Genomic DNA, 288,358 nt, shown 5'->3' with positions numbered 1-288,358 from the left:
AACAGATACCCTTGAATAATCCTTATCATTAATGAACTAAATATTTTAAATGGTTTTTTTTGTTTAAGAATATGGGCATTTTAGTTTGTACTTTGTAATGTGTATTCCTACAGTTAAATTTATTCAAAATTTTTTTTTGGTTTCCTAAAATGCATTTGCCTGTGGGCGCCAACACCCTCCTTCAAATTTTTTTTTTAGTATTGTAACTCTAGTTGAATTTTTTGTATTGACTTGAAAATTGATAACTTGATGCCCAATGAATAATCATTCTTTAATGAACTAAATATTTTGAATAGTTTTTTCTGTTACCATTCTGGGCATTTTAGTTTGTACTTTGTAATGTGTATTCCTACAGTTAAATTTATTCAAAATTTTTTTTTGGTTTTCTAAAATGCATTTGCCTGCGGGCGCCAACACCCTCTTTCAATTCTTTTTTTAGGATTAAACCTCTAGCCAAATTTTTTAACATTCACAATCAGATACCCTTGAATAATCCTTATTATAAATGAACTAAATATTTTAAATGGTTTTTTTTGTTTAAGAATATGGGCATTTTAGTTTGTACTTTGTAATGTGTATTCCTACAGTTAAATTTATTCAAAATTTTTTTTTGGTTTCCTAAAATGCATTCGCCTGCGGGTGTTAACACCCTCCTTCAATTTTTTTTTTTAGTATTGTAACTCTAGTTGAATATTTTGTATTGACTTGAAAATTGATAACTTGGTGCCTGGTGAATAATCATTCTTCAATAAACTAAATATTTTGAATAGTTTTTTCTGTTTAAGATTCTGGGCATTTTAATTTGTACTTTGTAATGTGTATTCCTACAGTTAAATTTATTCAAAATTTTTTTTTGGTTTCCTAAAATGCATTTGCCTGTGGGCGCCAACACCCTCCTTCAAATTTTTTTTTTAGTATTGTAACTCTAGTTGAATTTTTTGTATTGACTTGAAAATTGATAAGTTGATGCCCAATGAATAATCATTCTTTAATGAACTAAATATTTTGAATAGTTTTTTCTGTTTAAGATTCTGGGCATTTTAGTTTGTACTTTGTAATGTGTATTCCTACAGTTAAATTTATTCAAAATTTTTTTTTGGTTTTCTAAAATGCATTTGCCTGCAGGCGCCAACACCCTCTTTCAATTTTTTTTTTTAGGATTAAACCTCTAGCCAAATTTTTTAACATTGACAATCAGATACCCTTGAATAATCCTTATTATAAATGAACTAAATATTTTAAATGGTTTTTTTTGTTTAAGAATATGGGCATTTTAGTTTGAACTTTGAAATGTATTTTTCTACTGTAAAATGTATTCAAAATTTTTTTTTGGTTTCCTAAAATGCATTTGGCTGAGGGCGCCATCACCCTCCTTCAATTTTTTATTTTTAGTAATGTAACTCTTGTTAAATATTTTGTATTGACTTAAAAATTGATAACTTGGTGCCTAATAAATAATCATTCTTTAATAAACTAAATATTTAAAATTTTTTTTTTTGTTTAAGAATCAGGGCATTTTAGTTTGTACTTTGTAATGTGTAATCCTACAGTTAAATTTATTCAAAATTTTTTTTTGGTTTCCTAAAATGCATTTGCCTGCGGGTGTTAACACCCTCCTTCAATTTTTTTTTTTAGTATTGTAACTCTAGTTGAATATTTTGTATTGACTTGAAAATTGATAACTTGGTGCCTGATGAATAATCATTCTTTAATAAACTAAATATTTTGAATAGTTTTTTCTGTTTAAGATTCTGGGCATTTTAATTTGTACTTTGTAATGTGTATTCCTACAGTTAAATTTATTCAAAATTTTTTTTTGGTTTGCTAAAATGCATTTGCCTGTGGGCGCCAACACCCTCCTTCAAATTTTTTTTTTAGTATTGTAACTCTAGTTGAATTTTTTGTATTGACTTTAAAATTGATAACTTGATGCCCAATGAATAATCATTCTTTAATGAACTAAATATTTTGAATAGTTTTTTCTGTTACCATTCTGGGCATTTTAGTTTGTACTTTGTAATGTGTATTCCTACAGTTAAATTTATTCAAAATTTTTTTTTTGGTTTTCTAAAATGCATTTGCCTGCGGGCGCCAACACCCTCTTTCAATTTTTTTTTTAGGATTAAACCTCTAGCCAAATTTTTTAACATTGACAATCAGATACCCTTGAATAATCCTTATTATAAATGAACTAAATATTTTAAATGGTTTTTTTTGTTTAAGAATATGGGCATTTTAGTTTGTACTTTGTAATGTGTATTCCTACAGTTAAATTTATTCAAAATTTTTTTTTTGTTTCCTAAAATGCATTTGCCTGCGGGTGTTAACACCCTCCTTCAATTTTTTTTTTTAGTATTGTAACTCTAGTTGAATATTTTGTATTGACTTGAAAATTGATAACTTGGTGCCTGATGAATAATCATTCTTTAATAAACTAAATATTTTGAATAGTTTTTTCTGTTTAAGATTCTGGGCATTTTAATTTGTACTTTGTAATGTGTATTCCTACAGTTAAATTTATTCAAAATTTTTTTTTGGTTTCCTAAAATGCATTTGCCTGTGGGCGCCAACACCCTCCTTCAAATTTTTTTTTTAGTATTGTAACTCTAGTTGAATTTTTTGTATTGACTTGAAAATTGATAACTTGGTGCACTATGAATAATCATTCTTTAATGAACTAAATATTTTGAATAGTTTTTTCTGTTTAAGATTCTGGGCATTTTAGTTTGTACTTTGTAATGTGTATTCCTACAGTTAAATTTATTCAAAATTTTTTTTTGGTTTTCTAAAATGCATTTGCCTGCAGGCGCCAACACCCTCTTTCAATTTTTTTTTTTAGGATTAAACCTCTAGCCAAATTTTTTAACATTGACAATCAGATACCCTTGAATAATCCTTATTATAAATGAACTAAATATTTTAAATGGTTTTTTTTGTTTAAGAATATGGGCATTTTAGTTTGAACTTTGAAATGTATTTTTCTAATGTAAAATGTATTCAAAATTTTTTTTTGGTTTCCTAAAATGCATTTGGCTGAGGGCGCCATCACCCTCCTTCAATTTTTTATTTTTAGTAATGTAACTCTTGTTAAATATTTTGTATTGACTTAAAAATTGATAACTTGGTGCCTAATAAATAATCATTCTTTAATAAACTAAATATTTAAAATTTTTTTTTTTGTTTAAGAATCAGGGCATTTTAGTTTGTACTTTGTAATGTGTAATCCTACAGTTAAATTTATTCAAAATTTTTTTTTGGTTTCCTAAAATGCATTTGCCTGCGGGTGTTAACACCCTCCTTTAATTTTTTTTTTTAGTATTGTAACTCTAGTTGAATATTTTGTATTGACTTGAAAATTGATAACTTGGTGCCTGATGAATAATCATTCTTTAATAAACTAAATATTTTGAATAGTTTTTTCTGTTTAAGATTCTGGGCATTTTAATTTGTACTTTGTAATGTGTATTCCTACAGTTAAATTTATTCAAAATTTTTTTTTGGTTTGCTAAAATGCATTAGCCTGTGGGCGCCAACACCTTCTTTCAATTTTTTTTTTAGGATTAAACCTCTAGCCAAATTTTTTAACATTGACAATCAGATACCCTTGAATAATCCTTATCATTAATGAACTAAATATTTTAAATGGTTTTTTTTGTTTAAGAATATGGGCATTTTAGTTTGAACTTTGAAATGTATTTTTCTACTGTAAAATGTATACAAAATTTTTTTTTGGTTTCCTAAAATGCATTTGCCTGCGGTCGCCAACACCCTCCTTCAATTTTTTTTTTTAGTTGTGTAACTCTTGTTAAATATTTTGTATTGACTTAAAAATTGATAACTTGGTGCCTAATAAATAACCATTCTTTAATAAACTAAATATTTAAAATTTTTTTTTTTGTTTAAGAATCAGGGCATTTTAGTTTGTACTTTGTAATGTGTAATCCTACAGTTAAATTTATTCAACATTTTTTTTGGTTTCCTAAAATGCATTTGCCTGCGGGCGCCAACACCCTCTTTCAATTTTTTTTTAGGATTAAACCTCTAGCCAAATTTTTTAACATTGACAATCAGATACCCTTGAATAATCCTTATCATTAATGAACTTAATATTTTAAATGGTTTTTTTTGTTTAAGAATATGGACATTTTAGTTTGAACTTTGAAATGTATTTTTCTACTGTAAAATGTATTCAAAATTTTTTTTTGGTTTCCTAAAATGCATTTGCCTGAGGGCGCCAACACCCTCCTTCAATTTTTTTTTTTAGTAATGTAACTCTTGTTAAATATTTTGTATTGACTTAAAAATTGATAACTTGATGCCCAATGAATAATCATTCTTTAATGAACTAAATATTTTGAATAGTTTTTTCTGTTTACGATTCTGGGCATTTTAGTTTGTACTTTGTAATGTGTATTCCTACAGTTAATTTTATTCAAAATTTTTTTTTGGTTTCCTAAAATGCATTTGCCTGCGGGTGTTAACACCCTCCTTCAATTTTTTTTTTTAGTATTGTAACTCTAGTTGAATATTTTGTATTGACTTGAAAATTGATAACTTGGTGCACTATGAATAATCATTCTTTAATGAACTAAATATTTTGAATAGTTTTTTCTGTTACCATTCTGGGCATTTTAGTTTGTACTTTGTAATGTGTATTCCTACAGTTAAATTTATTCAAAATTTTTTTTTGGTTTCCTAAAATGCATTTGCCTGTGGGCGCCAACACCCTCCTTCAAATTTTTTTTTTAGTATTGTAACTCTAGTTGAATTTTTTGTATTGACTTTAAAATTGATAACTTGATGCCCAATGAATAATCATTCTTTAATGAACTAAATATTTTGAATAGTTTTTTCTGTTACCATTCTGGGCATTTTAGTTTGTACTTTGTAATGTGTATTCCTACAGTTAAATTTATTCAACATTTTTTTTTTGGTTTTCTAAAATGCATTTGCCTGCGGGCGCCAACACCCTCTTTCAATTTTTTTTTTAGGATTAAACCTCTAGCCAAATTTTTTAACATTGACAATCAGATACCCTTGAATAATCCTTATTATAAATGAACTAAATATTTTAAATGGTTTTTTTTGTTTAAGAATATGGGCATTTTAGTTTGTACTTTGTAATGTGTATTCCTACAGTTAAATTTATTCAAAATTTTTTTTTTGTTTCCTAAAATGCATTTGCCTGCGGGTGTTAACACCCTCCTTCAATTTTTTTTTTTAGTATTGTAACTCTAGTTGAATATTTTGTATTGACTTGAAAATTGATAACTTGGTGCCTGATGAATAATCATTCTTTAATAAACTAAATATTTTGAATAGTTTTTTCTGTTTAAGATTCTGGGCATTTTAATTTGTACTTTGTAATGTGTATTCCTACAGTTAAATTTATTCAAAATTTTTTTTTGGTTTCCTAAAATGCATTTGCCTGTGGGCGCCAACACCCTCCTTCAAATTTTTTTTTTAGTATTGTAACTCTAGTTGAATTTTTTGTATTGACTTGAAAATTGATAACTTGATGCCCAATGAATAATCATTCTTTAATGAACTAAATATTTTGAATAGTTTTTTCTGTTTAAGATTCTGGGCATTTTAGTTTGTACTTTGTAATGTGTATTCCTACAGTTAAATTTATTCAAAATTTTTTTTTGGTTTTCTAAAATGCATTTGCCTGCAGGCGCCAACACCCTCTTTCAATTTTTTTTTTTAGGATTAAACCTCTAGCCAAATTTTTTAACATTGACAATCAGATACCCTTGAATAATCCTTATTATAAATGAACTAAATATTTTAAATGGTTTTTTTTGTTTAAGAATATGGGCATTTTAGTTTGAACTTTGAAATGTATTTTTCTACTGTAAAATGTATTCAAAATTTTTTTTTGGTTTCCTAAAATGCATTTGCCTGCGGGCGCCAACACCCTCTTTCAATTTTTTTTTTTAGTTATGTAACTCTTGTTAAATATTTTGTATTGACTTAAAAATTGATAACTTGGTGCCTAATAAATAATCATTCTTTAATGAACTAAATATTTTGAATAGTTTTTTCTGTTTACGATTCTGGGCATTTTAGTTTGTACTTTGTAATGTGTATTCCTACAGTTAAATTTATTCAAAATTTTTTTTTGGTTTTCTAAAATGCATTTGCCTGCGGGTGTTAACACCCTCCTTCAAATTTTTTTTTTAGTATTGTAACTCTAGTTGAATTTTTTGTATTGACTTGAAAATTGATAACTTGATGCCCAATGAATAATCATTCTTTAATGAACTAAATATTTTGAATAGTTTTTTCTGTTTAAGATTCTGGGCATTTTAGTTTGTACTTTGTAATGTGTATTCCTACAGTTAAATTTATTCAAATGTTTTTTTTGGTTTCCTAAAATGCATTTGCCTGCGGGCGCCAACACCCTCTTTCAATTTTTTTTTTAGGATTAAACCTCTAGCCAAATTTTTTAACATTGACAATCAGATACCCTTGAATAATCCTTATCATTAATGAACTAAATATTTTAAATGGTTTTTTTTGTTTAAGAATATGGGCATTTTAGTTTGAACTTTGAAATGTATTTTTCTACTGTAAAATGTATTCAAAATTTTTTTTTGGTTTCCTAAATTGCATTTGCCTGCGGGCGCCAACACCCTCCTTCAATTTTTTTTTTTAGTTATGTAACTCTTGTTAAATAGTTTGTATTGACTTAAAAATTGATAACTTGGTGCCTAATAAATAATCATTCTTTAATAAACTAAATATTTAAAATTTTTTTTTTTGTTTAAGAATCAGGGCATTTTAGTTTGTACTTTGTAATGTGTAATCCTACAGTTAAATTTATTCAAAATTTTTTTTGGTTTCCTAAAATGCATTTGCCTGCGGGTGTTGACACCCTCCTTCAATTTTTTTTTTTAGTATTGTAACTCTAGTTGAATTTTTTAACATTGACAATCAGATACCCTTGAATAATCCTTATCATTAATGAACTAAATATTTTAAATGGTTTTTTTTTGTTTAAGAATATGGGCATTTTAGTTTGAACTTTGAAATGTGTAATCATACAGTTAAATTTATTCAAATTTTTTTTTTGGTTTCCTAAAATGAATTTGCCTATATATTTCATAATATAACCTCTAGCCAAATTTTTAAACAATGACAATCTGGTACCTCTTGAATAATCCTTTTTTAATGAAATAAATATTTTGAATAGTTTTTTCTGTTACCATTCTGGGCATTTTAGTTTGTACTTTGTAATGTGTATTCCTACAGTTAAATTTATTCAAAATTTTTTTTTGGTTTCCTAAAATGCATTTGCCTGTGGGCGCCAACACCCTCCTTCAAATTTTTTTTTTAGTATTGTAACTCTAGTTGAATTTTTTGTATTGACTTTAAAATTGATAACTTGATGCCCAATGAATAATCATTCTTTAATGAACTAAATATTTTGAATAGTTTTTTCTGTTACCATTCTGGGCATTTTAGTTTGTACTTTGTAATGTGTATTCCTACAGTTAAATTTATTCAACATTTTTTTTTTGGTTTTCTAAAATGCATTTGCCTGCGGGCGCCAACACCCTCTTTCAATTTTTTTTTTAGGATTAAACCTCTAGCCAAATTTTTTAACATTGACAATCAGATACCCTTGAATAATCCTTATTATAAATGAACTAAATATTTTAAATGGTTTTTTTTGTTTAAGAATATGGGCATTTTAGTTTGTACTTTGTAATGTGTATTCCTACAGTTAAATTTATTCAAAATTTTTTTTTTGTTTCCTAAAATGCATTTGCCTGCGGGTGTTAACACCCTCCTTCAATTTTTTTTTTTAGTATTGTAACTCTAGTTGAATATTTTGTATTGACTTGAAAATTGATAACTTGGTGCCTGATGAATAATCATTCTTTAATAAACTAAATATTTTGAATAGTTTTTTCTGTTTAAGATTCTGGGCATTTTAATTTGTACTTTGTAATGTGTATTCCTACAGTTAAATTTATTCAAAATTTTTTTTTGGTTTCCTAAAATGCATTTGCCTGTGGGCGCCAACACCCTCCTTCAAATTTTTTTTTTAGTATTGTAACTCTAGTTGAATTTTTTGTATTGACTTGAAAATTGATAACTTGATGCCCAATGAATAATCATTCTTTAATGAACTAAATATTTTGAATAGTTTTTTCTGTTTAAGATTCTGGGCATTTTAGTTTGTACTTTGTAATGTGTATTCCTACAGTTAAATTTATTCAAAATTTTTTTTTGGTTTTCTAAAATGCATTTGCCTGCAGGCGCCAACACCCTCTTTCAATTTTTTTTTTTAGGATTAAACCTCTAGCCAAATTTTTTAACATTGACAATCAGATACCCTTGAATAATCCTTATTATAAATGAACTAAATATTTTAAATGGTTTTTTTTGTTTAAGAATATGGGCATTTTAGTTTGAACTTTGAAATGTATTTTTCTACTGTAAAATGTATTCAAAATTTTTTTTTGGTTTCCTAAAATGCATTTGCCTGCGGGCGCCAACACCCTCTTTCAATTTTTTTTTTTAGTTATGTAACTCTTGTTAAATATTTTGTATTGACTTAAAAATTGATAACTTGGTGCCTAATAAATAATCATTCTTTAATGAACTAAATATTTTGAATAGTTTTTTCTGTTTACGATTCCGGGCATTTTAGTTTGTACTTTGTAATGTGTATTCCTACAGTTAAATTTATTCAAAATTTTTTTTTGGTTTTCTAAAATGCATTTGCCTGCGGGTGTTAACACCCTCCTTCAAATTTTTTTTTTAGTATTGTAACTCTAGTTGAATTTTTTGTATTGACTTGAAAATTGATAACTTGATGCCCAATGAATAATCATTCTTTAATGAACTAAATATTTTGAATAGTTTTTTCTGTTTAAGATTCTGGGCATTTTAGTTTGTACTTTGTAATGTGTATTCCTACAGTTAAATTTATTCAAATGTTTTTTTTGGTTTCCTAAAATGCATTTGCCTGCGGGCGCCAACACCCTCTTTCAATTTTTTTTTTAGGATTAAACCTCTAGCCAAATTTTTTAACATTGACAATCAGATACCCTTGAATAATCCTTATCATTAATGAACTAAATATTTTAAATGGTTTTTTTTGTTTAAGAATATGGGCATTTTAGTTTGAACTTTGAAATGTATTTTTCTACTGTAAAATGTATTCAAAATTTTTTTTTGGTTTCCTAAATTGCATTTGCCTGCGGGCGCCAACACCCTCCTTCAATTTTTTTTTTTAGTTATGTAACTCTTGTTAAATAGTTTGTATTGACTTAAAAATTGATAACTTGGTGCCTAATAAATAATCATTCTTTAATAAACTAAATATTTAAAATTTTTTTTTTTGTTTAAGAATCAGGGCATTTTAGTTTGTACTTTGTAATGTGTAATCCTACAGTTAAATTTATTCAAAATTTTTTTTGGTTTCCTAAAATGCATTTGCCTGCGGGTGTTGACACCCTCCTTCAATTTTTTTTTTTAGTATTGTAACTCTAGTTGAATTTTTTAACATTGACAATCAGATACCCTTGAATAATCCTTATCATTAATGAACTAAATATTTTAAATGGTTTTTTTTGTTTAAGAATATGGGCATTTTAGTTTGAACTTTGAAATGTGTAATCATACAGTTAAATTTATTCAAATTTTTTTTTTGGTTTCCTAAAATGAATTTGCCTATATATTTCATAATATAACCTCTAGCCAAATTTTTAAACAATGACAATCTGGTACCTCTTGAATAATCCTTTTTTAATGAAATAAATATTTTAAATAGTTTTTTCTGTTTTTGATTCTGGGCATTTTAGTATGTACTTTGTAATGTGTGTTCCTACAGTTAAATTTTTTCAGAATTTTTTTACAATTGGGTACCCTTGAATAATCCTTATCTTTAATGAACTAAATATTTTAAATTGTTTTTTTTGTTTAAGATTCAGGGCATTTTAGTTTGTATTTTGTAATGTTTAATCATACAGTTAAATTTATTCAAATTTTTTTTTTGGTTTCCTAAAATACATTTGCCTGTGGGCGCCAACACCCTCCTTCAATTTTTTTTTTTATGATTTAACCTCTAGCCAAGTTTTTTAAACATTGACAATCGGGTACCCTTGAATAATCCTTATCTTTAATGAACTAAATATTTTAAATAGTTTTTTTTGTTTAATATTCTGGGCATTTTAGTTTGTACTTTGTAATGTGTATTCCTACAATTAAATGTATTCAAAATTTTTTTTTGATGTCCTGAAAGTTAGTTGGCTTTATAAATATTGAATATTAAATATTGGCTTTTAAGTTTTTTTGAATTATTCAATTATATTTGAATATGGAAATAGATATTTTTCATAGAATACCTATATAAATTAATTTTTATATTGGTATCGCCATTTTTATAATTAGTAGGGAATGTTGGTACAGTTGGTTGGGTTTTTTAGTTTTTTATTACATGATAAATTCAAAAATGTGTTCTAAATTTAAATTATTCAAAAATTAATTTGGCGGGAAATTTTCTTTTGTATAAATTCTCATTAAGTACCTATTTGAGCAAAAGTATTCAAATATTTTTTAATCACTTGAATACGCTTATTTTACATACTTTTCAAAACAGGTATCTGTATTTGAATACTCTTAAAAAGTATTTTTTCTAGTTAGTATTATATGAATATTGTTAAACTAACATTCTAATAGATTATAGATTTAAATAATAATTTAACAACTATGTTCCAGAATATAGAATATAATATATAGTGTATTATATATGGATACATTTACGACTTATGTTACACTTATAAGTTATAATATATTTACAAGACTTATATTTATTTATTTGATTTTTTGTTTATTATAGTCAACAAATAATACCTTTTGGATAAATTAGGTATTCACAGAGTTAATTTGAAATTATGTTAATAAATCATAACCATTGTTATTACTTATTTGTTAACTGTTTTCGAAATTTACTTTAACAATAGTAATATTTAAAATAAAATTGTCAAAATTGTACTTCATTGTTAATGTAGTCGTGCAACGTCTGTGTTAAAATATTTCCTTATTTATATGAAAAAAACATTATATAGCCACATAGGTAGTATTATTTTAACATTGTTAATAATTAATCAAAAGTTCATATTATATAACGTAGAATATAAATTTAAAATCATAGTACGTGCAGTGCTACTATATCTATGTTGTGCTAAAATAAATTAAATTATTTATCTAAGTTATCACTGTAGCTTATGAAAAAAACAGTCTGTTGTGGCATTGTTCATGTACAAAATGTATCTGAACCACTCAGAACACCCTGAAAATAAGTTCTAATGATGTGCCTGATAGTTATTAATATAGTATAGTGCAGTGGTCGGCAACCTTTTGACGAAGGTAAAAAAAAAGAAATAACTGTTTAAAACTTTAAAATAATAGAGCATAAAAATTACAGTTTTTAATAATATAATAATTATAATATAAAAGTATGGAAATTACAACTGCTTTAGGATTAATTTGATTTTTGTTGTTGGATATTGTTTATTATTTTTTAAATTTCCACATTAAAATTTCTTGTGCTGGCTCGAAGTACATGGTGGAGATGGTCATTAATTAAACGTGAACGGTATGGATTTTTATTTTTTTTTTATATGAGAAAAGTCCTGTTCACACACGTAAGTGGATCCAAACATTCTGAAGTATTTTGCAGCTATATTTTTAATTTTTGAAAATGATTCCGGAAGTTCAACGAAAAAAAGTAAAGCAGATGCTTTGAATGAGTCTTTTAAGATATCTTGTGACTGCAAATCTATTATTTCCATTTGAAGCTCAACATCTTCATAATCAATATTAAATGGATTGGCGAGTAGTTGAAAAACGCAACGTTTTACTTTACTGAACAGAATAGAAAATTAATATTATAATCCAAATACACTCGTCGTATCTACTCTAGGTATCTTATCGGTAACTGTCAAGGTATATCTACCATTATAAAATATGACTGATAGAAACGTTCAATTATATATTTTATGCAATATTCGATTAAATGTTGTTGTAGAATTTAAAGCGGGCCGCCGGTTGCCGACCATTGGTATAGTGTGTACTGAAAGAATTCAGATTTGTTTGTTTAATTAATATAGTATTAAAACAATTTTGTTAATTTAACACAAGAAATCGATAATATTTTTAATATTTCTTAAAAAAATTAACTTAAATTATAAACTTGCTGTATATTTTATTATGATTGCTTCTAACAGTAATTCAAGAAAGATAATGTTTTAGAAAAAATTTCAAAAAAGGGGGTCCCTCGTGTTAATACCCCTCACTTTGTTTTTTGGATAGCGCTGGGAGTTTTTGTGCACAAACGTCGGGACCTGGTGCACATTTCTGCACAAACGATGCACAAACGTTTGGCACGTTCAAAAATCCAAATATTCAATGTGGGGGGGCTACCGTTTCAATGGCCTTCCCCCATTTTGTTTTAGGGATAGAGCTTTCAGTTTTTGTGCACAAACGATTGGACTTGATGCACATTTCTGCACAAACGATGCACAAACGTCTGGCGTGGTCAGAAGTTCAAATTTCGAAAGTGGGGGGGGGGGGGCCATTGAAATGGACCTTCTTAATGTGGATGTGTGTTACCTCACTCATATCCAAACTTTTTCAATAAATAAGCAAAACTATATCTTTACATTTTAGCAATTGTTATCGGAGCACGTGGCCGAAGATAAATTTTCGATGAGCTGGCAACGGTATCAAAACATTTGATTTAGTCTATAGAGTTTAGTAGAGACTCACAAAAAAAAAAAAATGAAAAGAAATGAAATGAAAAGAAATGAAAAGAAAAGAATAATATAAAATATAATAATAATATAAAACCGAAAATTGTGTTTAATGCCGTACCTACGTGTTTTTTGAACTCGATATTATTATTATATTGTGGTGCACCTTCGGTGTACATTCGGTACAAATGGTACAATACGAGTTACATAATGGTCCAGTGAATTTTCGAGTGGTTTCAGACACCGTGTAAAAGGTATTTTTATTACTATAAAAGCCACTTGGATTATAATACATTTACTGAATTACCTACATTTTGTGTGCCCAATGACCCGTAACGATTTAGACATTTTGATAAAAAAAAATATGAGAAAAAGTGTAGGTACATTTTATTTATTATACATAACTCGACCTCTTTATATATATATATATACGAGACCGACTGATGATCGCTGTACACAATTGTAATAATATTCAATATCGGAAATAAAATAAGAACATCGTTCAGTGGTTTATTATGTATAAGTATAACAATGTTGGAATGGAATACGTTCGAAGTATAATAATTGAGAATCCATAGTCGTTATTCCATCATTAAAAAGTCTATAAATATACTACAGAGGCCTCACATCTTGATAATTTCCTCTCTTAAGAGAAGGAATGCAAAAGTAACTCCCCTTGAATTCACTGATATCACTCATAAAATTGTTTTTTTTAGTCCGATAAATCAAAACTAATTGTATATTATATTATATTATATTTTGTGAGAAGTATCGTTCGATAATTAGTTTATCTTAATTTATCTAACGTCATTATGTGTATGCTTTAAATTTTAGATAATATTGATGAAGGAAATGTTATTGTTACAAATGGAAGTACGTCATTATATTTTAGTATTGGATTTCTACTTGTTTACTTTTTTTTTTCGCACTATCGATATTTTATTAACTATTATTTACTTACCATCTAGGTTTGGTTAAGTTTCCATGTTTACATTAGCCTGCAATATAATATTATCTTCATAAATTGTAATGAGATCAACACTTAAAATAATCGATAATTTTCATAATTTTTGCCCCTGTATTTTATTATATATGTATAGTATGTAAAAAGTAGATTTCACGGGATACATACTGTAAAACAATTATTTATGAACACATTGAGGAAACTTGAGTTAAATTGTACCTACATGCTGTACGACAATATCTTCTATTTATTAGGTAGTAAATAGTAAATACCTACCCAAATTTCCTGTACACCAATCACATAAAGCTGACACTATTCGTGTTAATGCTCATCTATGTGTGCTGGACGCTGGTGCCTTAGAACCTTTTCTAAATTATGAACAGGTGAACAGACTGACATGGTTAACCATTGTAATATTTTTACACAATACATACCTATTATCCGGGAGTATAACACTTTACACCGTATTAGTAGTATAATATACGAGCAAGTGATTTCCCAAAATCCGTACATCATGAACACGCAATTTATTATTGTATTAGTTTTATCAATATTATTGATACTTGTACTCGTCACTCGATCAAACTTCTGCTTCCAAGGCCCAGAAAATATGATACTCAGAGATTGTGTGCTAATCACGAGCAGTTATTTATCGTCTGGAAACGATACACAAACCGACACCGGAAGCACACGCAGTTATACGCGAGAATGGACATATTATGTTATAGGGTGTACCGTGCACGTGCCTCAACGTCAAGTATAACAATCATCGAAATAAATAATAATAATAATATGTAATACTTGGCTGCGCCAAAACTTTGAGAAACATTCACGATTTTAATTCTATCGTTCTTAGCGGAACGTCGACGAAAGACGTTTAGAAGATTAATTCTGTGGAAGTTATGCGTTGGAAGCGGTCCAAGGCCATTTCGATTGTTCCAATTGTTCCCTTTAAACTATTATACGTATATACATTTATTCATTATTAAAATATATAAAAAGCCGTTTTTGAATACCATACCGAACGAAAATATATTGTGTAATATAATAATAAATATTATATAATATTATTATTATTATTATTATTTACATGCACAATGAAGATAACAATACGATCCTGAATTTAATAAATAAACAAAACAGACAGTTAATTAATTGATTACGATGTGACGGAGCGTTCTTAATTTATGTACGTATATACAGTAATAACTAATAAGTGCTTTTCATGGAGAAGTTCGCATAATATTTTTCAAACAAACTTACTTGAATACACTTCAAATTAATCACGGGGAATTCAAACTTTTGAACCCGGCAACCCATCATATATATATTATTATACAGTATGATATACTAACAAAACTATAACAAAGTATACATAATAGTATACTCTTTATAAATGTATAGTATAAATTTGAATTGTTAATGGAAAATGTCAAAATCTAAAAATGAGCATAATTAAAACTATAATAACAATAAATTAACATAAAGTCTTGTATCGTGTTAGTAGTTATTTCGTATCATAATTAATACATTTTAGTGTTGTAATGTTGCAAATACTTGTGAAGATTGTATTATTTTTAATTCGTTTTTTGCTTAGAAAAAATAAGGTATAATAGTAATTAATAATTATTAATATGTGAGGAAACAGTGCGCATGACTTAATTCATTAGGTAATTAAATATTAATATAGTATATTATACGACACACTATTTTAGGGTATAATATTAAATTGGATGAATAATACTGTTAACTATTATTCCTTCAAATGAATACAAAATTATACTATACTTTGGTTTTTTATTTTTTTTTATTGAACTTAAGCCCGGCGACTATGGCCATTAGCTGTTGTAGGGGTTATGAACTGTGGTAGGGTAAGGTTGGTACGGTTGGTTGATTTTACGATTGTTTTAACGGTTGTTACGGTAGGTAGCAAACACGTGTATGTGTGGCAAGGTTTTTTTAACTACTATGAACCCGGGTGGTCACCCATCCGGGAGCTAGTAGCTGTGGCCGTTACTTACTCCCAGTCGCATTCCGCGACTGGTAGCAGCCAACGCGCCACGCCAAGCCACATACTTTGGTTTTATAATCATATACAATGATATAATATATTTAACAATAATTTGAAATTGTATCAAAAGAAAAACATCACGTTTGGCATTATCGAATCGCTTTAATATAATTTCTTATTCGAAATCATTGTGCGGCGAATACCTTGAAGATTATAAAATACAGGTGAGATCATTAATTGCACTATATTATACAAAATTAATTAATGTTGTCGAATGGACCAGTACCACGTACCCGTTTAGTGTGAACAATGACCCCATAGAAATTTGATTCCCGCCTGCAAATAATTGCAAAGAATGACTCTGCTCACTGTTGAGTTAAAATATTTGTTCATAATGGTTCCTAATGGTTGTGGGTTTTATAGAAAACAGAATGTATTATATTATTCTGATGCTAAGTATCGCAATACTTAGCTGCGATGAACTGAAAATGAATAACTGAGAAAGAGACACGTCACACGTTCAAACGAATCAAAAAATCGTTGCGAACTGCTATATTTAGAGCTTCAATAGAGTAGGCGTACAATATAATATGGTGCAATAGCAAATAGTGCATGCTGTTTTAAAAGTTGGATATGAAATAGTACCTAGATAGCCAGATAGGTAATAGGTATACCCATAAACATACTTACATAAATGGTAGATACGGAGGTATCAAGTATACAGGGGGATTTTTTAAACATGCTAATTCCCCTTTTCCCCCTTAATATTATATTTGTACAAATTCTAATTTTTAGAATTTTTAAGTATACCCAAAGAGTAAAGACTATATTTTAAAATTTCTTATATTTTTTGTACTATTTGAGGAGTGTCCTGTGGTGAAACAAACATCTATTTTTAAAATAAGTACCAACCTTTTTTACTGCAAATTATTTAGTGGGTATTTTCTTAAATATTTTTATGTATCCAAATCAAAATTCTAATAAGTAGATTCTGAGTTATTAAAAGTTTGTACTGAGAATAATAATTCTTAAATATGGTTTTACAAAAAATATAAACTATATTAATATTAGATGTAGTATTCATTATACTTGAATCAATTTTACAAATTATTTGTTTTGACAGATCAATAAGTAATTACTAAAATTGTCAAATCACCCATGCCCCCAAATCTACTTGACCCATTATCATATACAAAGTTATATAACTCAAAAACAACTCGTTCAAATTTTGATTTAGACACATCAAAATTGTCAAAAAAAATATCTGCTGAATAATTAAAAGTGAAAAATCGGGGTTCCTATTTGAAAAACAGAAGTTTGTATTGTCACAGAATCATCATCCTTAAGTGGTATAAAAGATCCTATACGAAAATATGGTCCCCGTGAGTATTAAAAATTACAAAAATCTAAATTTTAATATAATAATATGTATAATTTAAGCATAAAAACAGGGTGAGTATGATTAAGTCACTCTGTATATTACTTTTTATTTTGATTTCGTAGCCTTAAAATTAAAATAAACGTTGGTTTGACAGCAATATGTTCAAAATATTTAATACTTCTTTCTACAAGGTACCTATACAATGTTTAGGTTTATTTGATTATCTGACTATGTAATATGATACGTTTAAAAATTAATTGGTTTGTACATTGATTTATACTAATGTAATCGATAACTTATCCATACGATTAATGAATAAACAACGCTTTATTTATTATATGCTTGTTAGTTGTTATAGTCTTACAAAATTAATTATTGTAATTATCTTTTATACTTACTAATTCAATATTTAAACTTGTTTGTTAGTTATCCAAATAGTAATCTTGTGTGGGAAGTGTTTTGAGATTTTATTTTAGCACTACGCACGTGAGTCTGTTAGAAAAAAAATAACTACCTATGCGTTGTGCCGGAGGGACGATAATAATTTTAAAGTATTTGGTAAGATAATTATTATTATTATTTGTGCACGCAATTCTATCGGTGTTGTGTCCGAAACAGAAACAGTGTTGGAGGGTTCCCCAAATATAGCTATGACTTTTAAGTTGGCAAACGATTTACTCTATAATATGGTACAAACATTCATTATTTGTTTATTGCGGTGCCGATCGAGATGACCTACTGGCATGTGTATATCATTAAGGACATTTTTCGGGGACACATTAATTCATATTTTTGGAAAATTTATAAAACTGGTATGTGAACATTGTATTGGCACAACTGTATTGTGGGATTCTATAGCATGAAATTCACCATCTATTTCATACCAATTTAACTAATGTTTAAAACATTAAACGAGTATTATTGGTTTACTATCACCATCGCAGACGCATGCGTGCTGTACCAATCTCGTTCCAAACAAAGAGCTAAAGAGCTCAATACTATTTCCATTTCTAAATCCAACTTGGGTAATTCAACGACTTGGGTCGTTTGAAGTTCTCCGCACTTGATGAAAATGCCAATTGCCAAACATACAGTGCTTTTACCTTAGAAATCTCCACTAACACGTATATTACCTGTTAACATTATTGTTTTACTCTTATTATACACACTTAGATATTCCTTTTTTTAAAAATTCTAGACTGTTTTAAGTATCTTTTTCTGTGTTATTCATGTGACGGTTCACTGCACCAGCTGCGCTGCGATGTAACACCACCGGGCGCTGGGCGGTGGCAAAAAAAAACCGGAAACCTCAAAAGAACCATTAAATAATATTAAATCGATAAATCACGTGCTACATACAAATAATTATGATTATTGTAGATGTAGACACGAGATGGAAGATTCATTTTTCGTACATTTGTACTAGATAGCGAACTCCCCGCATAAATTGAAGCATCAAGGTCGGGGAGCAATTGCATGGTATTATATATGGCGTAAATGTAAATAAGATTAATTATGATTTATCTTGTATTGTATTTTATTACTTCTAACCCTTTTGTTTTTAAAAAAATAAAAAATATTTTATATAAATCATCTTACATTTAATATTTTATTTTGCCATTAAAAACGATGTTATTCCTAATACATTTTGTATATTGAATGAAATGTTCTACCCCCAGGGAAAATGGCGTATAGCTTATAGCTCCACTTGATAACAATGTAAATTATATAGGAGTACCTTATGTCCTTATCTAGTTACTATATAGTATAGATATCTGTGTATAATAAATTATAGGTGTATACTGATTTTTTTAATGACAACGAGTAAAATGTGCAGCGAACTACCTATAACGTAATATATTTTTATAATAATTGCGTACCCAAATATTGGTAATTTGCATAAATGATATGGACAAATTTAAATCCGTTTCAAAAATTAATTTTTCCGCTGAGGACGAACCATAAAGAAGAGTGTGTGTGTTCTGGTGACCACTAATTTAGAACTGGGTAGATTTTACTTTGATTTGTGACATAATACATGCTCGTCTTATTTATGAAGATGAACATATTATTATAATATATAATGTTAACCTCAATTAAAAAAAAATTATCCAGGGCGAAATTAGGTACAGTGAAACTAGGTCATAATATTTTCTAATTTCCTAAGTAAAAACGCGTTATTAATTATAATTACACCTCACTTATAAGAAGTCAGTTTATTCTAGTTTTTAAATTAATGGAGCTAAATGTGATCTGCTGAGGGTAAAATTTGCTATGGTATATATATGCTATACACATATGCATTTTTAAAACGGAGACAACACATACGGGTGATACGTCCTCTTAATATTAAATAATAAATAGTATTAATATAAGGAGACCACTGACCAATATAACAAAGATGTGCGTTGAAAAATTGAAATATAAGTAACAGATTACGACTATTACTTACAATTCACGTCTTAACTCACGACTTCATCTTACCCAAGTCTGCTCTATATGACGTGTGTTTATATTTTACGCTGTTAAATGTCAATATAATTTATCGATCACTATAATATATTCAGTTAAACTCGTAAACAGACACGCATATAGTCGTTAAAAGGTATTTACTGCATCCATTGAAGTAAGGACAACACTGCACACTACACAATGATATAAAAAAAAAGTTGACTGAAAATATTTCAAAGGTTTACGTAATTGTTATATTAAATTACAACCTTGTGTTTATTTTGCGTGACATACATTTTAATGTTTGCTGTTTGCAATTTAAATATTATTATTTCACCAACCCATGTATTATCAAGTGTGAAGTTTCATTCGTTCGAGCTTTTTGTATTAACTTTGACGAGTTGTTAATTTAAACACGGTGTACCATGCACGTGATATCAAATTACGTCATGATTGTGATTTGTGACCACAGGCACGGTTCCGACTTCTTTAATAGTATATCGTTAGTGAATAGGGAATGGAAAATGTTGTACATAATAAAATAGAATATCTAATGAAATCGCACTCCGTCTATACGCCTATATTTACTTAACTTATATAGGTAGTGTGAGGTACACCCATGAGGCAAACTTCAAGATTATCTAACATTTATAAAATTATACGAGTAATATTATATTGTGTTTGACAATGGTGTGATTACCAAATCATTCATAAGGTTGTTTTTGTAATTCATATAATTATTCACATTGACTTACACATTTTATTTTATCAGATTTTATGGTACCTAACTAGTGTCATATTATAGATAAACATTGTATAAGAATTACAATTAATATTTATACATATTCAAAACAAAAATTGTAAACAATGTGATCAATTTGAAGGTAAACCCTAGTTAGAATATTTTTCTTAACATTTGAATTGATATATTATATAGACATACAATTTTAAATGAGTAACATTTTTTTTTTAATGCCTTCTGCCCCTCTGGTTTTTTGTAGTGGAAATTATTCTCAACAATAAAAAACTTACAAGATATATGGTAACAAACTAATAACTAATAAAATCATGCAGTATAAAATCTATCGAGTGCCCGTGATAACAAAATAATCATAGCAAATTGTAAAATTATGGACACACACGAAAAAAAATCATCCCACATTATTGTAAAATCATTGCCTCCATCGCTCCGCTCAGAATCTTCTATTCTTCTATTATTAGAAAAGTATGTTAATATAAATATTAAATAGTTAGTTAATAAAAATATGATCAATGCAATATCAGGCCTTATCTCAAAATGTTTACTGTTTTAAATTTTTTATAAATAAATACTATTTCTGGTAAAATTAAGTTTTTAAAAAGTACATCTTCAAACATGAGAAATGTTCGAATAAAATTTGTGATACTTTTATGTGGCTGAAGACAACTAACAAATCACTGCAATCTATAAGCTACTTGCTATTATAAATATTAAAAATGCGCTTTTGTACAATTTACCATTTTTTATATGTACGGCGACTACGGTCCTTTGTATACTGACAGTACTTGTCACTAACACCATAGCCCATAAGAAATGTTAAGTTTAGGAACAAAAAAATAGGTTTTGATATTCGACGATAAACGCGTATTTTCAGATGTGGAGATTGATTGCATAGAATAGTTATTAAAAATAGCTTTATAGGTATTAAGATATTAGCTGTCCCGTCCGACGTTGTCCAGGCCAAAGATTTGTATTTTTAATAAATATATTTGTACAAAATGTATATACAATATTTCTTTTAATTATAATATTAATATAATATGTAAATAATTGAAACAATTACCAAAGACGTTAAAAGTGTTAATTTTAAGATTTATTATTATTTTTTTTTAATTTGAATATTTTCTATTTGTTTGTGTCCATATAGCAATCATTAATAAACAAAAACTTCTATCGTAAATCTCAAAATTCTTGTTTAAACACCTCCCGGAGGTGTTTCTCTTCTATATTATGCACGTTATATATATATAAACCTTCCTCTTGAATCACTCTATCAATTAAAAAAAACCGCATCAAAATCCGTTGCGTAGATTTAAAGATCTAAGCATACAGGCAGAAAAAGCCTGATTGCAATATGCCTCCTTGCCCCCTCCCCCCAAATACGTCACTTAGCTAGAGCGCGATATATGCATTAGTTATTATAGGATTGAAAATATTTCTTTTTATATATTTGCTATAGTTGTAATTTATTGTCTATTAAAATTAAAAAAAAAAGTTGATTCAGTGTTCAGCAGGTACTAGGTATAGTAATAGTAAGGTAACTACTGCGGTGGTGTAATGTACTTAAAGTAAAAACGTAGGAACGTCCCCAGGGCAAAGGCATCAAAATAAAATATAGAAGGTACATAGGTCCACCACAAAAAAATAATTATAACTGCATTTGATAGAGTTTGAACAAGTTTGAAAAGCCAAAATTCCATGTACACGGTACACACGTGGTATCTGCGCGTTGTATAATATAGGTATATATTATATGCACTGTCACGTGCACCTCGGGAAATGACCTATTTCCGACAAAAACTGAAAAACGTGAGCAACACACGTGCGTCACATCACATTTCCGAATTCAATTTCTATCGAAATTATTCATTCATATCGTCTTTTAAAGGCGTATTTTCCGTATGCGGCAATCATATTGTGGACACTGGACGGGAAAAGGGAAAAATGGAGGTATACCTACGCTATGGAACAAGGAGCGCTGACTATCGATTCGAAGAAAACTCCAAACATTCAAACAAAATTTAGGTATAGCTGATGTTCTTGAATCTTGGTTACCTATATAAACATTTGGTTCAAATAAAACTATTTTAATAATATCCTAGTGTGTTCTTCATATTATATAGGTTCATACATATTATCATTGTTGATGATATAAACAATGATTTTATAATATAAGATTTAAGAACAGCTTACATTACATTACATTACATTAACATCTTAAACACCAATGAGTAAATAATATATTATAAAATATATCTATGTACTGTAATATATTATATTATATTTTCATATAATATTATACATCTTCAGTCTTCACATTAAACGAAACTGGAATTTGATTGAATTGAGTATTGCATAGTATAGTCATGATAAATTATTAAAACTTAGAAAGAAAGGACTCTTACATACTATTTTGTTTTTGTAGACAAAACTCGTAACACTTTTAAACTTTGACTTTTTGTGTGCCATTAATCACTCTATCCCCTCCTATAATATTTTGTAATCTTTAAACTTTAAAGAATCTTAATCTTTTAAATATCTGGATGTCTTTGTTGTCGATGTTAATGTTATATTTTGTTGAAAATAATAAGGTATTGTCTATATAATAATTTATAATAATATAATCAATAGTATTATTAATTACAAGTACTCAATATTATAAGGTTTATAAATAAGAATAAAAAACATTTGTAAAAAAAGACAAAAAATTTTCCTCCCCGGCGGGGAATCGAACCCCGGTCTCCCGCGTGACAGGCGGGGATACTTACCACTATACTACCGAGGATTATACCATTTTGAGAAAAATATGTTGTATCTAACTAAATGGATCCGACTACAATACTGTAGTTAGTTTCGACTTTTCAAGTGCATAGGTATCTCGTTGTTGAATAGATCACTTTGACTAATGGGTGTGTTAAATTTTAAATTCGATAGTAAATAATTATTCATTACGTACCTAGGTGGTAACCTAGGTACTGGTATACCTACCAACAAACAATTCTGAGCAAGGAGCCATGATCAGCAAATATAATATTTATATTAAATACCTACATAACTACCTGTTATAAGTATTTTCTTAATTTGGTAGTTGAGCCTTATTCATTTTTGCACATAATTTATTTGTCAAAGCCGACGTAAGTAGGTATACCTACTCTAGAATGTATTTTTAACCAGTGAATTGATATAATATTTTAAAGTGTTTGTTTTGCTATATTATTATTATTATAAAATGTATGTAAGTAATTTATGTTATTTTATATTTACTTCTGATATAATTTAAAAATACCGTTATATTATAATAAAATTATTATGTTATAATAATTAAAATTAACTAGGTATATGACAATAGTAAATAATACAAATATTGTTTAAATATTTTATGAAGTAGGTTGGTAGGTACTTATAGCATACTACTTACTGAAAAAAAAAATTTATTGCAGAACCTAAATGGATCTAGATACGTATTTTATAATATGTATAATAGTATAGTAGAATAATGTGTGTCTAATGTATATCTACTACCTACCACCTATACGGAATGGATCTGGGATTTCTCAACTTTTCGTAATTACACAATAATATGGATAACAATATTACTATCGACTGTTTTGAATATAGGTACATTAATTGCTCAAATGTTGATATTTTTTAATACTGGCTAGTACGAATAATTTACATTGAATAGAACCGTTACTTACTTATAAAATTATTTATTTGTTTATCTTTATGTTAATAAAATACTCTATTTAAATGTATTTTTAGTTTTAGGTTTCTAAAAAAAAGTTTAGAACACCTTAAGTACAGTGGCGTAGCCAAGGGGGCTAAGTGGGCTATAGCACCATCATCTCCATTGACAATGTTTATTTGAGTCATTATAGCCGTTATTAATTAATATAACTATATTATAATTTATAATAAAAAATATTTACTAGTTAACACATATTATCAGTAATCCCCAGTAATCAGAACTTTAATCACAGAATAACCAGAACTCAGAAGTGTGACTTCGGCAAAATACAACGCACCTATCTGTGATTTTTATATTCTTTATAAATATTCTTTCTGATAACTATAATATGATAAAAAATTTGCAAATTTCTAAAATTTATTATAAATAGCTAAAAAGAAAGCAATGTATGGAAAATGCTTATATAAAGATTCGGTGAAAATTTCAAGTGTCTTTGGTTATTAGTTTTTGAGTTACACCGAATTAATAAAATCGATGTTTCCAACAATTGGTTTTGCGTAAAAATTCACATCATTCCTTCATTTTTTTTCCTGACGCTTTTAAAAACTACTCGTGAAGTCGTGAGTTCTAAATTTCAACTCCCCTAGTATAACAAATATATTCACTTTTCTATCAGAAAATATGCTGTTGTCGAAAATCGGAGCATTTTAACTAACATAAACACTCACACCATTGTAAATTGAATACATTAACTACACTCAGAATGTCAAATTAGTATTATTTTTTTATATATATAAATGGTTGCCATTGGTTAATTGGGCAGATTAGGTGGAATCATGCATCAAATTGTCACGTTTATGGCTTCGAATAAATAAATAATATCTTAAAACAAAACAAATATGTTTGTTGTCTATAGACTCATAAACTACACGACCGATTTTGACGAACATTTCAAGAGATTGTTCATAGAGATATCGGGAAAGTTGAATGAGTATAGTTTGGACCACATAACTCCATATTTTGTATTATTCAATCATTTGTTCCCGGTTGAAGACGAATATAAGCTATAATACATTACAAAATATTAAGTATAAGTAAATAACATGTTTACGACTATATTTATTACTAAATAAAAAAAAGTACAACGGGGACTATTGACAATAGGCTATTTAATATCTTCTTTCCTTATTCTTTTTTTTTTTAAATAGATATGCGCATAACACTTTTATGGTAAAATGTTATTTTTATAATAATCTCATAATGACAAAAATATTATATTACAGAAAAATAATTTTTAATTTAATATGATTTTAAATTTCCTTTTATGTGTATTGTGTAACCATTTTATTATATTTGTTATTTATGAAAAATATTAACTTTTCGTGAATTTAACTAAAATTAAACATAATATAAATTAATATCAGAGAAAATCAATTAGATAAGTTAAAAGTGAGTAACATTTTGAAACAAAAAAAAACTAATATTAACTTAACTTTAAGGAGTCTCCAAACTGTTTTATTCATAAGTCATATAACATTATTAAAAGCTCATAGTAGGTCAAAATGATGTAAACAATTATTATTTTTAATTGTAAAATTTATACTAAATCATGAAACATGTTATCACATGACACATTCGACACGTGATGCATGATGAGGATTGACGATAACAAATTGGAATATTATACAAAATATTTTAGATTATTTATCGTACCTACTTTAATTGGCTTTTAATCGAATTAAAATTTGTTCGAGGGCCACAGATAGATTTTCACATCCAGCAAATACTGAAATACTGTATATTAAAGGTGCAATAAATATACTCTTTGGACTATTCAGTCCATATAACTGATTAGGTATCTATCCATTTCACGAAAATGTATCCATATTGTGAAATACGCAAAGGGGAGAACTTTGATTTCATTATATTGTATTCTATGTTTAAAAACTTCAAACGAAAATATTAATTGTCTCTTCGTTAGCACCTATATTCTAGCCTATATGGAGAATAATTTACAACTAATTAGGTACCCACCTACGTGTAATATACATTCATACATATTATAATATGGGAAGTAGTAGCTAAAAATAAAATTGACCACCTAAATAGTATTTTAAAAAGTTTGATTCGTGGAATCAATCGTAGGTTGACTGGGAATTCTCATAAAGAAAAATAATCAGCACAAATGTTGGCAGACGAATTGGTGGCCTGGGCTTTTGGCATCAATTTATATAGTAATGAAAAACCATCTATACAGATATTTTATAATATAGACGAGTTAGGGACACAAATATAATAGACATTCATCAATCCTATGGGGTGATAAAATGTGTAAAATCTTTCCAAAAGTATTGGAATCTGAAAAACTTTCATCGCCGGTCTTCAAATAACTATTATGTACAATATTATGCCATCAGTAAAGAAAACGAAAATTTTTGTAAGAAACACATGATATATAGGTAACTAATCTTACCGAAACACTTAAATTATATAGCATATTAAGTAGTTTACATGTTTTTTAGTTCAAATGTTCAATCTAATATAATATAATATGATTATAATATATTCAAACATTAGCAAGTAGCAACATGCGAACCAATTAAAGTGTAAATGAATACGAAGATAAATGTATAACTAGTTTTAGCTAAGCATTAAACTGGTTCTATATACGATTTAAATGGACTAAAAGACTAGACGCACATCTAGACGTATAATAGTATGCATTCTCAAATCTCAATGTCACAGTAATAATTATGCGTCGAATTAGAAAAATATTACATGAACATAAGTTTAAAATTTAAATGATTTCAGAAAAACATAATTATCAGAGCTCTTGATGTATCTTCAGTTAGTATCAGTTCATTCTCCCGCCAATAGCCGTTATAGGAATTATAAAATTGTTGCGGTATCGGAATTTTCGTTTGAAGACGCATCTGTAATAAGGAAGATAGGTATTTAAATCATAGTTCACAACTTAATTTGTAAATAATGTAAAATCATTATGAATTATAATTTATAATTTTATTTATATTTATCAAATCATAAATTATATTCAGACTGAATTACTTCTTATTCATTGGTCACCTCGATGAAGGATAATGTTGTTCATTTGAAAGTAATAATATAAATCATCATAACTACTTTTTATTTTCAAAAGTATTCTAACAATTTTTTATTATAAATATATTTGGAATACTTTTTTCTTTTTTCTATTTTTAAATTCTGTAAGTACTTTAAATTATTTAGTCCATGGACCATGAATACGATTTAATGTATTTAACATGCATTTTATGCACTGTATTTGTATTTTATTAATACTCATTTGGAAAATGTAATGGATATATCAGAAATATCGAAAAATGGACTCTTCGAAGTACCACGTATAATTCAATCTTCAATTCTAGCGTAATTTTAAATAATATACATCAATACATCAAAGTAAAAATAATAAATATCTCACATAAAAATCAATTAATCTAAAAATATGATGATATTAGAACACTTTATTATATTTTTATTGAAAATAAAAGTATTTCCAATAATATTGAATATAATGTTTAACATAATTTGCCCATTTTACATAATAAATCATAATAAACACTAATACACTATAAATTATAATCAATGTAAAATAATCTTAGACGTATACGGCTCGTAATGTATATAATATACACATAGTGGCTAAGCCAGCGAGGGACCCGAGGGGCTCAGGCTCTTCTCCCCTCATCCGTGTTTATTACATAATTTCTACTTTATTCATACTTAATATGGCGTATTATGGACACCATGCAACCATATCACCTATATCTTTATAGTATTTATGAAATATGTGAGTTAAAGTGTTTTATTAAATTTAATTATAAGCTATACTTTGTATTACGTTTAAATTATAAGAAAAATAAATACCCTTTTATTTTCTTTATTAATCATTTCTGAATTATATTTCTGCAAGGTACCCCTAAGGCCCTACACTTGAATTTCGGGAGGTGAAAATTATGAAATAATGTTTTCAATAATTACAGTTACTTAAATTATGGTTAAAAGAACATAATATTATGACTGACATATAGACGCAGTTTTAAACTACCTATATTGATTATATTATTCTACACTTTGTATTTTGTGTACATAATATTTTATATGTTTAAGTAATTCTCGGAATGTTAAAAATTGAAAACCTTAAAAGTTTTACAACCAATATAGGTATATGGTTATTAGTACTGAATTAATTATTGTTGTCTTAGCCATGAATATAGGCACTTCTGTGTTATTATACTTATCAGTTATCTGTCAGATCAATTATCAATTTTTAAAGACTTATACTGTCAGGTAAAATTAAAAAATACACTTATATACAGCCATACAGACGATTGCATGGCACTTGAAAGCCAGTTATGTTTAATTATTCACCTGTCTAAAATGTAATGAGCTATCTAAGATCAAACGTTAAATTGACATAGGTTTATTAAGCCTGAACCGTATATTTATTATTTTTATATTCAAAAGGTTCGAAATATTTAAATTTGATTAACTAAAATCAAATCAACTATTTTATAATATTATTTGTGAATAGTGGTATATTATATAGATTAGCATGATGTACAAATTGCCTGGTTACGTAGTAACTACCTAACTAACTAACATTTACATGTTCAATAATTATGAATTAGAATCAGTGAATTAAAATGAAATCGAGACAATTATCGATAAATATTTATTTATATGAGATCATTAAATGGATTTTTAAATGCCAATATTTACCTAATAATAAAATGATAATATACTTAATATGGCGCTCTCTTCCATTATTATTAGCAACCAAAATAATATTACTCGTATGTAAAAATAATATAAATATTATTGGTGCATAAGTCACACACACACACACACACACACACACACACACACACACACACACACACACAATGCATAGGTACAATTAATTAGCATAGCATATACGAAAGTTGCAAGGGCATTTGAGTAAGAAAAAAATATTTTATTATGTTTACGTGTAATAGCAATACTATGTTCCAGGTTCCGGCGTGGATTGGTTAGGTCGTAGGTAACCTGTATACTGAGATAGCAATAATGTTATTGTGTTAGCGCAGGTGTATGATACGCGTTTGACGAAATATACCTAGTCAATTAGAATATAGGCTTTAATAAATAATAAAAGCTAGGTAAATAAAGTGCGTGTTCCAAGCCCCATCAATTATATTTTATTAAAAATGCTTTACTACAACATCCTAGTTAATATATTATCATAATATAATGTTTCATCGATATAGGTACAGATAGTCGCTATTTTTTTATTCATTACACTCTGTAAAAATCAAATTTTAAAACCAATGGTTAAATATGTAATATGTCCAACATATTACATACCTCACATTGTGACTATACGACAAGCAATCGATCCTGTAGGTACAAACCAATCATGATATTCAGATAATACGAGATTATAACTTATAATCAACCACCTTCAAATAGGACACAGTATACACACTCGTTTCACGCCTTGACACCTCATGGCCAAAGGAGATCCAACTCAATGCGCAGCTTGTGGAACACTCATGTAGTCATGTCAGTCAAACACATGCCTTCTCGAATGCCAACAATATACCAAATGCATTATTGAAAAACAAACATCAACTTCCAGAAACTCTACAAGACTGCGAGGACCACTTTCAACAAAATCAGTCAATAGATATACACTTCACTAACTACTTTAATAAAATCTTAAATAATATAAATAATTGAATTGAATTGACTAATAATCTTGTCGTTATGTCAATAATAAATAAATAAAATCAAAAATCAATTTTAAATAAAATATAAACTGAATAATAAATCCAATAACGATACATATTACAGAAGAGTCCAAGGTATAATGGACAATACAATTTATTTTCTATCATACATATAATTACATTATAATCTCACATAGGTATACAGACATACAATAGGTACAGTTTTAATACCTACTTATTTATTTGAGACATAATATTATGCAAACTTATTACAAATTTCTACTTTTGACTAAAATTAAATCCGCTATTTGAAAAAGTGCTTATTACTAAAACGTAGGCGCTATTAAAGCACACATATAGTAAGGGATCAATCGTATTAATCGGAAAAATGTAGATATATTGAGTATTGTAGTAGGTATAGATATCTATTACAAATTAGTATTACAATACTGTACATTATGTTACGTTTAATAAAACCTATGCAATATTATTGTAATATTATGTTTAATCATATTATAATAGGAGTCTCTCAAACACGGACGAGGGCGCGCTGGGGTCAGTTGAAAACAGATTTTACTAATGCCAAATTCCTAAGCGCTCCGCACAAATCGTCGTGGTCGTCGTCGTATGTGTGTGTGTGTGTGTGTGTTGTTTATCGATCGACTTAACAGTGGCAACGACGACGACGACGACGTGTGCGCACTTTAAAGACGCGATACCAATTGGCTGCGGGATTTGTGTATAATACTAAAATATTATTATATAATACATTAATATATTCATTGAGTCCATACCCCACAATGATGGTAAAATGATTCGTGGTTGTTATAATATTAAAACATATCGTATTCGTCGTTCTTACTACATTTTACAGGAGTTCAAAATCGAAATTAAATATTGTACCTACCTAAGTGTATTGTTATTTCTTATAATTTATAATAGGTACAATATAGAGGTTACATATTTTTTTGAGTTTAAGTTTCTATTTGCTCAGTGTTATGAATCAATTCTTCCTTGGTTTTTATTTTATTATTGCAAGTTATTCTTTTATTAGTGTTTTAATGTTTTCGTCTATCTCAATATTATTATGCTATTCTACCTACTCGTTACTGTTTAAAGTTTTACAGTACCCGGTATACCCTTATGAATTGTTTAGTACCTAATTATTTAATATTATAATAAATATGTAAACCCATTGCGTGTGTGCGCCTTAAAGTTTTCTATAGTATACCTTTCTTCATTTATGTATTATATTAAATTTATATAATAAAACACATTATAATTAATAGGTAATAAGCAAATATTATCCATTCGTTAAATTAGTATAAGCATTTATGATTTATTGTGATAAATTGATGTGTATTGTCCAACCATTTAATACTTAGATGCTTATGTGAGTTATGAGTGTTAAGTAATGACGATAGACATACCTTAAAGACTTAAGGTAAAAGTAGAGAAAGATTCTTTTGAAAATCGAAAAAATAATAATAACGTTAATATAGTAGGTACCTATATCAAAATTGTATAATATAATATATAATATCAGTCTTTGTGTCTCTGTGCCAAATAAGTATATTTAAATGAATTGTCCAGTTAAAAAAATTATTTAAATTAATTTTAAATTTACCAAGTAAGAGTAGGTAAATGTATGATATTTGATGGAAAAATAATAATGTATTTAAAAAATAATGTTTCATTACTGAAATGTTGAATACAATTAATTATTTTAAGTTATTACGATAGACAAACTACCTACATTTTTTATAAATAATCGATATTAAATTTGAATTTTCTTATGGATTACCGTTGAAAAAAAAATAATTTAAATCTATTAATTTCTTACAGATTGGCACATTTAATTATATCAGACTTTTGGGACATATACAGCAGTACACTACCTATAATTACCTATGTGGCTATATATTATGAACGATAAACATAATATATAATAAATAACATAACATAAAAATTGTCGTTGTTTGTGAATTATTGTACAACATTTCTACTCGCCCAAATCAGATATTTATTGAGTATAACGACCGTATAGAATCGCATAACCCATTTTTATGTTATTATTGTTAGTAAAAATAAAACGTTAGCCATAAATCTATATTTTATTATTATTATTATCATCTTCATCGCTTTTTTTTCTATTATAGGTAGCTATTTGTTAAAATGCTATTCCGAAAAAATAAATGTATTTTTTCTCGGTTAATGTACTAAGATGAAAATGAAGCTGCTGAAATCTATTTCACGATTGGTACATAAATTGCTTTAACACGAAAATCATTTTTACCAGAAATGCGTTCCTGTTACACAAGTACGACAGACGCCGTTTATAATTTTTTTTAAATTATTATAATATGATGATAATTAAATTCAATTATCATCATATTATAATACGAGTATGACACTAAAATTTAATTTAAAAAATAACATTTTTTTTCTGTTCATCTTTCTAAATACATTTGGTAATTATTGGTATATACATTATTATACAGGGTGATTCACCAATCATGTTCATCCCCACTTTTCCTTTAATAATGAATTTAATCAAATTCAGAGGTTTGGAATTTTTAATTCATAGACCATATTTTCAAATTCTTGAGATTTTTTTGTACTACTTAAGGAATGTCCTGTGCCTATATACATTTCTGTTTTTCAAATGAGATTCCCCCTTTTTTTAATGTAAATTATTTAGTGGAAAATTGTTTGGATAATTTTGATGTGCCTAATTCAAAATTCGAATGAGTAGTTTCTAAGTTATTAAGTCCTTAAACGTTGTAAAGGATAATAATCCTTAAAAATAGTTTTACCTACTTAAATATAACTGCATTATTGAAGAAAAAAAGGGTGGACATGCTTGGTGAATCACCCGGGATATAGAATTACTAAGCAAAATGGAAATATACTTTAAAATAGGATCCAACAACCATCTGATGGATTTATTCGTTATTATTGTTACTTATTTTTTTTTTATTATACAAACCATTTATTACTAATATAATATAACTTTTAAATCGTAAGCAATGCATTTATAAATGTGGTAGGTACTCAATGCATTTTATTATAATTATTAAAAACTAAAAACATTATCCTGCAAATTAAATGATCATTAGGTGCACTATTACACTAATGAAACTAGATATGATTTTCTAATTAATGATCGATGTTATGGGGTGTACTATTACGAATTATAAAATATTTATTTATTAAACTCGAATATAACACGGTGATAGGTAGTGATTAATATGTCAAATATTAAAATTAATTATTAAAAAAAATAATATAGTGCAAGAAGACACCTCTTGTATATTATTATGTACGATTAAAAAATGTTCAAAACCTTAAGTACTTATTGTATCAAGTTTCTTTTATGCAATGTACTCATAAAAAAGGGAGGTACCAGTGAAGTCATTCTGCAGTATATTATATAACATGATTCGAGTGTACTTATCATCATTGATTAGGTCATTGTAAGGGATGTGTTGAATTTGAATTCAATAGTAAACTATTATGTATGAAAAACGATACGATTCTGAGTGGAGATTTTGGTGTCTATTTTATAATTTATCTATTGGTTATTATTAGTTCTATTATTATAATTTGTAGTATAGGTACTATAAAATACATGTAACTATAAATAATTTTTGCCAAAATATGAACTTTACATATTTTAAAATATTCAAATTTTAACAATTTAATTGTGTAGGTATAGAAAATAATAATATGCGCAAAAGCAAAAATGTATTGAAAAGTCCCTACAATTAATAATTTTGAATCACAACATAATAACTAAAATCATTAGAGAAAAAATCGTTTTCATCAAAAATTGGTTTTGGGAAAATAAGTATTCTAATTTTTCCGAAATTTCTTTTTGTTATTTCAATTTACTTAGTTAAGAAAAGTAAATAGGTACTTCGAATTTTTCTAACTTTACAGCCCAAATTTACAAAGTTTACTAAAATGTAACACTAATTTAAAAAGAATAGTTAATTTAAATTATTTTAATGTATGCATGCATTATAATATTAATATAATGGCATCCAAGTTCTGAAACCTATAAATAAAAAATATCAAATAATATCTAAATCTGATAAAGTGAAATTTAAACCGTTAAAAATTATAATTCATAAAGTGTAAACTTTTTTAATACTATTTTACGAAAAATTAAATTAAAACTTGTTTGATAATTACTGGATAATATATTATTATGTTGTACTATGCAATTACCTTCTAACAAAATATAATGCATATATTATATTATTCACTTTTATAGTTTCTATAAACGTAGTGACAGTGTTTATTAGCTATGATTTTCCGATTATGTGTGGATCTGTTTAAGTACTTATTTTCTTTTAATAAAATATTTTTTCAAACAATAAAATCACTCAAAAGGCCTATAATACATTCAACCCTATTTGCATTGAGATTTAAATATATATTAAATTTTTATTTTTTTATAATATTGTTAAAATTCTAAACCTTAATTATCCAATAAATATTAGGTAAACAATATTATTAATTATCTATTATTCTATATACTGAGGTAATCAAAGCGAGATGAATCTCCAATATATAGTAATTATCAACTTGTTATTGTAGCATATTTAATATTTATTTTAATCTATTAATACACCATTAAAACTGTGTTCAGTTTTCGTTAAATTAAACAGCTGTGTTATAAGCTTATAACTACCTAAATGTTTTTAATTAATAAATAAAACATTTTCCAATTGTTCTTTCGATTAGTTTTTCACAAGAATTCACAAGAATTTGACAGTAAGTAGGGTTAGAACGAATATGTCACTTTAAGACTCTTCTTATTATTATTTATTATATTCATACTTTTATTCAAACTTTGGTTTAAAATAAACTTTATAATTCATATTTGTTAGAATGCCTCGTTGTCTATGTACAATAAATAAACATGCAATGTTTTTTTAGGTACTCATTAAATGTAGGTATAATATTATTATACATATTCAACACTATACTTTTTTTCAATTTTTTAATTGGAAACAACTTACATTCTTTATTTCAAACACAATAAGTAGATAGAATAATTCAGTAATGTACATAATAATGAAAAATAACGTAGAGAAGAAAAATTAACGACAAAGGAAAACATATTGTACTGAATTTCGATTCATATTTTTATAAAAATTAATGTAAAAAGCGGACAGATAGCTCACAATAATTGTAATTGGAATAGTTATATTATATTGTATTTAACTCATTTGTAGTTTTACTTATTTCAGCGCAGGATAATGTCCTATAAATTAGAAATCTTTTGTATTTTGTTTTTAGTCAATGTTAAGCAACTTCAGCATCACTGAATGTGTGACCTGTCGCCTGTTAGCTGTGGGAAATTGTTGTTGAATTGTGTGACCTACGGTTTTTTAATATTATAGAACTTTTCTACATTACCAGAACACCCGATGATATTAATATAGGTTTTGCAAAGTTCTAAAAATTACAGTGGAAAAAATAAAAATTGCCGTAAATCTAAACTATTATTAGATATATTAGGTTAGTTATTATAACTTATAGCACTTCAAAATTTGCCTATTTTTCAGTGTTACTTTTAACTTAGCTCGAACATCTTAAATTGAAAACAATCTTCCATTTGCTATGGCCGGGTTGGTCAAAGGTTCAAAAACAACGTTTGTATATTTTATATATTTTTTTAATGTCCCTAATAGCATTGAGTATTTTATATATTATACTCAATGCTAATAGGTATAACAGAAAAATTAATATGAATATTTTATTATCTATTATTAATTACAAGTACCTACCAACTGTTTAAGTCACGACTCGGTAGGTCAATATCGATTTGTGGTCACAGTGTCACACATATAATAAACGTCCAATAATGTTAAGGCCAACGTTAAGGGCATAATTTTAGTACTATATTTCTATACCCTATACATGCTTGTATAATCTTCATTAAAGCTAATATAATATAATATGCTATATATTATGTACTTATAATATGTATAGTGTCTGCCACAAATAGTTTTTATTTTAATAATAATACAATTTTAACTTTAATTAAATTAATCTGTTTTAATGTTAATGAATAATAATGATCACCTCCATAGTGTTTGGTACTACATAGTGGTTATACAGATTATTCTTACCTTTACCTATATTCATTCTTACCTGTATCTCATTGCAGATTTACAGTATATAACTAATAACTTTTACTATAGTAATATAACTTATTATTACATTAACAAAAATATATTAAATATTAAAAAGCATGAAAAATATTCTTTTAATTTTTTTTTTGTTTTTCTGAAAACATTACCATTAAGTATAAAAGTATAATTTAAATTATTTTAATACAATTAATCTTTTTACCAAATACACAATAAAAATGCTTGTTGAATTAAAATTAGTAGCTAATACCTCTAATATATACGTATATTTTGCTGTGCTATTGAAAGTTGTGTTAGGTGTCATGTCGTGCCACTTTTAATTTAAATCGCTTTACACAATGGGGTATGCCCTAATGAGTAATTGTTTTACTTTATTATGGTAAGACATGCGATACGAAATTTAATTTTTAAATCAGGTTATAAATAATCCATAAAAAATGTCATTCATTTTTATTGTTATACCTACTCGGTAGTCGGTCCCTATAATTACTTGGCTGAAATAAATCTACTAATTATGTTCCTAACACTTCCGATTGTTGCTAATATGTAGTTGAGGAGTTAAACATAATCATCTCGTGAGTACGAACGCACTTAGCCCTTAGGCATGCGTAGGAATTTGGTATGGGGTGTCATGAAGAAAATGGGCCACTTTCTCTTAAATGGGCCTTAACAAACCTAACCCAAAAAAAAAAAAAGTTCATAAAAACAAATTCATATTGGTAAGTATCTACAATTTTACTTACATGTGTGTCTCAAAAACATTTTTAAATGTATCAGCAAATAGATTATCATTAAAAAAAAAAAAAAATAGGCAGGTAGGTACCTATATTTTGTTACCTTTATTTTGATAATAAATTATAATACGCGTACATTAGCACTATTTGTTTTGTACTTTAAACATTAAACAAAGCCCCAGAATGAATAAAAGTCGTACAAATATCCTCGGCACAACTTTGTTTTCCTTGTGCCATCACTGCATGGGGACCGAAATGTTTTTACACATGCCTTAGCTCCCATGCAGCGTCGTTTATTAAAATCAATAATTTGTACAACTTTGATATGCCCTGATGGACCGGGATCTAATTCTTCAGCGGCGCTGGTATGTATACATAGAGACTAGGTTGACAAGAAAAATAAAATTTTAATTTATGAAGGTCCTATCCGCATAAATTGTTTATCTATCTAATAATAATGTTCACAAAAAAATTCAATAAAAAATTTCATTTTTTTCTGGTCGCGCAATTTGTTTTGAAATATCTGAATAAGCGGTCTTGGACAAGCTCACTGCCAGAGGAGTGAGCGCCCCCCCCCCCCCCTAGTTCCCAGGAAGATCAAGACACGGGCCGAAGAAAAACACGGACGCCGCGAGCACTAGCGTCATCGATGTAAGACAAGCCAAACTAAACATATGAAATAGACACCAATGAAAATTATGACGTTACAACTCCAGATGTCTTGGAGGTTCAGGGGTCGGTGGTAGTAGGTGGATTTGGGTTAACAAACAAATCTAATGTTGCGGGTAATGTAAAACTGACCATCGACATCGGTGCTAGCAGTGCTAAAATCTGCTGGAAGTGGATCCCAAGACAGCGCGGAATTGGAAAAATCTGAGTTATCAATGTCGGGAATATGAAGGAAGAACAGTTACTTGGAATGCTCCAAAACTACATAAGTTGGATGATTTAATTTTATTGTGAGAACCGTAATGTACACAAAGTACTGAAGGAGACCCTATTGAATACTGGAAAGGTGTTTAACAATACGAGAAAGTAAAAAAGCCGAACACAAGACACCCTCGTCTCGTAAAACATATAAGAACTCAAATGACCAGACGAAAACCGTTAACCCAAACCAAAAAAACTGGCAAAACATAACAGAGCTCCAGAACCTGATAAAGATGCAGACACAGCAGCAAGAACAACAGCGACAGATCCAAATCCAACTAAATGAGATGCGTCAAAAACAGCAAAAACTCAAATAGCAGCTAGTTGACAAAAGTTTAGCTAGGTACCCAGACCATACCCAACTACGCGAAACAGACAAGACAACACGTATCAACGGACATGCTGCAAGAGTCCCACTCTCAGATGCAATCGCTGAATGGCGAATCCTTTATTGAATATTCGAAACGAGTCATGGTAGATTATATTTCATTGGAAATTACCGTGTGTAAGTAAATATTTTATTATAATATGCGGATTGAGTTGTCCGTCAAAGTAATCCACGTCTCTTTGTCCGCCACCCACATGTCTGTCTGCCTCGTCTGCCAAAACGCGTATAGTAATAATATTTTGTGTACTCGCCTGCCCTCCCTCCCCCTAATTACACAAACACACACCGAGTTGAAGGCGACTGTATAGTTGTATTATAATACATGCACGGTGAGCGTTTTTAATTGACATTGATTGAAACGTACACGTTTGTTTACGAGACAACGATATTTAAATAATATGATAATATACATATTGTATAGGCCGAGGCGCATAAAGTATACGTTCGCATAATATGCAGAGTGTGTACCTACATTAATCGCATTATTGTAAACGCACACGAAATAATATGTGAGAGCGATAATCGATACGTGCACGTGGCTTTACGAACTGCCCACGACGTATACAGACAGTAATTTCAATATTGTTATTTTCTCGTACGCGTTTGTTTCGTTTGTATGCGGTTTATGATGGCGTGTGTTCGATATCTGCAGCTCTGCGTATAAACGTATATATTATTATTGGAACGAACGGTGTAGGAGCGCCGCCGAGGAGTCGGCGTATTATAATATAATAGTACAGTACGCACTTCTATAATATTATACATATTATAACATATTATACCTACATAATATTATTATTATTATATTACGATGTGCGCAGAAAATTCGACCAAAATGAGTGCGACCGCCGCCGAGGCGAGTTATAAACACATAAATATTAAATAACAACAAAAAAAAAACATAGAAAGCTTGGCCAGGTTCCTTTACCACCACCCCCACAAACACACACACAACCACCACTGCCGACTCTTTTTTTCAACAATAAATCGGTTCGTAAACTAAAAGTCTTCCGAATAATATAATTATTATATAATATAATTATACAACTGCAGGTGGTGCTTGATTTAAACTCCATTTTTATTTGGGTCCATAAAACGCGCGTCGATTAAATGTTATAGGTATAACTGGAGTAGTATTTTTTTCGAAGAATTTTTGAAAGACTATATTAGAGCACCATATTATAATATGCTTAGGTAACCTATAAAAATATAAAGGTGGGGGTTTTTACTACTTATGTTCACGTGCACGTGCACAAAAATACTATTCTGTGATTGGTTGGTGTACATCGTAAGCTTTTGGTATACAAGAGTGTTTATACGTTCTTACCACACGATTAACCATGATACCGCGTTGTTGGATCCAATTCAACAATTTCATGTACACGACTGTAGGTACCTATTATATTGATAAGATAAGAACACATGAAGTAGCTAATATGTTACCAATCCTAACCGATCTAACCCATCTTAACCGATGGGAAACGTTTGGGAGACCGTTCATAGCGAACAGACCCGGTCAATAAATGCATGTGGACGTGAACATATATGTAGTGGAAACCCTCCTTAATATAATATATTATTATTATTAACAGCCACCTTGCATTTTCTTTTATTTATAAAAAAAGGAAAAATTGTCAAATATTTAAAAGTACTTATACACGAATAATATTACAACACTTTTGGTTACGTGGAAAATCTATGGATATGTACCCAAAACCTATAAATGAAAACTACCTACCTAATCGTTACTTTTGGTGCATCAAAGTTTTTGGATAAATTAGGATAAAAAAAATATAGACTGCACCATTAACAACCAAATTGAATAGCAATAATGGTACAATGTATACGATTTTATATAAATTATAACAAGTAATGAGTAATGACGATGAATAATAATAGGTCGATTACTTTTATACCTATACGTTAAGTACCAATATGTGACTGTGAATTGCGACTGCGGTTTTAATCTAAAAAAAGTTGCAAACATACCTACCTACTATACTGTTTTCAACTCTACAATTTATACTGTAAGACATAACATAATGTTATAATATATGTAAATATTATAATGTAGAGTCATCGAGGTATCTATATAAACGTACACGGCAAACAGCCGACGACTAATGAATAATAATATTACTACATTAAAGAGTACCCACACCCCTCAACTTACAACAGTCTCGTCAGTATTAGATTGATAACGATTATCATATAATATACGCGTGGCGCGGATGTATTTTTTTCAAAGGAACGAACCGGCTAGGGTTAGAATGGCAATTCCTGCATTAAATTAACAAAGTGTAGTTATATACTATTATAATATATACCGTTCACCTATGAAGTTTTGAAATGCCCTGTTCTCGGTAAACAGCCACTTACGTTAATCGACCAGAGTACATTCCAGTAAAGTTTAAAGGCGCACAAAACTTAAATAATCCGCGATTATTTCTAACACTTATCTCACGTGACTAATCGTCCTTGGTACTTAGTATTACAGTATACACATAATAATTGTGAAAATGTTAGATTTTTTCAATGACTATTGAATCCATAATATGACCATATTGTTTTAGGATAGCTCACTATTAAATAGCTCGAACAGCTTGATTTTTCAAAAATGTATCTATTGCTACAAACATTCCAAGAGCCTGCATCTCATGTGTTATTCAGAGACTCACGTATGAAATTTAAATCAACCACAAAACTTGAAATTTGTATTTAGTGTTTAAAACCGAGGGACCACTATCCCCTTGCTTCATTTTAGCATCATTAATTGCTATTTTAAACAATAGAGACAATAGTGCACCTACTGTACCTCCCTGCATTAGCCTGCTTTTACTTTGAAAGCTTCATACATGTACCAACTACCACTACTTGATATGTCGTGGTTTCCGTAGATATTTTGGTGAGTGTCACTTCTTAGGTACACCGAATTCGTCCATTTTATTGAACAGACTTTCTATATGTCTGCTTTTTTACGCTTTCCTAAGACCTCCAAGTACTAATTACTATCTCTAACAAAATGCATATCTATTGAATCCTACTCTAAAGTGCGTGTAGAAACTAAAATACGTAACTATATAATAATATTCCTAGATATATACTATGGGCCTTAAACACAGTATAACTTAAAAATAATATTTACCCTAGTAAGTAAACTTGGTTTTAAGTTATTTTGTTTTTTTTTATTTGCTACTAACATCTGATAACAGCGATCATAATAAAATATGACGATCAATTATTACAACTCCACTTATGGGGTCATTTTCAAAAACCCGTATTACTAAGTATAAGAATTTAGGAGAAAACATGGTTTCCTTCACCAAGTATGTAGAATTAATAACATAGTTTTACAACTCTTTCATGAGACAATAAAAATGTACTTTGTTGTTTTTCATGACATTACCCAGACTATGGAAATACCTCTGTACCTGTGTCGTCGTATATACGATAAATAAACATTGTAGTTTTAGTCAATCTGTTTTGAAACTACGATAGAAGTAAATTATGACGTGAGAAATTATAAGTATATGTATTGTTTATACCCAACTTAACTTGTTACAATTCATTAATAATATAATATAACCACTAAGGATATGACGTAGCATCGGAGCAGCGCAGCCCTTGTAACCTCTCAACCGCAAATAATACTACATAATAATATTTTTAATACTGGTAAGAAAAGTAATATAATATCTATACAAAATATATTTTTATTAAAACTTTATTCTCTTATGAAAACATACAGTCGAGCTGGCTTATTCCAAATACTCCAAACGATTGGCGCTGTAAATTAGATTTTAAAAGTTAGACGGATATCAGATATCATATCATATAATTACTGAAATAGCCATCTATACTTGATGGTGTAATATACTGCTGTATGTTATAATGTTATATCATTTATAAATGTCACTCGCTAAACGGGAAATGTCATTTGTCGTGTATATTCGTTGAGAACGTATTTACTGTGTAACGCCATATGACGTGTTTATGCATGTATTGATAATTAATACTAAAAACGTGCGATGTTTATGACAGTGGAAAATTCAAAACGTCAACATTTATAATAGTATATATTGTAAAATATCATTGAGCAAAATAAACCAACTAAACTTAAACATTATTGTAGCGTAACGGAAATTATTTTATTAATAATTTAAAGAAAAAAAACAAAAGTTTTTCACAGGAATTGCACATTCCTCGCACACTTCAAAGGACGACAGAAAATCGTCTTAACAAGAGCAAAATTAGGATATTCTTTTTTGGCCCACGCATTCCTCATAAGTAAAGATCCAGAACCCATACGCAATAAATACTTAGTTGACTTATCCATTCAACATAGGTATATCATTCAAGAATTCCCAGAATTTCAAAACATACGAAATGCCTAATCGTTACCAGACAACCTAGAAGAAGCCCTCGATGAAGACTGTAGCAGCACATATATCCTAGGTTTTCTAACCAAAATTAATATTGTAAACAGCGTTTGACTATATTAACCTATACATACATGTAAAAACTTTTATATTTTAGATTTAAATTTTACATAATGTGCACAAGCGCTCAAAAAATAAAAAAAATATAAAAATCAAAGAATATGAAAGTTTTAGTTTTATAAATATTTCTCAAACCTCTCAATAACTATAGTAATAATATTTTATTATAACACAACTACACAAGTATATGCTATACATTTTATACCAGTTAGGAAAAAAAAGAAATAAATACATATTTACACTATTGGGTATATAAAATGTGTAATAGTTCAATAGATTGTGTGAATCACTCATGAAGAACTCTTAATAAATAAATAGTGGTGTTTTATATTACAAAAAACTGGCTACATCGTAAAAACAATATTAAACTCACTGCTTTGTTCAGAATCTAAAATTAAAAGCGATAAAAGGTAAAACCTAGTTTTTCAATATCATTAAACTCCTTATACAAATAACAATTCTGCTTGGAAAATAGAAAATAAAATAAATTATTTTTGTAAATGTATAATAATATATATATATACATACAATTTTAATTTAAAAAGAAAGTTCAGCTTCATTGTTTTGCAAACTTTTGACAAATCTCTTTTTATACAATGAACAATTTAAACCTTTCATTTAAGATTAAAATTAGATGTATAATTGTAGATTTTTAAATTATAAAAGGAAAAAATATTTTTGTTTCTGCAGTATGACCTATTTAATTTTTTATATAGAATATACGTTATTGTAAAGTACTAAAATATTTAGTTAGGTAGTCAAATATTATTTTTAAATTATAAAATACTTAATTTTGCAGGTAAATTAGATAGCATAAACTCAATATTGATAATGTATAATATATAGTGAGTTGATAAGACAAAAAGGAATATCCAAAGTCAGGAAAATCAATGACCGCTCAGTATATTAATTGTTTCCAAGTTCTGTACAAATAATATAATACCTTGTGCGTTATAATAGCAACGTCTCATTCTATAATCTCTTTGAGCTATCATAAATATTAAATAATACATGGGTAGTAGGCGCCTGGTACATTAGTAAATTATGTATTACAATACACTGGAATTGTTTAGTGAGATTAATCATTGTATTGGGAAGACTAATTAATAAACAAATTATTATACCAAAATATTGCACAATATGTTACATAATATGGTCATAAAATAAAAAGATTTTTATTATTCTAGATGTAAAACAAAATTTTAATTGACAATTGAACGGTGGTCGGTTCTACATTATGGAAACAAAATTATTCAAACGTTTATAATCGCGTTACACGCATTGTATAAAATAATAATACAACATTCATATTAAAATGTAAATAGATTACAGAATCCAATTTTATTTACTCGATAAATTATATTACATTTTATTGGCATATTGCAATTTATCATACTATATACTACGTTAATTGAATTAAGTACAAACGACCATAAATGTGAACAAATAAAAAATAATATATAGCTTTTTTGTAAACGTCAAAATATAATACTCCAACAAAAAATATACCGCTAACTCGCAAACAAATTAGTTTTCATTTTTCATTCCAATATAATAATGTCATCATAATATTATCTATATTGAATCAATGATAATAATATATTATCAACATGTATTTTACATACAAATATATTTATCAAAACGTTTTAAAAACGTTAGTTCCTGTTTACGAACATAATAAAGTTTATTTTTGTCAAGCTCATAAATACATTAATCGCAGAAATCACTTATTATGATTAAACGAATAAATTTTAAACACAATGTTATATAAAAAACCTAAAAAAAAAATACACAAACTTACACTTATAATATAACTTAATGTATAGATCATCATTCAATCTAATTAAATTAAACCACATGTTTGCCTATATTATTTATTACATATTTTATATAGTTTATATTTTATGATATAAAATGTCAAATAATGTTTTTCTGTAATATAAATCTTATTAATATTATTAATTGTTTTTACAATTACTATAAAATACCCAAAGTTAAATAACGATATTATTTTCAGAAATCACCGGATAACATGGTTATTTATAAGAGTTAAATATTAATGGTATTTTTTTAGTTTATAATCAACAGAATTTTGTTTAAAACACTACTTAAACGTATTTAATTCTTACATTGGTACCTATTTTAGACAGACTTTTTTTTAGGTACCTTTAGATATATGTGTTTTGCTTGTGATGATATAATATACCTATATGAGATAACCTATATTTTATAATCACAATTTACCTTTTTTTTTATAGCTACTGGTTATTATTATAGATGTTCAACTTTCAAGGAATTAGGGATTTAGGGTATTGTAGTCGGGTTTTAAACAAAACTAAATTATTTTCAAGTACATTTTAAACCAAGGAGGTTGGCTCATTATAGTTTATTTTCTCGCAAAACAATTATTACAATTTTAATTTAAGAATATGTTGATCATTATTTATGTATTATATTATTAAATCCATACAAAATCAAAAATCTTTAGTTTCAACTTTATCTTTTTTTTTGTAATTTAGTCAAAATAATACATTATATGTTTATAATATATTATCATTGATATTATTGCATACAAACATGTCTTGTATATGTGTACCTATAATATCGTCATATTGATACCTAAGTAGTAAGTACCTCCTACTAACCATAGTAATATAAATAATTTTAAACTGCTACAAACTTCTAGTAAATCTATTGATAACACTATGGTTATCTTTAAGATTTTATATTCCTGCAACACATAAGTATAATTTTCGTCTATTTATGTTTTATATTATCTAATCATGAAATAGAATAATCTAAAATTCTTGACCGAGTATAGGGATTGTTTTACACTTTTACGTATAATGATTTTCATACACACTTGTACCAATTTAAAGTCTGGGATACATACAGATGTAATGTACATTATGCATGTGTGTATAGAAAATTGAACGAGAGGCTAGAATATTTAGCGCGAAATTAATAATATTAAAAAGCAAAATAATAATAATTTATGCCACCTGCGTTACACCTGCCGAACGAGATTACCACCAACAGGTGATTTTAACGTAGTTACCCGGATCCGGAATGTAAACCAGGTTCTATATTTTTGTGATTAAATTCGTTCTCCAGTTCATTTTTGTATAGACGAAGGTGAAAAAAATATTGTCATTACGCTAAACAATTTTTTGAATAATCGAAATGCTGCAAATATTAAATTAATACATCGTTTGAGTCATCTCCCTATTTTGATACGAAGATTATAATAATAGCCAATAGGTACCTATATTATATAATTCACTCACATGCGTATTTTGATGTCTAATAAACTATATAATAATTATTAAACTATATATGTTATAATATCGATTTATACACGATCCATGAGGTATATGGATATGGCATGGATATATGGTACCTACGATTTATGAAGAGATTTCTGTAATAATTTAACGCCACGTTATGGGTCTTTAAATTTTTTTTTAAACATTTATTATTGTACATTCGTTACAAAATCTGTATTAGTTGTCTGTACAATAAGTGTGAGTAAAGTTTGATAGGGAGACATGAAAGCGGTGACTGATTGAAGATGGAACTTCAGTGGAAAGTTGAATTCTCATTTAACTAATAAATAATAATACTCAAGTGCCGAAATTTATTTGCGTCCGAACCCATTCATCGTAGTATAAATACATTTATTGGGTATATATAAAAGATAATATAATATTTTACTGTTGCTCGTGCTAATCGCAACTGTAAAATCCCAATCTTTATCGATAATTGTATGATACATTTATCACTTTTAATTGTGTCATTTGCATCAAAACAAGTAGTGAGTAGGTACCAGTGGTACCACTAAGTAATTAGGTATGGAATTTAATATGAAAATGTCAAGTAAAAAAAACTTGTTTAGTTTTTCATTGATTTAAATATCACGTGTGTAGAAATTATGCCACCAAAATCATTTGAATGTTAACAAGCTATATGTAGAACTTGATTTGCCAATTATTATGTACAAATAAAACACAAAAAAATTCATACCATTATCAATTCATTCAGATTTTGAAATTGAAGCTCATAAATCATTCCTACATGTATAATCCATATGACCATATTATACAGCACAATAGAGGCAAGTACATTTCATAATAAATTGCGTGGAAACATTAGAGCATGAGACATTTATTATTTAAGAAATGATAAACTTTTTTCGCAAACGATAAGTCAATAACTAACGGCGGCAACATTGATTACTGAACTGGCTGTAATTTGAGATGTAAATGTTATGTTTTTATTTTGGGCACGAATTGGCTACGCACAAAGCACCATTGTATTTTAGATGCCTTAGAACCTTACAGAGGGTTACCTGGGATATGGTAATTCGATGACTTGAATATTTTGATAGGATTTAATAGACGAGAGTGTAAACGTTTATAAAAGACTTTTTGCAACGTTTTGGACAGGCGGGATAGATAGGTCTTGATAGATGAAGTGGTTAGGAGTATAGAACGAGAGTTTAGTGATCGTGTGGAGATATTTTGATTGAAAGATTTGGATGCGATTAGTATTTGAAGAGTTGGCTAAATGTCAAGTTTTAATTCAAACCTTCGACTAAAAATTTTTTTGGAGGGTAGGGGCGTGTTGCTCTTTATAATAAACTACAATTTGTGATAATAATACTAACTGAAAAAAGGTGGCTTCAGCACCACCTACCAACCCCTCCCCTCGCCACCAACTATCGAGTAATTTTCATTAAAATTACGCCACTGTCCACTGACTGCAGATTACAGATTATTTTCTATCGATAAACTTTTAGAAACAGCTAGTCCTATACTTACAATAATTCAATAAAACATTGGCGTCATAAATTGCCTATATTTAACCCGACACTCGTTTATTAAAATAATATAGTCGAGACGTTTATAATATTAACGTTTTCCGTGGTTGTTGACGCGCACAGAGTCCGGGATGACTCGAACGTTTCGTGTGCCTACATAGCAAATAATAATATGTGTACAATAAAATATACATAATAAAGTTAGTTTTATGGACGTATGTATAGCAGAGAAGTGCACTTGAAGAGTTTGACTGAAAAGTAGACACGCATAACTCGTTTTCAAACGTTTACTTTGGATTTTTTTGTATAATTTCAAGTTTTTTTTTTTGCACGCCCGCGTGTTTAAGTACCATTCACGACTTACATTACACACTGCGAAATAATGAATTCGACATTTTTAACTGACAAACATTAGTGTACAACGTTCAATTAGAATAACTCCTCGAGAAACGTTTTTTTTCCCCTACGCGTTCCGAATAAATAATATTATTATGTTATTATAACTACATAATAATGTATATATATATACGACAGCTGGAAACTATTCGTTTTTCAGAAACAATATATCCTTTATAGTGTCATAAATCTTTTTTGTTGCGATCCTTAAACTATTACCTACCGTTATTAGTTATATTATACATTTATTTATACATTATAATATTATAATGATATACATCATTATAAAATATTCAAGTAATTCGCTTTTAAAAGGAAAATAATATATAAGTATTATGTATATTGCATTTTTTTGTGCACTATTCGCAAAGTATAAAATTAAAAAAATGTACACTACATACCAGTCGTTTACCTTAATAAAACACAAAATGTTTTAATATTTATATTAAAAAATAATAATTCAGCTATGCCGTTTTAGTTCAGTACTATACCTTATAGGCTTTAAGAACATAATACAGAGTGTATCAAAAGTCTGATTTCAAAAATGTATATTTATTTTAAAAATGAAAATATAAGGGTGAAATAAAGTAAAATATATTCTTAAAATAGGTAAGTTTTATTAATCAGTCAAGCATTAATACATGGGTTGATAACTTGCGATTAACCGTTGCCGAACTATATCAGTTCGTAATCGGATGAAGACTTTTGAAACACCTTGTATATTAATATTGCATTATTAAAAAGTTTCTTTTCATATATATTTATTTTATTCTCTAACGTTGAGAATATTAACAATCACATTTAAAAGCATCTCAACGCAATAATATATGTTTTCTCCCTTAGACTCACGAACAACAGGAATAAATAAAATTGCATTCGCATAAATCGTTTTTATGATTTTTGAGATATCTGTTGTAGTAAAATAATTAAATAACTAATTTCAAACATTCTAAAGGATATCATAGGCATCGGTTTTATATTTTATTATTACTTTACTTTATATTCCACTTAAAAAAAAAAAATTTTAATTTAAAATGTAAGTAGTTTAGGACAATATTTAGGTAAATCAGAGACAACAAATAGTGCGCTGACATCTTTCATGTCCACTCGCATAAATTATAAATTTATGCTTAGGTACCTAAAAGAAATCGTACCACTGATTGGCTAATTATTTTAAAATCTCATAAATTATCAATACAATTTTTTTTTTCAAATGTAATAGGTATCGATAAGCAAAAATATAATTTGCAATTGCATAGTGTTAATTTGTATTGAATGGCTTTCATTACGACCATCCGGACCATCGTGTAGTCGGATCAGCGTCGATAAAATTATTATACGGCATCAGACCATAGTGTGTATTCATAATCATATAATATATTATAGATTACGCATATGTTCGATTCATAAATATACGTCTGTTCAAATTTATTTTATCAACAGATGAGAACGGATACTACGAACGATTTATCGCCGTTTCGCGTGCACGTGGAAATCCTATATGACTCCGCCGCGGGACTGTTCCTGCAGCTATAAAATTTGGAAAAAAAAATAACGTCCACGACATCGTTACACCGTGTAATGGTCGTATGTGATCAGACTTTTTTTTCAGGATTTATAACTTTCGATTTTGTTTTATGACGATAGATTTTGCGATAAACAGCGAGCGGTACCGCGTTACAACAAGGAATTGTGTTTCCCCCCCCTCCCCCTTTTTTTGTTTACTTCCAACCGCTCGTATATATGGTTACCTATACATAATAATATCATACACATTTTGTATGTCTTATAATAGTATTGTGTATTATAGATAACCGAATGCTTCGGGAGGGATTAACGCGCTGCGACGTATAGTATTAACACTTTGTCGAGTAATTTAGCTATAAATCTCGATCGAGAGATTCGACGTACCCGCCGTGCGTCGTTGTCGCCACCGCCGCCGCCGCGCCAGAGCTCGGTCGGGGACCGTTCCGATAGAGGCGCCTTCGACGGCAATAAATAACCAGACCCGAACACGGTTGACCTTTGCTCCGCCGACACGGTCGTTTCTTTTTCTTCTCTCTATTTTTTTTTTTCATTTTTACGGTCTACTAATACCACCACTACTACCGCTATAGTACTGCGAATAATAGTAATAACAATGTAATATACGACTGATATGTGCAGTGATACTACTGTTACACTGGTTACAGTCGTTCCTAAAATACTTTCATGTCTCGGAGTAAATGTGTGTGTGTACCACAATCATCACAGGTAACACCACCGCAATCTCTGTATATTATATAGGTAGAGGTACCTATAATATTATTATCTGTGCGGAGGACGAGAACGATCCGAAAGATTGGTGAGGGTGAGGGGGGGGGGGGCGGCGTCGAACTGAGATAATGAAAAGAAATGAAAAAAACAATAACATTATATTATTATAGGTATATGACACGATTGTTCGATCGTTATCGGACGAGAATATTATAAGCATCCTCGCGATATAATAATAATATTATTCACTACCTATACAATATATAGTACGACCGAGACGAAGGCGGTCGTGTATATCTGCCGTAAGGATCTATCGCGCGCCTGTTAAATTTCCCATGTCCCCAACGTAGGTATATAACATAACCGCGAACACTGGGCTGCTGCAGTCGGCAGATAAGAGCAGTGCTCGAATGGTGATAAGGCGCGACGGCTGCGACAAAAGAAATACCGCGTTATACCGGTACGTATATAATATTATAAATCAATTCGCACTTTGTATTCATAAAACATTATACGAACTCACGTCGGCCACGTGTATAATATCATTACCTATATATATATATAATTATTCGCGACGTGTTAAAACATTATATAAATTCGAGAAGAATTCGAAATTTATGAAATTCGTGTTTCGCGTGCGTTTTTGGCACGTCTGCGCATATTGTATAATAATAATATTTTAGAGGCGCGTAGTTCGTGTCCCGTCGAGGAGCCGCACGGTGTATTTTGCAGATGGTTTTTAGAGTAATACCTACCTATCTGGCTATCTACCATTATCCCAAAAACGCGTTTTACGAAATCCGGTAAAAAAAAAATAATATTGAATAATTAGGTTTAAATTTCTTACAGGAGATTTCTAAAACATAATAAAATTATAACTAGTGGAGGAACTTTTATATATAATTACTATTGTGATGTGTAAAAAAAAATTGAACAAAGATGTGATGATATTATACTCACATCATGCAGTTTATAATAAAGATGGGTAATAATATTAATTCATACATCTAACACGCACGGATATTATTGGTGATCGAAATGCAATAGTGTAAAAAGTGTAATAACCTCAACTATTATAATATAAGAACATGAGTATTTTAACACCTCTTCGGGTTATCCCGGTCACCCCAAACAGAAAAAAGTATGCAGAGTGATTCGCCGAACAAATCATGCTTACCTCCTTTTACTTCTTTATGTGATTATTCGAAATCTGATTTTTAGAGTCTTAAAATATTCTTAAGAACTGTATTTTTAAATTCTTAAGAATTTTTGTACTAGTTATAAGGAGTGTCCCGAGGCGATAAAATTTATGTTTTGGAAATGACAACCTTCCTTTTCTACTGTAAATTATTTATTATTAAATTTTTCTAAAAATGTTGACGTATAAGAATCAAAATTTACACGAGTAGTTTTTGAGTTATTTACTTAGTGTTCCAAGGATAATAGGTTTGGAAAATTATAGGGGCCATGAGTGTTACGGTTATGGTGATTTGAAAATGTTAGTAATTTTATAAATCTATTGACATTATTAAATTGTAAAAATGGTCTAAGTATAATATTATGTTCTAGATATAATTTTACATCTCCTTAATATTTTTATAAAACCATATTAAATTTAAGGACTATTATAAACTTAGTATCAACATTATAATAACTGAAAAACCACCCGTTCGGATTTTGATTAAGCACGTTAAGTACGAAAACATTTTCAAAAAAAAAAATTATTTACTAAATATGTTACAGTAACAAAAGATGATTCTCATCTGAAAAACAAAATTATATATCACTACAGGACACTCCTTAAGTAGTACCAAATATCTCAAGAAATTGAAAATCTGGTCTTTAAGTATATTTGAAAATTTTAAATATCAAAATGTCAATAAATTCAATTAAATATGGGGGTAAGGATGCTCGATGAATTACCCTATATGGTATTTGTTTTATTTTTATTTAAGCCGCAACAATAACAATTTATACTAGAGAAACAAAGATCCGACAACCTGAAATTCGTGTAGAGTGACAATAACAGTCAAACACATCTTAACAGTTTGTCTATCATACGATGAAGAAATAAGACTAAAGTACCTACATTCACTCAAAGTCTCGACACTTTATAAAAGTATGAAACCATGGACCAGATATCTCGAACGACCTCGTGCTCTTCCTCAAAGATAACGGAATAAATAAACAAGCTCAATAATTACAATTAAGTAATCTACTCCATTGTACCTAAATTATATTATTATATGCGGTATTTAAAAAACAATTCAATTTAATGTATTTTAGAGGTTTCATAAAAATATGCGTTTAAACTAATGGCCTTAGCATCTGAAATTGTAAATGATCAATGAAAAAAAAAGTATCATATACCTACTAATAAATCTTCTGATAAATAAAAATTGCACGGACACAACTTTTTTAAGTATTTTAATTTATAGATAAACATATTTTTATCTTACATATGTAATTGATCGGAGTTTAGACAATTATTTTCGATGTTCATTCGTGGTGAATATCTGTATATTATTTTTCTCATTTTAACATTTTGATAAAAATCATGTGGTTCAGACCGCAGGACCATGTCCTACCTTTACCTAACTATACCTAAATATATTATAGTTACTACAGCGGTGTGGTTTGGCGCTAATAGCCGACTAGCCGAGTCGGTATATTATGCGAACTTGTCTGACAGTTTAAAATTACGATATTTTATGCCTTAGTTTATTACATTTCGCACGTTTTAACATGTACAACTTCTTGTCGCAATATTTTATACCGTTGGCCAAATACCGACCATCTACGTAAAATATAATATGTAATTGTGTTTGAACGACATTTAAAATTTTTTTTTTGTTTTTGTTATTGTCGTATTATCTGCATGAGAGATTTTTCGAGTAGAAGCGGCAAAGCTAAGGATTCCGCTAGAAAAAGAAGAATCCGATAGAGATAAATAATTATATGCATTATTATTTTAGTTTTAGTTTTTTTGTAGGAACTAAGTTGGAATGTACGTGGCTTTGTTATGTTATTATAGTCACTACGTACTATTATAATTTATAGTGTCCCCGGGTATCTTACGATTTGTATAATTCATTATTCCATATTATAAGCACAGAGAAACAATGTTCATGATTCTATGTAGGCATAAGTACCTACCTATAATCCATATAATATATATTTTTCCATATAGGTAATTAATATATAATATTATTTAGTACCTACATATAGTATTTACTATACATTTATACTATATATTAATAAATAATACTTTAGTAACTTAAATAATATACCTACCAATGTAAGTATAAACGTATTTACGTATGCGTAGGTATAATATTAAAATTAAAATTATACATTGGCTATTGGTTAATACTTTACATTTAATTTAAGTATTCTGCATATTATTTAAAATTTAAAATTTATATTTTAATCATTATAAATTGATTTAATTATGTTATTTATATACCTACAAATGATACAATTACGCAGCTAATAGTAAACATTATAATTAATAATTGAGTAGATGGAACCTTATTTTATAACAATAAACAAAAAATGTAAGAATAAAATATTTTAGTAGTAATTATTTCCTAATTATTTCTTAATGATCTAATCATTTAAAAGGATTAGTAGATCCTTAAGCTATTTCTATAGATCAGTTATTATAAATAACGCAATAAACTACGTCATTATAAATTTAAGGATTAAAAAAATAAAATAATAATAATATTTATGAAAATAAAAAATAAAAGTATATTATTCCCTCATCATGTTATTCGTGTTGATTGTAAATTTTTTTTATTATATACATTATACTCCTATGTCAGTGTATCACAATTGCTTATTTTACTATTTAAATACTGAGCACAGATTTTTAATTAACTGTGGGAAAAAAATCTGATTTAAAGATCAGTCATTTGATTATATTATTATAGTTGGTTGCCGTGATACTTATACTGCTATACTAACAATTAATTTACGAGTATTGTCCATTATACACGCATTTATTCGATTATTATTATTACGTGTTCAAATTCTTTTTTTTTTTTAATGTTATAGGTATTAAATATTAGTCTATTATTTCAAACTTTGACATGGGCTTATAAGTTATTACGGCAGTTTGAACATCAATTTGTTTCTCATTATTTTATTTTACGATTTGAATTTGTATATAGATACATATACCAGTTACCTTTATAGGTACACGAGTATTATAAATGTCCTCACTTGACCTATACAATAGCGGACTCGTATAGACGAATATACATTACAGTCACAACTCATTTCACTATGGGAAACTTGCATTTTTAAAATTATCTTTATTTATATGTATATAATTATAAGGGCCACCCGGTTGCAAGATTGTCGTTTGGATAGGTAGTAAAAACTATATGTATATATTTAGTTGATCAAACCGAGGAAATGTTTATATAAAAAAAAGCCAATGGAAATATATACATAATATCGGTAAAATATTATCGACTAAAAAAAATAATAATCATAATCATAAAATAACAGTCACAGCAGGCACCATGACAAATTGGCACGCACCAGTAGTCTTTCAGGGGTCCAGCACGTCTTCATCACGATATCCGTGGTTATTCAAATATTTAAATATTTCCATTAATATTCGTAATACACGGGCATCACATGGCACCGAGACATTTCTTCGGTAAAATGAAATTAGTTTACGAGTACCTACGGAAGGATAAAATAAAAACATATAATAATAATATAATACTAAAAGAGGAAGATAAGGAGTGAGTAGGATAAAGTATAAATATATGACAAGATGTCCTATAAAATACATTTAATATCTTACCGTCACATCACAAATTGATAATCGTTAGTATTTGTATACACGTACCTATACTGTAAATTTATATAAAATATTATATAGTATGTATACACGGCGGTAAACATGATTTATGATCGTAGATCAAACAAGACGGGGAAAACACGGTTCCCCGACACTTTTCTATTCATTGTAAAAGTATACGGCCAAAAGGCACGAACAAGCGAAAATGTTAACATAAACTTTCGCTGTTAGTTAACTAATGTATTTGCCACCCGTACAATAACCATAAACACCAAATAATAAATCGTGTACACCGCAAATGTAGGTACGGCGTGCTTCACGTGTATGCAGTGTGTAAAAAAATCGTGCTTTACAATAAACTGACGTAGGTACGGACCTACCTATTAGTTTTCACTATCTGCAAATTAAAACATTTTTATTCTTTTGAAAACGTTCAGAGGCATATATTTGGGCCGATTGTTTATTAAAAAATTGTCATAAAATAATCTTTTTTTATCTTGGAACGTTCACAGGCAACGGTCAACGCTTTACGCAAATGGGTAGCTTGATTGAGACTGTGATCATTCAGTTACCTGCAAAAAATCAATATATACCTACCTACTGCATACAATTAAAATGTAAAATTGTGTATATATTTTTAATTAGGTTGCGATCTAGGGATTTAAGTAAATTTAAATATTTAATAATATACGAGGTTCTAACCTTAGAAAATTATTATTCTGTTATAGTACAGTATGAGTACTCGATTGAGACTTTTACGAAAATAACAACTCGACAGTGTTGACAGATATCAAAAAAGTTTTTATCAACAAATTGGATTTCGTAAAACTGACAGACAATATTCAAGTATAAATAAATTAAGCGAAACATGTATTCAATCGTTAATGGTATAAAATAGGATAAATGATCTATTTTCAAACGACAAACAGTTATTTCATAACAATCTTCTACACACTACATTAAAATTAATATTCTTAGAGATTACAAAGAACTTATTTTTAAACTTAAATCTATTCGAAACAAATAAATCAAAATTAAGTATAGTAAGTATAAAACACATATTATTCTAAATAATAGTTTATGTTATTCCCTTACACCTACTTTTAATAGAAATAGCTGGGTGCTAAATAATAATTATGCTATTAAATTCAGGTTTAGAACTAAGTAGATTATAATATCAACTCATAGGGTCACAAAAAAAAATCACTGTAAAAATATAATATATTTCATTGCAAAAATGCATGTCAAAAAATAATCAAGCCAATATACACTTTTAATTTAATGTATTATTATAAGTAGGTAGGTACCAGCTACTAACGATAAGTTATAATTTTATAACTTTTTAAGTTATAATAACTTTAATGACAGTGACGTTTTTTTTATATTGGTAGGTTAGATTTACATAGGTTGTTACATTTATTATAATTTATTATAATAATGTAGAGCGTGTACAATACGTTTGCATATTAATCTTATAAATATAAAAACTGGCTGAATTACCCGTCGTTGCTGGGTTTATGTTTTGTTGTTATCTGGTAAGATTAAATATTGTCTAAATTTTAGAACCTAAAATCTTAATAAGATTGTTTAAAAAAATATGTTATATTATATTACAATTTTTGTTCATCGTGCCAATGTAATTTTTATAATCTATTGTGGGATCATATGCAAGACCAGTTAATTTAATAATTTTCCATTTGCACAATTGATTTTTCAGACCGAAAATGGTTTTCTTGGCTTTTTTTTAGCTTCCTTGACTTAGTTGGTTCGAGGTCTATCTGTACAACGCTTCTCACTTTTATTAATTAAATTGTCTGTGACACTAACATTATTAGAAATAGACAAATCGCCCTCTGGTAGCGTTGACAACAACAACAACAACAACATCAACATCAACATCATCATCAACAACATCATCATCATCAACAACAACAACAACAACAACAACAACAACAACAACAACAACAACAACAACAACAACAACAACAACAACAACAACAACAACAACAACAACAACAACAACAACAACAACAACAACAACAACAACAACAACAACAACAACAACAACAACAACAACAACAACAACAACAACAACAACAACAACAACAACAACAACAACAACAACAACAACAACAACAACAACAACAACAACAACAACAACAACACGGTGGTGTTGATTGGAAAAGGTGAATTATTCAACCTGATTAAATGGAAAATGTGATGGAAAATGTAGATGGTGATTGGATAAGGTGATTAAATGGGAAAAATGAGTGGAAATGGAACAGTGATTAAATGTGAAATGTGATTGGAAAATTAAAAGTTTATGGAGAAGGTGGTGTAAATGGAAAATGTGATTGGAAAAATTGATATAAATGGTGATAGTGATGGAAAAGGAGATGAAAATGGTGATGGTAATAGGAATAATATAATATAAATAAAAAAATATAGAATAGAGATGAAGGCGCCACTTTACTGTTGTAAATTAATTTCCCCATTAAGGGTTGAATTTCCAAAATATTTAATGATATACGATGTTCTATCCGATGAATAAAAAAAAACAAATTTAACCCTTTTTAAATCAGCGTATCTATTTTCCAGAGGTCTAATCTACACACAAACATAAATTTATCTTATCTATGCTAATGTGACGAGCCACCGCCACATGATTTCCCCCCGGCGTCGGTTGTATTGTAAGACGGTTGGTCACAGTGATCCCCGGCGGACGACGACTGCCGCGGATCGGCGGCCGCCGGTCTCGCTCTCTTCCACCACACACACGATCGTAAACGCATGCTCTCAGCTGCCGCATCTTACATTTGGTTTGACCCCGTTACGAGCTCATCGTGACCAATCGCCGTTTTTTTATTGTCGCGTCTTTCTGTGAAATCACAACCTGTCCTCTCACCGAGAATAAAAACACTTCTTATTTCAAATCAAAAGTTTGTTGTCTTTTCTTAGAGTTAAGATCGTCGTGGTTACGAAAGAAGCGACGACGTTGGAGGTTGTCTACTGGTCATTCGAGAACCACCACATTGGTGACCTCACAAGTCGTAACACGCACTAATAGCCACCCGTCTTAGCCGTTCCGAACGCGCGCCAGGTACAATCGAGCTCGCGTTGCTGTATCGCCGTGACCGCGGACACTAGTCCTGATCCTCCGCCGCGCGTGTCACCTTAGATCGCTCGCCATGGCCAACGATCAGCAGCAGTCAGACGACAACTCGCAAATTGCCAACCCGCCCGTCAATACCACGACCGCTTCACCCGCGATTGACGCGGTCGCCAATTTTCGACTCCCTTCGTTGGAACTAGACGCGTGGCAAACCGCAAACGGATCCGTCTACTTCGACATAGCCTACAACAGGTCGAGGTTGTTCGTTCCAAAAAAACATCGGTGCGCGGTGTTCATCACGCCACACCGGTACGGCGTTGGGTCAGGACGTGCGTGCAGTGCCAGAAAGCCAAGGTGCACAGGCATACAACAACGCCACTCGCATCATTCGCGTCACCGGATTGACGTTTCGGACACATCCACCTCGACCTCATCGGGCCACTACCACCGTCGAACAATGCAAAATATCTGCTTACCTGCGTCGACTGCTTCACGCGATGGCCTGAAGCATAGCCCGTCGACAACATGAGTGCCCACACGGTCGCCGCTACGCTCGTGACGAAATGGGTCACCCGTTTCGGAGCCCCAGACACCATCACCACGGATCAGGGACGAAAGTTTGAGTCTGAGCTTATGCGAGCTCTCAGCACTGCTTTTGGGATCCAGCACGTCCGCACCTCGCCCTACCATCCTCAGGCGAACGGATTAGTCAAGCGTTTTCACCGGACACTCAAGGCAGCGCTCGCTGCACACGAGTCACCACATTGGTCGCAGAATCTTCCGATCATCCTCCTTGCGCTGCGCAATACAGTCAAACCGGACATCGGCTCCACCCCGGCCGAGCTCGTATATGGGACGTCGTTGTGGTTGCCTGGCGAGCTGTTTTACGCGACACCACCAGAGGTAAAGGCACCCGACTTCGTCGCGACTCTCAAGGCGTCCATGGCTAAGCTTCGACCGTCTCCCGGAGTCAATCACGACCCAACTCGACGCGTTTTTGTGCCAACGCAGCTGAACGCGGTCAGCCACGTTTTCGTCCGCATCGACGCGCATCAGGCGCCACTTCAACCCCGATACGAAGGGCATTACGCCGTACTACAACGTCGTGAGAAGGATTTCAAGCTGCAGCTGGATCACCGGACCGCATGGATTTCTATGGATCGACTCAAGCCGACATTCGTCCTGCGCGACGACCCGATAACCTGTCCTCTCATCGAGAATAAAAACACTTCTTATTTCATATCAAACGTTTGTTGTCTTTTCTTAGAGTTCAGATCATCGTGGTTACGAAAGTAGCGACGACGTTGGAGGTTCTCTACTGGTAATTCGAGAACCACCACACTAATATATAAAAAGATAGTGTTTGTTTGTATGTTCGGGATAAACTCCGAAACTACTTAACCGATTTCGAAAATTCTTCAACCAATAGCTAAGCCACATTCTTTGTGAGTGTCATAGGCTAATTTAAAAAGGGAATTGATCACCCCCGGTAGGTGCTCAAACAGGAATTTTGAGATTTACGATAGAAATTTTTGTTTATAAATGGTTGCTATGGCTTTTTAAGTTATAATAATAATAATAAAAACCCATTTGCTTTATTTTTTAAATATAAATTATAGTATAATATCTAACTATAAAAATGTGAAATGAAAATCTATGTACAGGCTAAATTCTGGAACTACTTATCAGATCTTCTTGATTTTTTTTTTAAACAAAAGAGTATTTCAAGGTTGATACGAAAGAAAATTTTAGGAAAATCCACTGGTGTATAATATATTGGTTGCTATTGGTTAATCAGACAAATTTGTTGATTTGTATTATTATCTTTTGTCAATATACATATAAGATCTGATAAGTAGTTCCAGAGTTTAGTCTGTATAGTTATAGTCTGTGTATTTATATAGTTAGTGGGTATATTAGACCTCTGGGAAGAAGATAGGTTAATATTTACAAAGGGTTAAATTTGTTTTTTTTTTATTCATCTGATTTTAGTACGGTTAGGTTGCGTTAGGACTTTGTATTAATTGATTATATTAATCCACCGTAGGTGGAATTAAGTAAAAACAACAAACTTGGTATAACTTTGATACTATAGAGTTTAATCATACACTTACGTACAGACAGCACTGGGTCCGCGATCTACCGCAGGTAGATCGCCCACTTGATAATGTACAGCTGCAAATCAGAATTTTTATTCCGGGCAACGGAAAAGTTAAGATGAATTTTAAACACCATACACCGAATATTAAATAACGAATTAAACAAAGTTTGAGTCATATAGAGTTGATACATTTAACGGACAACGAGATAAATTGTACAATGTCTTTAGTTTGTATCTATTATAATATATACTTTATGTACCTAAGATAGTAATATAGTATATTGTGGTATGTATGCATTCTAATAAAGTTTATTATCTAGTTTAAAGAAAACATTACTTGAAACATTAAATTAAAATAATTTCTTTTCTTTGAATAGTTTATTTAATAACTTAATTAAACTTAACTTTAAAAAAAACGCAATTACAAAATAGAAATATAATGATAAAAGGTATAATTAAAACTAGGTAATTATTTTTAAATAAAAACCTTAGACAGTGTAATAAGTGGAGAATGAAATCTTAAATTTGTAAAGCAAGAGAAAGAATTTAAGATATAATCACAATAATATTTTGTTCTTTGATAATAACACAAAGAAGAATAAAGGATTTGAAACAAGTACCTTATACCTGGAACAATAGTAAAAGACCAAGATTGGATTAAAGATATTGTTGTAGGGGAATATAACTGGAGAAATATAGTTCAAATAAAAAAAATTGAAAATTAAGTAAAAAAAAAGGAAGATAGTATACCTACTTAGTCTAGTAACTGAATCAAATAAATAATAATACTTCATAAACAAGCACAACTAAGACTAGATTTGGTGGAAAAATAATGTTACACATTTTGATAAATAATAAAATAAAATCTGTGGATAAATATTAATTACTATATAGATATTAATTTGAGTTGCTTTACGTTGCGCGGTAGTTGCAATCAATCGTGAAACGCAATCTGAAAGTAAGCACCGGCCGATGCCACTAGTCCCGAGTTCTTAGTGGCAAATCTTTGCCACACATACATACACGTTTCCAAAATCCAACTTCAGTAACAAACCTACTAAAAACCTACGAAAACAGCTAATGGCCATAGTTGCCGGGCTTCAGTTCAATAAAAAAAAAGATAGTAAATCAATATTGTTGAATTGTTATTTAACATTACCTATGTGTAATGTTGAATTGTTATTTAACATTACCTATGTGTAATTATTATTATTATTGGTAGTTGTCCAATGGTTACATTTATGCACCATAACGTGAAGAGAGTTTATGTACGTTTAATTATCTATTTTAGATAATATAAATAAATACCGTACTGACCAACTTTGAATTGAAAAAAATGATTTAATTATCACACTCTTTAAAGCTTAATCTCCTTTACCTAATCGTTTGAATCGTTTTATTGTTGTTTACATTCGACGTATAGTATAGCAGTACCTACTGTAAAACGATGGCTTCAGAAGAATATAAACCAATTATAGTTTTAGAGAAATTATAATTAGCGAAGTTAAAAGCATGTTTTTAACTTCGTTCAATATATTATGTTCTTTTTTACAATACATTAATTTAAATTAATTGAAAAAATAGAAATAAATGTTTCGTTTTATATCACCAATTTATATTTAAATATTTAAATTGCTTACTCGTAGCTAACCTTTTCACTAAAATGCTGTCACAAGTTTATTTTCAGCTATGTCAATCTATAATCTATTCATATTCTAAATTATCTGTATAAATATTGTTGTGATTTCCAAACGTTAACAATTAAAATCTCCTAGCTGTTGTAATAAATAACGCACTTAACTGTATTATTAAAACCGATGTAGTAAACCACTAAACTTAACAATGAGAATAAAAATGATATGCTCCTGTGTCTATTACAGGGGTACAGAGTACAGGATTTATTTATAATGTCATATAAAATGATATTGGATCAGTTTATTTTACTATAGGTAGTAGGTGCACTGCGTGGTTGTATTATTCATTTAACTTGATTTGAACATAATCTATACCTATACATGTTTGATGGTTTTCATACAAAAATGACTGTATAATATTCTATAATCCAGTGAATAAAAAAGCTAGACACTCGAGTATTTTCCTTTTATATTAACTTTGAAAAGAGTATTTTTAAATAGTTAACAAAGAATCATACGAGCAGATACTTCATGTGTACGACTTGATAATATCACGATGTAGGTACCTACTTCATTGAATATGGTATTAAATTGTTAGAAAAGTGGTATATAAGGACGTAAGGATTTTAGTGATATACTGCGTCATTCGTCGTATTAATTGGTATTTGCCATCGGTCATGAATTCTCGAATTTGTTATATTAATAATTGCTACTACAAATACTACAGGTATTTATTGTAATACCTACTTAATATGATGGTTTTAATGTGAACCATATTCCATAATATAGTATTCGTAAGTTCATAACATTCAATTATGCATTGCATGCTATCTAATAATAATTAATACGCTTAAATATAGAATAACGCTGCGTATGCATAATTTAAATAATAATTAAAAAATAACGTTTCAATGCGCAAACATAGTTGTTTAACATAAAAGTCAAAATACAAAATTATTCCTACTACAGATTTTAATAGACATTCTTTGTATTTATTGATCGAAATATATGTCATTAAATCATAGTCAATTTGTATTATACGATATAGCATATAGCTACCTGGCTAAATAAATTATCTTTAATACAAAAAGCTTAATGACTTAGCCTAACGAAACAAGATATTAGTTCGTCTAAACGCAAATATTGTATAGTGTGCTATAGAGAGAAAAAACTTATTGTGCGCTAACATCCTCTTAATAAAAAAGAAAATTAAAAATATGGTGATAACCTAGACTTTTTAACAGATAATCAAACCTAAAACTTTAAAAAGTAAAAAAACTGACTTTGGTCAAAGACCAATATAATAATAAGAATCCACAGATATAAATGATATAATTAAATGTACAAGTATACAGTAATACGAGTAGGTATATAACAATACGTTATAAATTGAGGGTAGGAAACTTATCTCGTTCCCAACGCCTATTCGCAGAATAGTGCTGTGTGATGTGTATATAGGTACTATAACTACTATAACTATAACTACTAACTGTATTTTAATATTGAATTTGAAAGCAATGATCATAAACGAGAAAATCTATTAAAGTAGGTACTCGAAAAAAAGATAATAGGTACCCGTAAGAAATATGAAACAATAAAATATATATATTTAGATACGTTTATTATTTCAAAATCAACTGTTTTTTATGTCTAGTGTTGTTATATTACATTCAGAATATCCTAACGCATTTTCCCTTACTATTTAAATGGGATTTATGATAGAACACTCGGAGCTGAAATACCATAAGTGAAAATTATTATTCCTGTAAGGTTCAAATTTAAAAGTATGAACTGACACAATAAACCGATATTATATCCGAGTTGTGTATATAAATAATTTATATATAATTATTATATAGAGTGTACAAATCCATATCATTATAACTTGGTGCATCTATGTTCTATGAACTCTAAAATGCGCTTCAAGAAGGAAAATATTAATTAATCAACCGTATCGACTTTCAATAAATAAATAAATTGTTATAGTACCTATATCCTATGCCATTTTTATATTATCGTAGCTGGTGTACCTATTGAAAATTAATTTAAAGTGCCAACGGCAATGCATACCTAATATGACAAACTACTAATATACCTATTATCCGCATTGATGAATATAACATGCGTAAACCAGGTATATGTCGATGATTGTACCTTATTGCTTTTGATAAATTTAAAATATCTATTTGGCAGAATTTTAAATGCTGTGGGGTATTATTTTGCAATTATTAAAACATCTTTGTTGCTTATCTAAATTAAATGGCTACGTAGTAAATTGTACAAAATTAATAGGTACCTAGTTATAAAAATGAATTCAAATAGACTACTTATATAAATATAATATATGTTATAAAAACTTAATCCGATTGTATATTAGCCATCTGCAGATACTACGACCCCCATCCCCGACGAAAATTGACCCCTATGAGATTGTACACTGCTGCAGACCGGTCGCATTGCATTGCTGCAATTATATCTGCGTTTAGCCGATGCGATTGTCTACAGACAGACCTCGGCGACGGTCTGGTGACTGCCTACCCATAAAATACAGTTGTCTTTCAAATCAGAAACAAAAATCGAGAACAAAAGAAACATTAAACTGGATTATTTATGTGTATTGTACTTACAAAATATACATTATTATATAATTGCCACGAACTGCACCTATACACACGTACGGTATTTGGGGGAGGTTATTATTTGCTTTGTTTTTGATTCGCGTGAAATAATCGATACGCGCACCTGCCGAGCAATAATTTCCGAAAATTCACCCGGTCGTCCGCCGATGAGATGCTGCTGGGATGTTTACACGGCGTACTCGACCTAAGTCGGTCGTGGCGATAACGATCGGTCTCCTACAGCACTAGCGCGCATTTCTACCAAATGTCTAAGAGTTGATCACGTGCAGTTCTTCTCGGAATAACCCGCACCTCTGCAGAAATATGTTATATAGGTACGCGATATTATATTGACCGTATAATAGGTCGGGTACGCACAAAAACGTCAGTAGCAAAAATAATAATCGATAATTATTATTACACCGCGACCGCACCGGGGTAGTCGGCTCCTCCTACTCTCGCCGTATTTGTCGTTTCTCGATCGGGCAGATAATGTCATAACGTAACATTATATCGATCGATTTATCGGTTTTCGGCGCTTGAGAGCCACGTCGTCATAGTATTTAGGTACATCGTAATTTACAAATAACGTTCTTCCAACAGCCACGCGATGAGGATTAAAATAATATGTCGTCGCGTCGAACGATCTGATTATTGTTATACGCGATCAAACGACCCGATATTTTGACGAAATAATATAAAAAAGTTATACGATTATTATCATTGTAATTTATATACAGAGTGATTCAGCGAGCACGCTCACTCCCTCCCCTTTTTTTAGATTCTGAGCGGAGTCATGAATGTATTGATATTACAATGATAGGCGATGTGTGTTATTTTCTGTCTGTCATCACCGTCGGGGGCAGTAAAAGAGTTTCGATTTTCTACTTCAGCATCGTTTCTGATGAGAAAGTGATTCTAGTTGGTACTTTGGGTGGGGATAGAAAGAAAAACAATTTCAAGTAGTTTTCAAAAGCGTCGGGTTAACGTTTTTAAAATATTTATATATTAATTGTATGCTATTACTTACCTATCTATTTACACCATGAACATACTATTTACACTGTTCTACGGTAAGGTATGATATTTAAAATTAAAAATTAACAACTTTTTTGTCCTACTATTAAGAGTTAAGGGGGCTCCAGCGTATCATGTTTTAAGGAGTAATATTTAGGCAATTCACATGATATTTGGGCTATGTCTATGTGTGAGTAGTAAATGATCATTAGTGGGTGTTTCCGAGATTCGCTGTAAATGGCGCATCGGGCAACCGCCACCGGATGCATCTCACACCACATGTCAATACTTCGCGAAAAATGAAATATATTCTTGTTTGCATAACTATAAAAACTACTAAAAGCGGTAGTAAATTAAGCATACTTCCTGAAGTTCGATTGTAATTTCGAAAGAAAATGGTTGAATTTATAAGCTTCTAGACTATGCTCTTATATGGATTCACTTTTTTGATTTAAAATAAGATATGCCCGGAATAAATACAACGTAATGCAATTTTTTTCATGGGATTTTTGAGTAAAAATATTTATTTTAAGGTCCTTTAAAATTGAAAATTGAAAATCTACTTCCAAAAAATCCTAGATGTTTGGTCTAAGAAACATACATTTATAAAAAAATTAAATCGGCCATTCCAAAGTATGTGTAATTTACTACCGCTTATTGGTCTAAAACGTATAAAAAATATCACAAGTGTCTTGTACTCTTGTAATGATAACAACTTATGTTTTTCAAATGAGAATCCACTGTTTTTATTATCAATAATTTAGTGGATAATTGTTTTGAAAACATTGATGTAAGTACCTAATTAAAAATTTGAATGAGTAGTTGCTCTGTTATTAAAATGTTTACACTAAGGATAATAGTACTTAAAAATGATTTTACAAAATATAAAATCGATGGAATATTGGATCTAATATTTATTATACTTAAACCATTTTTACAAGTAATTAATGTTGATGGATTAAGAGGATGTCAGCGCACTATTTGTTTTCTCTCTCTGGCCCACGCGCAACATAGACAAAACGCATTAACGCAGAATCATTTTTTATATGTTTTTATGTAATCTTAGATTAAAATCAAACATTACAAAAAAGATAGGGAATAATATTTTTGAGGGAATGACATATCGATTTTATATTGTACCTATTGTTATTTGACTTAGTATTCAACTTTCAAAAAAAACAAAACATTTTTGTAAATTTAAATTATGTTTAAATTGCTTTGAGACAATATTTAGACAAATCGATATGTCCATTCCCTTAACAATATTTACTTTATATTTTTTTTGTAATGGGTGAATACTATTTATAAGATTACTTAAAAGCATAGAAAAAATGATTCTGCGTAAATGCGTTTTGTCTATGTTGCGCGTGGGCTAGATAGAGAAAGCAAATAGTGCGCTGACATCATCTTAATATAAATCACTAACAATTTCGAATCACCATAGCTCCCATATCTCCCAAACCTATTATTATGTTGATTAACATTAAACATTTTAAATAAACAAATTTAAAATTTAAAAAATAAAATATCTGCTTAATATTTTATAGAAGATATAAGATGTGTTCTCGTTTGAAAAACAGAAGTTTGTATTTCCACAGGAAACTCATCAAGTAGTACATCAAGGAATTCAAAATATGGTCTTTAAGTATATTTAAAAATCCCAAAAATCAGTTTTTGAATTACTGCATTATTGAAGAAGGAAAAAGAAGGTGAGCATGGTTATGGTGAATCACCCTAGTGTATTATAGTTTCATCGCGCGTGTATATCTACGATCCACCTAATATATTTTGTGACTACTACTATTTCTCGTTAATAACATATTATTTTTATTATTATTATTATTTTTATCTAATTGGCGGTTTAAAACGTCAATGTGTCTCGAGGATATGACTTTATTATTTAAGCAAATATAATTTTTATTTATGTAATGCCGTAAACATTTTATAGAACATGAGTGTCTTGTCTATTATATGGCTATAATATGAATATATTTTTTTTCTGTTGACTTATCTTATAACGTAAGTTTCTAGATTCATGGGTCATGGATAGAACGCGAACAGAGGCCATAAAAAATGATTTTACACTCAACTGTTTTATTTCTAACTTATAAACATATTTTATGGTCATTAGAACTGTGTAGACTTTCTGAATGATACGATATAAAACAGTCACTATGCTCACCAAGTATCTTCTGATTTTGAAATAAAAATAAAACTATATCATTATAAGTGTTTCTTTTATAATACGTGCACTGTCAAATACAGTCTCACTGTTATTTAAATGTATAATACACCTTTTTATCGATTGGTTTTTTTTTATTACTGTTTACATTGGAATTTCTACGAAAATCAATTATTTTGTTTAGACACTTGGAAAATAAATTTGACGTTTACACTCGAAATACCATAAAAAAAAACATTCGAAATAGCTGGTAAGTATGTTATAAATGCAAGTTGTCTACGATAGAGTAACTATTTAAGTACGTAATAATTTTTATTTTATTAATGTGTAAAAAGTTTATATTTCATATTAATATTTTAATATAGATTCTGAGCGTAGTGAATGAATGTATTGTATTGACATGTATTATGTGTTTTTTTCTGTCTGTCATAAACATTTTAGGTGGTAAAAATGGTCCAATTTCATAATAATAATATTATAGGTACAAGCTTATTATAATATTACGTTGACTGGAATTAAGTGAACAAATTAAAAGCTGTGCTGGCTATTATGCATATTCTTCAAAATCTAATATAACGAAAGTATTATTATAGTGACATGTTTATTTGATTAAGGGTTTCGTGACCCTCAGTTATTGTAATTCTGTACAAGTTCTATTTTTTATACAATCAAACATCAGTTTATTATTTTTTTTAAAAAAGCTTTCAGGGTTTATTTTTTTGTTAAATAGTTGTTTTACGAAAATTAATTTTAATGTTTTCTTATTCAATTATTAGCAAATCATCTTTCAAGATACAAGAATATATAAAAATAAGACGATTATAATTCAAATATATTACTATTTCTAATTATATTATATATCAAGCTATAATTTTACAATGGATTAAAAATGACACGTGAAAAAAATTTAAATTGTATGATTTATGTTGTTAAACTATGCAGAATAAAAGAATAGCAATTTATTGTGGTAATGGTGATAGTAAGTTATAGATTTAGTTTAATTTATTTATGTTTAGAAATAATATTAATATATTATTGTTAACTGTATCTAATTTGCAATTATTTGCTAGAATTAGTATAGTGTTACTACTTACTAGTAAGAGTATATTTTAATAGTAGCTACTATTATTATATTTGAATCGGTAAATGTTAAAAGGGGACTTCTGAAAAATTTCAAATGTAACACAAGCAAAATTCCCGTTTTAACATAAATTGAAAAAATTACTGTTATATATTACATCATTGTTATTCACAGTAAAAGTCTCTTTACAACATCAAACGACGTAGCTCTAGTGCTCTACCTATTATTTATGAGAATATACAAAAAAAGGATTTTTGAAAAGAATGCATAAGTCCTCTTTTAACATTTAGCGATTCATTTGTTAGTTAATGTATATTATAATATATTATGTACAGGTATAAATATAATACTGCCGTGTTAAATTCAGTAGACAAATAATATGTTGAAATATTATATTTATTTTATGTACGGAGTACATTTGTAATTTTTTAATTTACCATTTTAATAAAAAACGCACCTCTTGCAATACTTCATGTGACATTAAACACGACATAGAATGGACATACGATTGTCGTTTAATAAGCTAAGGTGGTGAGGAAATTTGCAATGATATGCCAAATTACCAAACGTCCATGGTTTTTACTAGATGATAATATTATATCCTATAGTATATTATATTGTACAGTTATTGTAGTATAACAATATACATATCAACACTATTAATTAATTCTCCTAAATAGCATACATATATGATATATTATATCACAGTTTAATACTAATTATTATTTATAATGTATAAACGGTTACGTATTCAAAATTGTATTGTTTTGCTTGTTGTTAAATTATTCAATAATATAATATATTATAATATAGGTATATATATATACATTAGTCAGAATACTATTGTCCTATAGATACAGGATATATAACACTATGTGTGATAAACCTCATTTTTTTATTGAATTTGATACAACAAAAATAATTTATTTAGTTAATGGGCGACCAATAGTTAAAAGATCTGACAATCATACAAAATGTTCATAAACAAAACCACTTTCAAATAGCTTCAACAGTCGAGTCGATTACTATAACTTTATAAATTAATATTCTTCAATTCTCCCTCACATAAAGATAAGACCAATATTTACTTTGAAACCAAACAATAATACAATTAAACAATATACAATATTGCCCAAACATGCACCGCGATAAGAAATTTATATTTGTTGTCAAATAAAGGTGATTTCCATGATAATTCATAATAAATGTTTGGTTCTAAAAATATAATGCAATACAATTATAAATTATTAGTAAAACAGACTTTACGATTGGTTTAATAATCAATGTTCCCATGTTTCTACATTTAACTAGGTACGCCTATATTTTGATTTGTGTTAAAAAATAATAAACAAGCATTTTGAATAATTATAGTTGAAACTACTTGAAAGAATTATTTATTTTGTGTTACGCAAATTGTAATAAGAACTCAGATTTGCGCCTAACCTCGGTTTCTTTGCTATTATAAACTCAATTTTTTTCTAACTACATATGCTTTGAATTATATAAAAGGTTTGGGAAATTGCCAAATGGGTATTTCTACCAAGATTATTACTAATTTAATCTACGTCATTTGTAAGTGCTAATAATGTTGTTGACGTGTAATTAACATTAGGTAGGTATACCAACATTTTGAATATAAACAATTTTAATGCAACCAATATATTATAATATAAATACATCAAAAACTATTCGAACAGAGCTGAAATAACGCTCACCAGTCCATCGATGCATAATTAATGTTCTTTGTAAATTATCCATTTTAATATTTAGCAGGTTAACAACGCCAATTTGCATGTCAGTCGAACAACACTCTTCATCAAACAAAACATTTGTAGAAATAAAATAAATATATTGGTTTTACACTTATACCATATTATTATTTATTGATATTATATACTATACGAGCAGTACATGAAAGAAACAAACATAATAACACTAATTTCGAATGTGAAAAGCAACTATCATTTTTAGTTTATTATTATGAAACAACTATTTTTTTTTTTGTAGCATTATTTTCAATACCTTATCAAAAATATTTTCGATCGACTGTAATAGAACATCAAAATGGGAATGAGATATCCGTAGTATCAGAATAGTAGTAGTTGTAAAGATTTATTCGCCTTAAATTTTTTTTAACAAATATCCATGCTGCAATATTAACGTAATACCTACAATATTATGCAAACGAATTAAACGAAAAATATCCAGATCACAATATTAGCATTGGAAAAGCCGAAAAGGATACCAAGCGGGGTAGCAACCTTGCAAGAAATCGAATGTCGGAAACCGGCGGTCCGAGCGCGTACGCCAATCGCGGCGGCGTGGACTCGCGGTATGACGAAACCGATCTACATAATATTATATTATATTCCTGTACGGACTACCTACCTATAAAACGAGCGACGACCGTACAAAATAATAATAAATTATTCAAGCAGCAGAGGTACGCCTATAAGATTTTACATAATATTTATAATATTATGTATAGTGGTTAGTACAATGCAGGAGGCGCGTTTGCAGCTGCAGAGTGCTAAGTCTATTTTGGCACAGATAAGCGACGCCTACCTTACACTGCGGCGAAAACGCAAATAACATAATGACAAAAATATTGCGTAAATGTGTGTGCGCGCGCGCGCTCGTTTTATGCAGGTTTAAGGTGGTAATATAATATTGTTGTCTCGGGCGAAGAATAATAAATTATAGGTATATAGGTATACCAGATACCTAGTACTATTTCCATAACACGTGTTCCTCGGACGGACGCGTGCAAAAGCGAACCGGTTCGGGTCGCGTGCCGACATGTGTTCCGGGCGGAAGACGCGGGGCCAACCTACTTCCGCGGGCGGGGACGAGCCAACTCGCGCGCGCGGCTTACCCACTGCAATATCGGCATGTATTATTCTAAGATGCCTATATATATATAATATGTGTGGGGAGGTAGCGTACCATTATATACCTATACGTATAAACACAAATATATACCTAACGATAACGTTATAATAATGATATTTCTCCATGTGCGCGCGTGGTATACAAAGGAAACTCGAGTCGTAGAGGTACACATGACTATGTAGGTATAATACGTGTGCCAGGCCGGGGCATCCGCGCGCGCGTGTGCAGCTGCGAAGTCTCCGTCGGGGGGGGGGGGGTGCACCTGGACTTGGGCCTCGATGTGCGGACGACGAACAGACGGCTAGGGGGCTAGACGAGGCGATGTTATTGTGACGATGTGGCGGCGGCTGCTTCTGCCATTGCTGGCTGCCGATGCACAGTAAAAACATATTTTGTTGGCGTACCTTGCGGGCATTATATACTATCGTATTATTATATATTTTATTATCGAGATTATCATTTTTCCCGCGAATACGTTAGGGGGTATGATATTGAGCGCGATATTATTGCGATTTACGAATTTTCGTATCGAACTTTTTCGTGGGGGGAGGAATCAAATTTTTATACACACAATACTAAATTTCCATGTACAGTGGTGAGTGGTATACATATACTATCATAACTGGTGCGATAGATCCCATTCGTCCTCGTCACCCCTTAATTTCGCCCCTGGCCGACGCATGTGTGGTGTAGTCCGAGTATAATAACATTAAAATTATTAACACTATATTGCTGGTGACAACGAAGAGACAAACGATACTGTTATATTATGTTATAATATTATACTGTTATATTAAAAGTAAAATATTATAGATTATATTTTGTAACATATAGCAGTGAGTACTGAGTCTGTGACTATAATATATTATATTATATCTATTCGCTATGTCTTTAATAGCTGTGACTTGAATTATAATAATATAGTTAATGGTTATACTCTATAGTCTATATACCTGTATAACCTAACCTAACAATGTCACGCGCGTGAGAAAATCTAATATATTTTTTAATTTTCACGACGCGTTGAACATATTTTTACACACACTTATATTGTAATTTATATTGCATATTTAGTTACGGTATTTTAACAAAAACAGTTAAATCTGAGAAATAATTACCGTGTACTATCAAAACGTTAGTAGGTATAAGTATATAATAATAACATGTATAGTATAAAATATTATTTAATACCTATACCTACGACATACGTATAGAGGTACCTACCTATTTTAAAATCGACTAAAATGTTTTTTTCTTCAGTGGTGCCGTAAGACATACAACAGGTGTCTGTGCAGTGTGTACGTTTATCGGGCTTAATTATTCGTTTAAGGAAAGAGCTGTAAAATTATAAACAATAATTATCGTACATAATAAAAACGCTAGCCGGGAGGAATTTTTCGTCTTCACCGCGAGTTTACTGACTGGCTTATGGCGTATAGGCATAATGATGGGTACATATTATTATAATATATAGAAAATATTCATAAGTAGGTATACTTATACGGCTATACCAAATAAATATGATACTTATACGGCTATACCGATTACCTACAGCTAGGAGGCGCGAGTGAGCACATTTAAGTTTATAATTGCGGTTCGAAACCGCAATAACACAAGCCAATTTGTAAGCAAAATCTTTTCCTATTGAGGAGAAAAATCTACAGCTACACATCATACTCACCAACCATGCTCACCCAAATTGTATTCTTAAATTATGCATTCATTCAAATTTTTAGAATTTACAAGTATATTATAATGAATGACCATTTATTCAAATACTTAGATTTGTATTCCATATAAAGTTTAAAGAGTGTTCTGTGACAACTGATGATTGCAAACTTCTTTCTAAAATGAGAACTTCTGTAAATTGATAATCACTAATCAAATTTTTAGTTATTAAATTACATGACCGTATAGAAACACTCCTCAAATTGTATTCAAAATTTAAGAATTTAAAATATAGTTTTAAAGTATAGAAGAGTGAAAATTGCAAAAATCAGATATCTTAAATAAACGCATTAAGTTAAAATGCATAGGCGAGCATGCTTTATGAATCACTTTCAGATACTCTTTATACACGTAGCCTACCTATACACATTTTCGCAACCAAGACCTAAAATCGTAAAATAATATTTTTTTTAGTTGCCAACAAGACAGCGTATTGCAATATAATGCGTTGGGATATACCTAGGTATGTACTATATTATAGATGGTTGATTGTTAATCGATTTTTTGTTTACAAGTTAGACACGGAAGTTTTTCCCGCGTCGAATCAATTAATAATTATTATAATATTATTCTATAATTGATCCGGAGCTGAATTTATTGAATGATAAAAAAAAAACCATTTTTCGTACACGATAATAAAGATTTTATAATAAATAAGTATGTCTAGCGCGTACACTAAACATTATGGACGAGTGTCGCAGCGCAGGTACGAGTCAGCCGAACTTCGAATGACCAATTAATACGTCCGCGAGAGAGGCGCTAGACAACTATAATAATATAGCAGTGTCTTATAATATAATTATTACTATACGTGTATTAGACTAATACGTCCTAGAACGTTCGTCTCGTTCTTTTTCTCTGTTTCTGTATAGATATGTGCTGTGCTGTGTTCCTATTTTTTTACACGTCTTATCGACCGGTTTCGTGTTGTACTGCAGGAAGCTTCGGGCGGCAGGGGCCACTACCACCAACGGCGAACCAGACAAATCACACAGAAACGAATTTCATCAGCTTTTTTCTTTTTTCTCCGTCTTGTAGTACCTATTCATACGCGTAATTAGGTATACAGATAATATTTTTAACCTGCGAGTCCAAACAACCACGGTAACGACGTCGTCTGCGCTGATAACAATACTAATACTATTAGGTACATTAATATAATACATTCACCGGTGATGTACAATATTAATGCAATTTTTGTGCAACTCAATTCGCCGAATCGTTATTTTCACATCCCTGCGACCAGTCCCCCGCGACTACACGACACCCGCTTCGTTTGCTTGTAATATAAGTATACGTGTGGCGTTTGACTGACCGAATTTCAAAGGAAACTATCAACGTGTGCAGTTCACTTATAAACATTTACAATAGCTTAGATTTTAGTATTAGAAAAAAGACCTTCGATCGGTCACTATTATTGTCGACAAATCAAGTAAATTAAATCTTTTTTTCAGAACTAAAATCCGACCGTTCAGAGTCGTGTAATTTTGTCTAACTCATAAGAAATATCAATACTTTTGACCAAAAAAAAAAACCAAAATAATTAATATTTTTTGTGTGATACGTTTTTGACATGTACCTACGTGCGCGTTTGGGAGCACTCCGCTATTTATTTTATACACATTCACTCACCCCAATGATCACTTACAACGCACACATTAACACGAACCGCATGCATACACATTGAAAATTGCCTAAATTGAACTCCTTAAAAACTGCCGATATCAATTCCCCTTAAGATGTAGGTTCCCTATAATAAACGTGATTACGATGGGTTCATTTCATTTCTGGGTCATCTCTTAAGCGGAAATTTATAATATATATAGCGTCAGTCAGTGTTGCTTAAATAATTTTGAGAATGTATATTGATATACTTATTTACTTACTTATAATTTTAATTGCATAAACATAATACATTATACATTCCCAACACTCCAAAAAAGTATTTTATGAGTAATAGTACCCAAATAATTTTTAAATACATATGCAATCACATCACGTTAAGTCTACGATAGCTAAACAAGTCGTGTTCTTTATTTTACACAATTAAACTAAATATTATTTCAAGTTATATTCATAAATTAAGAATTAACATAAACTTGGAAGTAGAATTTTTAAGCACTATCCATTATTATAAATGCTTTAAGATTCAAATTATTAAAATAACTTTTTTATTAAACAATATTTTGAAAAAAAGATTAAGTGTGTGCATGCGGTGCATTAAAAAATATTATGACTAAATTTGGTACCTAATACAGATTTAAGCTTTTACAATTTTTTGTTAAATTTACAAAACTATTTTACTAGATCTTGAGTTTTTTATTTAAACCAATAAAACTAAAATAAACTTTAAGTACCTACCTAACTATTTAAAAGTTTTTATTCGAATATTTTACGAAACTGCAATGGTGACAACATTTATTGTCTAAAATCTAAATGACTATTGTAGTATAATTTGAGAAATAATAGGTCTGCAGAGATTAAAAACAGCACTGGTTTTAAGTAAAATACTATTTGAAAATAAATTTATCAGTAATACCATAATATAATATATATTATAATTTATAATGCTGCATTATACGGGAACGGGGAACCAGTGTCGGGTCGTGTGCGGTTTAAACAGACGTCTGAGGTAGGCCGTAGACCCTCTACGAATATCTATAAAAAAACTTTTTAATTGAATTAACGATTTATTATACTAACATTTTATTATTCAGTTACCGCTTACTAATGTTCGGTTTATTTTCGGGAAATTGACTTTTCAATTAGTTTACTTTGCAATAAAACGCATTAAACAGGGAAATGTTTAAATCGAGTTAAAATGGAGCTTAGGACAGTACAATTAGAATATAAATGTGGTACTTACTTAATTTATATAGTAAAATATGTGTATTCTAATCTATGAGTAATTGAGAAAAGCTATTATTTGAGCAGTTAAAAGTAATATTGGTTTTAGAAATAAATCATAAAAATTATAGTTCATCATATTTAAAAATGTTTTTCTGTAGTTTAAACTTTATGATACACTTATAAATTAATATTCCAGAAAAAAATGGAAATACTTGTACATTACACAAGCCATTAGGTACTGTATTTTCTAGTACCATTCGTTTTAATTGATTGATAGGTACAATTAATGTATAATAATTATTCGTTTTAATTATTGACCAATAGTATTCACTATTCACAATCGTTCGTTAAATATAGCTCTTACATTTTTAAGAAAGTTGGTTACGTAATCATATTACATATATTTTTAATTCTAAATGACTAAAAAAACTTTTTAAGATTTGTTACAGACATATAAATACTTATACTATAACAGTATGATATCTAATTTAGTACCAAGGTAGGATTAAATGTGCATCATTTGTTCCAATTAATATAACAAATTAAATAATTAAAGTAATAACTTTGCTAATGAATAATAACCTACTATTTTCTATACTTCGTAGAAAACGGAATTGGATGGTTTTTATTTTTTGCATGAATACTACTGAAGATAAAAATTAAGTTCTATATATTTTACTTTTTTAATTGATTAAAATTGATGGATATTTCTAAATGAGATTGAAATAATACTAATAATTAATTATAAAAAAAAAAAAAAACATTCACAGCACAAAAATATACGTTAATGAAAGGTCGTTAATTACGTAACGTTTTTATCTACGCATATTTACATACCTATTAGGTACAATACGATATTATACTAAACATTGACTAAATTATTTACATTTAAATTTCATTATTATAAGGTAAGTATGAATTATTTTTTTTTATTATACGTTTTTTTTTTTTAATCAAACAGCTATCTTCATCTCGTTTTGAAACGACCACCAAGGACGATCGCGTCAATAGACACTTTATACACACATTCAAATTATTAAGGGTGGCCGTGTACACAGGACCACCCTTGCAGATTAACTAAGCAATATTTGTTTGTAAGATTTGCTAAAAAAAACCCACAAATAACCGCTGTAATATGCGTTATCTGCTATAACGGTAACTATATATATGTTTAGCCGACGATATTTTTCGATTTAAAAAAAAATAGTAAAAAGTAATAATTAGAATCCACCTGAAGGAAAAAAACCAAACCACTAAAAAGTAAATTGTAAATACATAATAACATATTATTAGTTGATCGTGGGCTCTTCGCTCTGGTTGTGTCGAAACTCTGCAGTTGTCGAATGGAAAATTGAACTGTTCCTGTTTATAATATTTAATAGTAGGTAATAATCCTAAATTGTATATAAATTATGTATGTATTATACGAAATGTAAAACGTTGTTCTAATAAGCGGCTGCATTACTTGATTACAATTACGAAATGAGTATAGATACCTACTTTGTTGAAGAAATCTGCAGATGATTCAACAAGTACCAAGTATTAATAAACATTGCATTACATTAGACTTTTAAAGGTGTTGAGGCTTATGCAATTTATGAATGTCAAATATAATTACATTTACTGCAGCTGAGTTTATGGTGCCTTTTCCCTCTCATATCTAATGCATTGTACTTTCAATACCTAGTAAGATATGAATTATAAATTTGAATCCACCGATAAATGCGATTTTATTATCTACATAGAAAATTTAGGTTAGTTATAACTTATAACTATCACACGTACCTACCAATATTTTACTCCGACTGTTTTAAAAAATCAGGGTAGGTATTTTATACAATAATTTCTAAAACGTCTTGATGATCATATTATTATACAATATATAATCTATATTATATGTATACCTATCTATTATTGGTCCAACGGACTTACCTATTATATAAGTATTACATTATTACTAAATACAAATATATTATTATTATATGTAGTTACATAGAATAAATCTATATTTATGACGTAACATTGGTCACCTAACTTCATGACAAAAATATTTAAAATTAGCTTATGACTGCAACATTTATTCTCCAATTTTAAATAATAATTTCATAAAAATGTTAATTTACGACCGTGCTTTAACAACGAGTTATTATAATTTTATTATAATATGATCTGACGATTTAAACATAATTAATGTATAGGTAACAACCAACTCATCATCTCACTATAAATAATTATAATTCACAAGCATATATATTTAATAATAATAACAAAAAATAATTAGGTATACCCATGGGCTATGGTAATTAATAAGATTAGCTTAGATTTCATTAACATTTTTACTTTATAATATGACGTCAACCAAACTGTTTTCGTGTGATAATATACTGTTATAATACTTATAATAGGTTACATTGTACACGGATTTGAATTTTATTGATTTAAGAGCTGTCATATCTGACCATATTTTGTGTTTCAAAGACGAAATACTATACACGCGTCTTGCTGTAGCTTGTACAAACTATTTTCAACAATGTATTTTTGCTTTCTTGTGCAGTTGTGTAACTTCCATTGTGTACACGACGATCCAGGGAACGGTCGATATGGAAATGAACATGACATATTACAATTTGACACTATTTTAGAGTTATATATTATACATATAAGCGCATATGTAGATAAACATGCGTAACCTTTTGGATTTGTATACCAAATTTATACACACAAAAATACATGAATAATCTGGAATCCACGAATTGTTGATTAAAAAAAATAATTTATTGACATATTATGTAACGTTTAAATGAAATTTAGGTTTTATTCATACATTCTGAAAAAATATTTGTGCAGTGTGTATCAATAATATTATATTCTGAACAATCAAATAACAAAAATAAAAATATTATAGTAAACTATTATTTTAAGTTAGAATCTGTGTCCAGGAAGGTGGAATATTTCAACATCATAGACGCTGTACATAATTCGAGAGTCTAGAATGAAAAGTTTCTAAATATGTATAAATGATTTTAGAATGCAAGAGGGCATCTTTTAATCTAACATTCATGATTATACGATCGTTATTGTACAGTTTTTATAAATGTAAAAGGTTCTAAATCGTCAAAAATTAAATAATTATTAACAAAACATTAGTATGAAAAGGTTCTAATTCGATTAATCACAACCAAAGTATAGTATACCCACTGGATTGGTTATTTGAAATTCGTTATATTTTGATTCCGTCGCACACTGCTGCAGGAGACCACGAAGTTTCACATGGGCCTTAAGTTGGCGCCAATGAACACAAAAACAAACAAATATATTATATAAAATGTAGTAAGTACGTTAGCTTATCTCAATATCATACTGTCAGTTGTGCCCGATGTGCACGCGTATTTAGGTACCGATTCAGGTGTGCGTTTACGCTCTATATTATAATATCGGCTATAGGCCGCCGGGTAAAATCTCGTACCGGTGGTAGGTAATTATCATTTTTATTTCGGTAAAGGATCGAAAAGAATTTTGAGGGTTACGACACGATGATGGCAATTTCGAGCTTCCGACCGGCTCTGGCCGGTAGTCTGCCACCGCCGCGAGGGGTCTGTAACGTCTATAAGTTGCATTGAAAATAAATTGCACCTCGTTAAATGAGTTTTAAACGGACTCGGTGTGCGGTGGCGGCGGTTAGGTATAATATAATCGTCGGTGTTTATTGTTATTAACCGCACGTATTACACGATGCTCCCGGTTTCTAATAATAACAAGCCGTGTATAATTGAAACATATATATATATATTATATGTTTAGGAGAAAAATTAGTGTCTTGTTAAAAAACGTTTAGCGCAGAAAATCCTGAGTGCTTCGGCTGTAGTATTAAACCACGTAGGACGCGATGCAATTACGATTGCAGGTCATAAAATAATAGGTTACGAAAATTAACTTTCCTCCATAGGAGGTATAATAATAATATTATGTACAATAGGTACATATTATACGAATGCGGTATAGTGATGTGTACGCGTGTGTCTGTGTCTGTGGTATGTTTGTGGTGGCGTGTCTGTGTGTATTATATAATATTATATTATATATATTCGCTTGCAAGCTTCTCTCAATAACCATTTTTCCGACACACCTGGTATCGCGAAGACACACATATTGCTATTCAAAACGTTTTTCTTATTATTATATAGAAAAATATGCGCACGGAGCCATAAATAACGTTATGTCTGCGCGCGACAATACACCCCTCGAGCAGTATCAATGACGATGGTTGTTTGAAAAATCAATTTTTATATTATTTTACAAATATACGCCTTCCCCTTTGGTTGTTGTGGTTTTTTTATGTATATAATATAGCACGTACCGAACAATCGAATTGTCACGCCACCCTCGTCGAAGAATTTCGTAAATAAAATCACGATACGCATAAATTATACGTATTGTGTATTATATTATTATTATATAATATATAAGAAATGAGCAACTTGACATATATTATTGGCACCATTGGGCCTATGAATATTTGGTGCACGAGCAAACGGTATTCGAAAAATAGCTTTTTAAAATTCTTGGGTTATACATTTGAAAAACCAACAATCCATATACTATATAAATTAAGGAAGTACCTATTGTGTTTTCACGCCAACCTGTTGTTATTTTTAACAATAGAAAATTAAAAAAATAAATCTGAAATAAAAACATAATTAAAATATTGTATACAATATAAATAGTGCATAGGTATACCTATGTATTAAAGTGTTCAAATTAATTGTAATTAATTAAATTTTTTTATTTACCTACTACCTAATTATCATACTTTTAAAATATATTAAGTCATATTATTATATTGGTAAAATGATAGGTATTCTTTGGACACATATTTTCACAGTGGAGTACTTGGATTATTGTTGTACTCATAATAATATAATATTGACATATTGTGTATGCTGTATGCCTGTTATATATACATATTATAATCAAATTTATATTGTATACACTGCAGGTCTTACGTCTTATACTCTACACTCATACACAGACGACGGACGGACCAAAAGCTGTTTTTAAATTTATTAATAAACGTCGTATTATAAAACTACGTATATTATAGGTACACGGTTTAGGTACATCTGGTGCAGGTTCAGGTGCCTATACATACACGAGTGATTTAAAATAATTATATCTAACTATTTTAATAACCCAGCGTTGCCCGGGAAAAAATTTGATTAATTACCTCCTTTTGGGTATAATTTGATGTGCATAATATGGAAGCAAAATTATATCATATTTTAATTTTTAGCCATCCCGCGTGGTGTTGCCCGTGAGACTCGCTTATGGTTATGTGATCAGTATAGTATTATCAGGTAGGCAATCTACCGCAGGTAGATTGTGGACAAAGCGTAGTGCATGATAAAATAAAACCTTTATTACTATATAAGTATATCTTTATAGTTTAAAAAAATGTTTTTACAGTGTACCCAAAATAGTATTGAAGTCATAGTTGATCATTCCGAATTTTAAGGAGTATTTAATATGTATATATTAATATATTTTGGGGCTTATTTTATTTTAGTTTATTTCATTTTATTTTTACGGACAAATCATTGTACATAGCTTTATGAAATAATTCGTATATAAAACCTACAACCAAATGCAACCATTAACAAACAAAAAAAAAATTTCAATTTCCACCGTGAATCTTAAGATCCCTGTTTGACCATCACTTTAAAATATCAGAAAATCCTTTCTAGATCATTAAAGGAACCACTATTCCATATATCAAGTACATACGTTTTGTATTTTAAAACCAATATTGTATATTTAAATTAGATATTGCTTGATAGATAACACCACTGTTGTATTCTCATTGCCCCTTATTTTCCCTTTTAGGGGTTGAATTTCCAAAAATCCTTTCTTAGCGGACGCCTACATCATAATAAGCAATTATTGCTATATGAATGCCAAATTACAGCCCGACCCGTCCGTGGTTTGAGCTGTGCGTTGATAGATCAGTCAGTCAGCTTACTGTTTTACATTTTTATATACAGATATACAGAAGTCGAAACGATTGAAAGGAGAACTTACTGATGACGACCGTGCGCCCGCAACGATACGATTGCGTCGAGTGCAGGTGAAATGCGCCGCGCGTGTGCGCGTGATTATTACGTTTTTAAACCCAAATATTGAACACAGAAGTCGCCATCGAGAAATAAAGGAGACGATATTATTATCATTCGATAGGGTCCCTCGACCGGTGTTCGACGACTTCGACTACTATTAAAAAATATAATATTATAGTGGTGACGGCGTGACGCGCTGTTGTGCAATATTTATATGCGTCTATGATGCTATTATAATGTGCGATGAAAAAAATAAATAAAAACGAGTAAATCCGGTAAACTCGCTAGCAACGATGAAAATGTCGTAAATCGTGCGAAGGAGACCAATCGCAGTGCAGTAGGTGTATAATAGAAGTAAATGTTTTTTTTTTATTTCGTCCTCGTATCGCGGCCGATTGATTATAAGTCATTTGAATGCAATTATTATTCGATTACTATGACTTAATTCGATTGTTGGCACGAGGCCTGTTTGCGCGCATACCGTTTACTGCGGAATTATTGTAATTAGCCGAAAAATATTTAATAAACACACTCATCCTGTCGATTATACTTTTTTCGGCTATCGCGTTCAGACATCAGCTGTCGGCGGCGCGCGGCGGCGAGTATATATTAATATTATTCATTAAATATTCTTATTTCTCGTGTACAATAGAGGTATAATAATATTATGTACATTATACTTAATATATTACAATATATCGTATAGTAATTATATGTTCTCAGCAACATCAACGATACTATAATATTCATCGGTTTATTGAGTTTATTCCCGAATCGTATCCTGTATTCCATTCAACAGCGATGTAACCTGTATACATTAGGTACCCAAGTGCCTATATAGATATTATATCGCAATGATATTTAATGACAATGTAATGTAATAAAATACTATTAACATATTTTAGTAATATAATATGCGATCGTTAACGACTCTGATCTTACATAAACGATAATACGAAATAAGTTCGGACCACGAGGCGTTCTCTTCGACGTTATTTCGTTCAAACAGATTTTTTAAATTTTTATGTGCTCACTGGTAATCAATTATCTGTGGAAAAAATTGGAGTAAATTAATTACTTTCACTCGATGATTTTATACTGTTTTTAATCGTCGTTGAACAAAATATATAATTTTTTACTAAGAACGACTTGGCTCGTGTCACCGCACGCAGTCATAATATTGTGATTAATGCGAGAGTATACGACGTTTGAAAACATTATTTCTTGCAGCACTCGTTAATATAAATTGCTTTACTGTTGTTCCGAGAAATGTCAAAAATTATCTTACGAAGCTCTTTGGTGTTATAATATTACAACACTAGACTGAAGGCAGAAAACTTGTCAGCGCTGTTTTCTTGTTCCGGAAAATAACGGGAGCCTAATTAACGTTAGCCCGCAACTCAAAGGTTAATAAATATTAATCAACCTTTTTTTTTTTTTTTAATAATTCGAGTCTATGTTTTATATATTTTTAACAAAACATTGTTAATAATAAAATTACGCTTTAAAATATTTTTAATGGTTAAGAAGTTAAACTAAATTGAAATAAATAAAATAAACATTATTTTAAAATCGAAGGGCATAATTATTTCTGTACAAATACTTAATAAGTTTAATAATAATATAGCCTGTGGCCTATCATATAACCTTAGTTTATAGCCTTATAGATCTACGCCTATGGGTATAATCCTTATTATTTTAGTTACATACCTATATACTAGTTCTACAGGCCGATTGACATACCTACTACAGGTAGTATGTAACATGATTTTTTTGGAATCGGACAATGTGCTGGTGCACCCACAAATATGGCACCAGCACATTGTTTGTTTGTGGATTTACAAAGTTTAGGGGCCATAGCAAAATCTGGCAAATTCCTATCAAATTATTGATATCAGTTTCGTAATCATAGCCCATAGGCCATAACATAATGTATCGATGGCAACTTGACGGACATGACGATAAACCATAAAGTTTTAAAAACAGTAAGTACAATATCAATCTATTTCCAATTATTATTATCCGAAGAACTTTAAATTAAAAATTATTAAATTATTACCTATTTAAATAAAATAATATGGCGGTATTCGTATAACTGTAATGCATGTAGAATATAGTAATTAGTAGTCCGTAGATCAGCGTATCGTCGTACATAATATCAATTGCAATCAGTTTTATTTTTATCGAATATTGTATGTGCGTTTACGAATCTAGCATTATATTCAACTGTTAAACTTCATTTAAATTAATTCATGAACGTGAATAGAAATTACTTATTAAAACCGATCCATATCACATATACAATGTTTCATACCAAACGCTTCATACCACTTGATACAGTTAAACTAAATACATCGTTGTATACAAATTGTATTCTTTAAAATATATTGAAAGAAAAACTAATACAGTAAAACCGTTCACGTTATTAACTCACACAAATCATTTTAGGAAAGCATGTGTGCCCAAACATATTTTTATCGTAAGTCAACTCACTCGGTGTAATATTCCTATAAAAATATTTTGTTATTCGATAACCTTTTAACATTTCAGTTTCACGATTTAACATGGACATGAAGATAATTTAACAAACATAAATTATAATAATACGCTTAAAATATGAATACGGCAATAAGTTATACATAATATGACGTGTATTAATTATAGGTAGGTATATACTTCTAAACTTCTTGAAGATATATTATTTATTTATTTCGAATATTTTTGAAATATTATACTTATTATAATTGGCTTAGGAGCGCTTCAAAAATGTATTTTGATTAAATATAAATAATAATAATAATAATTTAATTTAGCTGCATGCAGATTTATTTAATATAAGAAAAATAAGTTATAAAAGAAAATTGTATTAGGTCGCTGAATAAAGTTTAAAATACATAAAAGTTGTAAATTATACTTTAAATAAATAATAGCGTTGATAAAATACTTTAACAAATTGAGTATACAACAAAAGCTGCTTTCGTTTCATTTCGCAAAACCACTTAGGAACATTATAAAAGTACAGTAAATAATCGCATTTGACATAATTTAAAAATAAAATACTACCTATACACTTTTATACAAATCTAACGATAAATAATGCAATTACTATTTACTGCCATATAGTTATCTCATTTCTGCGGTGTTTTATTTTTTCACTTTCAATATTTCCTTAATTTTATTTATGTAGGTACATTATATAAAATATACGTATTTTTAAACATGTTTTTATTTGCCATAATTCAAAGTCGTAATAAAAAATATTTTATCTCTAGGAAAATGTACTCTTTTTATGGTCTCACGTATTGTTGTACCTACGTATAATGCATATCTCAAATATAGTTATAAAAGATAAAGCTTTCCTTGGGAACCTTGGGAAAATATTAAAATGTATTTATTAATACAGAAAAGTATACCTGCTAACTGTATCTTATTATAATTTAGTGGGGATCTTGTGGCATCGTTCCAAACAGCTTTCTGTGACGTTTAATTTTAACTTTAACGTTTTGCGTTTATATACGATATACTTGTGTACCCACATAGTACCTGTATATAGTATATATTATATATATTGTATACACACACCTAAGTGTAATAATTTTAAATGATATTCTAAAATATACGGATTATATACATTTTATCATAATATATAGAATGTACGTAACCGATACCGAGTCATGTAATAATTTAAAGGTAATACGAAAATAATAATAAAACATAAAAATATAACATTTTTTGATAATTTCGTTTCATAAAGGTGAAAAGACGCATTTTGCACTCATGCTTCGTAGACTTGGCCTACCAACGATACCTTTCTATACCTACGATATTTGAATAGAAATTAGTAACCTGCAATAGGTTAACTTAATTATAGTAACCACATAATTTCTACTTGTTGTAGTTTTATTACGACTGTGACTGTATAGATTATTTGTTTTTCGTATTTTATCATCGGCCTTGCAAGTCGCAATAATAGCAATTATTGTACTTGTGTAAATGGACGAATGCAGAGTGTAGAGAAAAACGCGTAGGTATATAATACTCAAATCGGACGATCGTATCGCGGTAAAGGAGCTGGCCCCGCTTGGATGAGCTACACGATACGACGGCGCTTCGTCGTTTCAGGAGCACCCAAATAACCACAGACGAATGTACACCTACATATATATATGTATATATCATCTACTTACTAGCTATAAAATTATACATCAAGTGTATAACGTAACATTGCCGCCGTCGCCGCCTGCACATCAACTCGGACGTTCCACGCAATTACACCCGAAAACTAGCGCAGCCTAAATACGATTATTATTATAATGCCGTCGGTGCAGTGTGTAATGTATATTTTAACGCAACGATGATGTCGGCGAAGGTGTGAAAACCAGCCTTATAAAATGGGAAAAGAGGAGGCGAAAAAAATAACACTTCGGATAATGATTATTATCGCCTCGCGCAGAGATGGCATGTACACACACACACACACACAAGTATTAAGTAGGTGTATATATATATACATACATATATTACATACACACATAATATAAAACACATATCATACAGCCTATATAATATATAATAATATACGATAGAGTGGATAATTACCGTTGTTATGTGCGCGCCGTTGTTTTTCGACAGAGATTGTGTAGGAGGTGTGGTGGCAGTGGCGCGTCTGCAACGGACCCAGTTATATCGTTTTTATTAGTCTTTGGCGTTAAGGTGTGAAATAATGGGTGTCGGACTAGTTGTAAACCTATACATATAACAACGGCACACAATTTATTGTAAATCTTGTTTGTCTGTGTGGTACACACCGACAGCGCTCGTTGATCTGCTAACGAGATCTCTATATAAATACACGTATATATATATAGGTAGGTACTCAGACACATAATATTATACACAGGTGCAAACACAAAATCTTTACTGACCTAACCTGTAATTCGTATTATATATGCTACGGCCATCCCTGCTCTTCGCCACCCACACCTGATTTGGAAACGAGTACAAAAGTATTTTTTAACCCCCGCTACGACATTACGACTGTTGTGGTACATATTTATTTTTGTGTAGTTAAATTAACAATATTTTACTCTGTGAAGCTTTCGTCATTATACCAGGTCCAAATGAGAAGACTAGTCGAAAACACGAGTTTCATCGTGAATATAAACAGACGATGCATTTTGTTTACCATATTTTTACCACAATCTAATCGGACACTATTCAAACATGGTATAGGTACCTCTATTGAATAGTGTACACTTATAGTTCGAAACTAAGTATTATTTATTATTGCGTTACCGACTACCAAGATGCAAGAGCTTTCAATTTGACATTGGTGATGACAGAGAATTGAAATTTCGGCGTTGTCATATATTTTATGAATATGTTTTAGATTCTGAGCGAAGCGATGAATGTATTTTTAGTTGTAGATTTGTAGTAAAAATTTAACTCTTTCAGAATTTATGATTTTATGAATTTATATCTATATGATAATATAATATGTGTAGAGTAAGATAGATTTAATTATTTTATGAACTAACGTAAAGTTTCAAGAACTAATTAACCTACTGTAATATGAATTAGGTATGAGTTGATATTGCAAGTAGATATTATAAATGTATACTGTAGGTACCGATAAATTAAAATGCATAGGTATGTAATTACAAATATTATTTATTTATTTAATAGTTTTTTACATTCATATATTTTATTGTAATCTATGATTCAATCAACTATTATTATTATAGTTATTTTATTTTTCAAATACCTATTTACTAAATTCCATTAGAATTTTACCAAATTTAATTTTACTTAATTTTTTATTTCATATTCCACTAAAATAATCTTGCCAACCTTTGCTACACCAATACGAATTTATAATTAATCGACTTCGGTGATCAATATGGGCTAATATAGCATCTAATTAAAATTATAACATCTACAATTTTGATGTAAATTAACTTATAAATAATCTGCATATTTAGTATTATTGAACGGTCGTCATTTTTGATCATTATATTGTTGTTACGGAAATTAAATTTATTGTTATGAGCGCCATATCCGGTATTAGTTTTATGACACTTATAGAAATTCGATCGGCGTGTTAAATTACCAATATGAATATTTTGTATACTTCGATATATTATTCTTTATATTTAAAGTTTTAACTATGTGTTTTTGTTTACATAAAATAAATGCCAACTATAATGTGATGACTGATGATTATACAGTTTTAATGTTATATAAATATTATATACATTTATAGTTACATTTATTTGTTTATTTATTTATTTCAGCCAAATCAATTACAAATACTTAATTACAATAAATTACATTAATAATAATTAATAGCTGATATAGGTACGTACTGAATTATAAGCGCGTATCTGGTTTACGGAAATTGCATAGATAATATACATTTCATTTTATCAATAAACAACCACAGTTATTTTATAGATTAATTTAATAAATAGTAAATGCAATTATGCAAATATAATATTATACAATAGTATACATTATAATTAATAACATTAATAATAATTATAATTATATTAAACTAAAATACATAAAAGCTAACTACGCTGGCTGTATTTGTAGTACTAACACAAACACACAATGTTAAACAACAATCAATATTACACAAACTCTTCACCTTTCACTAGTCCCATCTTTTACATCTTACCTTTTAGAATATTATACATCTAATATAATGTTTTAATTTTTATTGAAAATATATAAACGTAACGAAACACCGTGCAGCATCATATTTCAAACCTGCAATGGTGTATCATGTATAATAGCACTTATTGTTTCAATTCATTCACACATTGGGGCATAAATAGTGTTTTGTTGTAATTTGACAAATCTCGATGAATCATCGAGTGGGACCTCGGTTTATACAATATATTGTGTTAATTGCATGTTTTAACAATAAATCTGTTCGTATAAAGAATGTTTTATAATTTTTTAATATTTGTAGGTATAATTTATATTTTTTGAATAAGTGTAATCCACTATAATCTTAGTTGGTGTATCAATTTCATTTATATTGAAATAAAAATCTAAAATATGTTGTAGTTTCATCAAACTTTAAACACAATGATGGCTACCTTATATTTAAGTTTATAATTTGTAATTTTCAAGCCTTAAGATAAGATCGCAAATATCCTAAACGTTGTTGAAATTCACACTCGGACAACAATTATTCAAACTTGAGGTTTTTTTTTTCAGTTTGTTAGTTACTTACTTAATATTTGTTTGGCATATATTGAGATTTATAAACAATATTGTGATTTATTAATAATATATTAATTGTATAATATCTTCGTTAATACTACCCAAAATGAAAAATGTATAGAAGTTCATAATATCTTTGTAACCCAATTAAATTTGAATTAATACAACTAGCCAACTAAGCCAATGTAAAACTATTATCACAACAATAATTATTGTTAAAAAATATATAATATTTACGAATTAGGATTTAGGACAATATTAATGAAATATACGTATTAATTATTTTTGTAAACGTGATATATTTTTATTATTATATATTATATTATATTATGCATTTTATTTGTAGTTCAAACGTTTTAAACGTGTTTCCAGTACCTACTTTAATATACTTTATAGAAAAACTATGAAATGAGTACCTATACTATATTCATTACGATATTCAAATGTACCTATATAAGCAAATAATATGTTTTATGCCCACTATAAACAATAGTGCTCAATTTAAATTTGTTTTTCTTTTCCGATGATTTATCTTTACTTTCAAATTTATACTGTTCCGCTATCTTACGCGGTGCCGGATCGATCGAAACAAGGAAGGCCGCAGGGAGGACCAAGAGGAGCTTTGCCCCGCCCTATGATTTAAAAAATATACATATATCACGCATGTAGTAAAATAATAAAAAATATTTACAGAATTTGAATAAAACTGATGTTGAAAGCAGTGATAAAAAATTATAATTGAGAGTCAAAATAAGATCACGGTGCAGGTTATAACTTACAACGATAAATATGAATTTTGATCTTGCCCCGGGCGGTGGTGCATCCCGAGGCAGTATTTAGAAACGAGGTGAGTACCCAAACTTGATTTTTAAATTTTGTGTTGATTTTTTTTTTTAAAATCTATTTATTGCAGTGAACCACAATATTATATAGTACATTATCAAAGTAGGTTTTACAGCAACACGACGAATGTGTAATTATAAAATGGAGCACATAGCACATTGAAATCAAACACGTGCTTCCAGAATTTTCAAAACGAGTTTTGTAGAATTTTCATTTTTCCATTTGCCCTCAGAATAAATATAGAGGGTATTATGTGTCATATTATATAGGTACCCACTCACATTATCTGGTATTCTGGTGTATACCGTATATTATAAGAAGTTCATATATATTATTATATAATCGTACCTTCGTTGCGCGTACATATGATTAAAACAAGAAATAATAGTCCAAACAATAAAAAAAGGTCCATACAATTTGCCTCCAAGGTAATATGTACCTACCCATAATATTATAATACTAACAATATTACATACCAAGAAAAACTATTCAAATAAATAACACCCATCCGTAATGTGATTCGAGATTTGTCCTTAGCGATCGTTGGTGACCGTCTGGACGACTCATATATTATAATAAGTACCTACCTCAAACTCAATGGTTCCAATGGTTCCATAATGTTCGTATTATATTATTAAAGCCTTCCTATATTATACTATAATAGTATCTAGTTAAGTGTCTTGTCCGAAATCGTTATCATATTGGCTAAATCACAAATAAATATACGTACGCACGACGTTTTAATTTGTCAGGTTTAATAATATTTTAAACATTTATTTCTATTAATCGATCGATTCTTGTCAAGGAGATCACTTTTTTTGCGAATTGCAGTCGCGATGTTTTGACGTATTTAATTTCACTAGTCAAACATTTTTAAATATAAAATTATACATTCTAAACTTCATTTTCGATTCCATTTTTATACAGACTGTCTAGCATCAGTACTACAGTATACATATACAGGTAGGTTAAAAGTGTTATTTGCTTAAAATTAATATTATGATTTTATTTTAAATGTTTGTCGTATTAAATATGTTTAATTAATATTATAGTGGGGTTGTTGATCTTGGTATACTAGCTATAATAACGATATTTGATTTTATTACTATTATCATAATTATAATAATTTATTATGAATGAAGATTATATACGGCGTCATCGACGTCATCGGTCAGCTATATAATGACAAATATCATCGATAAATTACATCTAAAACGGTGATCATTAAAAAACTGTGATCGTGTATCGAGGCGAATGATTATTATATGTTAGTATGTTACATTTATACCGAACTTTTGATGCCATAGGGAAATTTATAGTGAAATAGAACAACGGTGCCGCCGAGGACAGATATAGTTATGTCGCCAGTAATCGACTACACATAATATTATAAACGTAACATTAGACGAAAAGTGTGTTAGAAAAAATAGTACCTAGAATGGGAATACAACGAATGCCCTAACAGTGTGTGTGTTATAAACGAATATAATACCGCCGAAGTTGATTTCTATGCGTATTATTAATTTTTTATCTAAAATATAATATATTGTTATTATTATACGTGGTAGCCTGCGGGCGGCAAATGAATAAAAATAAAAATATATTAAAATGTAAAAATGTTCACTAAAACAAATAGTTAATGGCCAATAAATTTGTCGTGTCGAGTCGGACCAATCGAGTGGAAACGAATATAGGTATTGCGATTTTCCTTGAATTCCAGCGCGGCGTACTGTGTGTCTGCGCGAACTGCGTGTATAGGTACAACGTATACTTTATAATATGCTGCTAAAGTAGATGTATACATATTATATACAATAATACATATATATATAACTATAAATACTGCGTACATAATATATATTATTATACGCGCACTGCTGCAATCGTCGTCTTTTCAAAACTGGTCCGGTTTGGGGAGCGACGACATTTTATATTATAATAAAAAAAAATTCATATGGGCTGTACCTATACACAAAACAGTACCTACATTAAAACCTAACCTAACCTAACCTACCTACCTCCTAATTTTACAGTCACATATTTTTTTCATTTAGTTCATTTTATTAGGGACTACGGTGGATTTCTTTTATGCGTAAAACGATGATATATTGTGTACCAGCTATATTGCAGCGAGTTGTAAAACGATAAAACCTTTTTTCGAGTTGATCTGCATTCAGAATAGTCTCGTTATAATAATAAACGTAATATTTACATGGAGGCGTTTATATAATATGAGATGAGATACACTTCAGCTATATTAGCCGAGAGACGTCGAGAGATCCTATACCTGCACGACAATTGACATAGGATAAACGAAGAGGATTTGGTTAGTGTTAAATTTTAAACCCCTATGGGTAGGAGTTATAAACCTCTATACCTAATCGCTGTTTGAAATACCCGCCAGGAGCTGGACCGGAGAAGTACCTATTTATCTAGTAAAATAATTCTTTATCCTTTATCTACTATCTAATTGGTATCCATCTACTTTATTAGTTCTTTATCTGATAAGAGTGGTAAATTTTGGACGTTATTTATTTAGTTGTATGTATTATATATGAAAGTAAAAATCTTTAGGTAGGTATAGGTTATTTAACACAAATATTTTAACTTTGGATCTGAGATCATAAACCACAGTAATTTTTTTTAAACCAGATGCTCCAAATACTAAGTCTGACTCTACACAGAACTGGACCACTTTAAAAGTTTCAACCCACCCTTCCACCATTTCACTTAAATATGTATTTGCGACGATGTGAAGATGTAATAAACTGAGTGTAAATTGTATTATGTACATAGTATATTAGTAAGTATATATTATATTATAGTACCAATGTAATATTCTATATATAATCGACTGTAATATGTGTTTATTTAAATCATTTGATGTATTGATTGTTACACCATTTGGACCTTATATACATGTTTTTTTGGATACGTGACAAATATAAAATAACAATGTGAAATCAAAAACCAATAGTTATTATGAGATTATAAAAAAAATGAAGTGCACTATATTATTATACACGCTTGCGTTTTATCCGTTATATATCGGTTTTATCTACCGCGGATCTCGCGGGTATACATTAATTTATTAAAAACTACATTCTAACGATCTAAAACATAACCGTGAAAACTGGGTAGATAAGATACGTATAGAGCGCGTATTATGATGTATACTCTATGTATTATTGATGTTTTATATTGTTTCCCTAACAGGCAACCACACAATATATTACAATCACCAACTGATTCCTCCTTCGGCAGATTCCATATACATGTTATACGTCCTAAATATACAAATCCTGATAAAATAGACACGAATATTGCCTATGGATTTTTTACTTGATTTTTTTAATGTATTTTAAGTACAAGGTAGTGTAATAACTAAACTATACTATACTAATTTTGAGCTAACGAAATACTTGTTTTTTACGCGAACACGATCATTTTGTTTTGAATTAAATAAAGAGAGAGGGATATAGATAAACAGATAGATAGATTTATACATATATATATATAGAGAGAGAGAGAGAGAGAGAGAGATAGTGTAAGAAGGACCGCTGTTAGTCATTTTACCTCACTTGCCCGTGTCCTGGTTGGAATTTAGTCTAATATAGTATATTAAGTGTATTTAATATGTATAATATTATCTCGCCGAGGGGGTCTCCATTAAGTTAGACACTACTTACCCCGACTATATAAGTATATATAAAAAGGAGATCGTGTTGAGCTTTAAATAACTGCGTACAGAGTGTGTTCGACGAGTACCTATTATAGGTACTTATGCCTATAGCCCTATAGGTATATTTTATTGTTTTATATTTATCGTAATTCGTCAATAACGTTTATGTAAAACAATTAACAGCTTGGAAGCGTATACTATAATAAACTACGATAATTATGACGTCATAAGCTAGTAGTTAATCGTGTGAACTTTATCCGTTAATCGATAAAGAGTTTAACAATATAATCATAGCTAAGTAGGATTAGCATAATATATGTGAGCCTGCAGTTGTGATATATTGATATGAGAAAAAACAATTTATTTTTTGTAAACATTTTTAAGAGCAAAATTTTAAATTAAAATTGCAGTATTTCTAATTTGTGGTTATTTTTTATACAACCCATCGGTGTAAACTATACAAGTCAGGTAATGAATAGATTCCTCTCTATAATTTCAGTATTTCTTCATGGTGTTGTCCCGACATTACAGCAGACTGCAGACTATACTCTGCACATTATTCGAATATATTGTGCACGATAACAATTCCAACTTAAACCAAAATAAAGGTACACGAGTTACTTTTTATACATTCGATTTACGGGCGCAATTATGCATGCATTAAGAAACTTTTAAATCAAGTTTACTACTACAAAAGTTTTTTTCTGATAAGCGTACATTTTAGTCTCACTTAATAGTTTTGAACTCTGCACTAAAATATATTATGTTATAGGTACTGTAGTATCATATAAATCTACTATTACCAGACTTAACTACATTTAAATATTTAATACAATATATCTCATCCGTGATTTTACGATTTTATCCCATCTCACCGTAAAAACTCCAGTACCTAACCCATAAATCACAATTAATTATTAAATACCTAGAAACCACTATCACATATGACATTAATTATTTTCAAATACATAATTTAGTATTGATTTACATCCAACTTGTTTAAAGAAGAAATGTTGTAACTGTTTTTATAGATATTCGTAAGTTGTAACAGTAAGTTAAAAAATATAATACATTTTTAAATTGTTCGTATATTTTTATAAATATGCGTCTCAATTCGAGCAAAATAAAATCAAATAAACTTTATATTCTATCTCTAATATCCATTGAAAATCAAAATTGTTAAATCGTAGAGCACAAAAGGAAGTAGCTAACGCGTCAAAACTACTTCACATACAATGGCATGATAAAGCACTTTACTGTTCCTAATGAGAAAATTGAATAATAGGCGTACAAATGTTTTGTCCAAGTTACTTTCACAAAGGACATTCGTGTCAACAGAACACTTAGCACTGGTATTGTCGAGTGGGTTGAGTTTAAAACTTTCTGAGTTTCTGACGATTGTTTTTAATTTCAACTTTAAATACAAGATAACCTGAATATAACCAAAGCCAAGTTTCAATATCTGGAAAATCAATAGAATCAAATTTATTATATACAAATAATTATGTGTGCACCTTTATAATAGCTAAATAGTTTGTAGATTTTTTTCGCACTTGTTCAGCTAGTATATATTATAATAAAAATCAAAAGCTGTTTGTTATGGTTAGAGCATAAAATATCAATCGAGAACGGCTAGATCGATTTGTCTCATTTGTTTTTTTTTAAATATTTAAAATATTTTGAATGATGAGGTTTAATGGATAAAAAATAGGAAAAGTTGCCCAGAAAATTGAAAAATTTTGAAAAAATTGAGTAGCCTTTTTCAATGGGATTTATTTTTAATGGTTGCCATTGGTTACATATTATGCTATAGTTATATAGAAGCAAATTAGTATTTTTTTTCTACATAAATGGTTGACACAGGTTATATATCATAATATAATTGATTGGATATTCGGATATAATTGAAATAGATCGTTTCCTTAAAGAACACCTGCGTATATTGAGATATTATAGGAAATCAAGCTACTTTGACTAATTGCAATTAATGTCCAGTTACAAAGCTAAGAACGAATTATTAAAAACTAAAAAGTAGGTTGCTGGAAGGAATAATTTTAATCTATAGAGATAGCCTTCATGTCCAACTCGATCAAACGCCTGAGCAAAATCTAGAAAAGTTCTAGAACAGTATATTTTATTTCAAATGAGATCGTGATTGTGTCTGTGAGTCTGCGGATTTGGTGTGTTAATGATTGCAGACTTGTATCAAAGTCAAACTGTGAGTGTAGAAGGACAATTTATGGGGAATATATAATAGGTGTGATGTTAAGTGCTTAACTTAAATATATTATTTTATTTTTAGAATATTTAGGGACTGAGCTCTTTCAGTACAGTTTACAAGTAAAATAAATAATGTAGTAAATAGATATTAATTAAGGTATACGGATTAAAATGAAATATATTTTTTTTTAATTCTAAAATAAAAATAAAAATAAATAAAAGTAGTAATATAATATTATATTATAAAGTATTTTTCTCACTTATCTTAGTTATTTTTGTTTTTTATGATTGAACAAATTTAAGTTTCCACCAATGAGTCAATTTCTATAGGTAATCGTTTGGATTTGTGATTTACTGGTTTCTCGATATGTTATTAGTAATAATAACTTATTACTATACATTGAAGTGTAAATGATTTACAATAATAAATTACAAAGTGGCTTTAGAAATCGTTTTAAAAAACGTTAAGAAGTTGCTTCTGCCTTTTTGAGAGTGTTTGGCTGTTAGGTAAGTATACAAATAGCCACGTGAGTCGAACGTCAAATCGTAATTGTGCGTTTGAATCATGTAATATTACAATTTTTCTTTTATTGATCAAAGAGAATTTTATCCATTGCGAATTTTCATTTGATTGACGAACAACACAATATAAATACATACAACCATCGTATAAGCTCAGCGTCTGGTTAAAATTTCTTTGTGACTGTTTTCGAAATTGTATTGTTTTGAATTTCATCGGCATTATTCATGTGCATATTGTAATGTTCAAGTACCTAAGCAAACCATCAGACTTAAATAATATTATAATACTGGCTTTAAATATTCGTTTTCAACGCATTTTATATTATGTGTTTTACAACTTTATTTAAGCCTTTTTTGTATAAGTGTATAACCGCAGATCTAGTGGATAAATATACATTTATCAGTACTCACAAAGTAATGGATATTATTAAACTTTCAAATTTATATATTTTCAATTAATCTGCAATGTTTTAGTCACATTACAAATAATAAGGTATTTATTGTTGTCTTATTCAAGTTCTAGCTGTACATAAGACATAACACTAAGTATAGTATACATTCTATTATATTATTTATACATATCTCGTGCTTATAGTCATATAAAATATATACTGTGGTAGTGTAGTAAAAGTATTTTTAATAGTAAGATTAAAATCCCAATAGCCAAATAAAATGTCGATTAATAACGGAAATACTATATATTTAATTACATACTTTCAAGTACCTATCTAAATTATATACCATATATACTCGTATTATATTATGTGTAAACCTACTTGAATCTAGAAATAGCGTAGGTAATAGCAATTATTATTTTGTCTATACGTTGTTATTGAGCGCATGTTACCCATTCAAATATTCAATATCTATTGAAAATATTGTAATATAACCTAAGGTAAATATTTTATATACCACTGTACTAGACACTTGTATAGTAAATAATTCAATTATTTAATGATTTGACTGATTGATTTCATATACTGTCGGTCATTACACGTTGCAACTTGCATGTGTAGCGCGATGTGAGTACATTGTAATTATACTACATGTAATTATTTTGTATTTTAACAACAACTTGTTTGTAATATTATAAAATAATATTAATAATAATAAAACAATCCAAGTGGAATATCCGAACACTAAATACGTGTATATAGCTGGTACAGTTTTATATAGATACCCACTATAATATTGTAATGTGTATAATTCGAATGATAAGAGACACTGTACCTACCATATAATATAAACGCGGTCAATAAATCTTACAACCCCAAATTATATCATTAATATACTTTCCATGTAACGGTCGGTCCACTATAATAATATTATAATTGTTTTGTTTTATTCTTATTTCTTCAGCTTCGTCTTGGGAGTTTTAATTATTTTCATGGCCACCAATTACCATTAATCTAAAACAGAACTGGTTTTAACCTAAAATGATACGGCTGCATTTCCGTCGTTTTGAACAGATAGTTTAGTCTAATATTGGTAATATCGCTATTAGGTATTATAGGTACGTCTTATACATTTATTCCTTTAATATATTATGTAGGACGTAGGTTGGTAGGTACTCCGTGTTTGCGATAATTAGACGGACTATTGTGTTTTGGTATTTTTAAGTGCTATTATAGAAATAAAATTAAAATAAATACTGCATAGTATATATAATATATATATGTGTATATATAATTACCACTCGGGGTAATACGAGATTACACGTTACGTATTAATGTACAATCAATAAATAATCGTGATTCGTGGCCACCAGTAATTAGGGACGTGCAGGATTAAGTTATATATCATGGGACATTAAAATGGAGACCGAATAGGCGAGAACAACGGGTCATTAAAATAGATTATTCATATTATTGACTATATAATATTAAAGTTTACTCGGTAAGCGGTCGGAAAATACTGAAGTGCGCGGTCATAATTTATTACTTTGTATAATATAATACTGCGTTTTTTTTTTTTAACGTGGACAGAGTCTTATTTTTATGCCCTTAAGGCTCGCGATCGAGTGCACAGTAGTTCCGAGCACACGCAGTCACAACACTGAAGCCTATATAGGTACCTTAGTACCTATAACCTATATTATTATAATATTACAGATAGTAATAGTATACATCCTTTACAAAATAATATCGAATATACCTACCTGCCTAATAATATGCAAAATTCAAAATACTTAATACTTATACTTAATTTAATTGGTTGGACATTGTACATGCGAGAAATTCACCATCGTGTAACATCGCAGTGTGTAATTTGAATATTTTATTATGGTAATGTGCATAATGCAAATATTATTATGTCTATAGTATATTATTAGTTGCCTAAATGTATAATATTATAGTAGGTATTTTAAATACAAAGGACTCTGCGATTTTGACATTAGGATGTAAGCCCATTTCGAACATTGCGCTGCAATATAGTCACAATTGCCAGTCGGATAACTTAAACAATACGTCAATTCGTTTGTATGGTATTTGAAGCTACTGAAAGTACTAAACCGTACTCCCGACTCCCGAGTATAATAATAATATCCTAGAGTGCACACATGTATGTGCGTGTAATCTCAAATTCCAATGTAATATTGTATATTGTGTAAAAAACACTGATGCATTTTTAAAACATAAAAATATTTCAAAGTGGAAAGCATTTTACGTATTAAAATATCAAAGTCATGCAAATGATAATAGTATTATACTAACGATACTTTTTTTGCTTGTATAGGTAATAATAAAAACCATATTAGCTGATATCATATTATAATATAGGTAGGTAGGTATATACTCGCTAGGTAGTGTAAATATTTATAATTTACATCAGATGCATTTCGAAATAATGCTAATAAAGAATTAATTTAGTATGATATACTTCCTCTTCTTCTTCTTCTTTTTGCTCATCTTAACGGTCCATTTAGTACCAGCGCTTTCATCGAAATCCCTCTCCATCTATCTCTCTGATGCGCTGTCTCTAAAGTTGCGTTCTGGTCTATTATTGATAAATCTTTGGAAACTACGTCAATCCATCGAGTTTTGGGTCGTACTAGGGGTCTTGTTTTATTTATTTTATTGAGAAACACATTTTTAATTAGGTGCCCACCTATACTCCATGCATGCCCAAACCATATATTCTAACCGATTTCTCCTAAGTATGGTATACTTGTCAATTTAGTATGCAATATAATGGAAATAATAATATTGATATTGTTCGTATTAAATCAAAATTGAATAATTTAAATTGTTCGTTTTAAATCGTTAGTAAGTACCATGAGTCTTACCTACTTAATTACCGTAATGTCGTTATAATATTACTGTGATAATACAATATTATATTATTATTCAATATTTTAAATAAAATTATTAATTAATAGTTACTAATTAAATTAATTTAAGTAATCTACACTCTGGCACTCTGTGGTGGCCGATATTACTAAGCTTCTGTCTACAAATGCACGTTGTAGTATACAATATTATAGTTAAATAATAGTGACAAACATTATGAGCACATAATTTAAATTAATTTATAAAAACACAAAAAATAAATAATGATATTAATTAAATGTATCTATATAGGTACTTATAATATTTCGGCTGGAAAACAGTCTGTTGTTAGTTAAAAAAAAGACTTAGGTTCACTATTGACGAAGAGTTGATAATCTTTTCCTCCTGGTCCGATGATTCCATCGTTCGAACCGTTTGAGGTATAAGGAGAACAATATCATCATTTGAAATTATTTAGTTAAATAAAACATAAACTACAAACAAATCATTTAAATATGGTTTAGTGGCCCACTGGTCCATGATTGGTCCATTAAATTTTATTGAACCATTCAATTAATTAATTTTTCATACAATCCGACATTATTATAATCAATAGTAAGATTATAATGTCTAGGTGTGTATATTATCGTAGTGATATGGAAGTATCTTGTACCGACCTCTATCGGACGTGAGCTGTATTTTTAGTATAATATTATTTTAAGCTTGTTATGTTAACAATTGGGCGTGACTAGATATTGTATTATGTACACTATACGCTTATTTCCTATGCACCACGCCCAACTGATTCAATTATATAAATGTAATTTTATTGATCGAAGAAGAGAATACTTGACGTTTAAAAAATAAAATACATCTGTTATTCTGTTGTAAGTTGTAACTAATGAGAGCAAATCGGTTTTTTTCACAAAATGTAATGATCCCAAATATACCTACTTAACACACGCACTCCAAATCAATTGAATATTTGAACGAATGCACAATCGCCTACAATGTTTTTTTACTTTTATTTATTTAAGTATCGAGTTCTATGTTTTTTAATAAATAATGATCATTATTTATTGGGTTTAAATATTAATTGGCTCAATGGTTCCTATAACCTATTATAGAGAAATGTAAAATAATAGGTCGAAATATGTATTAAAAACCGAAATTACTTCCAAGTGGATTTGAAAACAATAATTTTCAGTAAGTAGCTATAGATATTTCTTTTAAATTTTCTGATCATATTTCAAGGTACGATACCAACTTTTAATTTTCAAGCTGTGATTATGTTTAAAGTGTTTAAACATTTATAATCATTTGACGAAGCACATATATTAATATAATCTATTATTTATACCGGTTGTAAATAAGTTAATCCATATTTTAAATTATTTGGACAATTTCAGTAGTAATTGTTAAATTTAAATACACAGTACACATTATTATGCGTTGCATATAAAAACAAATACAATGCATGTGTACAAATATGACCTTTTTAAAAAATAAATAATTATCAGCTGTTATACTTACTGGGTAGTACTTACTGTTGTAGTACCTACCTACTGCGTTATCATTATAGCCGACTCATATCGTGCAGGTAGTATGGTAGCAGATTAAAATCAGTGAATAGGAAAAGCCGGGTTACTAAAAATATTGTAAGTTTTTAATTTTCAGTTACGAAGTTTTAAAATAAAACGCATGTCTATATGTTTCCAGGCCTATGAACGTGAAATTAAGATATTGGAAATGTTGAGAGAAATATTATATTGGTATAATTTGAATAAATTACTACGTTTAAAAGTTTTATCAAGATTTCCATATAAATTACAATATTATATAATACTTCTTCCACAATAAAATCTATAACTGAAGGTATGCCTAGCTATTACAATTTACATAGATTAAAAATTAAAACGATCGCAAGACTGATATTCGAATTCGATGGCAATAAAACGAAAAACAACAATTTAGTTATACACTCACCTGTAAATTATATTTCATTTGAGCAATAATATTAGGTATCAAATGGTATAACAACTTAACGATAATATCCGTGAATACTGTCTACAATAATATAATAATATGCTTAATAGTTTGGACACCTATGTAGATTTTAGACATTAGATACAATTCGGATGACCATTTAATAGGATATAAAGTTGTTGAACTCTTTAGTGTAGTGATAAATATACATTTACACAAAAACCAGATTCATTATGTCCAAATTATTTCAGCCAAAATCAACAACTTGTTTTTTTCCTCATATTTTCCATTAAAAGTTTCAAATGGATTAATCATAAATGTCTTTCCGTTAAGATGAAACAGAAAACGATCGCTTGACCACCCAGTATAAAATTAGCATTTTTTTTCTTCAATATTTCTTCCGTCTAAATTATAGTTTATATGAATTTAATTTTTTGATTATAAAAAGTAAGTTATTTTCCCAAAATCTTCGAAATACCTACGATAAAATAACATTAACTATTTTGAATACTTGCATCCATATAATATACGGGTGGTCAATTTAATATAAAACACTAATTATTTCAGAAAACACGGTTTTGAAACTATTTCTTTCACATTACTAGGTCATTAAAAAAAATAATTTTTCTAAAATTATATTTTTACCATTTTTTATTGTTATCATTTAAAAATTAATATTTTAAAGACAATATACAATTTTAATTCCTTATTAGTTATTACAAAGTAGAATATTTGTCGAAGTACTTTGATGTACAAAAATCAAATTTCGGACGAGTAAGTGTTAAAGTTCTAACTTTAAATGCTTATAACTAAATAACTATAATTATACAATACAGGGACTATTGTTATTAACTTGTGAGTCAATACCGACTTACCGTAGAACGGTGTAAAAAAGTCAGTGGTCTAAATTGTCAATAGCTTAAAATCAATCTAAATAATATATGAAGTTATTGTCATTGCGTGTACAGTAAAATATAATCGTTATAGATTGATCCATTTTTTTCTATTATAAACGTACATAAACGCTCCACCCAGAACCTGATATTAATAAATTTATAAAATAACGACTTGATGTTTCTACAACGTAAATAAAACGTAGAATCGAGCTAAGAAATCGTAGTAGCTGATATTTTTTGCATCAAAAACTATTTTATAAATTACTAATTTGTCCTATAAACGTAAAACAACTAAACTATTCTTATTATTTGTATGGTATCAATAACATTACAGTTTGACATTTAAATGAATTATGTATTATAATTTATAATATATATTATACCTATTATGTACTTCGGAAGTTTAGGTGTGAAATACCTACATACCCAAAAGTACCTACTACGTAGTACGTATCCAATAATACTTCATAATTATTTGAATTGTTTTATTTAGTTGCATTTTAACTACAGCTGCAGTCACTATCCACTCCATACTTTAAAATTATACGATGGTGAGGAATTTTTGGTAATAAAATCTTTTGAAAACCATTTATAAGACTACCTGCCTCTAATGGTATCGTAAATGCGGTAATAATATTAATAAAAATAATAATAATGGCGTTCGAGTGTTCGACGTCAACTACTTAGCCAGTTAGCGTTAACACACCGATGACGAGCCGTCTAATTAAAAACTATTTTTTTCTTTGCTTTCTGTGAATAATTGTGTTTGGCGAATAATAATTGGCCAACCATTGGCTTCTCGGCGATATACTAACGACCATATAATTATTACTATTGCACCTGCACTACTGATAATATATTATTTATTACACACGTGGTACTATTAATACCAAAGTACTTATTAGTATTTTAGTATTTCGATTATAGATTTATAATAGTGATAGAATTAGTAATTACAACAAGAAATCTTCATTATTAATAATTCGATTCGAATGCATTATCGTTGAATAATTAATATTAAACATAATAATTAAAAACTGGATCCAATCCAGAAAAATTGATATTGCAACTTTTTATTGATATCAGTTTTATTAAATCTGATCAAAAATGCACACGAATCGGACTAATTAAAGTTTTCCTGTTTAATTTTATGTAGCAATTTTTGTATATTTCACGTGATAAATTATACAAGTTCTTATTTCTAAGATAATTTTTCAATAAAAATATAACTAATTTTTTCCTAATATAATAGATACGCGGTCTAAGAATACACACCCCAGACAGCAATTTTATGATTAATAATATTATTATAACATTGTAATAATGGATAATATTAGTATAACGTTATTATAATACTATTATAACATTATCATTACAAAATGCTGTCTGGGACATAACTCATACGAGTGTCGTGATATTATTAATATATTATTGATAATAATAATTTATTGGCCGAAGTATTCCAGGCACCAATGGGAAAATAGTTAAAGATACCCTGAAGTACCTTAGAATTATCCTTGAGGTTATAACAGGAAATCAACATGTTAATTAAGATATAATGGCATTTTTTTAAATTTTCTATAATATGCACCGATAACATGTGTAGATGTTGAACGCACTTTATCATTATGTAAACATACTTTAAGTAAAAGTACCTATACTCTTTACAATATTAATTCTGTTAATGTCCGTTATGTTGTGTAAGTAATAAGTATAAGTAATTAATAATTATATATTTTATGATCCCGAGCAGTTCGTTGCCCGTTAAATGTATCAACTCTATATGACTCAAACTTTGTTCAATTCGTTATTTAATATTCGGTGTATGGTGTTCAAAATTTATCTTAACTTTTCCGTTCCCGGAATAAAAATTCTGGTTCACAGCAGTACATTATCAGGTAGGCAATCTATCTGCGGTAGATCGCGGACCCCGTGCTGTTTGTGCGTAAGTGTATGATTATAGTGTATAACTCTAAAGTATTAAAGTTATACCAAGTTTGTCATTTTTACTTAATTCCACCTACAGGGGATTAATATAGTCAATTCATACAAAATCCTATTCTTACCTAACTGCACTAAAATCCGATAAATAAAAAAAAAACAAATTTAACCCTTTGTAAATTAACCTATCTTCTTCCCAGAGGTCCAATCTGCCCATAAACATTAATTTATATCTATATATCTAACTATATAAATACACAGACTATGACTATACAGACTAAACTCTGGAACTACTTATCAGATCTTCTTGTATATGTTATAAATGTATTGATTTTTTTTTTTAAACGAAAGAGAAGGTTTATATAAAAGAAAATTCTAGGAAAATCCGCCTGTGTATAATATATTGGTTGTTATTGGTTAATCGGGCATATTTGTTGATTTGTATTATTGTCTTTTGTCAATATACATATAAGATCTGAAAAGTAGTTTCAGAGTTTAGTCTGTTTAGTTATAATCTGTATATTTATATAGGTACCCACATAGCAAATATACGATATTAATATTCGGTTGATATCTAGATTATGTAGATTCTGAGATATTCAATTTACCCCTTAATTGTTAATGTGATAAATGACAACTGATGTTCAATATAATATATTATTTTGATATTTTTGATATATAGGTATAACTTCAAATATTTCAAAAATTGTTTCAATAGAATATTCCTAAGATATTTTTTTAATTTTATCGATTATACATTTATTAATACATATTATACTAATATCCAAATATGTACATCTAAACGTGTATATAGGCTTAATGTATATTAAATATCTAACTTGAAATATTTCAAAAATTATTCCTATTTAATATTCCTAAGGTATCTTTTAATTGATATCAATACTACAATATAGACATATTATTCTAATATTTAAATATGTATATCTAAATGTATACATAGCCTTAATGTCTATGGAATATCAAAGTTTAAATATTGAAATACTTATTCAAATTATTATATTATACTATATATTTTTTTTAGATTCTGAGCGAAGCGATGAATGTATTGATTTTACAATGATGTGTGTTTTTTTATTTTTTTTTTTATTTTTGTGTCTGTCATCACCTTTTAGGACAGTAAAAGTGCTTGGATTTTCTTCAACAGTAACTTTTCTGATAGGGAAGTGAATCTAGTTGGTACTTTGGGGGGTCAAAAGTAAACATTTCCCAGTAGTTTTAACAAGCGACGTGAAAAACAAAAGAAAAATTAAGGAAAAACGGGAATTTTTACGCAAAATCTGTTTTTGAGAAAATCGATTTTGGTTTTTGGTGTAACTCTAAAACAAATGACCGTAGGGACATGAAATTTTGACTGAATGTTTATATTAGCATTTTCTATACACCATACAATTTTGAAAATATTTCGACTCTTTTTGAGCTGCTTACGGACATTGTCAGTTTTCAATTTTTTTAGTTTTTTTTTCTATAAATATCAATAAAATTTTATTTGTTGGGTAAAATTTAATATAAGGCTCCTGATATATCGTTCTAATAGCAGTTGAAAAATATTAAAAATATATAAGCGCAATTTTTTTTTATAAGCATTTAAAGTTCAAATTTTGACAACATTTATCAAATTTATAATTTATTAATTATTTTGTAGTTAAAAATGTATAAAATGCTTAAGTTTTATGGCTAAGGATTGAAAATTTAAAACAAGGCTCCACGTAAATAGGTTATATATAAATTACTTTATTCACAATAATATCATCAAAATATATACTTGGTAATATCATAGGCTGACTGGCCGTTTTTGCTCAGAATCGTTTTTCTTATACAACGATATTATATCATTAAATTCAAATTTAACACCATCCATTACAATGATCTACTTGTAACCTACTGTACAGCAAAGCGACATCCACTTATCCGCCATTTTTTTTTTTTTTTTAATTTTTTTATTTACAATCTGTCACATAAAATTAACAATAAGTAAAATAGATAAGTGAATAAAAGTGGCTTGAGGAAAGGACAGATTTAAGAAGCCTTCCAGTGAAGACACTTATACTATATATGATACAAAAAACTAATTTTATTTGGCTATATAAAAAATTATAGAGTTATCTATACATAATAGGAAAATAAAACATTTGTTTTAGTTTTTAAAAATTACTACTTATCAATTAATTATTATTATTATATTACTGCTAACGCTAAGAGTATTTGACATTAATGTTGATGAAAGAAAAAGTGGTCGTCGGTAAATGCGTGCAGTGATAAAAGACGGGGGTTTCAGGTCTGGATACCAAACATTATCCGTGATAGAGGACGTACGGTGCCGCCATTCCGATCACTTAGTGATCTCTTGGTTCGTCAATGTTTTTTATTTCATTCATCGGATTTTAGTACGGTTAGGTTAGGATAGGATTTTGTATAAATTGATTATATTAAGTAAAAACGACAAATTTGGTATAACTTTGATACTTTGGAGTTAAATCATACGTACAAACAGCACGGGGTCCGTGAGGGTAGATTGCCTACCTGATAATGTACTGCTGCGTATCAGAATTTTTATTCCGGGAAACGGAAAAGTTAATATAAATTTTGAACACCATACACCATTAAATAACGAATTGAACAAAGTTTGAGTCATATAGAGTTGATACATTTAACGGGCAACGAAGTGCACAGGATCAGCTAATCTATACTATTATATAAAGAGGAGTTGTTAGTTACCACTGTTGAGGGTAATCTCTGGAACTACTGAACCGATTTCGAAAATTCTTTCACCAATAGAAAGCCACATTCTTTGTGAGTGTCATAGACTAATTTAAAAAGGGAATTGATCACCCCTGGTAGGTTCTCAACCAGGAATTTTGAGATTTAGATAGAAATTGTTGTTTATTAATGGTTGGTATGGGTTATAGGAGTTGAGAATAATACTGATTTATTATTATTATTTATTATTACGTAACAGGTCATTATTTATAATAATTGATAACATCGTTGTTTATTAAGTTAGAGAATCGATCAATTGCCATAAACCTTCTCGCAATGAGCTCTTCAATTTAAAAAAAAAAAAACGATCGGTTCAGTGGTTTCCGAGAACATAGGCCTCAAAGGTTTTCATTTTCACATTGATATATAAAGATATGATTGTTTTATGTAACTTTAATGTGTTTTTCATTGCACTTTAAACATATTTATAGGTACTGGCGTACTGAAATGTTGATATATTTTCAATAAAATGTTGACATATTTTTAGTGCAATTTTGACATATTCTTAACGCAATTCTGTCCGGTCTTTAATAATAGGTAATCGCAATGATTAAAATAAAATCCTGGCACGGCATTAAATTATAACTTATAGGTATTGACGTATTGTGCTTGCATATAAAATATTATATTATAACCGTTTGTATAATATTATAAATTATAAACTTCATAGTTCATACTTATAAAATAAGATATAACTATTGAATATAAATTATAATTTATAAGCATGTAATAAAAATAAAACTAAAATTGAAATTAAAATGAATAATTGCTGTTCCTTAGTTCTCATCAATCGATAAAATAAATAATAATGTTAATATTATCTTGGAATAAAATTAAAAGCATCTCGATTTACGATGATAATATATTATTGACATTTCTTTGAACCGATACTTCGTGGCTTAAAAAGAAACTAAAACCTTATTAAAATTTTTATCCTTGTAAAAAAAACCCCGATTTCGTTCGACTTATAATAACTAATACGTTATATCACTAATTAGTAATTATAAAATGATCATTAATAACGTCATTATGTTAGGGATAATATGCCTTGTTTATATTCCAATTAGGCGTTTCGACGACCAAACAAGTTTACAAAAATATTATCTCAATAATAATATATTGCGGGCACGAAATAGCGACGGCGACATATTGATGCATATTATATGATTGCAATCATAAACACTTTTAATACATAGGTAAGTCTATGGATGCAAAACGTCATCGTCGCAACGAGCCCACCCGCACCGGTGTAATCCGTCGACACGAACCCGACATCCGGTGACGGATGACGAGGAGTCCGGACGTAGACAATTATTTGCAAATTCGATTGCGATCGTAAATCGCATCGCATCCGCTTGGAAATGCAGTACGATCAAAATATGTACCGACGACGGACAACCGTCAGTCACGATCGCGTTACCTACACGAACTCAAGCTGTTGGTGTATGTGTGTGTGTGTGTGTGTGTGTGTGTGTGTGTGTGTGTGTGTGTGTGTGTGTGTGTGTGTGTGTGTGTGAACATTTATATACCTATATTGAGCTATTAGTTTAGATTGTTTTTCATCACCGTCGTCGCGTTTAGAGAGGTCGTGACCGACCGCTGCCGCCGTAATCATAATTTTATCTTTTACGTATATTTCTATATATATATACCCATCCATCATTTTCGCACGTAATGTGTTACAATAATTATCGCCCGCAGACCTAATTTCGTCGAGTTGGTTTTTTTTATTATTATTATATTTCGCCCGACATGATATTATCTCGAAAAGCTAATTCAACGTTGGACGTCTAAAGCCAGTGTTATTATCTGCAGCGGCAAACGTTTTCGCGACCGTGCAGCAGCAGATAGACCTCCACCCCAACGACTATACCTATGTATGAATATATATATATACAATACTACAGAACCACGACGATGAGGGCGGTGGTATGTATTAGGTAGGTATATATAATAATAATAATACGCAGAGCCTCGGGGCCAATGCCAGAGATCAAGTTTTCACTGTCCGTTAGAGAAAAAAAAACTGTTCATTCTTATAACACCTATGTCTCTCTCATTATCTATCTCTTTCCCCATATCCCGACACCTTTAGACACCGACTAAAATTATTATATGCTCGTTCACATGCGTACACATCCGCCGCACACACACAAATGTACGTACACGTTACCTACCTATATATTATTATTTAATAGTTTGTGTGTAGACGGGATGAAAAGGTGTATGGGTACTTATACTTACTTACATGGAGTATTTGGGTCTGCCGCGTGCGGTGATCAAACACAAACGCGCGAGACAACGGATTATAATATATAATATTATAAAATTGTTGGTACATAAAATACGCGCGAGAGAGATGGGAGGTAATGGGTTACGGCGGTTACCTATATGCGCGCGGAGCCGGTGGCTGTTTCTCGATATAATATTACGACATTATAATATGTTATTATAATATACACCATAGGATTTAAATGTTAAGTATACAGGTAGAAGTGTGCGCGTCTTAAGTCCAGTACGTGGAACTGTCAAGTGACATGAAGACGTTGTAATGACGTGGAGCTCATAAACATAAAGTAGACTCTCTGAGAGAATCGAGAACGAGTTTGAATGCACCTCCTGTGTGTAATAATGGTAAATTATTTAAACAAATATAAAATTCAAAACAACAAATAAACCATTTAAGATCGAGCGCACATACTGCAAATACAAATGTAATCTCGATTGAAATCTGAAAAACTCACAAGTCACTACCATTTATGACAATATAACATATGTACATTAGTCATTAATCATTGCACTCACTAATATACACGTAGGTGTGCTTAATATTTAAAACAGATTATAATATTATAATAATATGACTGTATGACCCCAAACTTATAACGTAGATATATCATATATTATAAATATATGAGGATTGATACCAGCATTGTTTTTTATCGTCAACTACAAATTATAATACATTATTAAAAATTAAAATATACAGACCACAGACGTAGTCGTCTTAAACTATACACCCAACATACTGCAGGCCTGAAATAGAGTGTTTTAGAGCACAAAGTGTGCCGCTTTAATTTCCAAATTGTGTTGTAAAAATATACTTAAATATACTAATAATTAGTTTACAATAAAATTTCGTTGAGACATAACTGTACAATATACAACGTACAGGACATTGATACGTTCAATAAAATAAACTTGCTGAATGCCAAATGACACGCTGTTTTTTAAAGTGTAATCTACATTTCAATAACAGTACATTAATTAGGTACTATATTTTCTTTTATTTAAAAAAATCATAGGAATGCATGGCAGCTCGGCTAGTATATACAAGTATTTTTTTTTAAATTTTATTTCTGTAAGGATTGGCAACACTATATATTATGGCTATATCAAAGATAGTATATAAACCAAAAATTATTCAATTTTCGTGAGCCAAAACAAAATTCATGTGATTATACTATTACGATAGAATGATGATTAATATAGTTATTATAAAGTAATACATATTAATTGATACTTTAAATTTTGTTTAAATAATAAAATAAATATGTTAATACTTTTCTAAGCGAATTGAGTTTTTCTTTAATTATAAGAATAAATGTACATGAAATTAATTTTTTCCTATTGATTTATGAATATTTAAATGTACATTTATATACAAATATAATATTATGTAAAAAATAAACACATAAATTGTATTTATTTCATCGTATTATTAATATTGCATGTTGGTTAATTTATATAGTAGATATTTTATTAACGAGTAATTTTCAACCAGTATTAAGATTTTGATAATAGATATGATTTTACGTTCATACATTTTATATCAAGATTTGCATTTTAAGTGCTTGATTCTTAAAGACTTGATATACTCTGAGAGGTATTTTGTTATATTTATTACATAGTATAAACTACTCGTTTGTTGTATATTTCGTCATGCGCTTGAATATTATTATATACATAATTACGTGTATTGTATAAAAGTGGATCATGTTTTGCCCTTTTATTTTCTTTCCCTACATAATTGTAACGTACATGAAAAGTCTACAATGGTAGTTCATGCTTCTATAAAATTCTGCAAATTGTAACTGTGGTATAATAATATGTGGGTATAGCGGCGTAGAACAATTAGATTTTAGAAAACTATAACAAACAACCTGCTTAGTTTTAATACAACACACTTTACAATTAATATTATTGTACAAAAAAAAATAATTTACATACAACGTACACTATTTAAGTTAACTATACCTATTAATGCAACTGCATCCAGGGTTCTTATGTTTAAAAACACGTGTATACAACTTTAAAAAAAAAAACTTATTGATTTTGTTTTAAACATCAATAAAACACGTGTGGTTAAAACAATATTTTTAGTAAATTTTAAATTAAAATAATCTATTGATTTTTTCTACTCTGCAGTGGGATACTTTTAAATTTTGAGGGGAGCGATGAATGTATTGATTTTACAAAGATGTGTGTTGTTTTTTATTTTTTGTGTCTGTGTACATATGATAATCAGGCTCCTGATATATTGATACTATAGCAGTTGAAACTATTAAAAATTTATATGAACAATTTTTCAATTTTTCAATCACAAACATTTGCAAATTATTTTGGTTTAGAAATTCATAAAAAATTGTTATTTTAAATCTAAGATTTTAAAATGTAATACAAGATTTCTCATAAGTTTGTCTACCTGTATCATAAAATTTAACACCATCCATAATAGTGACTCTTTTGTAACCTACTGTACAGCAGAACGACACCAACTCGCCCACCTTTTTTTTTTTGGGTTTTATTTAAAAATACTGACTGCATCAGATAAACCTTAAAGAACTCATGGAGATTGAAGACTTTGAAAGCGCAATACGAGTAATCAATGAAATATTTTTAACAACTATCAAGTGGGTGTGTGTGTGTGTGTGTGTGTGTATAAGCGATCCTCAGCTAAGTCTATGGCACTCATTGGTTCTAAAATTGTGTGCATATGTATGCCTATACTCCTATACCCGAGAAGTACGTGCACCTCGAAGCCAACTTTTTGATTTAGCTTATTAAAGAGGGGCTCACGCAGGGATTTGTTAGTTCATGAAAAACAAATATATTTTGTGTGTATAGGGTTAGACAAGATAAATCCAATGGCATTATTTAATTTGTCAAGAGAAACGCCGTGGAATATCAGATATATATATATAGTATATAGTTAAATAATTTACCCGACTCTGACCGGGAAAAAATGAAAATAAACAAAATATCAAATACGGCGCTTAGTGTATTTCAGTTTCAGCTTGTAATCCGTGTACCTACCTCAGTTCAAAGGCCAGTCCGTGTGGTGTACCTCACTTTGTGGCCACATATATCTGACCGAGATGGCCCATCCGCACTTAATTTATTAATTTAATAACCCAACCTTCTCCGGAACATGTTCAAATAGCGTTCGGAAAATACGCATTTTTGCTGCTGGCCGTGGACATGCATTGCTGTAAGTATGCAGCATGTATGGTATATTATGTACTATAACATTAAAAATTCATAATTCGAAATAGGTATCTGAATATTATTACAATTTTGTCGGTTTTTTTTTATTACAAATAATCGATATGACCATAGATGTCAGGCCTTATTATGAAAACTTAGATTTTTTCTATGGACACATTTTCATAGGTATATCTTTAAAATTACCTACTAGCAACCTGCTACATCTTGAAATTTTGGTTATCTATACATTTTTATATTTTTTGTTTTTAGCACGGTGTTTAAATTTAAACTTCGAATACTATAGTTTATCTCTATTAAATACCTACATATAACATAATATTACATACAGATTAATTTGTTGCTGTGACCGATCTAATCATTAATTATTATAGATAAGAATCATATCCTAGCGATGGTTCTAGACCAGCGGTTCTCAACCTGTGGTATGCGTACCACTAGTGGTACGCAGAGAGCTCATAGGTGGTACGCGAAGAAAATCTTCCTTTATAAAAAAAAATTGGTACGAATTATTATTAACATTAAATATTATTTGGTTTATTTAATGTTTATTTGATGGTGTGGATTTCTGTGCATTAAAATACTCAATTAAATACTTTATTTTTTATTATATATTTATATATTTTATATTATCTCATTTTGTAATTCCTAATGAAATAAAATTCTATACATACATATAACATAAACGTATACATTATTAATAAGCAAAAAAAAAAAATGGTCAGGTGGTACGTAAAAATTTTCAAATTGTGTAAGGGTACGCGACTATGAAAAGGTTGAGAACCGCTGTTCTAGACCATGGATGGTAAATAGGACTTGTTCAACGTGCCAATTTAGGCCTAAATTAAAAAAAAATTTTAGCCATGCCACTAATTATTATTAAAGCAGAAAGTTTTAACAAAATATAAATGAAAAATTAATGATGCAGTTAAATATAATCACGTGAAGATAAAACTTGGCTAAACTTGAGTTTTCATGCAGACCTATTGGTCAATGACGAACAATGGTCATACAGAGAATGGAAATCAATAAATTTTGTCCTTCCAGTAATTTTTCCACAGCGGATCAATGTATTGATGTAAATATGTAATCGAAGAAATTACGATACCGGAGGGCGGAGGTTATGCAACAGATTTCCAGCAATTGAGTATTGAAAATGTGCTGGCGTGCTGAAATAGCCGTCTACGGCTATGTAGATTGAGTTTGTAACATCGAAAATCAAACCCTTCCTGCCAGTGAGGCAGTGATTTTCAATGTTGAAGTCATCGAAGGAAAGTCATACTAGAGGATCTAGACTTGTCAGCCAATATTGAAGGTGACGGGCGGGAAGATGCAACATAACGTGTTCGACGGAGATCGCTCCTATCGACTTTGGGGAGGCGCTCCCTAATGTCGATAGGAGGTTGTGCTCAGTGTCGTGGAAATGATTTCTGAAAGAGGGGAGGGAAACGACTAAGCTAAATGGGAGGGGAAATCTGGATAATCCCTCACCCTCTCAACACTTTTTATTAAGGTATTAAAAAGACAATGTGGGGGGGGGGGGGATCTGTGTTAGCTGTTAAATAATTTTGCACTTGTAAAGCAGTTTTTAAAGAGTTAAATAAATTGAGCTAGGTACTCTAATTAATTTTTCTCAAATCAATTATATAGAAAGTTACAAAATATAATTAGCAAATATAATGAAAAGTAATTTAATTACATAATTTATTCATAGTCCTCGGTAGTATAGTGGTAAGTATCCCCGCTTGTCACGCGGGAGACCGGGGTTCGATTCCCCGCCGGGGAGGAAAGTTTTTTGCAATTTTTTTAAAATGTATAAAAGTCACCTTGTACTTCATTATTACTTTTCGATTTTTATGTTTCTATTCGAGATAACCGAGCATACCCTGTTACCGGATATCACTGTCGTCGTCCATCTTTCTATTTTTCTTATGTTGTGCACAATTATTATCATATCAATAACTAATTTAAAAAGTTATACAGCATATTTTGTCTTATGATATATTTTTTATATGTATATAAGAGAGTAAAAAAAAAGTGTTGGACCATTTATAAATCAAGAACGGCTGGACAGATTTTAAAAATTATTTCATCATTAGAATGCCACATCAGTCCAAAAAAAAATTAGCTAAATAATCAAAAATTTAGTTTATTGTGGTAGATTAAAATAATAATAGTGTATTATATATTGGTTGTTATTGATTAATCGGGCATGTTTGTTGATTTGTATTATTATTTTTTGTCAATCTATATAGTATATATGATATAAAAATGAATGTTTGTGTGTATGTATATCCTTTATAGTTTATGGCTTTATGCATTCCTAAACGGCTGGACCGATTGCGATGACATTTGGTACAGAGATAGATTAGACCTCTGGGAAGAAGATATGCCAAAGGGTAAATTCGAACCCGGGAGGTGCTCAAACAGGGATTATGCAATTTAAGATGGAAATTTTTGTTGTAAATGGTTGCTATTGGTTTTAATAATAATAATTATTATTAAAACGATTAGCATATTGGCGCAGTGGCAGTGCCTTCTACGTATTTTAGTACAGAATGTCCCAATGACCAATAATTCAAACCACGGTTTCGGTGAATCAAATTTTTCCATTGTTTTTTTTCTTATTTTTCCTTTTTTATTTTCTTTTTTATCTATACATACGAATGCTTGGTTTTTTTTTATTCATCAGAATTTAGTACGATTACGTCGATTAGGTTGGTTAGGATTTTGTATTAATTGATCATATTAATCCACCGTAGGTTGAGTTTAGTAAAAACGACAAACATGGTATAACTTTTATACTTTAGAGTTAAATTATTATACAATTACGTAAAAACAGCTTATAAAAAAGATATTGTGCCCATGTATTTTTAGTATTTTTTAACTACCTACTATAGTAACAATATTTCAAGAGCCTTATATTAATTTTTCACGCATTTTGACCCAACAAATAAAATTTACATTTATAGAAAAAAAAATAGATATTTAAAATGTCCGTTAACAGCTCAGAACGAGTTAAAATATTTTCAAAACTTTAAGGTGTACCTATACAAAATATAAATATAAATATAAAAATTTTGTGAAATTTTCATATATTTACGGTTATTTGTTTTTGAATTACAACAAAATAAGAAAATGGCTACATGAGAAATCGAGTGAATATCCAATTATGTAAAAATTTGAACTTCAAACGCTCATGAAAATTTAATTTGACTTTATTGTAGACATTTTTTTTTTTTGATAAAGGTGGACGAACTTATGAGGAATTAATTTTGTATTACAATTCTATTTTATTTTCATTCTTTTATCTTAAATTTAAAAGAACAATTTTTTATGAATTTCTAACTCAAAATAATTTTCGTTATTTTTACGTGTTTTGTCAAGATTCGAACTTTACGAGGCCGGTGGTGAACAACGTCTTTTTTTGTCAAAAACTACTGTTTCTAATTCCAATGATACGTGTCAACAATTGTTTCAATTTTTATTCTGAACAAATATTCGGATTGTCCGTAATATATTCAAGGGAACGATAGAGCCACATTTTTAACTTTTGTAATTTGAATAGCAATAAATATTGTAAAAAATTTATAAAAATTTAGGATTTTCGATTTTCGAATATTTAATTAACTAAATACAATTTTAAAAATGTGCCTCGATTGATCTCTCGTATATGTTGCGGCAAAAAGATTATTTTGTCAGAATGCAAATCGAGGTAATCGTTGCGACGTATTGTTGGAATTAAAATCGTATGTTGGAGTAAAAAATAACCATTTTTTCATGATCACAATATTAACCTATAAGTGCGAGTGCGTTCGAGGCCTTCCGTACCGCTACAATTGACCCGCATGGACGCCAAACACACTAATAATCACTTACGACTAACATATAGATCTCGGGTGGCGACGACGAGATTAGAAATTGCCTAAATGATCCTCCTCAAATCAATGCTATAGTAAGGCCCCTTAAATGCTTATAAAAAAAAAATTATGACTGTATTTTTAATATTTTTCAAACGACATTGTAAAATTATATTAGGAGCCTTGTATTACATTTTTAAGCTTTTCGACATTTATTAAAAAAAAAACTAAACAAATTAGTAACTGAAAATGTCCGTAAACAGCTCAAAATATTTTGGAATTATTAAATATAAATTTTTAATGTTCACTATAGCGCACGGCTTAATATAGAATGGTTACGCGTCGACGTATATTAGGCTTAATGACCAAGTGACTATGCGATGTAGTTATATGAATTTACTGACAGTTAGTGCCATCTGGTGTCGACTTATTTATGTTTTACCAAACTGCGCTAAAAACAGTAATTGTATCTTACAATGTATTTTAATATTATGTTTAATTACTATATCTAATCTCCCATAGGTATATCAATTATTCATGACCACTAGATCGCGTTAAGAGCTAGTAAATTGACATAAGCACTTCTTCCTGGCACTATTTATCGTTTGACGCACAGTCATTCTATCTTAAACCGTGCTATAGCGTTATCTAGTAGATAGATATTTATTTTTAACAGTTGACACTATTTGCCAATAGAGTGCAGTACACGCGCTAACCCATTTTTTTGACTAAATATAAAGAAAAACCAAAATAAATAAGAATGAATTAATAAAGGTTGTTAAGATAGAAATATCCAGAAGTTCGAAAAACTTGTAAATATAATTGACTCCCCAATATATAAAATATACAACGGATTTACAGGTGTAAAATATAAATGCTTTCCTTCTTCTCAATATTAATAAAATAATAATTTGCAAAACAATTTTACCTGTCAGTTTTTTTTCATCATAAAATTGAAAAACTTAAGCATCTATACTTTAAATCATGAATACCATACAAAATTGATGCATGTCACTATCGTATAACAATTAACATTAAGACAGGTAATCACATAACAACTTACGATTATTGTTTACCAAACGACATAGTTTTTTTTTCTCTTCCTTAGTCGCTTCCGAAGTTCTATTTTCCATCTCAATGTTTTGAGGACAGACTAGTATGCCTATGATAATAAATATATAGCCAATATCCATTTAGGTGCAAACACTGAAATTATAAACATGTTACAAGTGTAATCATGTACTAATGTGTACTTGTATTTTACCTACTATTATAATTTATAAGTGTATGCTACATTGCTAAATATTTACAAAATTTAAAATGTATGGGGCTGAAAAAACGCACGAGCTGCTGACGTCATAGCATGGATAAAACAAAAAACCATAGATTCTTTATTATTTATGCAAAAAACAGTTGATCGTGCAAAATATGAACTTCAAACGCTCATAAAAATTTAATTTGTCTCTTTTAGACATTTTTTTTTCGAGAAATATAGAGAACCTTTTAAGAAATCTTGTATTACATTTTAAAATCTTAGATTTAAAAATAAAAATTTTTAGGAATTTCTAACTCAAAATAATCTGCACATTTTTCAATTTTTGTGATTTTTACGCCTTTTACAAGATTTGAACTTTAAATGCTTATAAAAAAAAATTGAGACTGGATTTTCATTATTTTTCAAATGTCACTGTAACAATATATTAAGAGCATTGTATTAAATTTTCAAGCTTTTTTACCCAACGAATAAAAATGTATTGATATTCATAAAAAAAAAAACTGAAAAAAAAAATTTGATATTGTCCGTTAACAGCTCAAAACAAGTAAAAATATTTTGAATATTTTATGATGTATATAAAATGCAAATAGAAATTGTCAGTGAAAATGTCATGTATCTACGGTAATTTGTTTTAGAGTTACACCAAAAACCAAAATCGATTTGGTCAATAAACCGATTTTGCATAAAAATTTCCTTATTTTTTATGTTGTTTTTCCCGGCATTATTGAAAACTATTGAAAATTTTAAATTTTGACCTCCTTAATGCATCAACTAGATTCATTTTCCCATCGAACAATAGATACTGTTGAAGAAAATCGAAGCAGTTTTACTACCCCAAACGGGATTTCTAAAATACTCATTAATCATTACTATGACCGCATAAAATAAACCCTTACCTATATAATAATTAATAATAATATTATTATATTATAATAGACAACTGTATATTATGTATTATGTTCCACATAAAAATGTGACGTATTGTGAAAAAATTTGTAAACAAATTGGAGACGGGCAGGTTACCAACTTTTATCTAAATATTTGGTATATTTTAAAGCTTTAAAAAAAATAATATTTATAGTTATACTTAAATACATATAATTTTAACAGAATTTACGTAATCCTCGGTAGTATAGTGGTAAGTATCCCCGCCTGTCACGCGGGAGACCGGGGTTCGATTCCCCGCCGGGGAGGAAAAATTTTTGCATTTTTTATACAGTTTTTATTTATAATTCGGTTTGTTCACACCAATTTTTTGGATAAACAGTAAAATATATTTATATTTATATATATATTTAATATTAAATTAAAAATATAATTTTTTTTTTGATTATGTTCTGGGTAATCACTATAATATTAGTGATAACTGTTAAACAGATCACCGGTGTCGAGATAGACTTAATTTCTCAGCCGGATTACATTGGATTGGATTGGGCTTAGAGGACGTTGTACCAACATATGAATTTAAAAAAATGTAGGATGAAATCCACAATAATATTTTATAAGTTTTTGAATTTCAAATTCTGATAAAATCTCGTCATAATTGTCATTTGTCTTGAAGATTTTCGCTGACAGTCTCAAGCTCAGCTTTTTTCATCTTTTTTTAAATGATTTATGTAGATTTGAATTCAAAATTAACACATCCATTACAGCGTGGCTTACTTGAACGAGCCTAATGTCGAGCACGAGATACACTCGGCAGTCGTCATCTATATTATACTATAAAGCCATAGTAGGTAGGTAGCAAAACGATTTCCACAGTATTTAACTAAGTGATATTTTTTGAACATTTTAAATAGATACATAATTTATTATTTTAAAATATTAAACATTAAATAAGGTAGAATAATGTGGGCCTCACTGAACTAAGCCCCCTTAATCTGATCGTGATTGGTTGGTCCTAGCTTGATATAGGTACATACTTTGTCTAGGACATATTTATAATATATGGCATATTATATAGGTAGTCATTTTTACGTTTATGGTTGTGTCGGTATAAGGATAAGGCAATTTACTGTAAAACCAGTTCGGTGTAATGTACATTTTAGTGTGATTCCTTTACATTTTTTAATTAATTGTTTAAACGTAAGCATGTAATTTCAAAAATCTGTGCGGAGCGATGATCAGATGATGTATTGGGTTTACAATGATGTGTATTTTTTTTGTCTGTCATCAATTGTTGGAGCAGTAAAAATGTTATAAACTTATAACTTTGAGCCTTTGAGGGTGGTTAAATGTGGTATCTATAAGAAAATTGAATCTACTTGGTATTTTTTTTGGGGGGGGGGGGGGGGGGGGGGGGTAATAAACATGCCAAAATGTCTACAGATCCACTACTTTTTCGATAAAAATAATCGACAATAATTATTAATAATTTCTAATAACAAATTTCAACTTGCTTCTCTATACATCACATAATAATATATATTTAGTTGCTTGGTGCGGCGTGGTGGCTACAATAAATCACGCAACGTGGTTAAGAGTGAGGAACGTGCGCTGCCACTAGTTCCCAGATGGAACCCTTGCTACACATGCACGTGTTGTTAACCAACTTAAGGCTAATCAGTCTAATCAGCCTCAGTCGTCGAAGCTTTAATCCAATAAAAATAAATAAATAAATATCTATATTTATAAAGAGGTAAAATTTGTTTGTATATGACACAATGTATAGGGGCTAATTTCAGAAATTTATCGACCGCTTTCAATAAAAGTTATGTCAATAGACGTCTTGTTACTTTTAAGCTTCCCATTCAACAATATATTTATATCACACTCGCTCAAACACAGCATAAAGAACTCGCCCAATCACATTGTTTTTATTAAGTGGGTAAAAAGGTAATTCACCCTTCCCCCCCAATTACATCCACATGATGCTCTCAAAAACTACTCAACCGATTTTGACGAAAGTTTCAGAGTATGTTTTTATGTATATATCTGTTAAGTTTAGAGTCTTATAGAGTAGGTATTGAACCACGTTAAACAATTTACCAAGTGCTATATCCAATATCCACCCCATCTGTCCATCTCGGTCGAATTAGTTCACAAAGCAAAGTACACCGATGTCGATTTTCCTGTGAACTGAGGCGTGTACTAAAACCTAATATTTATACAACTTAGTATGACGTACTTAATAATTGATTATTTTTTCCTGGGTGGAATTGGGTCATAGGTACAGCTATTATAATATATTTATAATTTATTGCTAATGAAGTAATGACAAATTTCAAAATTAACTGAAAGTTATTGGTATATAGTAGGTATTATAGTCTTCAACGGTATTATAGTACCAGATCAAAATAAAAGTATTGTGTGTCATAATATTAATAGGTAGGTATTAACTATAGTGGTAAAATACAAATACATACCTATCATTTAATTCTGATCAATATATGTTAATTATAAAGTGCAGTGGGCACTTAAATTAAGACTATAATAACTGCAAATATCTTTGTTAAGTATTGGTATTCACTATTTACTGTTCTCAATAATTGCAATTATTGCATTATTTTTTATGTTTTAAACACATAGGTTCAAGTATTATACTGCATTAATCCAATAAATTAAACTCAAATTAACGCTTGAAAAACGATAAAATCCATTAAATCCTTCACGGATAGAAATTTATATTATGTAAATGTGGCAGGTCTTTCCATTTGTTTCTGAAATTAAATATCCTATAGGAATTTTCGTCCAATAATCGGTAGAAATTGTTTATAACTAAATGCAAATTCAGTATAGGTAAATATGAGCTTGAATATTTAATGTGCCCAGTAAAATACTATCGATTAATTACATTATTTGGAAGGATTTTAATTTGCTCATTAGTCATTAGTATATTTTAACCTAGGGGGTAAAAAGTAAAAATGTCCAGTTGTTTTCAAAATCAACTAAAAAAATCAAATATTACAAAAAAACAGAAATTATACTAAATTCAAAAAAAATATTTAGACTAATGCTATTTACAGACATATACATTTTTTGAAGTTTTTTCATATTAATTATAATACTTTTAAGTTCGCAAAAACGTATTAAAAAATGTCATATAAATTGTTCTAATTTTAAAAATATTCAACAAATACATAGGTATCTATGTACACATCTTTTTATAAGGGTTTTCATGTTTAAAATATGTTGACAACATTTGTTAAAACTTAAAAATATTAAAATGTGTAAATCATTGTGTAGTTTAACGAATTTAAGCATTTAAGAATTTAGGATATAGCGACCCATTGAAAATCATTGTATCTGGAATCGTCAGGCCAGACCATAACTTGATGTTGCATAATTTATTTTTATGAATCCACACAAAAATCTCCAATTATATCAGTATATTTTAATATTGATAATTTATTTTACTGGTTATGTAATTACTTCCTAAATAAAGTATGATTACATGTTACCAGATACCTATAATTACCTAGGGTGCCTATACATACTAGCTGATCACTTTCGAAAAATAAAAATGTATTAATATTATGGAAACATATTATATATTTTTCAAACACAGGAAATTATAACCATATTTGCGAATGCCTGTTGTCAGTTGAATATTATAAGTTATATGCCGGGTTGCACTAAACGTTTAATTAATCAATAGTGAGCTATACTAGTATAATATGATCACTTAATGACTTCTTCAACAAGATAAAATGGCCCATGATTGGTCCACTACATTTTAGTGAACCATTAAATTTAATTATTTTTTTTTATGCAACACGGCCATAATATTCTAATATTTTAATTATAATTTATAACAATCTATGGGAGAACTAGGAATTGCTATTTTGGCAATAACCCTTAGTATTTACTGCCATACATTTATAACTCTCGAGAGGCACAAAATTAAATATTATCTTATCCTTTATATTTTATATTTTATATATTAAAACAATGGGACATGTAATTATACAAGTTGGGCTAATGCCGAAAGATTAAAAGTATATATTATATTTTGACGCGATAAATAGCTGGTGATACATATAAGCGCACGAAGAGTGAATGTGAATAATGGTTAATATTCATGCAATTTATATTACATAATTACAATAATACAATATATTTTAACCATCCCAGAGTTTATACAAAATGTAGTATTCGTTTAGATAAATATATTTAACTACTAAAATATATCAAAGTGATTTTCAGGAGAAGTATTTATGCATTATATTGATATCTACTCTACGGTCTCTAAGTAAATTATTTTTTCCATTCTTAATGTTCAACAGGAAAAATATATTATAATGAATAATTTAAGGATGATAACTGATGTTATGTGATAATAAAGTTTATATAAGTATTTCAAATGTGTTTTGACGTTTAGTATTATAATGACTTGCGTTTTCTATGATGCACTCATGGTTTATTAGTAAAACAATATTATAATAAATTACACTAATTAATATAGGTACCCATCTATAAATAAACTGATTTTATCGTATTATTATGCTACGTTATAAATTATCTATGATTCTTTAAATTAGTGGGAAATGAGTAAAAATGTGAAAAAATGAAGTATAACATAAAAAAAGCCAGAAAATGGAAATTAGTTATTTAGATTCGCATGTTATTGAAACACATTAATTTCAACTAAGAAAGCATCGCCTTATATAATTTCCAAAAAAAAAAACTTCCAAGGCCTAAGTACAGTATTAAAATGTTCTTAGGCATTTTAAACAAATTGTAAATCTTTTTTTCTGGTTTATAGCCTAATTATAGTTGACACAACGGTAAATTAGTTGATTTTGAAATAGAAGCCACTAACTTAAATGAGTAACGACTTGGTGTTAACTTGAACTCGGTCATAAGTCACCCTCGTCTCGGTCTCCTGACATATTTCTGAAATAGTAGACACGTGGGAAAATTAGTTAGCTTAGGTCAACTGTCTCTAACACTAAAATATGTTTGTTTAAACTAGGATATAAACGTGATTCAGTACCTATATTATATCAGTAGGAGTGGAAACAGAGTATATTTAAGGCTTTAAGGAGCCTCACTACTGCCGTCAATTTTAGCTGAAAAGACCTAATGTATTGATAAAATTAAAGTTAGTAAACGTTGTACGATTTTGATTCTGAAAAAAAATTTTAACTCACCAGAAAATTGTTGATGGATCCTACGAAGCACTTTGTAAAAACTAAATTTTATATTATTGTGAACTGTAATTGAAAACTTGAAAATATGAACTTTTTCGTAACATAATTAAAATTAAAATTAATATTAAAAACGGAAAATGTTTCGTACGAACTACAGTCATTTTTTTAATGGATTCAAATATTTTTTTCAGAATCTAAATCACACAACGTTAATTAACTTTAATTTTGTCAAAACAAATGTATGTTTTTGTAAAATTCGTGTAGTGAAATTGATATTGTTATCGAGTTATCGACATGTGCATGCATGTACGAGATAGGATTTTACAACTAACACTAGATCCCTGGCGGCTATGACAAGATTAGAAATTGCCTAAATGTTGCCCCTTAAATAATGACCGTAGCGAGGCGCCCGGTGCCGATGCCATTTTGTCCTCAAAAATACACTCTGCGGGAATAACGATACCGCCTTGTAGAATCAACCAAATTTCATAATTTTTTTTTTAATTGATAGAGGGAAATATTCTACAGCCCACATAGATCTCTGTTTTTCAATATTTTATTCTCAAACTTTATAATGTCTAAGAAAGTACAAGATAAAAAGCATTTTTTTACAAATTTTTTAATACAATTATTTGAAATAAAATACAAAATTAGAGATCGATGTGGGCTGTAAAAAGTCTTCTTCTTTTAGATAAAAAAAAAATCATCAAAATCTGACAATTCTTCAAAGCTTGAGAGTTATTCCCGTAAAGTCGTTTTTTTCGATATAATACACCCTATCAACCCACCCTAAATAAATATTGGGTAGTAGATTAGTGGAAAAGTCTTATAATTGAGATGGCAACTAAAATATAAAATTTAATTTTCAAATTTTATAGAACTGTGGAAAATTTGAAAAAGTGTCACCGGGACCCTTAAAGATACATAGTGCTATTAGTAAAAACTGAAGTTTGACCAATATGTTATTATTTGATATTTCGTCCAAATCGTCTATGTAAAAGTAAAACCACTTTCATACGTACATTTTTAGGTAGTACCAGTACCTACGTATTTTTACAGTAGCTATACTATTGGATAAGAAAATTAAATTATGTTTTTAATTTATTGGTTGTATATAATACACACATAGGGTGGCATGAACAATTATTTTAAGTTGAAACTGCAAACATTTAAATTATAATAACTTTTTATTTATAATGCATTATGCATACTGCTATAAATATTGATTAGGTAATGCTTAATATATTATATTATACATGAGTTACAATCAGTTACTTTAATAATGACCAAAATAGATAACACTGAACGAGTTATAGATGAATTACATCCTTGCTTAATTTAAAAATGATTCAATCTATAAGTACGACATTATTGCAGGATATGAAAGTAAACAGTGAGCAGCTTAATTGAAACGAAGCTGAGCAGTGGAAAAATATGATTCGGAAATTACAATCATCAACTAAGAGATTGCAAGGGTTGCGGTGGTGAGGGTCGGGGAGCTGAGTTAAAACCCAAATTACAATTATTGTTAATAAACTGACTGTTATTTCTTAAGCACATTGTTTTATATTGATACATTTTGTATAGGTAATTATTTAGATTATTAGGTATTTACTATTTTCTCATCGGATGAACTTAAATTCTAATTAATAGCATATTATGATTTAAAATAACATTTTTTCTTATCGTTTATACAAGTATATATTTAAAAGGAGTAAAAACTAGGCATTTTATATTTCAGTTTATATGGGTCTTGTGAATGTGTTGAAAGTAAATGAGCATTTGTGTGTGTAATTCGTAGTACCGATCACGTTGTATAGGGGCATTATATAATATATAGTGACCGGATAAGAAGTACGTCTGTAATTTTACCTACACGCATGCACAATAAATTCACCAATTAATACTTTATATAATTACAAACCTTTTTTTTACTGTCAGTGACTTCAATCCTACGCTCAGTAGGATGTTCCGATTTAAATTTTGAAAGCAGATTTGAATTTTCCTCTAAATTGTCTATGCTTTGTCTGTCGTAAATTGTTCATATTCCATATCAATGTATTTAAATTTGAATTATGAATATGATCTATTTTTACTCTTTTTGTTAATAAATGTCTAAGTAACAAAAAAATATAAATCTGTCAAAACATAGACAATTTAATGACGAATTCAAATCTGCTTTCAAAATTATTATCAGAACATTATATTGGGCGTAGTAATTGAAGTCGTAAGCTATGTTTTCGGCCGAAAATGAATCACGCTCCAGCCCCATTAAGAAAACTTTAAATGTATGTGCCTGACCTTATTTAGCACGAACTTATTCAGTGGGGCCCATTATTTTCTTAAAGAATAAATAAATAAATTATGGACTTAAAAATATTATGTTCTGCTTGATTAGTTGATCTGAAATGGGTGGTCCTGGATTACTGGTCTAAACTTAATTTTATCTTTTTATTATTCAAATTAATGCATGGAAAAATAACATAAATGCTAGTAAGCACTATACTATAAAGTATAAAGTATCACAATGGAGAAATTATATAATATATACATACACTAGATTTCTACGAGTTCTATACAAAACTTAATTTCATTCATATATGTAATTTGAAAAAATTCTGCACATCATAATAATATATTGTATGGTTAAACTATAAATTTTATAGCAATGTATACTAATGTACACATTTTCAATTTGATTATGTTTGGATGATATTTTTACTTTCAATAATAAAATAGGTACTTCATAATATTACCCACATTATTTGTTATTTGTTATTGCCAGATGCATTGAGAAAAATAATACTGTGTAAACTGCAGTATAGGTTCGTATTTTAAGTTCAAAATTGGTGCTTTTGGAATTAGTTTGTGTGCATTTAATTAATAATATTTGTATTTGATTTATTATTAACGGGGTTTCCAATTATTTGGTCATCTAATGTATTTAATATATTATAGAGGTATCTTTAATAGCAATTGATAGATTTAAAGGATATATTTGTTTTTCAAAGACAAATATAAAAATAAACAAACGACGGGTTTCAAGTTTAAATTAAAATTGGTTTAAAAAAATAAAACGTGTAGGTTGTACAAGTGTACAACTCTTTCACTCGATTTATAAACCAGCGACACTTTTCACCACCATTCCTTGAAATATGAATGCAAATATTTAATAGGGCTTACATAAACACGTAGGGATCTAATATTCCCATTATAACAACACGGGGGTACACGAAGTACCAACATATATGAAAGATTTTAATAATCGTGTGTTAAATTCCACGTGAACCTAAGTGCTAAAGTATTTCGTAGTTTCGTACATGTATTGTAAGTTCAGGAATGTCCATTTAAATTATGGTTATTATTTGATATTGTAATAAGTAATAAATTATAATTAATATAATGAATCAATCGCATACACTTGTGGTAGAGCGGCACCATAGCACCACTGTGGTGAACGCAGTTTCGCAGTGACCGCCATCATTAGAGTAAAAGAAAAAATTTACCAACAAAATTTAAGACAATTGAATTTTGAAATAATCTATAATGTAATAAGTTACGATAAAATACATTAGATATTTACTATTTAGTAAAGCTTAGGAAGGTGTTATCAAAAGAAGCATATTGCAATTATAAACCGTAGGTGCCTATATATAATTAGAAATATTTGAATAATATTACGTACCTACCTATATATTTGTTCGGGGAAATAACTAACTAACACACTCATTTTTATTTTTGTTATTATACTTAGTACCTACTTGTATTAGAATAAATATAATTTATAAATTTGTTTTGGTTATTTAAATATATTTGGTAGGTACCTAGGTATAAAGGAGACAATGCGTCCATGTCTCTCACACATTTTATTGATCCATTGTTCATAAATAGCTTATTATATGTGATTAATATTTAATACTCAATTTCTGAATATATTTAGTATAAGAGGAACATATTATATTAGGTATGTAAATTTGTGTCATACGAAAAATGGTCTACAGTTTGTACACACCATAGTCTATACACACCATATCAACCATACAGTCACACATGAGCGTAATTAGGGTTTAATTAGTTTATATGGAGTGGGGGGTGGGCAAGATTTTTAGAAACCCTAAGGTTAAAAAGGAACCATGGTGGTTAAAATCTTCCACACTCCCGATCACGAGCGTCGCAAAAGTTAAGTAGTCGTGGGGAGTCCTGTTAGATCAAAGTTTAACCATACAGTAGAGTCATTGAACAAGATAAGTAGACATTAAAATAAGTATAATTAATAATTGTATTATATATTATTTTTATAAATGTATAGTCCCATATTATATTTTAGATGACAATTTTTATAAAACACCATTATCGATAATTTTATTTTATTATTATTGGATAATTAATCTCTTTTCATATTATTTATCATAGCCAGGAATCTGTTTTGGGTTATAGTAGACATGATGTAGGCACTTATTGTTTAATTATTCTTATACATAAACTCATAAATTATTACTATATTATATATTTATACTTTATATACATTCAACATGTATAAATGTATAGTTAGGGTATTAATTTTACACATTGAATTCAAGCAAGTTATTTTTTATTACCTATGCAAGGATTTGGATTTTATTCATGAGGGGCTAAGCACTTCTATGGGGGAGGGGTATTGTCACCTAATTATGCCAATGCAGTCATATTGTATAAATTATTAGCATATTGTATTATACCTAAGCAGTATAAACTATACATGTTATATATTATTATAATGATATAGGTACATAATTAATATTTAAAAAAATGTATTAGCTAGGTATTACATAAGTATGTATTTTGTGCTCGAACATAAACGTGTGTTGTTTTAGTTGCTTACGTTTATTTGAGCCATGTTTTACTTAAATAAATTATTATTGTAAATTGTAATGTAATTTTCATTAATATTGTGAATAATAAATATTGATAAATTTATGATTAACTCTTAGTTCTATAGTAAATAATAATATAATAATATGTTATGTATTTAATTATCTTATATATACTCATCATATGTGTATTTTTTTTTTAATTAGTTATTTTAAACAATAATGATTAACCATGGCTATTCATATTATATTTATCAATATTAAATACCTATTTATTATTTTGTTGGAATTATAAACAAAACACCCTATATAATGTAGTGTATAAGTAATATATTCACACTGATGTTCAGCAGACGCTGACTAAACATTTTTATAATACTACAGTATATATGTCTTGTGTAGTGTAGCCAGGTATACATAGTCAGTCGTTGATTTATATTACGCCTCGTAACACTATTGTACATCGTATCATTATACTTATTATTATATTATATATATCCGATCTTATTATTATTTACCTTTAACTTCTGTATATCTATGTACTTCAACAGGTTATGGGCCCAGTAGTAAGGTCTTTATAATAAAGTCGTGAATAGTTAGTAAAATAATAACTGATTAACGAATTGCATGTTTTGTGTACAGATAGTGTACAGCAATAATAATTCGCCAAGTAAGTGCAGTGTACGTTTTTTTAAATATGGAAAATGAACAATATAAAATCAACAAGCTCAAAGATGCATCAAACTGGAAAATGTGGAAATTTCAAATTAAGGTAATCATGAATGCAGCTGAAATATTTGATGTAGTAACAGGAAAATCAAAGAAACCAATTTTAGCAAAAACCGGTAATGAAACTGAAGATGAAGCGAGAAAAACGCATAGCGTTGATTTTTCAGTATGGAAAAGGGCAGATAATAAGGCTCAAAAATGTATCGTCACATCGTCAGATGAACAACCCCTACAATACATTATGAACTGTGACACAGCAAATAGTATGTGGAACAAACTACTTAGTGTGTACAAACATATGTCGGACACAAGCATACCAATAGTACAACAAAAGTTCTATCGTTATACAATGGATCCAAAATAAAATATAGTAGGTCATATTTCAAAGTTAGAAAATCTAAGTAGACAACTAGAACAATTGGTAGAACCTATCTCAGAATCAATGTTAATTACAAAAAAATTTGATGACATTACCTGATAGCTATAGGCACTTCTACAGTGCATGGGACTCAATGAATAGTGCAAATAAAACAGTTAACCACTCAATTGATGGTAGAAGAAACATGACAAGTGCAAGGACATGAGGTCCGTGACGATGGTGCTGAAATTAGTGCTTTGACTGCAAACAAAGGCAAGTATAATAAAAGTCAAAAATATGTGAGCAAAAATTGTAATTCAAAACCAGGAAAATGCAATCACTGTAAAAAACCAGGACACTGGAAAAGGGACTGCAGGATATTCAAAAAGGAACAAGAAGAAAAGAAATCAACTTCCGGTTTGGTGCTTATTATTGGTGTACAAAGAAAAATTGAAGAAATCGACGACTCAGACAAATGGTATATGGACTCAGGTGCGAGCGACCACATGACAAATCGAAAAGAGTGGTTCATCGATTATAAACATTTTGATGTGCATTCGCCTGTACGTATTGGAGATGGTAAGCACATTATGGCAGACGGGAAAGGTAACATAAATATTCATACTTATGTTGACAATAAGTGGATAAAAGGCTACTTAGAAAATGTTTTATATATGTACCTGATCTAAAGGCGACAAACAATGGTGACAGACAGTAAAGGTTGTACATTTAAAACTAATAATCGTGTAATTGCAGTCGGTGTTCGTGAGAGTAAAATTTTTTGAAAAACATAAGACAAATAACAACAATATTAAAAAAATACAAATGAGAGGGTTTTTGATTTTTGATTTTTGATACAGAAATGCAATAATAATTGCCACTGGCCATTTATATAGAGCAACAATTACTAGTTAGTAATTAGTATTCATAATTAACTAGTCATCAGTAAGTTTTAATAAAAATTTATTATTGCAAAATTGTTTAATTGGAATTTATATTCCAACTGTATTAATATAAAAAATATTTAATACATATGTAGGTACGTATTTGATATGGGTAATGCCGTACCCGGTGCCTATACAACAGTGTATAATATGGTATACCTATAGTAAAATGGAGCACCTACCTTGGTAATTACAGATAAATTATTCAGACTGTATTATTTTATTTTAGATACATATATTTAGGGGTTTTTTGAAATAATGACGAATTTTCGATAGTTCTATGCATTTTTTTACGTCTATAGATATACGTATACGATTGAAAATCACAAGTGTTCACTTATAGCAAGCAGTTAGTTTTAAGTTTCAAAGCACAGTCTGTTGTTATGAATGAACTTAACAGTAAAAATATTCGTATTTTTTAAAAAACATGTTAATTTAGCTGGTGAGCGAAATGAATGGGATTTAAAATGTTTATGTTTATTAACTTCTCAAGTAGTACCTATATATTATACTTATGTGATTCAGTTGTTTGATGTCGTGTGTTTTGTTTTGAAAATTTAACACAATCAGTTGTACATTTCCATTGCTCTCACGTGAGATAATCATATTTAAATTCTTATTTTTTTACGTGATTGTAACTTTTGTGTAACTTTTTTAACAAATTTATTTAGTTAATTAGTTTGAGAAGTAAAATAATTTGTGACATGAAATAACCAGAATGATCTCTGATAAAATACCTATTAACAAAGAATACTTGACTATATATATTTAGAAAAAAAAACAATAGAAAAATAAGGAAATATTTTTTTTTAATGAAAGAAAAGCAATTCAAGAAAAATAATAGTTGTTTTCAATGCAATATACAAGTTGCATATTTTTTTTTTAACTTGAGCTTAACATTCAATAATGAACATTATTGTTTAAAATTGTAATTAATTTTACTGTATATATCAAATAAAAATACTTAATTATTACTATGAAATACTATATTACTTAACGTAAATACTAAACGTATTATACATTTATAATAATACAATATTAATGATTAATAACTTAAAAAAAGGAACAGTTCTACATAATACATTATAATATATAAATGACAAAATAATGACCATTTTTTTGTTCGTGGAGGTAATACATTTTATAGGTACTAAATTGTATTTTCCATGGAAGTATATTATACTATATAAAATAAAATTAATTTAATTTAATTTAAATCCAGTTGTTTTTAATTTTTTTCTTTTGTTTAATGATTAACTATCTGTTATTTTTTAATAATAATGAGTTATATAATTCAAAATTAATGAATCATAACATTAAGTTAACAGTAAAATGATAATAAAAACTCATAAATCTAAATAGTATATACTTTTCATTTCTAAAAAATTGCAACCAGTAGTGTTTGCAACACAATCGTTATATTTTTTATATGAAATAATAGCATTACGACAGTAGTGCATTATATCTATTACATAATTGATTTTAAATAACCATTAAAATATCCCATTTTGTTTTGTTATCATTATCATCATATTTTTTTTAAAATTAAGACGCGACAACTAAGAACAACAACATTGATTTTATATGAAATATGACGTGGTAAACATCCATGGAGTCATTTGTATTACAATTTATAACTTGTAACAATAAAATATAATAGATCTTTTATTTTGGGTGTAGTAAATGCTGAATGTATTTATCTAAAATAATTAATAATAATAAAAATATATACGTAATACTTACGTACATTATTATATTTAAATATATTACAATATGTATAATTTATTATACAGGCGCGGACTGGTGAAATAGGGCACGGAATACTACTCAATTTAAAGGGCAAATAACAAAAATTGTTAGGGCGAATTTAATACATGTAGATTATTTATAAAATATTAATATATTTTTATTTTGTTTTAAAAAAATATTGAATATACGTTAAAAACGTAAATAAGTACCAAGTTACAACCAACTTTCAATCAAAGTTGTACAATACTATAGATTACTAGTAATTGTAAGTTGATAACAACAATCTGCTGTTCATTAGGTGTCTAGAGTCTTTAAATATATAATAAATAATATTAGGCAAATATATTTTAGGGCAAGAGATACTGTAGCATCCCGGCCAGTCTACGCCTGCTTCTATAATTATTTAATTTTAAATATAACAAGGTAAATAAATATCATATATCTTACGAAATAGCTTACCTATGCTAAAATTAAAAATGTATAGCTTTTATTACTACTATTGGTATTATCACTAAGTATATGCAACCAGTTATTACTGCAGATTTGTTTGACATGAATTATTTTTTAAGCCGATCAAACCTTTATGCAATTTATATTGCACAATGTGTGTATAGATATAAAATACTGTGACAATTAGTTCTTGAACAAAAGTGTTTAAATACAAAATTATAAATTACCTGACAAAATTTATAAAATCATTATTTTGCACAACTGTTAAATACTGAAAGTTGATAAGTTGTGTAAATTTTTAAATGTTGTATATTTTTGAATTTCTCCGTTATAGTGTTACGCATAATATGAAAGTTCCAGCATCAAAATATACAGTTATACGACATGGGCGTTTTAAGGTGGCAATAATTCACCACCTGTGGCTCTTTGCTGGTTTCATGTTAGAATTTATAGAATTGGTTGTCAGACGCTAGTATTTGATAATCAACATTAATTCTAGAAATTACTAATTTCTTATAATATTTAACTCAGGACATAATTTCATAATTTCCCTGGACTTATTTTTATGTAACATTTATATTTTGTGATATCAATTTTGATTTTTCTACTTACCTACTAAACGAATAAACTTTTGAAGATTTGATGAATGAGGTGGGTTTAATTAAAGATATGATTATTTATATATCATGTAAATTATAACATAACCTACATTTAAGATCATAATAATATTTTGATTCATGTGGTTGAAGTAATTTCCGAAGTGAAAATCGATATTAGTATTTCAATATATGTATTAGTATTACTTGGGCAGCCAATGTTTAGTTCAATCCCGCCTCTAAGACGCGTCATCTCGAGTAGGTTTTTAAATTGTATGTAACATTGATCGTCCTGAAAGAAACCATTCTGGACGTGAAGTGTGTGCGGTATGGTATACCTATAAGATTAAGTAGGGACGTAATACAATATTTGTAAAAGCAAAACTACATAAGTAAGACCATGTGCGGATAAAAAAAAATTGAAGTCGAGTAACAGTACAAAGTATAAGCTGATTTTGATATAATATAATAAAAAACCTGAGCCTCGAATCGAAATACTTTTCCAACTACAACTGATATCACTACTATAAAATAATAATAATATCATATTATCGTATTTTATACGGCCACGTACGAGGCCACGTATATTGTGAGACGACGCTCGCAGCCGTAACAGGACTCGTATAGCTGGAAACTTGTCGAACGAGACAATTTATCTTAAAGCCGTCGTCAGTACTTACACCTACTGCGAATACATCTATATCGTATATAATATATATATATACATGGATTATATATATAGCGGTAATATGGATTCGGAGGAACAATTTACGAGGAAGTCGTTGCGGGCAGTGGCGGTAATGTGCCGACATTACTCGTGTCGCCGAGTTCGGGAAGAAAGTTGTGCAGGCGAAACGAAGAGAAAAAGAGATGCGGATGAAGACCAACATTGAAAAATAAATCGTTTTTGTATAATACTATTAATGCTCGTAATATAGCACGGTGATGGCGAGGGCGTGTCGTCGTATAGCCGCTGCACTGATACAACTACTATAACGAATTTCGATAATATCACAGATCATAATATTATTATTATTATAAAAACAGACGGTGCACTTTGGGAGAGGGGGGGGGGGATAATGTGTTTGATAAAAAGACGCTGCGATTGACCCGTGACCTCTGTGCACGATCCACGACATTACGTAGACGCATTACGGAAACGTACGTACACAAATACATATTTTTATGAATTATAATAACACAAATTTCATAAAAAAAAAATAGCGGTCGGATACAAAACAATATTATAGGTGCCCCCTCACATTTACAGTATTTACGCCGCGGGTATAACAGTATAGTGGTATGGACCGACATTCGAAGTACCGTGCGTGTTCGTTTGTGGTAAGTACGGTAACCGATGACACGCGTCCTCCGAACGGAAAGAAATCTATCGCCAGTCACCCCACAGCGTGTTACACCACCCATCATAATATTATACTGTATACAAACGATGGGGTGCGCCCGAGTCTCGACTCGTCGTCACCCGTGGGTGTTATTATAATATTATACCAAGATCTGTGACAGTATCGCTAACGTTACCAATACAAAATATAATATTCGTTTGACGTAACCTAGGTATATCACGCGATCGCCGTCACCGCCCTCGTCATCAGCGTTATAATATAATATTGTTATCGTTATCAGACGACGTTGAAGTCCTCGGGGCGTTTGCAGCCGTTGGCGTTGGGCCTTCCGCCGCAGGCCGCCCGTCAGGTAGCGTGGCCGAGCGTGTGGCTGGTGATGACCGAGTTGAGTCGCCGGCACGACGTGCTGTTGACGTGCGTCAGGTTGATGTCCTGGATGGTGGACTCGACGGTGGCCGGGCCAGACCGGGCGAACGGGCAGCAGCAGAACAGGTACCGGTTGAAGTGTTTGCGGAACACGCCACTGATGAAGTATAACGCCACAGGGTTCACGCAGGAGTTGATGAAGCTCAGACAGAATCCGACGATGCGGAACGCGTGCCAGTAGTCGTCGTACTCGTCGTGCGAGTACGGGTTGAAGTGGAACCACACCATGAACACGTGGTACGGCAGGAAGCTGATCATGAATATGACGACGAACGACAGAACCATCTTGGCCACCTTCTTCCGGGCCCGGATTTGGCCCGACTGACCGGCGTGCTGCAGCTCCCCGGGCATGTTGCGCGTGGACACCATCAAGTGGTGGGCCATCAGCAGATAGAAGCACCCGATCACGCACAGCGGCACCACGTAGTACGTGAGCAGCTTGAACATGACCATGCCGCGTGCGTAACCGCTGCCCAGCTCCATCGGAAACGGGTAACAGTACTCGATGGTCAGGTTCGTATTGGGTATCGGCTCGGTGGCCAGGTGCGAGAACGTGGCAGACGGCGTGGCCAGAACCATGGCCAATATCCATATGGCTATGGCCGTCATCAATGTGAACGGTTTTGATGACACGTGCCGTCGGATGGGGTTCACAATGGCGCAGTACCTAAACGATAAACAATAAAATTCATTATTATTGTTATTGTTATTGTGTGCAGTTATATGTATAATAGTAGGTAGGTAATTAAAATTTAATTTCCTTAAAATTCATAAGCATAATATAGAATAAAATATTATTATTATCATCATGTTCACATATAACCTAAATCGCCAAGCTAAGAAACGAAGCATAATATATATAACATTAACACCTTAGTTATAATATACTAGCTTAATTACCCGGCGTTGCCCGAAAAAATAAATTGCGATTGTTCAACTCCTTTTTCAGGATGTAACTCGCTGTGGAAGCAATGTCTTTTTAAGTGTAAAACTGTAAATGATATTAATAAATTATATTTTAATTTGTAGCAATCCCGAACGGCGTTGTCCGTGACATTCGCTTGTAATTATGCGAGTGGTAGATCGCTGACCCACGTGTTGCGCTGGTACGTAATAGTGTATAGTTTAACTCTAAAGTATCAAAGTTATACCACTAAGTTTTTACTTAATTCAACCTGTGGTGGCCCGGATTGGATAAAATTAATACACAATCCTATGTCCATTTTTATAGAGAAGATAAATATCTAGAAATTGAAATATTGGCAAAAAAATATCAGGATATGAAGGTGTGGCTTACAAATAAATTATTCTATAGAGTTAATACTTAGTGTAATTAAATCGATTTTGAGGTAAAACTGGAAAAATTCCTCACGCCTTTGATATAAACTGTTGGTGGTTTTGGTGAAATTATATTATGCGTGTGAGTTTGGGTCTTGTTTAGAAGTATGCTTTCATTTGAGTCATCTTGTGTAGCGAGAACTGAGTACCGATTTAGACTTAGGTATGAATATTTTTTGTTTCTTATCCAATACCTTGGGGCTTGGGCTTGGGCGAAGATGATGATAGATTTAATTTGATTTGAGTTGAATTTTTATTTGTAATGCTATGATTATTAGACGATTGGACTCCATTATATGTAACAGCAGATAAAATTGTGCATGAAACACCACAAAGGAATGGGCGTAACGAACGGTGCGTTTATCGTTTAGATTACTATTAGACTGGAATAGCTGTATAATAAATTGAAGAAGAAAAAGGAAGCGAGCTTGAATGGTGAATCAACCTGTATAAATCTACAGCCTATATATTTGCAAAACAAATATCTTATTTGAATTGAATTTAACTAGAATCCAATTAGTAAATAAATATCATTCATTATTTATATCACGATTCATAGGAAAAGAGAAATCAGTTCGAAGTTCGAACAAACTACACAGTAAATAAAGTTGTATACTTCCAAAATAATAATTATTTTTAAATTGTTATGTGCACGTTTGAGTAATAACTAAAATGGAAATGCCACCACAAGTACAGTATGAATACAATTCAAAGAGTATGTGAATAAACATTTTGTCGTTTTGATTTATCACAAAAATAATTTATACTTTATGCACATACAATTCACATTAGCCATTTTACTTGTACATTAAAAAATATCGTTGAAAATGACAAACTTAATGATGTTATTATTATTATCATAACGTTAATATAATATATTTTTATATGGGACAGTACATATTATTATATATGCTATACTTTTTAATGATTCTATATTTCATACCATTAATTGTTTTAAAATGTGTCAAGTAAAGGCAATAAAACAGATATTTTATACCAACCAATTTTAAAATTGATAAAAATATATTTAAGGTTTCACAAAATTATTAATATGAAATTGTTTGAAACTTTTATATTTTCAATAGGTATATAATTATTAAAGAAATAATACATTTAAAATAGATTCAAATTATAATAGTAAAGTATAAATCATGAACTATAAATACAAATTACTGGGATAATCAGCTGATACATTATATCCATACATTTTTTTACCACTTACACATGGATTATATGCATTGATAATACATTTGAGATTACAAATGTTAGTTTTTAAGTTATTATATTTAATTACAAAAAATAATTACAATAAGTTAATAATAATGTTAACAATTTTTTTTTAATAAGTTCAATGTTGCCATCTTAATCGTCATATTATTTTGTTTAAAAATTGATTGAATTGCGTTTAAAGTAGTATAAGATGGAAATTAATATCTAAACGTACCTACACTTCAGAGTTTTAGATTCTGAGCGGAGCGAGAAAACTAGTGGTTTTACAATAGTGTTTATTTTTTTTATATCCTGTATACAAAATGTCTACCAGATAGAGTGCTTTGATTTCAACATATAGTACCTTATCTTTTAGCAAATTGGATCGAGATGGTACTTTAAAGAGGTCATTTTTCGATTTTCTCAATAGTTATGTAATGCCACGGGAATAACTACTGACAAATTACGAAAAACCGCTTAAAATGGGATTTTAATTTCTTACGATTTGTTTATCACCGTAGCAATGAATAAAAAATTATAATATTATAATATTAATTCTACTTAAAGGCTATAATAAATAATAAAAATTTAAAAAATCCAGACTGTTAAACCGTCTCCGCTCAGAATCGTTTTTCTTATACAATGATATTATATCATTGAATTCAAGTTTAATACAATCCATTATACATTGTCCCACTTGTAACCTACTGTACAGCAGAACGACATCCACTTACCCGTTTTTTTGTGGTGTCTCTGTCTAGACACCCCTTCCCACAAGTCAACATGTCACATATTCATAACTAAACCATTTTTACTAATATTGTATTCATGTATATTATGTATAGGTACTGCAGATTGTGAATATTTGCTTTTACAATAATAAGAAAAAAGATAGAAATTAAATTAAAGTATAATTGGAGCTTTACAATTAGGTATAGAATTAAAAGTCTTACAAATAGTTTTAATTTTATTGAAAATCACCTAAACATAATTTATAGTTAATATTAATCTATACAAATAAAATATTATGTATGATTTGTATTAGAGATTTTAACTTGAGATCCTAAAAATAACTGCTGTAGAAGAATGTGTGCCGTTTATGTGAGGTATTTTATTGAAACCATAACAATGGCGATGGAATCGAAAGGCTAAAATGGTTTCAATGGGTGTTCGCATCAGAAAATAATAGAAATGTGTAGTATATTAGATCGAATAAATGATAAATTGGTTTAAAAATATATACCATCATAAAATACTAAATGTTCGGATCAGTGGCATAGGTACGCATAATTGTTCGTTTATATTGGTTGGAGCCCGACTTGGAAGGGGACCTGTGTAATAAAATGTTACAAGTTTTAATAGAAATCATAATATATGTTTTTTCAGGGCTGGATACAACATATTTTTTTCTGACTGTTACGGTTTCCAAGGCAAGTCAAATAATAACTAAGATGAAAAACAATGTTACCTATACAATGTTATAACTTCGCGTTATAATTTACCTAGATTTCCACTAGCAATCGATGAATATAATAAACATATCTAATAACGTTACCACTAACCCCCTTCCAGCCCCCCTCCCAAAAAAAAAACAAAAAAACAGACTGTCAAAGCATGTGTACTGATTTTTTGTAAGGTTTTCTCTACCCGGGCCAAGCTGTTACCATAGAAAACTTGTTGATCTCCCCACTATACGTCCTGTATACGTTCCAGTATACTGCCCTCCTAAGCCAAAAGGCAGTAAGCAACAATGTAGTTGGTAGTTTTGAGAAAAATAACTTTTTATGAACCATCTTGTTATTTTTATCATGTTATTAAAATAAATAATAAATTAATGATTCTTAAATAACTTTTCCTGTAGAATCCAATAACGCTCATGGATAAACTCTAAGATACCTCTTAACACCTCAAAACACATATAGGTACATATTTTTAGATTAGCGGTGTCAGACATTAATATTATTGTTTACAGAGGGAAAATGCAAAATGAGCACATTTATTAGTTATTAGTAACATAACCATGAAATAATATAATATTATAATCATAGTCGATGGGCTAAACCACAAGCACAGAATTAATAACAATCAGAATGTTAACAGCGAGATCTTCTAAGACCGTGGTCAACAGCGTATGTTTATAAATCATTATAAGCTATGATAATATGATATTGTGTAATATGGCTAGAAAATTATCATCAATAATCTAAACGAAAATACCGTATTTGAGCCAATACTAGGCAAAATTACCGTATACTGTGTTCAGTTACTGCCTTTTTGCTTGGCATGGGTTTGATACTGTTTTTTTGCTTAGTAGGTACCTTTATTTCATATATTTGTAAATACATATGTATATGTTTAACCACGTTTATTATAAAATCTATTGCTTTTACGGTATTTTTGATAAGGAATCAAAAAATTCGCCTTAAAATAACCAATACTTTGATATAATAAACTCATTTTTCAAATTTTGTCGCTTACTGCCTTTTGGCTTAGGAGGGCAGTATATAGTCCCAGGTTTGGATACACTAATTTATTAGATTCTGAGCGAAGCGATGAATGTATTGATTTTACAATGATGTGTGTTTTTTTTTATTTTTTTTTATTTTTGTGTCTGTTATCAACTTTTAGGACAGTAAAAATGCTTGGATTTTCTTCAACAGTAACTTTTCTGATAGGAATGTGAATCTAGTTGGTACTTTGAGGGGGTCAAAAGTAAAAATTTATCAGTAGTTTTCAAACGCGACGTGAATAACAAAAGAAAAATTAAGGAAAAACGGGAATTTTCACGCAAAATCTGTTTTTGAGAAAATCGATTTTGGTTTTTGGTGTAACTCTAAAACAAATGACCAAAAGGACATGACATTTTGACTGAATGTTTATATTAGCATTTTCTATAGACCATACAATTATATTTTGACTTATTTTGAGCTGTTTACGGACATTGTCAGTTTTCAATTTTTTTAGTTTTTTTTTCTATAAATATCAATAAAATTTTATCTGTCGAGTAAAAAAGCTTGAAAATTTAATAGAAGGCTCCTAGGTTATTGTTTCAAAGGCAGATGAAAAAAACAACGACATCCACTTACCCACCTTTTTTTTTTTTTTTTTGATATTACGAATTTCCAAAATAATTTGGAATTCTAAAGTGATAAACACATTTCAAGTACCTATGAGTCTTTAGGATAGTAACTATGATACGGATAAAACCTTTTAAAACTTTTAAGAATCTTGGTAAAACGGTAGAGATCAATTAAATATCCGTCTCTTATACATTTTTTTGATATTTTTATGTGTACCTTCTAAAAACTAAAAAGGAATAAGTAGGTACACGTTTTTGAATCTGTTTACTATAATTTAGTGTTCACAATACTGAACTAGGAAGTTTGTTCTTATGCAATATCAAATGTATTTAGATAATATAAAATATTTGAACTTTTTTAATTTAATGAAAATTCATTTAGTCCGTCTCGACGACACCGCTGCAGCCAACGGGAATTTGATAAGTACTTCTTAATCCTGAGTGCAAGTTGTGGAGCGGTTTCAGGTTATCTTAAAAAGTACTTTCTCTTATCTCAATTACTACTGCTTCAGTTAAATACCTTAAATTCGACTATTTATAAGTCACATTTTATTTGTATTGAAAAAATATGTCTTTTAGCCTTGTCCTCGTACATCCATTTATCAGATTGTTACTATCTAGTAATACATATTATTTGATTATCATATTATTATGTAAGGTATATGCACTATTTTCGTTTAAGGTAATTTTATAACATATAAAATACAAACATAAATATTATCCTTTTGAATTTTGATTTTTTTAGAAAAACAAAACGCGACTCACCTCTCGGCGCTGAGCGCGGTCAGCGTGAACACGGACACACCGATGGACACGTCCTTGGTGGCCTCACTGAGCTTGCATATGAGCTCGCCATATGGCCACGACTCGACCGTGTACACGGTGGACGTGAACGGCACGCACGTGATGATGACCAGCAGGTCGCCCAGTGCCAGGCTCAGTATGTACGTGTTGGGCACGCTGCGCATGCTCCGGTGCCTGATGAACACCAACACCAGCGTGCCGTTGCCCAGTACGCCCACTACGAATATCATGGCGAACACCACCGGAACGATGTACGTCTCCGGCCGGTTGGAGTACGGTTCGTAAACATTGTCGTCCGACATGTCGCCGACACCCGTGTGGTTCGTGGCGATCGCCGCCGCCATCATGACCGATTTGACCGTAGTCGCTGCCACCGTGGGTTCTGTTGCTGCAAGACAAACGAACAAAACGGTTTGAACAAGCAAAAAAACGAACACCGAAAATACAGCGCCGACCCGGGCAAACGTTCCAGTATAGTGTTGCCCTTAAAGAGTTTTATTTTTTTGTCGGTGGCACCCGACCAAAATAAAAAAAACCAATCGGAGTACCGACCGGACTTAATAATATTATGTGAACGTGGTAGCTCTGATAGCTTTTGTGGTTTGCGAGATTATCGAGAACTAGCAGACACACAGTCATTACTTTTATCGGTGGATAAAGACTATAAGGCACCGAAATGAGTAAAAAAATAAATAAATTGTATCGTATAAAAGCGCGAAAATCACAGGTACTTTTTAGCTTCGTACCCGCAGATATTAAAATAATATGTAGAACTGCATCGTTGAAAAACGACAAACGTACCATCTTAATCGGTAAAATGTATTACGATAGGGCATCAACGAGTATTTGTGTTATACAAAATACTTATAACTTATAACTTATAACTATCGTAGATTTTTAACTATGAATTATATTTGAAATACCTAGCTATATATTATTATAGATACCTATTAATATTGATGCGCATAATATTTCTTTTTAATATCTTCGGAAATTATGTAATAAATAATAATATTATATTAGGTATAATGTTATATTGGCGCTTATGTCCTACTAATTTTGGTGCTATTATGTGTCATAATATAATAAAGTAATTTTTATACATCTATAGATTATATAGAATAATACAGATAATAACAATTCCGTGATGCAACGATAGTAAAGTTGATTCCTATGTAATTTGTTGTATCTAATATAATATATTGATATGTTGGTATTCTCATTATCACCACTTATCATGCCATGATTACCTACTGCCAAAGTGCCAACTGGTAAGCATTCTCTCCCATAACATTTAAGGCTTTTAGTACCTATCGACTTTAATTGTGATTCATTGAAAGTTGAATGAAGTGACTCATCAACTGCCGGTATCGTATCGCGTACAACAATAATATAATAATAATCGGTTATTGCACAAAATCATAATTATTGATAGATACATTCACTATATATATTTTTTTATTTCTTAAAGCCTCGACGTCTAAGGCAATTGGCTGCAACGATTTTATATAGGCTCACATTTTACCTTAAATTACATAATTGCTATATTATATTATAGCCCTGTTTCTGCAAATCGAGGTAAAATGTTTATGAAAAAAATTTTCCATTCAAATTCATGGGACAATAATACGATATACATGTATTATGCTGGCCGATTTTTAGAATCCAAATGAAATTTATACCACTGAGGAAACGTATACCACGTTCGCTGTTTGTACCCGATAATCGTCTACATTTTTTTTTATCGAAACAACAACTTAAGACGTACCTATTAAAAAAACCATATACATTTGTAGCTATATTATAGTTTTAGTGGGTCGTTCATTTTAGTTACGCATTTCACGTCAGTCACATTTGCGACAGTTCATGCGCTTACTAGGTATAATATGTTACGTGTAACATTCAGTGTGCAACTTCAAAAACAACTCCATGAAGTTGGCATTAATTGTACAACAAAACTCATACAGAAAATCTATCTGAATATGTGGTTATTGAACTGTTGGACTTGGTTGGTACTTTGCTCATCGTTTTACATATTTTCCACTTTGAACTTTGTGATGATATATATGATCACAGCTAGTGTTGAAATTTACATACGAACTACGACTTTACGATAGCTGGTCAAACAATATGGTACCTATAATACTTGAATTATTGGATTCTGGATTTTATGCTATACCTAGCATTGAAATTTGTAATGCAGTATTCACGTACGACGTACCTAACTGCAACTACGTTTTATAAATCCGATAAAATCGTAATTTATTTTACCTTCCTGCACGTTTTGAATCTCACGGGTTCATGTGAACGCTCCTAATTGTCTACCTTAAAAGTTTTCTTCGACGCTCTTTATTCACTCATTTCTATCACCGTTTCTACTTTTGAAGTAAAAAATTTTTTTTTTCAAATAGGCATATATTATTACTTATTATTCAATCTACTTGCATTATTATATTTTTCACTTTCTAATATTTGAAGAAATATTTTATGTTCGAATAGTATCTAAATATATATTATATTATGTAATACAAATCAGTTGAACAATAAAAATGATGATAATAATAACGTACTAATCCCTCTTGATAATGACGTAGTACATCGTATAAGGAAACGTGCCTAGGTTATAATAGATAATAATAATGTTATATTATTAGGTTTTTCCGGAAACCACGCATATACACATATGACTAAAATCTAAAACGGCTGAACAATAATTCTAATACCAATAAGTACTTCATTGATGCATAACCAACGATTCCACGTAATCCACTAAAGTATTTACGAGTATATAATTTATTATAATACTTCGTGTGCAATTTATTACGATTTATGATGACGCGAACGTGCTCAATGAAGGCACAGACGTGTATGCTTGTACGCGGGCCACTCGAAACCGGTGGTACATGATTAAACTTCAAATTTCACATTGTGGTACAGTCGGTGAACATATTACCAGCTAGTGCACCGCGGGAATTATCCTCCGAACCGCGTCACACAGTGGTTCAAAATGAAAATAGTTTGCCGAAATTCTAATTTTCACAGGAATCTTATAAAATGATCTGTAAAATGAACTTCCACAATAATTTTTTGTAATAATAATTTGTATTCGTATACCGACCAAACGGGCCTGCTCGTGACCTGTTTTTTTGTCAAAAACCATTTCTTACAAAAAAAAACTCTCAAGACTAGTAAAAAAATCAGATTTTGATAATTGTTTTTTTTTAGAAAATGATACACTTCTTACACGGCACATTGGATTTCAATTTTCGAGTTGTATTCTTAAACCATAATAAAATACGATTTTTAATATAACCATTTTTTACTAGATTTCGTTTTTTTAATTTTTTTTTTTTTTTATATTAAGCAACAAAATCAAGAAAATTATCCTCACGCTAACAAAAAAAAAAGATTAATTAGATCAGTCATCACTACAATCTCTCTTTTCATTTTAGGTCCTAAATATTGCCACTTATTAAAGATGAACAAGCGGCGCCCTTGAAAAATAACAAAAAGATTAAATATAAGTCAATATAGAACAATATATAAGTATTATAAGTAATTGACTGTTAAAGAACTACGAATTCAAACATTTGTTGATATTTTGTAGATTATCATCCTTAGGATCAATTTTTAAAATATTTAACCTAAAACATAATTGAACGTGTTTTTTCGGTTAGACAATGGGTCGTACTGCTATTTAAAATATATTTGTAGATTTTATATTACGCGTAATTTGTCAGATTAAAGCCATTATAATAATATAAAAAAATAACTGCATACTATCTTAGTATCTTATTCAACATAGATAAAATGATAAGTACTTCAACTTCATTTTATTTTATTTGTTATAGAAAATTGAACTATACGACGATTATCGACAAAATATTATAGTTATTACGAAAAAAACTATATTTTGTTTACTTAAATTATTATTTGACCGGTATAGCTAATACTATTTTGCGAAACGTTTTACATGTTTTAGTATCTTTATTTGAGCATTTTCAAATATTGACTTTTGGCCTACTATTTTCATTTTTGAACCTCTGTGCATTGAGTACTGCAGCTGAGGTTCAATACCAACAGGAGTTCAAATTCAGTACTATTTATTATAAATTGTAGTATTTCATTTTTTCGGTCATTTTATGTTCTCTAGCTCTATCGGAGTTAACAGTACGTCGAATTCCGCCCGCTAATTCTTCAAACCTTCATAATATAATGTACCTAGAGGTAGCCAATGTATTATAATATGTTGTCTATGCACGACATCGTTATAAATATAAAATAGAATTAGGATCCATATAACGTGTTATTGGTGGTTTTTTTTCGATTTTTGTAAAATTAGTACCCGGTCATTTCTTAAATTATTTATATTATTTATGAAATTAAACCAACAATTCTGTTCATTTCATATAAATGCCATTGTTCGCTTGATGTTTCTTTTCTTAATTTTTTTTTTTTAGACGTAAATTACTAAAAGTTAGGACTAAAACGCAAGGATAAATCTCCTTCACCAGCGGCCAAACACTTCTGCTGCGGCTAGATAGAGATAATCATTATCTCTATTGTCTCAAGTATAAGACTTATGAGAAAAAAATCAAAAGTCTATTGTTTTCCGTTATTTACTCTTTTCGTTAGCATCGAGCTTTATGCCTTTTCTGTTAAGATTTAACAAACCGTTCCCAGAGTCTTTCAAATGATTTTCAGTAACATTGCCAATTTATTAGCAGTTATTTTTCAGAATCGTTTTCAAGGGATTCGACAAATTCATTAGTAAAACTACGCCTACTCGTTTTATTGCACGATAGCTATTGTATGTGTTTCTTATAGTCCATAGATTATTCTAACAAACGTGATGGTATAGTGTATCATTATATAATTTTATATGTTATGTGTGCATAAGTACTACTTATATAGTTGATATATACTGACACATTGTGTTGGACATTTATGTACGTGACATTATAATGCCTGGCATAACATGGCTCCAGGAGATCGAATTTGTAATTTATTACGAGTAAGTCCACTTATTATGACGTATTCGTTGTTCGATACACCATTTACATATTTAGATTTTGTATTACTAACTCGATGTAAGCCGCGTAGGTAAGTAGTCATAAGCATGGCCTGGATTTTCTTTCAAAAAATATTATAGAATATGCACACAAATTTTAAATATACTATAAAAAGAATATTTATTCTTATTTTTATTAATTCTTCAAGAAAATAATGGGTCCCACATGTTTGTACATAATGTATAAAATATTAAATTTATTACGAAACAATATAAATGGCATTAGGTAATAGAAAATTATAAATTTAGCATGATTTAAAATACTGAAAAAATTATAAATTTAGTATGATTTAAAATACTGAAAAAATTATAAATTTAGTATGATTTAAAATACTGAGTAAAATACTAAATTTATCAGGGCGACCGTTCGAGTATCTTTGGCTTAAAATAGCTTATCTACCCCTTAAAATAAAATATTTAATCAAACTTCGAGTAAAATATAAATTATTTAATTTGATGTTTATAATGTATGTAACTTTTATGTAATTAACCTAGAATATTTCAGTTATAAAACTAATTTTTACTCAAATTATATGCAAACATATTCACTTTATGTGTGCGAAATAACGATAGGTAAGTATTATGTAAAGGTGCAGCGTGAAGGTTATGCGCACTCAAAATATTAAAATGTTTTTGTTTTTTTTTTTACTAAAAATTAATAATTGACGATTTTCTAGACATTTTGAATAAACTAAAAAAATGATCACAAACAATTCATTATATTTTTCATTATTTTGGGAAGTTAATTCTTGATATAGGCACTGATGTAGTTTAATATTGTGGATGAAGCCAGAGATCAGAATGCATACGATTTTCATTAATGTTATTATTTTTACTTAGGTACTTGGTCCGATACATTTTTCCGAGTATTAAGGTTATTAAAAAGTTTCATATGGCACAATGATTTGAAATCTAGTTAGTAAACCTTATACAGGTTATAATTTGAAGAGGTTTAAATTTAATTTTCTCAATAGTTTTTTGAAGTAGTTACCAAACAGAAAAAAATATCGACAAATATTGGAAAGTTTTGAATGATATATCAACAGACGTGGTTTTAACGAAGTTACACTTTTAATTGGATTTTGAATACGCCGATTACTCATTTCTAATATATTTTATCGTTGCAAGTACAACATATATATGTACTATTTGACTATTTAGTCAACTGAGCTGTTGAATTTTATCGACCTACTTATAATATATTTAATATAAACGTAAGTACCTATGTAAAATAATAACTTATAAGTTACCTAAGTATAATAATATTTGAAACAACGTACAACAAAGAATATTCTACTTATGAAAATCTTGGAATTTATGTTTATATATAATTGATATTATGGCTATAATATACGGCTTTAATAACTATAATAATTCTCTCGATGTGTATGTTTCATACTATGCTGGAATTTTAAAACCCCTGTTCGACAACGTAGGTACTTAAAGCGTGGCATGAGCGCCATTTCCGGTGTATCGGAAAATCGGATGGACGCACAGCGAACGCGATTATCATGTATTGTAGTATATTTACGTTTCATTATTATTATAAGATAAAATATATACACATATATAGGTACCTTCAATATATCTATCGGCTATATTATATTATTATTATATTACATCATATTATTATTTTGTGTGGTTTCCGCTGTTTGAAATCCGCTGTGCGAATAAGAAAGAAGATCTTTATAAAACGAATGACTGCTTTCAATATATTTTACCCGCGTGAAAATGGGAAACAAATAAAACTTTTCGACAATCAACGTGCCGACCCGCATATATAGCAATCGTTAAATTTTTTATTTACTCAATATAATAATTTAGGTACTTAATTAATAACCATGAATTGGATTTATCCACCACTCCGCGTATCTCTCATATAAGTCATATTATCTATGCAAAAATTAAAACTATATTATCCAGCATTCTAGCGTCACGATCGTGAAAAAATTATAGGCTCAGTGACTGTGTAATATAATAATTATAATATCCGTGAAAGTAGTGTTGACCTATGTCTTACAGTGTAAAATATTATGTCATGTTGTTTCATACGCAGTTCATTAACTAACGATTAACTAACGAACCTAACGTCATGACTGAACCTATTCATTTCAAATACGCACCAAAACAATATCAGAAATATTGTGAAAATTAAACTTTTGTAAAAGTTATGTTAAGAGGACGCCACACCCACATGTGTTGTCTCCGTCTTACAAGTGCGTAACATACCAAATTTACGCCCAGCAGATCATGTTTAGCTCGGTTAGTTTAAAAATTGACCTATTATGAAACTTTATGGTAAGAACCTTATTTGTGTTGGTATGTTGGGTTTTTACGATTATTCAGTTTTCAAGTGAGTTATAAGCATTTTTAATTTACGCTAAATTATATACGCAAGTTATTTCTAGAAAATTCAACTATAGTAAAAAACCAACATACAAACACAGATTCAAGTTTCGCAGTAAGTTGTTTCACTCGAATTTTTAAACGAACGGAGCAGCTAAACGTGACCTGCTGATCGTAAATGTGCTATATTATGTTATACGCACTAGTAAGACGGAGACAACACATGCGGGTGTGGCGACCTCTTAATAATAAAAATTAGGTCAGAGATACGAAGCAAAATATGGCAACTTCTTAAATGAGAAGATAATGAATAAAATCCCATAGGTGGCCGTGTTTCAAACCGGCCGCCGACTATCTAGTATCTCCGCAATACTGTTCGTACCATATAGACATAATACAATAATATAATTGTATTATTATGTCTAAGGTCCGTACAACCACGCGGAGGTTTCCTCAATAGTTTGTGGTGCAGTTGTGATGTGGCACGTGATAAATACATAACCAATAGTGGCAAGTACAACCTACCTATATATATAATTGTATACATCAATATTCGTGGTTTATTGAATAATCCATGAGGTATATGTGTTTGAAAAATAAGAAATACATATTAACGATATCACAACAAAAACCCTCCACGACGATCTTTGAAAAAAGCCTATAGCCTTGGTATGTACACTTCTGTAAAAAACCTTGCATTGTTCTTTATTTTCTAATTGTTCCCATTAAATTGCAGTTATACCAACAATATTAACGTAGGTACACTAGGAAATTAATATTATCAACATGAAAATTCGTGTTTTGACACAAAGTATGCGTATCTGTTTAAATGAGACAATTCCGCTCAGACAAAATTACTTAATGCAACATGTTCAAAGTTATGTAAATCTTGTTCTTTGCGTGTTATTATATTTTATTATCTTATAGATAATTATTGTATTATGCTATTACGCATATTGCATTCCTAGACTGTGTAACCCCTAGAGACACATTTTCAGAGCTCTTAATTTATTTTCACAGAGCATAGGTTAAAAACATAAGCATAGGCTTAAAACGTAGGTAAGTAGGTACGATATTTTTGAACAACAAACTTTATATATGACGTAGTTTATGAACACAACTATGTAAAATGCATTTTGTTTGTTCGTCATAATAAGTTGAGATTATGTTTTACACGACAGAAATATGTTTTAAACTTATATAATTAAACGCATCTGCTATACAAATGTCAGACAATACCTTATTTGGGACACAACCAGATCATATTGAAGCAACTGATCATTGATTACTATTGTAAGCAACGACAGTCATTATACATTTATAGGAACCATAAATAGTATTATATTTACGGAATTTGCGGTATTACTACCGAATATTTAACACGACATAGCAAATTTTACGTTCAGCAAATCACGTTTAGCCTCGTTAGTTTAAAAATTAGATTTAATTGACCTCTTATAAAATGTATTGGTAAGATTATTATCTAGACAATCTCATCGGATTTGTATTATATTTTAGTTTGAAAGTGAGTTATAAGTATTTTAAGATGTACAAACAATTTACAATTGTACAAAAATATATATCTTTTTTATTAAATGTTTAATATTTTATAGGTAATGTTAAGATATTTATAAAATAATATATTATATTTTATATATAGTAATATGGTTAGAAATAGAGACGTCTCCATTCAAAAGCGTTTTTCATTGAATTCAAATTATTTAACATATTATTATAAACTACAATGACCTACCTACTCAATTATGACAGACTATATTATTATATTTAGACTGTAAAGTAGTTATAATACAAAATTCTTAATTTCCTTCTATCAGTTGGTGTAAAAAAATTGTTGATTTGATAGTTTGAGTTGTATTCAACATGTGCATATTATGTACAATTAATAATATCTAGGTAGCATTTATGTTATCTAATTTTCGTTAACAGTAAAAAAACATTAATAAAATAATTTCCTATCAGAAGTTTCGACATTTTAATATAGGTGATAACTCGTAAATCATAATATATTTTTTTTATTTTCCGGTATTTCTACAACTACTGTTTTCGCAAAAGTTGGAATTAGGTACAATAAATTTCTTAACTGTTTTTCTTTGTCTAAAACTTACAAAGACTATAAGAATATTGAGCGAACAACTTATATAAGATGTTTTTTAGTGTTGCATTATAAAATAAAATGTTTTTTTTGTGGATCGCTAATTTAGTTATTATGACCAAGAGTTATTCTAATATTCATAATATTGTAGTTATATTAACAATTACAATTATTATTCATGTAAACAGAAATAAAAATAAAAATATTACTGCCAACTACAGACAAAAAATTAATATTTTAATATGTTAGTACCTATATCTATTATTTTAGAGTCGGGATAAACTTCAATTGTATAAGTTAAATTGTATTGTGTTTTTTTAATATTTCTATGTTTTTTCTTGTTAATTTATAACGTGTACCTAATGTAAATTGTAATATCGATAATATTTGTTGAAATTTTTCTCAAAAAATTTTGGGACAGTTTTAGATGATTTAAGGAACTCACAACTTATTGGAAAATTACTAAACCATAAATATTAATAATACATTATGATTAATTAGGTATGGACTATGGACTACGAAGGCATGGAGCTTACATACAACTTTCTGTTGTATTGGTCTATTTTAATAATTACGTTAATAAATTATTAGTCATATTATTACACCACATTCTTTTCAGAATTATACTAACGGAATATTTATTTATACATATATAATATATATTAATATATACATACATGTTATTATTTATCTAGTTATTTTATATGCTTAATAAGGTATATACAATGGCATCATTTCAGTTTTAGAGGAGGGGGGGAGTCAAAAATTTTTATCGGCCCATAATAAAACTGAAAAAAAAACCGCTCTAACAATTACATTATATTACATTACAATTGCATTTTTATCTCAATACAAAAAGCCTTCTTACATAATTTTATAATTACTAGTTACTATCATAGGCATAAATAACCCAAATTTTTGAGAGATAACAATGACTAAATAATTAATATATATATAGAGGGATACCTAAATATATTACCTGTTAGCTACTATATGAAGGCACAAAACTAGCCCATACCCGGTCTGACAGCGGCCCGCTAATGACAAGGGGTGTGCCGAATGCCCACCCTACCCCTCCCCAAATTACGCCACTGGGTATATATTTAAAATTTAAATGGAGTGTCATTTCATTGTGAAAATGGAAATAATAAAAATAAATAAAATATAAACCTTTAAAAATAATGTATAGGTATCGTGAATTTAATAGTTGTTAAATGCAGTTAACGATGCAATATGTTTTAAAAAAATCTAAACAACACCGTTATAAACATTATTTTTTTATTACAACTCTTTAGTATGTAATTTCCGTATGTGATGTTATTTTTGCATTTAATAGGCTTTCAATAGTATGATAAACTTGGTTAATAACAATAAATAACATAAGATGGGGGACGGAGTGGCCGAGCGGACCTGTCTCCGGTTCGAATCTCGACCACGGGTGGCTTTTCTCTCTGGGCCGGCAACTGTCTAGAGAGAGAGAGGCCGCTATCTCCCGACCGGGCATGGCAGAAACCTATGGGTGCCCAATTTGAAATTCTGCCAAAACCGATCACACGTCTTTACCAACCTACAGTACTTTCCCCTACAAATAAACAAATAAACAAACAAACAAACAGCTAATGGCCATAGTTTCTGGGCTTAGTGATCAATAAAAAAAAAATAAACAAATAAATAACATTATACGTGTTATTGTGTTAATTTTTGATACTTTTGCATCATTAGAACATCTAATAGAGCCACACAGGAGTACTTATTTACTTATATTCTTGCTGAATCATCATGGCAGAAATACATTTTAAGTACATAAATTAACAACCTTGCATAATATAATATTTTTAAAACGAAGTCAACAAATCATTAATTCGTTAGAATTTGTTTTATATTTTAATTATTATACAACTAAATCAACGAAGCATATTATTACTATTTTATTCTTTTTTTTTTAATGATTTTATTGTTTTAATTTAATAAGAACCTTTGAATAAACAAATTTTAATAACGTTTCTACAATAGATGTTTAAAAGAATATTTAATACATTCATTGCCTTTAAACTTTGATTTTGAATGAATTATTGTTTTCATTTAAAAATTAGAAAAAGTTGTCATTCATTAATTTAAGTATACAAATAATGCAATAATTTTTTTAATTATTTCTACATGATAAAGCAATGAATCATTTTTGCCAATGATACATGTTTTGATTAGTTTTTATATTTTGAATTGTTCGAGAGAAATCAACATTTTTGAATTGGTTGAAATGTACAATAGATTTACTTGAAATTTATGAATTTGTAGTATGAAATTAGAACACGTCACTACATGAATCTAAGATTTGTAAATTTACTTGCTTTGAAAGGTTTAATAATTGAAATTTTCAGTTTATAAAGTTATAAGTAATTTAAATACAATTTTTATAGTTAGAATATTTTCTTTTTATTGCTTGAAAATAAACTAACAACGGCTCTATATGGAATTCCTCACACCCACTATAGTCTTAATTGAATAACGTTTTTAGATTAAATATTATTTTATCACAGTTATAGGTATTGTAATTGAGAATATTTGAATATAATATCTTAGATATACGACTATACGAGTAAGTATGTATAAGAGTTATTAAAGTGTTAATACTTAATTAAGACCAAACAAATTAAAAGAATTCGTTGTGTCATTATTAAATAGTTTTCATTTTTTAGTGTAATATTAAATAAGTGTAATATTTTCGATCATAGAAATTTAAACTATTTTCCGAATTCAGAAAGTATAATTTGTAGTGTTAATCTACTATTGACTATTGTAAAATTGGCATTGATAGCTTTTGATAAATATTACCTATTTCATAATAATATAATATTAAAATTGATTTAATAGAAATAAATATAGTGATTGCAATTAAAGTAGATTTTTGTAGGGTGAAAATTGTATGTCCTTCATATATATTTTTTATGCATTTATATATATTATTTAAAAAAATATAAAACGTGTCAAATAATATATCAATAAGTATGTCCCTACATTAATGATTTCATAAATCATTTTCATTATAAAATTATATATTTGTATTACCTCAGTTGTTTAATTTAAATAATTAAATAAACCTATTTAATGTTATTTTTATTTTTTTATGCACATTTAAACTTTTAAATTATAATATTATTTTACGAAAATAAATAACAACGATATGATATTTATTATATAGGTTACAGATATAACTATAAAACAATCATTTTAAAATTGTATTTATTTCAATAAAATATATTTATCAGCTAACATATTATTTTTATTCGGTACATATATTTAATTGATACCAATATACTATACAAAATCATTAGTTCACTATATCACTTTAGAGACAGTCTATAATTTATTAATTGGAAATTGATACTTTACGATGTATCCATATGTATAATTTACATTACTGTAAGGATGATTTATCGTCATATTGGCATACTGCCTAACATTATGACATCTTAATCTTTAAATTTCGTATTAATCATGTTGTATGAAATATCTCCAATTTACCTTATCTTAAGGTGTTCCCTATGATAGCGTTACTAATAACAATTTAAACTCATATTTCAATGTATACCGTATTCTATAATAATAATTAATTATATAAATAATATGTATGCAATAGTTTTAAATATTTACGATTTAGTCTAGTTTCATACAATAACACAAGATACCTCATGGAAAGTGATACCATTGATTTTAAAATATATACTTTAGTATATACCTATATACCTATGGCTTGAATATACAAGTGTATTTCACATAGCCTATGTTGTTATCAAACAAAAAACAAATGGCAGCGTAAGGGTACAGTCCATATCTTAGTAGATAATATCATAGTATAGGTACGTTGCCATTCTAATTCCTCAACGTGATAAAGTGATATAGTGTGGGTACTATTGAAATAACCTTGTATATTTAAGCCATGCCTATACTTACGTTATAATAATTTATATTTTATAATAATTATAACAATACAGTTAGGTAATTTTACATATACGATTTTATGATTGAATAATAATAATTATCGTTTTATTTTAATATATTTTATACAGTCAGAATATACATTCAGCTCTGGTGCACTTAAGTGTAAGTGAGTGTCATTTCACAAGCAGTATCCTTGGTCGATCTTTTACGTATCCACGTAGGTGGTAGGTACTATAGGTAGGTTACTAAATGATGAGTGTCTAGTTATGATTATATGAAGATGTAAATAGGTTGCGTGTCTAATGAATGTTTTTTGAATGTAAAAGAGCTGTTTTAAGTTGAAAGCTGAATTTGAGTGTATAATAATATCAGTCATTAAGCGGTGATCTTTGTTTTATTGTTAGATCAGACCTAGATAGTCAATTTGACTACGGTAGTACGATGATATGGATACAGTGTTCAGGCGAGTATATAGTTAGTGTTTTTGTGTAAAGTTTAAATCTAATTTCGATTGTTGAGTGTCTATTTATAGGTTCTTCCGAGAGTGAAAGTTTAGGTTTATTTCAGATCATAGAAAATATTCACGGCGCTCCGGACACGGACTATACAATTAATTGTACCTGCACATTTACTGAAATTCAAAAAAATATAGTAATAATAATAATATTGTATTGTGAAAAAGTACTTTTGGGAAAAATGGTATTGTGAAACAGAACATTTGGGACAAATCGTAAATGGTATTGTGAAAAAAAAATTGTGATAAACAGATTGGAAAAAGTCTCCCTACTGCATAAAATGATTGTTACTTTTTTTCCATTTGTACATATTATACGTTGACGTATAATAGGTACCTTACTTGTATATGACATAATACTATAATAGTTTAATAATATCGTACAGAGTTTAGTTCAATGGGTACATTACACAATTATTAATTGGAACCTAGAGATTAAAGATAAGTTATGGAACATTAAATGTATTTTTATGGTTTTAATTTATTGGTCGACGATTGTAGGTACTATATGTTAGTATTGTGTGCAAGTGACAGTAAAGTAAAATGCTTTTATAATTTTAGCATTATTTTTTTTTTTTCGTTCTTTATTATACAATATAATGGCGTAGCTCGGAATGTCAATTTAACTTTAAGGATTTTACTCTACCTTAAGGGGATTCGATAGCGTGATTTTCTGTTTTTGTCTAACACACGCCCGACATAGTATTTTAGACGTATTTCTTGCCAAACATTTCAATTGATCTATTGAAGTGAAAAGAATTCTAAAAACAGATTTGAATTCGTCGTCAAGTCTACTTGAAATCAACTTTCCTACATTTTTGATAATATCCCCCAAATTCCAGAAAACGTCGTATTAAAAAAAAGTACTTAAACATTTTTGTATTTCAATTTTTAGAGAAGCTAAAATCAAAATTATGGGAAAGTCGATTTCAATTAGACTTGATAACAAATTCAAACCTGTTTTCAGAATTCTCATCACTTCATTAGATCAATTGATATGTTTGGCAAAGAATCCGTCATAAATCCTATGCCACGCGTGTGAAAAAAAAAAACAGAAAATCACGGTATGGAATCCCCTTAAACAAAAATAATAGATTTTGTTATTTTCCCCATGTATTAGAAATAGTACTGTTTTACAGTGTTTTTTTTTTTTTTATTTATTTATTAAAGCCTTAACATCTAGGGCTATTGGCTAAAGCAAATTTACAATGGTTACATATTATATCTTAAGTTGAATTACATAAATATTAATACACAAATTATAAATTATATGCTACAGGAGCTTGATTAACTTAGAATTGATAAAAAATGAGATGATGTTTTGTATGTTGTCTGACTGTAGGGTATCTGCGAGATAGTGTGGAACTCCTACTTCCCGTTTTTCTGTCTCAAATTGGAGGCATTCTGTATGATGTGCTTAATTGTGAGATGTGTGCCGCAGCTGGTTCAAATATGGGGGTCTTCCCTCTTCTTCAGATGTTGATGGGTTAACGATGTGTGTCCGATTCGCATTCTGTTGATTGCAGTTTCTATTTTTCTTGAGATGTTCGGTGGCGAGGGCCATGCTGGGATGGTGTGTTTAATTTCGTTAAGTTTTGAAGAACCTAGTGTCCAAGCCCGAAGTCATATGATATTTGTGTTTAGATTATTTTTGATAAAGATTTAGCGTCGTGTAGAGTAAAGCCATTAAGTTTTGTAGCGTCCAGAAATGTTATTGCTTGGCGAGCTTTTTCGTCGGCTCTCTCGTTTCCCGTAATTTGACTGTGACTGGGAATCCAAATCAAGATGATGGAGTATCCGGAATTCGTGAGGTGTAATTTTCGTTGCTTCCGCTGAGTATATTGAACAAAAATTGGGGAATCTCAGCATGGATACATGGTCTTTGAGTACTATTGCAGCTTCAACACCATTTTTCATTTTGGAACTGTCAGTGTATATTTCAGTGTAGTCGCAGATATCGGAAGCGATTGAATGTAGGTGCTGGTTATAGATTTTGGGTAGGGTATCATTCTTAGCAAGTTCGCTAAGTTCACTGTTGACGTAGCTGTTAAATAATCAAGGGGCCATCTGTGTGATTTCATTTTTAATAATATCTAGGTACGGTAAAGGGATGTAACACACGTACTGGTTATAGTGTTATATTAGAATTAAATGAAGAATTAATAGAATTGCAACATATTTTATGGATTGTATATTATATGTATATTAAATTATATTTTAGTTTATAAATTTCTTTATACTGTGGGAATTTATTATTTTAAGTTTGCAAAAAACTTTTGTTATTTCATTAATGTTTAGTTTTTTAGTTACTATATTGTTGATGAGGCTAATAAAAAAATATACATATAGGTAACCCCACCGGATGGGAAAAAAGGATGGTCTTCTGATGAGATTCGTATCCAGTATAAATTCTAGTAAAATGCGGTTACCTATTTATTTATTTTTTATTAAACAATAACGTGATTTATAAATGCATTGTGGTCGTTTAATTGGATTTTAATGTTTTTACTCATCACGCTAACGCACTGTATTATTATTGTAAGTGTGTGTATAGATTCATTCGGAATATACGGTATAGACTCTCTTATACGTGTTCCAATTATCCTCATTGCGTAATACAAGTACTAATATGGGATAATCGATATCAATTTGACATTTTCATGAACTTATTACAACAAAGCGACAAATTTAGATCTATTTTTAGAATTATTACATAAGCTACATAAATCGATATGTTGGAAATGAGTTTTAATGTTATGTTTATATCCAAACAGTGTATAGGTACCATGGCAGGTTCCGAATTACACGACTACATAAGTGCTGATATAACACTTGTAACACAATGTGTAAACTGTATAAAACATTAAAATATCTATATATGAGATTTAATGAAAAGAGTACAAATTTAAACCAATGTTAAAAAACTTGTATAATAATAACAAGAAAAAATATTCAATCTTCCTAACTTCAAATTTTAGTATAGGTAACATGACCAATTTATTGGTTGCAGAATTTAACCACGGCCTCCACATAATATGGCTCAGTCGATTTAAAAAAAGCTGTTTAGACGGTAACGTAAAAACCGCGGCTGTAAAACCGTTAGGACTCGACGGTGAAAATAACGCAGTGTAATCTGGCCCTAAATTGATGTGTTCCCATGATTTTTAAAAATATGCATCAACCACCGTATTCACAATGGTGCTAAAATGGGGTTGCATATTAATAGGTGTGTATGTATGTATCTATACAATTTTCCACCATGTTTTGTAGTGGTGGCAATTTGTACTTATCGTAAAAACTTGTTCAGTTAACTAAAAGACGTTTAGTGATTAAAAAAATAAAATACCATAATTTAATCAGGTATACTGATTATAACATGAATATCATACGAGAGAGGGAGATTATTCTTATTGTTCTACCCCTATATAGACTAAATAGTTTTTAAAAATAAATTTAGTAAAAATGATCACCAAATTTCTTAAAATAGCGATTGTAATAATTTTCAAGTTTTCTGTTTATAAAAAGAAAGTTTTTTTCAACAATAACTTCTACAAAGTACAATAGTATTATACTTAACAATTCTCCGTTGGACTGCCAAAGTTCTTACGGTATTTTATTTAAGAATAGCACTTAAAAGTAAAAAAATATCTTTTCAACAATGAAATTTGATAATATTTTATGTTCATAAACCTGAACACGAATATACGATGGTTCGCAAGATTGGTATATATATTATAATATACATAATAGAAAATAAATATAACAAAAAAAATATTGTATTTACTTTTTATTCAGTCTTCAAAAAATATGCTGTATCTACACTTAACGTTTAGTAATTTTTATATTTACTATACTTTTAAATCCAATCTTCGTTTGATCTAATTTTATAAATTTAAGCCCTTTTCGTCAATAGAAGTAAATTAATAAAAATTAATTAATTATGGTCTACAGAAATAATTTTGTATACCTAACAATTGTCGTAACGCCTTGTACTCGTGTCTGTTTTATTTAAACTTTCTTTTTTAATACGTATAAATATTAATCTGTCCACGTAAATTTATATGTTACACTCAATTTATTTGTGTGACATACAAAGAGTTATGAAGGTATAAAAAAAATCAATTTTGTGTACTTTAAAATATATCATTTTTATTTGAACATAAAAATGGTGTTATATAATTTGATTAAACTTGGGAGAGGTATTTGGCTTAATGTCTTTTTTATCCACTGTATTTCACCTTATATATGGCTATTGGCTATTGGCTAATATATTGTTTTTATTGACACTAAATAATTTTTGTAGAATTTCAATAATTTCAATGAGCTGGTTTACTTATAATAATCTTAAAATAGGCTTAGGAATAGAATTATTAAGTATGTAAGTGATTAGAATATTAGATACTTACCTAGCCTATAGTGAAGTTATAAAGTTTGAGTACCTATTCAATTTTTCAATTAAATATTTCAAAAAAAAAAAAAAAAACATAATATTATAGTCATTATTATTTAATGTAATGTAATATAATATTAACCAATCACCAACAATAACCTAATGACAGACGATAGTTCAGATGATTGCCTGTAATAGCAGATTGACATTTATCTAAAATGTATTTTTTTAAGAAATTAAAAGTTCAAAATTTTACATACTATAGTATTAGGTTTTCCAATAATTGTTTATTAAACAACGTTACAGTAATAAATTATAAAACACTTCATTCAAATGGTAACTTATAATTATATTATTCATCATCAAAAATGCATGGTTTTTTGCTGCACAAATTCCCAATTTCGAGTATAGCACAAAAATATTATACTCCTTGTTTGGTTTGGTTCTAAAATGCATATGCGGGAGGGGGGGGGGTTTATTGGATAATAGGCCTAATGATATGCGTGCCCCAGCAGTTTCATATGTTCATGGTTGTAGAAGCCGTATAAAACAGACGGTAGACCTTACTGTTTGATACTGTTTTGAACATTTTCATGTTGATTGAACAACAAAACACGAGGAAAATAACAATATTCTATTTATAATTAGATTTTAATTATTTTGTTGAAGTCGTATATTATGTGAATGAATGCTACTCAGTGGCGTACACAACTATTTCCTATTTTCAATGGAAGGAGGGGGGGGGGGGGTTAACATTTATATACATCATTACATAAATAAATGGCTTAGCAATAAGCGGGAAAAAAGCCCGCGGAAAAAAATTCAGCAAGGAAAAAAAACCCAAGGGTCCACGGATAAAAAATCCACCAAAAAAAATTAAAATTAAAATATAAATATATTTTTTTTGGTTTAGGTACCTAAATGTAATAAATTTAAGATTGAAAAATATAATCACAAGTAAAAAAAAAAAGATGGGTAAGTGGATGTCGCTCTGCTATACAGTAGGTTACAAGTGGGTCACTGTATGGATGGTGTTAAATTTGAATTCAATGATATAATATCATTGTATAAGAAAAACGATTCTGAGCGAAAACGGTCAGTCAGCTTATGATATTACCAAGTATATTTGATGATATTATTGTGAATAAAGTAATTTATATATAACCTATATTTACGTGGAGCCTTGTTTTCAATTTTCAATCCTTAGCTATAAAAGTTGAACATGTTATAAATTTTTAAAAATAATTATTAAATTATAAATTTGATAAATTTTGTCAAAATTTGAACTTTAAATGCTTATAAAAAAAAATTGTGCTTATGTATTTTTAATATTTTTCAACTGCTATTATAAAGATATATCAGGAGCCTTATATTAAATTTTCACACTATTTTACTCATCAAATAAAATTGTATTGATATTTATAAAAAAAAAAAAACTAAAAAAATTGAAAACTGACAATGTCCGTAAACAGCTCAAAATAAGTCAAAATATTTTTAAAACATTATGGTGTATACTGTATAGTATATGCTAATATAAACATTCAGTAAAATTTGCATGTAAATAGAGTCATTCGTTTTTGAATTATATCAAAAAATAAGAAAATCGTTACATGAGAATTCGAGTGAACAACAAATTTTGTAAAAATATTAATTTAAAATGCTCATAAAAATTTAATATAATTTTCCGGTTGACATTTTTTTTTTGAAAAAGGTAGACAAACTTATGAAAAATTTGAATATGACATTTTTAAGAATTGGGGGGATAATATTAAAAATGTGGTAAAGTTGATTTCAAGTAGACTTGACGAAAAATTCAAATCTGTTTTCAGAATTCTTATCGCTTCATTAAATCAATTGGTATGTTTGGCAAAAAACTCGTCTAAAATTCTATGTCACGCGTGTGTTAGACAAAAACAGAAAACCACGGTATCGAATCCCCTTAAAAAGAAAAATTTTTATGAATTTCTAACAAAAAATAATTTGCAAAATGTCGTCGTTTTTCCGTATTTTGTCAATATTTGAACTTTAAATGCTTATAAAAAAAAAACTGTGACTAAGGATTTTTAATATTTTTCAAACGTCATTGTAACAATACATAATAGGAGTTTTGTTTTAAATTTTCAAGCTTTTTTATCTAACAAATATTGTTTTATTGACTTTCATAGAAAAAAACCTAAAAAAGTTGGAAACTGAGTATATCCGTAAACAGCTCAAAACAAGTAAAATATTTTAAAATTGTTTTCGTGTATAGAAAAGGCTAATATAAACACTCAGTGAAAATTTCATGTATTTACGATCGATTGTTTTAGAGTTTCACCAAATACCAAAATCGATTTTGTCAAAAACCAATTTTGCGTGAAAATTCCCGTTTTCCTTAATTTTTATTTTGTTTTTCCTGGCGCTTTTGAAAACTATTGGGAATTTTAAATTTTGACCTCCTAAAAGTATCAACTATATTCATTTTCCTATCGAACAAGATACTGAAGTTGAAAATCTAAACATTATTTCGTCTACTAATCGTGTATAGATACAAAAATAAAAATAATATAAAAAAACACACAATGTGTCATCATTGTAAAATCAATACATTCATCGTTCCACTCAGAATCTAAAATGTATCATGACAATAACTTGTTCATCATTATAATCAAACCAAGTATAACATAATATCATAATATTATAATCCTCTATTTAATTAACTTCAAAATTGAAATTATGAATTATTATAAAATATTATGAGTTATGATTATGATTATCTGCTAACTATAATTGTACTATGCTTTTTGAGTTATAATTAACGAAATATTTAAAAAATATAAAATAGTACAATAATTTTAAGGCACATTCGTGGATTTTTATTTACATGTAATTTTTTTTTTCTGTAGTGTGTTTATTTTGTTGGGATTTTTTTCAGTAATAATTTTTTCTGGGTTTTTTTCGGATCATACATATAACTATAAAAATATTCATCGTTTGTCGATCCTCATGTTTGCGTTTGAACAAGTTTCCTAATGATTTCACTAATTTGAAATCAGTTATCAGTAATATATTCTACAGTAAAATGCGTCGATTATATAATGGAATATAGTTATTTTCGTAAAATTATCCTCATTATAACACAATAGTCTAACCAAGGTTATTATACTTTATACCTCACTAATATTTTAAATGCCTATTCCGATATTGAGTCTTTGTATCTACCTAATTAAAATTAGGTAGTTATATTTTATCTCATGTTTACCTATTATGTAATAATTTTAAATTATAAGTATCGAGCTATAATAGTTGTAAACTAAAGCTAATAAAAAAAAAAAATATATTTTGGAATATAATTTCGATTATCTGAAATCTAATGATAACTTAGGCGGTGACGGTCTTTTCACCGTACATTTTTTTATCGAAACTCGATGGTGACGGTACATTGAAGTTCGTTTATCTTTAATTTTTTGTCTTTTTTTATAAAAATACTAGCTGACATGATAATGCGTTTATGAGATAATGCGAGCAGTATATTCTCAGGTACGCAATTACCCCGTGAGGTGCTTACATAGTGTATAATCTAACTCTGAAGTATCAAAAAACGCAAAAAATTGGTGCACCGAGACCGTGGTTCGAACTCAACACCTACATTCTGTACTAAAATACACAGACTTATCGCATTAATAATAACAATTTTTATTTATTATTTTTAAAACCTATAGCAACCATTTATGAACAAAATTAATAATAATAATAATAATCTCAAAATCCCTGTTTGAGATCATCCTCGGGTTGGACCTCTTATTTACCTTTTTCGTGAACAATCTATCTTCTCCCCCAAGGTCTAATCTATCTCTGTACCAAATTTCATCGTAATCAGATGAATGGTTTAGGAATTGCATAAAGGACACAGTCAGTCAGTCGTAAACATTTTTGTCTTATATTATATCATATACAAATGATGAAAAAAAATTATAAAACTTTTTAAAATTGTATTCATTTTTTATTATATATTTTTACGTAATTACGTATAGTGACCAGGGGTTAGGTTAGGTATTAACAGAGGTTCATACTTCAATACCCCCAAAACCCCTCTGTGTGTATGCCACTGATAATAATATCATGATTCATGGTTGATCGAAGTAATTGATATGTATAATTTATGGTTTTCTAAAATTTGACATTCAAAAACTGATAGGTATATTTCACGGTCAAGGAATAAAAATATATGACTTGATTTAAATTTTTTGTTTTCTATTATAATATTATCTGTTTTATTTATTTTCACTAGTTATCATTGAGATCTTTGAATGAATATTCTGTTTATGATATGATCTTAACACATATTATTTTATTCAACATATTTGCTCATGTGGATCGTTCACGAATGAGCGCATTTTATTTGTATTATTTAACTTTCATAGTAAATTGCGTTTTTCCGACAGCTTGAATTCGTTTTCAATGTTATTTTTGAAACAGATTTTTTTATTCCAATGCGATTGTATTCACGACGAAAGTGTTCGAGCGTTATTGTGTCATTAGTTTAAACCAAATATTGTCTCCCATTCATGGCGTAATACATATTACACATGGTTAATCTTACAAAAACCGTCAGGAGTTTTCCCGTACATATATTAGGACAATAAAAAATTGCCGGTTTCTTGAGAAATCGACTTTTGTACAATAGTAAGCTTCTGCGTATGTTGATATTATTCGTCAATTAGAAAGTCATGTTGAGGGACTCCAAATATGTATACTGCAGTTCTTGAAGACGACCCAACTTTGCGTTGGTTACAATATAATAGTTGTGAACGACGGATAAATCTTAACAAGTAGTTTAAACTTTAAAACTAGAACTCAGTCGGAACGTATGTAGTTTAAAGCCAACTATAATAATATGTGTGTTAATAATGATAATATTATTTGTGAATATGTCATATTATTACATTACAGTAAATAATTTACATTTATGGTAAAACGTTGGTACGTTCATTAACACGCAGAACTGATAAACTCTATTGTTCGAATTTAATGTATGAACATTTTAAAATCGGTAATTATATAATATTATACTTATGTGGTAAAGTATTATATTTTTTTTTTATGAAATAATTTTTAATCTATAAAGGTTTATTCGTTATTGTGTAAATCTTCACGCTGAGCGTCATTTCGGCTTGTAAAATTGAAATTTAATCGTCAAATCCACTGGAAACCATTACTACCTACCCTAAACGGAAGACGAGGGAGTGGGAAAAAAACTGCCAACTGATTTATTGCTTGTATACACTATCCGGAATATTCTAAATCTCCTCCGTTATACAACTTTGTCGTCTTTGCCACTATTCGTCCTTCGTAAAATTACTTCGGATTATGTACGGATAATTAACCTTTTATATACGATGAAGATGCCTATAGGAGTAGGAGGAGGACGCAGAGATTATTAAAGAGGCCTGGTAAATACTAACTGACCCTTAAAACTTACTTGTCAATTCTGTTTTTTTTTTTGGTTCTTTCTCTTCTCATTCACCCCCCCCCCCCCCCCCATCCTTCTCAACAACCACAGATGACACGGCTTCATTAATCACTCGCGTGGTATATATGCATGGTAAACCACAACGGGCGTTGCCAAGACGGCTTGGACGAACAAATATATAATTTCACAGTAAGCGAGTATATCACGTGGTCTGATTATGATTATATTTGACTGCTTGCGATATCGTAGGCCTTGACTTTCTGGACGTAAAATTTTAGATTAATACGGAAAAAATTAAAAAATGATTAAATGAAGTGTACAGATCACAGATTAAAATTTAAAATTAATATCGTATTTTACGATATAATTTTATCGTATTTGTAAAACTGTATAATTATTATTGATTTGGCCAGAAACGCAACGGATTCAGAAAATACCGATTTATATTATATTTCCTTCCTTAGCTTATTTTCCTCAGGTCTTATTGCTCTTATTAGGATGATCAGCGAGGTCAAACATTGCCGCTTTCTATGACTATATTATGTACACATAACATCAAAGAGTTTGTTAATGTGTGTCTGTGTCTGTTATAATATGAAAATATAATATTAACAACCGACTTTATGGTCTCCGTCATACAATACAAAAACGGAATAAACAACTTATTTTCTTGCAACCTATACACAGTAGGTACTCAAAGTTGCTACTGTATATATATATATTAATATACTCTATTACCAGAAAAATAAAACGTGATATTATTATCATTTTATAAGAAAACGTTTCTGTTTCTTTGTGTTTGCTTTCAGCGTATAAACTTTGTGTAATGGCGTTTCTTTTAACAACAACCTTGATACAAACCAAAAGTAGGTATATTGATATTTGGTCGGTATTGTCGTATCTAGAACATTTTTCGAAATTTTCTCGAATATATTTTTAAAATATCACATTGCATTTAACATTGCGAACCTATACATCAACCACTTTAATCAACTTGTATACCTCGATAAGTATTTTAGTTTTACTTCTCTGTAACACTGCTATTATAACATACGAGTGGCTAATATTCCTGCAGGTTGTAAGAACTTATCATAAGCATTGTCTTACATATTACTGAAACAAATAAACAAAATAACAATATATATTATTATAAGAATATCATAACTAATGTACAGTACATGTTATATAAATCGTTGATGATTCTTGTTCATTAAACAAAAAGGTCAGACGTGCTTGATATTTCAGTAAATATTATTTGTTTGGTAAAATTAAATTCATCTCCAAAAAAAAAAAAAATGTTTAAGTTAAAATAAAAATTTAAGCTAATGTACTTTTTTGGAAAATTATTCAAGTTATGTAAAAATATTAAAAATTAATAAAAATGTATTCATAGGAACTAATGAATATTGTACATTTTGGATTGTATAAAAATTATAACTCTTTAGCAATTATTATAAGCGCAATTTGGGTTAAATTTATGGGGGTGCTGGATTTATGTCAACCTAAGTGATCAGTGGGAGGCTTTGCCCCCACCCCCCTCCATTTAAACAACTTAATTGTATACACCTTTGCATTAATCTTAATATAAACAATAACCTATAATATAATACACTTTTATCTATATTAGGTATTATTCTGATAGGTAACTATGTATTATTATTATTATGAAAATTATAAGGTCTTAGAAATAAATGTATCCAAATACCTAAGGCATAATATTATAGTCAATAATTCGATGATGACATCAAAAATTTGGGGTTGCTAATATGAATTTTGGGGGTGCTAGCACCCTAAAGAACCCCCTAAGTTGCGCCTATGGCAATTATTAAACTTTCTTATATTTACCATGATAAATTACTATTTATCAGAAAAATCCACTAATAGTTTTAATTCAGAAATTAATTTATTCATTCTAATATTAAAATATTAGTAAGTTTTTCAAATAGTTTGATTAAATATATTACCATCACAGTGTTATTATAAGAATAAATCGTTAATAATTAATTAAAATGATTGAACCTAGCTAATAAATTATAAAGTGACTTAATTTATCAGTTATTAGTGTAAAGTCAATAACGCTCTGTGTAAGTGTGTATATATTACAATATAATTATGTGTATTGTGTATATCAGATAATTAATAAGATATTATAATAGCTAGATAGGTAGTAGTTAAGATAACATAACGTATATCTTAAGGAGGGCATTATTGTTTGCATTATATATATATGTCGAAAATGGTTTAGTGGATTATATAAGTATAGTGGAATTCGTGAATAGATTTGTCTCACATTTGTATATTCTGAGGAGACTAAGCCTACCTCGATGAAATGACTCAGTAAATAGATTTATTTCATAGTGAATCCAGGTGTATGACTTTGAATAGGTATTTAATTTCAGTATAATGCCAACATATCAGTCGCATACATAAAACTTTAGAAAAATTATTGGTTTTAGAGAGAAAGCTTAATATTTTAATATTAAAAATAATAAACGAAAAAGAAACGGTAAAAGAGAAATATTATATTACATTTGAAGGGCATAAAAGAATATACGATTCGTGGTAAAATGGTAACTTATATAATATTGTAATATTGTATACCTACTGTAAACATACACTATTAAGATACATATAATATATATATCTTTTAAAGTTTGAATATTGGGTTCTGGTAGAAATACCAAGAAGACGAAACAGTAACAAATGCATAATATCAGCTTTTTAGTAAGGAGTTCCGAGAGTCTATGGATTACAAAAAAGGATAATGTAAAAATATTAGGCCACTAGGCCATTAGCTATTAATATAAATTTGATTTACATAATATTATGTTTTACATTTTAGTTTAAGCTTAAATTAGGTTATATAATTTTATTTCCTTTAAGAAGTTGATGATGTTGTTATTTGATTGGAGTTCGGGTTGTAGGCTTCACATTTGATATGGACATGGTATGTGGTGTTTGATTCTTGAGTTAACAAACTTTAAACATTCAGTTAGGTAGTAATTAGTATGTGTTTGACAGTGAAATTCACACCACATGATTACCACACCATATGGGGGGGGGGGGGGGGGGCTTTTCTAGCCATGAGGTGATTGTGTGCCAGATTCAAAAACTATTCAAAATGGTTTCATCTTTCCTGTTTGTAGTTAAGGTATTTTTGTAATGTTTTTTGAAAAATGTTTTTGTACATAGTTGGCCAAGTGCTTTCTTTTTTGAATTCAGAGAATTTTAGGTTTATGTTAATGTGCATTTTCCATTGATTCCAAGTATTTTTTGTTGTAGTCCTAAATATAGTTGAACCGTATTCTGCTTTAGATCTAATTACAGCTCTGTAGATCTTTAATAATGAAGAGGTGTCGCCACTCCAAGGTGTGTGTGAAATTATTTTTATAATATCGAGTTTTTGTATTATTAAGGTTTTGGTAGATTTTAAGTAAGGTAGCCAACTGAGTTTGAGTCGAATATCATACCAAGAATTAAATTTTTTTTTTGTATTTAGGATCTGTTTGTTGTCTATTTTTTATCCGGAATATTTATTGGTTTCTTTTATTTGAGAACATTATATATTGAGATTTCTCACTAGAAAAAAATGAAACCTGTTTTGTTTGACCCCTTTATGAGGTTGGCAACGGGACCGGGGCTTTTACTTCTACATTTCATGAGTATTATTTCCATTTCCTTTATGGAAAAGATTCATTTAAGCTAATTTGGTCTGGATTTAAAAAAAATTCGTAATTTAAGATTCGTAATACTGCTTCTTAATAAATAATTAGCTCTGACGGCCTTAATAACTTAAGGTTCCTTTAAATTAGTTTGATCAATATTTTTAATAGTATTCGACATATTAAACTATCAAAGTATTACTTTCATTATTAATTTCAATAAATTCGATTATCAATATATTTTGATACGATATGTAGTAAAATGATTATACGTAGGTATTAGGCATTTATGCCATGGATTTGGACACCAAAGTGGTAATTGCTCCGGGCCCGACCTATCGTCCAATTGCAAACGTTGTGGAGAATCAGGGTACGAGCTAAAACAATGCTTGGCAGACAAAGACCTATGTGTAGCGTGTGAGAGAGCTGGCTTTGTGCGTTACGAGCATAAGCCAGGCTCAGGTATGTGCAAAGCCAGGAAGGAGGCAATCAAGAAGTCAACCGGGCGCAATCCACAAACGAAGTCTCAGCAGGTAGGCAGCGGAGATGGAGTAAGCACGCTGCAATGATTCGCTGCCTACAGATCAACCTTCAACGGAGTTCCACAACACAGAGCTTGCTCCAACAGACTTCCGCTGCCACAAATCCTCATAGTTTCTGAACAGAACTGGAACCCGACTCATGACGACCGATGGGTAGCCAGCACTGACGGAACTTGTGAAGTTGCTCTTACGGCCACCGCTGACTTTGCACCTGACTCGATCGGGGCGGGTCGCGGCTTCGCCTGGATTCAGTCACGGGGCATTAGGATATACAGCTGCTACATCTCCCGGAACAACACGGATGCTAACTTCGCCAACTTCCTTGGAGACGTCGAGCCGAACAGACTTGCACTGCTCGGTTATCATCGGAGGCGACTTTAATGCCTGGTCGCAGGAGTGGGGCTCAGTGCGGAACGATGCTAGAGGCGACCAATTAACTGACCTAGCTGCTAGCCTGGACCTGTTGGTCGGCAACGTTGGCACCAAGCCTACGTACCACAGAATAAACGCTGAGTCGGTGATCGACGTCACGTTCCACCGCTGCTGACCTCGCCTCACCCTCACCCATCGGAGAGTCATGGACGAAGTCGAATCGGCGAGCGATCATAGATATATCCAGTTCTGGCTAGAACGGACTCCTGACCAGGACGATCCCCCGGAACGCCTCAGGGGATGGGCCTACAGACGGCTCAATTTAGACGCACTAACTTCTCACCCGGCAACAGCACCTCTGCCCGCTGCTGATGAAAACACGCCAACTGATCAAGCTGCTGACCAGCTCATTTCATACTTGACATCTGCTTGCGACGCATGCATGCCGCCCAGGGCACCGCCGCCTCACGGCAGAAGGCAAGCACACTGGTGGAACCAAGAAATTGCCACGCTACGCGACGAATACGATCGACTGCGTAGGAGCTACCACAGGGCAGCTAGAAGGCGAGAGTCACACGAACAACTGGATGTTCACCAAATCGCATATTAGGTCAAGAGGAAGGTATTGCAGCAGGCAATAAGATCCTCCCAGGCTAAATGCTGGTCCGACCTATGCAGATCCGTTGACTCCGACCCGTGGGATCTTCCCTACAAAGTCGTCACCAAACGCGTCGGTCGTCGACGTCCAGGAATTGAAGCCCGCGGCATGGAGTCGGAGATTGCCGATCACCTCTTCCCGAACCCCCCAGTGACGGACTGGGCACTAGAGCCCCACCCACCAGAAACCGCAGAAGATGAAACCGTTGAAGACTTCAACCTGGCCGAACTATCGCAAGCCTGCAAAAGACTTCCCCCCGGTAAGGCAACCGGCCCCGATGGTATCCCCAACGAGGTCCTAGCCAAGGTGTTCCTCCGGAAGCCTAACACCCTACTCAGTGTCTACAACAACTGCTTGTCCAACACCACCTTCCCTTCCCGATGGAAGGGATCCAGATTAGTACTACTGCACAAAGGCCCCGGCAAGCCGACAACTGAACCGTCCAGCTATAGGCCGCTGTGTATGCTTGATTCCTCGGGGAAACTCTTAGAGCGGCTAATTCTAGCAAGACTCGACACGCACCTCGATAGTACCGGTCATTGATCACATAACCAATACGGGTTTCGCCAAGGCAGCTCGACTTCTGACGCTATTGAACGACTGCTGAACGCCGCACACAGCGCAGCGTTAGGCGCGGCACGGCACCGGGATATTTGCGTGGCCGTGTCTCTAGATGTGAAGAAAGCATTCAACACGGCTCCCTGGAAGAAGGTGGATAATGCCCTCCGGGTCAAGAGTGTACCCTCGTACCTCATGAAAATGATAAGATCCTACCTACATGATCGATCCATATTGGTTGGCGAAACACTGCACCGTCGAAGGACGTCGCGCGGCGTGCCCCAGGGCTTGGTTCTCGGATCGGCCTTGTGGAACGTCTTTTACGACGATTTATTGGACATGGAAACCCCGTCGGGTGTCCAACTCGTGGCATTTGCTGATGATGTGTGCGTCATAGGCATTGTCCGCACAGGCGAAGCAGCCACTACCCTGCTCAATCCTGTGTTAGCTAAGGTATCGGCTTGGATGGAACAAAACGGACTGAAGCTAGCCCCCACCAAAACTGAGGCTGTAGTTCTGACAAGGAAAAACAAATATGACAACCCGGAGCTTCTGGTTGAAGGACACGTAATTCCTATCAAACGGTCAATTATATACCTCGGCGTTGAGATCGACATGCGGCTTTCTTTCACCAAACACATACAACAGGCCTCAGGCCTCTCGCAAGGCTACCGACTCAGCGAAAGCCATAGCCAGACTGATGACCAACCTCGGTGGACCGTCGCAAATCAAAAGAGCGCTTCTTGGCACTGTGGCAAACAGCAAGATGCTGTACGCCTCGCCAACCTGGGCCATTCGTGGGACAAAAACGGCTAAGAATTGCGCAGAACTGGCAAGAGCGCAGAGGACCGTTGCACTCCGCATAATACGTGCCTAAAAGGACAGTCTCGGCCGACGCATCGTCAGTATTGGCTTCAATGCTACCTACAGACCTGCTAGCAACAGAAAGAGCTAGAGTTCGGGTGCGCCTGGACGACCAGACTGACGTCTCCCCGAGCACTGTTAAAAAAAACAAGAGAGAATAAACAGCATTGCAGCTTGGCAAGCTTAGTGGGGACGGTCTGATAAAGGCAGATGGACATACCGGCTCCTCCCTGACGTTGGGCGCTGGTTAACAAAGCCACCGCTAACCCTGACTTTCCCACTGACGCAGGTGCTTTCGGGGCACGGGTGCTTCCGGAGCTACCTTAAGAGGTTTAATCGGGCGGACGACAGCAATTGCGTATACTGCGTCGACCCCGACGACACTGTTGAGCATACGGTTTTTACCTGCCCGAGATGGCTTGACGATCGCGCTCGAATGACCGAGATTATGAGGCGATCTCCGAACGCGGGCGACGTGGAAGAAATCCTGTGTGGTCCCCTGCCACACGGCTTGCCAGAAGACGCCCAAGCCCGTAGGAGAATAATGAAACAGTTCGAAACTAATCGCCTGGAGTTCATCCGCATGGTCGAGGCGATTCTGTCGACCAAAGAAGAAAATGAACGCGAAGAAAAGGCCTTGCGAAGGGCACAACGGTTGTGAGAACGAGACATCCAGAGCGGCGGACTCCGGTCGGCTCGCTAACCGGAGGCAGGTACGCGAATTCAAGGGCGGCAAACTCCGGTCGGCCCGAGAAGGTCAGGAAGAGGTCCAGTAAAACTTAAAATGCATTAAAATTCAGTTTACCATTGTTAATGTAAAATTTTGAAAATGCTTGAACGGGGTGAGTCGGGGAGCTGTCCCGTCTGCCCCCCACGTATGTATTAATATTTGATACCGTCAATAAACGATGGCGGCGCCGCGGAAGCAATGCGAAAGCAGATCCCGCAGCGTCTTCGGTTAAAACAGGAAAAAAAAAAGGTATTAGGCATTTACATAATAAATATTATCATTCCGTATGTTAGTTTTAAATTATTTATCACTCCATTTACGTGTAACTACTGGGATAAATTCATGGTGAATATAATAATTCATTTTTATTTGATAATTTATGCAAAAGACATTTGAGTAAGTATATCTTTTTAACTGACTTTTAAAATTAGTATAGTGTGTTGTAACTTGTAAATAGTATTTTGGAATTGATTTTCAATTATAAAAACTTAAATTTAAATTTAAATTTTTGCAATAAAATACTATATATTAATTATTTATAACAAGTCATTATTACATTTTAGTAACAATTTTCAAAACATCCGTCCATAATCCATAGCTACAGTTTACCTAATAGTTCCATTATATCAATAGAATTACGCTTTACCATTTCGATATTATTTATTAATTAATTTAAGCATACAATACAGACATGTGCCCAATTAAATGAATATTTAATATAAATAAAATGACAAAAGTGTGATAAAAAGGTAAGTTATCATTAAAAATAATTTAGTTAGAAAAAGAAAAAGGAGGGGTCAGAATTGGCAATAAACATACAGCGATTCATTCAAATCATAATTCGTGGAGGATGTTGGCAAATTAAAAGTGTTATGTTGACGAGTGAAGCGTGGAGGGACATTTATAGGAAATTAGGGAAGTAATGCCAACAGCATTTGCTCTTTCGATCTTCGATAACACGGAAAAAAGGTATGTCCAATAGAGTCTTAACATAAGTCTTAGTTATTTTATATTTGTAGAGGTAAGTATAGGATGGAAGATAAGGTTGATTATTATGTGATAGTTCTTTGCTTTCAACGTGGATAGAAATATCTCATTCACATTTAGATTTGGGCAGGAATTGGTTGTTGAGAAAGAGTGTCTTGCATGCGACGGTGCTATTTAGAGAGTCTTTCAATGCTATGTATATTATTGGCTATAATAGCTTTTTCATTAGCAAAATCAGCCATCAGGATATGGTTCTAGTTTGAATGATCAGAGATCAATATGTTAAAAAGCAATGGGGTGGCGATTGCATTTTGAAACATACCAGAATCTTATTGGAAAGGATACAGCTAATGTGGACTGACAAGAAGCGGTCTTATAGGTAGGGTTTTAGAATTTATTAGATTGTAGTGAAAGTAATAGGAATAGGTAGAAAGAGTTTTAACTTAAATTCCAAAAAGAAAACTGCTTGTCAGATATTAATGCTAAAATAAATATTAAATAATGCAAGAAAGTTTACAGTTTTTCTTCTAAATCGAATGAGCTTTAGTCAACCAGCCACTAGTGTATAAACCTAGTGTATATTAGAGTACCTTTTTTTCGTGGTATCGTCTACGCTGTCAGAACTGCATGCATATTACGTCGAGAGCGCCGCCATCGTTTATTAAAGTAAATTAATACAATATATATGGTTTACTGAATTTCCAGGCAGTCGGAGACTACTTTCCATAGCGATCGCTAGTGTGTACGAGTAGTCTCCGGTATAGTAGAGTACCTAGTTATTGAAGTAATCAAACTAGCAGTTTGGTACAAAATATGTACAATATTTGCTTTTCTGGATATAGGTAAACTATTTTTGAGTGACAGTTTTTCAAGTATATTTAAAAAAACTGGAGGTGAGACTGATTGGTTCATATGAGGAAGGGAAGTTTGGTTCAGTTTTAAGAAGATAATATAAAATATGGTGATATGATTTGGTAAGCAAGGAGACAGATATTATTCGTAACATTATTATTATATTAAATATATTAATAATAATGTGACACTGCAACAACCGGTCTCTGTAGCCTATCGGGTATTTTTTAGTATGCCAAAAAATAGATACAATAATATAAGTGCTTTAACATTTTAAAAAATGTCCTAAAAATATTTAAAAATAAGGTTATTTATTTATTTTGGCTTTTGCACATAAGTAGACACTAGACATAAATACTACCCGTGTAAATTCAATGGTAATATTGTGTATGAAAATATAGTTTATTGTTTAAAATACGTTTAGAATGTTTAGATACCGTGAATTTAGCATGTGGTATAGAGTGGGCTTTCGTAACTTGTTGGAATAATAATTCAAAACAAACATAAATAAACATTAATATTTATAATAAAACATCACTTAAAGCATTTAAATTTAAATATTTAAACATACTCGGGTAAAAGGTAGTTACAACTTTATACATATTATATTGAATTAATTTTAGACACATTAAAATTAGCGTGTATTTAACCAATTAAAGATAGAACGAGCTTTTAAATTAAATATGCACATACATTCATACATACATATCTCTAGTTAATTTAAATATCCATGAAAAATTTTAATTTAAAATAATAAATATTTCTCATATGGTATATACAACAAAATGAATTTATGATTTTAGTTTCATCTCAAAATACAATTTTAGATAATTAACTAAATGCTGTTAATATGGTTAAATTATAAATTATGGTATAATTAATAACATCAAAATATAATCTTTAAGGTAAACGTTGTATGTAGATAACAAGTACAAGGAGTTCCAAACAAAACGTATTATGTTAAATTTTACAAATTTGTTTTCTCGTCGTTATAAAATTAAACGATCGTGAAATAGATATATTCAAATGTTAATTAAATTATCTATTAATCTCATTAAAAATTATTATTAAAGTGCCAATTCGGACAACTGCAATGCAATTTTTATTATTTTTTTTTTTAATATTATATATAGGTAGGTAGGTACTATCCATGGTTGTATAAATAATATGATTTTATAACAATTTATTGTACTTAGTAATAAATTTAAGCACTCAATAAACCAACGATCATTAATTATCCATACGATATAATTCAATTTAATATTAAATTATACATTGCATGCCAAATAATAATAAATATTATTGTATTATAAATTATAATAAACTTTTAATTTTAATTTTTAAATTAATTTGAATGCACTTGCAGGGTTATTACACATTTTTAGTTGTAAAGTCGTTATGGTTTGGTCAGTAAGGAATTGAAAATTAGGTTCATCAAGTTAGTTACTGTTGGTCAGTTGTAAAGTCAACAACCCTCTTCAGATAAATGGTATTTGATTGTTCCTAAAAATATGTTTAATATTATGCAAAGTAAAAGTATTATTAAGAAAAAAATATATAATTATTTTTTTTTTTTGAAATTTAAAGATAAACCCATTATTATTATATTTATTTTTTTATAATTGGATGTATTATCACATTTTATTAATTAATTCATTTTATTTTTAATTATTTTTTACTTATTAGTATTTTAAATTTATAAAAATGTACCGTAATTTAAGTTAAGTTTAATACATTTAATTGAGTTAAAATTCGAATATTTTAAATCGATAGTTAATGTTTGTCAATAGGTATTGCTTGAGTCATATACAAAGTACAGTGGTCGCCGCTTATTGGACTCACGGTTAATTGACTCATTCACCTATTAGACTTAAAACGGCCTGATTCGCACATATTATACTAACACACAGCAAAAAATTCGTCTATTCGACTCGCACACCGGTTAATAGGGTCATTTGAAAATTAGATTAATAAGAAAATATGTACATACATTGAACACGACAAAGAAGAACCTGATGAGAAACCACCATAAACTAAACAAATGCTAGAAGCGCTTCAAATTTTACGTAGAGGGATTCAGCAAAGAGGCGATTTTGACGTATATGAGAAACATAAATCTTATGAAGATATGATTATGAAGTTGGCCGAAGAAGGAAAAATCCAATCAACATTAGATGGATTATTATCAAAAAATTAATTTATTTTATTAATTATGTATGTATTTTATTTTATTTTTAATTGCGTATAGCTATATTTTTATTTTTATACATACCTTAAAACTCAATACATATTTTTAAGTTTTTAAGTTTTTAAAATTGTTTTGAGTCATTCGCCTTATTGACTCATTCGGTTAATCGACTCAAATTGTCGGGTCCCAAAGTGAGTCCAATAAGCGGCGATTACTGTATATAAATTTACAACAACAAAGAAGAACAAATATCATACAATTGTATCTCTAAGAGAATTTTAAACCTAATATAGAGTTTTTAATTCAAGTTATGATTATACGAGGCATACATTCTGAAGACAAGTTTTATTGAAAAAACTTTTGGTTTCATAATGCAGAAAAAACAACGACATTCTACTTAAAAATTTTTCACGCAAACATTTACGAAAGTATTAATTCAAAGTCGACCTAAATGTCTATTGCCTACCTACTCTAAATGTTATGGCAATTTTAAATTGTTACGATGATTAAAACTGGAAGCAAAGAATAAGAAAGAAATTTGGAATCGAATAGATAAATTGTATTCTAAATTCACTTTGCTCCCATACTATAGGCCGCTATTTTGGTTTGAAAATATACAAATTTAATAAGAAAATCAACGTGACATAAACTAATCCAATAAATTTAACTATCTCAGAAAGTGAAACAAAGTCAGTCCCTTCTGATACCGTAATAATTACAATTATTGTTATTATGTACTTATCCACTATTATAAATGTTAACTTGCAACACTGCACGTGCGACGTGTACCAGCCAGAAAAAATAATTTGAATAAATCAATATTCGTGGGGGGGGGAGGGGGAGTATTAATGAATCAATGATACAATTATGGGAAGGGTCTATTATGGGTGGATTAGGATAATATTTGAACCCTATAGGAGGAAAAAAATGTTCGACCTCTACACGGAAAGATGGATTATAAAAACCATATTACTATAACATAATACACAGAATTTATAATTAATATGGTAGCCAGTAGTCACTAATATATCATATACAAATACATATTTGGACGGAGATAAAGTATTGAGCTTGGCAGTCATTATACTGCAAGGGCGCAAGGCTAAAATAAATTAGGCACCAAGTTCTTCAATAAGTTCTATACTTACATCAACACACAATATTCGTATTATATATTATTTACCGTGATAACTGGATGTGTACAACATCACAGTCAGCTACTTGAGATATTTAAAACAAAATCGTCCATCTTATTGATTTATATTTGAGTTTTGAGCACGAATAATTGAAAATAATTTTCGGTATTACGGTATTGATTTCAATACCGGTTTGAAACGGTATACCGAAAAACCGAACTGTTTCGATATACCGAAAAACCGAAATGATTCGGTATACCTAAACACCAATATAGTACGGTATACCGAAATAATCAATAAAAATCTAGTCACTAGATTCTAGTCCTCTATGCCTGTTTATTTAGTCATGGTTGATACGGTTTACACGGTATACCGTTCATTCGGTTTTTTACGGTATACCGCTTAGACGGGTTTTACAGTGTACCGTTTACCATATTATTTTAAAATACCGGTATACCGAAAATTCCGTCAGCGAATACCGTCTACGAATACTTATTAACTGTACAAAAAGCGTTGCGTTAAAACGAAGAACTATTATATTAATATGTTTAATTTAAACACGGCACTGTGTGTATGCAAATTTATAGCTTGTATGGAACATTGAACAGAAAATGGATATCGTTATTATTCCAATGAAAATACTAATAATAATAATTACTACACTATGGTCTATGACCAGTGTCACTGGAATACATGTTAATATATTGTGTATTAAATTCCACTAAAGATAAATATATGACATTTTTGGTATATTAAGATTAAAGCTAGTAGGTATAGATGAAACTAATTGAGCACTTTCTGCAAACAGACTGTGTGATTACCTACATCGTTGACAAAACATGAATTATTGTAAAACAGAAAAACTCATCGCTCTTACCAGAATATAAAATGTATGATTAAAATATATAACATTTTTTCTTTATAAGTTTATATGTGAAATGAATATCTTGTATATACCTACCAAAAATACGTGTAATGTAAAATAAATTTGAGTAAATATAAAAAGTAAGTATAAGGCTAAGAATATAGTTATTTACTTGGAGATTAAAAAAAAATATGTATCGGGTTTTTAAATTTATAAGCCCGGGGCATTTAACCCATCTGTTCCCACTTTAATCCAGCTCTAATGTCAACTTTAGAGATACCATCTATTGCAACTTCAGAACTAGAACGCTTAAAACAACTGAAGCCATTTTGATGGCAACAACAATGCACAAACAAAGCAACAACAATGTAAAATACTGATATACAACATTGGTATAGAACTCAAAACACGCCCGCGGCAGATACGTGAGTTTTTCGTGAAATTAATTTTACAACTATAGACTGTATTGCAGTGTACATCTGTGAGAGCCAAAAATGACTCGAGAACTTTATGCAAAATATCTGAGAAGTTATTGGAAGGATTACGTCAGAATACAATAATATAATGTCTCAAGTCGTATTGACACGACCACATTTTACCACCACCAAATTATCGTTTTATCGCCAACAGTATAATATCCAACCAAATTCAACCGACAACCGTTATTCTATGTTGAAGTTCGGTGGTCGGGCGACCTCATTGTTTTCTATGTAGGTATTAAAATATATCAACCATATTTATCATAATATACTTCGTATCAACACGGTTCAGTTATCTACCAGTCAGAGGATTTATGGTCACAGAAATCTATAACAATAATATTATGGTCTCACAAAAGCTTGAGTGCACATCTATCGGCATAACATCAAAGTTTCTCAGAAATGGTTCGGGTAAGATTTATCGCTGGAAGATCGCTTTGAACTTTGTTCCGCTACTGGTGGTTGCACGTTGTCCATGATTTAACAAAATAATTTTGATCACATAATATTATAGTCTGATTGAAAACTTTGGTCAGGTAGACTAGGAACTTATAATATTTTACCTCAGCAAATTTAAGCACTGGACTTGAGACCGAATTCCTAGAATATTTAAAAAACTTTTTTCGTGTATTTTGTAATGCGGGGAGGAAGAGAGTACAGAAGTAGAATTAATACATTTTTGAAAGTTTTGTAGACCATAATATTGTGGTTTGAGATGAGTGGCACAATGGACGGTATGTCTAATATCTAAATTTCAGTGCAAAAATGTCTATCGCTCTCGTCATCAGGCCAGACCCGTATTTTCACTTAGTAGGCAATATCGACAAAAATCTAGTCCTAGTTGTACTGGTGTCTAGTACCAGTCCGTCAGCATGTTGATCGGCCTCTACACCACGTCGTTTGGATTACATGTTAAATTGCATAAAATACTATAATAATATTATTGAATACCAACCGTTAACGAAAACGACAGTGTGTTTTTTGATGACAATTTTCGTAATTTGTATACGTATCACGCGTATTTACTCTAAATGTAGTTGGTTTAATCAAAACAGATTAATATTAGACAAAATAAATAAATTGAACTGTTACAATTATATAATTTCCAATTTTCAACAATAGCTGCTTATATAATATATTATAATGGTGAACATTTCAGATTATTTTATATTAATTATGTTTAAATAAAGCAATGAAATTAAAATTGGTTTTTTGTACATTAAACATAAAGTTTATACAGAGGGTTTTGAATTTGAAATACTTAAAAATTCAAAATTTTACTATTCTTAAAATATTTCAATAAAGTATTTTTTCTTCTTTTAAACGTGTTTGGTTATAGATGATAAGAATTTAGAAAATAATATATTTTATTACACACAGAAAACATTGATAATGAATAACTTATCAAATATTAATCAAGGTATAGGTACTATAATAATGTTATAATGGTTCTAAAATATGGTATATTGGCATAATGGTGTTTATAAACATATAAGAAAAACTAGAATTTTAGGTGATTGAAAATCAACAATTTTATACAATAAAGCAATATATGTGATATAACTGATATTGTTATATATTTATTACTTATTTAAAAAATGACAATACTTTGCACTATAATTGTATACAAATAATATAATTTAAAAAAATTATGAAACAATTTACAAGTACCTAAATTAAGTAAAAAATAAATATTTTTTATACCTAGCTATGAGTTTTAAAATATGTTAAGATGTTGAGTTTGATTTGTTATAGATATTATAGATTTGTTAAACAACTTATCTACATGAGGTATTAGATTTATGTAAATATATTACATATTTTCTTTGTTTCATACAATAATGAATAAACCAACTTTAAAAAATGTTCACTCGCAAGTTGATGACTATAAACTTTTAGATATAAAAAACATTTTTTTAATTTTTCATAGAAAATAAGTTTTTAAATGTTATGAACTACAATAAATTATCCTCTTTGCAACAAGTTCTTTATAAATATACTCAATTTATGTAAAAAAAAATATATAGGTAGTCCTTACTACTTTTGCACAAATTTCTAAATAATATCACTAGATATTTCTTCTAATCGCGTTTCTTTTGTCATTTTTTTTTCTTCTATAATCAAATTTACTTATTGTATTTATTAATATAGATTGTAAAAAACCTAACCTTTTAATAATAAAATTGTTATTAAGAAAAGTTTTAAAAAAAAAGAAAATATTACATGAACCTACCGTATTGAATGAAACTGATTTACGATTCACGGTAAACACAATAATCATGCATTTACGGTCAATAAATCGTTTTAACGTTTTTAATTATTAGATCTACAAATTAACCTTGTAAGTGATTAAGATAAGCTAATTAACTTATAATTGATTAATTTAATACTTTGAAGTCTCAGAATTTTTGATTTATATTTATTTAGTGCTGAAATTGAGTATACTAAATTGAGTAACAAAGAAATTTAAAATATGGTAAATATATTTAAAAATTATAAGTTATAACTAATGTCTAACCACATTTAAAAATATGCGTGTTTATAAAATACATATTATCGTAATTTAAAAAAATGCTTAGGTATATAATTGTAAGCAATTTCAATTTCAAATTTGTATCAATAATTTAAAATTAATATTTTATTTTAACAATAATACTTCATTTGTCGAATTGTAGTTTGTGTCAAATTTACTTGAGTCTAAAAATAACGCCACGCTGCTTTTTGTATTACTATTTTTTCCTTTTCTTCTTAATAGAGTTAATAATATAATATAACACTATATAATATTTAGATACCTAATTTAGTAGATGTCTACTTGAAGAATATACATTTTTTGTGACCAATGATACTCACAAAATTACTTGTACCAGGGAGAGTGAAAATCAGTTATAACAAGTAGGTACATCCTTCTTGTTAATCAAATTACACGTTTAGACGTAACTATATATTTCACTTAGACCATGATAATATTATTATCATTAATTATTGTGTTAAACACCGGTGACAATATATTAAGGGAGATAAATAAACGTAGACGATTTAATTGTACTACTATATTATGTACATGCATATCCATAATTACTTATGAGCTCCCGAATTAAAAAATAAAAATAATAATCTTTTAATAAGAACAGCACAACACACAAGGCAGTCACATTGAAAACTCACTTTACATAAAATTACTGCTAATATCACTATAATTAATACTACAGACCTTAGTAAACTTTCTTAGACGATTTAAAATGTTTATTGATTTCAATTTTATTTTTTAATTCTTCAATTAATATTTCCTCAATAAAACTATCACTGTTACAATTTTAATATTATTTGATGTATTCGTAGACCATATATCGTAAAACTATAATAGTAAAAATTAATAAACACAATTAAAAAGTTATAATAATATTTTGTAGTTAATATATTTTGTTCTTACTTATGTTAATAAAAATAATTTATCATGTAGGTATAGTTTTCTCATAACTCATATGCTTTAAGCACATTTTACTTTTATTTAAATATGAAAAATGATTTTAATAATCTTATTTTTGTTAAAATTTAGTGCATGTATTGGCAGATCTTTCGTTGGGTAGGTAGCAAATAAAGTATCTTAATCGTATTATAAATACGTATAAATATTATAGAAATAAAAATATTTAATCAAATATGTAGTATCAACACGAAGCATTTAATTATAATATTTATAAATCGTATAGGTACTTGCAATTGTAATTGTATTATTTTACTATAAATGCCTGTAGTAGGACACGATAAAATTAGTGATAGGCCGCATAAGACATATTAAATAATACAATATTATATTATAAAATGTGAACATTTTATTGATTATTTTTAATTTTTATAATTTAATATATTAACAAAAAAAAAAAATGGACCGATATTAATGTTTAATACAGAGAGAGATAGTCGATAAAATGTGAATAATGCACTGCAGTATGCAGTGTATACAATATAATTTTGAAAAAGTATTTTATGTTCACTCTTTTGCTTTGTAACGTTAATGGGTTTCAACAGCAACCGGAGTGTTAAGAGATATTTAGCGCGATACACTCGATTAAACAATCGAGCGTCCAAGGAAGATTTTCGTTTTCTTCGTGTTTCACTCACAAACACTATGTGGTAATATTACTTCCTTGGATATTAAAATATATCACATAAGGTTTTCGAACCAATCGCAAAAGCCACACACCTCACTATTTCTTTAATTTGTAATACTGGTAGCATATGGTGCCTGTATTCAGTATTATAACACGTATTTTTATCAGTAATTGGTATTACATTATAAACGCTAATAATTAATGCTTAATATGAACATTCTGATTTAAGATCCTGAGCGGATCGATGAGTATAAATTATAATACTATAATGACGTGTTGACTTTACAATGATTCGTTTTAATTATTATTTTTCTCTTATTGCGTCTGTCATCGCCTTTTGGACAGTAAAAACGATTAGATTTTTAACTTGAATTTTCTGATAGGAACGTTGATATAGTTAGTCTTATGAGATGGGTTCAAAATTTTGTAAATTATTAATATATACATTTTTACATTTTTGAAAACTACTAGAATTTTTACAATGATGTGGATTTTTTTTCAAAATATTTAGACTAATTTTAAGGATTACTTACTGTAAGTTTCTCCGAATATAACATATTCCCGAAAGACTGTTTCCCGACAATATCTCAAATATATTTTCCTAAATGACCTTTTTCCTAAAAAAGCCTTTTTACCAAAACAAAAACTCCGTATTATTTTTTTCGGATACCCATGCATTTTACTGAGTTCAGAACAATGATGCAATTAGAATTGGCCGGTTGGACTTAAGTTTCAAAGTTATAAGTTTTTGAAGTTATTTTGAGTATATTACGCCTACGCAGATTATTTCACGAATCTACATAAGACATATAACTTTATTAAAAGTATGTAATTATTTATGATGCAATTATTATACATGTACTTATATTATGATTATACAGACCACAATGGTTTATGGTTGTACTGAGAGGTGCTTACATGATATAAACTAACATTTTTTTTTATAGTTTTGGGGGGGGGGGTCAATGTTTCATTCCCCACGACACACACACTCACAATATAACCAAATTACGCCACACGATACCGACTTTGGTTCTGCGTATGATAAATTAGATAGTATACTATAATACTACAGTCATATTTTACTATTTTCCATGAGACGACAATAAGAAAATCAGTCAAATAAGACGTGTTAATAATAACTATTTCAATCTTAAAATCTTATTATTGATTATTGTTGTAATGAAATTCGGATGGCAACAGTAAACGTCTTTTTATTTAGATCGTTGCTATTACGGACGAAAGATTTCATATGTAGTAAATTATAATGAAATGGATCAAATTTGAAATATATATAAAGATATAATGTACTGTACATTATTTTTATCATAGTTAATGAACTTTTCTTTTCAGTCATAGAATCAACAAAAGTTTAAAATAATAATTGTTTATTCAACGGTGAAAATTGTTATTCAAAAATTCGTATCACCCAAGAATAAACAATAATACAATATATTTCATTGATAACGATGATAATAATTAATAACTTGTCGTTTAACAAAGACGTTCAATGCTGAAAACATATCCTTCTGTATTATTTTATTGTGATTCTCATTTCTTTATCGGTCATTAAGTAAAAAACATTAATAAACCATTAAAAATACAGAAAACGTTACTATACACAATATGTACATTACAATTGTATAGATTTTTATATCTTTTACCCGTTATCTTGAACATGTTTATCATAATATTCCAGGAAAAAAAAAATAATAATATTGCATTCATTTTACACCACAGCAGTCACCACAGGAGAAGAATAATTAAACATTTTTTTTTTTTTTTTTACATTCAATTTAAACACCAGTAAGCTTCCGACTGTATCATTTTAAATAATATATTGTAATTTAATATAGTATCTAAATTGTATAGGATAAATCTGGATATGCATATTGTATATACATATATGTGAATTATGTTAATTTCAAATGGCTGTAACAAATAGTATTAATAATAATATTGCTATATAACAAATTGATTTTATTAAAATCATTTTAATTAAATCATCTAAATTTTAAATCCAATTACAATACTGTTAATTTGCATTTGCCAGTTAAATAATAAAAAAAAAATTACAGTATACTACGAACAATATAAAAAAAAATCATAAAAATTTAAAATTGTTAATTATTTTGTAACAGTGATTGATGGTAAAGTATATATTATGCACGCATATTATACGTAACAAATAATATCATAATATATATTCAAGTTTTCAGATCGTATAACTATATTTAATTGTTCTATAATACTGGAATGAATATTAGATTTGATATATAAATGAGTGAAATATTAATATACATTATACATATACCTTAGAACTGTGTTAATATGAATGACAATTAATTTAACTAACTATATTTAAAAAACACGATGTTATCAGATGTGTAATTCACTAAAAAACAACCGCAAATTGAATACACTTAAAAAAAATATTGAGCATACTGTAAAAATCAGCAGGCAATAATATTATTTTTTACAAAAAGTATCACAAAACAAATAAAAAGAAACTCATTATAATATGCAATTCCATCTCCTCAATCAGAGGTTTTGTTTTTAATTGCTCGTTTAGACAACCAAACAATAATAAATATTCAAATTTGTGACTTAATGTCCTAAAAAACCACTTGATAGGTAGAAAAATAAATCGAAGTTGTATAATATTAGGGTTGTTTATTGATATTTGATTTGAAACCAATGGCATAATGTAATTGTATATTTTTTCTTATAAGAAATCGATTTGGAGATTAGAAAAATCAAAAAACTGCATTTACTTAGCCGACTTTATTGAAAACTTCTAATGTCATTTTTTTTCTAGATTTTTCTTACATTTAGTGAAACTGTGAAACTACTGAGAAATTTAACAAATGCTCTTCAAAGTTCCAACTAGGGTTACTATAGACTCAATCTCCGATCGACACATTTGACTACTTAAAATGTTATAATACTTTTTTTGTCACAAAATGTACATCAGATAAATATAAAGAAAAGAGTTCATTGTATAACTAAAGGATATCATTCGTTTTAGTCATAATTTTAAAACTAGGACAGTATGAATATATGATTTAGGGTCCTTAGGACTTTTTAATATTATTAATTAATGGATGAGTAGTTGCGAATCTTCTCGGTATATCATATTGTATAATATATTTTTTGTATTCACACACGATATATTTAATATTTATATAACAATTTATATCTGTCAAATACTGTTTATCTTTATGATAATATTCGTTAATTAATTTCATAATAATTATGATACATTTATTATTTATTTTTTTAAAATACTCGTGTTTAAATTCTATAATTTATAGTTTAGAAATTGTATACATAGTTGTATTTATCAAAATTTCAAATATTAATACAAATCATGCTCACTGTTTCTAAAGTTATGCCAATATATTGTGTAATATTGAAGTATACCTAAAGAGTATTATGGACTATCTTTTAGAAATCCAAAAATATTTATATCTTTGTTGAAACAAGACAAAATATTTTGTTAAATGAATAATATTATATACCCAGTATATTAGTTTTAATTATTTATCATTAGGAAGTAGGAGCAAATGCACAAAGCTTAATTCTAAATATTCAGATTTTGTATTCAAAACAATAATAATAGATCTAATATTTAAGCTGAACACAATGGCTTTATGCCAGACCATATGGCATATAGTATACGAATATTTGACTATACGCAGACTATATAGTATATAGACTATACGGATATACTGGTAATGGTAATCACGAAAAAACAAAAAGTTTTGTCACGCAGCCATTTAAAAAATGAAAAAATGCGATAGAGAAGTATAATGATCATGAAAATTGCTAATATCAGAAATTATCTAAAGAACGTGTGGAATATTTTTTGCAGGTTAATTATCGAATGCAAAAATCTGTGAATGACTGAAGTTTTAAACTCTGAACAAGCCCGCCGAGTTTCGGAAAATAGGAAAAAATATATTCGATAGTTGAAACAATTATTCTTTGTGGTCGATTATAAATGTATCTTAGAAGGAAAAATGATTAGGGCCATATAAATATAGATTCCGAAGGGGAAGCTAGCTGATGGTAAATTTCGTGAACTACTCAAATATGAATGTTGAATACGCCAAAATTATTACCTAGTGAAATAACGTGCTTGTAGAAATGTTTTTGCATTGATGGTAACATTTTGATAGTCTTTTTGCTGACTTATCAGTTTTAATGACATTTCTCATTATATTATACGTACATCATATTAGAATGACTTCGATGGGTCTAGTTTTGAACATCAATCCAACACAATTCATCAAATACAAACGCCCAATATGTAGTATAGGTTCCATATATTATATGTCAAATCAACTAACTCTATATGATTGATGAAACGCGAATTTCGAAATACTATTAGAATAATTTATAACAACGTGGAGTTTAATATTTATATATGTAAAATTATAGCCTCACGGCGAATGATCTAACTGGAATTTATATCTACTATTATAATTTATTTCATATAACAAAGGGTTTTTTGGTTATAAAAATATCTTAAATATTAGAAAAAATAATTTGCCTTTGTAATAAATTACAATAATAATTGCTGCCCTCGGAATTATACAACAATAACGAGGTTTAATGGATATTCTAGTTTTCTGTTAGTAGATAATATTGTCATAAATATCATAATTTCAAATAAAGTAGTTTCTGTAAGTTTTTTTTTTTAAATAAAAAAATGAACTTAAAAGACTTGACATGTTTATCAAATATTCATATTAGCATTCAATGCATACATATAATGTATGATTTTCAAAATATTTAGGTTTTTTTTTTTTGCTATTCATATAGATTGCGGGTATTTGATTTTTTTACTTTTTTAGTTTATTTTCGATTTAATTATTATAACATTTTCGATTCAAAGAAAAAAACTGGAAATTTAATACAAGGTTCATCATAAGTTATGCTTATCGTATTTAATATCGAAGATACATAGTCAATATTTCTATATTCAATTGAAGTTAAAATTTTTGTATGATTCAACAAAATTACAAACATTTTCCAATTATTTTGAAATATACATTTTATAAAATATTTAATATTAATAGCTTTAGATATGCAATTTAATACAAAGTTGATGAAAAATAACGATATTAGGTACTTTATTGTTATTCAAAAAAATGTTATTTGTTGGGATTTGAAACTTTTAGCTGTTGCGTTTATTACTATTTATTATACATAAGGACATTTTCAAAGTATTTAAGTTAGTTTTACACTGTATTTAATATCATGTTCACACCGTTATACTTAAATGGTTCGTTGGAACTGGCTATAAGTTATAACAGACAGTAATATTAAATGAAATAATATTATAATAATTGATTTTAAATATACCTATGTTATTTTTTTTTAAATTTAACTAACCTGCTTGTATTATTTTCTATCAGAATTGTTTTTCGTTTACAATGATTTATTCATTTAATTAAATACATCCCATCTAGTTATCTTCTCAATGACAAGTTACACTCAATATCTACTGTGCAACCAGAGTGACTCTTTTCTTTTATATGTGAATATAAATTGTACTTTCAGATTTGAATGCCTCGAATCAGTTTGCATTGTTATCTTATGATTTACGATACTTATTATGTTACACCCGTTAGATTTTTTCAATAACATGTGAGTATATTCAGAACCTGTGATCGAGAATTAAATTTGAATTGAGGAATGTTAAATTTAAAAATGTAGGAATACAAATTTGGATAATATAAGAGGAGATCTAGTCAGAGTATACCTAGGTATGCAAGAAACATAATATGGAATGCGGATACATTTTATGATCAACTGGTAGTGGATATTATCAATTTAATTATATTAATGTACTAAAATATTGTGGTTGCCATCGCCCTTAAATTACGATTGATAAAAATTGATAAAAGTTGTTTGCACTTGTCATTTGTCAATCGTAATTTTCAATCCATATTGACATCCAAAACTATTTATAAAAACTGTGTTTATAATTTTGAATTAGTTTTAATCCAAATAAATAAGTGCAAGCGAAAAACCACGTCACATCAAATTCCAAGCATGAAATGAGCATTCAGCATGCTTGGAAAATGGAAGAATAATACAAATATAATCACATATTTTATCAATAAACTGTTAGTAGCCTCGATTTGTTTTCTCACAATAAAAAAAAAAAGTTTAAAACATCAAACCATTTAGCAGATGCCATACGAATTAGTTTGGGGACTAAACTCAAACGAGATATTCTCTTTGACGTCTTTTAATTTTTGTACATTAAATTAAAAAAATTGACTAAAACTAATATTAGATGAAATATTTAACATACATAACTTGTGGTAATTTATACAAATGTATAGTCACTATACGTAGTATAAATAAAATTCTTGTATTTAAAAAATAAAACTGTTCTATGTTTGACTATAATATATTAAAGATAATACAAAATGTTGAAAAACTTAGTGATTAATAAATTAGTAGCTAATATAATTAGAATTTCATCAGTTTTTTAAGAAAATACGTTGGCAAATACATTTTCCATGTTAAAATTTAAATCTAGGAAAAATACATAAAAAACTTTGAAGTTACGAGTTTTAAATGTTATTATTAAATAGGTACTAAACGTTATGTATAATTGTTTAAATTTAAGAAATTATATCACCAACACATAATACACCATTATTGCAACATAAAAAAATTATTATTTTTATAAAAGGAATTATTATTTTGATATACAATGATTATTATTTTTTTTGTTACATTGTATTTTATTTTGTGAAAAGTAATGATTGGATTTTAATTCTCCCGAGGTCCGAGTGATGTGATATAATGAAGTATATGCATGTTTTACTTACATCTTGAATGTCTCAACGATTATTTTTTATTTATTTGCATACTGAAGAAGAGTAATTTTTCGAAAAAATATGTTCTGAAAAAGTTAAAACATTTCATTAAATTTGTTACTACCACCCACGTTCATTGATTCAAAAACCCTAATATAGTGTTTTATTTATCTTCAAAACACAAATTGGTGAGATGTGTCTAACAGTGCTTATGGACACATTGGGAATAATCCAGTGTCATCTATATTCTTAATTTTATCTGTATATTTTGAATAAGCTCATATTATGTAGATATACTATTTAAACAACTTAGAACAGTTAAAATTGATGTTTTATTCAATTTTATTTGTATTCTTTAATTTTATTTATTACGATTCAACACGTATTCTCTTAAAAATAGGTGTATACACCTTGTACCGAGTAATAAACTGTGTCCAATTGAAAACTCACACGGTAAGCAGTCCATTTTATGTCATATTTAATAAAGTTGTTTGTATATATATTATGTACCTATTATTGAAATTTGGAAGATGTAAAAACATCTCGAGCTCAAGTATATATTGTTATAATATACATTGAAGTGTAAAAGCCCCATTAGTCTTGGGTTATAAAAACACAGTGCGTAGGTAGGTTACATAATACATAAATCACGTATGCGAAAATCGTACATTGTTCCAAAACAGTGTAAGTATTTACTTTATATCATAATATAGATTGAAAAGACACTTATTTGACAACTATATTAATGTGTAATAATGGATATGACATTTTTTAATTGAATACACTCAGCTCCACTCTATTATTCAGTTACCTTTGTGATACCAGGACAATAAGTCTGTGCTTAGTAGTCAAAAACGGTATATTGTTGTAACTAAAATAAAAATAAAATTACTTTTTGTGGTATGTGTTACGTATATATTATAATATTAACGATATTCGATTATTAGTTATCAAAAACTCAACAACGCCTTGCGATTTTTATTTTTGCACTACAAATTACAATGAAACTACGTTTAGAGAATAGTAAATGCGTTATCTTATATTTTTTAGTTGTTATAACAAAATGTGGGAAGAAAAGTTCAACAACAAAGTGCATTAACAATAACTCAAATAAACTATGTTATTTTTAACATGTAAATGTATTATGTCTTTGCATTCATTCAGTGTAATAGCATTTAAGTGTACTCAGTAAGTAGTGAGTAGCTACAATATATATTCTATAATGTACCTATACTTTATTTACAAAAAATATCAAACATTTATAATATCAATAATTTTTTTAAATTTTGCTATAGGTACCTACCAACAATGATGTAAACATAAATTGTTTAAATATTATATAATATAATACACGTCATAAACAAACAGTATTTTTAATGCATACAAATACGACTTTTTGGTGTCCAATGATTAAAAATGTATAACTACTCTTTACTAAATTATATAAGATGTTTATTGGTTTAATATTATAATAAGCTTTCCTGGGTACTATATCGATTTAATTTAATTTAAAAAAAACGGGACATTTTGAACCCACAACTTGAAATTAATCTTCTTAAATAAAAAAATAATTTAAACATTTTTATATTTAATTTATGAATGATTAAATAACAGACAGTAATAAGAAATATCCATTTTTCAAGATCTCAAATAAACTTTCAAATTACATTAAAATATAAAATCTGCTAGGTTATTCATTTTGATGATAATTTTTAAAACTAATAACATAGTATAATTATCGTTAGTTACCTACATAATATAGTAATACATTTACAAAAACTTTAATTAAATTTAAAAGACCTCTAAGTAGGTATAGCTAAAAATAAAAAAAGTTATTTACCCACAGGACTATACTTAATTTATTTTAAAATATTTAAGATTATGATAATAACTCATTAGTCAATATTTATAAAATGTATAATGTTTGTATTATAAAGATTGAAAATTATATCTTTTTAATCACTAAAGTATAAAGTATCTTTAATATTATTTTGTCTGAAAGTAGTTACTTTTATAAATCAGATTTACATGTTATTTTTGTAGCAAACGGTCGTTTTACGTCGGTCTGGTTATTTATCAGTTACCTATACGTTTTTGATTCTAACCTAAGTGATAAATGTATTGGTTTTACAACGATGTGTATTTTTTTTACTGTCTGTCATCATCTTTGAGACAGTTTTTGACAAAATTGATTTTGTTTCTTTTGTGTAACTTAAAGACGAATAACAGAATATATTTGAAATATTTACCAAATGTTTATTACATAATTTTCCATAGATGATTTTCAAAATATGTTGATACTTTTTGAGTAATTTAAAGGCATGAGAAACATTTGATCTTTTTCTATTACTGTCGATAAATAATTTTTTTAATATTTTTTTTTTCTTAATTTAAATACTTACTATATAATATAAATAAACAATGAAGTCTTCAGTAACGTAAAATACGTCTATATTTTCTTTGAAATTAATTTAAAACACAAATATGGCACAATGTGTGTAAAATTAAATTCAATACAGATAGTAGTGTAAAATATAGTACCTATGAAATATTATAAATTGTTTAATTTAATACCTAATAACTAATTTTAACAGTATTTATATACTTTTAATTAATATTACTGGATGTCAAATTAATTTAAAAAAAAGTGCGATTCCTTACATGTCTTTAGGTGCCATACTAAAAAGTATGCAATACGAAAAATTAGAAAAATAGGCCTAGTATGCTGCGTGCAAAATAATATACTTTAAGTTTAGATCCATAGTATTGGTCTGCACGTAGGCGTACAATGTATCTCCGAGGGCAAATATTTTATTTTACGAATGCGTCCTTGAGTATGTACTTACGAAATCAACCAAAGGACCAACGGTTTCCAGGTTTGTGTTGTAAAAGTTATTACGAACTCAATCTCGAGTCTTTATTACACTGAACATCAAACGAGACGTAGGTACCTAACCACAATATCAACAACCGGAATTACGGACTTGGTGGCTCTCAAACAGAAGATCAACTGTACGACTGCAGATTAAGATTGTGCGTAGGTACTTCAGACGAAGATACTCTAGTCGAGCAAACGGAAAAATGCGTATACATCCGCAAATATCGATTCAAAATACATTAATTTTATCTACACGGGATGTATAGCTTTTTTTACTGTCAAACCCTAATCATTGTAGTCTTACAATTCGGTAAAAATGGTATTGATAAATTTCTAAATTCAATATTAGTTTTGATCTCTGAGTATGTAATATTTATGTAAAAAATAGTATTGCAAATAATTATTTGGTATTTGTTATAAATGTCAATATATAATTATTAAATTCTCATCATAGTATGATATGCTGTTTAGAAAATATTTTAGTATATTTTATAGAAATAATACAATATTTAATATGTTTTGCTTGATTGAATAATAATGACTGATTATAATAATGTCAAAATAGGTATGCAATATAAAATTGTATATGGATATCTAACATTAAATATTTAAATACGACTTAGAGAGTTTGATATTCAAATTCATTAACTTATGCGAACCCTGTAAATTATATTTAATTTACAAATGGAAAAAATACGACCAAAAAATTAATCCTTAATGTTAATTTTATTGCATCTTAAAGTTATAATAATGTATAAGAATAGCATTTATTATTAATAATAATTAATATTACGTATTGCATACAGTGTTTTCACGTTTTTCGTATGTAAGGTAACTAATATCAGGATAAGACGAGCAAAACGGACACTTGAACAATGAACAATGGCTTTCCATTAGTTTCTTTAACTTATATACTGGCAAATGCGTCATTTTATTCTCGATAGGGGTGATGATGAAAGTTTCCACAAGTTCATATACTTCCATGAAGTGCCTTCTTAATCCGATCGAGTGTTGAACTTCAAAACCTACCAGTTAAATGGCCCGTTGCGTCGTCGTTATCTATGAATTTGATTTACATGACGTACCTATACTGATTATCTCCGCGTTATCGATGTAACGAACAAGACCACCACTTATACAACCAATGTAATAATAATTATAAGGACTGGATTTAAATGCCCTATAAATTATCAAGACATTTTTTAATCAATTCCCTATTAAATGTCTTTTCAATGCAATAATGTTCTTAAAAAATGACTCAAATTGTGTTGATAGCAATTGGTAAAGTAAGCGAAAGGAAACCGTTGGTTTAACTTTCTTTGGCATAATTATTAACAAATCTTTATCTTAACTAAACCAACGATAGTTCAAAAACGAAATACCGAACGTAGGCATCTTGGGCGCAAATATAGGGGGTGGCTTTAGGGGATAATCCCCCCCAAAATGTCCATAGCCCCCCCAAACATTTCCTACATTTTGTTTTGAGCTTATTCAATATTATCAAAGTAAGGCTTTAGCTCCCCCCCAAATCCCAAACGCTATTTGCGCCTATGGGTAGGCATGTGCAATAAATAAACAGTTTACTCGAAATAAACGTAATTTAAATATGTAACTCCTACATACCAATTAGTCGTTATTTGTTTGAGTGAGATCTGGTAACTGATAAGACCTCATCCGATAATCAATGTGGGTTGATAAAAATACTACTTACTTATCACATTCATAAACAGAACGATTGATATTTGGTAGGTATGGTTGAAAAAAAACCTAAAATGTATTAGTTAGGTAATGCAATAATATGCAGACAATATTTATAACTGATACAATATTTTGCAAAAAACAATACTTTGAAGAAACTGTCACATGAAACGTATAATTTAGGTTGGAATGCATTTCCCTATAGAACCCATAAAAGAATGCACTTTCAAATCCAGGCCCAAGTTATAGTATACTACAGCAGTTAAAACGCATAAACGAAACACTTTATAGCAATGTTTGGTTATTCATTTGATGTATTTATATATTTAACGATATTATTATGAAATATGGCCCATTGTTGTTTAATGATAAAACCATCTAAGAATAATCGATAATAAAAGTACAAGCAAACGAGTTTAGCCTGTCGTAATAATATCATAGGGCACGAGGGAAATAGATTAATTATTAATATGACTCGGATTTTGAAACAAATGTGTTTTTTTAATATAAATTAGAAAGATACTACTTCTATACAAATATGTACATTGTGCATCATTTAATACAAAAACATGTTACATGAAACAATAAATACACTTCTATATAATTCTATATAATTTAAATAAATATTGTTTTGCTTGTTTCACCTATGTAAATGCATTTTATTCATTTTTGGCATTGAATATTTTAATTGCATCACGTTTTAATTTTAATAATTTTACACTCCTATTCATAACTTGTGAAATAAGAATCTAAAAGAACAATTATAAATTAATATTTAGATACCTATAAAGTATTTATTGGTAATAATATTGTAATCATATAATATGTGTAATGTGTATTCGAAATACGCATTATAGACCATAGAATATTGAAAGCTCATTTTCAGTATACATTTTAAGGCCAAGTCAAAGGTTTCCAGGAAAATATCTGATATTTCAGAAAATATCATATTTTATATTGTTACCAAAGTTACAACTGAATGAACACAAAAAAGTATCTTATATTATTAAAATTATTATTGTATACCTACTGAATTTTGGTTTTATAGTCATATTTTATTAAGAACTAATTTTATTTCGTTAGTAAAAAGAAAAAATTGCTCATAGAAACAAAAATAAAATAAAACTGGACAGGAAACAAAGTATACTTTGTACAAAACACTCAAGATATTGGATAACTCATTTCACGAAGTATTTTATGATAGGTATACCTTTTATTACTTTAAATTTTAAACCAATGATAAATCATATATAACTGAAAAAAAGATTGAAAGAAAGTGAAGTTCGAATTATTACAACTATTACTATTGAATATTAACAATATTTTTATTGTAAATTAGATACTCATACAAATTTATATTTGTGAAATATCTTAAAACTTATTGAATAGGTACATAATAAAAAAATGTAATATGTTTAATAGTAATCTGTAACTTTTCAATTCCATGTCATAATTCCGCGTATTGGAGGTCCACGTGGAAGGTATATATGGCAATGGCTCATATGATTTACAGTTTATTTTAGAAGTATGAACTCCATGATTTGGTTAAAATATATACGCTTAGTATCCACTAGATCTATATAATTTTTTGTATTTTTTTTAAAGTTATATAGGTACCGTGTAAAAATTTCGTCTTGTATTAATGACTCATAATCATATTTTCAATTATATTATGTGTATAAAATTATAGTTATATTATATTTTGTATGATACCCATATTCTGTAGAAAATGAAGTAAAAAAAGTATATTTAAAGGCACTTATAGCAAAATACTAAATTAAGATTATGTCACTAGTCATTAAAATATAATGTAGTATAATTATTTAGTATTTAGGTGTGCATTTTTTCAACCTCCAAGTGAACATAAATACTGATAATAAATTGTAATTTAATGCATACATCAATGTAATAATAAATTAGTAGTGATAAATAATATAATAAATTAGGTTTCCAAGAAAATCATTTTGTTCGTATAATATAGTACTTTTCTTCACTAAAATTAATAATCGCATCAATTAATGAAAATAATTGTCATCAGTATTATTAATCAATAGGAGTACAAAAACCAGTTTAATGTGTGTTATTATTATTTTTTGTATTTTTCAATACACAATTTTAACTGCTCCGTATATTCATTTTTTTTAATTTTGGATTTGAATATTATTAATTTGTTTGATCAACAGACTGTTTTGTGAAATTATAACATAAACTATGTCATTCTATATTTCTAAGGATATTTTACTATGCATTAATATTTCTATAAGCAATTTATTTTTCTATTACTGATAAGGAAAGTTGAACTAATTTTTGCGAAAAACAAATCCAATATTTTATTAAATAGGTAGTTATTATCTTGGCTAAATATATTTAGCCATGGTTATTATAATGTGATTTCATATAATATTACTACCCGTTATTAACTTATAAGTCAATATCAACGTACCGTAAAATGTTGTGAATAGGTTTGAGGTATAGCCAAAAATTAATAAGATAAGTATATGTATAATTTTAAGTCTATATTATACAGTTATTTTTTTTTTAATAAGAACTTTTGTTAATATTCCAGTTTTTCCCAATTACTTTTTAAAGTACTGATTATTTCCTATTTTAACCATCCAAAAATATCAACTAGATCCAAATTTTTAACAAAAACCACCTTCAAAAATGAAGATAGGACAATTTTTTTTTACTAAAAATCGTGTATACACTATATATACACAAAAAAAAATAAACACACACATTGTAAAATCAATACAATCATCTCTCAGCTCATAATCTAAAAGTGTTATTATTTATCAAAGTTCCTCATATAGAAAACTATTGGCAAGGAATATTGAAATATTTTTAAAAAAAAAGGCTTTTCCAAGTAGAGGGTATCCACACTGGTGGGCCTCCCTCCTCACGTTATTCATATTTTATTTATCATAGCTCATACTCTTATTGTGCCTTATTGTGTACAGATTGTGTATTTGATTAATAATAATAATAAAAAAAAAAAGGCTTTACGTCCAGTGTTACTGCTGGGTTGCTACTCCCCTCACGCTGTCACAGTCATTGTAAATTCCGCTCATATGCTCATTGTAAATAATATTACAGATTGTATATCTTCTAATAAATGTAAAAAAAAATGACTTTCTATTTTTTCTAAATTAATTCTTTATGTAAATTAAGGTTTTTTATAATATGCCATTTCCTATGAAAACTTCACAGTGTGCAAAGTTAGAATAAGTAGTTATTTTTTTTTTATAAAATTCAATATGCTTTTGATTACTTATTAGATAACTTATTTAAAATTTGTGTTTCGTGAGTAAATAAGCTTCCAAAAATAAGCAGATACATATAACACATATAACACATACATTAAATTAAGTTAGGAGAGTTCCGTACAACATTATTATAGTTGTACGTTATTTTATGAAGTTACATTTGGCTGGATGTCTAAAGCAGGTCAGCTAAACTTTTTCTCACAATTCTTTAATGTACGATAGTTTTTTTGTTTTTTTTTTTAAAGGTAGTGACCTTAAAACAGCCCATGAGTAGAATCTAACGATTATTTTAATTTATTAGTTGAAGTAATAAGTCTCATTTAATGAGATTTTGGACATAAACACATGAGTACAGGACCTAAAAGTTTACAGTTTATATAACGGTGTTATTTTACGTTTTTAATCGTTATAGACATATTATTATGTACGATGAGAATAATATGAATTTTGTAATTATATTGAATTATTCAAACTTTCATAATCTTGGAACTTAGACCAATAAATAATATTGTGTATAAGCTAAACACTTTGTTATAATTTCCATCAATACCTACTGCTGAGTTTATTGTTATTATTAAATTTATAACTAAGTAATTTATAATTTAGCAATACATATTGAAACAGTTCTTAAGTCAAAAATATTCATTAGCATCTACTTCAAGATGTATAAATAACCTAATGAAAATAAATCAAATTCTGTATCGATATAAAATTCTCAAAATTCATCTCCTTTGTAAAATTGCACTTTACAAATAAACATTATACAGGTTGCATAAGACATGTGAAATTATAGCAATAACAGCTCTACTATCTTAATTATTATACGAAGTTTATTATTGCTTATTATATTTATAAAGTTATAATATCACATTTTTATCAACTGTATGATTTCTGGAATAAAAACACATATACATTTCTCGGAATTTTGGATGGCGATACTCTATTGTATTGTTATAAAATACACGATTATTAGCAATCGTAGGTAGGTTCATTACCGGTTATAAACCATTTGTAAAAAAAAATATAGGTTGTATGTGGATCGCAGAAACCTCTTAGATATTTGTGTATACTAAGAGAACGAAACATTTATACTTACATTTTAGAAATGATTTATGAATTTAATTGAGTCTCATGTACACTAATTAGACAGACACTAAGTGTCCGCGAATAATAATTTTGCGATTTTATTAATCAGTCACTTTTGTTTTATGAACTAACCAAGGTTCTCTGTGGGAAATTATTTATTTCATTCATTATAGAGCAATTTAATTCAGCCACATACAAAGGATTAGCCGTTTTTCAATTTAAGTGGTAGTTTAAGTTTAAGTCCTAAACTAATTTTGGTTGTGTAAATTATATAAAATGTATAGTTGTAACGAGGTATGAATTTGTCATTTGTCAATCATGGAATATTTGTGTAATCAAGGTCCTTAAGCAAATATTATATTAGTTTTTATGGATTTGTATTAACTAATTACGGTTAAAACTTTCGATAAGTATAAAAATAAAGAGAAAAAGAACTTATATAATATACGCTGTACAAATTAATTATTTCCTATAAGTTATAATAATAACTTTGGCAAAATAAATTATATTGGTCTACTATCTTGGTTATCTAAGATGATGGTTGACATATTATATCAGACAAACACTAAATGGTGTAAAATAAGTAAATCAATATTTATTTACTGGCAAAAAACGTAATATGTTCACTACATTCTTATTTAAAACAAACGTACCAATATACACCAGAACTTCATGTATTATAATGATTAATGAGATATAAAATATCGTATTATATAATCACTATAATATAATTTTATATAAATATACATAATTAGTACTTATATGTATGATGTATCTACCACTTCTACAAAATCATATTTTAATTTATAGAGCACTATATTATTATAACGAACAATAGGTCAGAGAACTCGGAGTGTAGATGAAATTTGTTTAATTATAAAATATAGTTAGTGTCAAATAAATTATAGGTAATCATTTTTAGTAGAAACAGGAAATCTAGAGTGTCCAATTACTGTTACCTAATTAATTGCTTGGATATTAATCAACACATGATTTTTAAACCAAGGCATGGGCCTGAAAATTGTAATATTATTATGATTAGGTACTATTTCCTACAAGATTCCAATCATGAAATATGTTTCCAGGCTAAAAAAAAACCCGATAGTGCTGAGAAGGGGTTACACTACTTACGCACTGTTCGGTTATTTATGGTTTTGGTGCGTTCAGAAGGGACTTATGAATTTATGCCACTTAATGGTGGTAGTAAATGCAAAAACGGATTTAATACTCAGATATGTTTGTTTGTAATCAGTGCTACTCATTAGATTTCGAGGGATAACTTGGTTTTATTATTTTTGATATTATAGGAATATAATTAATTTTACTTCATTAAATATGTTTTAAGAATGTTCGTTATAACTTACAATAATATTATCACGATATAATAAATAAAAAGTTCTTACATTTTAATTGAGTTCCATACAATACGTGGTACCATATTTCAATTTGTGAATCTCACATAGCAACTATGTAAATCACTTACGCCTTACGGATTAACATTTAAGATATATCATCGTTCATTTACCACATTCTGTACTAGAAATTATTAAAATTAGTGCGGTTTATTATATAATATGCTGTTGAAATTTTTCATTAACACTTGTATGTAGGTAGGTACTTGTACCATATTTGTATCGATAAAGACTTGCAACGCATTATATATTTTAAAAATATGCACACACACAACTATTTATTGTATGTTATTTTAGCCGGAAATAAAGCACCATGCCATTAGTATACGTTAATCGCTTTTTTTTTTTATAAAAAAACTTATATAAACTTTTCTTTAAAAACAAACTTGATCATTATTTGTTGTAAATTAATTCTTATTAAATTTATCTCATTATAATTTGTTCAGATTTATTAAAATACGCTGTTTTTCGAAGGAAAGTAGTTCATTAGTATGGACTTAAGGTGATTATTTAGAAATTAGAATTATATGAAATTGTCATAAATAGTATATTTATTTATATTTGTAGTTATAAAATGTCTACTTTTGAAATACATTTCATGTAGAAGCAGTATTTAAATGATTTTAAATTATAGTTGAACCATAAGTTATGCCAGAAATATGAAATTAATTTAGGTCACTTTAGGAGTAGGGATATACGAAAATCGAAATAAGTATAACATACATAGAAATTAAGTTATAGCTAAAATAGGTATATGGTTGATAGTTAAATATTTGGAATAGCAAATTGCATTACTTCCTTTAGTTTAAAAAAGGGGAAAAATATATTATTATATATTATGGTATATTAAGTTGTTTAGATCAGTACCTTTTGCGAACAATCGATTAAATAGTCATTTAAGTATTATTATCATCTTACTGCAAAGTGCAAGAAGTATATAAATTACATATTTTCCTAAAATATATATTACAATTTACAATGTACCTACCTATTCAAAGTAGCTGTAGTTTCTGTGGTAGTAGAAGAAATTATATAACCTGACCTATATACCATTTAAATATATAATATTATGTACGTTCAAAAAACAAGTCGTAAATTTAAAGGATGTGGTTGTGGTGATAAAATACAATTTACATTTTATGCTTTGAAACTAAAGCGTATACAAACATTATTAATTTATTATTATATTGTATTATATATCATAAGCAGTGTGCAAACTGCCAGTGATAATTCTATGACAAATGTATATATTGTAACTATTATAAACAATTTCACAATGTATTGTATCTCTGTCAACCTATAAATACTACGTGTCCTGCAATTGCGTGGAATATTTAGCAAGATGCTAAAATTAATGAAGTTAAGTATTGTTATCGAATAAATGCCTATTTGAAATGGTGAAAACTGTTTACATTGAATCTACAAGTTATAACAGTGAAACTCTAATGCAGTAACGTATTGTTAATTTCATATACTTAATTGACGTAATTTTTAAATAACTAACTGTAGGTAACTATTAAATATTTAATACAAAGCAAACATATTTTTATTTTAAATACATTTTTTGTTTGTCATTACAAAATATATTTTATTCTAAGACATAATATTATAGTTATTGATTTTTTTTTTTAATCCAACTATTTTAATATATATTACTTGTTGACTGTTATGTATATTTTGTTCGTTTTAACATTTTTCTTTGATACTATCATACCTGAAACATTAAATAAACAAATACAATTTTTAAGAATATTTTACGATTCAACATGATGAGTATTGAATTATATACATTTTGAGAAAAAACAGAGACAATAGTTTATTGATCGTAAGTAGTATCCAATATTCTAAGCCAGTTATCAAATATAACTTGGGATTAGACTATACATTTAACTATAATGGTTTTCTAAGAATTGAAAGAAAAATTATTTATAATACCGAATATCTAGTTAATTTTCAAAAAAAAAGATTAAATAAAAACTTTTTCATTCAAAACGCAGACTTGTAGTAAAATTACCTTATTTTATGTATGAAAATCCCCATAATGTACATTTTTTGATGTATCAAAAATTAAATAAATATTCCTAAAATGTTATTAAAAAAATTATTTAACTATTTAAAAAAAAAAAATTTAGACAAGTTACAAATTATAGATCTTTGATATTAGTAAAATGTGTTACAGCTTATCAATTTACAGTAAACAAAACACATTTTTAATTAAAATTAAATGCAAAACTTAAAAATAATGTTTTCAATACTATACGTTGAAAGGGAAACTGATGATTATATAATTTATAAGTTATATAACCAGGTATTTATTTTGATATGGTCAACAATCTTAAAAAAATAACCGATGGTTTCTTATAGGCTATAGCCGTTATATTATTTTTATGTATAAAATAGTTTTATGTGGCTCGAAGGTAGTAAACATTTAATAGGTACCTCTATGTAACATATAAGTAGGTATAATATAAATAAATGTACTCGTTTTTCGAAATATTAAAAGGATAAAACCACTTTATTTAAACGCCATCATCGGAGTGTCATTTCTTAAGAGACATATTTCTCTTCATTACATGTACACCAGCATATTTTTTTCATTAAAAAATACGAAACAAAATAATATTTACGGAAAAACGTTCAACTCATGACCAAAAAATTATCTTTTTTTTACATCTAACAATTACATCTAACTTCATTGATGCTCATTGATGTGCGATGTATAAAATATTAATAACTCAGTGGTCTCTTGAGTCTTGAGAACCCGACAAATTAAATTACTCAATACATCGAAAATAAATTAAACTCGACCCAAAATAATTCAAGTAGGTATAACCGGTAACGAGACGGTCGATAAAACAACAGTTCTTGCAACCAGAATAATCAATCACCCCACAATCACTGATATGCCAATCAATGACATCAAAGCTTTCATCAAATAAAAAACAAATATGATATGGCAAAACTATTAAGATTCTATTCCACTTATAAATTAGTCAAAATAATTAAAAATAAAATGGCACATTCCCCCTTATTTTAAAAGACGACATGAAATCACCATAATATAGCAAGAGCGAGAATTATAGAGCACAAAATATATAAAATATATTATAATGTTTCCATACATATTATATTCCCAGGAAATTTTATCCATGGGTTAAAATAGAAGTGGTGCCGTGACCTTTTGCAAAGCATTAATATCTAACGCCTCAAAAAATATATAAATAAAAAAAAGTTATACTAATCATTAAAAATTCATAAACTAGTCAAGAGTCATTATAATGGGTGGCTACTTTAATCATACCTTTCGTGTTAGGTATATATTACTCTTATCATACAAACGTATTGTGCTAATTTATTGTATAGATTGTTTATGTCAAATAAAAATGTATAAAAAAAAATAAATATTATAATAAATCGTTACAAACTATGATTATAATTAAATAAATGGTAAATAAAATAAAATGTTAAAACAGATTAAAATTAACCTTGCATGGCGTTCTGGAAAATATATCGATTATTTCTTCAATGTTTATTGGAATACATTGATGGACTGACGTCTGACAACAACGTTATAAACCTGTTATATTATAGTCTTCACTGCAGCTATTCCTAAATTAAGGTTTTTAATCTTTTGAAAATGGAAAAGGAACGTTCTACTCACGCAATCCACGCTGGGAATATTGTAAGTACCTACATAGATATTAAGCACCAAAATGTAAGGATGAAGATCCTTCAACAAAACTTCTATAGTATCGGCATATAATTTGGGAGTTTTTTATCGGGTACTAATTTAAATTTTTCCATTAATACATTCAATTCTGATTTAAAAGTTCCATGAGTCAGTGAAAAGTTTTTGTAAATTCAATGCATTTTTTTGAAGTCATCGCAACTATAGGATTTTTTTAATTAAACACTTGGAAGGAAGTTTCTCAAACCAAAAATAACCTCATTGCATTTTATAAATCTTTCAATTAATTTTAAAGTAGTCTAAAAATTGTAAAAAAAATTGGTCCCTCATAGTATCGTTCTGAAGGTGCAGTATCTGCTGAAATATTATAACGAAGGATAGATAAAAATACGCTGCTCGTGGCGTTTTAGCTGTATTATATTTACTATGATAAAATAAGTTTCTACTTCTAAAACAAATTTTTGAAATTCTTCCTCACTATTTTCACAAATAGAATGAACAACTTGAAGTTTGAACACAGTTATTGACATACCTATTCACAATACCTACTCGGGAAAATCTACATTTATTTTTTAGTAAGTTACATAAAGGTACTGTTATAACAAATAGTTTTTCTATAGGTTATAGTTTCTTACAAGTTGAAATGATTCAAGCTGCAATGTAATTTAAATATAACTATGTTCGACTGTCCGAGTTCCCTTAAGGGCTTAAGAGGACGCTCCACCCACATGTGAGAGTCTTAAAAATTTAAAACATTGCAAAAACTGTTTTACGCGGGCAAGAAATACTCAGGCTGTAGTCCTGCAGGTTAAGCAATCACATTTTTACACTAGAAAGAGGAGAATATTGACTGTGCAACATTATTTTTCATTTTTTGATATCACATATGCAAAAAAAACTTTCTAATTATTTAAAACTTCATAATTTTTGAGTGTTTTAAATTAAGTTTATAGGTCTATGGTATAACCAATAACAACTATAACGCTGTTTAAAATTTTTTTAAATACCTAATATGATATTGGTAATTTTTGTTTTGCTAAATGAGCTTATTTTTTTTTCACCTACCTAGTTGTATTCATTGTATTTATAATATATATAGCTATAGTTATTAGTTGTTGATCTTATGTCTAAGACTTTCAGGTGCATTTTATACTACTTTAATAAAAACAAAGATTAGTTTTTGACATTGATGGAGCATTACAGTAAAACTGTTACAGCTCACTATACTATATTACGTTTTTTTTGCTTATGGTAAATTGGTAACATCTAGGTACTTACACATCATTCAATGATATTGTTGACATTGCATTAATTAGTTTTTAAACTTATTTTGTCTTGTCATGACCTGTTTCTGCGTCCAGCGATATGTTTGAAATTAAATCCAAATAATATTTTAATTCAATCGAAGGAGCACATATAATTTTATCGTCGGAAAGTATGATAGGTATATTTAAATTAAATTAAAAAATAGCAATAAACCGGATAAATCACACTTATTATAGTAGCTATTGAGTCTACTTTATTATTGAGTAGAACACAGTAATGGTTGTGTTGAATTTGAACTCGGAAAACGATTCTGAGCGGAGTCAGTCGTCCACTTATAGATATAAGGATATTTTATTAAAATATATTATTTATTTTTATATTGCTATTATTAATTTATTGTTATATAAATATTTTCACTAAAACAAATATCATTTACCTATATATTATATTAAACAACTATTATTTTAATATTATTCCATATGATATTTAGGTAATAGTTGTTATTTAGTAACAAGTCAATACTGACGTATAAGTATTAAGTATACCTACCGTACGGACGGTGTGAACAGGTTCAACGTTACATTGTATTTATAGCCAAAATATTTAAATACAATTATCTCACGATTATAATATTTAGTAAACATTTCAAGGCTCTACAGTTATCTACCTATTTTAAATAACAAACATTTTTTTTTTGTGCAACCGACATTTATGCTGACATTTTTAAGCTGTAGTATCTTAGATACGGTGTGTCAGTGACAGATTATTATCAAACGGAGAAATACGAGAGGATTTTGACGTTAATATTAAAATACACGACACTTAATTTCGTATATTGAAATATAGCTAATATAATATATTTTTTATTTCCGATGATCTGATGGCAATTACGGAGTAAACGATGAAAGAGACTACCCGGTACTCGTGTAATATGTAGCAAGCTGAAAGATTATATAAAAAATGTTGTAAAGTGGGTGGGTAATCAATAATAATTATACCTATATGGTGGGACTCTGTGATAATTCAGAACGAATATAAGTCAAAAAACTTGTTTTGGATATAATATATATGATATTACAATATGAATAAATACCGTAATGATGGTTTAAACCACGACAATTTAACTTGAGTAGAAATGCCGGTTTTTCCGTATTCTTATTTATTGTATTTTTCGATTATTTTGAAAATTACTTTTGACCGCCCAAAATAACAAATGTAATGGATCAAATTTTCTACCAGAAACAATCCTCCTAAGGAATTTAACTACTTTATAATGTAACGATAGAGTAAACAACAAACACATATCATTGTAAAACCAAAATATTCATCTTTCCGCTCAGAAACTCAAATTTTAACTGTAACAAAATATATGAAAAAACTCTATAAATTATAATTATCTGAAATGTAAATAGTAAAAATAGTTATGTTTTATGTATAGATTTATTTTTAGCTGTCCCTAAGTGACATACACACTTTTAAATATCAAACTTAAACTTATACCTATACATATAAATAAAAGTTAAATTTAAAAAAGTTACAGATACATAATATTCTGTTCGGCTTAACATTATAAATATAAAGATGTTATTCTAATTCTAATGATAATTTTATAATGACTATATTTAATATAACTCATGTTTCAATATCATGTAATCTGGTGAACATCTAATATTTCGCTGTATTTTAGACATGTAATAATGTAACTACGATGTAATGAATAACTTAGAAAATAAAATAAAATAATATTAAACAAATGAAATATACCCGAGATAAAAATTGTTTTGTTTTAAAAGTACCTAAGGTAATTATTATTTCTGTGTAAAAGTTAACATTGCATAACATGGTTAAATCGATGTAATTACTTATAATGTTTTCATTTGTCATTTATTCGTTTTTGTTTGATTATTTGTTAACAAAAACAGTAAATTACATAATATTGTTTTAGCTGTGAATTTATCAAAAGTTAAAAATTATTTTATTTTAAATACAAAAGTTTTCGGTATGTATATTATTAAAATCAAATTGTTAGAAAAAGTATATGGACTTCAAAATAAATTTTTGTGTATAATTATATTTAAGTATTCAGAATGTTAAAATATATAGCCACATAGGGTATCCGGTATAAGGTTAGGTTAGTCAGTATTGACACTGACTATTCATCAAGATTATCTTACCTAACCCAAGTGATTATTTTTATTCAAACTCTGATTATTGGAATTTTAATTATATGACTTAATAAAGACCATATTTTTAAATGTAGGCATTGAGCAGACAATATTGACAAAATAATTAAACTTCAAATTCTTTTTAAAAAAATTGTATTCAATTTTCAAGCCTAAATATTTTTAACAACACTGCAAACACTTCTAAATTTTAAATACATATAATTATTAACTTAAATTTGAAAATATTATTGATTGTAGAAAATTATAGTTTAAGTAACAGTGGAATATTTTAAGTTTCTACGAATTATACTTTTTAAATTGTTATTTTACGCGTGTACCCAATGTCATAAAAATTTTAACTTCAGCTTATAAAAAAAATTTGTGGAATTACACAAACTTCTATTTACAATTTGTATTACATTTTCAAGTTCTTTGACGAAGCAAAATTGCATGGAAAAAACACAAAACATTTTTAAATTCACAGCTGTAGATGTAGATATATACTATATATCTCAAAAAGATTCAAGATTTTTTGAAAATTTTACTACATAATTATTATATAAAAATGCTAATTTATAAATTTGGTGAAAATTGAAAGTATCTATACTTACCGTTAATAGTTTTTGAATTACAACCAACGAAATAAGACCATAATTTAAGTAAAAAACTGGCTCCACGTAAAAATTCCCGGTTTTCAATTTATATTTCAATATTGACGTCCCAAAAGTACCAACTAGATCCAATTTTCTATCAGATGTCACAATCAAAGTTGAAGAACGAAGCATTTTTCTATTATAAAACATGTAAAAAAAAAGTACACAAAAAAAAACCTAATTTGTCAAATCAATACATCCATCGCTCCGCTTGGAATCTAAAGTATATTGATGGATATAATGTTTAATAATTTTAAGCTAAAATGAATTAACTGGAAAAATAATCATACTAATTATATTTTTGACGTAATCTATATATTATGTACCTATATAAATTACAAACAAAAAAAACCTTTGTCCTTTATGCATTCCTAAATCGTTCATCCGATTGTGATAAAATTTGGTACAGATATAAATAATATCTTGGGGAAGAAGATAGGCTATATTTTGTCGCGAAAAAGGTAAATAAGAGATCGAACACGGGGAGGTTGTCAAACGAGGGATTTAAACAAGGGTCTCAAGTTCGAACCATGGTTTCGATGGACAAACTGTTTGCATTGTTTTTATATTGTTTTTTAAGGAATTTTTTTTTTATAAATTGTTGCTTTAGGTTTTAATAGGTACCTAATTAGTATTATTATTATTAATTGCAAGGTTTTTACATTATTTTTTTTTCTTATTTTTACTTTATTTATTTTTCTTTATCTATACATACGAATTAATAATTATTATTTAGTACAATCAGGTTAGGTTAGGATTTTGTATTAATTGATTATATAACTTTGATACTTTAGAGTTAAATTATAGGGAGATGGTATTTTGCGCCAATTTAATTAGGTACTTGTAATTTGCGCCACCAATAGGTACATTTAAGCGCGTATGTAATTTGCGCCAAAATATAAAAACTAAACATGTATTTTGCGCCACCTCTAAAAATTACTTTTGGTAATTTACGCCACGACATAAAACGAAATGTAATATGTAATCTGTAATATGTAATCACACTTACAACTTGAACTGTTGGAATTCACCAGCAGATCAATTTACTTATATCGCATCAAAAATACTATCAACACGTGTTGGATATAATATTGTTGTGTTCTACTAATAATAAGAAGAGACGTGATCGATTACGTTTAATCTAATAAAAATGATCAATTGTCAAAATATTGAACAATATTGAACAGCAGTATAATATCATGATATTTACAGTAGTCCGATATTAATTATTAACCGCGTTAATAGAGTACGTATAGTGTATACTTATATACATTTAAATACATTTATCTATGATTATTATATTACTGATTTTTTATTAAAATAAACTTGATTATTTAGTGGTGCAAATTACAATTTTAATAAGGTGAACAATGGCGCAGATTACTTAATGCCCTTTTATTAAGTTTTGAGTGACACGAACTTCAACCTTAAAAAGTGGCACAAATTATATATATATTTTTTTGCACAAATTACATAAGCCCAAATTATACACTTACGTACGCACCACGTTGGGTCCGTGATGATAATAATATACTGATCGGCGCTCGGATAATCACAGGAACCTTGCGCAATAGCAACGCATTGCCGTGTCCAGTTAGTATATCTTATATAAATCGCAGTAATGAAGTTAAATAAGTACTGCTTATCCTGCCTCGACAATTATTCTTTTATCCAATAGAATTCTTATAGACTACTATATTTTATTGTTTTGTTGTCTACTTTGCAACTTTGTTAGCACGTAATATATATTTTGACTATATTTATCGGCTTTCACAATTAAATTTATCATACTATTGTCATAATTAATTATCTAATATATACAATGGAATAATAGCAATGACAATTATTTTAGTATAACGATCGTGTTTCCTTAGTTTCTTACAGCATTTCATTATTGGACTAAAATAACTAGTATATTTGTAACGAAAACTAATGAACATATTTTAAATTATTGTAAAACATTGAAGTAAGAGATACATTAAATACATGGCCATTATAAAATGAGAATTGAAAATGTAATGAAAAAAAAAAATTTAGTGTGTATGATATAAAAACTATTAAAAATATATTTAAGTGTCTTACACAGATCACTATATTTTGCATAAATAATCAAATTTATGACAGTATAAAAAAATGTTAAGTAATAATATAAGTTATAGCTTATAATAGTATAGTTTATTTTTTGGTAATAAAACTAAAAAATACTCATTTTAAAATATAAGTAAAAATTTAAATAAATTGTAATAAAACATATTCCATAATAATTCCATTTTTTAGTCATGTCAGCTGATTATTTACATTTTTATATAATATTTGATTGGCAGTGAAAAGTGATATTTAATAATAATCATCACAATACTGCCATACTGTTTTAATAAATAATTAATGTTGAGAAATTATAAATAGGAATCAAATAACTATTTTACTAAATTGTACAGAAAAAACAACCAACGTGATGTTTCTTTTTTTTGTGCTAGTTAAGTAACAGTCGTTTTAAAGTACTTAAAAATAAATGTATAAAAACTTTATTTAAACCATTAATTTGTATAATTATATTTAGTTAAAGTAAAATAAGATACAACTTAGTTAATTAACTGAATTTTTTAAATAGTTTTAACATCTACATTTTTTGACACATAATACAAATTATTTAGTTGAATTAATCATGACATATTGTGCTTTTATTCTTGGGACTAAATATTGGAGTTTAAAGCATCTCCGAGTGATTTAAGTATAAATGTGCGATTCTGTCTAATACTTATGTTATTTAAATACGTTTAATAGACTGGAACTCATACGGCTTACTCTTCAGTTAACTTCATTCAACTTGTAGCTGATAAATTTCTATGTTGGCAGCAGAGGAGTAGTATTGTTGCAACAGAACCTCCTCTGCTGACGGTTCAAAACGGAAAAAGGTTATAGCTATGTTATAGCTTAACTTCTTGCAGGTAGTTTATTTTGACTATGTGATTTATTAATGTCGTACTACAAATTATTCTACAATAATTTAAAACAAAATATTATCAATAAATTAAGAAATGTGACGATCAATAATAGTAGCTATATGTATTATGTATATACGGTATATATAATAGGTATATGTATAAATTATCAGAGTATTAATGAAACGTTAACTTTGAACCCTTTGATTTTATTTTTGGCATATAGACACGAATTAAAACGTATAATCGCGCTTTTTAATTCAATTAATAATTCAACACATTGTTCATACTCAATATATAACATATTATAATAAAATATATTGATTCGTGAATTTTTCAATATCCTTTGATTGAAAGATCAAAACTATTACAACACGACCATAGACGTTTGGGCGTTTAAATTTTGTAATATAGGTAAATGTCACAATAAGACATGGTATATTTCAAATTTAATTTTGAAAAGACTCGCCTCCTATAATATAAGACATGACATGTATTATACAAGTAAATCGGTAACTTATTTTAGTTAATCGATATAAACCCTATGGCCCCTATGCTGGAAATGTAGTTTACATAATAAATACAAATATTGAATATTATTGTGTTTTTCGGACACCTATTATAAGTTTATTTTTGAACATTATTATTTTTCTGATTAAAATATGTAGGTCATAATATCGTTAAATGTTTTTATTATTAAAATACTTGTAAATCAGACATTGGGATATACATTTTTGAATTATTTAAATAACTATGGACTAAGGCTTTGATTTTTGCTTACTTTGTTACCTATTCAAATAATAAGAATTTACAATTTTATTAAGTTTTATTTAAATAAACTTTTAATTTGGTTATAATTTAATTTTACTTATGTTGCTATATTTAAAAAAAAATGAATTTATTTTCATTTTAAATATTAATATTGAATAATAATTCATATGAGTTAAAAAATATTACAAAACTCTGAACTTATTGTAACTTTATACTAACCTTAAGCAAGGGTATACATATAGTATATTATCGTGTCAGGCGAGTTGTAGGTTGTTACATGATGTAACATATTGTTAGAACGCAACCAAAATAATAATTTTATGCATCAATATATTTTTTATTTTAATTTTTTTTTAAATTCAGCGTTTTTATTTTCCTATAAAATGCAAATATAATAAATAAGATTTTAATCTGATTACATTGATAAGTTATTATTTTTCTGAGATAGACAGAGCACAACACTGAAAATAAATAAATTATGTTGTTATAGTAACTATTTATTATATATTCATTTTTGTTAATATAATATTGTTCATAGTTTAAAAATGAAAATAATGGGACTCACACATCTGCAAGTGTAGTATTCTTATAAGTTTGAAAGTAGTGATCAATCATTTAACTCAAAAGAACGATTCTGAGCGGAACTCTATTTAATATAAAATATATAATATAATGTATTTAAGTTTTTTTAATGGTTTAAACTTTAAACGTTTTAAATAATGTTGATTATAACTAATGTTTTTAAGACATTTTAAGAGTATATTTTAACACTATATAGTTTGATTTACCAAACAGGTCAAAGAAATTAAGTTTATAAGCTTCATAAAAATGTGTTAATAGTTTTCTATTAATAATAATAACAATTATAATTATTTATAAATAGTTGTGTTTAAACATTTAAATATATAATGTGGGAAATTTCAGATTAAATTATGTCCCAAAATGCATTTAAATTATATGTAAATAATGTAGTTTGATAGTTTAATAGTTCCCCAACATTTTTAAATTCTGAGCCCACCACTTATTGCGCCAATGAATGTATTTGTTTTTTTGAGCGTAAAATGTTTCAATCTTTCCCTCTGAGGGTAGTCTAGGGTAGAAAATTGTATTTAGTTAGTACTTAGAGAGGCCAAAAATGAAAAAATAACGTAAAACATTGAATTTTTAACAAAAACCGTTTTTGACATTTAACTTTTTTTTGTTGTAACTTATTATAAAATTATAATAACAGTAGATACTTAAAACTTATATAAAGTATTTATACATTTTTAGGTTTTTTTTACATTTATGTATGATACAGTTTTTGTCAGTAAATGAAAAACTTGAAAAGCTATTATAATAGGAATTCAAAATTTCAAATATATAATTAAAATTGTTTAATACTATTTTGTTTCTTCCCCTGAGGTAACTCTATACGGTGCTCCAATCCCATCCTCTCCTACAGTTAAATACCTTAGGCTTACACTAGATAAAAGATTAACATGGGCCCACCATATTAAAGCAAAAATACTATCACTAAACAACTGTTTTCGTATCCTCAAACCTCTAATCACTAATAAACACACCTCTCCTAAGGCTGGACAAGTTAACGATTTTTTTAAACTCATTAAGTTAAATTATTTTATAATAATAAAGTTAAGTTAAGTTAAAAGTTACTCGTATTTTTTTTGTTAACTCATTAAGTTGAAAGTCAACTTTGAAAAAAAAGTAACTTAACTTAGTGTAAAGTTAAACTTTGCTAATTTGTAAAAATAAAAAATTCCAGACACATGATATGGTTTATTAGATAGTGTTTCTTTATTTGGGATTTTTCTTTCAAAAAAATTACTTGGGAAATTTAAAATGATATATCAAAGTAAAAACCTCGTTCAAAAATTTGCATTATTCTTCGAACGAAAATTTACTTAATTTAGATACTTTCAAAATAAAATTAACTTGAAGTTAACAAATTAATCTAGAAAAAAAGTAACTTATTAATTTAAAAGTTAATTTGAAAATAAAAGTAACGAGTTAATTAACTTAATTAAAATTAACTTAACATTTTAATTTAATTTAATCTTTTAACTCGTTAATGCCCAGCATTGCCTCCCTAAATATCAAACTCATCATCTACAAAAAATTACTAAAACCAATCTGGATTTATGGCATCCAACTATGGGGAAGTGCAAAAAAACAAATCTAAATAAAATTCCATCCTTCCAAAACATTGCGCTAAGAAAATTAATCAATGCTCCCCCTTACATATCTAATAAATAATAATACTCTCCACACGGACTGGAAAATTAAAAACAATCCATAAAGGAGCCAATATATAAAAGATTCCATAACCGTCTTTCCTCCCACTCAAACCCTTTTATTAAAGACTTTTCCTCTCTCACAATCCCGGGCAGCCCTCCTAGATGCCTAAAAACACAAATGGTGCAGACCTTTTACAATTTTAACCCTAAAAAGGTGGATAAGTGGATGTCGCTCTGCTGTACAGTAGGTTACAAGTGGGTCACTGTAATGAATGGTGTTAAATTTGAATTCAATGATATAATATCATTGAATAAGAAAAACGATTCTGAGCGAAAACGGTCAGTCAGCCTATGATTATACCAAGTATATTTAATGATATTATTGTGAATAAAGTAATTTATATATAACCTATTTACGTGGAGCCTTGTTTTAAATTTTCAATCCTTAGCCATAAAAGTTAAAAATTTATAAATTATAAACCACAAAATAATTAATAAATTATAAATTTAATAAATGTTGTCAAAATTTGAACTTTAAATGCTTAAAAAAAAAATTGTGCCTATGTATTTTTAATATTTTTCAACTGCTATTAGAACGATATATCAGGAGCCTTATATTCAAATTTCACGCTTTTTTACCCAACAAATAAAAATTTATTGATATTTATAGAAAAAAAAACTAAAAAAATTGAAAACTGACAATGTCCGTAAACAGCTCAAAAAGAGTCAAAATATTTTCAACGTTTTATGGTGTATAGAAAATGCTAATATAAACATTCAGTCAAAATTTCATGTCCCTACGGTCATTTGTTTTAGAGTTACATCAAAAACCAAAATCGATTTTCTCGAAAACAGATTTTGCGTAAAAATTCCCGTTTTTCCTTAATTTTTCTTTTGTTTTTCACGTCGCTTGTGAAAACTACTGGGAAATTTTTACTTTTGACCCCCCAAAGTACCAACTAGATTCACTTTCCTATCAGAAAAGTTACTATTGAAGAAAATCCAAGCACTTTTACTGTCCTAAAAGGTGATGACAGACACAAAAAAAAAAACACACATCATTGTAAAATCAATACATTCATCGCTTCGCTCAGAATCTAAAAAGAAAAAAGGTGGATAAGTGGATGTCGCTCTGCTGTACAGTAGGTTACAAGTGGGTCACTGTAATGGATGGTGTTAAATTTGAATTCAATGATATAATATCATTGTATAAGAAAAACGAGTCTGAGCGAAAACGGTCAGTCAGCCTATGATTTTACCAAGTATATTTGATGATATTATTGTGAATAAAGTAATTTATATATAACCTATTTACTCGGAGCCTTGTTTTAAATTTTCAATCTTTAGCCATAAAAGTTAAACATTTTATACATTTTTAACCACAAAATAATTAATAAATTATAAATTTGATAAATGTTGTCAAAATTTGAACTTTAAATGCTTATAAAAAAAAATTGTGCCTATGTATTTTTAATATTTTTCAACTGCTATTAGAACGATATATCAGGAGCCTTATATTAAATTTTCACGCTTTTTTCCCAACAAATAAAAATTTATTGATATTTATAGAAAAAAAAACTAAAAAAATTGAAAACTGACAATGTCCGTAAACAGCTCAAAAAGAGTCAAAATATTTTCAACGTTTTATGGTGTATAGAAAATGCTAATATGAACATTCAGTGAAATTTTCAAGTATCTACAGTCATTCGTTTTTTAATTACAATAAAATAAGAAAATTGTTACATGAGAAATCGAGTAAATATCAAATGTTGTAAAAATATAAATTTCAGACGCTCATAAGAATTTAATTTAAGTTTCTTCTAGACATTTTTTTTTTGATAAAGGTAGACAAACTTATGAGTAATCTTATATTACATTTTCAAATCTTAGATTTAAAAAGAAAAATTTTTATGAATTCTCAACTCAAAATAATTTGCTATTTTTCGCGATTTTTCCGTATTTTGTCAAAATTTGAACTTTAAATGCTTATAATTAAAAACTGTGACTAAGGATTTTTAATTTTTTTCATCTGCCTTTGAAACAATAACCTAGGAGCCTTCTATTAAATTTTCAAGTTTTTTTAATCAACAGATAAAATTTTATTGATATTTATAGAAAAAAAAACTAAAAAAATTGAAAACTGACAATGGCCCTAAACAGCTCAAAAAGAGTCAACATATTTTGTAAATTTTATGGTGTATAGAAAATGCTAATATAAACATTCAGTCAAAATTTCATGTCCCTACGGTCATTTGTTTTAGAGTTACACCAAAAACCAAAATCGATTTACTCAAAAACAGATTTTGCGTAAAAATTCCCGTTTTTCCTTAATTTTTCTTTTGTTTTTCACGTCGCTTGTGAAAACTACTGGGAATTTTTACTTTTGACCCCCCAAAGTACCAACTAGATTCACTTTCCTATCAGAAAAGTTACTATTGAAGAAAATCCAAGCACTTTTACTGTCCTAAAAGGTGATGACAGACACAAAAATAAAAAAAAAACACACACATCATTGTAGAATCAATACATTCATCGCTTCGCTCAGAATCTAAAACATGTCTTAATAAATAAATTAATTTTATAACTTTTAAAAATCACCAATAAAGTGTCATCATTGGGTGGCTTCTTTACTCACTTCTTTTTTTGTACTCTTATCTTATCTGTCTTATATCATACATACTTATTATGTCATCCGATATAGATGGTATATTTCGACTTAAAATAAAAATAATAAAAAAAAAATAAATATTATTTTGTAATTAAAATTAAAAATACATTTAGTTTTGACATCCGCCATGGCTTTAATGTAATATAAGATTTATGCACGAATTAAAAAAAAAAGTTTAAGTTTAAGTTCGCATTTCGACAACGTATTCCAATAAAGATTTATCCTCAAATGGTTTATTTAATTTATTGTTATTATTTGAAAATATTAATCGTAAAACCTTTAAACATACCACTACTGCCTACTTTAATTATAATTTTCTAGTATACACAATAACTTTTTTAAATAAAATATAACAATTCACATTTATATATAATATTTATGCCTAGTCAAAAAGCTTAAACATTTAAAGCAGGATTCTTAATACCTAAATAATTTATATAGTAATTAAAAATATTGAAAAAACATAGGTAAACATCATTATTTTTACTATACGTAAGCGTTTGAAGATCTAATTTAAATGAAAAGTAACCATTTTTCTTTTAACATTTTAGCATATTTCAATTGCGATTTGTCCTCTTACGATTATTATTGTTATTTTGTTTATGGTTCAAATAATATTTAAACTTATTTAAAGCTAATGATATTTGATAGGATTTTGAAATACCTATTAGAATTTTTCTAATTTTTTCTTCTATGTTGATACAAATATTTATGCTCGGTCAAAAAGCTTGACAATTTAAAACAAGATTTCTCATAAGCTCCATATTGTTGTATTTATGGCAATTTAAAAATATCAAAAATACATAGACATGATTTATTTTTTAAGTGGTTTAATGTTTGAATTCAAATTTGTATGAAATTGTTACATATTAACGTACCCATTACAATAACATATTCAATTACTAGGTACCTATACTCGAAAGATAGCATAGGTGCATCAGAGTAACTATACATCTGCTTTTATTTTTAAGTGGTTTTCGCATTTAATTAAAATTCCGTATTAAATCAGAGGTACCTCGTACCTACAATAAGTGTAATTCTTTGAATAATATTATGAAACCTCTCAAGATACGCCATGAATGTAATGTATATAGAACAATATTAGGCGTAATGAATCTGGATTTCTAAACATTTTAATGAACAAAACAAACTAATTATTTCTTTTTTTTTACAAATAGATTTATTTAAAATAAGTAAGCTTAAAATAATCTAGAGACATTTTAGTTACAAAAAAATTTGTCAAACGAACATAGAGTAAAAGTAAAACTAAGGTAGCTAGGTAGGTATACATTTAAATGAAATATATGACGGTTAGTAAATACGTTAATTATAAATTAAATAACTTTTGTTGTATAATTATGTCTTAAACAGTTAAATAGTTTTAAATTTTAATATAAAATATAGCACACAAAAGATTAAGTACGTTAATAACGAATTAAAAGTAAAATACTGTTGTTTAACGTCTTAAATGGTTTTTAAATTTTGACATACATCCGGACAAAAGATGTTTGTTTTAAAGTTTCCAAAATATATACTGTAATTTGATTGTAAATTATTTTTTTTAAATCTTAAACTTCCATGATTTAAAAACTAATAATTGTATTAATTAGATCTATAAACATAATTTATGTTGAACTTAATTTTGTTTCTAAATTCGTTTTACTTTAAACGTCTATATGATAATTTAAATATTTAAACACGTACACATTTATAAAGGTAGTACCTAATTTTGTTTGTAAATTTAATTACTATTATAATTAAAAAAAGGAAATTATGTAATTGCTAATGTTAAAAAAGTGTATCATAAGTTATTTGTGTATAGAAAAACAAATTGTATCCAAACTAAGCTTAAGAATTACAAGAAACAGTGAAGAATCTATCATCATGTTTTATTAATGTTTACATCATTAAATCAATTCGTAGTATTTTTTTGTTCATAATTTTATAAACTTGAATTAGTTATGCCAATACTGATGGGTAAATTATTACGTACAATACATTATTACCTATATGTTATTTGGAGAACGCAAAAATTGATTTGATCGTTATTCAGGACTAATGAATAAACACCATCTTGCTATTTTATGAAATATAATACACAAAACCATAAGAGAATCCCCAAGACACATTACAGCACACCTATTTCAACGAGAATATTTTTTTAATTTTGCTCAGTTTATCTTCCGACAAGAAATAAATTACCATTTTCCACATTTTCCAAACCATGTAATAGTTGATACCGTGTAAACAATATTTTAATATAATATACTTGTGGATATGCGTAACGGGGTCTGCAGCGGTAGTTGGTATTTGATTGGATGGGTGGTAGGGTGGGTGGAAGGTTGTGTTTGCTACAATTCTGGATTTTCGAGTAGGTGCGGGATACAATCGAACAAAGTACATAATACACGCATAATGAATATATATGTGATGTGCATATCTTGTTACACTACACCGTCTGAGTAAACACGTAGAAAAAACTTACGGAAACGTAACAAACATATTGCAGTGGTAAAATAAAAATAAGTAAAAAAAATTATACATGTAATAATATCTGCATTATCCACCATAAAATTACGTGCGCGGAAACATGAACGCAATGATTTTATATTATTGCAATTTTATAACCTGCCGATTTTTTTGCAGGGGGCCGTTTGCGAACGTCACCGCACTTGGCTCACATATATGTAATAACTACTGCTTCTGCCAAAATGTCCGGATAATGATTAAGAGGTAGGTATGTATTATGAATGGATCCAACCAACTCCCACGTCCCCTGCTGTAGCAATAATACCAATATAATATATTAGAATTACTATTAGAATTATTTCGATTTTCATTTTCCCAAAAGTCTGTTTTCACTTAAATTTCTTAAGGAACGCACCCTAACACTATGTAGAATAAAATAAAATAAAATGTATTTGTAGGTAGCCATATTGTTTTACAGATACTGCAGAATAAATGCTGTATGATTTTAACGGGATTGTCTTTTTATCATCTTTGCGATTTTGCGACCCGTTGTCACGAGAGGCAATGTTAAGTCAAGACCCATATTTTCGTTTTTTGATCTAATTTATTGGTAAAAATAGGAAATTTGTTTAAAGAATATAAATAATTAATTAATTTACATTCCTAAAAGATACAAACTGGATTCTGCAGTGCAGTGCGTTATAGTTTATGGTTTTAATTAAACGATATGGATGCTTATATTATATTGAACAGTATGTATAAAAAATATGTATAATAAAGGTACCTGCTATAAATACATACATGTCAAAAAAAAATTGTCAGCCACGTTGCATTTTTAATTAAACTGTTAATTAATATATTATACGGTCATAATTTTCCAGTTTATAAACGATTTTCAAAAAAGAACAATGGTTTAAAATAAATTATATTACCTATATGTAAATAATATGTTTTATTTCTTGTGAAAAAAGATCGAATTGTCATTCTCATTAATTGTATATTATGTTTCGAGTATACATAAATGTACATGGTCAGCCGATCACTACGAGTCTGAAACGCGCACTTTACGTTACACGACTTGCAACTACGCAATATAATGCACATATCACGTATTCACGTTTGTATCGGTGTAGGTAACCTACCTATATTATTGAAAGGGCAGTACCGGAGTCGACGATGTCGGCCGAAATTTAGTGCTATACGCAGTCCCGGACAGCGGCTAAGAGTGTGTAATATAATATACGAGTATGCGTATAAATATATTATGACGGAGTTACCACTCGCGTGTACCATGATGTACCTATGTTATACGCAGTGTATATAGTATTGTGTTCGATAACATATTCACGGACCTTCGGGCACGGCGGCGACATACTGGCACAGGGCTATGGGACGACGGCGACCACAGTGTATGCAATAATAGCGTTACGTGCGCGATGGTGTACTATAATACATATAATGTATATTATGGGGAGCCGAGGGACGTTCCGGATTTTCGGAAAACCGTGACACTGACAAGTGGGTCCGTATTTGTTCTACGTTCCCGCGGCCATCTCGGTTTCGATCGGTTTCCGCGATATTTTCATCAGGAACGCGAGAGACCGAGATAGGAATTGATAAAGGGTAGGAGAGAGAGAGAAAGTGAGAAAGAGAGAGAGAGAGAGAAGCAGATGGAGAGAGTGATGCGAGGGCACGTTGGATATTCAAGTGCATACTGTATGGTCTCATCGCGCACGATGAAGGTGTACGGTCAAATCCCTCCAGTATACATACCTATATAATATATTTACCTATATAATATATTTAACCGTTTCGCGTAAATCTCTGCCCGAACACACGACATAACTAGTGCCTATCTAATAAAATGGGCAACACGGTGCACACGCATAATATACCTATAGGTACTTTACAATTTACATACAATATAAATATTTGTTGTAGGTACAGGAAATGAAAAGGAAGGAGCAATTATTGTAAATTATTATTGTGGTGATTGTAAACAAAATTTATATATAAAATATAGTTATTATTACCTAATAAAACAGTTTACATCGATAACATGAAAGTGTAAATATGTATTTAGTGTGATTCTGTACTAATAACAGTTTAAAAAAAAAACAACATTATTAGTCTTTTATGAATTTGCTGAGCCAAAAATGATGTGAATTGTTTTCTTATTTTTGGATATTTAATTATCATCAAAGCAATTATTTATTTAAAATAACAAATAAATAAAAATAAAATAAAATAATTTTAGTAAAATGTTAGGTTAGGTAACGTCATAATATTATACTCTCACGGAAACTTATGTTGTTCGTTCCATCTGAAGTAGCTATATTTTTCGATCGAAAATTCACTAACCTAAATAATTATATTATATACAATTATAAGAGGTTATATTTCCATTTTCCAGTTTAAGAAGTCGACGCGTGATTCAAATGTGGATTAAATGTCATGGTTCTCAAGTAGGTACCTACCTATCGATTGAGTTACAAATTGGGAAATAATTTCCAACCGTATTTTATTTATTTTTTCGCGCTCGTATAATCGCGTCCAGATACGGTGTGTCGTCAATCGTCACGTCTTACAGGTTCCTACTCAGCCCTAACAATATTGTTTTAAATTGTGCTCATTCTATTCGGCGATCAATCGTATACTGTCAACTCGCGAAAATCGTTTAAATACGTTCTGAATATTCTAAATGGCCTGCCATTATGTTAATTGTAACGTATTTTATTTGGTAATAAAGTAGGTTAGGTAAAATGCTACCTAAAATGAAACCAAAATAAAATGAGTTTCCACCCATTCATGCACTTACGCGCATGATAATAGTTATAAATTATAAATATGCGTTATTTTTTCATTCAAATAATCTTAAAAATTCGTATTAGGTACTGAACATTCATGGTCATGGTTTAATTTTTCTAAAATAATAATATAATATATTAATATTATTTTATTGTGTAATAGTTCTCTAGTATTTTTAATGTACAGTTTTTAATTCTAAGACTAATTGGCATTTACTTATAAAAGTTACTAACCAATTTTAATTAGGTTCCTGCAGTGGCGTAGACATGATTTTTGAAAGGGGTGAACAAAAAAAAAATGACATAGCTAAACGGGAGGGGAAAATTGGAAAATCCCTTACCCTTTAAAAACTTTTTACTAAGGTGATAAAGCCAATGGGGGGATCTGACCCTTGTCTACGCCACTGGGTACCTGTGTAACGGTTTTATTTGATTCTACAAATATATTATAGCTTAGGTAGCTCAAATTGTTTGTGCAAAATTAAAATAAAATATATGTATTTAAAAATCTAGAAAAACTAACCAGGTCAGGTTTCCGTAATGGGAACTATGTTCGTGCACTAAAGTTAGAGCAGGATAATAATAAATTTTAATAATGTAAATAATTTCATCCCACAAATTGACGATGCTTATCGTTATCAAAAAATGTCAATGGTTGCAAATAGATCTTCCTTACGTATCATACACAAAATATGGTTTATTAATAACTAATAACTATTGATAAGACTCGATTTTAAATTTTTAAAGATAGGTAACACATAAAACTTTTTTAGCACGCATCATATTTATTAAAGGAAAATAATAATATTTATTCACGGAACAAAAATAATGCTTTTAAAAATAAACCAAATTAAGTTCCTATTAGATTTATTGCTTGATTTTTATTCAAAAATCAAGTAAAATAATCATTTTAAGTACAAACGAAAAAGATATACAATTATAATCTAATCTCTTGTTACCTATTAGAAAAAATTAGTTAGGTACCTACTTATATGGCTATATTATATATTATGTGTATGCGAGAACATTGTGCAAAGGGGGGACATCGTAATATATATTTATATAATGTTTACAATATATAATATTATTAGACTTATAGGTTCCTTGGTACTCTTAGGTTTTTTTAAAAAAGTTTTGAATCAAACTTTCGATTATTTTACGATTAATCAATGAAAAACTGTGCATGTGCCTGTTATTATTTACATGATAATACAATTTTAAATTTTGCTATCAATAGGTATATTAAATTATTTTGCGCTTCTTTTTAATAATTTATAGTAACTATTTATCGTTTATTCTGAATGGAGTTATTTGGTAGTTAACGGTAGTACAATGGCCATACCTCAATATAATATCTTCTTCAGATTTCTCCTCTCCTCCGTTTGCTAGATATAAATTCAATTGTATAACAGACCATGACATTAATTTATACAAACGACTGCATATTGTTCAATATATTTATAATATTTACAACTAATACTTATACATTTTATCTTTGTAGATGTTGACAATATTTTCGGACCATGGCAATAATGTATTTGAAAAGTAAAAAAAATACAAAAGAAATTTTGTAAGAAGTAAATTATTATCAAAAAATAAAATACAAAGTTGTAAATACTGGACTACAAATTAGATTATAAACACGTCAGTCTTTAGGTGCTTTTATTTTAATTTTCCCAGGCCAAAAAATAGATGCAAATGCACCTGAATAAATCACAGATAATTTATGAGAAAATTGTGAACTCTAAGACTCTAAAAGTATTGCAAATTAACATGTACTATAATAGGTTTTTATAAAATGATTTTGATCTTTTTAGTAAATCAATAATTTCTCAGTTTTCTTGTGAGAATAATATTGCATCCTTATCAGTAGGCATCCAAATTCAATGATTTATCATTGCTTTAAAATCATAGATATCATTACTTAGTAGTAGTAATTTATAGTTGTTTTCGCATTATTTTGAACGACTTTCAGGTATTTTCGTGTGTATGGAGTTTACTGAAATAATTACTCATATATTTCAATATTTCATGTCACTAAGGAACAAAGTTTTAGCACTGAAACTAAACGCGTCAAACACTATTATTATTAATATATAGCGTTGCGTATTATGGGTATGACTTTAATAATAATAGCATATTTTCATGTTAATAAACTGGATTGTTAAAAACAAAGGTGGGTTTAAAGAAGAATCTAAATGTATCAAAAACATTTAGTGAAAGTTCAATTTTCATTATAAACTAGTTAGTTATAAAAGTTACCATATTCATAATAGATGCTAGCGTGACAAACAATAACCAAGTGTCTATAATAAACCATTAATAAAAAAAATAAAAAATATCACAGAAGGATTGCATTTTAAAAAAACAAACTTAGAAATTATAAACCAAAAGTATTTCAAGTATTTAATGTTCAACGATAGGTACATAATAAATAACATAATATAATATTACCTATAACATAAATATTTTCATGACAATTTATTTTTCCTATTTATTATGGTTTATCTATTTAGAAAAAACAAATGTATTGATTTTAGTACGTTAACGCATTTAAAATTAACACGATACCATAATCCTGGCTATGGTAACTTAATCTTTAGAAATGACATTAATTGACGGTAGATTTAGTTCAGAACTAAACTTTTCGTTTGAAGCTTATAAATGCAACATACTCTTTTTGAAGGTGCAACTATTATAATAGTTATAATAGTTAGCTATAGCTATTAGTTGATAAATTAATCTTAAAAGACAATTTAAATTAACCTAGTCTACAGAAACCAAATAGGTATTGTTTGCATCGGAGAAACTCAAATGTTAATCAATATAGACAATTTATAATATGGGTTATATTTGAATTTATCTAATTGGAGGGTATCTACTTACATTTTTTTTAAATAAAAAACTATTAGCAATTATTTGTCCTATTAAGTGTTTGGATTTTGTTTTTAATATCTATTGGCCATTAATTAATTATTTTATACCTAACGAACATACTGTTTAACGTGAATAATATCGTTTAGAATGTGGTTGGTTTTAAAGATTTTTAAATAACTAATGAGAGTTAGTTTAGTTTATTGAAAATTAAAATGTGCTTTCGTTAAATTAAAATAATTTTAGTTATGCATGGAATTGACAGTAGAAGTAGCAGCGTTTCAAGTTGTGGTTGATATTCGTATTTCGTACATATACATGTCTTCTACGAACAACCACATACATATTATTATTATTATTAGGTGCTTTAATTATATAATTATTATAATATATACCATGTATAATATAAGTATATTAATATACCTACTACTTTATATACCAGACACATTATACAAATATAAGTTCAATCAGTTATAATTCCATTATATGCTAACGTACATGCAGTGCATGTTTAACCTGGCTCAATATTGTTTACCGTACCAAAGGGGCTTTAATGACTGGATTAAGTTATATTTACATGGTAAACAATGCTTCACCCCTTTTTAATACCCATTTACAGCTCTTTAATTCGGTTATCAAAAATCCAATGTATATGTTTATGAAATAATAGAAACATAATATATTATACTTATTAACCGAGCTTTATATATTATTTATAATAATTCATGATAATCTAATCGATTTGAACATTAAACAGCTTGTGAGTTTTTATGAATAATTTAGTTTTAAGACATTGCGTATTGAGAAAATATCAATTAATCATGAATTTATTAAAATTTACGAATTATGGATTATTTCTATATTACCTAGTATAATTAAGTAATTTTTTATAAATATGTTTATATTAATATTTTTATTTTTTTTAAGATATTATAATGAAAATGTTGAGGTAACTATTTCTATAAATCGCATAATCTAACAGTAATATTCAAATCAAACTTTTATGTATGTAATTTTATATATTTTCCGTCTAAATACTTTAACTTAAGAAAAAAAAATTGCCAAATACTGAAAACCTTTAACACTGTCACGTCTAAGTATAATGTCAATAATGGTTAAGAACTAGAGTTTTGACTAAGACAAATGCTCGTAGTTTTTGTCTTTACTTGGTAGTATAAATGATAAATCAACCCATTGTATAGAGAAAAAAAAGTAATAAAAACACAACAAAATTATATAGACAGTTAAACAGAATTTACTTTAGTTTTAATTATTATATTAAATTATTTTTACTTTTGTGTCGGATTACTGGGCTATAAATTATAACAATTAATTTAATATTATATTACGAGTATGTTAATAGTTAATACAATACAATTATAAGAGCAGGTCATATTATTATTATGCTGTTTATAAATAAATTATATTCCATAATAATATACATAGTACATAAAAATATCGTCCCATTTAATTTAAGTTTATGCAAATTAGAAATGTTTAATTAATACATTTTTCAATATAATCAAATAAAATTAATGATTACAATTATAACCAAACTAGCAATCTTAATGATTTGGTGTCAGTCGATAATACCAAAATAAGAATTTTTTATTCTTATACAATACATTAATTTCATTTGTAACAATATTTTATTTTACGATCGTTCAGAAGCTTCGTGTATTTGTTTATGTAATCAAATTATAATTTAAGAAAAAACCTAGCATTTAAAAAATATCTGCCACCACCCCCCACCCGGGCATGGTAGATACCTACGAGTGCTTAACCAAAAATCTGCCAAAACCAAAACACACGTGTTTAAACTAACAGTACCCTCCCTCAGAGTAAAAACTACCCAATTACCCAAGGGTTAGTAAAAAAAAAAAAATCTGCTTTTTACTAATTTAAAATTCTTAGTCTTATTGCTGAATCTTTTAATTTTTATATTTTGGATTCATTTTGAATACGAATTAAAAATAATTATTTTGGTTAGTTAAATATAAATTGAGTTACTGGCTAATGAATTGTGACACTAATACGATATAGAAAAATATATCAGATGAAGCAAACTAAAGCAATTTTTTTGCATAAAAACGCATAATTAAAGCGACTTTCTTTCAGTTAAAATCTTAAAGTGTCGTTATCACATCCTTATTTAAGTATTAAAGACAAAATTGGAACACAGATTATATGTTTAAATGTTTAATGATCAAAATTAACTTCATTAGAACAGTGTTGAGAAATTAGAAAGTACTTATTAAATGTTTATTAAACATGAAAATGTCGTTTAAAGTTTTTTTTTAGATGTTTATAAAAAATATAACTTACTGTGAATTATTTAAATGAGTTATTTTCATTTAATTTTAATAGGTAATTAGTTATATTTTATTATTTTAACTGTATATGCATATTGTATATTCATCTGAAAATTATAACGTAACAACAGTATATCATAAATATAAATCTATGATAAAAAAAAAAAAAAAAAGATAAAGATCATTAATGTTAGTTTTTTGGATTCAGAGCGGGGTGATGAATGTATTGAATTTCAATCATGTAGGTTTTTTTTTTGTGTCTAATATAATGTTTGTAAAAATACTTTTCAACGTATATATATTTTCTGGTAGGAAAGGGAATCTAGTTGGTACTTTAAGTAAAATATTCACAGTACTTTTCATAATAATTGGGGAAAAAATTATGAATAACAGGAAATTTTACGAAAATCAAATTTTTGACAAAATATAATTTTCTATTTAACTGTAATATCAAATTTTTCCAAATTTTTATATCAACAATCTCAATAGTCTATACCATTATTACCATGGTCTAATTTTAAAACATTTTGACTCTCTTGATGATATTAATTATAGAAATGGAAAGTTTTGGATTTTATTCAAATTTGACACATCCTATAAAGTGACCCACTCTTAACGCATACGGTAGAGTGCCAGAATGGTTTATGGTACCCATTTCATAATTGCCCACCTTTTTTAAATTGTAAACAATTATTTTGATTACAAAACGCTTTAATGTATTTTTTGTTTTGATTTTTTAATCCCCTAATCTGATAGTTGAGTGACTCAACATCACTTTTGTGGATCATTTTTTTTTTAAAACAAAAACCTATTTTTAGAATTTATTCATTTTTATAACCAAATTCATCAGTTTAAATTGTAAAATTAGTTAATTCATTGGAAATTGTCTTGAAAAATAATAGAATTTTGTAACGAATAAGAAAACTTACAATCGGTTGTCTTTACAGATGAATAAATATACATTTTTTTCTACCATGTAAAGATGTTCATGAAAAAAATAATTATAAATAAATAAAAATAATATCAATAATAATAGTTTTTAATGCAGACACTTCATTTCATTACTTTATATGAAATCTAAAATCGTTTTCATACCATAGAGAAATATTTGCATATCTATTTGCCAAATTGTTTAGTTATGATAAAATTACATTACTCACATAATTTGTGTTATTTTAATGTGATTTTGAAAACATAAACAATTTAGACAGTATAAATAAAGCATAAAGACCGAATAGAGCCATTTTCCTCGCTCCAATCATTTCGTTGCATGATAGTGGTATATTATTGGAATACATTTGGCAGTAATCATAAATCATCGCATTTAAATATATATTACAGAGTGGTGCATAATATTTACTATAATATTTTTAAAATAGTTGTTTAATATTTTATCGTAACAAAATGTTATAAATGTTTAGTTTTGATGTTTGTGTTGGATTATATTATAATAACTATAAAATAAATACCTATAAACATGTTTACTACAACTTTTAGTTTAGTAAATGCTTACCTATATATTATTATAAATATTAGGCGAGTATTTAAAATCTCTATGTTTTTTTATTATTTAATTACAACGAAAAAAACCTAATCCAATTCGTCAAAAACTATTTTTAGGACAAATTGCTGCTGTTGAATTACCAACTATAGTTCTAATACTATAGATCCAATTTTCCAACAAAAACCACCCTCAAAGTTTAAGATCGAATCAGTTTTTCTATACTATAAAACGATTACACTTTTAAACAAAAAATATAGGTAATTAATTACTAATTATAAAATCCCTAAGAATCAAAAATATTACCCTTCCTATTCAATTGAGTGACGAGATTCTGGGTTCTGAAATTGTGGTGGAAGTGCTCACTATCGTATTTTAACAAGCGTAGTGAATAGACAGCATTTCAGCCGCATGGTCTAAATATAATACAATTTTCATTCATGGCAAAAACGCATGAACTTTTCTTTTTTGGCGGCCAAAAATGTTGTAATATCTGGTAATGATTTTTAATAAACGAGGTCATCTAGAAAGTAAATAAAATAAAAATATTTTAATATCAAAAAAAGGTGGATAAGTGGATGTCACTCTGCTGTACAGTAGGTTACAAGTGGGTTACTGTAATGGATGGTGTTAAATTTGAATTCAATGATATAATATCATTGTATAAGAAAAACGATTCTGAGCGAAAACGGTCAGTCAGCCTATGATTTTACCAAGTATATTTAATGATATTATTGTGAATAAAGTAATTTATATATAACCTATTTACGTGGAGCCTTGTTTTAAATTTTCAATCCTTAGCCATAAAAGTTAAAAATTTATAAATTATAAATTTTTAACCACAAAATAATTAATAAATTATAAATTTGATAAATGTTGTCAAAGTTTGAACTTTAAATGCTTATAAAAAAAAATTGTGCCTATGTATTTTTAATATTTTTCAACTGCTATTAGAACGATATATCAGGAGCCTTATATTAAAATTTCACGCTTTTTTACCCAACAAATAAAAATTTATTGATATTTATTTATACGAAAGAAAATTTTTAGGTTACTATCGGTTAATCAGGCGTGTTTGTTGATTTGTATTATTATTTTTTGTCAATATACATATATATAATATAATATACAAGAAGATCTGATAAGTAGTTTCTGAGTGTAGTCCGCATAGTTATAGTCTCTGTATTTATATAGTTAGATATATATATAAATTAATGTTTGTGGGTAGATTAGACCTCTGGGAAGAAGATAGGTTAATTTACAAAGGGTTAACTTTGTTTTTTTTTATTCATCGGTACGGTTAGGTTATGATATGATAGGAATTTGGGTAAATTGATTATATTAATCCATCGTAGGTGGAATTAAGTAAAAATAACAAACTTGGTATAACTTTGATACTTTAGAGTTAAATCATACACTTACGTACAAACAGCACGGCGGGGTCAGCGATCTACCGCAGGTAGATTGCCTACTTGATAATGTACTGCTGCTGCGAATCAGAATTTTTATTCCAAGGAACGGAAAAATTAAGACAAATTTTGAACACCATACACCGAATATTAAATAACGAATTGAACAAAGTTTGAGTCATATAGAGTTGATACATTTAACGGGCAACGAAGTGCACGGGACCAGCTAGTATGTATATATATTTTTTTACATCATTATCATTCAGATCGATCGATGCACTTAGTAGTTGTGATACCAGATTTTGTAAGCTACAGTTTCAAAAAAACTCACATTTTTCATACTTTGGCGACTTTTTAACAACTGACCCTTTTATTTCATTACCACGAGAAAAATGTTTTCCAACTTATAAGTGTTTGAGCTTAGTTTGAAGGTGATAATCATCAAGTACACTGTACACGTGAGATCTGAGCCGTAAGGTGGTTTTTGACAAATTCCATCCGACTATCCAAGGAATACGGACAGTTTTATAAAAATTACTTGTAATTTTCATGATTAATATCACTACGTATTACCTGCCCCAATGATATCGACTAGATTAGATATATGTACTATGTAGTGGTATAATATGTAATTTAATAATACTTATTATTAAATACTATTAAAAAATACAGTAAAACCTCCTTATAACGAAAAATAACAACAGTTCTCAATAACCTATTTGAGTCTCCCTATAACGGAAACTCCTTTATAACGGAAAAATCAGTTGGTACCGAGCGATTCCGTTATAAGGATGTTTTATTGTAAGAGATACGCAATGAATAAAAACATTCCTGTAGATATTTCATATTATAGTTATCTGTATATACTCAAAGTTCACTAGGTAAAAGCAAGTTTACTTGAATGATGAACGGTATATGAAAAATTAGTGAAATCCATATTTAGAATTAGAAATATGAGATCACACTCGACTTATTCGAGTTATGTGCATTGTACAATTAACATGAACTTGAAAACAGAAAATCTAGCATAACATTATAATAAATGTGAAACTTCAAATTATTTTTGTTTTAAATTATCAATAATATTTGTTTCAGACTATACTATAACAGTGGTGTGTTTTCTCGTTATTTTTTTTATAGTTTTATGTGATTTAAGACCTTGCGAAGTTGATAGAAAACTATATTAATAGAATATTTATGATAATTGACAGAAGTTTAATTATAAAAATGTATGAATTGTAAGTAATATTATAATTTTATAAGTAGGTTATTTAAGTCTTAAGATAGTTTAATTGAATACATTTCTCTGAATAATATCATTTATCTTCAACAGTTATATGAAAAAAAACCCAGAAAAATAGATTTTTTCTTTTGTTTCAGCAGATTATTAATAAATTATAAAATCACATTTTAAAATGTAAATTTAAATCTAATCTTATAATGTACGATAACCATAATAGGTATATCAAATTAATTAAAGGTATGAGTAGATAATTGACTGTTTGCCTGCTTAATAAAGCAAATAAAGTTTATTTTATTAAAATTAAAATTTTTTCGTTATTATTTATAATTCAAATTTCAATTTGAGACGAAAAGTTGGAAAGTATATTAAATTTTTTACATGACTTTTTGAAAAAAGTTAGAGTGCTTAAGAAAAACATGCAAATAAACGACTTATAAAAGTAGATATTTTTCCTAAGCCTTGGAATTTAATCTGGCAATGTGTACAATACGCATGCAAAATTGTACATGTTTTAATGTTTATTCCACTTTTTCATTTGTTAAATTAAATCTAAAATAATGGAAAAAAATCTAGTTGATAGTTTTATTGTTTCGTGCAATCATCATTCGTATAGTATCGGAAATTTATAGAATTAATTGATGATTACAAACGAATTTGTTGAACATTGGTATGGCGTAAATGTTTCCGATTTTTTATAGGTTTTCTCTATTTGTTTGAAAAATAATTGCAATTTTTTACTATTGAGTAGCACCAACTACCTATATAATTTTTTTTTACCAGAAACTACCATTAAAGTTTAATATTGAAACATTTGTACTGCTTCAATTGATGATGACAAACACACATCATTGTTAAACCAATACATGCATTATACCACTCAGAATATAATTATACATCTAAATATGGTACTACACCAACTTCTATGACATACATATACATTGTATATTTGTAGCTGTGATATTAATATATTGGTCAGTAAAATATGAGGTTATTACTTTTAAGGTTAATTATAATTGACATACTAAAAATATTACGTGCATTGAATCAAAACTGCAACATAATGTTTTACTAAATTAAATAAAAAAAAGTTTTTATACTTTTATTAGGTATATACATTTTTGTTTTGCATACCTACCTATCAAATATAATAAATAAATTTATATGAATGCTATCATAGTAATTTATTTTAATATTAGTAACAGGGACTGGAACCGTACCGAAATAGACCGGTTTTGGACCGAAACCTTTTGAAAATCTTGGGACCGAAACCGGACCGGAACCCTTAAATAAATTTTTTTAGGAACCGAAACTTAAACCGAAACCTTTATTTTGATGTAGAGATTTTTACGTTTTTTTTCGGTTAAAAAATTCAATAGATATTTTTTCTTTATTATATAGTAGGTAATCACTACTAAGTAATAACAAATAATTATTATTAAATCGTAGACCTATAATTCCTATATATATATATATATACCTATATATAATTCTTATGTGTACAACAGAATCGTCATAAAAAAAATTCCAAAAATCCAAATTCTAATTTCCATGTAATCGTCAATGAGCCCGTTACCTGCGTTCAATTATTATTGAAAAGCTAATCGCAATTCGCATTTCATTCGCAATACCTGTTAATATAGAAATAGAATTTCTGAAATTAATAACAATTTGCGGGTTTATACTTTATAAGTGTTTCAGAGTAAGTTGTTATATATTTAATAAATAAATTATACATCATAATTTATTGTTACCTAACTAGTATACCTGAGGCCTGCAGTGATAATATTAACATATAACACGTGAAGTGCCTATTTATGATGTGCATTGTGCATACTGCACATTGCATAATATAGTATGTTTTTGCGCTAAAACTGCCTAAAACTGAGCCGCGACGCTGACGATCGTATACGACGTGTCGATATCGGTTCCGCGCCCCGTGTATCGTGAAATTGTTATTTACGTCCTTGGAATATTGATGTGTTCTAATAATAATCGATAGTAGTGTAGTACCAAGTAAAAATAATTTTGTTGTAGACAAATGGGTATCAAAATAAATATGTAATAACGGTACCTATTCAAAAATATGAAAATAGAGTGTACCATAGTCTGAGAACATAAATATTAAAATATACACTTATTGTTGTTATTATATATCCGAGCAAGATGCACCCTCTATACTCTATAGTCTATAGACTATACATTATTAAAATAAACTAATACTCATTTTGTACCTATCCCTCCCCTTAATTATAATTGATAATATACTATAATAAAGTAATTTATTTATAATAAGGTTGATTATTTTACCAGTATATTATAATTATAATATTTATGTTTTGTATGTTTGTCTATTACTTTATAGTTTAAAATTTAAATATTATTTACTATTAACTAACAAAATAGGTACGTACCTAGTGGATATCTAGTTGTTTTTTAAATATATTATTATTATATTTTTTTAATATATTATTATTATCTAGGTTTTGCTAGTCATCTACAATATTGGTACCTTATACATATTGTATGCTAATAATGTTATTTTGAATTCTTACAATGTTTAGAATTTAGTGGTATAATGAAACTTCCATAAACAGCCAGTAAATTATTGAATTAAATAGTATATTTTTTAGTTTTAATGTTAATATTATATTGTAATGATATTTTATTACCTAAATTCTTAAATAGGTACACTTAATTACAAATACCTATCAATAAATTGAAGTTCTTAATATGTTCATTTTTTATACAGTACTTGATTAATAAAAATAAAATAAAAAGCAAAAGTAAAATAATTATGGTTAAAACCGGTATTAACCAAAACCGAAACCGAAACCGAAATTTGATATTTTTGGAAACCCGAACCAAAACCGAAACCGAAATTTTGGATTTTTGAGAACCGAAACCTAAACCGAAACCGATAAAATCATAAAGGTTCCAGTCCCTGATTAGTAATACAGCACTACAGTAGGTTTGCTCCTTGGATAATTAGGTAGTATATTAGATGACGCAATAATATTGTTGCGCGATAAAATATTTAAGTCACCTATTGGGTAGTATTTTTAATAACTGCAGGTGACATCATTTTTTTTTATGTATTATATTAGCATGCCTGAAGTTATCTTAACCATAACGTATTATAGGAGAAATATAAGTAAAACTAATTTCTCGAAATAATTTGTTACAGTAATATTCAACTATTATAATACCGTCAATCTGGGTAACTTAAAAAGATTTTGACATAATTCTTGGTATTAAGAGCTTGAAAAAAATCGCACTGGGGTACAACAAGTAAATTTATTTTCGCATACGTCTGATGAATAGAATAAGACCTTCCATTTAATTTTTCGACCAAAACTGGCTTAAAAAAAATACGTGTTTCAAGTCATCTACATTTTTTTTTAGACTTGAAACAGCTCTGAAAGTTCAACGTAAAATTCAATTCAAACACTTTAGAGTTAAATTGAAACAAAATATTTACATGCTCAACATTTTGGTCAAATCAGAATTTACCTATCTTACTTACTTTTAATGTTATTGACAAATTAAGCATTTGAAGTTTTTTGACTATAACTTCCAAATGAAGTAAGAGCTTTTTTTTTTAAAGTACCATTAAATCGAACATGCCAAAACACACATTTAGAAAAAAAAATTTCAAAAATCGCTTGGAAGCTAAACTGCATTTTATGATGTTCCAAGTCACCCTTAGATTTTTTTGAAAAATAAAACTAAAGCTATACGGTTGGGAAAAAATATTTGTAAACTTCTAATTACAATATTCTTCTTTTAAAGCATCCTTTAATGTATAAAAATATAAAACCCTTAAACTCGACTTCTATCACGAAGATCTAAAGCACTTTTGAAAGCAATGATTAAATCGCTGTTATCGTGAGAAATGTTTGGCTATTTTTTTTGGAGGTAATGATAAGACCAATCACATGGTTGAAGATAACATTCATTATCATAAAAATGATAAACATATTTTTAATGGAGGTAGAATTAAATTATATTAAATACCCTCATAGATTATCTTGGTATGTTTAAACAAAAATAAAATTTTTTCATCTCACCTCGTACTTCCAAATCATCCAGAGTCATCCTGCAGTATCGGAAATGCCTCCTACTTCTTACTTGATATTCGTTAGTTATTTTGGTTTGACATAAAACCATGAAATTTGATTTGACATTTAATTCAAAAGTTTAGTTTGAATTCAGACCAATAATGAAATATAATAAATATATGGTACAGGTATGGTTTTATATTGAACGAAATATTCGGTTCAAGTATAATTAAAAAGTTCGATTCGAGTTCGACATCACACTGAATTGTTCGGTTTGAGTTCGGTTCGAGACCATATTTTGGAGTTCGACCCACCTTTAATATATATATGTGTGTGCGCGTGCGTGCGTTCGTCAGCGGATAGTTGCTCTTATACCACGATAGTATGAGATGGCATGGTAGTATATGGTTAGATAGTATGGTTTCCAATCAACTATAGTGACCACAGTAAAATACTAAAATAGCTTAATCACGACTACACACAGAGAAAAATATTCTATAGTGGTACACGTTGGAAACGTTTGATAACAGAGAAATTCGGACTGTCTGTTTGCTGAACAATGAAGTAAACGTTTGCAAACATTGCGAACAGTTCCAAACTTCCAATAATAATTGGTATAATAACATCAAACATATGATATTTTACGCATAATGCATATGCAGATTAGAATATTCTAGTATTCATGGATGTATGTTTCATTTATTCTGTAATATTATAATCTGTTTTATACTGTTATCACGGACTTATATCAAGGTGTACCAATGGTAAAATTAATTATGAATTATACTACGGTTAATTTACATACCACACCAAGCGCTCATGAATTTCAACCTTTACAATGTTTCAAACATTGGTGTTCATACTGCAAAACGTTTTCCGCTATAGAATTAGCTCAATAGGTGATTATTGTTTCATTGTGATCCGAAGAAACCAGTTATCACTTAGCATGTTATGTTCACAAATTCACCACAAAAATGAAAAAATATATAATTTTGAGAAATCATGGATAATTTTTTTCCTGAAATCACGGTTCACGGCAATGTGAAGTCGCTTTTACGACTTTAATTTGATCACATGAAGTGCTGCTATATAAAAAAAGTGAGAATTACTGTACTGGCTATCTTATTACAAGACGATGGTGAACCTTACCAAATTATAAAGAACTATTATTATTAATAATAATTAATATTTATTTTATTTAGTAGGTACTGTCACTTGTGACCGTACTATCTTAAATCGTGTCTTATACATTATACATAATATACTATACCGGGTAGTGGGCAAGTTCTGTAAAAATGTATTAGTAAAAGTTTTCACTTGTCTACCGTCGCAAGACCGTAATTCTATTATTTTTTTTATAGTGAATGACATTTTTGATGTGTCTATGAAGAACATTTATGGCTATTAGCTAGGCTCAGATTTATATTATATGTACTAAAAAGTAACGAAATATTACGTTCATAAAAATATGTGTTTATGCACCAAAAATAAATAAATGTGCAATATATAAATATGCTTGTAAAAGCCATGTTTTAAAAAATAAACTGCTTTTTGATTTTAAATAATTATAAAACAAGCTACGGTATTATATTATTAATTTCTTAATATAAATCTAATTATAATTTCCAAAGATTAATTTAAAAATTATAATACGTAGGTGTCTAAAATACAGGAACAAAAATAATATGGTATTAAATAATAATTGGCTTAGTAGACTTTGAACATTTCTTTTTTTCTGCTCCTAAATTGGTAGCCCTTAACCAAATCTTTATTTATATTCCCCGACATTGTAGATAGGTAACTAAAGTGTTAACTTAAATTACAAAATAGTGCTATATACCATAAAAGGACTAAATATAACCATACAATTGTAAATGTTGTGTTTTTTATTTTACATAATATATAAATATATTATTATGTCACCTAGTGAAAATTCCTTAAAGTATCTATCTTCCGTTATAGGTTCGTGGTATAAATAAGCAATAGCATAACATTTTAAAACGTCATTGTGTACCTACCTTTATAAAACATAACAATATACATAAAAGTTTCAAATCCCCAGGAAAAATGTTTTTGAAACACAACAAAATAACTAAAATAGGTATTGCTTTGTTTAAATATCAAATTTTATCAATATTTTACGTTAAAGTTTTTACAAAAAAAAATCAATAGTAAGCTATAATATGGATGTATTTTATATTAAAAATCATATTTTGCCTGCAAAGTTTATGATTGTTAGTGAAAACGTATAACACAATATTTTCATTTATTTTTGACCTGGTATTAATGTAAAATAATGCTTATATTGGTATTCATAGATTTTGTTTGAGAAAAAGTTCAATACAACTTTATATAATATAATATAATGTTTATTTTTACATATTATAGGCTAAAAGGATACTTTTTATGAATACTGAATATTTTAGTAGTTTACCTTACCCTGTATAGACTTAGAATATCAATGTATCATACAAAAAACAAATACTGTTCAAGTATTATATGATAACTTATGAGATAATTAAGTGAATTTGATTACTTTTTGTAGAACCAAATTTATTAATTGGGTGTTTACTAAAACAGTGACGCATAATCAAATAACACACATACTTAAACTAAATTTCCTTTAAAGTTTAATCACTTATTCGAACTATTTGAGTATAGGAACTAGCACCTATCTATTTTTCGTGTACCGATAAATTGTTACGGTACTGTTCATACAATTTAACTTGGTGCCTGCTGTGTCCATAGTGTGTAATCCTACCAACCACAAGTGTAGGTACTTAATTAATTAAACTATTTTAATTAATTCTAGGTATTCCTTGGAAATTATTAAAATTGCATACATATTATAAATGAAATCAATTGCAACGTTCATATAAAACAACAATATTAGATGTAATTTTAATTTAGTTAATTATTTTTTTTTTCCATAAAGTGATTGTATTGATATACTAATTTAAATATTATTTCCCTTGAGAATCAACATTACATTTTGTTTGTATCGTAATTCGTTTATTTCCACGAAAAGGCACGTTGGTCGGAATAAAATACATTTCCAGTTAAATATAATATGTTACGCATATAATTTTTACGATTACCTACCGTACGATTTCTCGAATATGTTTTCACGAATGTCAATTTACCACTAACATAATTTCACAAAAACCAAAATTTCGAATAATTGTCTTTATTAGAAAATGTCATTATTTATTATAGGGACGGAAACCGGATTTAGCAAAACCAGTTAAAACCAGTTAATAATCGGTTTTAACGATTTATGTTAGCCGTAACCAGAGCGGGAGCACCAAAACAAGAGAGCTGTTATCAAGTCCGAGATAAAAACCGATGATTATTAATTTAACTGATGGTGGTTTACCGATTTTTTCATATCAAACAATTAATGATTCTTATGTAATTTAGGTATATCCGAACATATAACGAACGTCGGTATTCTGTGAGTATAACGGTTAGATTATATAATTCTCTGTAGAATAAATAATAATTAAAATAAATAAATAACTAATATGCAGATTGCAGGTAGGTACTAGGTAAATTATGATTAAAAATTTCCCAGGATATTTAATAATTAATTGTAATTAGTGACAAGTAATTAAATAGTTTGATTAAATATTTCAATACTTATTTCTTATTACGATATATATTTTAGCGTCAGACGTCAACCAATCGTCGAAACTAGTATTAATTTTGAAATATAGTAGATTTATTATATAAATTAAATATACCTCGTATTATATTTATTTATTATAACTATTGCCTATTGGTTCATTATTCTGAAATGTGGTATTTCAGTATTTGATATTTGTAATAAAATTTCAATAACATGATGTTTTGATATAACTATTTTAGATTCTGAGTGAAACGATGAATGTATTGATTTTACAATGATGTGTATTTTTTTTTTTATTTTTTTTTTTATTTTTTTTTTTATTTTTTTTATTTTTTTATTTTTGTGTCTGTGTACACGATAAGTAGTCGAAATAATGCTTCGATTTTCGACTTCAGTATCTTGTTCGATGGGAAAGTGAATATCGTTGGTGCATTGGGGAGGTCAAAATTTTAATTTCCCAGTAGTTTTCAAAAGCGATGTGAAAAACAAAAGAAAAATTAAGGAAAAACGGGAATTTTTACGCAAAATCGATTTTTAACAAAATCGATTTTGGTTATTGGTGTAACTCTAAAACAAATGACCGTAGATGCATGAAATTTTCACTGGTTGTTTATATTTGCATTTTCTATACACAATACAATTTTGAAAATAATTTGACTTTTTTTGAACTGTTTACGGACATTGTCAGTTTTCAGTTTTTTTAAATTTTTTTTCTATAAATATCAATAAAATTTTATTTGTTGGGTAAAAAAGCTTGAAAATTTAATAGAAGGCTCCTAGGTTATTGTTTCAAAGGCAGATGAAAAAAATTAAAAATCCTTAGTCACAGTTTTTTTTTATACACGTTTAAAGTTCAAATCTTGAAAAAATACGGAAAAATCACGAAAATTTGCAAATTATTTTGAGTTAGAAATTCATAAAAAATTTTCTTTTTAAATCTAAGATTTTAAAATCTAATACAAGATTCCTCATAAGTTTGACTAACTTTATCAAAAAAAAAATTTCTACAAGAAAGTCAAATTAAATTTTTATGAGCGTTTTAAATTCATATTTTTACAACATTAGATATTCACTCGATTTCTCATGTACCGATTTCCTTATTTTCTTGTAATTCAAAAACGAATAACTGTAGATACATGAAAATTTCACTGAATGTTTATATTAGCATTTCCTATACACCATACAATTTTGAAAATATTTTGACTCTTTTTGAGCTGTTTACGGACATTGCCAGTTTTCAATTTTTTTAGTTTTTTTTTCTATAAATATCAATAAATTTTTATTTGTTGGGTAAAAAAGCGTGAAAATTTGATATAAGGCTCCTGATATATCGTTCTAATAGCAGTTGAAAAATATTAAAAATACATAGGCACAATTTTTTTTTATAAGCATTTAAAGTTCAAATTTTGACAACATTTATCAAATTTATAATTTATTAATTATTTTGTGGTTAAAAATGTATAAAATGTTTAACTTTTATGGCTAAAGATTGAAAATTTAAAACAAGGCTCCGAGTAAATAGGTTATATATAAATTACTTTATTCACAATAATATCATCAAATATACTTGGTAAAATCATAGGCTGACTGACCGTTTTCGCTCAGAATCGTTTTTCTTATACAATGATATTATATCATTGAATTCAAATTTAACACCATCCATTACAGTGACCCACTTGTAACCTACTGTACAGCAGAGCGACATCCACTTATCCACCTTTTTAATGTTGATATTATATTATCATTGGTTTATTGCTTACAGCTGATAAGGATATTGCACTTAAGGGCGCTGGAGCGTGATTCATTTTCGGTCGAAAACATAGCTCACAACTCCAATCACTACGCTCAATATAATGTTCTGATATTAATTTTGAAAGCAGAATTTAATTCATCACTAAATTATCCATGCTTTGACAATTTCATTTTTTTTTACTTGGAAATTTACTAACTAAAAGATTAAAAATAGATCATATTTATAATTCAAATTTAAATACATTGATATAGAATATGAAAAATGTACGAGCATAGAAAAGTTAGAGGATAATTCAAATCTGCTTTCAAAATTTTAATCGGAACATCCTACTGAGCGTAGTAATTGAAGTCACTGGCAGTATTTTTTGAAAAAAAATGTTTGTAATTTTATAAAGTAATATTTGGTGACTTGTGTATGCGCGTAGGTAAAATAACAGACGTAGGTACATATATTCGATCACTATGATGCCCCTATACAACGTCGTGATCGGTGTTACGAATTATACACACTAATGTTCATTTACTTTCAACACATTCACAAGACCCATATAAACTGAAATATAAAATGCCTAGTTTTTACTCCTTAGAATGGATAACGCTCCAGCCCCCTTAATATGTAAAATTCAGCATTATGTTTCCGTGATTTTAATTCGAACATAAAACTTTGATTACAAAAATGTATTCAAACTAAACAATTTGAATATCACACTATAAATTATAAATTATAAGTTAGAAATAAGTACCTAGAATGTTATTAGTTTTTAGTGATATATATTACTAATATACATACAATTTGATAACCTATTAAACATATTGTTTTTGAAGGTTATTGTTTTATTATTTTATATTAATAAAAACTAAAAAGACTAAAGTTTTAAATGTTTACAATTGTTCTGACTCCTGATGTTATTTCAAGTTTAATATAAATAGTCTTTATTGATTAGTAACTAATACATTTAAGATTTTACTTGATTTTTATATTATTTGTATGCAGGAAATAATGTTATGTATAGTTAACTGTGATGTACCTAATACCTAAGAACCTAAGACCGAAACCAAAACCTAAGACTTTTATTTTGGTTATAAAACCCAGGTTTTAAAATACCAAACCAAAACCGCCAAGTTTTGGTTTCCGTTCTTGCGATTATTATGTTATAGTTATACTCATATATTATGTATATAAGTATAACATAGAGACATAGAGTAGTGGGTATGTAATGTTTATACCATCAATTTGGTTAGGAATCTTAAATTTCAGCACCTATATTATGTGAATACTGGACCGCGATAACGGACGATCAATGACAATTTTAATTTCAAGTCGACAAGTTATGGTCATAATCTATTGAATAAATGGTATATTTTAAGGGTATGTATACAGTGTTGGACCACGATAACGCGTCGACTGACAAATCAACGACATTTTAAGGTGGGAAAACGTTGGGTATTAATTTTTCTAAATAGTTATTTAATTATTTTTCAATGTGAATATAAAATAAAAGTTATATGATTATATAAATGCTTTAAATATATTAACATTTTTGTGATTTACCAACATTGAAACATTGTTTGCTTAGGTCTTCCATCATAGGAAATAAAGAAACTGCATCCATTTGTGTTTTTATTTATTTATTTATTTTTTTTCATGTATGTTTGTGTGTGGGGAATATGAGAATTTAATCGAATTGTCGTATGTAATACGTTATGTGATGTTCACAAGATATAGGTTTGACAAATGTATGAAGTTGCAAAAAGATAACTTTTTTGACCAAAGAAAAATATTTCTTGAATGCTTTGCTTCTACTAATGGAAGTTTTCGAAGGGTTTTTGTCATTTGAAAAATGATGATGACTTTGATATTTTTGACACGAATAGACATTTATAATATAGTAGGTAAAACGTTCGCTAAAATATGAATTATGTTATGAATGAAAGTTTTGAAACATCATTAAGATATTAATAATGTATTCGTACCTATCTGCGTTCAAACCCCTTCTCCATTACAACATGGAAATGATGTAAATTTATTTAGAAACATTTAAAACTACTAACCGGTTTTAAAGTACGTCTTTATTACTACAAACGAATAATCCCCTCATATATTAAATTCCTGTCAATACGGCACAGGTTTGCGGAACAGTACCTAGGTAGTAACCTAACCATAGCATGATGATATCGTATATAATATGTACTACAAGTCATATAATATCCACACCACTATCACCGGTGCACCACTGGCAAATAATGCACAAACGAACAAGTGTACAATTTACGGTGCAAGAGATATTATAGCCGTCGAAACCACCTGGGGAACAAGGCGAACTCAGCGTGTGATCCAAGATTAATACGTGAGCTTACGCAGTACATCACACGGTGGTACGTCCATGGTTATGCTATTACAGTCTGCGCAAAATGTATGTTTTAATAATAATATTATGGCGAGGGACGAAAAATGTTCACGCTTCACTGGTTTTTCATTTGCCAATGTATATTCAAAAATTAGAGCTGGCTAGAATACCGCCGGAATACCGATACATCCAATTTATATTTACAATGATATCAGTGTTTGTCATGCATCAATATTTAACCTATATCTGCTTGTACATTATCCGGTATTACCAAACGCAGACATCATAATATCCATGCACACCTTGTTTCAAAATATATGACAAAATATTTATTATTATTATTGATAATCAATTTGTTCCAATCCGATTAGTTAAAATTATAACAAATAATTAATTACAAACTATTAACAGTATACTAATATTCATCTAAATATTTTGTTATTTTATCACTCAGATAATATAATGTTGATGTATTTTCCTAAAACGCCTAACCTATAATTAAATTAAAGCCAAACACTTTTTTTAAGTTTGTTACCTTAGTACATTTATAAAATAAAATGTTAATGGCTTAATTAACAATAACCTTTATACCTATAGTTAAGTTACTGGATAACATTAAATACTAATATTTTTCTCTATTCAGAAGTAATTTTGCAAATTTTTTTATAACCGTAAAACAACTGGTTTTAAACAAATTTGGTACCTATTGAAGTATGCTGGGTAAATAATCTAAGAATAAACATGTAGGTTACCATGGATATTAAAAAAAATGTCTAAATTAAATATGTAACCATATATTATAAAAAAAGGTGGATAAGTGGATGTCACTCTGCTGTACAGTAGGTTACAAGTGGGTCACTGTAATGGATAGTGTTAAATTTGAATTCAATGATATAATATCTGAGGGATTCTGAGCGAAAACGGTCAGTCAGCCTATGATATTACCAAGTATATTTAATGATATTATTGTGAATAAAGTAATTTATATATAACCTATTAACGTGGAGCTTTGTTTTAAATTTTCAATCCTTAGCCATAAAAGTTAAACATTTTATACATTTTTAACTACAAAATAATTAATAAATTATAAAGAATTAAATATTATTTAAATAAATATTGTCGAAATTTAAACTTTAAATGCTTATAAAAAAAAAATTGTGCCTATGTATTTTTAATATTTTTCAACTGCTATTAGAACGATATATCAGGAGCCTTATATTAAATTTTCACGCTTTTTTACCCAACAAATAAAATTGTATTGATATTTATAGAAAAAAAACTAGAAAAATTGAAAACTGACAATGTCCGTAAACAGTCAAAATATTTTCAAAATTGTATGGTGTATAGAAAATGCTAATATAAACATTCAGTGAAATTTTCAAGTATCTACAGTCATTCGTTTTTTAATTACAATAAAATAAGAAAATTGTTACATGAGAAATCGAGTGAATATCAAATGTTGTAAAAATATAAATTTCAGACGCTCATAAAAATTTAATTTAAGTTTCTTGTAGACATTTTTTTTTCGACAAAGGTAGACAAACTTATGAGTAATCTTATATTACATTTTCAAATCTTAGATTTAAAAAGAAAAATTTTTATGAATTCTCAACTCAAAATAATTTGCTAATTTTCGTGATTTTTCCGTATTTTGTCAAAATTTGAACTTTAAATGCTTATAAATAAAAACTGTGACTAAGGATTTTTTTCATCTGCCTTTGAAACAACAACCTAGGAGCCTTCTATTAAATTTTCAAGCTTTTTTACTCAACAGATAACATTTTATTGATATTTATAGAAAAAAAAAACTAAAAAAAAATGGAAATTTACAATGTCCGTAAACAGCTCAAAATAAGTCAAAATATTTGGAAAATATTATGGTGTATAGGAAATGCAATTATCAACATTCAGTCAAAATGTCATGTCCCTACAGTCATTTTTTTAAGAGTTACACCAAAAACCAAAATCGATTTTCTCGAAAACAGATTTTGCGTAAAAATTCCCGTTTTTTCTTAATTTTTCTTTTGTTCTTCACGTCGCTTTTGAAAACTACTAGGAAATTTTTACTTTTGACCCCCCAAAATACCAACTACATTCACTTTCCTATCAGAAAAGTTACTGTTGAAAAAAATCCAAGCACTTTTACTGTCCTAAAAGGTGATGACAGACACACAAAAAAAAAAACACACATCATTGTAAAATCAATACATTCATCGTTTCGCTCAGAATCTAAAAAAAGAAACCTTAAATATAATTTTTTTCTAATAAAATTCTCGACCTGATTACAATATATTTTCATAAGTTTACTACCATACAGTTTTAGTAAAAATTTAGTTTTAATTAAAGACATGCGTTGATATGAATTTATACAAAAATGTGTACGTTATAATAATTATATTTATACATTATTGTATTTAATGCATATTTAAAACTATAAATTATAATAAAACATCAATAATTAAACTATAATTTCAGTATTGCGCATGTTATGATGATCAAAAACCTTAATTTAAAAATCTTAAATTTCATATATTTTAATATTCTATAGTTAAAACTTTAAATACTTATAACTAATTTAATTATCGTTCGAAATTAGATTTTTATAAATTTAAATTCTCAAAAAAAATATTCTGCTTAAAAATAATCAATGAAAAATGAAAGCTGTTATTCAGAAAAGTAAAAACTTAAAATTTGATATAACAACAAAAATAGTAAATAATATTTTGATTTTAAAAATGTTGTTTTGATAAAATAAGTATAAACTTTTGAACTTTTACCTTCTATTTTTTTTTAATATAAACATATTTACGCATTTTTAGTAAAAAAATATAATAATAATTTCAATTTTATAACTCCCAATGCCAGAATTGGATTAAATACTTTTTACTGTGTTATACGACTATAATAAGCAACAATCTAACCAACCTAACTAATAAGAAGATAACGATAGGTTTCATACAGCTAAATCTGACGAAAACAATAGCTGGGTCCTGTGAATGCGTATAGCGCGCTAGTGATAAATTAATAATATACGAACACGTCCGGAGCAGCCTAAGTCCATTATAAATCTTGTTATAGGGTTCAGTAGAGCCTTTTTTCCCCTCTCATTGGTGTTCTTAGGGATGAAAAACTTGGTCCTGCCTCGTGAAATCGTCAAATATTATAGAACGTTGACAATTTAGCTGTTGGTTTTTAATGGTATTTTTGATATATTTAACTATAGTTGTAATAGTAAGTTATATTATAATCCTACCAATATAACACTCAGAGTTAGTCACACACAAGTGGCGTACAGTGTACAACATATATCTATAATGTCCGAATGAATATAAACTATTATCTCTTGATTATATATTGACTGATCCTTTTGTAATGTCCGCGTTATGCTACTCTGCGTATATTTCATAAGTTGCCACTGTATATTTGTTAAGGACATATGTTTATACAAGTACCTACATTATGATATTTAAATAATTAATTATAAGCTAAAAGTGAGTAAGTGACTTACAAATTATATAATAATATATAAAGTCATGTTCACGAATCATAAAATATGATAGTCTAATAATTATTTTGTATTGTAAATGTATTATTGTAATATTCCATTAAATATATATTAATTATACGCAAATATCACGAAAATTTCATCAGATATCATATTATAATTTTTTATTAAAAGAATATGACCATATAACATAAAAATTTTAATTATAAATATTTAAGTATAAAGATATATTAGATATTATAATTAGTTTCTATTTTGTATATATTTTCTTATTATTGTAAAATTAATATTTTTAGCCAAAAAAGTAGGTAAATTAGTTGTCAAATACTCAATAATAAACGTTTAAATGTATTACTAGATACACATAGACCTACCCAATTAATTTTATTTTCTACAAAATGAGTATTAATATTTCATTTGATATAAAAATACTTGAATAAATATGATATTTTCTAGTAGTAAATTATTAAAACCATGAACACATTTCTAAATTATCTGTTGATTAACATCTACGAAATGCCATTTGAAGATTAAAATACCTAAACGAATTGAGTTAACAATGTCAATATTATTTATATATATAATATAACATAATATATTATGTACAATCAATATTCAGAATAAAAACGGAAAAGTTAGTAACCGTTCTGTTTTACAGTAGATGTCGAGTGTACCTCGTCATTGAGTAAATCACTATTATATTTTAATTCAAGGAAAAAAAGGAATATACGAAAAATGATTCTGAGCAGAGACATGCGCAACCTATATTATTAAGTTTATTATATTATAATATACTTATATTGCTATTAAAGTAATTTATTTTACTATTAGTGATAGGATATACTATAATATAGGTTGAATTAATTTTTGCAGAAAACATTTCATTTGGAAATATTATGGTGTGTGCAAAATACGTAAACAATTTCAAGTGCCTATTATTCTAGGGCTAGTGGTATGTACAAAATACTGATCTCCGGTATTTTCGGTATTGTAGAATACCAGTGTACCATGAATCGGTAATTACCATTGTTACCGAAAATACCGTATATCTAGTTTTATTATTTGTTATTATTATATAATCGTAATGACATATTATAATAGCCCTATCCTAGGTTGGAAACTTGGAAACACTAATAAATTTGCCAAGGTATGGTATTTTTAAAAATTGCCAAGGTACGATATTTTCGGTAAATACTATATTACCGGTAATACCGTAGATACCGGTATCAAAATTTGAAATACCGCCAACCCTAACTAACACGAACCTAAAACCTAAAACCTATACACGAACAATATTAGGTTTTGAGCGAAACGATGAATGTATTGATTTTACAATGATGTGTGTTTTTTTTTTGTGTGTCTGTCATCACCTTTTAGGACAGTAAAAGTGCTTGGATTTTCTTCAACAGTAACTTTTCTGATAGGAAAGTGAATCTAGTTGGTATTTTGGGGGGTCAAAAGTAAAAATTTCCCAGTAGTTTTCAAAAGCGACGTGAAGAACAAAAGAAAAATTAAGAAAAAACGGGAATTTTTACGCAAAATCTGTTTTCAAGAAAATCGATTTTGGTTTTTGGTGTAACTCTTAAAAAAATGACTGTAGGGACATGACATTTTGACTGAATGTTGATAATTGCATTTCCTATACACCATAATATTTTCCAAATATTTTGACTTATTTTGAGCTGTTTACGGACATTGTCAATTTCCATTTTTTTTAGTTTTTTTTTCTATAAATATCAATAAAATGTTATCTGTTGAGTAAAAAAGCTTGAAAATTTAATAGAAGGCTCCTAGGTTGTTGTTTCAAAGGCAGATGAAAAAAATCCTTAGTCACAGTTTTTATTTATAAGCATTTAAAGTTCAAATTTTGACAAAATACGGAAAAATCACGAAAATTAGCAAATTATTTTGAGTTGAGAATTCATAAAAATTTTTCTTTTTAAATCTAAGATTTGAAAATGTAATATAAGATTACTCATAAGTTTGTCTACCTTTGTCGAAAAAAAAATGTCTACAAGAAACTTAAATTAAATTTTTATGAGCGTCTGAAATTTATATTTTTACAACATTTGATATTCACTCGATTTCTCATGTAACAATTTTCTTATTTTATTGTAATTAAAAAACGAATGACTGTAGATACTTGAAAATTTCACTGAATGTTTATATTAGCATTTTCTATACACCATACAATTTTGAAAATATTTTGACTCTTTTTGAGCTGTTTACGGACATTGTCAGTTTTCAATTTTTTATGAGGAACCTTGTGTAATATTTTCAAGCTTTTTGACCGAGTAAAAATAAATATTTATAGAAACAAAAGATCAAAAATGTCAAATATCTATATATATACATGTATATCTCAAAAACAGTCAAAATATTTTAGATTAGGTTATAGTAAGTGTTATACTATATGTATATAAAATGCTAATTTAAACATTTCGGGAAAATTTCAAGTATCTAGGGTTCTATGTTTTTGAGTTACCTACATTAAACAGAAACAAAATCGAATTTGTCAAAAACTGGATCTTAGTCGTTAAAATTCCCGTTTTTCCTTATTTAGTAAGTATTGGGAATTATTAATTTTTGTGGCCCCTCCCCTTTCACTTTTTGAGCAATCCCCCCCTCATTTTCTACAAGAAACTACTCTCAAAGTTGAATATCTAAGTAATTTTACTAGTGTAAAAGGTGATAACAGCCTTTAAAAAAACGCTAAAATTGCTACACTAAGAATCAAAAATACTTGGTAGACTATTTTTCTAGTTTATCAATCTATGTTATGTTCATTTTGCAAGCTGTATTTATTTTAGCTTATAGCTATTTGTATAAAGTTTATTAACTAGAACGTGCATATTGTTTTTTGTAGTTTGAAAGTAAAAGTATTAATAAGTCCTGATCCCGGGAAATATTGTGTAACCTGATGTTATTATTTATCATGATACTGTATTATTATTAAAATTATAATACAATACCTTTTATACAATATGTATTATAAATAATATTACAATAATATAATAAATATATTCAATGTTATACATGTAAATACCAAACCGTGTGTTAATAATAAAACACTAAAGGTTTTAACTTTAGATAATTTCACTATGTTGTTACAATGGAATAACAATGCGATATTTTCCATATTTATATAACTTAGTAACGATAACTTATGAAGTGGTCCTAATAGTTATATTTATATTATATAGCTAGGAGTAAGGCACCAAATGGAAAATATGCGTTTAAAAACGATTTGTATTTTTTTTTAGTTAACTATAACGGTTTTCTACGTATAACTACCGAAAAAAGCACTATAAAACTCGTTTTTCCAATTCATATTTAAGATACAAATTTCTTATAACTTATAGCTTTCCTATTGAGATTTATTATATGACTCTGTGCACATTACCCCGCCTCCGATGTGGATATTATTGAAATATTATTATACCACGAGTATTAGAGTTTTTGAACCGCATACATCCTTTACTAGCCTGCATTTACCAATATTGAGTGAGTACACGTACGCTATTAAGCCTCACAATGCATCACATGACGACCAATATGCCATTTTGAATAAATAATTATACCATTAACATAATACCTATAGCTTATTTGGGTTTTGTTTTCACCAATCGAGAACTCCTCGTAAATTCCTATTCAGACAGCATCAGTTATGTATTATAGACTAGAACAAATAACATATCGACTGACTTACGAGTATCTAACTATTTAGTAGTTATAATAATTATTAGTTATTAAATTAAATTTTACATATTACATAATTTTAACATTATTAGGTAGCTTAATTATATCTAGGTTCGCCCGTGAACCGTTTTTACCGGAATGAGAGGTGTTGAAAATTTAATATTATCAAAATATAATAAATAGTAAATATTAACAACTAACAGATGACTATAGCGTTATTTTTTATTTGTTTTAAATTAAATATGATATTTGATATTAATTAAACTCAAATTACATTGATTGATTGAATTTATAATAATTGCATTTAGTATGGTGCATAAACAAACAAATAAGTTGGTTTTTATACCCGGGAGGATACAATATATAATTGACCATGTGAAAAACATGTATCCTCTATAAATTCAATCCACATATTTGCAACGATTGACCTTGTGGTATATGTTTAATATTTCAAAATAATGCTAATTTAATTGGTACAGTGAAACCGCGTATAGCGGATAGTCACCGTGGGACCATAAAAAGTATCCGTTATAGACAGGGACTTTTAAATACCTATGTTTGCCGAGATATTGATATATTGTTTGTTCGAGAGGGGTTTCTGCTATATAATATAGGTGTCCGTTAAGACATATTTGACTGTAATTGCAATATATTTAATAGGTATATGCCATATCAGACATCAGTTTCTAGTTGGAATCATTGAATGCGTGGTATCAGTGCATAGTCCATTTGATTGTCTATGATATTATTCAACAATTTTTTAACCGCAAGTCTGGTCGAATTGAAAAGACATAGGAGATTATCGAATTAATGTTTTTAAGAAGAATTATTGGAACACCGATCTTCAAATGTAAGATATTTGGTGAAAATCTAGGCAAACCAAGCAAATTCAATAATTTAGTTTGATAATTTACTTCTTCATCTTGATTCATACAATAACAGCAGTGTATTCACTAATTTATGAGTAAGGTTTTCGCCTAGTAACACATTTGAATGTTGATGTCAATAGCATTTACGTCCACATTTTGGGCAGTTAATATTGCTCGTTCACTTAACCACTGAACACTATGTTACAAAGCATCCATATAATCATATATAATAGCTAGTAGCTTATAATTATATTTCAAATAAGATTGTTCAGCGTCACATGATGAAAGCCATGGGTAAAACTACTATGTAAACCTTCTTGGTACCTATCTCCAAGAAAAATCTCTGAAATGTACGTTGAAATCATCGAGTAATTTTTGAGACTATAAACATAAGTTATTTGCAATATATACAACATGATCTAATTACAAATTAATTACACATAATTACATATGATACGCATATGTAATTGAAATAATGTTGACTGCTAAGTACTTACATCAGAAAGAAGTCACTCATTAGTGCCATTTACGACATTGGCGTAAACATAGATATTATTTAAAATAATACTGGTGGTTAAATTTTAATACCGGTATCTGGTACTTGTTTACTACAGGTACCTACCAAGTACTAACCTATATACAATACATTATCGGTTATACAGTACTTAAGGTAATTACCGAAATACTAGATCTTGGCAATCACCGATAATACCAAAGTTTGGAGACTTGGACAATGGATTTTGAAGTAAGCGTTTTCATGTGTTAAGCAATAAACATTAAATGTCATGTATATGGGAACTCCAAGTGAATCGCTTGTCAAACGTAATGCCTAAATGGCTAGATATTTGGTTGAAGTAAAATGTTGAATTTGTATGTCATTAAAAGTTACGTTGGGGCAGAATCCTTGTCTTAAGAAAAATGTTGTATTGACTGATTTTGTCTCATTTAGTTTAAACTTTAAAGCACCATTTGTAGCATCAGATAAATAGTTAGTAGTTTGTTTAGAAGTGTTTGTAAGGTTTTTTTTTGTGGTACTAATTGGATCGGAATAGGAGGAAAATATTGCTTAGAAAGAAATATAACTATAAAACGTACTATAAATAAATATTTTTAATTAAACTAAGTCTAAGTTAACGCGATACTATAAATTTCAAATAGAAAAAAATTAACTCAATGAATATCTGTGATAGATATATAAAACATTTCAACATATTAACATATTAATATAAATCAAATTTAAATTCAATTAAAGTAACAAATCATTGCATTTACAAAGAAATTCTGATTTGATTGAAAATTATTATTTTTATAGAATATATTAAATATTTTGAATTTGAAACTTTAAAAACTTTTTACTACTATTTTAAGTTTTGGTTTTTAGAATACTTTTCGGGTAGGTACAATGCATAAAATATGAATAACCTATGGGCTATGATATCAAAGTTTAAAATCATAAATTTATTTTGTATAAAACAGAAAAGTTGATCGACAATATAAACTCAATAATAAAAACTGTTGCAGATATTCATATTTTAGAAATTATTTTAATTGTGTGTTTGTATTTTGATTTACTCAAACATTTTTTACAGTATAAGGGGGGACTTTTGCATTCTGAGACTGTATTATACAGTAACAATACAATGTCGACGGTAATACATAGTAACCACTGTGAAACAGTTTTAAAATGAATTGTATATTTTTATACTACCTATAAGTCACAATATTTTTACGTGATTTGCGTATGGTAAAAAAAATATACTCGCATGAGTTAAAAAATAGTAGTTCCAGTTTAAATAAAAAAAAGGGCTTCATTCATTTTATTGAGACTAACTGAAGGTTTGAGCAGTTCCTGCTTTCTTTTTTTTTTATCAAAACTTACAGGTAAAGTTGTATTTTGAATTCTCAGTGGAGCGAGGAATGTAATGATTTTACAATCATGTATGTTTTTTTGGTGGGAGTGACAATCATGTTGCTTTAGATCAGGACATTTTATTTCATCTTCAGCTTTGAAAGTGGTTTTTGGAATACATCTATTTGATACTTTAGGCCTCAGGGGGTGAGGGGGGGGGGGCTTTAAAAGCCGGAAAATCTACTTAGATACTTAGATACTAAGGTACTTACCTTCCGTTAATAACTGTTAAATGGTTTACATTATAATATAGTTATATTTGAAATAATGATTGTATTATATTATGAAAAATAAAAATAATAGTTATGGAATTTAAATGTAACATAATACAAGTTGAAATGATCAATATTGTACAACTAAATAAAACGTTTATTATTTGTTTTATTTTATGTCGTCACATATGATTATCATCATTTAATATTTGACAACAAACAAAATCCGTCCATGTTTAAATTATTTTGCCGAGTTAAGTTTCACTTTTATTCTTTTAACTCATAACCAGTATATTTATTTAAAAATTATTCATTTCATGTTGAGAACTCATTAAATTATAATAATATTATTAAATAGCGAAACGTATCAAACGATCAAGCACTTAACTGATTTCATATTATATATAAAATATAGTAAACGTCTAGGTTTGACATAAATTAGGATGAAGTTGATTTTAAAAATATGTTCAGCTCAATAAAACTAATTTTAGTTTTTTTTTTTTTATTATTAATTTCACTCATTGGTACTTATTCAATTGGTTGATTTTTATAATTTTAAAAGTACTTTTTTTATATTCTATTGTAAGATTACAAAATTATAACATCATATCGATCGTTCATAGAAATTATTATCAACATTTAATTGTAAAACAAACAATTTTGTACTCACAACTTTTTAGTAAGGTTTTTCGTTTAGAAAATCGTACTAATTTGTATTATCGATATCTTAGGAAAAAAAATAATATATAGTATAGTATATACTATATACCTAGTATCCGAGTATCTCCGTTAAACGGCTCGGCGTATAGTCAATTTCGGTACATCAGTGTTCAGGTGGTTTTTGAAAGGTAATCGCAAATCAGTAAACGAATTAAATACAAAAATATTTCGTTACGACGACAATAACTAAGGCAGGTACCAACTCATGTGTACACAGTCTATTATTCATTAAGTCGGTTGTTGAATGATTACAATTTTTTGGTTGGTGAGAGGATGATAAATATCATTGATGATGAACATATAATTATGGTTTACTGCCCAGCATAATATTAAACAACGATACACTAACTTTTTCTTCATATTTTCTCTAAAGTTTTTTGAAAGATCAGCATGTATAAAATGTATATTAGCTTAATTCTATTAAATTGATTTTACCTGTATCTAATAATTAGAGACTAATAAGTAATTAAATACAATATATTATGTTATGTATCTTATGCTATATGATAAATAACATAATTTATTGGGGTTACCTATGTTATTATACAATATTATATTATAAGTTAGTTAGATGTATGAGTTATAGTATTACACAATTTAAAACTTCAATCTTAAAATATTTTTAAATAAGAGCTATTTGAAAAAAAATTAGTCTTAAACCGATTTTTTTTTACTACAATTATATAAACACTTAGATATATATAGTTTTTTAATACTTACTTGTTTGATATAATAAATAATGGGGTTTTATTTATAGTTTTTGTCAGAAATTCCAAAAAAAGTAAATTTAACTACACAACCCAACAAACAAGTATTTCCCTATGAGAATAAAAATGTGCCTAAATATTATATAATCACCATAAACTCATACAATACAACTTTCCGTAACCTGTTCGTATTTTTTTTTTTGTATGCAAATAAAACTTTTTGTGCATTAATTTATAGTTAAAAAATAAAGCCAGAAACAATACACTTTTACAAAACCTGTTCATTGACTAAATATAGGTACCAAGACATAAATTATACTAAAGCGAATAATACAATTTTTGGTTCACTTAAAATAAAAATAGGTACTTATGTAATATCAAAAAATTAACAGTTATCAAGAACTGAGGATTGGTTTCGTTCAAATCAAAACACAATCGTACTAAAAACTATAATATAAGAAAGTTAAGATTAATGATCGAATTAGTTATTTTGTAAAGCACGTTAATTTGAAAGCCATTGGGCAACGTGTTCATTTATTCGCAATCCGGTCAATTAGCTGAAAAGGGCGTTTTGGCAATCCAATGAATAATACAGATGGGAAGCACGAGGCAAGAAAACTTCTTCTAGGAGTGCAGTTTCGTTAAATTGAATTAAAACTTTTGGAGCCAATGAAATGTTTTATCAATTGTATTTGAGCATGGAAAAGTAATTTTGCATTAAATATGTAAATATAATCGTGTACAGTATATTTATGTTTAGATTTGGATTTACTATTGTACTTACTCTATGAATGATACATATTATAGTAACTAATTATATTAAAATAATCGTAATTCAGCATACTCTTTGGAATCTGAAAAGTGGTTTTATAAAGATAACTCGGTAACTGAAACAAATTTTATTTTTATTTTTTTTTTTTTTACTATTTTCCAAGTCATTCATAAAATCACAATAATTACCAAGCAAGTCCTATCCGTACCATTTTTTTTTATTACTTTGTATATCAATAAAGTTAATCAAACTATAAAATACTTGAGTTTTAATACAAAGTATAAGCGACACGTGTATTCAACCATAATTTGCATTTTTATGTATTGTGTAGGTATGTCCGCACAATAATTTTTTGTGGGAAAAGTCGGTTATTCCTTCCACGGTGTAGTAAAGTATGGACTACCTATTAAGTATTAATCATGGGTTTGGCTAAATTGAGTAGGTACCAACAAAAATAATATATTCATTTTACTTTATTAAACCTTTAACTAGTGCTAATCTATCAACATAATAATAGTGCCTTAAGTCGTTATCATTATTATATCTAGTTGTTATAGGTGAGAACCTTAAAATAACCTTTTTAGAATTTTAAATTAAATAATATTTTTGTAATTATTTTTCAAGATGATGACTAACGAGTGTTTATTGTTAAAAAGATCACCCAATATTTGATTAATGTTATGTTTCAGTCATTTATAGAAAGGTATAACAAAATAATATTATTTTTCAAAAGACATAAAAATGTAAATTTGTCACATCAGTATGGGTAGTAAATATTTTAAGCCCTTCTTAGCATTTTAATTATTTTAAACGTGATTTAAAAAATAAATAAATCCTATACAAATTACAAGTATACATTTACAATGGGTAGCATACGGTGTATCTACCACACAATTTTTTATTCAATTAAAATTAACAGCAATGTATAAAACTTCACTAAAATTGGAATAAAAGAGAATACAAATCGAAATAATATTACATAGGTACACAATATCCTTGAATGGAAATTGACATTATATCAAAACTTTGAGAGCTTTGGTAAAGATTTTAAACTTTTATATAGTTTTATTTTCAGAAGTTATATATATTATTTATATTCTTATGCTACTCAAATACAGACAATTGTTTAGTCATCAAAATTAAAAAATTGAAACTGATAATTATTGAAAATAAGTTCTACAAATAAATTTGTTAGATTTCCTTATAAAATTATTAAATATATGATGATTATAAATTATAATTCACTAAAACATCATGAAATCGTTCAAAGTATACAACATTCTCTAATGTATGATAATAAATGTAACAAATCAATCTGAAAACTTTTGATTATACGCCAAGTAAAATCTATTGTAGTTTATCACTTAGAGAAATACTATTGTTTACTGAAGCACATTATGCATAACTTAGCGTCCAGTAGCTATTATATCATAATACATTTTATGATAACATATTTTAGTATACATTATACACAATAGTCCGTACGAATTTTTTTTTATTTATTGTAGGACCTGCTGTGTACAGCGTCAATAAGTATTAATAGTAGCCACGTAAGTGTACACATATGTTGTACACATTGTTCAGTAATTTCCTATTGATTCGTAAAAATGAATTGGTATTGAAACTACCGAGATGTAAAATAAATTAAGATTGAAGCACAAAACAGGAAACCATTATCCAGTAGGTACCTACAATAATATACTTTAGATTGCTGTTTATGGACGTATAAACGTCTCTGCTTCTAGTTTCTACTTTCTGTATAACTTTCTGCACGGAGCTAAGAAATAAAAATGGTCGCTTTATAAAATCCGTTCAATCCTGGACCACGGCTCTTTATATTAGAAGGAAACACTGACAGAAAAGTATTTTGTAGCAATGAGGTTAATTTGTTACAGCGTTTGAAACTAAATCTCTGGTGTTAAACGAGTACGTTTATAAAGAAAAAAATTGTTCAAACTTCAGATGTTTTTATTTTATTATTTTTGCACACATATTCTGTGGTCGTTACTCGTTAGCTATTGAAGAAAAATAAATGCATATTACTCTCCGATACGTCTTGTGTACTTGCTTAATTTTACAAATTGTTTCACTGTTAAGATAACGGGTACACAAATTAATTTAATAGTGATAAATGTAATTGAAAAGCATAGATAGGTAAAATACAATTGTATTGACACAAACTGAACAGTGAACATAATTAATTAAAACAGCCTACAATTATTATGAAAAAAGACATATTGAAATTAATAATTCGATTCTCGGGGTTCAATGCCAAGAAATGTAATTTTGTAAGCAAGAATATGTTTCTCAATAAATTAATAACATTTAAAAACTTAATCATATTATATTAGCTGCTCACGTTAGATTGAATTATAGCTGTATTATAATTAGGTTGAAAATGGAAAGGCAGAAAGCCTCAAAAATAGAAACATACATTTTCAAAGTGCACTAACTTACGGTAGCATAAATAAGTTGTTGAAAAAATATGCTGTCGTATTTCATCGGTTGCGAGTGTTATGGCTAGTGACTATAGTTGGTACAATATTCTTACATTTTTAAACTGTATAATAAATGTTTATGTTTTATAATAAGATTTATTATCTTACTTTTAGGTGATGTAGACGTTTTTTTTTAATTTAAAATGTATTTATTTATTTATTGATAAATTAATAAGTGTATGGGACGTATAAGAGATCTTTGACAAACATCTGATTTATTCATATTCTGTCCAACGAGTAAAATTGTTGTGATCTAATTTTCTTTTATACTGTCTTATACTGTCAGCTATAACAGACAAGACGTCATGATAATATGTTTTGAAAAAAATGTGGATATTACACAAAACTTATAGTTGGTACTTGGTGAAACAAGCTATAATATTGTATCTCAATCATATTATGTACATTATTATAATCACATCAAATTATTGTAACACGGTCCTAAACTAAAAATATTCATAGTTAGCTATTACAACAGTGTACCTCATACCTAAAACAACAATATAATATGTCTGGCCCAGTGACATATCTACAGTGGTGGGGGGGGGGGGGGGGGTGTATGGAAGTAATCTTGCAGACCAAATGTTGTACACAATTTATACTACATATATATAATAATATAAAAGTATGTGTATACTGAATTTGCAGTCTTATCAATCCCCCCCCCCCCCAAAGTGAAAAATCCTAGATATTATTTTTATATTAATTGCTACTGGTCTGACCGTAATATTATAATGAGCTACTCACTACTATATATTATTATGATTATAGTAAGTTATGAGCTGATGATTTTTACATAAAAATTAATTTCACAATGCACACCGAATTATAAATCCAAATGTTATGACGTAGAAACAGTTATATACTAAATTTTAATTGGCATATTTTTGTTGTTTTTTTTGTGAATTTTTAGCTATAAATGCATTTTTTATTTCCAATGATTTTTTTTTTGCTGTAGTTATTAACAACTTATTACAACTTATAATTTATTTTTAATTATAAGTACACTAAAAATGTATACTTTATTTTGAATTAATAATGTACAATACAATTCACTAACACATTATCTATTTTATAACAACATATTTGATCTTTTAAGAGCGTACCTACCTATTTTTGATATTTTTTGGGCATAATATCTACGTGCATATTTTAAATTTTTAGGCCATAAGCATAGAATATCCTAACCCTACTTATAAATAATCTGGTCCAGTTTTGTAAAACTTAAAATAAATTAAATACGTAAAATGTAATATGTAATTACATATTTAATGTATCCTCTTAGAATGTTTTTAATATTAGAGTAATACAATTTAGCTGATTAAAATGGTTAGTTCAATTGAATAAAAAAATCATTAAAAACGATAATAATAAATTATAATACATGTTATTTATTGTTGTGAATAATAACTATTTTAAATTTAAAACAGAGAAATAAAATTCCGGTTATAAAATAATAATTTAAAAAAAATATTTAAACCTCACTGAATGACCGAAAAGGTGACTACGTTCGTACGTTCACACAAAACTTAAAAAATAACAAGATACTACCATAAGTCAACATTATGGTATCGGTATGCCAGTGCCCAACAACGAATGAAACACATTTTAAATGCCACATCGCACAAGAATATATAGCTATACATTATATTATAGTTGTAGTTCTTCTCTATTATTTACTTTGAAAAAGATGTGCCAAAAACCAAAGAGAATATTTTAGTGTTATACTGATGAATTCAGCAATCCGTAACATTTCTAAACCACCTGCAATACACAATCATGTTTGGAATTTGAATGGTTAAATCAAATATAAATACAATTCAAATAGTATTTAGAGTTAAATCGAATTAACAGTACAATTATCACTGTTGCTTTACAATGTGTTATAAAATAGAGGATCAAGTTATAATGGAAAAATACATTTGGTAGATAAACAGTTTATTAAAGTATTAACCTAAATAGAAAATTCAAAACGATTGAGGATTGAACTGATCTAGTAATTATCATCTGGGATTAAAAAGTATACATTTAAATACAAAACTTAATAACGTCTTATATCAATATTCATGATATTCAAAATGTATTTATTTATTTTACATTTTTATGGGAGATTATATGACGTAAATCAAAACTGTATAAAATAAACATTATCAATAATTTGGTAATAAAGAATAACAATTTAAACACTTCTATATTATATATGTTTTGTGAAAAACCACTCCTTGACATTCTTATGAACACTAGATATGCAGCCTTTTTTTAAAAATAGTTGATAAGTATTATTTGATTAATGTAAAAATGTGACAAAGTAGGTTAGGGAATATCAATCATGAATAAAATAATACAATTTTTGATAAAATTTTTAAATTCTTATGTTTTTTTAAAAAGTTATGTTTATAAACATTAATGTAAATGTTGTAAAAAGTATAATGGGTATAACTTTTACAAATAAAAATATGCAACATAACCTTTAAAAATATGAATTAAAATAGAAGCGTACATTTGAACGTGACCAAAATATAAATAATATAATAAACTAACCTAAAGTACTGATTATTATAACGTGTTTGTGAAATTACCATAATTTCTTTATTGCACTTTAATATTCTAATAAGTATTTTATAGTTAATAGTAAACTAGGAATGTATGTAATAACAAATAGTTGTGTGTCAGAAAAAACGTGAATGGGTGACGGTCAGACGCTAATTTTGACAAATCTGCTGATACCATACACAAAATATTTTTAATAATATTCAACAATAATTGTAAAATATTTTAATTGAAATTGTATAGAAACGTGGTATTCATTCAAAATAGTGAAGATAGCGATATTATAACAGCGAAAACCAAAGCAAATATAATTTATAGCAGATAAATTAAAAAGGCGAAATACATCGGTGATACTAATAATATTATATGTACACAGTTTATTAACTATTAGGAAATAGTTAATTTAGAATATTCATGTATACAAGTCAGGCACCTGCTATAAATAATAATAAATGTTTTGTGTGATAAGCCCACATCATAATTTTTACAATAGCTGGTTACTTATAAAAACAAAAATAAATCTAAGAATAATTATTGCGGGTCCGTTAGTCTGTGTGACAGTATGGCTGGACTTCATGAGCAGCGTGTTATGATGTGATAAGATTTTATAGATTGATAATGAAAAAAATGAAATTGAAGAATATATAGATAAAATGTCTATCTTGATTGTATAGTTAGTCACCAATTTTGTAGTTAATCTATATAGGATAAATATACTATGGTTTTATCTACATAAGGTATATAGCTAGATAAATGCATCCACAAGTAAATTTAGCTATTGCACACTATTTAGGGTTCATCAAAGGGATTTCAGATTTGTCTTTTGGGTCTTCAATACCTATATATTCTTCTTTTTCACGTTTATTAGGTAATGAATATAGACATACTTATATGTACAAACTGTAAAATATACAACCTTTTTGAAATAAGTGTAAACGATGTGAGGAATTACATGGCTTGAATAATTTTATCAAAGAACACTTCCATGAACCTAGGTCACCCAAGTACCAGTTAATGTATTAAACTTCTGGTAAGTTAGAAAATAGCTCGTTTATTATTATAATATCCAAAACTATTTTTATTAATTAATTTTTAAAAACATAATTAAAATATTAAAACTATAACTTATTTGCTATCATAATATTATGTAAATAATTATGTGCATTTTTTATTTTGCTTTGGATTTTGCTCTTTTTAATTTGCCATTATTATTTCGCTATCCTTACTTTCGATATTTTGGCATAGACCCATAATACATACTTGGTACCAAAACAATAAAAATATACTAGCATAACACTATAATATCGTATATAATATAGCAATTAATTTCACTTAAGATTTTCTAAAGTACTAAATATATAAGTGTGTAACATATTAAATAATTCAATGTACACACAATTGTTATTTAATATTAACTAAAAATTAGAAATCATTTTTTAATGTTTCAATGGTGGTTTGAATGGTGGTTAATGTACATAAAGTATATTACTACAGTATATTATCTATTTTGTTTATCTTTGAATTTTGACCACGCTAATATCTAGACAGTTTACGTTTGATGAATGATATTTTATTAAATGCATTTAAAGAAATATAAGTGGTTTTACTAACAAAAAAAAAAAACTAAATGAATTTCCGGGCGTCAAGTAGGAACATTTCTTAAAAATATATACTTTTACTTTTTTTATTTGTAAATATAAATTCTTCTTTGATAAAAAAAAGTATTTATTTTGTCAAATGGTGTATAATAAATACGATACCTAGTTATTAGTTTGATTATTTGATAGGTTTATTGCTCAAATAACAGAGATGAATATTTTATACGGTTTTAATTTTTTTTTTTTCATGCATAATATGGAATAATAAATAATTGCACAATAAAACTAATAAAATAACAAACAATCATTTTAAAAACAGATAGCTAAAAAAGTATTTGTTTCCAATTGTGTAATCAATTTTATTTACATACATGTTGTTATAACAGGTATATTAGCAATACAAAACATCTAAGTACCTATAGAAAATTATGAAAATATTGTCAATAGAGTTTTGTGAATATAATCCATTACACATAGTACCTACCTACAGCTAGAATGCTATAAACCCCACCCATTATTAAGGAAAATATTTTTTTGACTTTACTCTCTAGTGGACATTAAATATTGCGTTATTAGTTTAATAAAATTACAGGATTTTTTTATATTGATTGTTTTGGAGCTTCCGTTAGTTGTTGCTCATACAGCTGTTATCCACCAACAATAGCAATGAAAGTTTATCATGACTGGTGACATTCTAATTTTTTTTTTAAAAAAACATAATACAGAAATTGGTTTTGCCTCTCGGGAAAGTGATAAATTATTGCGTTTGAAATCGATCTTAAAAAAAGCTTTCTTTATTCAAAACTTGTCAAAAAAATTAACTTTTTTAAATTCAATCCGCTTATAGTATTTCCAATTTAGAAATTTGACATTACATAATATTATTCACAGTAGCTATGTTTTCATGTAATAAGATGTACCAACATTTTAAATTTAAATAATTTATTTGAAATTTGAATGTTCAATGTTAAATTGTAAAAATCAAGTGCTATAAAAATAGGAAAATGACAAATATTTATAATCAAAGATTAAAACAAATTATATGATTATTCAATATTCAATTATAATAAGATTATTTATAGATGGTCATAAACATAAAAAGAAGGTAATTACTAATTAGGCAATTTCTCGTTTAAATTAAAACAGGATAAAGTGAAAATAATTAATAAATTACCTATAATATGCTATTACCAATTATAATCAAAATCATATTCTTATATATTTCAAATTATGTTACATTTTTATTTTACTCGACAGACATCAAAAGAAAGAATAAAGTTCGGTGAGAGTCAGTCAGATAGTGTTAGATATTATTATTACGGGTCTTACTAGTATTATAGTAGTAACTTTATACGTATAAAGTATAACAGATCTAAAAGTCCCGTTAAATTTCGCGTTCTCGTACCTTTATGATATGAGCTAGATGATTTACCTAATACCTAATAATAGTTTATAATTATATACCATTAACGTGTGTTATCAACTACAGAAATCTACAAGTTAGATTCGGTAAAAAAAAAAAATTGTTTCAAGGACAATAAATTGCAGTATGTATGTTAAAATTAAATTCAAGCGCGCTTTTTATATCTTAAAAAAAAAATCCTATTTATTTTATTCTACTAACTTGCTTACACATAAAGATGTTTTTTTTAAATTAAACATTATCGCGATAATGCTGAGGCCAACAATTATTACCTTTGCACGTCGCTCTCGAATTCCTCGGGGCCGTGGGCAATAGTAGTGCTTCAGCACTCAGAGTGCCTGTTGCGTCTGCAACGACTGTGGTAATATAACGAGACGATGACGACGATAATACATATATTTCGGTGTGCTCGGATAATATAGGACGCGTGCGTGACTTTCGGTGGCGCCAATCTATAGCCCCCGGTGTAGAGCGTGTCGTAATGCCGGTAACCGACTGCGCGCGAAGCCAAGTCGAGCCGACCAGAGAGCGACGTGCCACCGACGTCACGGGTTTCCGTCGCTAGCGCCGTCCACCGCGAGCAGCGATTGGCACGCCGCGAACCGATCTCACTGGCCACAGAGAAGATCAAAAATTAATTGCTCGATAATAATAAACTAATTTCACCCGACGACCCAAGTCGTCTTACCCGGCGCTGCAGGTATCGGTGTAGCCTATATAGATAGGTTAAGGTAGCCCCTAAAACTTACAACCAATAATATTATTTATTTTTTAATTTGCTCACATTATGTATTTGGCAGTTCGGCACCCGCCACCCGTATTGTATAATATGATAGGTCATTATACACCCATTACGTCCAGCGATGTGTTTACGTCGTAATGCGTATATACAATATATATAAATATACAGGTACTCGATTATAACGATGGGTGGTATAGACATGACCGTACTCAGGGCGGCAATAGGTTGTCCTTTTCAAAATATTTTCCACCGCAAAATGTCCTTTGTTAGAATATCTTATTCAATCATAAAAAGACCACAAGTAAATATTCTAGCCTTAAATACTTAAGTTTATACTACGCTAAGGATACGGTCATGTATGTCACGTGGCAGATATATTGTTTAACCACATTATCCTGCAGTGTATAACAAACTGTGGCTCTAAGTTATATTATTTTGCAGTCTTAAGAGCGCAGTCTAAAATTATTATGAAATATGAATCTAAATATTTTTATTTATTCTACAACAGATTATTTTCATTTATATCATCATTGATTGGTACCAGTTTATCAACCCTAATAGATCCACTATAAATTGATTAATTCACTAATGCTCTTACACATTTTGAAGTGGTTTAAATAATTTGTTCTTACTAAAAATAACGAATCGAAAATTAATGAATCACATAGAAAATAAAATTATATACATTTAAAAAATCCCAAATCCACTTATTAAAAACTTAGCTACATTAGCCATGCCTAGAAACCCTCCTCGTCACCTTAAGCACCGATGGTGCAGAAACCTGCTAGATAAGAATCATTAACCCAAAACAGACAAAAATAAACGATAATAAAAGACGAAAGTGTCATCAATAGGACGGTGGCTTCTTCATTCAAATTGTTCATGTTTTCTTTTTATATAGCTCATATTCTTATTGTGCCTGCTGTTACAGATTGTGTATAAATGATAACGAATAAAAAAAAAACTTATAAAAATTGTAGGATGTGTTGAAACAAAATATCACATAATTTCAAATATAAATACACAAATAATGTACCAGACTACCACTCGTATAAGCCTACTACCGAGCCGCACCAGGCCCCGTACAATATTTCATACTATAAACTACATATACTATTGAACAATAGTTACCTTCACTTTTGAAATTCACCGGTATTAGGTACTCATCTGGAGTACTCAACTTGATCTGGCTACTACGTCGTAATTCTACAGACCGGATGTCCACACAAAAGCCGGAAATCCGCAATGACCAATGCACGATGGAAATAAGTATCACGTCAAATGTATTTCGGTATGTTATAGTTTGGATGTAGGTACATAGATAGACATTTTTATTATTATTGAACCACACATAAAAAATAAAAAAAAATCGAATTCTGAAATACGAAAACAGTATACACGGAACCTCGGAAAGTGAACAGAATGATTAATGCATCTCTGTAACACCCCTGATGACGTTAAAAAATGATCAATTGTTTTTTTTTTTACGACACGCATGAACACAATATAGGTACATATTGTATGTAGCTGTTTTGTACCCTGAAAAGGCCGTCCAAGGATCCAGTAAGAGCATTGAAAAGTTACAAAATATTACGATCACTGTTGACAGTAGTTGTACACGCTTGGTAGCTTACATCCCACACTGTATGGTAACTATTTATCGCCACATACTTGTCGCCCACGTACTAATAATATTATAGTCCCCTTTAATAATATTGGGATACTTGCAGCTTCTTAAGTATTTATTATAAAATATTAGGTAATTACAATAGCAATACCAACGATATTACCCAATATGAAATGTTAATAATATGATGTTATTTGTTAAATTGTAATTATTGAACTTTTTTAATAATACAAAACTACGTATCAATACTGATACATATATAATATTCAATAGTACAAGAATTTTTTTAGCTTCTTCCTGATTTTAAAGCTGATGAATATAATATTATATTTAATAACACTAATGCTACAATTCCGATCAGATAACCTAGATTAAATTCATATTAATACAATGTTTTTATTTTTATAAATATCTATCCAAGATACAAAATATGACATGATCATGATATTAGCATTATTTATAATCTTTATTTATTGTTAAATAATGATACATAATAGGTGTATTAATAAAAGTATTATGTGAATATAAAAAATTGTACTATCAAAACTTGAATAATATGTTTTTATACTTGTCTAATTGCAGTCTATAATAGAATGATTAAAAATGCATTGAGTTTAAACTTGTGTTGAAAAGAACATTATAAAACATTTATACGTATGTTGTATATTTTTATTATTTTGGACAACAAATCAATGTGTAATTTTACTATTTATTATAAATCCTATTTACAGTTTATATTAAATATCTTTACTTTCTGCCAATCACATAATACATTTTTTTACTGAAAAAATTAAAATAACTGTACTTAAGTGGTAACTGATTAAGCATATTTATTATTTTTAGAAGCATACAATCAAGAAACAATGGAAAAACAGAACAAACGTGAATTGTTAAAATATTACCAGACTTACGAGTTTATAGTGTGTAAAAAACCCTCCACATTCAAAAATTAAATAGCTTTTATTAAGAATTATGTTCAAATAATAAAACTAAATACTATAATATCAAAGGACTAGCAAAAAAATATGTATGTAACTACATACATTTTCGATACAAACACATAAAACACATTTATTTTCAAAAATGTTTTATTTATTTTGGATTATAACGTCAAAATGAATTCTTTACTTACAGTGGTGTGTTTTATTTTATTAGATTTTTGATTTGTCACATAATATATAAATTATTATATATTGTGGACAATGCTTATAGGCCATTTTCAACATTTTAAGTTGCTTATAAAAATAAATTAACATTTTCTTTAAATTATTTCATGTCTCCAAGTATAATAATAGTTAATAAACCTTAACTTTAAAATTTAAACATCAAAACTATATGTATGTAAAGTACCAATAAAATAAAATGTCTACCCTAAAACATCCGAACTAAATATTACACTCCTCGATTTACCCTAAATAGCGAACACATGAATAAAAAAAAGCATTGTTCGTCGTTTAATATATATTACTCACTCCATGAAGAACAACATTTTTCGTCGGAATTCAAAATATGTTCTTAATATTATACTGCTAAATAATAATATCGAGTACATTTTAATTTTTAGTTAAGTAATAAACTACTAATACATTTTAGAATTTAAGATTTTACCATTTTGTACACAAGTGGTTTCTCATAATATATTTACTGTTTAGTTTATTTTTAAATTGATTTTATAAGTAAACTTAATATTTTATAATGTCTATAAACAGTTTCCTTAGAATACCATCATATTGAGCATATATCTGATTCATTTTTTCGAATGTGATAATTATTCATGCATAATATTTATAATAATATTATTAAAGTATGAACACACCAGTACCATTGATTAAATATGTATATTTAATCAATGCCAGTACCCAATATAAATATGAGTGGAGCGTAATATAATATAAAATATGAGTTTTGTATGTGGTTTAGATTTTCTACATTATTATTATAAATTTTATACTACGTATTTTTATTCTATTACTCATTTAGTTATTATAATTTACAAATACCTAACTGTGATATAATTTGTTAAAAAAAATAATTAAAAAAGTGTAGTTAGATTATTAAATATGCTCATTATTATATATTTCAGAGATAATATAATTATTATTAAACAACCAGAAATAAATGTGATTGCAATTATAATTATGTGTTTGAACCATAATTGATGATATAACGTATTTAAGTAATATTCTAATAAATAAATTTAACCTAATTAACCTAATTGTTCATAGTATTTAGATATTAAATGTATTATAATAGGAGATCAGTGTAATCAATAGGTGCACCTGAAATATTTTTATACCTAGATTGTCTTTTATTCAAATTGGTAACCAGTCAAATAACAAAAAACTTAATTTTGGACTGTATGATAATAAGACAACATTGGTCAACTTACATTTTTAAAACCGTTAATTCACAACAAAATTTACTGATAGAAATCAGTGACAGTATTATTATTATTTTTTTTTATTAGCTTATAATATTATAACATAATAATAATTAAGAACCAGTACTATTCTAAAGCAATTTAAATTTAACAGTTGTACAATTTTTTTTTGTTTTTACTAAAAATAATTGCATTATTAGTTTATTAAAAATACTATAATACAATTCAGCTTATTGTCAGTAGGGTCATTGCCAAATTTTAGGTATTAAAAGGCTTATAATTTTTAACTATTTTAATGTAATTATTAAAACTAATATGGTCCCTTTATGACCCTAAAGAGGTTTGAATGGTGAAGTTTGTATTATAATAAAATAAAGAACCCATAATTATCCGTTCAGATCAAATTATAGTATCTATAGTTATTGTTTTTAAAAACCTAAAATAACAAATGTTTTACCTAAGGGTGCCGGAGCCCAATCTTTTAAAAAAACTGTCTCATGGTATAAAAGTTCACACCTTGAGGAATTGTTATAGTTCAATCAATTGTATTTCACTTAATACAAGATTTTGTTGTTCAATGTTGTATTAGACTTTAATTTTCAATAGAAAAAGGTTAGAAGCAAAGCTGCAATAAAGATTTCAAAAATTCAAAATATTGGTATTTTCTAATTGAAGGGCTCCGTGCAACAACGAGACAAGTCCACTTTTTGAAATTGTTCAGGAGACATGTTTTATTTCACCAAAACTTTAAAAATTTATATTTTTATTTGTAACTACAACATAAGTATCTTGAATTACATGTAAATGGTTGAGTAAAGTGAATTTGCATTTTAAATAAATTTTAGATGTTATAAAATATCTTGCAAGTATGGAACATATGGACTTACCTGGTTTTTTGCTCATTAATTGTAAAAAAGTTTTCGAAAATTGTATTTGTTTTGTGTTTTACCATAAATTTATTTATTTATTTCTTAAAAACTAAATTAAAATCCTTTAATGACAGTTTTATAAATAATTATAATACTAATCAATAAAATAAATTAATGAAATTTGATAAAATTTGTATTGCAATATAAAACATATGGACTTACCTGGTTGTTGCTCGTAAGTATGTTATGTAATAAGGTATGCTATAAGGTTTTTTAAAAATTAAATAATAATTTTTTATTCCAATTTTAACCATCAACAGGTACCTATAATCTATAAATATATTCATCAAGTATTATGTGAAATATTGTATTATATGTTTTATTAGAGTTATATTTTATTAAATACCTATAATTTAAACTTTTTAAGATACGTTGTGAAGGGTGTTAAATAACAACAAAGACTTTTTTTTATAATATTTATATTTTAACAAAAAAAAAAATAGAGAATAGAAATCACCTTGTAATATTAATTTTATACAGCAAAATAAATAACATAACTTTTAGTTTTCTGAAGTACAAAAAAAAATGATAATAACATTTCAATAAATTTAACAATAAACAATAAAATGAAATGCATATTATAACATTTAAAATAGTATATTACTTTTCCTAGTAATAATATAAATGTTATTATTTAACAATAAAGACTTATTTTTTATAGTATTTATATAACCATTTTAATAAAAAAAAATAGAAAATAGAGATCACCTTGTAACATAAATCTTAAAAAGCAAAATAAATAACATGATAACTTTTTGTTTTCTTATGTACAAAAAAAAAAAATGAATATAACATTTTAATAAATTGAACAATAAATAATAAAATGAAATACATAGGTATTATTATTATAGCATATAAAATAGAATACTATTTTCCCTAGTAACAATATGACAAACTAAAAACAAAGAAACATAATATTTCAACTCTTAGTAATAATAAAAACTTAATAAAACATTATATTATTAGGTAATAATATTTGTATTAATATTAATTAGTAAATTATTGTATTGCAAGTATACAATATTATTTAACACGAGGCTAATAAAAATAAAAATAAAAGTATACAATTAATGTCAAAATATAAAATATGAAAATTAATGAAATTTATTTTAGTTAGGTAGGTATAAAAACTTACAAATAATTAACTGGGTGTTGTGTTTAATTTTCATAGTCAGAATCATCATTATTATTGGTATGATCTTCATCAGCAGCAGTAAGTCCAATATAAAACCATTGGTATTCTTGAGGCACATATTTGCTCGCTAACTGAGTAACATCCTTGAATTTTGACTGTTTCAGTTTAATAGGTTCATTGTACAATCTTAATAGTTCATTTTCATTTATAGTTAGCTCTTTACCAGTCTTATTTAAACTGTACTTTTCTTTAGCAGTAGAATTTCCAGATGTACTACAAAAAATACCTTCATTTGTATATTCAACATATCGGTAAGCCATAATAGTAAATTTAGTTTTATCTTTGTTGGTTACAATTTTTTTAGCTAGTGGAGTTAGATAACTACTAAAATTAAAAATCATACTTTGATCAACATGAACAACTTTAAATTTTTTATTTGTTTCAGAAACCATTTTTTCATATTCATCTGGCAAAAATACTCTTTCTACTTTTCTCCGTACCTTTTCAATATGTCCAAAGCACCTGTCACAGGGCAGGAAACTATGTCCAGGCTCAGGATATCTGTGAATAATTGATTTTATAGAAATAGTTGGAGTGTTTACCACAGCAGATAGATATTGAAATAGAGTTTTATTTTTATTTTGAGCACTGCAATTGTCAGAAAATAAATATAACGTTTTAATTCTTGGACTTAGTATGTTTTTGAAATAGTGATGTAAAAAACTTATCACTTCGTTTTGTCCTTTTTTAGCTACTGATTCGTTGTACATATAAAAATGAGATTTGCCTGTACTTGCTGAGTGTATGCAAAAGTTATAAGACCATACTTGCCGTTTATAAAACACATCTCCTGATGGAATGTGTGGGAGGGGCATGTTCTGTTGATAATCAAAGCTTAGAACATCTACTGTTGAATCATTTTGTTTGGCTCTAGCTGTTAACTGCTTTAAATAAGTGTAAAATACTTCTGCTTTCCGCAGATGAATTTGTTTTTCTACTTCAAGATTAGCTTTTACTTCTGCATTATTTTCATTGTCAATAATTTTCTTCAAGTTATCACAGGTTTGACAAGTGTCAGATCTGGGATAGGCAAATGAAATGTTGAAATTGTTATTAAAGTAATTAGCAAAATAGTTGTATTTCAATTTAGGTTTCACTTGTTCACAATTTTCACTGTCTAAAACTGCCCATACATTAGGTTCATATTTTTCCAAATATATTCTATACAGTTTGGAAATTGAAAGCTCAGGAGACATATACCTTACATTATTGTTATCAGACCTACTGTAATGAGATTGTCTCTTAGGAAATGAATTAATAAACGTATCTAATTGGAAACATATATTGTCAGGTATCTTATTAGGTCGACTGTGATGCTTACCACGTTTATCTTCTGGGCTGGGAACATGGTTCTGGACACTTTTTATAATTCTTTCTACTCTAGATTTTCCAACTCCAAAGAGAGAACAAAATGCCTTCTTGCAAACAGGGATAATATCTAAACCACTTTTTATCTCATATTTTACAGAACACGTTTTACTTGATCGACTACCATCTCTTTTCCTTTGACGAATAACAGGGTTGACCCTAACTAATCCAGCCAAATATGTATCTTGTTTGTTCTTATCACCTATATTATTAAATATTGCAAGTAAATTTATTTTTTGGTCATCCGATACATTAGTAAAACATTTTTGATTACAGTGACAGTCAGAGCCTGTAGTTCTAGGAGGAACAATTTTATTACGCAAAGAATTATGTTCAACACCTTCAGACCTACACTTTTTTGTAATATTGCGTTGCCAATTTGATTTATTTTGTTTCCTTTTCTTACCAATACCAATAGATGTACTAGATGTAGGTTGTTCATCTTCACTGGATTCTGGTATAATATTAATAATTGATCCTGAGGGTGTCGCTGAAAGTGGTTCAGAATTATTATCTATGATTGATTTATTATTTATTCTTTTCTTACCAATACCAATAGATATACTAGGTGTAAGTTGTTCATCTTCACTGGATTCTGGTATAATATTAATTGATCCTGAGGGTGATGTTGAAAGTGGTTCAAAATTATTTTCTGGATCAGAATCAAAAGCCAGTATGCCACTGAGATCGTTATTTTCAAAAATGTTATAATCTGGATCTTGAGTGTCATCATCGAAATCAAAATCAAATGATGGGTCAGAGTTAGATTCATCATATTCAAGTTGTTTTGCTATATTATCACAGTTCATTTTGAAAAATAATAAAAACTAAATAACACTATGCCCGTTATGGAGCAGATTCAAAACGATACATTAAAATGTATAATCAGCCTAATAATTTACAACTAGCAATAGACACTAAATGCAAGAATTAACATGGTAACATATTTTCAACAATATGTATTATAATAATGATAATGTGTAAAACAATAAATATGACTATCATAATAGTACTATCAATACTAATGTTTACTATTTATAGCCAACTTTTCTGTGTAAAAACCAGACAAGTCCGGACTTATCTGGTTCTTGCTCATAATATCTATAACCAGTCAAGTCCATTTACTCAATAACTCCGTAAATAATCACTGGACATGTCTCGTTGTTGCATACAATTGTAAAGAAAAAAAATCTGTATATGATAACATCAAAAAGTGACTTTTGAAAAAAAGTGGACTTGTCTCGTTGTTGCACGGAGCCCTTCAATTTATTTTCCTGGTATTATTTAAGTTGAATAAAAAAAAATCCAGGCCCATTACGACATCCAGTAAAAACTCGTCCTCTATAAAATATTATTAAAAACGTGATTGAAATCGGACTATTCTGAGGTGTACATTTTTTTTTTTGTGTAAAGTGGACTTTGCTCGCTGAAATGGTTTGATAACTTTTTTTTTACTTGACATTTTTTGGGGTCATCATTCATACGTTTATACTATACCGGTAGCTTATAACGGCCGTCTGCTAACTGTATTACTGTTTACTAGGACGCACTCACACTAACCACTATTTAAAACTAACATAACGATTCCGGCTTGTGGCGTAATTATAGTTTATCTAAATTGTGCTGGTTAGTGTTATTATAATATCATATACCTATAGCGGGCTCTGACTTGCAAAACTCCTAATACGAACTAATCCTGTTACAACAATTTGTTTGTTTAAGACGTAACGAAAGTAACTATAATCTTATTGTATATGTTTACATTTCTATAAAACTAGATAGGTAGGTATCTATAGTTAAAATTTAATGATCGTTTTTAATTTTTTTTTAATTAAAAATATATTATACAATTAATATTTTAGACTTCAATCACATAAATAAAAAAATTTTAACCACGCATGCTTTAATTTTTGATGTTAAAACATTCTATGCCATGTTCAGATGTTTCTGATTGGACACTGACAATTTTCGAGCGTTATCGTTTTCCCGTAAAGCTCGATACCTATTATAGTATTAAAAGGAGAGGCGATTTTTATATCAGATGTTCTACTGGTTTTTCAAATTTTTCGAAAAACACCGAAAATTCTTTGGCCACTAACAATCTAATTCAGATGTCATACTGGGCGTCAACCTAGGAGTTAGGTCGAGATCTACTTTAGAAACCTAAAATAACTAAAACAATTGTATTTATTAATAATTATGCGTATGATTAATTTATTTATTAAGACATACAAGTATAATACTTCAATACAAGTGGAGAAAAACCATCTGTTGACAAAACTTCCAAAGTTAAGGAATGTAAATTCTTCGATAAATATGGTAACAGGTGATAACAGGTCCCTAAAATAAAGCTGATTCGTAATCAAATGTTATACTCAGAAAAATAAAAAAAAATGAATTGATACATTTGCAGAGATGATTTAGTTAAAGAATAAGTAATACAATTAAAGAAATTAAATGTCAATATTTAAGTATACAATTAAGAGGTTATCACTATAATTTTTAATTGTTTCTTCTCTTATCATCAATATATTATCTAAGTACATTCACTCACGAACAAGTTAATGGTTTTTATGATACCTAAAAACATTTTATAAATTCATTTTACAAAAATGTGATCAAGAGAATCTGGCTGGTTTGTTCATATAAAAATAATATCATTACCTACATACAATTTAATTATTTATTTCCTAATCCAATTTCATTAGATCATTAACGCATATAAGAACCATGACAATTAAAAACCTATTTTAAAAATAATAACTATTATATTACCTTAACTAAGATAATTACGAACAAAGTGATTTTAATACAATTTTAAAATTGATTTTCATACACAGATTATACGAGAATAACTTTCAATTACTGATGACGAAGATAGAATTAATTAAAATGAAAAAGTATATGAAATCAATAGTTCTTACTTTTTTCTTCATGTGACGTTACTTCTTCGTTGCTCACATAACACAATTTATACTTCCCTAACAGTGTGATGGTTTCTTTTTGTATAATTGATTACATCGCACAATGAAGATTGACAAATTGTTCAAACTTTTGAGTGGATAATGGTTTAAAATTTTGAACCATATAATAACATAAATTAAAAAAATTAAAAAAACACATAAGACACATAAAACTTTATCTAAAAATAATTAAAGAAAAGTTGTTTTGGTTCAATATCGATAAATCTAATATAGTGGTCAAAATAAACTTGTGCATGAAAAACAAAAATTAGATGATAACTAATATTACAATTTTACAAAATGTTAATTACCTATACTGTAATATTTTTATTCATGCGTATTAAGTTTAAAACTGTAAAAGTTCTGATAATGTTTTGTTAGTGGTGTGAAAAAAAATGTAGTGTCTTTAAAACCCATACGAATGTATAATATTATAAAAGCATCATTCATCTAGACTGAAAATTTTTAATTTTCGATCTGTAAATAATAACTTACTAAATAGGAATAATATAATTTTTTTAGACAGTCTTTTATCTGTAGAACAATTATTAATAGTCATTATTGTGTTTATATTTATTTGACTACCTACTGATTGTCTGATTCAACAACTGAGTAATGAACTATAATTATAGGACCTTAACTGTATAATTACAATAATATAACTTAAACAGTGGCTTCGTTGTCACATCATTTGAAATCCACAAACTTCTCGTAGTTGACTATTAAACTGTGCCTATATTCACACGTGTCCATGTTAGTAGGGAGTAGTATGCACATTACTGTCATCTGTCACCACAACAAAATATTCGTGTTTATGAAAACATCGTGGAATACTGTTTTAATGCCACATGTACACACCAATGTATCAAAATTGCCTATACACTGCGCCGACTGACAAAAATAAAATAATATTATTATTTAAATATGATATCAAGAGTAATCACAGTTCATAGTTTTCTAAAGAAATACATTCTTTTTGGTACTTCATATAATTATTCTAAATGTAATATATATGTAGATACATCGCTTATAAATTCAATGTATTTTATTGATATTTTAAAATGTTAATTTCTTAGAAAAACTTGATCACCAATCATGCCCACCGAAATCATATTCTCAACTTCTCAAACAGGGTTTTCAATAAGTACTCCAAACATATATTTTTTTACTTAATTTAAACCTAAAATTAATACGAAAAATATAAAGCAACCAAAATCTGGTTCCTGTATCAGTTTTCACTAAAACATTTGAGTGTTAAGACGTTTAGTGTTGGCACATTTTAAATTTTGAAATCTGTAATATAAATAGATGTTTATATTTTAAAATGATGTAGGTTTTTTATTAAAAAAAACTGTTAGTTTATATAACTTAAGTGTTCTGAGGACACTTATTAGTTATTATAATCGAAAAAATGCTTCAACTTTTAACTTAGATAACTTTAGCTGATAGGAAAATGAATCTAGTCGGTACATTGAAGGGAAGAGAGTTAAAGGTAAAAAACTTACAGAATTTTTATAAATAATTGGGATGAACCAAAAAAAAAAAAAAATAGGAAACAACGGGAATGTTTAAAAACGCAGTTTTTGACAAAATTGATTTGCATATTTTGTTGTAAATCAAAAACGAATAATACGTCTTGGCATTTTTACAATGTTTTAATATTATAATTTCACATGGTATTATTTTCAAAATATATTAACACCTTTTTTGGGCTGATCTATGTTTTTAACTTATAACATTCCAGTGTATCTCAAATTATTATTTACTTCTTCTTTTATAATGAAATTTTAAAAATATTGTAAGACTAATTTTATGCTGTTTATATGCATTTGAAATTAGATATTGTATTTTCAATCAAAGAACAACGGTCTTGTTTTAATTTAAAAATATGTGTGAGGTATTTACATTTGTATACGAACATTTACTCAATGACATTTTAAAAATATTTAGATTTATTGTAAGATATTGACTATTTAAATCTTAACTGGCAGTAAAATAAATAATTTCTGTAATAGCAATATAAATATAATATGATAAAGGACAAAACATACTTATAGGAATACGGGCTGATAGACCGTCTACTTTTAGAATTTTTTTTTTGTATGCAATCATTGAATTCTAATTTAACATATCCATTATTAAGATTTTCTGAAGTGACGAGGTACATTTGACTCTTATATACTGTATAGCAGAGTGGTTATACCTATTTTTCCACCTTTGTTTAATATATATTTTAGGTATTTGAGAATAAATTTAGTATTTTATAAAATATACTTACCTATGTTTTATATTTGCAAAATGAAAATGTTTTGTTTAGACATTTTAATAATAATAAGGATTAGCTGAACAAAATTTGTTTAACAAAAAATGGTAATTAAGAAAGCTTTCTATTGTCAATTTTTTTTTAGCAGGTGCCTAATTGAAAGACATTAATAAACTCATATCAAGAAAATATATGGTTTTATAGTAGTTAATCTTATCCCATTCCACTCCTTGCGTTTTAATAAGTTTTTGTTTTTATATTAACAACAATATTTCACAAAAGGAGTTGATAACTAATGAGGGTCCAGCAATTTTAATCCAAAAGTGTGACGACACTATTGTTTTTTAAATGCTAAATATAATGGGAAATTATTTGGATTAAAATGAACTGTTTCGGTTAGATCGAAAATTATAGATACTGGGTAAAAATGGATTAGGCAATTCGATCAAAAATATACTTATATCTCATTCGATTTAATTTTCACCAAACATAATGTTCTCTCTATTCGAGTAATATACTAATATTATATTATTTATATGATTTTATCAAAAAATTAGGTTGTTGAGCTCACGTACTCTTAACTTCCGCTCTACGTTATTTGTATGAAATAAATGTGAAAAGTTACCCTATTTTTACAATAATAATATAATTTAACATTTAATTTAAAAAAATACATATTTTAGTTATCTAGACTAAAATTCTTAACTAAAAATATGGTAATTCATTAGTTTTATGTAATATTAAAAATTCTACAATTATTTACAATATAACAAAACATAATATTATTTTATATAAAAATATATAAATTATTTTTAGAGTATGTAGTATATATTGTTATTTCAATGAAAAATTGTGTACACTCACAACTCATGAACTGTGCATAGTTAAACTCTTTTTTAGCACTATTATTTCCACAGTTAAACCCACTGTACCATAGCGTGGGGAATTAGGGACTACAATATTTTTCCTAAAGGACGAATGCACAATTATAATATCGTATCACGTTGCAAAGAACCGTTTAGGTAGAGAGTACCTCTAGAGTTTAATCAACCTTAATTATTGCAAATGACAATTTAGTCCTTCCGTCTTTATTCGTTTGAAAACTGTAAATGAAAAAATAAAACTACCATACTCTATACTGTAATATTATGAGGTGATTATTTAAAATAACTATTACAATAATCACAGTGGCTAATGACACAATTTTAGTAAAATATCTGGTATTTAAATTTCAAACACAATTTCAATAAAAGTAATTAAATAGGTATGTATTTTTACAGTAATTTCAATACCAAATCATTTATTTTTTCTAAACATATAAATATTAATTAATAGTTAATTATATTTAAAGGTGTTATATTCTACAGTAATTATTGTATTATAATGCTATCAACTTGCATAATTATTATTTAACTTCGATATTTTAAATTCTATATTGAAATTGACTATTGAGTATTGCGTGTTTATAGCATGATGGTATGGATGCTATTTTAAAGTATATTTTAATATTCGAGTGATTATTTTAGTTATAAGAACTCCTATATTTATATCAATAATTGTAATTTGAATACAAAAATAAATTTTTCTTGTATACTCCGAACTACTTACTATAATACGTAATACGTAAATACCTACTTATTAGTTATATAAATACGGTGATTTTATTCCATAGATAAATAAAAATGCACTTAAATCACAATAGATTTAAGTTAACAAATTTGCACTGGATCGGTAAAAATAAAATAACAAGATTGAAATATTGAAGTTTTGGATGTATATTTTTATCATACATACAAAAAAATCAGCACAAAAAATGCAATATTATGCATCATAAATTGAGCAATAACATAATCAAAACATTATACCTAATAACTATTTTTCTAAATATTTTGAGAAGCATTATCCATCGAAAATTGCTTCAGAATATTCTGCATTTATCCATTTACTTTTCTAATTTCTAATAAAATTTGCTATTCAGCAAAGCTAAGTAACAAAAAAAATTGAGTAGTCACTAAAGTATATTAACAGGAACCAGAGTTGTACCATTGAAAAACCATGTTAATTTGTGCTAATCCATCGGCCCGCTCTACAAGGCAAACATTTGAACATAATTGCATGTATAATAATCATAAAAGCCATAATAAGGTATCAATCGATCAGAAATATTGTGCAGATGTGAAAGGAGGAACTCGCAAGCAGATTAGTTGGATGGATTAAAAGTTACAACCAAAATGTTCAAGTACTTTTAAGTCCGATTTTTCGTAAGCAACGAAAATATCGTAAAATCGTAATATCCCCCCCCCCCCCCCGATCCTCCGCTTATCAATCCCACTACTCTCGTTGCTGCGGCAACATTCACTTCCAATCACGATGTCATATTTTTTTTTTTATTGAGAATAAAGGTTTATTATTAAGGCCTGCCAGGTTATTAATCTGCAGTGATGTCATATTACTAAAATTTATAAAACCACGTACATATTTCTTGTCGCGTACTCGACTGTAACTATCATAATAGATTTACGTAAGTGTTTTAAAAGTTATTACTTAATATAATATTTTCTTAAAGCACATTATTGCTTATTTTTAGCCACGTAACAATGACTTACAAATAATAATGAATGAACAAAATATCAGTGATATCTCAACAAAAACACTCCACCACACTGTGTAAAAAAAAGGCTCTAAAAGTTGTGATATCATTACACGGAGTTTGGCGTAGTGTTTTTGTTGGGATAGTAACTAACGTCGAGCCTCGATAAATCGATTTTTTTACTGTCCCTTAAAAGTGTTTTTAAGTTATTTGAGGTAGGTATACAACTCGAAAAATACTTAAGTTGAATTTATTTTTGTTCCCCTCGAGAATCGAGTTATTGTTAAGGATGTATTATGTATTTATTGATGGTATATACACCATGAGTAAAAAATCGAATTTATAGTTATAAAGAATAGCAATAATATCCATCAATATAAAAGGCTATATCTACGCCACATATAAATATATTTACCTATATGTTTAGTTTTCTTTTGTAAGAACAAATGATTTTTAATTAATTATATTTTGATGAATGACTTTATATTGATTTTGAATGTTCACAATATAATATCTTGCATAGAATATAGAGCATAATCAGACTAGTGCACAACACTAGGTGTCTGTTTCAAGTTTTTCATTATTATTCTTAGTTTTGAATTAGATAAGTGTTGTTCCATCAAAATATATTACTATGTGTCTATATTAGTATTATATAAGTGATGTTATATAATACAAATCTATAGTCTACTGAATAATTTGGCAAGGGAACTGTACCTCTAATTTGAGTCAAAACAGAGTTAACTTTATTGTATGTATGTATAATTAATTATTTCTCAATCCAGTTATATTACACCTGCATGTATAATAATATTCTATTCTGTATTAGCATACAACTTCAACAACAACGAAACTTTAATCACATGAAATAAGCCATTACTTTATTAAAACTATATCCAACTATAGAGTACACAATATAATATAATCTTACACTAATTGTTCAGTGTTAATCATAGAATCAATCTACATACAATTATTTTCTTAACACCAGGTAATTTCTAAACCATACGCAGTTGGTCCACTATAAACCGCAAGTACTATTAGGACTAAACGACGTACTCCAGCTAAGTCATTGGTCATATGAAAGGAGTTGAATACTAGATTAATTTCAGACGTATATAGAAACACACGTAATTATTAAAATTTCATAAATATTGATTTTTTAAGACTTTTGTATTTTATTATTGAAGACTTACCCGACAGTAACTAATATTTCTATAATTTATGAACAATAAATCAACATTATTGTCACAACAAAACAAAACTTAAACAAAACTAAAATGGATTTTAGATAAAATATATGTTGAGATGTAGGTAGAAATTATGATTATTTTAGATTAATTTAATATCATAATAAAATAATTATAATCTTATATATATAAAAATCTCGTGTCACAATGTTTGTCCGGGATAAACTCCGAAACTACTGGACCGATCTTGATGAAATTGTTTACACTGTGTGTAATTTGGTCCAACTTAAAAGATAGGCTAATTCAAAAAGGGAGAGGACCAACACCGGGAGGTGCACAAACGGGAATTTTGAGATTTCCGATGGAAATTTTTGTTTATAAATGGTTGCCATGTGTTTAAATTATAAAAAAAAAACTATTTGCTTTACTTTTTAAATATAAATTTTATTATAATATAAATTATAATATCTAACTATAAAAATGTGAAATGAAAATCACTGTACAGGCTAAACCCTGAAACTTATCAGATCTTCTTGATTTATTTTTAAAACGAGCTCCGTTTTAAAAAAGTGATTGTGTAGTAAAAACATACTGTTGTATTAAATATTCAAATTCCATACGTCTATATTCTTCACGTTATTAGTAGTTATTATCAACATATATTTTATTTTAAACATTTCTATACAATATAATATATTATATTAAATTGAACATAATTAAAGAAGAAACTATTCCTTTCAAGCCCTTAAATTATTTAAAAAAAAACATTCTTTGATTATATTAATATAAAAAGTAGTATTATTAATTTAGGTAGGTATCCAAAACATGTACAGTTGTAATCAAAACAATACATTAATATAATAGTAATTAGGTAATTATGATTTAATATCTGGTGGTCGAGATAAATATTATTATATTATATTTATAACTATTACCTATTTCGGTGTAAATAGAATCACAGTAAAAAATCTAACTGTTAAAAAGATCAAGTTAAAGACGACTCAACAAGAAAAGTTAACCAATCAAATTAGTGATATCTACATTGTGGCCAAGTCTACTCTTTCTTTAGTCTATAACCTCACTTTTCTCCTACCTACTTTCAAACACTTGACCAGTTTCTGAATTGGCGTCTTGTGCAGTTGTCATCGCCTGGCACAGATACACATTACCCAAGAACAACCTTTCATTTTTCGGTGTTGAATTTTTTTTATTTCTTCCGAGTTCATCATCGACTCATTGGATTTCTATAAAACTGGCAAAATGTTAAGTAATAACAATATAATATAATTGTTGCTTATGAATTAGTAGGAGCAAAGTGAGGTTATGGACTAAAGAAAGCGTAGACTTGGTAACAATTTAGATATCACTAATATGATAGGCTGACTTTTTTTATGAAGTAGTGTATAAATTGGACTTTTTTAACGGTTAGGTTTTTGATAAGGCTATGATAAATGTTGTTATATATCTTTTAGCTCTAAAAACACGTTAATGCTGCTATTATGTTATGCGAAGATTAAAAAATTAATATTAACCTTTTTAAAAATATTATTTATAATAATAGTTATAACTTTAATCATACCATCTTAAACATAATCTAACTGTCAATATTTCTCTTATACATTATGTAGTTAATAACTTAAGCTTATTACTCGCTGTTAAAATATTTATTATTTTTTGTTTATTTTTATTTACTCTTCTTAATTAACAAATTGTGTATAGATATTACTACAAACTTGAAATGAATTAGGTACACCTCCATCAGAAGTATAAAGGAAGTGTGCAAAAAAAAAATAATTAGTCTTTCTTATAAATTATCTGGCAAATAGTTAATAAACAATAAACAACAAGGTGCAGTAAACATTTTGGATAATATTATATAGATTAAAATGTGTTAATTAATTGTTTGAACGCAATAGTGTATTTACATAATTTTTGCATTTAACTGAAACTTCATGTGACTATTCAGTAGATCCAATAAACGCAATCAATTTTAAAATCATTTTTAAGTGCAGATAACAATGATATATTTATTTGAAAAAATAAAATGCAATTAAAAAACTCATGAATATATTATTAATTATATATGCGTTGCAAACAAACGTGAATATCTGAAAAAAATACTGTAGAACAATTAATATTATAGTATAATCGATGAAACTGTTTTCAGAAAAACTCACACACACTCCAACTTAGGTACATATTTAACAGTTTGTAGTTACAAAATATATCAAAATAATCAGACAACTAGAATTATACATCAACGACTCGAAAGAAATGTAAGCTAACCATAACGGTTTTTTCGACATTTTGTTCATTGTATGTCTCAACATTTGTATCAAGTGTTACCATTAAATAACATTATAAAGTATTTACTTAGAATTCCCTGGTGATACAGATAGAGGAAGATATATAGACGGATGTGGTATGAAAAAAAAACGAAAACACTCTAGTCCCTAACGAATATATAACTATCACAACACATTCCAATAGCTATATATCCCAAATCTAGAGTTAATTTCTTTATCAACCAAATACTCTGAGAGGCTAGAATTGCGTTTATACGTCGATTAATAATTATGTTGAGCGAGTGCTCGGATATAATAACGCCAAAACAAACGTATATTATTTCAATTTAATTATTTTTCTTTTTACTATAAAAGAAAATATTCACAATAATTTACGTGCATTAAAACAATAAGTAATAAACTTAAATTTAACCAAATCATACATAATTTAATTTATTAACTATAATGTCTAATGTTATATAGAAAAAAAAATTGTTTGTTTGTTTGTTCTCGGTAATCTAAGGAACTACTTAACCGATTTTAAAAACGTTTTTACCATTAGTAAGTTACTCTATCCCAATGATCTATAAGCTATATTTTATCTCGATAAGTGGCCCTTAATTTTTTTTTATTGCAAATTTAAGAATTTTTTATAGAACATCGACAAAAATATATTTTTGTTTATTATAGGGTTGCTGTTGGTTACAAAAAATAAAATAGTTATTATGATTGAATATAATTTTAGACCTGTATTTTATATTTGGTAAAAACCATAAATATTACTGTGTTAAAAATCTTTAATGGTTGATAAAAATGGGACAAACAGACGGTTTATTTCAATATATTTTAATGGTCGGATATAATTTAAATGAAAGTACTACAAAAACTTCAGTCGTTAATAGATTTAATAAGAAGTCAGTGACACAAATGCACGATACACCTAACTTTTATATTTAACCCAAAATTACGTTATCTATGTAAAAAAAAAAAAAATTTTATGTGATCTACAAAATCACGTGTTAGGCGTTATTTTTACAAAATCCCATTGCTAAGTACAAATAAATGTGCAATGTCACTTGTTAGTATGATTAGTGTGTTAAACTTAAATCTTCTTTTTTTAGTTTTGAACATCATTACACCGGGTATTGACTAGTATTAAGTAACAAATCGAATAAAGTTTGTATCATATAGAGTTGGCATTTTTACGGGAAATGAAGTGCACGGGATCAGGTAGTTCTTCAATGAAATCAAAATATTGATGATTAAGGAAATGGATGGAATATTTGATTAGTTAACTAACGAAAATAATTTTCCATGGCTGATAAATTTGAGTTATAATTCTGTGAAAATAATTTGAATTTGCTGAACTCATAACAGCTCACCTAAGTTTTTAACAAAATTATATGAAACCACATGGAACTTTGTAAATTCGTTGGTAGATTGTTAAAAATATGACAATTATACCTATACGAATTGCATATATTGAAACTTTAACTCACTCTCAATAAATAATTTTTAAGATAGAAAACATTTTTACTACCTAGTCAAAGTTATTTAAAAAAAATAATGTTATTAAAATACAAACTAAAGAGGATTAAAAAAAAAATTGTTTTACCGTAAAGTAGGATTCCATTGTTGACGTCATAGCAGCAGCTGGTATGAACAATACCGTATCTTCAAACTCCAAAACACAAATTAAATCTACGAGTAGTGTTTGGAATTAAAAATCTCTAGTTTTCTAAAAATATTACTTTACCTCAGGTTTTGTCCTACCATATTGGCTTCGTTATAATAATATCTTTATCCATGACAGTGATTTATTTATGAGGTACATAATATTAATTATACCTCTACTTTGTTTCCAATTAATTCCTTCGTTGTTTCACTACGACACTTACAATTTTAAATGCTATGAAATAATTGCATTGCCTTTGAAAGGAATGAATTTGACGAACGTGACGAACAATATTTTACTGACGAATACTTAAATTGTTCACAACATTGAAGAACTATCTTATCGTTACACTAACTTTGGTTTTTCAAATAAAACCTACATATTTTAATGAAAATTATGAATTCAATTATTTTTTTGAACATTTTGATGTATTGTAAATTGTAATTGAAATATGAACGAAAAGTTTCTTAGTTATTCTATTTTAAATACTTAGGATAATAGTCTGTTAAAAGGATAATATTTACATTTGTTTTGACAATTATTGAGTGCAATATTAATCCATAAGCTTTTTGTAATATTAAAAAATTGTCTCGGTATACTTGACTAAGTAGTAATTATAAACAAATATTTTATACTGCATACGTAGTTATAATTACTAAGCTCGTATCCATTTACAAAATATTTAATAGACTATTATCCTCAGTAAGTATTTAAAGTAGAGTTGATCGGAAACTTTTCGTTCAAATTTAAATTATAATACGTTGACATTTTCAGAAAAATCGTCATATTCAGAATCGTTATTAAAACATGTAGGTTCTTATTTTAAAAACCAATGTTTGTATGTTTACAGGATACTCCTTAAGTTTTGTGAATAATTGTAAAAGAAAATCGAAAAAAAATATATTTAAATGTCGTTTTTAATTACACTTAAGAATTCTAAAAATCAGAATTCGAATATAATATGCTAAATTTAAACATTTAAACGGGGTGAGCATACTCTAGAAATCATTCTGTGTAATACTATAATATATTTTATATTATAATAATTAAATATAAAACAGTGTTTCACTGACTGATAGTCTTAAATACCTATTTCTGTAGTTTTCTGGGGGGGTTATAGTTCAGTTCCAGATTTTTAATTATATTAATTCTCTCATATAATACGCCTAAACAATTGAGTCCAATAAAGGTACGTTTTCCCCCCAGCGTCTGAACGCGACGTCTAGCGTTACTACACATAGGACATAAGTCGGCGTCAGACGAGGCCTTGCTGTTCCACTGTTTTACGCCGCAGGGAAACCGTACCTTGAGGGGGCTGGAAATACTCTATTTCGAAGAAGTAAAATATAGACAGTTAGTTTATCAGGTGAAGTCGCGTAGTGCTGTTGTGTGAGTAGTAAATAAACATTTGTGTGAGGGTTCCAGCGCACCACCACCACTACCCGCATATTTAATAACAATGGGTAACAACTAGCGGTTCGCATGCGCATGCAAATGTCATTGCTTTTGATGAAATAAAATATATTGTTCCAGCGAGAAACTAATTTTAATCAATCTAGACCTAAAAGCCTGACAAAAATACGTCAACTCAAAATTATCGGATTTCAATTCTGTAAAAACATTTGAGTTGATCGACCTTTTTTCTAGGTTATTGTGAATGTCGATTTTAGAATGACTGTTTCACTTTCTTAAAAAAGACACTAAAGTAAATCTAAAAATTTAAAAACTAAACTAAAATTTAAGAACAATTTTTAAAGAAATATCAAAAATCGATTTCCTCAATAACCTAGATTAAAGGTCGATCAACTCATATCTTTTTACAGAATTGAAACCTGATTATTTTAGGTATGCGTAATCTTGTCAGGCTTTTAGGTCTAAAACGTGAAATAAATACGCCGCTTCCAATCCCCTTAAGCCAGCTATGTAGTTGATATTGGATTTTTATATTAATATCTTATATTATTCGTGATTGACTAACTAGGTAGGTATATTAAATAAGTACAGCGTAAGGTGAGATGACTATTTTGAAAAAAATATAAATAAATTAGTGGTATAGTCCAATAATCATTCGCAATCGCAGTAGCGATATTTGACAACAACAATAATAACAATAATAATACCTAATAAATAAGAAAAATTAAATTACAATAAAATACATGTGCATTTGACTAGTTAGTAATTATTTTTTATCATTTGATGCTCTAAATATAATTTTTCAACATATTGTAATATAATGACAATTCTAAGTTCATAAATGTTTTTTTTTTAAATTTTCTTCAGACTCAATTACATTATTTTTCGGACCAAATTAGGTGTAAATTTAGGTACAAGAGTCTCAACTGTAACACATATAAATTTGTCCATACATCGAAACCATTGGAACCGGTGGGATGCCCAAATAAGATACATCAATTCTTTAATAAAAATAAAAATTGGTCTAATAACGACCACACATCAGTATCAGATTAAGGATCAATTCGCGCGGATACCTACATGCAATTCACTACGACCCAAGCAATATAAATAATTTATAATAAATTATTATAATACATACTATAATATAGGTACAGTAGGTCCTACAAAAATTCTCAACAATACATTTTTATACAAATTTAACATTTTTAAAAAGCTATTTTTACAAATAATAAAAAATTTTATTTAGTCTAAAAATCGTGATGCTTTTTAATTTATTTTTTGAAAAGTATTGGGAATTTTTCAAACTAGAACAAATTTTTTACCAGAAACCACTCACAAAATCAAAAATTGAAGAATT

General features: G+C 28.4%; 1 protein-coding gene and 3 non-coding genes across 4 annotated transcripts; 2 read left to right on the top strand and 2 right to left on the bottom strand.

The window, feature by feature from the left end:
* Positions 1-23,053: 23,053 nt before the first annotated feature.
* On the bottom strand, positions 23,054-23,125 carry Trnad-guc (transfer RNA aspartic acid (anticodon GUC)). The gene has a single exon. It is a non-coding gene; the product is annotated as a tRNA-Asp (tRNA).
* A 91,575-nt stretch (positions 23,126-114,700) lies between these two features.
* On the top strand, positions 114,701-114,772 carry Trnad-guc (transfer RNA aspartic acid (anticodon GUC)). The gene has a single exon. It is a non-coding gene; the product is annotated as a tRNA-Asp (tRNA).
* Positions 114,773-119,243: 4,471 nt separating this feature from the next.
* Positions 119,244-119,315, top strand: Trnad-guc (transfer RNA aspartic acid (anticodon GUC)). Its single transcript has one exon. It is a non-coding gene; the product is annotated as a tRNA-Asp (tRNA).
* Positions 119,316-132,207: 12,892 nt separating this feature from the next.
* LOC132949468 (neuropeptide CCHamide-2 receptor-like) lies at positions 132,208-264,859 on the bottom strand. Its single transcript, XM_061020377.1, has 3 exons — positions 264,651-264,859; positions 142,072-142,498; positions 132,208-136,347 (listed from the first exon to the last, which is right to left on the bottom strand). The coding sequence occupies exons 2-3, from the start codon at positions 142,455-142,457 to the stop codon at positions 135,600-135,602; spliced, it is 1,134 nt and encodes a 377-aa protein (XP_060876360.1). The 5' UTR covers positions 142,458-142,498; positions 264,651-264,859; the 3' UTR covers positions 132,208-135,599.
* Positions 264,860-288,358: the final 23,499 nt, after the last annotated feature.

This window comes from Metopolophium dirhodum, chromosome 7 (assembly GCF_019925205.1).
Source record: "Metopolophium dirhodum isolate CAU chromosome 7, ASM1992520v1, whole genome shotgun sequence".
Taxonomy (NCBI): Eukaryota; Metazoa; Arthropoda; class Insecta; order Hemiptera; family Aphididae; genus Metopolophium; species Metopolophium dirhodum.
The sequence above is the reverse complement of the archived record's forward strand: the minus strand, read 5'-3'. Positions and strand labels throughout refer to the sequence as shown.

Bases quoted from the DNA above. Each gene is read 5' to 3' on its own strand.
- LOC132949468 (XM_061020377.1), bottom strand. From the start codon at position 142,457: ATGATGGCGGCGGCGATCGCCACGAACCACACGGGTGTCGGCGACATG. The intron at 136,348-142,071 runs GTGAGTCGCGTT...TTTATCGTTTAG, and splicing joins ACCGCGCTCAGCGCCGAGAG to GTACTGCGCCATTGTGAACC.